Here is a 257,259-nt window from a genome sequence, read left to right as displayed (position 1 = left end):
TTTGTACAACTCATCTAGAATAAGCTCATTCATGGTTCATGTAAAATTAGAACAGACTTGGAAAATATTATTCAATCAAACAGAAATTAGAAAACATGTGTGGATCTGCAGGAAATTTGAGAGGTGAACACCCCCAAACTTTCTCTTCCTATAGTCTAGAGCCAGGTTTTGCCATCTAAACCCATGCCTTAGTACAGTGGAAATTGCCAGTTTTCAGCGAGAGCCTGCAGGTAATGGAAACAAAGTGCTGATTGAATTTATCCTTCCCATGAGTGTGACAGGAGGAGAGACTGCAGTTATTGCCACTCTGTGACAAACATGATTAATGGGCTAAATGGATTGGTCCTGGTCCTCCTTCATCACCTCCACCAGGTGCTAAAATCACTTCAGTGAGGGAGGAAACACCAGGACTGACTCAAGGAAGAAGAAGAGCATGTGTGGCATGGCTTGGAAAGGGTGCTAGCCATGCTTCACCACCTACACCCAGACCTGAACTAGGATCCATATTGGAGGAATCAATCTGATTTTTAGTAATTTAAGATTCTCAGATGACTTCTGGCTAAGCATTTTTTTTGGAGAAATATCTGCAATTTCATGGCTGTGAACGTTGAGCAAAAAGACATTTTCTTTTTAAATGAGGAAGGGGCAGCTCCAAGCACTTTGTTTTCCTGCTGTGAAGCAGACAGCTTTTATCTCTACCTGCAATCTAAGCTTTGCAGACAAAGGTGAAAAGAGACGTGTTTGATTCCTGTGTAACTATTCAAAAGTCCCGACACAGACGCACAGAGGCGAACCACAGACATCGTCTCTTAAATAACTTCTTGCAAAAGCTGTGCAGGCGATTCACAGGTCTTCACAGGAACTTGGCATTTTGCTGGGGAGCATAATCTTTTCTAATACTGTTAATTTTAATAAGCCCTTTCTTGTCTGGTGGTTAAACCACAGGTCTACAAGTCACAACACAGGCGTGTCGTTCCTGCTCTTCCTTGGCCTTGTGTCTCACCTCCAGCGAGACACAATTGCTTTGTTACGTTTTTCTGAACCTTGAGCCCTAAAACTGCAAGATGTTTGCCCATCCTTATTGCTTCACTGAAATAACATTTGCAGAGCACTTTGGGTTGTCAGAGGAGAGACATTATTTATTAGTGTAATTTCTGATTTCGGCTACGCCCACACAACCTGCTTGTTCGTGTGGAACGGCGTCATTTCTCTGACTTCCTTTCTGTGCAAAGGCTCGGTGTTATCTGCGTTAGGAAGTGTGATTAAGGAAAGAACTATGCTCCTTTTCAAAGGTTTTTTTTTTAAATAGATCAACTTAACATGTGCTTTTCCCTTCACAGGAGTAATTTTACTTTTTTTTCTCTGAGTTGAAAACCCTGCAACAGTGAGCTATGATCCTGAGATAACAAAGAGCATTTTCTATGATGACTTGAGTCCACGTGCCACCAAATTTTCCTTGAGGTGCTAAGCCTCTCCTTTCAGCACCAACGTCAGTAAAATTCAAGGGAACTCCAGAAGTGAACCTTGGCTGGAACAATTCTTGTGGAGGCTGTACATGCTCAGGCATCGCGTATAGGAAGGACTGGCACTGATGTACAAATATTTTATTTACAGAATCCTTGCTAATGAGCTCTCTAGCTAGCTGTGACCATTGAAACACTCTGCAGCTTCTAGAAAGTGCAAACTGAGCTAATGGTCGTGTGTGGATGTGAGGATCAATGGGTAAAGGCTGAAGAAATCTAGCAAAACCCTATGTCAGCAGCCTGTTGAATCAGCTCTTTAAACAAGCTGCTGGATGTTGATGTAGGGTTTTGAAGTCTTACGTGCTGACAGGCCCTTGTATTTGCCTACTGATGGCAAAGGCATTATATTTGTCATCAACTGCATGGGAATAATTGGAGACAGCATTTTTGTCACACACTCAATAGGTGTTGCAACAAGCCTGGTGTGTTGCCTCTGTCTCTGTCACCACATTTTAAAGTTCATGGACTATGCCTATTTTTTTTTTCCCCCTAATATGTCATATCAGGGTCCAAGCTGTTTTATGAGCAGTAAGCATTTACTTACCACAAATACCACATCAGCATCCAGACATAGCAGGAATAACTGCGGCTGAGCTCTTCCTTTCCCAAATGCCTGGCGCAGGAGGACTGTGTCACTCTGGATTTTGGGTGAGCTGATCAGCACCCATCTGTGAGTCTGATTCTCTGAAGGGATAACTAATAAAATTCAGGGAAAAACCTGTGATGTATATGGGAAAACCAATGGCCAAACATTGCTTGTGTCAACTGGTAATTGCAATTCAGGTTGGGAGAGTGTAGCCCCTGGTTATGTGCAGCCTCTTTCAATTATAAACAGAGATAAAGTTCTCTGAGATTTTCAGGAGGAGTGAAAATACTGAGTCTCATGCCAAGGGTTGCACAATGCATTTGATTTCCCTCCCATTTTTGCTGTTAGTTCAAATGAACGGGATGCTCTAGAGTTTTGACCCAGAATCATAGAGTTCTGCAAAATTGCTTGATATAGGTTAAAGTAGGGTGTGTTTCTGTGAAAAGTAAAGAGATCCCATGGTAGGGATGCCCATCCCTGCAGCAGCTGTGGAAAACAGGCTGGAGAGGTCCAGGCAAACACTTTGTCTGATATCCCAAATGAGAGATGCTCGCTGCAAAGCTGGACCTCTCACCGGTGGTGCTCACACACCACCCTACAAATGCAAATTATTAAATGTTTGGGTGAGAAGCAAAAACAATTTTGCTTCAAAATGTCCTCCACACTGCTTTGGTGTTCAGCTCTGAGCACACTTTCCAAGCTGCTCCTGCACCAGCCCAGCCCTGGGAGCACAACTTTTGTCTGAGTGAGAGCTGAGGCTGAGCCTGGTGAAGCACCAGCAGTTCTGGAAACCCCCAAGCAGCAGCAGCCAGGCAGCACAACCTGTGTGCTGCAAAAAAAAAACCCCTATTCACCACCATCCCCAATATTATTAATCAGCCCACGGTTTGCTCAGACAGGAAATTGTTACTGACCACTTTAATTTTACTAAACAAATGAAACCACCCCATTACTCATTCAAATCTAATAAACCGCAGCACACAGAGGAGGAAGTGAGCACTTCAAAATGGCTTGGAGAAAAGTTCTCACTTTGTTTTGCCATTTAATTAAAGCCAGGCTCTTTACAGGAAAGGGCATAATTAAATGGCAGCATGTGTACTATGATAATCTTCTTCACTGGCACCCCAACATGCAGCTTGCTACTGAAGGCAGACAGACTTTGTGCTGCTCTTTACACCCCCAGAGCCTCACCTGCTGCTCAGGAAGAAAATACATTGGGTACCAGCACAGCTCTCCTCTTCATACCTTGTTGGATGATACAGGGATTCATTAGGAAGGTGCCAATGAAATAAATTTCCTTGTTGCTTAATGTCTGCAGATGTTCAGAAAGCAACTTCCTGAAGATGGGCCCTGCGAATCACCTGGCAGCTGCTGATTTTATCAATGCCTCAGCATTTCCCGATCATCAGGTCTTTAAAACATAAACAAAATAGTCCAGCTTTAATATTTGCAGTCCTAGCACTAGTTCAATATGTGATGTGATTTGTGTGCATATGTAAATATTGTCTTTGCAGTCAGAAGGCAGACAAAGCATGAATGTACTTGTACCACAGAGAGGGATTGCTGTAATTGTTTGCCTTTCTTCTCAACATCAAATTACTGCTTTAAATGAAGGGAATTTCACAAACAGGCAGAAATGCCATTTTTTTCTATGGGAATTCTACTTACTCCAGCTGCATGATGAAGTTTCACCCAAAAGAAGAGCTCATAAACGGGAATTATTCTTTTGTGGTGTTTTGGCTCCTAAAAGGTGATTAAAGAAGAAAAACACAGATAATCTCAATAAAGGGCAAATATCACGAAGAAGCTTAACACCCAACATGTTTTTGTATCACTGCAAAGGCCATGAAGGCATTTTCAAGCACACACGAGTTTGTTCCTGTCTGTACAACACCCACTCTTCGGGACTGCTGGCGTTTGGCACCTTCACACTCCGGATGGACAGTGTTTGCTGGAAGGTCCTTGCCAATTTCTTTGGTGTCTCACCTGGTTTGCCCTAGACAATCCTTAATCCAATGCAAACAGGAGTAAAGACAACAGGAAGATGTATTAAAGAAGCCTGCATACTTAATAAATCCCCTATTAGTCACCATCAGAATGAACTGGTGTGTGATAAATCCTTTTTGTTACCGTGCTCCAGTCCCATGCACGGGCCATGTTATCCACATGAAACCAGCCCCTCTTCCCTTCCCCATCACAGATGTGCTGCAAAACAGGATTCAATCTGCTCTCCTTCCCATTCTTCAAAATGTTCTCCCTACCACTCTCATTAGTCTTACTTAATTTGTTTTGCTCTGTGGAAGGAATTACAGATTTGCCATCCTAGAGAACAGCTGACATTTTTACAGGAAAAGAAGTACGTGATTCATCATTTTCCAGAAATCTGCACATTACATATGAAGCACATCAGCACCTTCTGAGAAGAAGGATAAATCTTTAAACTTGTACTCTATTGTTCCTGTTTGTTTGCTTTAGGTACCTGCTCAAACACCACAACAAATCCCACAGCCAGCAAGGAAAAATATCTGTGGCCTCTTGTGCCATCATCATTCAGCTGAAAGGAAAGTGGTTGCACCTTGAGAAGAAAATGACTTTAAACAATGCCATTTTGCAATGGCATTTTCCAGTGCTGCAGAGGACTGTGGAAGATCCATGGAGGTGGAATTTTGGGAGCTGTAGGATAGACCTTTTTTCTAAGTCAGAACACACACAAGAAATTCATAACTGATTCTGATTCAGTGTTCGATTTCAGCCATCACTTTCTGCTTGCTGGTTTGGTTTTGTGGGGTTTTCTCCCTTTCTTTTTTAAAAGCAGCATCCTCAGCTTGTCTTATCAGGAACCATGGGGGGAAATGCTGTGATGAAACCAGACTGTCACAACAAGGGTCCTGAGGAAAGCTGGCAATGGAGAGGTGCCATGGTCAAGGGGATGTTCAGCTCCATCTTTCCTCTTGTCATTTTGAGAGGTGAACTTGCCCATGTTGTACAGAGCAGAAAAAAACTCCGAGATACTGGAAAAAAATATTAATAATTCAATTCAGTGAGCATTTTATGTCAGTGAACACAATCTCAGGAGGAATAGCTGGATGTTTTTAATAATGTACTCCTCAGAAATCTTCAGAAACTCAGAAAAATTATTTATGAAGTGCATGTGAGGACAACAGTGGTCTATCCACTGAGCTAAAAATGTCTTCCTTTCCGTCTTCTATGTTTTAGTATCACTCACAGGTACCTTATATCCCAAAAGGTGTACCACAAAATCTATTTTATATGTACAACAGAGCAGCAAAAAAGCTGTGCAGGACAGAGGTTGTTTCTCATACCCTTCTGGCCTTAATCAGAGCAGGACCTCAAGGCACTTTTAGGATGAAAAACCCTGCCTGGAGTGCTGAATCCAGCTCTGGGCCCCCACCACAGGCAGGTCCTGGACCTGTTGGAGCCACTCCAGAGGAGGTGATGAGAGGGATGGAGCAGCTCTGCTGTGAGGAAAGGCTGAGAGAACTGAGAGTGTTCATCCTGGAGAAGAGGAGGCTCCAGGGAGATCCTAAAGCCTAAAGTGCCTAAAGTGGCTCCAAGAGAGCTGGAGAGGGACTTTGGAGAAGTCATTGAGTGACAGGAAATGGCTTCCACTGCCAGAGGGCAGGGAGAGATGGGATATTGGGAAGAATTCTTCCCTGTGATGGTGGGGGAGCCCTGGCACAGGGTGCCCAGAACAGCTGTGGCTGCCCCTGGATCCCTGGAGGGGTCCAAGGCCAGGTTGGATGGGGTTTGGAAAAACCTGGGATAGTGGAAGGTGTCTCTGGAACTTATTAAGGTCCCTTCCAACCCAAACCACCCTGCGATTCTGTGATTACAAAAATCAGCAATCTGAGATTCAAGGAACAGCCTCTCACATTTTCTCTTTCTGCCCTGGAAATGATCCCTCCAGCTCCCTGCAGGCTGAGGCACTGGAAGAATTCATTCTTCAAGCCCCTCCAGCTGCAGGAGCTCTTCAAGAGCCCGATGGCACCCTCAGCCCCGTGCTCCCACCCACAGCACTGCTGGGACAGTGGTATTTCCTGCTCTGGAACTGCACATTCCTATTGCTTCCTCTGGAAGAACAATCCTGCAGTGAGTAAAGAGCAGCTTTCAGAGGGAGGCTCCTCTGCAGGCCCGTTTCACTTGGCTCACCACAGCTCTGGAAGTCCCCGGCTCGTGGTGCCACCGAGGCGGCTCCTCGCCGGTTTTTCCCTACAGATCCCACTCCCAGAGAAGTGGGACAGGACCAGCCCTCCTCTCCAGGACCAGTTTCCTTCCATGCAGGCTTTTGTGACACCCCTGGGCTGCAGGAGGCTTTAGAATTACCAATTCCCTGCAAGAGCTCCCCAGCAGCACAGGTGGCCGCTGGCCAGTAAAAAACCTTTGTTACACAAGCGCTGAGGTTCCTCTTTCTCCCCCAGCACCTTCCCAGAAGTTGTATGAAATGATGGTATTGCTTTGTTAAACTAAAAAACCCCAAAACACTGAGCCCTAACTTTTAGAATCCTTTCCAACGTACCTCATCCTTCTTGTTGACTCCAACCACTGTTTAAACAGTTTGTGTTTGCTTAGGCAACTAGATTTATAACCCAGATCAGTAAATAAACCTGGTACTGTGTGCTTTCCTACAGATACTTCTACCTGATAATTGAAAACACAGCAAGCAGGAGAAAATGACGTGTGCACACAGAAAACTGGTGTCTTTAAGGAAAAAGCAGGAGTTATAGCTCTGGTGTGATGTATGGAAGCAGACACACAGGCAGTCGTGGCTGCTAAGCTCCAGGATTTAGGTTTAGAAGTGTCTCTCAAAGCAAAATGATGTCCAAGCAAAAATGCTAGGGTGGATGATAAAATATGAATCCCGAATGTCTGTGGGTTGGATTTCACTGAGCTTTGGCTGGAGCTGCTGGATTGAGGAGCTCTGTCTCCTCTGGCTTAGACATTACATAGCAAAGCTTGCAATTTTTCATCTCCTCTGGAATGCAATTTTGCAACAAATACCAATTCTAACTACTAGATGCAAAGGAATCTTTTTTAAATAAACTTTTACCTTGTCCACCTGTGTTCAGAGTAGGTCAGAGTGCAGAAGGAAGGTCCCCCCTAGCCAGGAGAGAGGTACTGGGGGGAGCTGGGCTGCACACAGACCTGGCACTGGCACTTCAAATCCTTCCATCTGAAAATAGGGGCTGGTGAGGTTTAAATCACAGACACACAATAAAACCCACTTGAAATGAGTCCATGTAAACGAAAGGATTGAAAAACAGCTATGCATCTCTGTCCTATTTCCCTTTCCAGGAAGGAACATCTCTTGGGTAACCTAAAAACAAAACAAAGTAGCAGAAAACTTTACTTAACCTCCAGCTAATTTCCTATCCGGACTAAATTTAGCGGGTTGGATTTTGTTTGGTGGATGTGCTTCCCAACACAGTGAATTCAGAGGGATGCTGCCATTCCCCTAAAGGAACTGTTGTAGTGCTCTGGTTAAAACTGATTTAATTCCACATCACAGCATCAATTTTTAACGCAGAATGTCACTTTCTGTTTAAACACGGCAGCACAGGGGTCTGAGGAAGCTGATGGGTGAATTCTGCTCCCTGGAAAAGCCCAGCCACCCACATGGCAAACAGCTGCTGCCTTCCAGTCACCTCTGCCTCTCCAGGAGCCGGCCAGCGACAGCACAGGGGGATAAAAACATTATCATGAAAGCTTCTCCGCGCATGTTTTGAAACAGACAGTCCTTAATTGAGGGAAGATCAAGTCGGGGACCAGCCCAAAACACTTAGATTATTTTTCCATGAGTCAAGGGTTATACTCAAAACAAAAATTAGCCTACAAATACCAAGGCCAGGCTGGTGCACTGTGCATTTCCCAGCACAGGTCACTGCTGCCAGCCTCCTGCTACAGAGGAAAAACCATCTGACAAACTACTTGGAAAGTTTTTAAAAACTTTATTCACTCTGTCAGTCTTTGCCTTTCTAAAGCCTTGAATTTCAGGGCCTGCAATTGTTTGCACTGCCGTCAGCTCGAGGTGTAGAAATTGTGGAAGGAGCAAAGGATAAGAGGATAAAAGGATAACAAATACATTTAGAACCTCTAAAAGTGACAGCACAGCTTCTGCTGTGTGTTTGGGGCAGCTGGAGACCAGAACGAGGTGCTTCTCTTACCTAACTGAGAATTGCATCGTCCTCGTGGTGAGAATCTTACCAGGTTACCAAACTGCCACAGAAACCATGACTAAGAAGTGTCTGCTCCTCAATCCTGAGATAGTGGAGGAAGAAGAGGAAGGGAAGAAATAATTTTTAAGCAAGTGAATTTAAAAAAAAAAATCACAAGAACTCGTATGAATGAAAAGCAGCACCTTTATTAAAGCAGGGCTTGAAGTTAATGTTTGAGCAGAGACTGTCTTTGATCCCATCAAAGTGAAATGATTGAAAGGGAATGACAAATGCACCTGCAGACTGGCTGGAAAAGGTGATTTCAGGATACTTCCCTGCATCACATCCCTCCAAGAGCCAGCAGAACCCCTGCTCCAGCCCCTGCCCAGCCTCAGCCCCGTGCACACAGAGCTTCCTTCTGTGACTGATTGGTTTTCCAGCCTGGCATCCAAGGTCCCTGTCCTGTTACAAGCCAGAATCTGAATGCTTGAAATGACATAAAAAACCTCTGTGTGCTCATAAATGCAGTGGCAGAGGCTGCAGCTGTGTTTTCCTGCTGTGCTGGGAGGAGCAGCACCTGGGAAGGGGCATCTTGCTCTTGACAGATCTTTTTTTTTTTCTTTTTTTTTTTTTTTCTTGTTTGTGGGCAGAAAATAAAATTAAATTGCATAAACCACCCTTGTTAAATTGGACCCTTATTTTCTTCATGAACTAAAAAGTACATTTGAGATTTCACTACTCACACTAATGAACTGGATGTAAATGAAAAGAAAGCTGTCTTACACATAATTTAGCCTTCTGTAATCATTAACACTCTTTCCTAAGTCCATAGCTGATTCAGTTTGACATTTTTTGTGGGATTTACAAACCCATTTAGCCTCTGTTGGACAAATGAGACTGTGCCACATGCAAGCCAGAGCTGAAGATGATTTAAGATTTTTTCCACTCTTACAGCAGCAGTTTCTCCTTCTGTCTCTAGCATTAACAAATAAACACAATTACAGGCATGGCAAGAACAAAAAGTTGCTTACTAGCACGAAACAAAGCAGCAAACTTTTAGGAAGAAGAAAGTTTTTAGAGTTAGAAGTTTTGCAGTGGTTGGTTGTATTTTTCATCTGGTGACAGCTCTGGCAGAGATCTGTGAAAGGTAATTCAGGGCTGGTTTGCAGAGTTCAGTGCAGGTGGTGTCAACGACTTTAAAAAAAATCAAACTATGAATAATACATAACCAAGCTTTTGTTGAGTAATTATTAATAGGAAACACAGCATTTGAGATAAAGGAGAGTCTCAGCTGGCAGAACGTGGTAGGGATCACCAAAACCCTGAAGTTTGCCATCAATGGGGTTTTCTTGGCACTCAGCAGAAAAGGAAATGTATTTTCCCTGCTATTTCCCTGAATAGTTGAGAGTGGAGCAAATCACCATCCGCAGAAGGCAGGAGAAAAAAATCTGTTTCTGATGCAACTTCCCAGTTTTCAATCAGCATTTTCCATAAGTTGCCTTTCAGTGATGCATTTAAAAGTGAAGAAAATGCTCTGATTGCAAAGAGGATACAAATATTAAAAATGCACAAATAAATATTAAAAAAATTACATATATTATGTATATATATATTTATGGGTTGGCTGAACAGAGCCAATGCCACGGCTTCTGGGTGAAATGGAAGAGGAAGATAAATTATTTGCTTCTTCAAGCAGCAGTGCATTTGTGGGCCCTGGAAACACAGGTACTATTTTGCAAAGGGCTCATTGCAAATGAGAAGTGAGCTCCAACCTCGTCATATCTCCTCCCCCACGCTGTGAAAGGTCACAGCTGGCTGAGCTCCATTGTAGCTCCCCTCAGAAAGTGATGAAGGAATTCAGAAGTTGTTTTTCCCACTGAAAATAAAAAAAGAAAAAGAAAGAAAAAAAGAACAATTGTACACCATTTCCATTTTCTGAAGAGGAAATGGTGATTTGTCTCAGCCATGCTATTGCCTGGGAATTCAGCAGCTTTTGGTATTAAAGGAGTTAATCAGCAGGTTTGCCTTAAATCTTGAGGAAAACATGTTGTTTGAATCGCTTTTTTCCATGGTAAATAAGCATGAATTCTTTCTTGCACATTCTCAGTTTGAGGTGCTCCCTGCCTCTGGCTTGGCTGGATTTTGTTGAATCCCACCTCAGGTCTCACACAAATAATGTGCCACACCTGAAAGATGCAGCCACACTGGAAAATCTCAGCTGAAGGAAAACAAGTAGGAAATGCACTGAAATGCTCTGAAATTCCATCTCCTGAGCAGAGATGAATTCCAAGGCACCAATTAATTGTGGGCTCCCTCGTCCTGTGGGTCATGGTGGAAAGCCAGATGAGGATCCAGCAAATGGATTTTTCACTGTGACCTTTTAAATCATCCCAACAGCATGGGCACTACTGGAGAAACCCCAGATCCTCTTTTGTTATGAATCAGCCCCTCCAAACCATACTGCAAAATCTCCCTCCAGGTCTCATATCCAAACACAAACCCATCCCATCTCCTCAGCATGAAATTCTGTGTCACAGCTGTGCCTCGGATGAACCTTTCCCATATTTTTTATTTTTTCCTGTGTGGCACCTGCCTGTTTCCCTCCCTGCTGAGGAGGGACCTTGTCTGGGCATGAATCAGGCTGATGAGGGGACGAGGCTGGGCTGTCTGTGATACCTGAATTGAGCTGATCAATTCCTCACACCAGTTATTAATGGGCTGCTTTCTGGAGACCTCTGATTCAGAGCTCCAGAGCTCTCAATAACTCATTTTAATCAGGTCAGCTAAGGCTGCATGTCAAATAAACAAAATGCTGCCTGCCCCTAAGTCCTCTGAAAGAACCCCAAGTCCAGGCAGCATCTGAGCAAGGGGGAACTTCTGATGTTCATTTCCCTCTGCCCTTCTTCCCCAGGGGGGAGTAATTCAGAGGAGCAGAATCTTCACACTTCAAATTCATATAGAAATAGATTATTAAGGAATTACGTTCACTGGGTAAGAGTGAGATGAGAATCATGACAAACCTGATGGTGACATTTAGTATCACAACTTTAAAAAGCTGTTTTCAACAGCACATTGCAAGATGCAGCTGCCAACAAGAAGACAGAACATGCAGACACCTCATTTTTGCATGGTTTTCCACTCTGCATCAGCGATGTGATGACAGAAATGGTTCTTATAACTATTTATTTAAGGCTTTATTATAATGGCAATGCCAGAGGGCCCTGGATTAAGATGAATTGGAAGTTTCAATCGTGTCATTTCATTGTTTTTGTGGACCTGACCTGGCGTTTGCTTGTGGGCGACTGCTGGCTTTACAAAGAAAACTGTGTGAAAAGTCTGTATTTTTCACTGGAATAACAATGGACAAAACCCCAGCTCACAAGAGTAATATATATCTACTGTTCTGCACATTGTTCACGTTCTGAAAAGGAAGAGGAACGGGGCTGGGCTCCTCCAGAAATGAGACAGAAATGCCATTGAGGTCTCATTTCCTGCGCAGGGGCTTGCGAGAGCGCAGCGCCTGCAGCCAGCAGTGGGTGAGAGCTGTGGCATGGCTTGTAGGAGCTGCTGCTCCCTCCTGAAATCACTCATCCCAGGTGAAAAAGGCTGGGAAAGGGTCTGCTTTTAACCAGTGTAAGAGCCCTGAGAGCTGCAGCAGACTGAGCTGGGGACAGTCCCTTGGAGATCAGAGATCCCCTCACCTCCCCCTGGGAAAGAGTGGGAGCGAAGCCTCAGGACATCTCAGCATCCAGAACAGCCTCAACATGGACACTCAGAAACCATCAGAAACCATCAGAAATCATCAGAAACCATCCCAGATGTGCCCAGTGACGGCCCCTGGCCACCAGCAGCACAACCCATGCCCAGCTGGGCTTCAAACCTGCTGAAGTAATTGTTTAAAGTAGTCACAGCCAAGCAGAAGCTGGAAAACATTAGAGCTGTTTTAGGTGCTGGTTGTACACACTGCCACTCACACTCATTAATCAGACTCCAAAAATGATGGATGGCTTCAAATGTTGTTGCTGGTGAGTGAAAGTTTAGGGGCTCTGGCTGTTTAACACTGGCTTTGTGCCATTTGAGGTTTTTTAGGGTGGACATGCCGATCTAGCTGCTTCCAGGGTGTGGGGCTTTCAAAGCCATTCTTCCTCCCAACTAAAAATCGTGTATTTGTGAAAAAAGTTGCAGTTTGGCAACACTGTGCATATATTGGGTGGCATTTATGGGACAAGAGGTCACTGGTAGCTTCTCCTTTCCCCTGTGTGCTTGAATGGAGCACGGAGAGGCAGCTTCATCTCTTTGTGGTTGCAAGAATATCAGTGAAATTAGGAAACACCAGCTGCTCTGGAAAACCCCTCTTCAATTCCAGAAGATATCCTGGAAGAACAACATGGATAATGTTCATTTTAATCAAAAGAAAACATTCTGAACAATATTTTAGTTTATATATTTTTTTAAAATATATTGTGGCTTTTTCTGGGAAATTATTTTCCTCATCTCATCTTCCTCTTCCTTCCCTTTCACCTGAGGTGATGGACTCCATAAAAGGCATTTCTTGCTCCCAGATGTGTTCCATTTCTTACAGCTAAAATCAAAATAATTGCCTTCTTTATAAATATCTGCCAGGGATGGAGATGCACTACTTAACAACTTTCTGCAACTGCTTTGGTTCAATTTATTTGGTTCAAATAAATCAGAAGGATCTGAGGAGATAGCCAGCATTTTCTAATTTATTTCTACTGGCAAAAGTGCTGCAGTGAAGTTACATCCAAACAAATCTGGTGGCAGCATCTGCCTTATAATGACCTAAATGTCTAAAGCTAACTTTAGAAAGTGACTTGCAGCAGGCTCAAGCAAGGCTTTCTGAGTTTTATTTTCACTCCTTTAAACGAAGAGCTCCTCCATGGGGTTTGTGCAGCCGCTGATTTTGGGATCCCTGGAGGGATCCTAAACCCAGCAGAGCTGCTGTGAGTGGACCAAGATCCCCACATGTCCAGAGGAGCAGATCAGTGATGTTTGTGCTGGCCCACAAAGGGCTGGACATGCCAAGAGATGGCTCTGGAGGGAGAGAGGATCTATTTTGATATCCCACCTGACAGCATGGGATTAAAATGGGAAAATGTGGGTGTTTTGCAAACTTTCAGCTGTTGCATGATCCAGATCCTGCCTCTGTGGCTGGGCTTTAGTGCACAGGACTGCTCTGTTGATATATATACATATATATATATATGATTTTTGCATCCAGGATAAATAAATGTTGGAAAAAATGCTTTATTATTTTGTATCATACTCACATAAAAAATATAAATGTATAAGCAATATCACTTTTCTGAGCTGCACAAGAAAATATGCTCCTTACTGGTATTTTAAATATTTAAGATGCCATTCTGGAATAAAAGTAGTCACATTAATAATCCTAATAAAATGTAAGGTCAGTGTCCAGAGATGTAAGGGATTATTACTGTACATGATGTAAAGAAACAATTAAAGAGCATGTAAATGTCTTCTGTCCTGTGTAGCTTTGGCCTTTTAGGTATTTTATTGTAGGATTTTCTTTTATCTTAAAGTTACTGGTAAAAACACATCTCAGGTCAAAATAGTAAATAGTGAATCACCCACAAATTCAGCTCATTTCCTATCTCTCACTGAAAAAATGTTGATTCCAGGCATGGGAGCAGAACTTTGAGCCAAACAGTAATTTCTTTATGGTGTGGATGAGTCATAGGAAAGAATGCCTCATGGGGATAGCAGGAGAAAAAACTAAAGAAGAAGAAGAAAAAAAAAGAAGTAAACTCTCTTTAAAGAAACAGGCAATCAAGTAAAGGGCAAAAGGTCAGAAAAAGCCCTCAGCTGTTTTTGTGATGCTCCTGTGATCCTCTCAGTGCCCTCCAGCTGCTCTGCCCTGAGATGCCATCGTTTGTCCCCAGGAGCTCCAAGGCAGGGCCCTGGCCAGGAGAGGTGTGAGACCCATGGGGCAGCTCGGGGCCAGCCCCACCTTTTGGGGTTAAAGAGCCCTAAATCAGGATTAGGAACTCATTTCACACCAGGCACTGGGAACAGGAGTTTTCTTCCCAGCAGTGCTGGTGGTGTGCAGTCCTGGGATCCTGCAGGTTTTGTGGCAGTGATCCCTGGCGGGAGAGCGATGCAGAGCCAGCCAGGTACCTCTGTGTTGGGTGGGGTTCAATGTTTTTAATCTTCAATCCCTCTTTAGTAACTCTAAATGTCTCTTTTGCTCATCACTCTTTCCTTATTCACAAATGGGAATAAAAGCAGTTTAACCTCCTCCATAAGTTGCTTTGTGATCTCTTGATGGGCCTTTAATTATTACGAATATTCCTCGCCCTCCCTGGGAAGTGTCTCCTTCCTCAGGCAGATTTACCCAGTGGGGTGAATCGATATTCATCAAGCACATTTCATGAAAGCTGATTGAGAAATGAAACAGAATTTCAGCTCAGCTTTCAGCACCAACATCTCCAACATCTCCACTCATTGCCATTCCTCTTTTTTTTTATTTTTTTTCCACGCTGATAATGAATGATTAATTTCAACAAGCGTTGCTATCTACATTTACATAATTATTTATGTGCAATTAAAACATCTTGCCTCCTGTTCCAGAGTCAATATCACGTGGCCAGGAATACAAAACAAGATAATGATGCAACATTAAAATGTAGGATAGCTCATTCCTGTGGGGTAATCCTGTGCCTCTTTAATGTCACGTATTTAAAGCCATGCTCAGGACCAATTAATTTCAGTCTGTGAAGACTAAGAAAATTATTTGTGTTATCTCAGTACAGACCATTACCCTCTCCCACGCATTTTAGGAGCTTTCAAAAAATTGTGATTCAGGTTCCAGCAGGATATAATTTGAGGCCTGAGGCAAATTTCCTCTTCAGCACCTTTCCTTCATAGGGATGCTACAGCAAGTGGACTGACATTTATGTACTGTGATTGCTGTAAGAAATAAACCAGATTTCTCTGATTTTCCAAGAACACTTAAAATATGAAATAGAAACGTGCCCTTTGGAAGAATTATTTAAGAGCTAGTTCTTGGCAGTGTAGGAAAATGCATTACAAAATTAAGGTTTCTATAAAAAAATAAATAAAATTGGAATTGGAATTGAATTAACTTCTTTCAAATTCACTCAAATTCACTTCCTCACCAGCTAAAATATAGTAGAACTGTTTTAGGAGTTGGATTTGTTCCTAGGAGCTGTTTCCAGAAGGTGGAATTCACAGAGTGTAAATAGTCTGCAAGAAGAAAAGAGTTGTTAACAACAGATTGGCATCAATTATTTATTCCGTATTACCAGCCCAGGGAGAGCTGGGCCCTGGGACTCTGTTTCCAACCACAGCACGTTGGGAAGCACTAGGTGGGGAGTCAGAGCTTCCACAAACATTTGGGAAATAAGAAGACTGTAAATCCGGAGTGACCTTTGCTGTTGGGATGGAACGGAGATCAAAGGGCTGATCTGCTCCAGGGTCAGGCCTGAACCATCTGAGCTACTCTGGCTGCTGGGCACAACGCTCCCCAGCCCTGAGCAGCTTCTCACACCCCACAGGTGAGAGCCAAGGGCTTTCCCTGGCTTTGGCTTGTCCTGTTTTTATTTGGATTTGGGGTGGAAGACGCAGAAGGAGCAGGATAACAAACCTGTCATTTCAGAAAGCGCTGCAGCCGCCTCACTTGTTCCACCCCTTGTGCCCCCAGCCACTCTCTGCCCCTGTCCTGCATTCGAGCTTGCAGAGGACTGAAATGCTGGAGCTGTTTATCAAATGTCCTTAGCAAAATGATAAATAAATGATAAAAAAGAAAAGGTCCATGCTGGGTCTTCCTAACTAGAAGCACACCGACCCTCCTCACTTGCTGTGTTTTCTTTCAACATAAGAAATGATTTCTCTTTTGTACAGATCTGCCTGATTAACAGGGAGGAGAGAAATGGCAGATTGTTTTTACTCCTTAGAAGGCAAAGAGCTGGAGCAGGGATACCCACAGCATGACTTCCCATAGGGTGTGAGGATTTTGGATCAGCCAGAGGAGGAGGAGTGCAGGCCATGGGTCACCCATTTTGGCATGGGTAGGATAGGGGGAATTGTGGAACAGAGGCTCTGAAACAACCTCAGGCTGCAGGAGATGAAGCAGCAGGAGCCCCGTGCTCCATGCCCAGCACTCACTGGAGAGGCAGAGCCCAGGATCCCACCTGAACACGAGCAGGTTTTCCAAGCCAGAGGATGGAAACTGTCCCTGGCTGTCCATAGGGAAAAACCCTGCCAGGGACAAGGTACACGAAGAGGAGGCAGCTCTGAAGGTGACCAAACAGGTGGAGGGATGCAGTGCCACGGGTGTTTGTGATGACAGCTGGTGTGAAGGAAAACGTCCTGGTTTTCCATGGAAAAGGCGACGTCAGGCCGGGCTGCGCCAGAAGTTGGGAAAGCACACTTTGTAGTGCAGGAGCCCAACAGGAACAGCTGTGATTTTCTGGTTTTGCTCAACACTTGACATGGAAATTGGAAAACTTGGTTTGGGAAGGACAAGGCAATTTGTGTAGCTGGTACCCCCTAAAGAAATGGTAACTCCTCAGAGGGGGGAGCAGGAGCCACAGAGCAGGGCAGGCCATGGTGCAGATGTGTCCTGCTGAATAAAACATCTGTGCTGGGCTTGCCTGTGATTGCAGCAGTCTCCAGCACAGCAGGGGACAGGGGACACCCACACTAAACACAGCAAAGCACCACGGCAGGAGAGATGGGATGAGTGGAGGAGCCAGCTCTGCCTCAGCACCAGCCCTCCCTGAGGCACCGCTGAGAGATCAATGAGCATCTCTATTACACTTCTCTTAAAGTTTTCCAGCCTACTCTTTCATTCTGAGTTAATTAACAGTAATGAGAATATTACATGGATTAGGGGGTGGCTCTTGTTTAGCAGAGCATCGACTTTGTTTGTCTATCAGGACTATTCTCATTTTACTGACTTTCAGATCCTCATTAGATATTAAAACCAAGAACCTGCAGGGGAAAAGCTCTTCATCACATTTCTACTAAGTCAGTTTTTGCATTGTGTAGGCTATGGTACTCTTTAATTATTGCTAACTTTCATTAAATTTGAGGTTTCTTTCTTATTAAAACATAATTAACTGGACAGGATTGGAGAGCAACTATGTTTAATATAAAAAAAATTGCAGTGCAGCTGAAGGTGGAAGAGCTTAGGAACAAAAGCGGGGAGGTGAGACTGTCAATATTTTGAACCTTCTAAAAAATCCCCAGACTGTTTCATTTTAAAAGGGCAGCAACAACAAACCTTCCAGAAAATTTGCTTTCATGTTTTCGTGCCCATTTCTTTGCTGTTTGTTTGTTTTAAAATGCTCTGCTCCACTGGTGGCCATGGTATGCTGGGTTACAACACAGTGTTTCCAGACACGGAAGAATGTTTATATATCTGTGGGGAAACATTTAGCTATCTTTTAAAAATAAGCTATTTATGTATCTGGGTGTAAAAGACTGATGTTCAGTTCAGAGCCTCGTCCCATCAGCCTTCCCTCTGCTCTGGGTCACTGTGGTCATATTTACAGGGTAGATCTGGAGTTATTTTTTTATGGTTGTCCCTGTAGCTGGAAGACACCATCATGAACTTCAGAGCCTTCATAACAAACTCATAACAATTCCAATTTCACATAGGATATTTGCAGGGGTTTGAAACAGATCTGGAGAAAATAGCTAAACAAAAAGAGGTTTTAATATTCTTCTTTTTTAGGTGGTTTTATTACAATCTGTGTTCGGTGTAAGAGCTCTTACTTAGAGAACATTGCATTACACCAGCCTTACACATCGATTTCTTTCTCCTTTTTTTTGCTGTTTCACAGTGTATTTGCCTGATTCTGCTTTCTGCACTGGCATGAAGATGAAGTCACTCTGTGTAAGTGAAAAACTACAGCATAACTAGTCCAGACACCAGCCTGGTGTCTCTGCAGAAAGCAGAAATTCCAAAAAGGAGCAGGACAAAGCTCACAAGTCTGTACTCATCCCACGGGAAAGGCTGGAGTGTGCTCACACTCCTGAGCTTCCCGACTGCATCCCCAGGGAAGCTCTGTCCTGTCTGTCCTGTCTGTCCTGGGGACAGGGAATGGGCTCTGGCACATCCAGGCAGGGCTGGCAAGGGAGCAGCTTTTCACCTCTGCAGAGACCGACAGGACAAGGGGAATCGTTTAAAACAGAAAGAGAAAAGGTTGAGGTTGGATGTTAGGAAGGAATTGTTCCCTGGCAGGGTGGGCAGGCCCTGGCACAGGTACAGAGCTGGGGCTGTCCCTGGATCCCTGGAAGTGCCCAAGGTTTGGTTTGGAGCAGCCTGGGACAGTGGGAGGTGTCCCTGCCCTTGTCAGGGGGTTGGAAAAAGATGATCTTTAAGGTCCCTTCCAGCCCAAACCATTCCCTGAGTGTACAAATACAAACAAAGCTGCAGGCACGTGGCTTGGAAACAGATATTTTTGATTTAACTTTTACCAGGGTGCTTGTAAGGTGACCCAAGGACAGCACAAATCCGGCTGCTTTGTCACCTTATTTTTATTGTCAATGTAATCACCACCCTCCTAAAAACTGTGAACACCTACAAATGTGTTTTAGGATTTATTTTGATGTTGTGTGGAAATGCAGCGTAGGCGGGGATCCATCTCCCTGATTCAGCCCAGGTTTGAACTTTTCCAGGTGCCCGGCTCCTCTCGGGCCGCCCGTGGCTGCGAGGATTCCTCAGCCCAAATTCGCTTTTGCGGGACTCGCAGGAGCGGCCAGTGCTGATGGATGCAGCAGGAAGCGCTTTTTGGGGGATGGTAAAATAATGTCACACCTAAAGAAGGGGGAGCTGTCCTGTCCCGGCCGGGCACGGAGCACCCAGAGCTCTGAGGAGCGGAACATTCCCGGCTCGGGCAGCTGCGGGACACGGGAGGGATGGAGCAGACTCTGGAAAGGGCTGTTTGCTGCTGAAACACAGCGCAGCTGTTCATAAATGCCGGGTACCATCTGCTGGCGGGCGGGAGCAGTGCGGGGTGGAGCAGGGACAGGGATGGAGCAGGGACAGGGATGGAGCAGGGACAGGGATGGAGCAGGGACAGGGACAGGGATGGAGCAGGGACAGGGACAGGGATGGAGCAGGGACAGGGACAGGGGTGGAGCAGGGACAGGGATGGAGCAGGGATAGGGATGGAGCAGGGACAGGGACAGGGACAGGGACAGGGACAGGGACAGGGATGGAGCAGGGACAGGGACAGGGACAGAGATGGAGCAGGGACAGGGACAGGGATGGAGCAGGGACAGGGACAGGGACAGGGACAGGGACAGGGACAGGGATGGAGCAGGGACAGGGACAGGGACAGGGACAGGGACAGGGACAGGGACAGGGACAGGGACAGGGACAGGGACAGGGATGGAGCAGGGACAGGGACAGGGGTGGAGCAGGGACAGGGACAGGGACAGGGATGGAGCAGGGACAGGGACAGGGATGGAGCAGGGACAGGGGTGGAGCAGGGACAGGGATGGAGCAGGGAAAGGGACAGGGACAGGGATGGAGCAGGGACAGGGACAGGGACAGGGATGGAGCAGGGACAGGGCCTGGGAGCACCATCTGAGGCTGAGGAAGTGGCTGGGGCTGGGAGCAGCCCCAGGGACTCTGAGGATGGGGCAGGGCTGGGAGCATCAGCCAGGTCTCAGAGCATTGCCTGCTGCCAGTGGGAGTTTAGCAGAGTCCTGGTGTCAGGCTGTGCTCATCACATCAGTCGTGCCCATAAAATTCAAACCCCATAGAGAGTAAATTAAGTGTCTGAAAAATTCTACAGGAGAGCTGGAGGACTTTTTGCAAGGGCATGGAGTGACAGGACAGGAAGAAAGGCTTTGAAGTGCCAGAGAGCAGGGATGGATGGGATATTGGGAAGGAATTGTTCCCTGGCAGGGTGGGCAGGCCCTGGCACAGGTGCCCAGAGCAGCTGGGGCTGCCCCTGGGTCCCTGGAAGTGCCCAAGGCCAGGCTTGGAAAAACTTGGGACAGTGGAAGGTGTCCCTGGGGTTGGAACGAGATGGGTGTTAGGTCCCTTCCAACCCAAACCATTCTATGATTCTGTGACCTCTTAGATTGACCTTAAACAATGGGAAAATTAATCAGCATCTCAATTTTGCATAGGAGCCAGAGTTCACAGATTTCTAGCCCAGTTTTTATCAACTAACACTACAAAAGCCATGCACAGAGATGCTTTATACAACTCAATGCATGCAGATGTTTTTTCCAAGAGCTCTGGCATGTCCATCAGCAGTTTGGAAGTTCCTGAACCTGTTCTCAGTTTAGCCACTTTGAGACCTACCCCAGGGAATGTCCCTGTGTCTCAGAGCTGTCTCTGCCTCTGGCCAGCAGCTACAGATGCAGCTTGGCAAACTCCAGATCTGCTGAAACCTGCGGTGCAGAAAAAAAAATAAAAATAATATATTTAAAGCATATAGAAAGAAACATCTCAATTTTGTTGTCAAAAGCCAAAAGGAGTGAGTCTAAAAGGCCATTTTAACAGTTAAACTGGAGCGGGGTGAGCACTCTGGTTGCTAACAGCTGTTTGCCAACAGAACATTCTCTGGCATTTTCTTTGAGGAAAGCTGAAAAGATCTTTTCACATTAACAGTCCCCAGAATGGGTGTTAAATTTCCTATTATTGTAAGAACAGCCTGGGAATCTCGGTGCCCTGCGTGGGAGCCAATGCCCGGCCAAGCACAGGCAGCAGCTGGGGAATGGCTGAGAAGTGCCCAAGAACTGGTGCCAATTGGAAGAAAGAAAAAATTCCCAAGGAAAAAGGAGTTTTCAGAAGGAACTTGAAGTTCAGTTGGGGTGACAGAAACATGAATAAGTGATTATTTTAGTATATGCAGGGGTGGGAAAAAGGGGGAAAAAAATATGTTTTAATGATTCTGAGGAGACCAGAGCCAGCAGGGATACCAAGAGAGGAGCTGGGGAGAGGGAAAAGCTGCTCCAGAACAGGACAGCTGCTGATGCCCTCCATAATCCCTGGGAAACAGGAGCTCTGAGCTGGGAGTGAGATCTGGATGGATTCCAAATCCTCAGAGGAAAAGGTCTTTGATTTTTGTATAACCTTGTTTCTTATAAACAATTTGATCAGTATTTATTCCCTCAATCTCATTTTTATCAGTAAGAAGAGGTAGCACACCCCAGGTCTGCAGCCTGTTGGGTGGTACCAGTTTGGAGAACACCAGGCAGCTGTGAAGGAACTTCATGAGCCAAAAAGAAGTGACTGATCCTCCTAATCACTCAGTTCTCTACTGCTGTTTGATATCTTGCTCCATCAAATTAAATGCAATTTAAGGACACTTAAATATTAACAGAAGGGGGCTGCAGATGAAATTGTAGAGGCCTTGAATCTTAATTTTCAACATCACTGTCAATCATTGTCATTGCTGTCACTACTTTGGATGTGCAAAACCAAGTGTTTCAAACAAGAAAGATGAATAAATTGTATACAAATACAGCTGTATATTCCTGTCTGTAAGAGAAGTTTGTCTGGTTGCTGCTACAAGAGGTTTTTGTACTCTGATAATTCAAGAAAAACTAAAAATGTAAATATTTCTCTATTGCTTTTAGTTTAAATAGCCAACCAAGAGGGCTTTTTCATGCCTGTGGCCAATATTTGTTTTCATGTGCAGCAGTAAAGTAATAGAGACAAAAATGTTCTGCTTTTCTCTCACTCTGGAGATGCTGTGGGAGGAAAGGAAAGGAAAGGAAAGGAAAGGAAAGGAAAGGAAAGGAAAGGAAAGGAAAGGAAAGGAAAGGAAAGGAAAGGAAAGGAAAGGAAAGGAAAGGAAAGGAAAGGAAAGGAAAGGAAAGGAAAGGAAAGGAAAGGAAAGGAAAGGAAAGGAAAGGAAAGGAAAGGAAAGGAAAGGAAAGGAAAGGAAAGGAAAGGAAAGGAAAGGAAAGGAAAGGGAAAGGAAACAGAGGGTCATGGGTGTGATGGTGACCAAATTTGCAGCCTCCTGGCTGTGTTTCAGTTGGAGGAGCTGTGACAACTCCAAAACCAGAAAACTGCTGATCACACTCACTTGGATTTATGTGGTTATGTTGAGAAGCACCTCCCCAGTCCCGTGACAGATTCCTTCCTCGATGGCCCCGCTGTTCTTCAGCCCATCGAGGAGTTCTGCAGGTGCTCTCATGATAAGCCATGCAAAAATAGGCTCATTCTCAAACTAATTCAGGCATTAAGATAAGCTGAGAGTCTAAAGCTTTACCTGAATCTGCTCACTGGATTCAGAGTGCACAGGAGCAGTTTCCACTGATACCTGCACACGATAGATCAGCTCATCCCCTGCCTTGTGCTTGACATAATTACCTTAAATCAAATGACTGACAAGATGCAGATTCTCCTTCTAGTGCTGCCACTTGTAATCAAGTTTAAGTTGTAATTATATATATATATATATATATATATATATATTTTAAATTCAGAAGATCCCCAGCTTTCAGAAACAAGATATTCCATCCCTAAGTTCAGGAAATGAGATGCTGAGAGGATCAGACACTGTGGCAGGGGTTTCTTTTCCTGCCTGTGATGCAGTTCTGTTCTGCTCTCGTTCCTGGGATAACTTAAACCACAGAGTGGAGCTGGACTTTATCATGGTGTGTATAGAATTATCTGCCTCAGCTGTCTGCAGAGAAGAGCCTGGATGCAGAATTGAATGCATTGCTAAGGAACTGGTCCAGTCAAAGGCATTTCAGGGATGCTGAGCAGCAAATGAATGGCCTGCACAGCTCCTGCTGCCTGCCAGCCCCAGCACGATGGAGGGAAAGTGAAAACTGGATATTGCTGCCATAAATGTCCCTCTGTGTGTGCTGTTCCCTGGCCACCAGTGAGCTCATCTGACTTCTCAAGGGTTAACACCTCCCTTTGTGCATGCTGCTGGCCTTAAAAGCAATTAAAAAGCTGAGAGATTGCACAGCACCTTCCCAGGAGCCTCTGCTAATCAAGGTGGTTACCCCCAGCTAACTGTGGCTGGATTGATTCCACTGAGAGATGCAATTCTGGCTCAAGTGGGCCATTTTGCAGTAAAAGAAATGCTACACAACAAACAGCTCTTCCTGAGAACTCCATGGAGGCAGCAGAGCCAGTGTGGCTGAGAGCTGTTTTCACTTTGTCCTGGCCATGGTCTGTAAGAGCTGCAGAGTCCGAACCACTCCCTCCTTCCTGGGAGTGGAAAGGAAAGGAAGAGGAAAAGGCTCCAGGGAAACCTCAGAGCCTCTTCCAGGGCCTGAAGGGGCTCCAGGAGAACTGGAGGGGGACTGGGGACAAGGGATGGAGGGACAGGACACAGGGAATGGCTCCCACTGCCAGAGGGCAGGGATGGATGGGATATTGGGAAGGAATTGTTCCCTGTGAGGGTGAGGACACCCTGGCACAGGTGCCCAGAGCAGCTGGGGCTGCCCCTGGATCTCTGGAAGTGCCCAAGGCCAGGCTGGATGGGGCTTGGAGCAGCTGGGACAGGGGAAGGTGAAATTATGCAGCAAAGAAATTAAGGTGATTTTTCTGCAGAAACAATTAAGAAAAAGAACACTGATGCTCAACAAAAACTCCTTAAATGAGCCCCTGATTTGGCACTGCAGCCTCTTCAAGCTTCTCATGCAGAACTAGGGGAGTCTAATCTGATTGAAAATGCATCCAAATTCCCAGCAGCAACCAGCAGGGAGGCGGGACAGAGCTGACATCCAGACGGGCAGCGCTGGGAGGGGACCTGGAGCTGGGACAGGCTGGGACACCAGAGGGGCAGTGTCTGTCTGCAGCACCTCCCTGCAGCCAGGGCAGCCTTCCAGTGCCACCACCAGCGCTCAACATTGTCCCTCTTCCAGCCACTGGCTCCAATCCCATCTCCTCTGCCTGACTGGGGCTCGTGGCCGCCTTGATCTCAGTTTCCCAGGTATGGAAAGAACAGGAATGAAAATGATTTCATAGGTGCTGGGAAGATCTAGAGCAAAAGTGGTTAAGACGAGAAAAAAAAATAATTTAAAAGAGAACTATTTTAAGCCTGTGACTGACTGCATTTCTTGGGACCAGTGCAGCCCACAGGCCATCTGTCTCCTGGAGGACTGGTCTCTGAGACTGGGCACAGACAGATCCTCGAGCACACCATGGCTCAGAAATCAGCTCCAAGACGGGCAGCAGTGTTTTATTTGCTGGCTCAGGACACCCATCCATGGGCAGTAATCCCCTCCTCATCCTCCTGAGGAGAGGCAGCTGAAGGAGAGGTCAGCAGGATTTGCCCCGAATAGCCTGGCTTCACAGTGCAGGCTGGAGCCAAGGGCTGGATGAGCATAAAAAGCTTTGGATAAGCCATGTTAAAGCAAAGGTCAGATGAGATCACTCGACTCCTGATCATTCATGAGCAAAGTATTGTTTTCAGTTTCCACAACAGTTTCCACAAGGGATCCTGACTTTTGAGGAGATGGGCTTTCCAGGGACTGCTTCTCTCTGATGTTAACAGGAGGTGTCAAATCAAAGGAGGTTTTTCTTTCCCTTGCTTGTCATCATCCTCAGAAGAGTCCCATCAAGGCCAGCTCTGAAAACCCTCCTGGCTTGCACAGCCCCTCATTTATCACAGCTGAAATTACCAGCAACTGATGGAACCCTGCAAACCCCTCCTCATTTAAAGAGCACCAGACATACATATACTGGGATTCAGGAGAAAAATCTCCTAAATGTAGAAAAAAATGGGTTGGAAGGTGCTGGGGAGATGCTTTAGGAGAAGCTCCTCCTTGTCTCAAGCCTTGGGGTGAGTGAACCAAACCAACCCAGGGACAAACCTCCCCTTTTCATCTGCTGATGAAAGGAGCCTGGTAGATCTCTCCTCCTCATAGCCCTGATCCCAGGAATGCTGATAAACCTCTGCCAATGCCCCCAGGCACAGCCCTGCTCCCATCATTTCCCCATCAACATTTTTTCCTGGCCCAGTTCACTGCCCCACTCGTGGATTTGCTTCATCTCAGTAACTGATTTGCTCTTTCCAGAGTCCTAATCACTGAAACAGAATATTTAACAAAACCAGACGCCTTTATCCAATATGAGGAGTCATAGTTGGCTGGAGAATGTGGAAACAAGTGATGGAGACTGCCAAGTACTCAAGAGCACTGTTAATGGTACAGTGCAAGAGAGATGTCCAAAAAGACAGCTCCAAAAAGTGAAATTTAACCCTTAAGAGCTACTTGAGATGAGGGCAGGGCTTGTCCCTTGCTGCTGTCCCCCACCCACGCCCAGCTCTCATGGATGCAGTGCATCAGAAATGAGACTCAGAAAATCACTGAGGCCCCTGGATGCTGCAGAGGTGCTCATTTCCCTTCTGTGACACTTCCAAAGTGTGTCCTGAGCCCCAGCTCTGCTTCCCCAAGTGTGATTTGGATGGATCCTGTGTCACACTCAGCTCCTGGGTCCCTGGCAGGCACCAGTGGGGCAGGAATTTTCCTCTGGAGCTGGCTCCTATGAGCTTTGGCCATCGAGACTTCAAATGCTCAGCATAAAGTAAAATTAGAGCAAAACTTATTCTGCTGATCGAGGCTGGTGATCACCAGAGTGTGAAGAGGAAATTCAGAGATTACCCTCCAATTAGAAATGTCATTCCAGTGACACTTAAGGATGAGAACTTGAATTTAATAACTACACACTTGTGGAGATCTTACTTGGGTTGGAAAGCCCTCCAAAAATGGTAGAAGGGGTTAAAGAGAAGTAGCTAAAAGGAGATGGACATTCTCAGGATCTCAAGAATACGTTGCAAAAGCTCTCTTAAAGTTGGGAGAGCACAGGAGCAAAGTCACAAATTAAAAGTTTCTTTAGGGAAATTCAGACTCTGAGCTGGCTGAAGAGAGACCAGCCAGTCTCTCTGAGTTCCAGATCTACAGACACTGATTTTTTTTTTACAGAAAATCAGAAACTGAGGATGACTGATATTGCCTTAAAACACAATATTGAATGTCTCCAATGAAGGCAGTAGCAATCAGAGATTTGGAACCAGTCTTATATTTTTGGCTCAGTCTCTGGCAGTGTTCAAATACCTTCCCCCTTGAGTGTTTAAAGGAAAAAATTAAAACCATTTTGGTGAGGATGAAAGGCAGGAAGTCCTCAGAGAAGAGAAATAGCTTCAAGAGAGAAATGTCTCTTCACCTTTCAAACATTATCTCATACTTCCAAATCTTTTGGGCTTGCAGCTAAAAAAGGTTGTTTTAAGAGAAATATTGCCTGTGGGGCTAAGTCAGAAGGCTATAAAAGATGTAAGGAATTTTAGGAAAAGCGTACTCCTTAAGGGATTTCTAGTGCTAAGAGAGGAAGAAAGGAGGGTTGGGTGGCTAAAAAAGAGGGCAGGGCTAGATGGGATATTGGAAGGAATTGTTCCTGGCAGGGTGGGCAGGCCCTGGCACAGGTGCCCAGAGCAGCTGGGGCTGCCCCTGGATCCCTGGCAGTGCCCAAGGCTGGGTTGGATGGGGTTTGGAGCAGCCTGGGACAGGGGAAGGTGTCCCTGTCCTGGCAGGGGTGGAACTGGATGGGTTTTAATGCCCCTCCCAACCCAAACCATTGTGTGATTCTACGCTAAAATGCTCAGCCCCATCCTCCCACTCTCATTCCTCTGCTTTAGTTTTGTTCCAGAAAAGTGCATCACCTTGGAAACCCATCCCTATGGCAACATGCAGGAATATCTCCATGCAGACATGTCAGAGCTCTGACAGCCCCTGCTTTTTGTGACACTTCTCATGGCACCATCCCGAGGTTGTCGGAGATGATGGGAACTCGCCTCTGTCAAGACACCACTTGGAAAGATTTTCCACTGAGAACTTGTTTTTGCAGTCTTTCACTCTCCTGGCTCTTGAACTCCCAGTGTGTGTATCACGACTGTGATTTTATCTGAAATGTGTTGTAAAATCCATGTATTTGCCTTCATCAGCAAAAACCCGTAACCTCAAATGAGATGTTTTTGACAAGACCTACTTTCCATGGAGCCACCCTGCCAAGCACCACGAGCTGCTTCTGTGGCTCTTTCCAAACTCAATCCCACATTGGCTTTTCACTTGTGGGCTTTTTTTTTTTTCCTCAGATACTAAAAAAAGTTCACCTGTACCAGTGCCACCAGCATGGTGAATTTCTTGCTACACTCTTTTTGGGATTAACATTGTTATCATTTTTCCCCACTCTGTTTTGAGTAAATACACCACATCTGAGCATGTCACAAATTTACCAGTTAAAAATACCCTGTGCACTGCTGGCAGCGGGTGATAAGAGGGAGTGTATGTGCATGCTGGGTGATAACCTTGGGCTCCAGGAATTGCAGTCAGGAATTCTGATTTCAGCAGCACAAAACTCCTCCCCAAGGGCGTGTTACCAACCACAGCCAACAGCTCTGGGCTGTGTCCTAAACATCTGCAGGTCCAGAAAGGTCGAGGCCCTTTGGAGTGATGCTCACAATGAAATCTGTCACAGCTGGGCTTTCTTTGCACACAAAGACATGGTAACACAGGCTGCAAGCATGTTTTTTGTTTAATCCCTGCTGGACAAAAATACATGACTAAAATCTCACATGAGGAAAAAAGGTTAAAAAATAAACTGAGTTTTGTGACACTAAGATGTAAACTTTCATCAAATTGCACAGCCAGTATTGAGCTGATCTCCTACCTAGATTTTCAAGGCCACAAGAATTGCTTATTCCTCACCAAGAACAAGGGGAAATTGGTACTTTGCACTCACTGTGGAAAAGTCAGGTGTGGATGAACACTGACACAAATTAAGGGGTACATTCTCACTCTGTTACAGACAGCTCAAGGCACTCTGTGCCCTCCTAGGAGCTCCCAGAGGCTCCTGCTGCCCTTGAGAAGAACAGGAAAATAAGGGAATGCTGTTTGTACAGCCCAAACCAAGAGGATAGAAAGGAATAATGGCAATTATGATTCAGAGCTACAGGTACAAATGGGAGTTTCTCTCACTTAGAAATCATGAATCTCTTTGGAGATCCTTCCTTGAAGGAAGGAGGGCAGAGCTACCTTCAAACCCAGCACTTATCCAGCTGAGCCACTACATAAACCCAGCTGGTACAGGAGATGAAGAAGCAGTCTTGCAATTTTGAGTTGCAGAAAGCATTTCAGCATCAGCCTCTCTGCTGCTGACATCAAGGAAGGGAGAAGGAGCCTGTGCCTGCACCAGGAATTACACCTCAGAACAACCAACTTCTATTGCACCCGTGACTGGGAATAACTCTGCAGTCATGGCAGTAAAAAATTTAAAATATTTTCTGCATTTTTAATGGAGTTTAGAAAATATTCCTTCTGTTTTGTTTTTTTTTTTCTCTGTGCTTGTCTTCCTGTCAATGCTCACACCAAAGACCATCGTGAAACCACTCTGAAAACACCAATCCACAGAAGTGCTTTATCCTTCCTAGATATCCACATGCAGGCACACTTCAGGGTCATAACTGGACAGCAAAAATGTCTTTTTTTTCCTGTAAAAAGCAAAGCAGGGCTCGTGATGAGCTGGGAGGCAGGATCGGATGGAGGCGGTGGGAGCTGCATGAAGATCCCAGTCCTGGCTGCCGGCAGGAACGACAGATGGTGTTTGTCAAGAGGATAGAGATTTACCTTCTTATTTTACCATGGAAATATAGCAGCAAGAACACACCACCAACATCCACTACTTTATCCAACAGATTTAAGAAATATATCCCACATTTGAAAAAAAAAAACCCAACAAAGCCCAACAGGATTCCTGCAGGAAAACAGAGCACCAGATGCAGCTGGAAATCCCAATTAAAAGAAGCAGTTGTGTTTACCAAGAGACAATGTCAGCCATTGCATGTAATTTATTTTCTCATTAAGGAAATGCAGTGAGCATATACAGAGATTACATTCAATACAGATTTATCATTACAGAACCATATGAAGATAAAGATACAATCAATACCTGCTTCCTGTGGCAGAAGAGATTGAAGGAACTGCTTCAAGCTGAGAATGAAATGAAAAATATTTACACCAGTTTAAGTGATTTTTAATACAGATGAGATGCTGGAGTCCAAATTAACATTCTCAGCCAAGATCTGCTGCATTGTTGCAATCTTTATATTCAACAGCTTTATCAGACTGGTGCCTAGAGACTAAAAATAGACCAAACTGCCTTGTCTGAGCTCATCTCGAAACAAAACCCCAGGAGAATCCAGCCAGTCTGAAGCCACAGTCTACATGAGATGATGGAAGGATCCACACTGGGGAAAGAGCACAGTAGAACAAGGAGACAGCTCAGCCAGGAGAGGGCTACACTCTGCAGGGAGGGTTCACTCACTGACCTTGAAGCAGCTCTCTAGAGTTTGCAACCTTAATAAAATTTTGGTCAGTGTGGAGAATTCTACTACACACTGCCTGGAACTGATTTTTCAAAGGATTATACTGAAAAAAGTCACAACACAAAGCTAGGGGAAGAACTACTTTGCCACATATTTTGTGAGTTCCATGAATTTGATGACCTAACCTTTTTCCTGCTAGGTAACTAAAACTAAAACTGGAAAGACTTGTACTTCAGTTATACCAGCTGGACTTTAAGCCAATCCTGTGCATGTTGTGTGCCAGGGGTTGGACCAGATCATCACAGCTGGACATTAAAATCTACAAATATCACTCAACTGCTTGCCTGGTGCTCTGAGTTTTGGATCAAAGGAGGTAGTGATGCACAATGCCTTCTACTATGTGATCCTTTCTGGATCATTTACTTGGTAAAACTGCCATGAAAGAGTTTATTAGAAATATTGATTTAGTCCCTTACGCCTCTAAAGACCTCCAAGTAATTTAATTCACTTTGCAAAATGAAAAGGATACATAAACCACCTCAACTCAATCACATCACTGAAGGGGGAGGTATGGATGGTTATATACACTCTTACTCTCAAAGACTGAAGTTTAGGGCAGTGGAAAATTATCTATATAACTGAAACCTCAAGAAGAATTATAAACTCGAGTTGTAATTTGCCTTCAAGACAAGGATTAATCACTTGTGTTTAAAACCAGCAGGGGAGATAGGTTGAGCCAATCTTCGGATGGGGGACCAGTTCAAAAATAACTTCCAAAGCCTTCTTTTTTCTTCTTCTTCTGATGCCGTGGTAACATTGTCAAAGGATCAGAAAAGACTGGAAGATGTTTTTTTCCAAGAAAATATGCACAAGCATAGAACCATCGAATGGTTTGGGTTGGAAGGGACCTTGAAGACATCCAGTTCCAGCCCCTCTGCCAGGATCATATACCTGGCAGTATATGATCAATACACCTCCATGCCTTATTCTCTTAATGGCCTTCTCTTACCAGTTTGTATTAATACTAAATCATCTGCATTTTGAGTTTCCTGGCTTTGTCCAGTACACCAATGCTCTCTGAAAGATTAACTTGCTTGCTAGAATTTTCAGTCACTTTGTGTTTGAAAATTTTAGCTTGCTTTTGACTGCCTGCCACCAGTAAACAGCATTTGGCAGACATTTACCCTTTACCTTACTACCAGGCTACCTGCAGCAAAGATTTCTCCCTGTCTAAATTGCAGGAAAATGTTAAGTATTCACACAATCAACCCCTCAGGATAAACAACAGGGCAGAGCTTCTTACACAGAGATCAAGACCTATTTAGCAGATGAAACAATTTTTATCTAAACATCTGTCAGGTCTTCCTACACCTTTTACCTAGTGAGATAAGTGGTACGTGGAGCATAACTAGGAAATATTATCATCCCTTGCTACAAAGGCAGAGCTGTTGTTTCAAGATATTTTTTTTCTTTTTCCTCCTCATGTCAGCTTCAACAAGGGGTGGCAGAGCAGTGTGAAGATGAGGAGGGAGAGGTAGCTGCTGGAGCTGGTGACCCTGGGAGCCGGGCTCTTGGCGTTGCAGTTGTTGGAGTAGCAGCAGTGGACGCTCACTCCGGGAGCCCTCGATCCGTCCCTCCTCGCCCGCTCGCAGAAGGACCTGAACGAGCAGGATTTCATGATGCCACCTGGAACAGAGCCACAGTGAGCCCAGGGGGGCTGCAAATGGCCACCTGCTGCCACCTGCACCACCCCAGCACCAGCCTGAGCACCCAGCAATGAGCAACAACCTTGGGGCTGCTCCTCACAAGTAAATGAACACCACCGCAACACACGGCAGCACAGCAACAAGCTCCCACTTAAATAACTCTGACTTATCTTAGAGGCAACTGGTGCAGCTTAATATCTTTGGATGTGTCCAAGTGCAGGGGGTCATTAGCTTTTTTCCCATGCTAATTTCCAGCTAAGTCACTTTAGTAAAAAGTGGGCAATACTTAAAATGGTTCTTTCCAGCTTTCACACAGAGTGGGTGCAGCTCATTGTGGCACACCAACAAATCATTCCCAGTGGAATTTTGTGTCAACAAAACCAGGACTGAGATTTATTAATGGGGTTTATTTTGCGAGGAGACATTTGGTTTTCTCCTTAACTTACTACACACTCTTCTCTTTCCAACACTGATGATTTATTTCTTTAGTGACAAAGGTAACAAGTCTGACACATTTGTGGCACTTACTTGCTTGTCCTCTAATGACTGCACAGGCATCTGCATGGCCTGGACACTGCTGACTTCCTTGTCTGTTGCAGTCGTCATCGCTAGAACCTACACAGGTGTAACACTGCAGTGCCTCACCTGGGTGAAGGGAGAAGAGACCACTGAAGAGTTTAAGAAGTATTTAAAAACATCAGTCTTTCTAGGATGGTTTCAAGCACACATAAAAGAAAAATTACAAGGAAGTTTTGGAAAATCCAAAGTCTGCAAGTCTTATCCATCTATCTTTTTTAGAAATGGTTCAGATACTGATCAAAAACACAATAATAATAAAAAATCAAACACTGATTATTTAGTTGTTATAATCTGCACTTAAAATAATACAAGAAACATTTCATGTTCTTTAACTGCATCCATATCTTCATGTAACATTTTCAGAGCAGAGCCTACAAGCTGTATTTTTTCCCCGTCCATCATGATCTTTGGTCCACAGTATCATGAAAAAGCACATTGTATACACATAAAATCTTACAATGATCCAATTTTCCTTTTCTCCTAAAGTACCAATTCAGCTGGAAAGCACAGCAGTGTATCTGGAGTTTTGCTCTTGTTTAAACATTACAACCACACCTCAATCCTCTTTCTTTTCCTTGCCTCAAACTACATGGCATTTTCAAAGGCATGCATGACTTTGAAAGGTATTTAAAATACCACATTTGAAGCTTGCAGAGCAGAAATCCCACCCTTGCTATCAGTAGGGACATCTGAATGTGTTAGCACACGTATTTATCTTTACAGAGGTGCAGTTCTGTGCTGCTAACCACACACACAAAATGACCCGAAACCAACCCAACCCGGGAGAGGAGCCCAGAACAGCCAAAAGGCTCAGCCATGCCTGAGGTAGGAAATGCAAATGAAGTGAAAAAGGAAAGAAAAAGGAGTTGACTTACTTTTGAGGACAAAAAGGGAGCTGACAAGAAGCAGGCTGAAGACTGTCCACATCATGGAGATCCAAGAGATGCACCATTAGCCAAAGAAAGCAGTTTGTTTGCTATTAGAGCCTTAATGCTTCTCCTCCATCCCTAATCCTGCGCAGAGGATAACTTACAGGATAAAGAGGTGTTCGAGAGTGCTACTTATCGAGCTTATTCCGGCTGCACCTCTGATCACACCAACCTCATCTCCACCAGCCCTGCAGGCAAATTCTTCCAGGAGCAGGAAATGTATTCACCTTTCAGTGCCAGACATGCTTAAAAACCATCCTGTCACCACATGCCACAGCCTCCACTCCTCCAACAGCCTCATTACATTTGCCCATGGGATTTGCTGGATCAGGGTCAGAGCATTAAATATTTTGGAGGATTAAGCCTATGCTTGAGACTTGAGTGGTCCAAATCCAGCACATACATATATATATATATATTTAGAGAGACAGTAAGATATAGACCTAGATATGTGCACATAAGCAGCAGACTCTTGTGACCCACAAAGTATTCCAAGCAGCGACCCATGAAGTGCTTTCTGTGGAGGAATTAATTCCCAAGAGCATCTGGTGCTGAAATAAGCAAGTGAAGGACACAAGACAGAGCCATACTTATCTTCAACTTTCAACGAAAAAATTTATTTACAATAGAGAATTTAATTTGTGACATGCATTTTCCTTTTTTTTTTTTTTTTTATATTTTATTTTACAAATCAGCAAATGCAGATAAAGTTTACATTCCTTAAGGCAAGAGTCCCCATGCAAGTAATACATGTTTATATTAAATCCAAAAGACATCCAACATGGGAACTCATGTACAAAGGGAAGGCTAGGATCAGCAATTTGTAATTTCTTAGAGAACTTGACAATCTCCCTGATACAGGAACTTTGAGATCAACTTGCTATGAATTATACTATGAAAATGCAAACAATAGCAAGAAATTCTGATAGTCATCTTAGTACTGCATACAATTAAATCAACTTTATTTAGAAAGAAAATACAGTAGTGCATACGAAAAAGTGAAAATATAACCTGTCCACATAAATGTATGGACATCAGTGTGCCAATGGTCATATTGCACTCAATATTGAAGTCCAGAAATTTGGTTTAAAGTTAGCTTTTCCCCATTTTGGCAATCAGTTCATCACAAATCTTTGTTAATTCTTCTATCTCTTTATTCTGGAAAATAAAATATGAAGTATTATGAAAAGGATTGCTGCATTAAGGTGAGGGTTTTTCTAATTTTAATATCATCTAACCAGTGGGAGAGGTGTGGGAAAATTAACTTGTCTCCAATGCTGAGAGCAGGAAGGAGATCTATACATATAGATAAATGGGCATATGTAATACAACTAAATGTTCATACTCATAGTACAGCTATGTGCATTCAAACAAATGTTTTTTTTCCAAATACAGCTCCCCCAGTTTTAATAAATCAAATTTAGCACCAAAGCAGACAGCTTCATAGCAGTCATTCCCAGCACACCACTATAATACATAGTGGAATTTTGTTTCTAGGCTGCACTTTTCTATTTTTTTCATTATTTTCATCCTGCCTTGCAGAGCTGCAAGCAAGGACGAGCTGTTCTGTGCCAAAGCGAGCTCCTTTGGCTGAGCTAGGGAACACAGATATAAATAGGCATTTCCTACAGACACTTTGGAATTAGCATTGGAGTTACAGCTAGCACTAAAAACAGAAACAGAGCCTGAGAGAAAAACTAAAGCAAGGTCTGAAACCTGAGAACTGAAACAAACCAAGGCCTGGGCTGCACCCCAAGCTCTGGCCAAGGCTAAGCCAGCCCCAAACACTTGGGCTCAAATCAAACCTGGGTCCAGCTGGTGCACATGGGGGTTTTGCCTTACAATTTGGGGAGTGCTGCTGTCCCCAGGGCCAGGGAGCTGCAGGACAATCCTCAGGTGGAGTCTGACTCTGGGGAGAGCAGACTCCTGATTTACCTTTTGTTCCAGTGTTCTCTCCAAGGCATCCACTTTGAGCTGCTCCTTCCGAAGGCTGGCCTGGTACGCTGCCTGCTCCTGCTGCGCCTTGCCTCTCACTTGTGCAATTTCAGCATTGGCTCTGCAAAAAACACAGGGTTTGGTCACATCAGGCTCTCCACAGGAAAGGGCAGAGGGTGTCCAAGGGTGGACAGCACCTTAGCAAATGGGGGGAGAGGGCAGGGCTGTCTCCTGCACATCTTGGGTATATTCTAACATTTGTCCCTAAAGACTTTTCACAACTCCCTCTCTTGCTCAGCAGGGGCTGCAGAGTCTTTTCTTACTGTCTGTGTTGCTCCCTTCATGCTCCTCTCAGATATCTCTGCTGGGATCACAAATAATGACTTGGGTAGAAGTGTTTTATAGCAGTTCCCAAAGGTGATCTCCAGTTCAGGGGACTGTACTGTGAGTCCTGAACGTGATGCGTAAAAAGGCTTAATTGGTTATTACACGGAAATCTAGAAAAAACTGGCTAATAGCTTCTTTTTTGATCCTTTCTTGATCCTTGACATTAGGCAAACATCAAGACATTACCTAATATAGAAATTTAAGGTGTTCTGTATGGTCAGGAGCTGGAAGAAACACCAGCACATTGCAGAAATTCTCATTACTGCATTTCTTTCCACCCTCTATCACAGAGCCTGTGCTTTGCATATTGCAGGATCAGTTTGGGATGTGAGGTCCAGCCATGGGAATCCTTCTGCAGCATGAATTCCTGAAAAAATGTACAGTCCATGCACCTGCCCTGGTACCAAGGCCAGGTTGGACAGGGCTTGGGGCAACTTGGCATAATGGAAGTTGTCCTTGCCCATGGCAGAAGGTGGAACAAGATGGTTTTAAGATCCCCTCCAACCCAAACCATTGTGTGAATCCATGACTCAATTACCTGTCCAGTTTTTCCTCAGCGTGAATTTTGAGTGCCTGATACCTCTGCTCTTCCTTCTTTACTCGTGACAAATATTCCTGTGCGCATTTCTTCAACACTTCCTCATTCTTAAAAGAGAAGATGACATCAAATTTAATCCCAGAGGTTAAAATGCAGGACAGGTACCTGTTTGTGGGAGTCACACACAGATGTCTAAAGGGTTGCAGTCCAACACTGACACCCCCACAGAGGCCACCTGAAGGAGAATATTACACAATGCAAAGAGCTTTACAATTTTTCTGTTTGCATTTGATAGCTGGCTGCAACTTTTCACCTGAGGATTATGGTCATGCAGGACATCAGAATCAGCTGGAAACACAAGCCTTGCCTTCTGTTCAGCAGCACAGCACATTCTGGTACACAGAATCTGCTCAGCTCTGCTCTTTAAAGGAGATGTTAACGTGACCCACCTTCCGAAAGCCCTCCAGGACTTCTTTCATCTTCTCGTATCTCCTGAAAAGATCCGCCAGGGATTTCTCCACTGAGTTCAGATCGGCCAGAGCTTGCTCCTTCTCCACTATGAGCTGCTGAACAGTGTGGTGGGAGACAGATTTCTCTCTCTGTTCATCCTCTGAAAGAAGAGAGGGGTAGGGAAAAGAGGTTTTCAGAAGGGTAACAGGAGCAAGTCCACTGATTTCACTGTCATCTATAGTTTCTACTGTACTCTGCCCTATTTGTGTATTAGTAAGTTTACAGGATCCAGAAAAGTCAGATTTATATAAAAACACAAGCCTGTTTTGGAAAACAGTTGCTAAATACAGTGATATTTAAATATTTTGATGTTGGGGGAAAATGTGAATGTATCTCTGTACTGATGATTTCTGCACTCTGAACTCAGTTGTTGCCATGAAAAGGCAGGTGTTGGATCTCCCTGTTTGCCTGAGGATGCACCAGCTGAAGGAAAGGACATTTATGCACATTCCTAGCACTGGCCACAAATTATTTGCCATTGCTGATAAATGCCTGCACTCTGTTCAGTGGAATTCAATTCTTCCCTTGGAAAAGCAGTGTTTTACCAGCTCTCAGGATTACTGGAACAAGTGGCAGAAAGGAAATCTAACAGTAGACAGACTTCCTAAGTGTAAAAAAATCTGCAAAAAACATCTGCCAAGCTCCCCCTGTGTACAGTTAAGCTTGAGCCAGGGTGGGAAGAACATAACAGGAATACAAATCCATATGGAGGAGGAATTTTCAAGGGAACTGACCTCATAATCAGTTGGAATATCCACATAACACTGGAATAAAAGGTCTGGCATTGTCTTCCAAAATGCTGCATTGTTTCCTTCACATCCTAAACTATGATTCTTGTGTCCATGTTTTAAGGGCTACTTTGAATAATAATGAAAGGAAAACCCACCCACAAAACACAGCAGTTTTATATTACCATTTTCCTTGGTTTATGACAGAAACTGAAGTAAGGTATAAAGTTCTCCTATGGAAAAAGCGTGGGGCATTTCACAATGTACAACTTTTCATTCGGGCCTTTATATTTGGAAACATAAAGAATTAAAAAAAGTTTGGGTTTTTTATTTGAACAGAATATTTCATCTGAATCATTTATAGCGCTGGTCAGCTCAAAAATGCCAGAGCTGATACTGTCAATTCCCAAACTGAGATTCATCTCTTCCTTTTGCATATTCTATCCAAAAACTGCACATTTTTGCTGGCCTGACCAAGGCCAGGGCAGGGATGATGCCACACTGTGAATCAGCTCCTGGACTCCTCTGCTTACCCCTGACAGCACCTGGCTGGGGCAGAGCCTGACCTCAGCTTACTTTGCTCTGTGTGACACAGGAGATCAAAAGAAGCAGAGAAGTTCTCAGGACTTGCTTGTGACCTTTTATTTTACTGGTGAACAAACACCTTTTACAGGGCAGAGAAGCCCAGAGTCCTGTAATACAACATCAACTGGATATATTGAATACTTTATTAAAAATTAAAACCCATTCTTTTCTATTTTGCTTTCTTAGAGACATCCTGTATTCCTCTGTAATATCAAAATTGATGTGTTCTCAATCAAAACAAAAACCAACTTTGTTTTAATTTATTTTTGTTTAACTTTTGTTTATTTTTCTAAACCTCAGAGGCTGACTCCTTGTGTTCCAGCAGTAGATTTGTTTAATCATGCTGGAGATTACACCCTGCCTAGATAATTCCAAAGCCCTTCCTGGCAGGATCCTGTTCTCTGGCAACACTTCTGTCACTGCAACTCCAGGCAGGGCAAGAGAGCCCTTTGCACAATCATCCAAAATGCTTTTATGTCACATCCCTACTTTTTGTGAGAGTGTTGTCTGAGGTATTTTAGCAACTTCCTGATTTGTTTCCAGGCTGACCAGGAAGTTAATAACTCATGTCACACTCCCTCACCACTACTGAGCTCCTCCTCTTCCTCCAGCACATCGCAGAGAGAGGCCCTCCTCTCTCCTCTGGATCAGCTCCTCCACCACTCAATCCCCAGCACCACTTAAACTCACTCATGGCAAACTGGGGCAAATGCTACAGAATCACAGAATAGTTTGGGTTGGAAAGCACCTTAAAGCTCATTTAGCTCCACCACCCTGCCATGGGCAGGGACACCTCCCACTAGACCAGGTTGATCCAAGGCCTGTCCAAGTGATGCTCCCAAACCAAAGTGGTTAAATACAACAAAATGCAGAAACTTGGCTGGAGGGGGACTAGTTATATGTGGTATTTCCATAAAATCATAGAATGTTTTGTATTGGAAGGGACCTTCTATTTTCTAAGACTATAATTTAGTTTCAATAAAATGTGCTGGTAATAGTCTGCCAGTCAAATCTTAGGTAAGTGGTTACACATCCTTAATTCTAAATATGTTTTTGAGGTTATGTGATCAGGATATTTGAATTAAATGACTTCCATGTCTGTCCAGGGCTCACCAACAATAACAGCAGTATGCTCAGGACTAGCACTATCCAAATTGACAGAATCAGAGCAGCACCACGGCAGATCCGCTTTCAGGCTCAGCTCACTACTACTCACATGACTTAATGGGAATGCAGCAAACAGAGAACAAAAGCAAAAGAAACTAAAGATGCAAAATGCTGGTGTGAAAGTTGGTGAAAAGCTTTACTTACCAGGCTTGCCTGTTTTGTTTTTGCAAGCAAATAGCAAGAAGCAACGAAAACGGAAGCAAAATAGAAAAATCGGGAATTGTTAGGAAAGCAGCAAATAAGTAATGCAACAACTTGTAATGCACAACATCTGTCTGTTTTTCACAAGGAGAATTTCATAATGTATTCAAATGTAGAGTATAAGGATACTTTTTAAACAGGAAAAAAAAAAAACCCAAAACAAACCAACATTAGAAAGCTGTCAGTGAAGAGGAATTGGGGCTGGGATTTTGGCTGTGACCCAGGTGTGTGGAGGGTGGGGTGCAGGGAACACTGGGATCCCCCAGGCTGTCACAGCAAACAGGGGCACCAAGCACAAAGCAGCAGCACAGCTTGGAAAACCTCATCTTTCCTCTCCCCCATTCCTCATTGTGAACTAAAATGTGTTAGGGGTTGAGGCAAGTGTAAGAAAAAAGAAAAAAAAAGATAAAGCATCAGTAAAAAATACACCAAGTGACACTAAACAGGGATTTCCACACTGACAGCTTGCAAGCTCTGGCTGCAGAGTGTGGCATGAAGTAATCACAGCAGCTAAGCTGGGTAATTTTGGGTTCCATATATGTATGACAGCAAATACTAAACCTTCCACAGCCCTCAGAATTAAAGGGAATCGCTGTTTGCAATGCACATTTTTCAGTGCCTTTAGAAGCAAACATTGGCAGTTATATATTGCTAATATGGGATATTTTCAGTATTCATTATGCACACACCAGCCTACAAAAAGCTCAGCAGGACCTATCAACCTCATTTAATATTCATCAAAGGGACTGGTGAAATTGTTTATGCGCAGTGCCCTTCTAACAGGGCTGTATAAACAGTTCAGAAGGGTTAAATGATAAACAGAAACAACACAGGCATTTCTTTTGTTGTGATGCATATTCTGCTTCAGCACTGAGGCACTGCTGGGATAACAGGTCACTGAATACATGCAAATAACAAACACACATTTTCCTCCACATGTGGCATCTGGATAAGCAAATTCCTTTATAGGAAAGGACAGCAATTTACAAGAAATGGCATGACAAAGTGGGACAATTAGATCAAAAATTTACATTAAATGCAGGGAGAAGCCTCACATTTAACGTATTACCATGCTGTAGGATTTGCATACTGCTCTAATTAACACAGAAAGGACATTTTCTGTGTCGCTGTTGTTGGTTCAGTTCCTTTGCAAACGGACAGCAAATTAAATTACTTACAGCCATAGCCCATAAAAACTCACCATAGAGCATCTGAGAGGCTCTGATACTCTGAATCTGATGTTTAAAGGCCTATTTACTCATAGTCAATGGGCCAATACTTATTGAACCTTCACTTCTTTGCAACAAGAGGAAGTGGCAATAGTGGAATGTAGTGTGTACACCAAAGCTGTGCCTCTCTCTGCCTCAGGATTCCTATTCTTACTGTTGCACTGCAGTCTCAAAATTTTATTTATTTTTTTTTAATCTGTTTCTCAAAAATAGAATTTGAATGTATCTGTTGCTAACTGCATGCATAGCTTGGGGGAAAAAGGACAGGTCCTTTGTGTGTCTGTAGCAGTGGCCAGGTTCAAGGTGGAAGCCACACCAGGGTACATTTACTGTAAACCTGAATGAAATAAACTCTGTGCATACTCTGTTCATTCCTACTTGAGCACTTGCACAATGACAGTGACAGACACCATGTCAGAAAGCAGCACATTGGCTCAGTTGTACACACAAAAGGCAATGGAGGCATAACATCAGAGAGAATAAAGCCTGGCGTATTATTAGTGTTTATTACTCATTATTATATATATTTCATTCATTAATTTATTTATTATAGTTGTCATTCTCATAAAATTTATTTGTAGGTCCATTTTACCCTTCACAGGAAAGGAGGCTGGGATGTCTCCCAATGGCCAAAAAATCCAGGAAGGAAGGCAGCAAAAGCACCAGATACTGGGGCTCTTGTGAGCAACTCTGGCCTTGGAGATCCCAAAATCGCACTCAGCCATTTGCATTTCTGGGAAACAGCTTGAGCTGAAGCAGTACAAGGCAGCACAAGCCACTGGTGCTTTCTATAGGCAGACTAATAAAAAGAGCTTTAGAAATTTTACAGGAGGCTTTAAAATCACATCCCAGAGGCCAGACCTCCAGCACCAAGGAACCACACGAGCCCTGCAACCTTTGGGTTTGAAGTGCTACTGAGCGTAGAGTTTGTTAATTGTGGCACATGCTGTTAGCAAAGGCGTTTTTTAATTACTGAGAGGCAAGGCTTGTCATAATTTAGACTTAAAAGGAGACCCTTGTGTCAGTAACTGGGGGGGTGGATTGGGCACTTGTAACCTTCCAGCTGGGATTGGAGTTAATCTCGGTTTTGGTCTGATCGATGCATTTAGCAGATAATCCCTGTTGTTGTGAAGGGCTAAATTTGGTATCTGCCATTAGGCTGTGAGCCGATGCCTAAGGGGTTTTGAGGTCACTGAAAGTCTCTCCTGGAGAAACCCATGAATTTGAACCTGTTTCCTATGGGCCAGTTTGCTCTGTGGCAGAAGGGAAAGCCCTGAGCTTTCTGTGTTACCTGAACTGCCCGGGGGCTGCTGGCTGTGAAACGAGGCCCTGACTTTTCCTTTTCTGGTGTCCTCAGATGCATTCACAATTCCCTGCAGCATCAGCAGATGCAGCCAGCATCAAAATGAAGCCCACAGACTTCAACCAGGGAACATCTTTCACAGTAGGAACACCTACCTATCATCTGAGCAATCGTCTTCTCATATTCCGAAACTATTTTTCTGTAAGAGGGGAAAAAAAGAAAAAGAAAAACTTTTGGTAAACAACATCACTGCTCATGCTTACTTAGCAAATAACACTATCAAAAACTGAACTGCCGTGTTTTTAAGAGATAGAGAAACCCCATCACACTTTTATATGTTCTTTATTGCCCAAATAATAAATAAAACTGACAATTTTAACACTGCACCTGACTTTTAACTCTCCATGGAAATCAGTAAAGGTGAGGGAAGGAAGAAGAGATTGCTTTGAAACAGATTCTGTCTTTTGAAACATTACCCATCATGATTATAAATGTAATCACACTGGCCTAACTCAAGAATTACAAAGAGCCTGATTTTTCCATTTCTTTCTCCCCTCTTCTCCAAATTTGTGTTGCTTAATTTTTAATACAAACTTCAACTAAACTTATAATTGGTAGCAAGTAAACCTAACAGGAGTAGTGTTGGCTATCATCCAAAATACATCTCATCTTCTAAATTAATCTTCTCATGATTAAATGATTCACCACCACTTAAAAGAACAAGATGAAAATACTCAACTTTGTAGCACAAAATCCATCATGTCCCATTTCCCAAATCTGTTTTTCGAAGCAGAGGTGGCAAAATGCTACTTTTAAGACTGTTTTATTTCATATACTCACGGTAGGCTTTGAATTTCCTTCTTAAAAAGAGGTTAGCCAAAATAAGCAGATTAAATGTGATTTAGAAAGATGATCCATCCCTTCCCAGAGCCAAATAAAGCTAATGAAATGAGACTAGCTTGATCTGTGCTTTGATTCATGAGCCACGCAGGACCATCTACAAAAAACAAAATTACCCCACACTTCATCTGAAGTGGATATTCAAAAGAGCTCACTGGAGTTGGAATACACAGCTTTGGAAACTCACTTTCACTTGCTCCAGTTTTAGAGCTCTGCTGCAGTTGGTGAGGTTACAGAAAGAATGTGGGAAAATCCTGAGATAAAGGTCAGTATGGAAAGGAGAAACTTGCAGAGCTCCCAAGAAACTACTGCAGTAACCCCAGAACTGCCTCAGATTTGAATCAGGACAGAGCCCAGAGCCCTGGGAAGCCACCTGGCCCTAAGGTCAGCAGCATCTCCCCTGCCCTGGTCCTGCAGAGAGCACAGCTCTACCCCAGGCACTGGGATTTTTCCTTTCAACCATAAACCACACTTTGGAGAGCAAAGATAACAGCAAGGCTTTTGTCCCAAAAGGAAGGGTTTGGTTTCATGTCCAAAGCAGATTACCTCAGAAGCCTGCTGTAAGCAATGAGGATTCCAAAGCTTTGTCACATCCTTGTGACACAAGGCACCTTTTGGAAGTTTTATCATCCAAGTAAAGGAAGCCAAGGACTCAGGGTACCCACAGTAAGGAACACAACATTACAACACTGCAGCACTTCCCAGGGAAGAATCTGCTCCAGATTCATGTGAAAGGCCTCTTTCTGTCAAACAGCCTAAATAATGCTCATGGCAGCTGGGGAACCAAAGGATGCTGCCACATTATTCCTCTTTGGGAGGGCACATCTAACCCCAGGCTGACACATTACACAGGCTTAAATGTTGATTTTTGAGACTCTCAGTCTGTTCACTGACTGCACATTTGTAAGGCATAAAAAAAACAGAATCCAGGGCTACAAAAGGTCTCAGAGGTCATCTGCTTGACTCCCCTTACAGAGTCATAATCAATAAGACCTCCTAATAAATAATGAGTAATTAAGTATTTCTTGCCTGCCTCTCATTAGATTCTTGGATTATGGTGCAGCCCACTGTGGTTCAGCTCCTCCACAGCTACTGCATTATTAAACCTCATTCTGGCTTCTCTTTTCTGGAGTGGAATTTCCTCCAACTGATTTTTTCCTGGGAATTTAGACGAATTTGGGATATTGCAGCTACAGTATGCAGGAGCTGGGTACAGGAGCATTACTTCTCCTCCTCTGGGAAGTGATGCTTTTATGCTTGCAACTCTAAATAATCCCTTCACTCCCTGCTTATCATTATGTCATATCTCATTGCTGCATCTCTAATTTACCACACATGGATTGCTTGAACATTTAAACTTGCAAGAAATCTTTCTTTGTGCACATATGCATATTTACCATTCTGTGACAGTATTAGCCAGATTTTTTCCTTTCATTCACACTTTCCAGGCATGTGCCTGTGGGAAATCTGGCTTGGTTATTGTGGGTTTTTTTTTTCAAACCAGACTTTATGGAGGGTGGACACACACACAAGCAAATGACTGTGTGGAAGATGAAGGTGCAGATCTCCAGTGTGCCAGCTGCTCTGTGTCACCCCTGGCTCTCCTTCCATGAGGGCAAAGGCTGGCAGTGCCCGCTGGCAGCAGCAGACACGTGCACCCCGACACAGAACAGAGCAGGCACCACACTCGAGTGTGAGCTGCACACTGAGACATTCCTTACAATCCCTCATTTTGTTCCCTCCTTGTTTTGCTCCCTGGGTTTGACTGCTCACAGCCACTCTGTTCTGTTTCTCCTCATTAAGCATTTCAGGGCTATGCCAGGGCTTTGTTCCTCATCCCAACAGAGCACAAGGGAGGTGAGAGAACTCAGCTGGGCACGGGGAGGTGGCAAAAAAGAAATAAAGAGGCTGCCCTTGCCTTTTGCAGATGCTTTTCTTAAGATGCTTTGGCTCAGAGCCCTGTGCTGCCGCTTTTCCAATCTGCCATGTGCAATTCCTGGCACCCATGCAAGTGTTTGTGGAGCTCTGCACTGCAGCTCCCTTCTACTCTCCCTCCCTAAGCACAGTTTTCCTGGATATAAGCAATTGCTTATGTAGGTCATCACCAGAGACAGAGTTTAGCTTTAAATCCCTGAAACTCTTCACTTTGGGAAGAAGCTGGTGCTAGAACAGAAGGGATTTTAAAGAAAATTCAGTCTCATAAGCAACTGTATATATTATTATTTAAAGGAGGGATGCTAAAATAATCTGACAGTTTCCTTTTATTTATGAGCTAAGAAAGGGGACCACTTTTTCTGGTTTTTGAAGGCAGAAAATAATAAGCTTTAAAGACTTCATGAATGATTTTATACATTCTCTTTTGCAATTGATGGCTTTCTCAGGTTCAGATCAATGAGCAAGCCAAGCTCATTGCTTTGTCCTTCTTATGGTCCTACCAACTGAAAAAAAAAACCAGTAAAGCTGAACCTTTCAACTGACTGAATGGGAGGCATCAGTGATTCTTTGAGCAGCACTGCTCACATCATCCACTACAGGGATTTTGTTGTTATCCTTGCAAGTGGTAGGATCTGGGCTGGAAAGGAAGGTCAAACCATGTTCCAGTATACAGATATTTAATGTAATAGAAGCAGGCTGGCATAGAAATAGAACAGATACAGCCAGAACAAACTGAAAAGCTCTGGGTCCTTCTGTCAGCTCTCAAAGGGAGCAAGAGAGCAAAAGCCAAGAGAACTATTGTTTAACTAAAATCAACGTTAGTGTGTGCAGTAATTAAAAACTCATCTTAGTTCAAAGAAAAGTGTTGAATCTCCTTAAAAGCCAACATTCATAGCCCAGAATGGTTCCTTTACAAGAAATGCCTATCTACTGACACTGGTCTGATTTCTATTGTTGAACAACTGTTACAATGATGTCCTGGAGGCAGCCTGTACTAGTCACAACTATCTGCAAACCTGCACATTCTTCCCTGCATTCTTTCCTTTTTCCAAGCAAAACTACTTGTGGAGAGTGAATTTAGCACTGGCATGTGCACCCACCTGCCAGCTCTGCAGGCAACTCCCCCAGTCTGCCACAGGAACCTCACTGTGCAATCCTCGTGAGAATTCACACACAAAGCAGAGGAAATCCTTCCCTGACATTAACCCGGAGTAAAACTCTGAGTGAGTAAATGACACCAGCAACACAGAAGTTTTCATTTATTACCCTGAACAGTGATGCCCACCATACAGAGAAAAGACAAAGTATCAGTTCAGGATCAATGCAAAGCCTTAAGTTAAAAATAATGAAGCAAATTCAGCTAAGCAAAACAATTGTATGAGCATGGTACTCTGTCTACCCACAGGCTGAGATGAGGCTCTCAGACAGAGTGATCAAGTTAATAACCCACCTCATTTCCATCACTTCCCTTCTGCTTTCTTCATATTTCTCTTTCCATTCAGATACTTCCCTTTCCTTGGCCACAATCTGAAACAGAAAAGAAAGGGAAAAAACCCCACAGGATTATACCCATTTTTTCATTGCTAAGGCTAGCCACACTAATATGATACATAGCTTTGTAAAATACATAATTTTATTCCTATTTCAAGCAGCTTACAATTTTATATAATTATATAGCAAGATGCACAGCGTACACCTGAGGTTTAAAACCATCAAGATCTATTTTTGTATCATATCCTCTTTTCACATATATAAAACAAATAAAATTTGCAGTGTAGCACCTTTTGCTTTAGTGTGGCTGAGGACGGTTCCAAGAACAGAACAAGTGACCACAACACGAAGCATTTGGGAGAGAACAGGCAAGAAGGGAACAACAAGGGGCAGGTTTTTCCTTTCCCAAATTGTGGAAACAGTTACCTCTGCTCTGGCCAGCCTCAGTGCAGAGTCCAGGTCCTGCTGGGGGTAGAGCAGAGCTGCGGCGCTCTCTGCGTCGGAGGCGCCGATGCGGGAGTACAGCGCACTTTTGGAGATGGAAACATCTGCTGGGATAGCAGGTTCTCTCTGTGGGTTTGTTTTTTTAAATACAAAGAAACAAACCATTAAATAGGTGTTTAGCTCATAGGTTTTCTGGGTGTGGTGTTAGGAGTAGGGTTCTGTGCACCTCTAAATTATAACAGCAGTAACACTGACAAGGAGCTCTGAATTCAGCAATCAGCAAATATCTATTTAAGATCTGTAAGAAGCACCTGGAAAGTCATATTACCTTTACAGAGAAAAAGTAAAGACAGCACTTTGCCATCAATATTTTAAGGGCTTATCTTAGAAAATGTACTGCTTTTCACCACAACATCCACAAGAAATGCACGTCAGCAGAAGGAATCAGATTTGAAGGCAGAAAGCTTGTTAAGGGGAATTCAGCTTCCATAAAAACAAATCAAGAAACTACAAGCAAGAGGACAGCTCAGTTTCACAGATCTGGCCTAAATATGTTATCTATCATAAAGAATACCACATGAAAGATGTGAATAGCCCCACTGGTGTCCAGCATGCGATTAGTCAGTTAAATAAATGAGGCTTTTTTGCAGCTGTCAATTTTGTTCATGTCAGCAGCCCAGATTAAACAGGGGAGAGCAGCATGTGAGATGAGGAGAGCAAAGAACAGGAAGGTGCCACTGAGATGCAGGAGATGTCTCAGAAACAACTCTTGATGCCAACAACCCAAGCTACAGCACATTAAAACTGCTGAGATTACAAAGGATAGCTCATAGAACCCAGACTGGCTTGGGTTGGAACAGACCTTAAATCCCATCCAGTGCCACCCCAGCCATGGCAGGGACACCTTCCCCTGTCCCAGGCTGCTCCCAGCCCCATCCAGCCTGGCCTTGGACACTGCCAGGGATCCAGGGGCAGCCACAGCTGCTCTGGGCACTGCCAAGTCCCCACCACAAGGGCTGGACCATGAGTGGGGAGGAAAGTCAGGTTGATCAATGCCTTTTTCCATCCACTGATGGAAATGGATATTCACATCCTGTTTTCCTGGTGTAGCACTTCCTTGCTGCTGAAAAAGGGTTAATGTGTTTTTTCAGTTTACTTGTTAACTTTGTGCATAAAACAATGTATTCTGTTCCTTCAAGTTCACTAACACTGTACATAAGTCTTTAAGCTTTATCTGCAATAATTTAGGGTAGTAATCAAGAGAATTTAAATTATTTTTTACATAAAAGAAACAATAATTATTTTCATGTATTTTATTGTAAAAGGAGGTGGTGTGGTTTTGATTTAGTTGTTTTGCTTGTATTTTTTTAAAGAAAATAGCAGAGTCACACTAGTGGCTGAAGCACTGTGAAATGTGAAAGGGAATAGATAATGTCTGGATCAAGGTTCAGTCCTGATTAATTTCAACATCACATATTCTTGTCTCAACACTGCTAAAGGAAATTTTGCCAGATGCTATTCCATAAAACATTCACTTCCTCACAGTTCTTCTCACAGTGCCCAGGATCACAGAAAGCATCCAAACCCACTGTTAATTTTGTTGTAATCCCTTGTGAGTTCTCGTATCACACCTGACTGAAGAAGCTGTATTAAAAATTGTACACAATGCACACAGGACCAGATGCTCTGGATATCACATCTGTAGAAAACATGAAGGAACGCTAACAACATTAAAAGACCAGGCAAGAAAATTTAATTACAACAAGAATAACCTAAACAGTACTTACAGAACACCTCACTGCATCTTCATTTACTAATCTCACTCATTTGCTTGCTACTTTTTGTTTTTAAACCTGGGAGTCAATTGACTCTCACTTCTAGGATTTATGCAGCAGGCTATCCTTCTCTGTTTTTGCTACCTTGAACATGGAACACCCAAAATAATGATGAATTCCAGCAGAATTAGGAGGTGGAAGCTCAATCTCAGTGGGTTTTCCTACCAGAAGGAAAAGCATTTCAAGATCTGTCAAAACTGCATAGTTTGTGCTCTTAAAAGTATCTCCCAATGTCCAACAACTACATAGGAAAAAAATACACCTGGGATACAAGCTCAGACACCTCTGTAAATGCATAAACTAAAAAAATAAATGTACTTTAGTCCCTCCTTAATCACAAGGCAGAAATAACTGAGAGATAAAAAAAGAGCCATTAGATCATCAAAGCTGTCCTTCAAAGAAAGGCCACCCCTCAGATCGATCTGTTGAACTGCATCTGTCACATTTCAAAAGCCTCCTGCAGCTTAATTTGCTGGATCTCATAAAGAGATTGCTGGAAAATATTCATTGTGCCAAGAAGAAACACAAAATTTTTCAAATTCATATAAAAACATGTCAAAGTAACTGCTGGGAGGATGACAATTTTTAAAGCAAAAGACATTTAGAGCATTTAATATGTACTTATAGGTATTTTTATACAGTGCACAATAGCTCATTAATACAGTTTTTTCTCTGAGTAAATTGTGCAAAATAATACCAATGATGATGTGCAGAACTGCTTAAAATTTCCAAAAATGACCATAAAAATTCTTGGAATTTAACCAGTGAGCAGAAATGCTTGTGGTAGTGCTGCAGCCAGTGTAGCCCTGGCTCTGGAAACACCTGCACAAGTCACAGCCGGGCTCTCTAGCAGGAGAACCAGTAAAAGTCATCATGATTTGACTTCAAAAGCCAATTTTACACAGCTCCTAACTGATGCATAATCCAGTAACTGTTATTTGCTGCCTGCAAAATATTCCTACCCTGAGAAAATAACAGCACCTGACCAACAGGATGATGGTATTACCCAAAATAACCCAATAATAATGCTTTAACACCTAATTGCTGAGAAGGTAAGCAGTTAATTGGGGTAATAATCAGTGCAGGGATTTGTAAGTCACTAAACCTTGCACAGAAAGATTACAGTCTTCAGGGGAATTACTACAAAATGTAGGTCACTGCAATCTTAGTGTAAATATTTGAGAGCTCAACACACTTCTCTTCCAGAATCTTTCACAGAAACCCGACCAGAAGGGAAACAAATGCACATCTATTAACCAGCTGTGGTTATCTCACTTCCAGGAGGTCAGAGAGGAAGAAAATAGAGAAATGGACTGAAAATGAAAACTAGTTTTTATCAGAGCAGTTAGAGGAATGTGTGTTTAGCCCTGCTGAAAATGAGGCTGCCCTCTCCAAGCACTGAAATGCTGCCTGGGTGTGCATGGAATGATGGACTCTCTGAACTGATGTGTGAGCAGACAGGTCAGTGCAGGTGAAGTGAGACCTACCTGTGCTTGCAAATACATGGAAAGGCAAGGAAAACCCAAGCAGAAGTTTTCTGCCTGTACAGCTCTGCTAAAATCAATGGCATTGCTGTTTGAAGGAAATAATCCTCCTCCATGGGAGGCCCAGGAAGGTGTAATGCACTAATCCCATTTTTGCCCATGCCCTTCCTTTGAGTTTCTGTTTTCTTTGGATCCTGTCTCAGCACCCTACTCTCAATCACCTCAGCATCCACAGGGTGCTGGGCACAAGCCCAACTAGAGTTGCACCTACTAAAAAATTACCTCACATGTCCAAACAGAGACTGTTCAACAGAGAAGTGTTAATTCACCTCAACACTGGAAGACAGAAATACTTGGCAATGTAAAAGTGAGTGACTGGTCCTGTTGTTGTTAAGTCTGTGACAAGAAATTTGGAAAAATAACTCCTCTCCGCCTGAGAACAACAAACTGCACATCCTTATTCTCACTCCTAGTGCTAGCACAAAATGTTTATTTTCAATCTTTATTTTAGGTGACCTAATTTGTTGTATCAAGTGCTTCTGTCTTTATTTATCATCCTATTCTTGTTACCCATCCAGTCATCGTTTAGCAGATGTTAAATGTAATTATACAACATTCAGAAAAGAACAAGGCCAGCCATCCAGAAAGGAATTCTGCCAGAAGCATCCAAATTTAAGTCACTGCAGTCATCTGCTGGTTTCTGTTCTACTTAATCCAGGCCATCAGTCACTGTAGGTCACAAGGGGTGTCATCATAGGCTAATTTAACACCAGCAACCTCCCACTGAAATAGCAAAGCTATGCAAGGACAAAAGTCTTTCCCAGCCTGACATGACACCCATGGTATTGGTCTACAAGCACTGCTGTGCCTGGACCAACATGGGGCTTTGTCATCATCAGCAACTGCTGTCAATTCTCTGTCAGACAGGGGAGTTTTGCCTGTTTTTCTCTCCTTACCTCTGCTTATCATTTTATTATCTCTGTTACACAGATTAATGACATTTTCTAAAAAGTCACATGAAATCCATTCCCCGTTTCTAACTTCTAAGGAGTTAAAAAATTGTTCCTACAAACAAGATGCTGTGATGATGCTGAACAGCATCTTTAAAATGCAACCTCACATTCCGTAAGATTTCTGCAGCTCAAAATCTCCCCTGGGTAACTTACAAGTACTCACAAACACACAAATGCATTCTCTTCAGTCTAAAATAGTACCATTTATGAGTTTTTGAACAGTTGACTGGCTGCAAAAATGCAGATTTTAAACGGAAGTTTTCTGTATAACCCATGAAGAGCATCTATGTAATATTAGGTGTTTGATCTCAGCTGTCTCCTGATGCTGGAGGGCCTGAATCCTGCATGTTCCAGCAAAGTCTTGGGAGGACAAGGAATTTGAGAGAGAATCAGGAGGTAGAAAGGATCTAGAACAGATCCCACCTCATTCTCTTCCAACACCTGACATTCAGGGCAGCAGAGCAAGGGGACACAGTCACAAATGGGAAAATTATTTTTGTTTTTCCTCCTTTGTTCTTCATGTTCCTTGTTAGAGGTTTCAGCTTGGTTAGTCCTTCTAATGAAGACAACAGCATATTTTTCTTAATTAAATAAAAGACTGGAACCACATACTCTAAAATACTCTGAAATCTGTGAGGAATGTGTTTACCTTAGTAAAGATATGTGCACAACAGAAACAAGCCAGCGTGTGGGCTATTTAAGGTATGTGAAACAAATCAAATATGACCATTGTTTTTTCAGAGGAGTACAGTTAACCTTAGAAAAAAATCTTTACTTTTATGAAGTGGCTACTAAGAACTGATCTTTAAAACACCAAGCAATTCTATCCTGTAACCAGCCCAAATGCTGCTGTGATGCAATGAACTCCAGATGACTTAGGATTGGGCAAAAGACTTTCTGCTGACTTATTAATGGAGAGTACAAGAGGAGGAAGGTCACTGGAGAAGGACATGTCAGAAGCACATTCTCCTCATTTGGAATGTCTCACTGCAGCAGGACACTGCCATCCCCTCAGCATCCCATTCAGCTGATACCCTCTCCCAAGAAAGCCATTAACATTTATGGGAATGGCTTTTTTTGGCTTTCCAAACACAGCGAGTTCCACGTGCATCCCTACAGCAGCACAAAGCATCACCCTGAGGCACAACTAGCCAGCATGGCCTGGAAGTAGCAATGAAAAAAATAAGATTTAGATCTCTATGAATAAAGACACACTGAGTTGTGAGGCCTTTTTTCTTTGGGAGCTGTGTAGCCCTTCTAACCCTTCTGCAGTCCCTTTCTTCAGATCAAGGTCGATTGAATTCCTCACTTCCAAACACTGAGGGTCAAAGGTGTCCGACCTCAGGCTGAAAATACCAGCAGAAGACAAAATGGCCAAAGCAACCCTGGTATTCTTCACCATCAAATATTTTAGAACAAATCTCGCTTCAGAGAAATGATAGCCGGAGTGTAGAATCCATCTCCCGTGGAAGGAACGCTGCTGCTTCTTGCCTGTTGTTAATTGGGGTGTGAGTGGGGTGACAGCATTTCTGTGTCAGCTCTGCTGCCAGCATGCTCCTGGTGTCCCCAGGGAGCACCAGGACAAGCACTGGGCTCCCCAGGCTGTGCACACTCACACACACACGGGGCAGGCACAAAGCAGGTACCTTGGAGCGCAAAGAGGAGAGGGCAATCTGCCTGGCTAACTTCAGTGCTTCTATCCTCATGGCAGCAAACTCTAGCTCCTCCTGTCAAAGGGTTTGGTGGGGGGTCCCCCACAGGGAAAAAAATGTAATAACAACATGGTAAAAACGTTTGACACACCCAAAAATGTTAAATTTTAACGTGTGATTCGGACAACTCCTGAGTGACAAACACCCCAAATTCCTCTCATGGTGAGGACAGGGACACAAAACTCCAGGGCTTGGTTAGTTTTGAGGTAGCTGTACAAACAAATAATTTTTATTAGATGATCAGTATGAACAATACTTCATGTAAAGGAAATGTTTTCTGAAGCTAAAGCTGTTTTATCAGACTCCTCTCCTTTCATTTCCATTTTAATGCGAATTTATGCCACATGCTGGTCTCAGTTCAACCTTTGCTGTTTTAAAGTTTCACTGTAAATATTCCAGAAAGTATGTCCTGACATTACAGAGCTGCTCTGCAGATCCATCTGCTTTTCCTAGAAGAAATCATGCCAAATTCTGCATTAGAGAAATTAGAGAAATTACTAGACAAACAAAGCCTGATTTTTATTTCAGCAGAATTAGGTCCTGAATCTCAAAAAATGAATCTATACATACAGACTTACTAAGGCCAGGTGTCAAGACAACTCTCCACACATCAAGTCCTGTGTTCAAGCTTAAAAAAATCTGCTTTGAAAAGATTTCTAGAAAATACATACATTAGAGGTACAGGATAGGTGTTGATGAAATTTGAAGTTATGCATTATATGAATTACATGAGTTAAATGAAAATATCTTTGTTCCTCAAGTCTTTGAAAGGGGAAAGTAGCTTTGGAAAGAATTAAATAATTATTTTAATTCTTTTCTACATTCCCTCCAAGCTTCCCTCCACCCCTTTCAGATAAGGCAAAGCATTTCTCTGCCTGTGTATGGACAAACAGAAAGAAAGGTGACATTTATATTTCTGCTACAAACCTGAAGTTTCTGAGCAAATACTGGGGGGTTCTTTTCTGCTAGGTCAGGATCTAGATATTCAGGCTGATCACATATTGAGGCTTTCTTAGATATCCTATTGAGGAGAGCATCAGCAGAGACAAAGGAGTCTTCAGGAGATGTCTGAAGGGTAAAGAGGAGGCTGAATAAGCAACAGAGTTTTTGCCCAAGTTGTTCTGGCCAAAAGCAAAATGCAAAACTTCTGGAGGAAAATAATTCCCCAACTCTTATGATACAGGACTTACGATTTCAATAGCCTCTGGAGTTGTTCCTAGAGTCATGGGCTCCAGATCTTTCTGCTTGGCCTTGTCAGGGGACTGCAAATGTGTCTCTTGGCTGGCAGCGAGGACTCGGGAAGCTGGGTGTGGTATTTTCATGCCAGAGGGCTGCTGGGCTTCAGGGTCTTCAAAACTTGACCTGCAGAAAGATTGTGCACATGTTTTCAGGGTGGAACACAGTTCTACTTCTGGTAACAGCTGAGCAAGTCCTCTGCATCACTTTCACGTGTATGTTTATAAATATAAATGTATTTATACACATACTGTTTCAACTCAATTTTACATCATTGTATCTTGTAACACTTTGCAATATCCTTTCAAAACAATGCACTGGAGACATCAAAATAAAACCAGTTCCATCAGAAATGTCACATTTCTTCAGTATTTCTCACTTGCTTTTTTACCCCTTTCTCATTGTGACCTACCTCTCTCCCAAAACACAACTCTTACTAACAAGAACAGATGTCCTTGAAAAGCAAAATTATTGGAAGTAAACACAACTCCCACATCCTGGTCTTATGAACAGGATAAGAACAGAATTATTTGTTCAAAGAATGTATCCAGGGAAAGCCAAGTTAAAATCTGCAATGAACAGATTTCTAGATTAATGTGAAAATCACCTCAGTATCTGAGGAAATACTTGAAGTAGGAGGCCACTGTCCAGTAAAACAGTTGCAACTGTGACTATTTAGTTAGAATGTGAAGGAGAAACACATGTCCTTATTCCACCATGAAACTTGTGTATCTTTGCCCTCTGTTCTCTATCATATGTGTACACAGATGGGAATCTATTTTTGAACAAATAACTTGGCAGCACAGAGGCAGAGTGAGGAAGAAGTGCCTGTGTACGTGCTCTGGGGGTAATGCCCTCCCCTGACACCCTCCTGCATTGCTGCAGTGACCTACCCTGAGCAGGGAGTTGTGGAGTCAGACAGTCTGATGGGAGGTGACTTCACTGGGCTCTCCTGCTGGGCATCAAACATTAGGTACAAGGACTGCTTCTTCGGGGTGCTATCATCCTGCTGGCCACAGGGAGAGAGAAGCTCATTAAGCAATTCAACCATTCTCCATTAAAGCTAATTCAGGTCACTGAAGCCCTTAGTGAGCAAATGAGCTGACAGAAAACTAATAATACAGGGTCAAAACCTAACCAGTTCATTCTTTGTAGTGGCTCTTTTTCTCCAAATTTGGGGTTCTCACATTTCTGGTTCTGTCAGGCTGAGGGTGTTACAACAACCATTGAATATTCTCATCAGTTTAGGCACAACATGACTGATTTTCTTAACATCCCCAGTGGATATCCCCTCACTGGATGCAGTCAAACTATCAAATCCATGATTAAAAAGAAGGTGAAACAAGTGATAATCTATAGTGCTGCATTCCAGACTTCACACTAATTCTGTTTCTCTCCTGATTCACTCCAGCTTCTTCAAAGTTTTACTCCCAGTTTCTTAAACAGTTCAGGAGTTGGTATAGACAGCTCTGCACTGCTGGAAATACTGACTGGCTTTCAATCTCCAGAGAGAACTGCTATGATGCTAGCTTAGAAATAAAATCATAAAATGGAACAAGCTTTACAGGCCACATGACAACAAAACACAGGCAATTAGGCAATTTACCCCAGTTATGCCAATTTCAAGGAACTGGCTTTGCAAATCTGCCGCAGGCACATAATAATTAATTTAAAGGGTGGTGAGGCTGAGGGCATTATCAGAATAGTGTATTATGATAAGGGAATGCAAATGAATGGAAATGGAGGTGAGAACTTACAGGCACAGAGGAGCCTATTTTCTCCATATATTCTATTTCATATGAGTTGCCATATTCCAATTCTACAACACAAACAAAAGAAGAGGTGTTAATACATGCCATGACGTGATTTTTTTCAGAAGTAAATGAGAGCTCCTCTCATCGACAAGGGCCATTCCCCACTCTGCTCAATACTTTCCAATGACAAATTAAAAATAGAATATACAGAGAGAAAGTAAAAGGTGCACTAATACTCACTCATTTTCAACAATGAACCTGACAGATTTCAGGCAAATCAGCTTGCCAGAAGAAAATTCAGCTTTTTAATTTGCCTCAGGGACCAGAATATTAAGAAAGTTTCAGAGCAATTGCAGAGCACTGACAACTTTCCCCTATCACGTTATCTTATCACAGAAAACACATTTTTTCAATAAATGGCAATGCTGATGCCAATTTCTTTTAAAAAATATTCTAACAGCTGTTGAGAAAAATTAATTTCTATTTTTTTATGTTTATCACACTCTTAATTCAGAACAACTACTGTGCTATCACTTAAGAAAAAGATACCTAAAATACCTGCATGCTCATGAACCAGGGGTGAGACACCAGCCCAGCTTACTGGGCTGTTCTTAAGTTTTGTTTTCAGAGAAAGAGTCTAAGGCAGGAAGATTTACAAAGAACCCTAAGTCTAAAATTTAATAAAAATACAAATCTTTACTGCCTCTCTACTTCTAATCTCCCAGTTACACTGGAGGGAATAACCAGCATCTCTTCCCAAGCCCAGCTGATAGAGGTAGAGAGATAGAACACAGGAAAAGCACTTCCTGCACTCAAATAAAAGCAAACTTCCTACAATGACAACTTAATTTAACAATTAAAATCATAATTAATTCGTCCAAATGCTGTACTTTGTTCTGTTTCCACGACTTAATTCAATAAACCACTTGCATAATTTGATTTCCACTATAAATAAATCCTAAGGAAACGCATATTAGCATTTGCATTATGATAAAATCATGTGCTAAAATCCTTCTAGATTTGGGCAGCTTTTGAAAAGTAAGGCTTGCATTAGGAAGATGGTAACTACCATTAAAATGTTTGATGTTTAAAAACAAACAACCCTGAAGATAATCTCTTGCCTGTTTTGTTGATTAAAAAAGTTTTAGAGGGTTCAATGTCATTTTACAATGCTTGAATTTCTTTTCTAGTAATAAAAAGCACTGCACAAGGACTGTAATTCCACAATCTGTTTATTTTGTCAAACAACCACTGAAGAGGAAGAGCCACAAACCCTCAGTACTGGCTGGGAATATTCACAGTAAAACTTGTGAGTGAAGAGGAAGCTGTAATAGCAGGCTCCTCACAAATAAATTCCTAGCACTGTATGTTTTTAATGGTAATAGAGAGCCAGGCAAGATGGACAACCTCCTGGTGTCAGATATCCTTTCTCATTCACTTTTCTCCCCAGTGAAAACAAAACCCAAACTAGAAGAATGAATTCAAACCCCCAACGAGGAGCTGAACTGTAGAAGAAAGCCTGAAATCCCAGGTAACAGCAGCAAGAGTTTAGAAACCGCCTCTCTGTATCCCATTTATGCACAGCCAGCCCAGTGAGGTGTGTCAGGAGCGTTTATGGAGCAGCTTTATGCTCCAGAGAGCAATCCCTGGGTGTGCAGGCACGCTCAGGGGCAGCAGACGTTCCGGCACTGTCCTCTGCTGGCACAGCCACAGGGATCCTCCACCTGCCTGCAGCACTGCCAGCAGCTCTGCAATCCCAATCCAAACTGACTGCTGGGACAACATGGATTTAACTTTACTGCTGACAAAAAAGAAAAAAGGCAGGGCACAGATGGAAACAGTCCAAGTAGAAACAAAAGGAATAACGCGGCTGGCTAAACGCAGTTTGTTTCGTCTCACTGCTCTCAGGAGTCTCCAGCGTAATTCCTCTCTCTCCTCTCCAACATCATCTCCCCTCCAAAATCTTAGGCTCTGGTTATCTCTACACATTCAAAATCAGAAAAGCCCAGGGTATCCCACGAAGCAAAATAATTATCTTTTATAAACACATACAACAGACTTACTAAGTGATGTCCTCCAACTCCTCCTACAAATAGCTGCAAGATTACATCAGAATTTTCTGCTAATAATTACGGCTTATTCGGGTCTGTGCAACAGGAAAATGGCAGCAGCTACAGGCAGTGCCTGAAACAGATGAGGGCTGGATGCCCTGGCTGACTCAGGAGCTGGGCTGTATCCCTAAGAAGCAGTGTTAGGTTACAGGGTAACACATGGGTGTCTGGGAGAGGTAAAAATATCTACACCGACAAACAGCGCTCAAATTAGTCAGAAATTTCTTAAAGCTGCAGGAGCAAGACTGTCAAGGGGAAAAAATTATTATTTTTCAGAGATGTGAAAAGCGGAAGCATTGTTGATTATAATGAGTGTGTAATCTAAAACCCTGACTGTACCATGCAGCACACATGAGACAAGACAATTACCATTTAATTAGGAGCTTTGCTCACTTTTTTCTACCCACTTTGAAAGCTAAAATGATTGTTTCAGAGTGTGTCTCACTATTCTTTTGTTCCATTTTCTTCCATATAATCTCCATTTTCCCAGATTTAGGGGGGCTTATTTTCTAAAAAATGTTTAAGTTATTTTTTAAAATACAAATACAGGAAAGTCAATGTCTAAAATTTATAATTTGACAATAAAGCCAAATGAATTAATCCAGACTGAAATACTTATCTGTTTAGAATACTCCACAGACTTCCAAAAAGCCCAGGGCACACAATCATGTGCAGATGAACAAAAGCACTGTGATTGTTGTTGCTTTTTGATATCAAACACCTTGACCTAAAAGTTCTTAATCAGGCATAAATTTAGACCCAGCCTAAAATGGCATGAAGTAGAGTTAATGGTAGACTGGGACAGGGACTGAAAGGTTTGGGAGAAAAAATGAATTCTGGTCAAGAAGAAAAAGTTTAAGCCAAGTTAAACTCAAACATGCTTCCCACCCACAAAGCTGAACATCTGCCTTTGGAGCAGATGTTGCAAAGCAGAATTCCCTCTGGTAGTCCCCCCAAGGAAGGCCACACACACATTTTCTTAATTCTGTCTCTTCCAAATTTCACAGACCTGGAATGACAGTTCTCTAAACAGAAACTTCCAGATTTAGTTCTCAACTGCTCATAGGAAGGTACAGCAGGAAAACCTTTAAAAGGGTGATCTAGTAGGGGATTTTATCTGGACATTTGAATGGTAACTATCTTACAGAGGGGATATCCTGGACATTTTCATGCATGAAGATACTTGGAGCCCAGGAAGCTGGAAGAGAGATGGCATGGTATGGGTACTAATGCAGTAATACCAGAATAATGCAGAAAATTTGAGCAGAATTTTAACATGGGACCTTTTCCCATGCAGGCTAAGAACAGGCTCAGGCAGAATCAGTAGTTCAGTGACTCTGAAGCAGAATCAGACCCCAGTGTCCTGTGAAGGCACTGAGAGAACACACTGCTCACAGAGAAGAGCAATTAACCACACGAAGGAAGCAAAAGCCTTTCTCTGAAGGGCCTTCTCATTTCCCTTTAAGCACTTTTCTTCCCTGAAAACTCAAGGCTGGGGTGTTACATTCAGCTCCCCATAATTGCCATGCTCCCCAGAATGGCCCAGAGAGCACCATTTTTAGGGTTCCCTAGTGAGAATCTGCATCCAGCAGAGCACAAGCCACCATCCTTGGCCAAAGCTTTCTCAGTGAACACCCCCTGGCTGGAGCAGACTGTACCCTCTGTGGGAGAGCTGAACTTGGTCTCGTTGACGAAGGTGGACAGGTCAGAGGGCTGGGGGTAGTCCTGCTTGTCCGTGTTCAGGTCCACAGTCATGCAGGTCCACTTCTGCCCCGTCACGGAGGACGCCAGCTTCTCCTCATCCGTGGCGTGAACCACCGTGGAGATGACAGGAGGTGTTTCTGGAGTTGGCAGTGGAGTAGGATCCTGCAGCAAACAAGAGCCAATTAATTCCATTATCTTTCACTAACACATGGAACAGCTCAGTCTCTGAATTCCTCTGCACAGCCAGAGCCATCTTTTTAATTCCATAATCTCTGCTGCAGTGCTGTATAAAATACTTAATGGAAAATACTAACTCTACCAGCAGCAAGTTTTCCCAGTATAACTAAGCTCTTTGATGATAAACACTTGCATTGCAAAGCTGCTTTGATAACAGGGAAGAAAGAGGATCCAGAGCTGTTGAAATCTGTTAGGCACTTGACACAAGTGGCACACATCACCCAGCACTGAAGTCTCTGACTACCAAAACTGACTTTTTAGGCTTCCCTCATAGAAGCAAACCCTTGTAGGTGCACAAGGTCATGAACCCTTTCCCCTTTCTTCACTTCTACGCTGTCAAGCAGCACAAATAAAAGGGCAGGATGGATAACAGGAAGGGGAACAGCAGCATGGAAGGAGCTGTGCCTTATTAAAGCAGTCAGGCCTTTGTGGAAGAGCAGCTTTTGTTAACTTCTCTTCCAAGAAAACCACCTGCCAGCAGTTTACAACACTGAATCCCAAGCACATGTTCTTGTTAGATCAGCCCACTTGGTTTATTTCTATTTCTCTTCCAGCCCACCAATTTGGTGCACTTAGTTCCTTACTTTCTAATCTAAAAATTTCAGGGTGGATAGTGCTAAGTCTCATTTTTCAGACAATTGACTGAAGATATTTATTTACATCCTTGCTCCATCTTAACACAGGGCTTTGCAAAGTACATTTGCTAATACTCTGGAATTCCCAGAGAAAATACTAGATCTACAATATACTGTGTACACGCTTTTAGAGGACAAATGGTTAATGCTTCATGGTATGAGCCCAATGTGCTAGACTTGGACAAATGCATGTGTTCTTTACAAAAATCTCCTCTATTTTTGTAAGTCTACAACAAAAATACCTTCTGTTATTAAACATACAATTCCATAATTAAATGGATCAAACTTCCTTCTTTTCACCCCTTCAAGAACACAAATTACATGCATCAGAATAAGGTAGCACTTTACCTGAGAAGGAGGATCTGATAGTGGGGATCTTTTTGGTGATTTTTTCACCCTAAATGTATCACTGAAAATAAAGTTCAAACTGTTAATATGGTAATAGCAGCAAGAACCAGGTCATTTCACACTTAGCAAGAGACAGCCACAGACAATGCAACCTCTGTAAGCCCTTCTGCATTAAAATCCCATCCATTAGGCAGCAGCACCACAGAGAAACATGCCATGGGGACATATTTTTGTCATGCACTTGGAACAGGCCTTGATCCCTCAAAAGCTGAGAACAGCAGGATTGCCATATTTTTTCATGCTAACTCCTGACACATTCACAGAGCAGAGTTCTGCAATTCAAATCTCTGCTCCACCACAGGCACCCTCCGGGGCCCCGTGGAAATGATTTAGCTTCTGTCTGCTTCAGTTCCACATCCCCAAATTAGGCCAAACCCACACTTTTACCTGAGAATTCAAACTGATAAACCTAGGCTCCAGTGACCCCAAAAACATGAAGAACTGTATAAAACCATCTGAGGCAGATGCTGCTCCCCAGATGCCAGAATGAGCTGTGCCATTACAACTGGGCACAACCAACCTTTTTAAAAACAAATACAACAAGAAATATGGCAATTCTGCTTCCAGTTCCCCTGACACCTCACAGTGCAGACTGGGAGCACGGACACTGCAGCCCCCCAAAATCCCACAGGTTTGCATCAAGCAAAAGGAATGAAGAACATACATTATGTCATGATGGTGTATAATTCTGAATGTTGCCTCTATTCCCAATTGGCTAAAAATATTTCCTAAGCAGGAATAAACTACTTGATGTTACTAGCTACAGAAGGGAGAAAAATGCCACAGCAAACTCACTGATTAAGATTTTATGTCTGAACTGAGATGCAGTGGCAAAAATTCCTGCCCACCAGCTCATCCCTGATCAATGATAGCAAGGTTGACACCAGAAATTCTAGTGGTGGGTTTCAATTGGCAGAGGGTAAATCGATACCACATGTAGAGGGGAAAATAAATTGGGCAGCTAAATATTGGTGTGTTCAATGCCATTAATTATCTGGTTATGATGACAGAATTAACTAGGATAACTTTTTCCTTCAAGAAAGAGAAGCACTTTATGCAGTATTTACAAAGAATTGATTGTACAATGTTGTTTAGTCGCAGAAATGAAACTTTCATATTATAGCTCAGGGATACAAAATACCTATAGTTTTTAAATGAGGATCTTCTTTGATAGGCAACAGATAATGAGGCAACAGATTCCTCAAACTCATTCACAGTCAAACATCTTACTTAAAATAGCTTTCATATGTGCAAGTGAAGTGAAATCACTAACATAAAAGCTTCATGCTGAATAATAACTGATCATGCTGCAAAATAAATAAGTAAAATTAAAAAGCCCATAAATCAAAGAGGAGATTTGAATTGTTAGCTTAGAATTACTTACAACAGAGAACATACAGACATCACATCTTCTACCATCCTAAGACAAAGAAGACAAAGAGAAGAGAGACAGACAGAAGGAACTGACAAAAAAGATTAACCTACAAATACTCTGCTAATGTTAATGTGTTAAGGCAATCTGATCATGCATATTTTCTAGCTGTATAATCTTAACCCCTACTTTTTACTGTGAAATAAACAAGGAGAAAAAAAATATTCATCAAGTCCTTCAATGTTTTCTTGTTCAATGTTATACTTTTGACATGCTTTCACCTCACAGAACACATTTTTGAAAGCTGACACCTTCAAGTTAAGTTCCTTTCAACACACTACCTGTCCTTGCCTTCCCTGATGGAGGCCACCTGCTTTTCAAAACACAGTATTTGTTATTATATGAGATGCAAAACTGTTCTTGAATGGCAGCTAAGCTAAAGGAGAGGGCACAGTTACTCCAGGTTTTGTCATGTTTGCTGATGTGTTGTGACAGTAGAAAAAGCTACTTGACCATTTCAAACCATTTACCCAGGTCAGGACAGAAAATGACATTTCTTTAAATCTCAGCTGGTTTGGTTCTCTCCAAAACCTAACCTGGTGTTCTAACAGAGCAAACTGCTTTCCCCCAAAGCAGAACCAAACCTTGCCAAGCAGCTTAGGCTAAGAGAAATTTTCATTTACTTGTAAGCTTGGCAGCTTCTGCTCATCTTTCCTCACGTGCAATGCTCACGACAGCTTCCATTTCTAAACAGCCTCCAGCCATACAAGAGCTTCCAGAGCAATGCCTGCACAAGCAATATCTCTATAAACCACCCATTTTTACTCATCACTGTGAGCTGGCACTGGGAAGGCATCAGCTGCTCTTTGCTCAGCATCACCTGAGCAGTAGGATTGTCTCCAAGCAGCTCAGCACTCGGGTAGATGACCAGAGAGCAACCTGTGTGGAGCTCATGTCTCTTGTAAAAACCTCATCTTTTCACAGGGAGGTCAATGCTTAGAGTGTTGCAGTTTCATTCAAGAACAAAAATGGCTTACTTTTATTGATTTAACACATGTTAGACTGAGTACATGGCTTAGATTCAAATTAGTACAAGCTCAGCAAAGGCTTAAACTCATGCCTGGCTTCTTCACCTCTAATCTAGAAATCACTGCCTTTCCACATGAGGAATTAATTTTCAAACTTGTCCACAGGGTTTGATTTCTGCACCCCTCAACAGTGCTAATAAAACCTTCTGCCACTGCCTACCTTGGCATCCCCCTCAAGCCTTAAGGTAGTTTTCTTCTAGAAAGTACCACAGCTGCAGGCTGCAATGGGTTATTAATATGCAGAGTCTCATCTTTGTTAAAAAAAAAAAGAAAAAAACACTTGCAAAAGTAGGTTACGGGGCTGCAGTGAGCAGCACACAACAGAACCCAGTGAAAGCAGTGCCAAGCACAGGCTGGGAATTCCTGCAGCCCTCCTGACCCAAGAACTTGTGAGCCCTGAGCTGGGGAAGCTTCACTTCCCCACCGTGATAAACACCAGCGCTGAACTTTGTGATTCTAGGGTTTTCCTGCGATGGATTTTCTCAAGGACAAATGTGGCTCAGCAAACTCTCTGTAAACTCATTTTGCCCCTAAATAAATAACTTTGGAATTCTTTCCAGTATTCAAAGCAGATGGGAGAACCCAAGAGGCCCACTCTGGGGGTCTGTCAACTCCAGCTACTGGAAGACACAAGGAGACTCTGGCTGGCTGCAAAACTTGAAGATCTGGTGATATTAAAATTCCCCTCTGCACTTCCCCAGTAAGATTCAAATTGTTCCTCCCTTGCTGTCAGACTTTTAAATCTTCTTGGTTTGGACCAAATCAGTTTGGACTGGAGGCTTGGTAAAATGCGTCATTTACCAATAAGTTTCAGGTAAACCTCAAGAAGTAGCAACACCAGAAAAACCAGGCTCCTTTCCCAAAGAAAACAACTCAACTACACAGTGGTCTAAACTATCTAGAAGTCAGAAATGCACCTAAAATGAAAATAAAGGCACAAGCTTCCTCAAATCTGACAAGGGACTTGAATTAGAAGCTTAGAAGGCAGGAGGCTATTCAGAAAAGTGAATAATCTCCATCTCAACCTGTACAGGATATCAGCTTTCATACTGCTTTACATTAACCATGTTATCTTCTTATCTTGAATTGGCATTTAAAATTTTTGCTCCCATTTTTGTAGCTAGCTGGAACATTTAAAACCATAAAAGAACATGAACTGAGATACTGTCTTATAGATACACACAGGAGATCAATTTCAAGTATATGGGACACAAACTTAGTGGCCACCAATTCAAAATAACCGTATCTGACCAGATAAAGCAATATGCAAATCAGCAACCAGCCACAGAGGTTTTTAACCAAGTATCTAAAACCAGCAAGACAGATAATTTATCCTGGAATTTTTTCCACCCGTATCTAAATTGGATATTTCCCCAACATATAGTAGTTTTGGAGATTTTAAACTTTCTGCACAATTATAAGGTCTCTCATAAAGAGGAATTTTTTCACATTTCTTAGTCGTGTATATATATTTTAAAATATGTATTGCAATACTGCACTTTTCTGTTTCAGGTTATTTTCTTTTAAACACCGTAAATCTCTGGATGGAACCATCTTCCTGCTGTTTGCAATGCGAGATTTTTCACTGCCTTACTATTTCACATCCCACGCTCAAAAACAATGATTCATAAAACAGTTGTGCTGGTGTGATTACTCTGATCATCTTAAACAGCATCAACTTCCCAGAAGGAGGTCACAGAAAATTGGGTACCTAACTGATAAAATTACAATTTAACCAGGTTCAAAATTACACTGAGCCCAAAGACTTAAAAAATGCAGTTGCCTAATGTGGCTTGGTAGTTCTGGAAATGTCAAATTATTGAGGAAACAGGTTGAGAGCAAGAACAGCCCCCCAGCGTGACTCCAGTTGTGGCCACCAACACCCAAGGTCTCCTCCCTCTCTCTATTCAGATATAAATCCTGTGTAACTGTGCTAAGGGGGAGGAATGTGCTGCTTCTATTCTAGAAACGTCTCTGCCCTTTAACTTACGTTTTTAGCGGCGTCTTCTTCTTCTTGGCAGGTTTGTTGAGGCTGTCTCCTTCCGTTCCGTTCGTTTCGTTGGCACTGGCTGGTATCTCAAAAGAAGCTGGAGATTTGGAAGGCGAGCTGGCTATCTTAGAAGAAGACTTGAAAGGGTCAATGGAGTCCTCAGCCATGTCTGGCTCGAAGCTGTACGTTTGTTGAGGCAGTTTGGGCGATTCCTGCATTTTTGTACTGGATGAGAAGGGGTTAAAATTGGGATCGTCCCACTTGTCGATATCAAAAGTGTAAGAGCCTTTTGTGATGGGGATTTCGTTTGGATCAGTGGGCGACTTGGTCGGGGTGGTTGGAGCATTGTCCAGCTTCTCCACCGGTTTTTTAGTCTTTGGCCTCCGTAGCGGCATTTTAGCACCAGGCTTTTTCCCTGCTTTTTTGGGAGGAGGAGCGCTCTCCTGCTGCTCTTCGCTCCCCGCTTTCTCCTCAGAATAATCGAACTCCAGCCTCACCGCGACGCCTTTGACGGGAGGGTCCTCCTGTCCCCCGGTGTCCGGCGGAGTCACCTCCCCAGCCTCGGGGGCCGTTGTTAGAGGTAGCGTTTTCCTACTGCCAGGAGGAGAGTTCTGCACTTTGCTGCCTCCGGAGCTAAATGCACTAATCCCTTCGAAACTGTCCGGATCTGAAGGGTCGGATCCTTCAGGCACAGGTGGGGCCTCCTCTTTCTCAGCAGAGATTTTGGAAGGTTCAGTACATTCGGGCTTTGCGGAGTCAGCCTTCACCTCAGGTGCTTTATCCTCACAAGCTGCTTGGCCAAGCTCAGGCGGCTCTTGTGGGGTTTCCTTCACCAGTGGAGCATCCAGAGGTTTTTTGGCTGACTGCTTCTTTTTTAAGGAAGCTGGTCTGGGTTTTTTTGTTCTCTTGAGGGTACTGGAAGCACTGCTGGAACCAGTACCATACGCATCTGCTGACGGTGCTAAGGTGTCGCTGTTGCCAAGGTATGATGCTCCATCAAAATCACTGGCCTGCAGGCTGAGAGATCGAGACAACGTGGATTTGGAAATTGGGACCGAATCCGTGGATTTTCTCCGGACATTTGCTTTGGGGTCACGATTCTTGGGCTCTGCAGAGCTCGGTCCTAAGGCATGGAGAGAATCGACCAGCTCAATGTTATCAAAGTCCAAGTTGTAGGTTCCACTGCTGGCTATGGGCTTGTCCTCATCGAAGACGGTGGAGAAAGAATGGCAAGGGGGACGGAAAGGGCTCTCTTGAACCGGCTCACTGTGTGACACATCGGTTACGGGCTCAGCTTCTGAACTTGGGCCTGTGGCAACAAACACAAAACTCAGCGCACTTCAAGCACAGTTTTAGAACTGGGGCTTAGGAGGTTTTATTATAATCAAATATTACTGCAAGTAGAAGAAAATGGCATTGAAATCATACAAATCGACTAAGCAAACCAAAGTGACTTTTCCAGTTTATGAACCAGATTAGGGGAAAAAATAGATCTGCTCTCCCCAGAACATGATTCAAAGCAAGTTTCACAAAAAGACAAAATATGTATTTGCAACAGCCTCTAAAGCACCTCTTCTAAGCTACCACTTATAGAGATGGATATTACCATAATATGCTAAATATTGCAAATACCAAATTGCAGAAAAACTGCACATAAAGCACTTTTTTTATTCCCATTTTCTACTATTATAAAGAGTTCACACAATTGTGTCAGAGCTCTTATGAAGTGAATCTCTTGTAAATTGACTGGTGCTTCAGTAATTACATGTTGACCTTAAGTTTTGTTTCCCAAGTGCTATTTTTACCCATTTACCCAGAGGAAAGTGGCTTCCTCTCCACAACCCATCAATGCTGCTCCTCTATCTGCCCCAAGCAGTCAATAATTACGAGTTTATAATAAGACATGAATAATTGAGAACTTAATATGAAATAAATTATGGTAAAAGTAAAAAAAAAACAAAAAAGAAAGTCATTTAGGGAACTCCACAAACATTTTCAGTTGCAAAAATCTTTCTTTAAAAAGCTAGAAGCTCTCTACTGATTATTTAAACCAGGTTCTTCCAAGTGTAGTTTAACTCGCTGGTGAAAAGAAAATTTTGTAGAGAGATTTATATTAAAACTCTTAATCCAAACAGCTTTCCACTGCGATTAAAGGTTTTCTTACTGAATGGAATCCTAAAATACTTTATAGAAGTCTCTTCACTTGGGATATAACAACTCTACTGGACAAATTAGAAAAATAATGTATAACAAAAAATCAGGAAATACAGAGGCAGGAAAGCATGAAGGTGATGGTCCTTGCTGCCTTCCAGCTCATTAGGTTGATTATTCAAATGTTTTACAAATCCAGCATATGGTTGGTCCTGCTGTGACTGTACTACTCTGATCTGAATGTACCATGGTCACCTCTGTCCCTGTGGGCTACCCCAGATCCAGGACAGATCTCTCCAGCTCCCAGATCAGGCTGGGCTGAGCCAGGTGCTCACAGCTCTCACTGAGGAGCAAAATGCCCCCACGTTTCCTGTTGAAGCAACACAGCCTTCTTCACTTTGTCATTTTTTTTAATTAAGCAATTATAAAAAAACCCAGACAAACAAAAATGAATGTTTTGCTCAGCCCTAAGCGATTTCAGGCATTTTTGCTCATCCTTTTCATTCCAATGCTGACATGTTTTGCAGAATAACTCTCATTTTGCCCTGCTACATTCATTAACACTGTTCATAGAAGCAATACAGACAATCAATTATTATTTTAGTGAGAAGCTATGAATGGATTAAGGGGGAAAAAAATTTCCTTTGTTTCACAAGAAATTGTATGTCTGCATAGAGACTGCAAGAATTATTATTTATGGGTGTAAAGGACAGAAAAGGATGTAAGGGAATTGGACACATTTCCCAAAGTGGCACCATGTACTTCCAGAGACTGTCAAAGGGATGACAGCTGCACAGTTTCTCTTTTAAGACAGTGGAAGTTCACTAGGACAGATCAATTCAAATAATATTCTGATGTGTTTTTCTGTTAAATGAATGCTAATAGCATGGCAGTACTTCAGAACAGTTTATTTTTCTCCTTAATCCCCACTGGTTTGGGCTTGGTTTCAGCCTGGCTGAGGGGTCATTAATTAGGCTTCTCACTTCACACACACATCACTTGGTGACACTGATGGGACTCCTGTTAAGGGCACTCAGAGAGTGCCATAAACCTCCAGCATTAGCCTAATCTGTCCCTTTCACCCTGAAAGGAGAATGGAAGGCACTTCAGGGGAATACATCACAATAAACACTGGGATGTCAGTGGAGTACAAATGTAGGTCAGCGTGAAACGAAAGTGGGTTCTGAACAAGGAATCATCTGCAGTTATGCTCTGTTTTCATTCCAGCCTACGTCAAAGCCCTCAACAGCATCGAGGCCCTTGCTCAGAGTAGTATAAACATGCATTAAAACAAAGCAAAATAAAATAAAATAAACCACTGCCCCGCAGGACTTGGACTGTAAATAAGAGGCTGAGGTTTGGGATGCATCACGCAATGGGATCGTGCAAGGCTTTGCAGATACTCCCAATAAATTGGCATTTCAATTCTGTGTGCTCCACACAGTGCAAGGCTTTAATCTTCTTTAACTGCTTGTTTCATGACTTCCTCCTCATCAAATCCTTTTTACTCAAGAGTACAGATTTCTGCAGAGTGTTGCTCGGTATTTTTATTGTTTCTTTATGAAACAAGATGTGAAACTGTCTCAGCAAACACAGCTCTTGGCAGAAGTGAAATGCTGCTGTCAGCCTCTTCTGGCTTTACGACAGGACTGGCTCACTCCTGGTAGCAGCAGAATTGCTGGGGCAGGAGGTATAAATGGTACTCCAGGGTTTATTACTACAAAGAGAAATGAAAACCACCCTTTCCTGACATTAACAGCCTATTCAGAGAGCAGTGACATTTGTCCTTTTACAACACAAAGTGAAACCAATCAGTATCACTACAGTATTTTATTAAAATGTTGTTTGATCACAAAGGAACATACTATGGGAATTAAGGCAGGACTTACCTGCCCTAGAGAGAGACCAGCACAAAGTTTTAAATCAGGTTTACGCCTTTTGTTGGCACTGAGTCACCCACAATTTATACTGGTAAGAACTGCCCACAAGAGTGATATAAAGTTTTATAAAGCACTCCAAGAACTTGGATGATAGTTGGGGAACTAACATTGCAATAAAAAACCAGGCAAGCTCCTCAAAACCTCTCATGTCATTCATTAGAAAAGAAGGTCCAAGTTCTCTCCTTCCACTAGGAAATTCCTCTGATTCTGGCCAAATTTTGACTAGATCATCTATGAAAAAAAATCCCAAACCAAATAACATAAAACTCACACTTCTGGTATCCAGGTGATGAGACCTAAATATTGGAGTCACATAGTGTATTTAACACTTGGCATTTTCACCTGGCACCTGCTATGGAAGAACCAGAAGTTGCTAGAAAGTCACAGAATCACAGAATATCCTGAGTTGGAAGGGACCCACAAAGACCACTGAAGCCCAACTCCTGGCCCTGCATAGGACAGAACCCCACCCTGTGCCTGAGAGCATTAATAAGATAAGATTAATACTAATAAGATATTGTACCACTGTGTGCATTAATAAACAAAACAATTTCTGCTGCTTTTTTACAGAAGTAGCCAAGGGGCTACTTTGCTGAAGCATCTCTAAAGGAGAGAGAACCCCAATAAACTGAGAATAGGCCTAACACTGCTGAGATGGAAACAAAATTAAACACTCTTCTGACAGGCTTAGCAATAACATTTAAACAGATGTAATAAGCAAATATAGAAGAAATTGAGTACCAGTTCTGTTTTCTAGAGAAAAAGCAAACAAAGGCAAACCTCTGGAAAATGCATACAACATGCACCCAGTTATATGTTATGAGGAAAAAACGCCAAAAGCATATAGGAATTGGAACTACCTTACACTAGAAATTTTGAAACACAGTTTATTTCAAATTCCTTCTTGTTATGAAAACCCTGTGATGTCAGGAAATCAATTAGTACCATTTAAAGTTCTGTAAAAACACTTTTGTCATTTATTCTAAGATATATTCTAAGATTGTATATAAAAGTTTCTTTTTAATTTTTCCATAGCAGGCTTCAGAAGGAAAAACACTGAAGAAGAATGCTGTACATACCAAAGATTTAGTTTGTTTTTGTCTGGGCCATAATGTCTATTGGAAAGCCTGACCTTCCCTGGCATCAGAAGGGCTCAAATATAAATGCCCCATATCCTGATTGCTGGGCTGTAACACCCAGAGGGGACTCCAGCTCTGACTCTCCCCTGTGAATACAATCTGAATTCAGTAACCATCTGGGGAAGGCAGTGGGGGTGACAGAAAATTCCTAGGCAAGAATTTCCTGCCAAAACCAGGGTATTTGGGACAATGGGCTTGGGGGACATTCTGGTGATCAGATGGATGAAACAAGGGACAAGAGGACACTGCTATGGGAAGCTGAGGAGACAAGTAACAATAATTTAAAACAATTACAAAAAATAATAACTGCAACCACAAACTCTCCAGTTTACCTCAACATTATAACCCATGTTTCCCAGGATTTATTTAGGAATGGAAGGGCTCAGAGGCAGTTTCCATACTTGCTCTGTTGCTCCTCTTCCCCTGCAGACTTGCCCTCAGACTGACTCCTCTCCTCTGTTCTGCTGCTGATGGACCCGAGCCATGCAGCAGGTTTTACCCCACCAGGAGCTGGCACAAACCCAGCACGAGTCCAGCTTAGTTCACTTTCATCATATTTATTAAACAACCACTGAAGTCAACCTAATTAAAAACTGTCCTTTTGGCTTTCCAGCAGTGGGGTCCAGCTGCTGTGCTAATGATATCATGCAACACAACTGCAGCCATCTGCATAAGACATTACTGTCAGCTATAGATGAAATAATCCTTTAAACACTTTCTGTGCTCCCTCCTTTCACCCAAACAGGCTCTGTCACCCATCCCATGTGAAGACAAAGCCATGTGGCTGCTGAACCTGGAGCCCAGCAGGACAGTGCTGCCCTTCTACATGCCAGGCTCTCCAGCTGCCCATATTTCTCACTCCTCCTCTAGGGAAACCTGGTTTTTTAGCTGTATGGTGCCATCCAGGAACTCTGCTTCAACACCCCTAAGCCCTTAGGAAGGGATTCACTCTCTTTGTGTGCAGCCACATGCATAACTTATGAAATAAATAAACTACAAGACACTCAAGTGGTTTATAAAGTACGAAATGTTTAATATTTCTCATTTCTAAACACCTAAACTATAGTCTTACTATTATTTATTTCTTCTAAAGATTTCCTAAACAAATGAATGCTTTGTGTTGCCCTCCTACATTTGGATTTTTTCTGCATTACACATCTTCTTCCCCTCCAGTAAATTCCCCTGTTGTATAACTGTGTTTTGCATCATTTTGGAATACTGAGCAGATCTCTGTCACTTTGCTGTAACTTGCCTCCCATGGACAATCTGATTTGCAAATGAAGTGGTTTCCCCTCTACCATCCAATGACCTTCAATAAAGTTCACACTGGCTGTGAATAGCTATATTCAGTTTCTCACTTTTCTTCAGAAAGATCTGAAAAAAAGGAGGGGGAGAACGGGGATGGAAGGAGACAAGAATCACATGTGCCAGGGAAGCAAATGTGTAATCAAGGGCTTGAAGATAATCTATTGCAGTAATTAAAAGCACACTCCAATCCTGTTCAGCACGTGTGTTCTTTTGTTCTCTGAGCACTTACTTTGTAATCATTGGATTGCCAGAGATTTAAAAAAAGGAAAGAAGATGCAGAATGAACAACTTTTGTACAGTGATGAGGGAACTCTAACGGCATAAAACAAAAAGCATCAGGGCTCCTCTGTATTTACTTTCTGTTTTGTGAAATCAGTTTGTAGAAAATCCTTGAAGCTTCTCATAAACCTTTATCATAAATCAAGATCCTAAACAGCATTGCTTAATGAATAACTCACCAAAATGCTTTAGCTGGCTTGAGACCTTTGGTGAGATGCTACAAACACAATACAAGTGAGCTTTAGACTGCTGGGAGAAATATTATCTGCATACAATTTAGCCAGGTGATCATGATCACTTGACTTTCAGATGGAAAAAAGACAGCATAATAGGGAATTCAGTCTCAAACTGTTGAGCTGTCATCCCACAGCCCAAACAAAGCTATTTTGGGCTAATAGCATGCTTTCTACTCCCTCATATTCCATTACCTGATCTGGAGAACAAAGGACATTTTTTTGTAGAAAGAATTTCTCCGGGCTTTAAAGACAATTTTCCCTTTCTAAATATTTTATTTTCCCAGTATGTACCAATTTGCACATATGTATACCATACATACATTCATACATAGCCCCGTGTTCCTCCTATAAAATCAGTATTTCTGTGGGCTTTTTCACCACCTCCTGTTTCAGTAACACATTTGAAAATGGCATTTTGTTAATTGTCACAGTTAACAGTGCTCACACAGGTACCTGCATCTGCAACTCACATCTCCTTTTTCTACTCATCTGACTCTGTGAAGATCCTACAAAAGGAAGCTTGGTTCAAAAGGAAGCAAGTTTTTTTTTTTTTAGAGAGCTCTTCTTTTCTTTATTTGAAATGTTATGGACAGATTCTTCATTACTTTATTCCAGGAGGCAATAGGAGTTTTTCCTCTCTGTGTGGGAAATTAACTGATATTCCAGAAGCCAATTTATTAGCATTAATTCTTTGCCTGTGCTTAGAGAAATAACTCCCTGCATATTCACCTCCCTCGGTAACGTGTCCCACTCATTACCTGTATCTTCCACGGGAAGCTGAGGTTTTATTTCTTGTTCTGCTACGTCTGCAACAACTGCTGCTGCTGCTGCTGCTGCTGCTGCTTCAGGGGGTGGCTGTGGAGGTGAAGGTGGTGCCTTGACAGGTGTAGTGGACTCCGGGGTCTCAAAAGCTTCTTCAGAGTCAGAGCTCCTGGGGAAAATCAAAGCACAGACTGGTGAGCACAGGAGGATTCAGGTTTGCAGTCAGGTCGGGCAATGCTGGGCTTCCTGAGCTGGTGGCACAGACCTCAGCTCTCAGGCTACCTCTGCATTTCCCAAAGGAGATTTGACATTCCACTGTGGCTCCAGAGCTGTGCTCTTCTCCCTAGACAGGTATTTATGTAATTTGTGTTACAGAAGTGAACACACACTTGGAAATGAATCCATCCTGCAAAACCTGCTTTGCAGTGTGAGGGTGGCTCAGCCACACAGACCAATCAATAACCCGTGCTACTTATTCCTCTGCACAAGCACAACTAAATTACCTAAAAAATATAAAGACTCTTCTGAAGAGAATTTTCTAGCTTCATATAAAGCCCCCAAATATCTAAAACAGCACCAAATTTCTTTTTGTGCTCTCAAGGTTGAGAGAGCAGACATGAAGATATCTGAAGTGCAGTAAACTCTCGTGCATCCTCCTTCCACGGAAATACTAAATTCTGTTTTCAGCAGAATTTTACCAGAGCTCTTTTCAGACAGACCTTGTGACACGAGGTAAGACAGCCTGTGAAATGCATGGAATCCTGGTGTTACCAATAATCCTTTTGTGGCATCATGTGCTCACAGGGACACAAAAACCCAGGGACCACCATGGGCTGGTGCCAGCCCAGGAAGGAGACAGCAGCACCCAAAATGCAGTCATTCAAGTGAAACACAACCTTGAAATGGAGAAACTCTACAAAATGATGAGCAACATAAACATTAAGTGAAGATCTAAACCATTCAAGGAAACACAGCCTGCTCTTAGAGGTGTACAGCCATATGAAACTGTCCTTCTAGGTCTGGAAACTATAGATCATACTTGTTCTTAAACTGAGCCCAAATTATCAACATTTCATCCTTTGTTTGGGAGCAAGGAATGCAGTAACAATGGTGTCATATTCAATATGCGCTGAACATATGTTCAAAATACATTCAATAAGCATTTCTGTTGTTCAGATGCAGTTTTGGACTGCTGGTCTGTAATGAAGTAAATTGAACATAGCAGTTTGCTAAAGGACAGGACTGCTTTGCATCTTCCCAGTGGTTCTGTGTTGCCATAAAACCAGAAGCCAATTCATCCTCCAGAAACACTCCACAAGCCACCCCAAATCAAGGACTCCTCTCATTTTATTTGAGTTAGAAGGTAACTGAGCTGCCAGATTCTGTTTGGTTTCCTGGGACTCGTGATTATTTCAAGCAGCTCCATGTCAGGAGAAGTACAAATACAGGATTTGCATTCATTTGCCTGAATCTATCACAGCATAAAGCCTTAGGAGAGTTGGGGAAGAAGAGACCCCAGTATCACCCCTGACACCTTGAGAAGCACAGTAGTCCCAATTTTCTCTCTTCTTCTCTGTGGAATCCCAGAGAAAGCTCCCACCTCCTCCTACCCCACCAAGATGCACATCATGACCCTGCGCCAACCAAATCCTGGCTCACACTCCTACTCCTGAAGCAAAAGGAATTCTACTAGGTTTTAACTTTGGATGTCTGGAGATTGCTTTTTTTCCCTCCCCAGACTTACACAGCTCAAAACCACTATGTCCAGCTTCCCATTATATCTGCTCTTGCAGCTCCTCAAAAAGGCTTTGTGCCACTTCTTTAACCATCCTCATTCCTCAGGCCACAGTACAGTCAAACTGGAACAGGCACACTGCATCATTTTAAGTCATACCCCTACAAAGACACCATGTTTTAAGTTCCACATATTTTAAGCTTAAAGAACAGCTGCAAACAAAGGGCTTCTACAAACAAAGCTTCACAATAGGTATTCAACAACAACAACAAAAGCAGCTTTCTCCTTCCTCCATGGAGCTGGTTCAGGAAACTTTAAAGTTGAAAAATCAAAGAGAAACAGAGTTGTGTGATATTTTTTTCCCAGTGTCATAAAAATAAACCCAGGAAGTTATCATCTAAACCAAGAAAATGAGAAGTAATTCATATCTCTTAGGCTTTCACGTAATTTTTCATTGTGTTGCACTTAATGTTTCACCCTCTACAATTTGAACTCAAAGTTTAGCTCTGTAAAACAATAATGTTTAGACTCCTTTTTACCCAAACTGTCTGTACAGCACACGGAACATACACAGTAACTGGAATGGAAGAAAACCCCTCTATTTTCATATCCTACTTGAAGGAGGACTTGTTAAACTCCCTTGATGGAGCAATACTGTGTCCTCCTTAGTTAAATTATGGATAGAATTGGTGGCTGTTTATCTACCTTTTAAAGGAGCTCCCTTTGTTCACTTGGTCTCTTCCTTGGATGAATTTGGCATAACCATTTGAAGTAAAATACTTGTTCTTTTTTGTTCACTGCATGAGTTTCCACTCTGGAAAACCTCTTGAGTCTGTGGACAGACAGTTGAGGTGCCTGAGCTCCAGAAAAAGGCTTTGTTTTGCTAATATTTAATCATTCCCAAAAGATTCTGATGCAACACTCCTGATTTTCAGCTAATACAATCAAGTAAGAACTGTCTTAACCATAACTCAAATCCTGATGTGCTTGTTATGAGAAGCAATTGTGCTCACAAAGAAAACTCCATTTAACAAAGAAACACGAAGGGAAGCTTAATACCAGAAAAACCTTCTTTATCATGGCCTGGGATCTGGGCAAGGGCATAAAGCCTGGAAGCACATTCCAGTACTATGCTCCAAAGTCAACCTGGAAATATTCAATCTTGTGTTTAGTTTTCCTTAGTGAAAATAGGGATGATCTCTCTTAAGTGAAATATTTTTTTTAAGACTAGAGTCCTATGTTCAAATGGTAAGAAAAGATTTTCCCGGAACAACAGGATTTTCTGTGAAAAGGAAATTACCTATTTCAGCCAGTTCAATTCACAATGCCTTTTCTCTGAGAAATTCAGGGAATACATGGAACAAAAAGAAATAATGCTGCTGCTGTACAGTTCTTGGTGCAAAACAAGACTGCCAAATTGTGATACACCCTGAGAGCCGGCACCAACTCAAAGCTGCACAAGGAGCAGCCACCACAGGCCCAGCTGTGGGCAGGTTCTCAGCAAAGGAAGGGTCTGGTACCATCTAGAAGATGACTCTGAAGCTCCAGCCAAGGATGAAGCAAAGAACGGAGTGTGAGCCTGCAGGACTTGTTTGTGGGGCAGTGATGAAGTGGGAGCTACAGGAAGGAACACACATTCATGCATATCCCATGCCAGCCTGGGAAATTAGTGGGAGCCGACTTTCATAACATGTCATACACATCTTTCCATCTGTATCCTTTGGATTTTGTACATAACAGGTGAACAAATATAGATTGTAGAAGTCCCAAAACATTCTTTCAGTCTGTCTCTTTCATGTCCCTTCTTGAAAGACAGTGATCAACAGTAAATAGTATCGTAAATATATATAAATATATAGTAAATATAACACATACAGATGGGGTCCCACAGCAGGGGAGAACAGGGAAATCCAAGAATCAGACTAGACCAACCAAATCTGCCAACACTGCATCAACTCGTGGAGCCTGAGCACTCCCACTCTCATCTGGGAAGCCTGAGCTCCTGCCCAGCCTGTTACATAAATCTCTGGAAGAAGTACTGAAGGCAGTCACCAGGGTTGACCTCTCTTCCTCACCTCTGGCTCTGTGGAAACCCAGCCTCATAAGTTACATTACCTTTTTTTTACAAACCACAGGTTCTTCCAATTTAAATCCTCCCCAACTTCAGAATGAAAAACCTCCTTTTTGTCGGTGTAGCTGGAAAGCAGTCAGGAAGCAAGAATGAGATTTCTTCATTCCCCTGCCTCTCCTCACTGCCTGCCCTCGTCAGGCAGACACAGCCCCTGAAGTGAGTGAGGTCACCCCAGTTGCCACCTGGAAACTCAATTCATTAAAAAGTAGCTTTCAACAGAGCTGTGGCCTTGGGCCGTGGTGGGAACGCTGCCATCTGCCTCAGGTTCCTCCAATATTTACACTGCAGCAGCACAGCCAGCACCACTGTGCTGCTGGTTTCATTTCACAGCACAGAAAAAGAATATAAAAGAAACTTCGAAGCAGGACTTTGACATCAGCATGATGCTCAGCAGCATCACCTCCTATGGAGGTGCTCGAGGGAGCAAAACTGGAACTGGGATGTGCCAAGGGAGCTCCACAAGCTTTTGGAGAGTTACTTCACTTAATGTTAAATCTATATAGGATTTTTATTTAGTGTACAGCCTACTTCAAGAAAAAAAAAAAAACCCATGCCTGACTACTTTATGGAGTATTGATCTATTGATGTGCAATATGAACAATCTGGAGATGAAATAGGGGGTGATATTATGAATTTCTGAAGCCAGGAGTTGGAGCTGCATTACTGAGAAGTGCTGCCTGTGTTGGGAGTGGGGAGAGGGGGATGGAGCCAAAGGAGCTGCTCTCCAATTACTTCAATTTGTACATTTTCATCCAAACTTTGTACTTAGGATAAAGTACGGCTCATTTCCCTAATTAATGGAATGTGTCCTGGATTGAGGTCTCTCCTACCTGTCAGCAACATCAGTGATGCCCTGCCAGCACTCCATAAACTCAACTTCCTCTCTGCTGCTCAAAAAACTCTGTTCACCAATGGTTTTGTCTCTTTATTTTATTGACATGACAACTTCATTCTCATGGTATACTGAGAAACAGGACATATTGGGAGGAAAAAAACCAGGCAATCTTAGAACACACAACAACAACAAAACCAACCTGTGCTCCACTGCCACCCAAGAGTGCTCAGAGGGTAATGCAATGAAAGCAAGCACTGCAAAGGTTCATTGGAGGGCTGATGTTTGCAGATTGCCCTCTAACTGCAGTGTGAGCTACATTTGGAGGTGTACAGTGAAAATGGGACTCAGAAGATGAGCAATTCCTCCCTGACCAGTTTTAACAGTCTTTTCCTGAGGTCTGGACTCCCTGAGGGGGAGGAGACAGAAATGGGGATTTTGTCTTTTTTTTTTTCCCATCTCAGCTTTAGATCCCCAAGTTCTTTACAACTGGCTAGAGCTGCAGCTCAAGGGGAAAATGTCCAAGTACATCCATCGCCAAACATAAACTCACTGAAGTCCTCTGCAGACCCATTTTCCTGAGCCTTCGGACTCAAACAAGGAATCTGCCACCAGGGGATCGTCACACAGTGCTCAGCTCCTGTTCGAGGTACCGGCAGGGATCTGAGGCAAACACAGTGCAAGGCTGTGGCATGAAGGACCCAAATGTGCAAACACTGCAGTGCTAATGCAAAAGCACCATCTGTGGCAAGACCTAAAGGAAACAGATTCCATCAGGTCTGGCCCGCCAAAGCATTTGCAGCTGTTGTATCATAAATTTAAGGTATAAATTTCACATGAGTATTTACTGAACAATTTATCATGCACCATGAGAGGAAACTCAATCAGTGAGAAAAGGAGAAAAAAACCAAAAACCAAACCAAGCAACTTTCTAGATTGTTCAATTTAGTATTGAAGATTAATTTTGGCTTTCATTCTTGGTATCTCCCACTGGGAGATGAGCTGGAAATAAAAAGGAGGAATGAGTTCTGTAGTTTCACCTCCATCGATCATTTTCAGAGATGATCCTCATAAAGCTTGCATGAATAATTCAGGTGTGGTTTACTGATGAGCCCAGGACCAAGGATACAGGAGTGGCTGTGTCCTTCTGAGGTCAATCAGGTTGTGTGTTACTTAAGCAGGCACTTTTACTGCAGTGGCAAGGGCCACACAGGCTGACAGATTTGGAAAGACAATCAGTAACTCCAAGCTTTAGAGTTTCTAAAGCCAGAGAGACAAGGCAGTCAGAGATATGCATTAATTTCAGTCAAAGTCATTCACTGTAAAAATTTGATAAAAACTTTTTCAGATTTCCAGGCGTCATTTTCAGCAGTTAAACTGATTTTCTCTTAAAAATCCCCCAAACCCAAGTAAGCTACAGCAAAAAAAGAACACTGAGACAGGATGTTCCAGCAATACATCTTTCCAGATGAAGATCAATCCTGCTCTCAACTCTGCCTCTGAAGTGCTGCACACACACAGAATCATAAAATAGTGTGGGTTGGAGGGGACCTTTGAAGTTCATTGAGTTCAGTGCTCTTGGTCAGTTCAGCTCAAGTCTGCTTTATCCACTCAGGCTGGAACATTTAAACATCATGAACAGCTTCTTGTTGTAAATGTATACAGAGTCCAGAGGGAGAAAATGACTGCTCATTACATTTCACATTTGAGGGCTTTTTCCTTTTGTTTATATAAAATTAAATAACTGACAATCTCTCATAATTCATCTTGTGGTATCACTTGTGGTACAGTTACACAAATCTAACACAGAGACACATAGAGTCTTCCCTCTTTTTCTTTTTTCCCCTTCAGACTCCTACAAATACAGCCCTGCATCGTAATTCAGAAACATCAGGAGAGCCCAAATGGTAATTCCTTTCCTGGAGATCAAGTTACCACTTCAGGCCAGCAGCCATTAGCTGACCCAAGGGCCTACTTGAGAGGACCAAGAATGTTCTACAGCTACAAGAAAAGGTCATTTTCCTAATCCAAGCACTAGGTCAGGATAATATCAAGGATGTGCCAACTTTCTGTGCTGTGATTTTTATATAATATTTGCCTACACAGTGACTTCCAGCTAACGTGATGTTCCCCAATAATTAGCTTCTTTTAACATAATGATTGTTAGCAATTACATGTTTTGAATATGAAACATCCCTACAGATTTTAAATTTTGATATTAAATTTGTATAGCAACCCACAGAAAATATAGATGCAATGATGGAGTTATCTGGTTATTTTAGGTATTAATATTTGGCATCTACCAAATTGGAATTAGTCTCCCTATCGAATATAGCACCCACAGATCTGCTGAATACATGGTTTCAGAAAACAATGCAAATGTATGTGGTGAGTGGCATAAACCTCACAAACTATTTCCCCTTTCTTTAATAAAACATACCTTTGAAATTACAGGGTGTCTCAAAATAATTCAGGACCCTCTCTGGGGCTTGGAGCAGATGATCTCCAGAGGTCGCTTCCAACTTCAACCACTCTGATTGTGTGAAACTGTGAAAGCCAGTAACCTCAGCCCAGTGCTGGAGCTGAAAGACGGGTGACACTTGAGGGCCCATGGAAAGCCATCTGTCCTGCTGCCTCTGTCCCCAGGGGAATGCTCTCAGGGCTGGATCTGATGCATGTAGGAGCCAGGAGCTGGGGGAGGCACCAACACATCACTTACGTGTCACCACACTCTGTTTACAAGATGGTTCATTTAGGGACACATTTCTAACCATTAACTATTAATGGACCTCTCTCACACTATTGTAGGGCAAAGTGACAAAGTCATCCATCCTAGGATTAAATAAATTCACAATGACCCCATACTGTGAGGAGACCAACCACAAAAGGGGTCACAAGAAGATGATGTTGGGAAGGAAACAGATCACCAAGCTTTCCTTCAGCTCATATCCTGCTCCCACAGGCGTGGCACCATCGTCCCACAGGAACATTATTACTCATGTGCACACACAGGATGAGAATAAAGCCTTGAGAATATAATAAAATTGTGGTTGGTACCTGTAAGGTGGACACAGGAAAACCACAGGGTACTATTGTCTGAGGGTCTGCTCCAGTGATGTGCAAAATGCCCCAGACCACTGACCAGGAGTCAGTGGGAATTCAGAGATTTCTAGTGCTGGGTCTGCACTGAAAAAGTGTATCACCTTATGGGGAATCCTTCAGTCTGCTAGCTGTGTGTATGGCACACGTACAGAATATATATATCATATGTGCAAATAATCATAATAATCATATGTGCAAAAGGCAATCACACCTTGTGCTACTCGCCTGCAACACTCGTGCCAGATTCTACACGTTTCTGTCTTGCAAAGTCTGACCATCAAAACAAAGCCATGGTTTCATCACAGGTTTATTTCAGCTTAATAATCCTGAAGAATAATTTTAGTCCTACTTCATAAGTCACCACTGCTGAGTCACCAGATTTCTTTTACTTTTACTTTAAAACTGGGTATGGCTTAATGAAAAGTACAACTCCAGCTTCTTTAATCACAGCAATTTCAATTAATTTTATAGAAGAAATTCATGAACTGGGATGAGGTTAATTTCCTTGGTATCTTCATTCTTTATCCTGCTATCTTTCTGATGCATTAAAATATTAATTAAAAACAATACTGTAGGACAGAGGAAGTGAGGGCCATTTTTTAAAAAGGGTTTTTGTAAAAAAACACAATCAAAGCTGGAAGGTTTAAACATAAATAATGTTTTGCATTCAGAGTAATATTCCACAAAATCATCTGCAGTTCCTTCCTCAACAGAAGCTTTCTGCTCAACCCAAGAACAGGATAACATCACGTGTTCATTTTATGGCCTGAGCTATGAAGCAGCAGAGAAGCAACCTTTGCAATTCTCACTTAAGAATAAAGCTTTTGTCAAATAAATCCCATCCCACCGAAACGACAATTGCACAAGAGCTCATACTGACAGGGATGTGTGCAGAAAACAGGGCAGGAGCTCCTCTCCAGGGGAAGATTTTAATATTATTTCAGCATAAATATTCCTACAGAAAGCACAGCTCGGTGGTGGCATTTGCCAGCCCACAAGGATGTGTTGTGAGAGGCGCAAGGCTGAATTTTGGACACAAGGAGGAAGGTGATGCTGCAGGCAGAGTCATTCCCCTGCCCTGAGAGGTTCTGTGCCTCTCCTCATGCTGAGCCCCAAGGGTGTCAAATCCTCTGCTGCCCCAGAGCACCTCAGACAGCTCAGCTGAGCTGTCAGTGATGGAACCTGGGTAAAGTGGGGGTGATTTGGTGAACGTGGTCACACACTGCTGCTGATCTGATGCTACAGAGTCACCTCTCAGCTCTTCCAATAATGGGGCTTCCAAGCTGAAATCCTGGGATAACTCAGTGTCTGAGCTCACAGACAAGATTCTGGATTTTCTTTTTTTACATAGGTGAGATAACAGAAATAAAATGATAAGGCTTCCCCTTTCGGATCATTATGTGGGCCTTCAGCAACAGAAAATAATACCTTGTGTGTTATCCAAGCCACACAGATCAGTTTGGAAATGTGCCTTCTGTAATAGATGGCAAAAAGAAAACTATGAATACCTTAAACATTTATCACATGCTATAAAAAGGCCCGTTTTTCCTCACAGGATGGCTATATTTAGAGAACAGGATCAGAACTGCAGTGGAGGAGAACTAAAAGGGCACAATCATCTTAAAAATAATGTTGAATTTGAGATTTTAGCCTATTGTCTTATAAGCAATCTTCCTACCATAACTGAAATGGGAAGAAGGAATTATTTTTTCCTGCTTTTTCTCTTTGTTTGTTCAGCAGTTTTGAGCACATTTTGTGCAGAAGCCAAATTCCCACTCCCCCAACAAAAGCCATTTCCTGCTTTCACACAGCAATGCTAGAGAAATGTCTCAAGCTGTGGGAAACCACATCTGAAGGAAAAAAGACTGCGGGATATAACATGGCACACTTACAGCAGCACTTCAATCTACTTAAATCATTTTTCTAACTGATTAGCAAGAAGTTCCCCATATTGCTTTAAATCATGTTAAATTTTTCTTTTTTATTGCTTTTCCTGAGATCTATCAGGGTATGTTTTTCAACACCACTGATCTAAATGAATAATAAAACAATCCCCCATCCTTTCTGGCTAGCCTGCTTTCTCTTTTACTGGCTTCAGCCCGAATAATGAAAATATCTATGCCACAGAAACGAGATTCAGAATTGAAATTGTTTTTTAAATCCCTATGCTCTTCTCAGGCAGATGCTTTATTCTCAGAGGTACAACAGGAAAAAGCAATTTAATTAAAGGCACTCTTCTTCAGACATCACAACTGCAAATATACTAACACGTCCCTAAATCACCAGAGGCTGCTGAATATTCAACCACAGAAACCTTTTAAGAAAGATGCAGGTTACCCCAATATCAAAGGTGGAAAATACTTAAATATAACCAGTTACTACATAATAATCCCAGCCAGTGATGCACTTTGCTCACCCTAGTGGGTTAGGGGCTGGTGTCTGAATCAGAATTTGAAATATTTAATACCCGTGGCAGGTATCTTTCCTCTTTTTTCAGTCCCAAGGTCTAAAATTTTAATCCAGGAAACATCATTGTGTGAACTGTCCCCTCAAGAAAAAGCATCCTGTGCTCCTGCCACACAGCATCATCAATGGGGAGCTGATCAATAACTCATTGGAAGCCAGAGCCATGGGTTTGGACTTGCTTTGTTTACTGAAAACACCTTTTAAATGCAACAAGGCTTTGCAGAGCCACATCTGAGCTCTGCCACGCAGCTCCATAGCAGGACCAGGGGACAAAAGAGCAGCTGTGGATCGTGAGGATGAACGTGGACACCCACCGTTCCTGGGGACCAGCGTTCCTGGGAGCACGGAGATTGCTGGGAACACTGAGATGTGCAGTAAGGCCGTGCTCCTGTAGCGCCTGTGGATGGCCTTTCAGAAAGGAGACAAGGATTACACGGGGGTGGAGAAGAAGGGAGAACCTTCACTAAAAAGGAGAGAGAGAAGGAGAGACTCTCTGCTTTTAAGCTGCTCCATACTCCACCTTTTTTCCCCCTGCACAGCCTCCTAAAGAACTCTGCAAGATCCTTTCTAACCCTTATTCCTCTCCTTCAACACAAAAAGCAGCTGCATGGACAGAAACGTGGCCAGAGAGCAGTAGGAGCGAAGAACAAAAAAAGTGTATCGCAACCTCTTAACAACAACAACAACAAAATCTCTGCTTGGGCTCTACTCATTCCATCTCCAGCCTTGGGTGGGTGAGATCCCTCTGCTGCTGCTCCAGCCTGGGGCAGCTCTGGAAGGTTTCCCACTGACCTCATTCACCTCTCCCACGGCACACTCGGTGCTGCTCCAGCTCCCAGGGAAACCATCCCGTCCCTTCCCGTGGGTGCTGTGGGAACACCCGGCTCAGGAAGCACCAACTCAGCACCCCAGGGTGATGGAAGGAGCAAATCCCTGATCTCCAGTGGCATTTCACCAGCTGGCACCTGGCTGCCCACAGCTCAGCCAGGTGGGGAGCAAGGTGCTGAACCCTCCTTTCCCAAGCTCCTGCTTTACTCCTGCACTTGGGAACTTCAACAAAGGGATCTGAATTCCTTGCTCATCTTTCCTCTCCTTTAGCAACCAAACTGTTTTCCCTGGACTAATTCCTAAGGACAGCAATGGGCTGTTACTAACAAATAAATGCAGGTTTTTATGCTGAAGGATATCAAAGCCTTAAAGGAGCAGGAGCTTATGTGATGGTAACTGTACCCTGTGTCAGATACAACCTGGTTTACATTAAGCTCTACGAAAAAGCTGGTTTTGTTTAGGAAAACCATATCGTGTAAATTTGGACGTAACTCTAAGGATTTCAATTAATCAAAATCAAGCCTGAAATGGAAAGACACGGATTTTCTCAAAGGTTACATATTTGTCCCAAGAGAACTGACAGTCCCAGTTCTTCCTCTGGAAGAGGTTTGCCAAGCATCCACTCATCCCCTGAATCACTCCTTGCAGCAGAGAGAGAGGATCTGTAGCAAACAATGCTGCAGGGCAGCAACAAACAAGAAATGGTTTGGGTCTGTCTCAGACATATCCACAGCTGCTTCAACCAAAATTCAGTTCACGTGAAACTTCAATCTGGTTTCCAGAGCCAAGGAAGGTTCTCACTATCTTGTCTAGTGTCACCATCAATGAAAACTCTCAGGCCAAAACCTGCCTTACAAAAAAAATTAAGATTGTGGTGGAAAAAGGAAAGTAATTAAATTTTTTTCCACTAAGCTGATTTTAATGGGAATACAAAACATGATATCCATAGCCTGCTCCTAAATTCAGATGGTTGCTTCAGAGCATTTAAGGATCTGAAAAGAAATGACACTTTTCTTAGCTTTTTCCATAGTAAGAAATACATTTGCTTGTTTGCTTCTTACAGCAAACCCGCCCACTTTCTCCAAGAGAACGCAAACTGCGTTGCATTTCTAGCTGTAATTACAACTCTGCCTCTTTCCACTCAAAAGCCTTTTTACCTGGACTGTGTAAGAAGCTTGGTACATAGCTAAATCCTAACAAGGCATCGGAGATGGATAAGGAAATGGTATCCAAAACATAAGCAAATATAAAAACTGTAGGTGCATCGGTCTTAAAACAAAGGAAATGTGTTTGTAAGAGACAGAACTGCTTTTCTGGGTGCAGTAATCATGTTAGAGAAACATTAGAAGCACCCAGACTATTACCTCTTGAAACACACAGCACTGAAGAGCATCTTTGATTTAAATCTAACAATCAGTTCCTCTGGCTGCTGGGTCAAGGCAAGCAAAAAGCAAAAAAGCAAACGCAGCCAGGGCAACAGCTCTGCTGGTAAATGCCAGCCACAATGCATGTGCAGGAAATGCCTTTTCATTCATGTTTTTACCACCTCACATCAGTTTGTATTTTCCAATTTGCCTGCATGTCATAATACATAATAGATGACAGCAGCTCCATTACACATGGCATAGGGCACCCCACTCCGTATGGAGAGCTTTTGAGCACACATGGGTTTGCCAGACGTGTGCTGTGCCTCGTTAATAGAGGGCTGAGGGAGGCTGGGGTCTTTTCATTTTGTTTTCAAGTCTAAACGTGACCTGCCTACTTCCAGTGACAGAAGAAGTGGTTGATGTAACCACCTCCCATATCAAAGGGAGTGCTGTCATTGACTTCAGAGATGAGATCCTTTGGGCTCAAATAAGGGAGGCTGGAATGAAAGACAGGGAAGCTTGACAGAAGAATCTCCTCGTTACCTCTGGTACATCTTAAGTAAAACATCCCCATGGCTTCCAGCAATCCACCCTATTTATCAGACAAACCCAGCAGATAGAGCATCCTCTAATTACTGATGGGGTTGCTCACTGAAGGCTGTCAGTAAGAGGAAGAAGAAAACAAATTTATGTTTCTACATAATAAGCTGACAATAGGCAGAACTGTCTGTCAAGGGATTAACTCAGACTAATTATCAATTCAGTAAAAGCAGCTTCTCCTCCTCCCAAGACCCAAATTCTTTCAATGTTTTCTAAATATATATATATATATATCTCACTCTTCCATGTACATATATTTATTTAGACCATTTTCCTATGTATGAGCACGTAATACTGTGCCAATATTTCACCAGACTAATTTCTTTCAAACTTTTAAGAACCACAGAATGGATTCTTATAGCTTTGGGAAATAGAAGAAAAAAAAATAAATTGGTGGCAAGCAAGGGCTTTTTACACATATGGAGTGACAATTTTAATAAATACATGTGTATACAGATGCTTACACAAAGAAAACTGCTCACATCTCCTGTGCAGAAGGCTGAGGCTATCCAGTTTAAATTTTTCTGAGTCTCTCCAGTAACCAACAAACAAAAGACCACGCAGCAGAAGAAATATTGAAAAACAACCCACCGGGACACCAACATCTTGGCCTGCTACCAATGATCAGTGACATTCAATTTCTTTCTTGGAGCCTGCTCCAGCTCCCACTGAAGTCAGTGGGCATTTCACTATCAACTTCAGTGGGAGCTGGCTCAGGCTTCAGTCATTTTCCCCTTGGATTGGCAAGGGATGCAAACGTTAGAGACGCAGCATGTAGAGCTCCTGATGGGAGGAAATAACACATCAGCGGCCCTTTGGCTGATCAAAAAATGGGCACTGAATGTAAATCCTGCCCAGTTGCTGCAAGGACAGCAACCATAATGCAACCAGAAAAGCAAGGTGTGGTTCCTGCTCAGGAGAAAAAACTCTATTCCCTTAAAAAAACCCGATACGTTTCAGAGATGACAAGTGCCTAAGAGCTCCCAGCATTTAAACATTTAAAACCCTAGCAACATTTCCAGTTTGCTAATGCTTAGAAAACATTACCAACAGATAGAAATATACTAGAAATAAAAGCACTAAAGATGAAGGTGGTAGCACTTGGCAAGCTCATTTCTGCTCACACCCTGAGCATGGCAGCACTGGCATCTCAGACAGCGCACGCAAGGACCAGACGTGTGCGTGCACACAACAAATCCGTGCACACTGAACATCATCTCACTGTCACTGCCTTTTATTTCAGCAGAGCCCACTCCTGTTATCTGATAGAAACGTGCCCCCATTGAGCTCAATCTGTGACCACCAGGGTGCCTGCTGCGATTTGCAGAGCACATGACAGCGCTCATAGTGTCAGCAGCCGAGGTCTGAACCACCCCACTTTCATCTGCAGTTAACTTTTATTGTCAGGGGCTTCCCTTGGGCTTTCCCTTTTTTATCATTCCAAATTGACTTTTCTTTTTTCTTTAAATAAAAGGGCAATTGTCTGCTGCCAGTGAGTGCTAACAATCCACAATGAGCAACAGAACACCCCAGGCTGTCAGTACCAATAGCGGGTTTATTACAAATACTTTTATCCTGGCTGAAACAAATTTACATTAAAATTGGGAATTTGGCATACACACACAGAAAGGGCATATTTAATCATAGATACACTCTAAAATCTTAACCTAGACCCCTTTTCAGCATGGATTGTAAAACCAATTTATTTCTACAACTTTCCCTAGTGTTTAATCAAGAAGTCCACCACAGGATACACCGGAGGAACTCCTAAAGCTGCAGCTATTTAAGGAGTTTGTTTGCTTCTATTTTTTTTTTTTTAATGCTATTCTACTCTAGTAATGATTCCTGATTGACATCCCCCCACTCTAATGAACTCAGGGCAGCCAAACCCAGCCCTGCTCTCCCTTTGTGGAGCAGCTCTCCTTAGGGCAATCAGCCTCTGCTGATGGTAGAAATGATGACTTCAGGGATGCTGGAACTGTGTGGGCAGCTGCCCAACTTGCCTGGGACATGGCCAGATGTTTCTGCCTCTGAGCCATCACTGCCATTAAGGAATTTGCTTATGTGTGCAACGCAAATCAAATGCAACCTCATTTAAAAAGCATTGGTAAAAGTTACAGTGATAAGGGAATAAAGTCAAAACCTCACACCAGAACTGATGAGCATGACATCCTATGAGGATGTTCTTGTTTCATAAAACAGGCTCGTGTTTTCTCAAGCATAAAGAAACACCTCCATCCTTATCTCATTTTGAAGAGTATTTAATTGAAGAAAGCAGCACACTCTCTTGGTGATTTATTTAATACAAGATTAGTAATACCTTCCACAAACTCCTCCCAAGGACATCAACAGTTACTGAATGATGCCTGTGCTAAAAATATGTATTTTGATTATGTCAGACCTTAAAAGATCATCTTGAAACCCCACAAGAATGACTTAATGCAAAAGATGAGTACGTTTATATATAAAAGGAGTCATTGAGAGAGATGACAATATAATTTGCTCAAGTGCCCCCCAAATGTATAAATATATACATATACACCTTGATCAATATGTTCATCCAACAGAATGCATTCCTAAAGGGCTGTGAAAATTTGAGCTAAAAATCCTGAACCCTGTTTCAGCAACATGTCTTTTATTGCCCAGTCCTTGCACCACTGTTTAAATCAACAGCAGTGTGTGAAGATGAAAATGGAATTTATAGTGCTTTAAAGACAGCAAGGCATCCATTTATTCCACTGTATTACTAAAATAGATGCTTTTCATAGGAATGTCAGATGGAACTATAGGGGAAAAAATATTAATTGCTGAAGCTACACATCAAAAGAACAAAGGATGCAGAAATGTTAGGCCTGTATCTTACAAATATAACAAGTCACTGCCAAGCAAAGCTATCTGCTGATATACTGGAATATGACAATAGGGAGCAGATACCCACTTGTAAGGCCTATTACAGAGGCAAAACTATCAGTTACTGCTCTATCATTCCCCAATGGCTCTGAAGCACTTATCTCAAACACACAAATGATGTCTCAGCCATTATCAGAGCTACCTTAACAAGCACACATTACATTAAAAATAAATAAATAAATTAAAGAGACCTATATAAGGTTAGTTTGTAGACTAGCCCTAATGGATGAACACCAAAAACTTATCAAAATATATATTCAGTAATGAAGGCAGGAGTCAGACATGTTAAGATAAATGTGATTTATGTAACTGTAGTGACAAAATGAGGCAAGGCAGTCCTAAAATCCATTCAGAGGTAAGGTCCCTGCTCTAGCATTCCAGCTCACTAGCCTGTGGTGGAGGGTTAAGGAGAAAAGACTTGGCTAAGTAAACTGATAAATCCTGTACCAATAAACTACAAAATCCTATTTACAAATGGGAAATGATGCTGCTATCCCTGCATGCACATACACATTTCTGCACTTTTATATATGATTTAGCCACCCAGGAAAGTGCTAACTCGCTCTGAACAAGCACAATTTGTCTGCTTTTTGCTCCCTCCCCCAGCAAATCTTTCCGAGTCGGCCTTCAGTGAGGAGAGATCTAAGGACACCTTGCTTATGCTTCATCAGAGGCTATAACGCCGTGACAGGGATGGATGTGACAAGGTTGATGTGACCTGAAAAACAGTATCGGTGCAGAGAAAAGCAGAAAGAAGCCCTGATAAAAAGCACGGCGAAACGGAGCTCCACGCTGCGCATTTTAACCCGAAAGCACAGAGGTGGCGGTGGGCTTGGGAAGGGGGAAGGGGCTGGGGATGGTGATTGTGTTTGAGTGATCACGCACCCGACACACGGACAGACAAAGCGTGCTGCTGGGCAGGCACACACAGGGAGCGCGGTGCCCGGGCACCAGCTCGCCCACAGCCGCCGGAGCCCGGCGCTGCCCCGGCCCCGAGCGAGCCCGCGCCGAACAAAGGCCTCAGGCACCCCCACCGCAGCCAAGGCACCCGCACTTACATGGCCTCAGACGGCTCCCGGACCAGGCCACCTGTCTGTGCCTGCTGCAGCGACTGCGAGCCTCCCATCCTCAGCGTGCCCTGGGCTCGGGGCTAGGCGACAGCAAGGCCGGCTTCCTCCGGAATCCCCCCGGCGAGCAGCCCCGGCAGCTCCGGCGCTGTGCAGGCTGCAGTGCTGCAGTGCAGATGGAAACAGCTGCTCGCATCAGTGGCAGCGCAGGCAGGAACACTTCGGCAGCTTCTCTTCTCTGAACTCTTGCCAGTTTTGGTGGTGGGTTGTTTGGTTTTGGGCTCGGTTTGTTGGTTTGGTTTTTTGTTTTTTTTTTCTGTCCAGATGAACGGTATTTATAAAATGAAACAAAACCCCGGCCGCTGTGACAGGGTAATCATCTGCTAAACAACAGCGGTCCGAACAGCTCCGGTGCAGGCGCCTGGAACGGTACTATTGGCTATGGAAAGCGGCTTGAAAAAAATAAATAAATAAAAGAAGAAGACGAAGAAAAGCAGACCCTCCCTTTAAGCACACATTGTCAGCTACTGTGGCTCTCTAAGGACCTACAGGCAGGACCATTACATTGTGTTGACTCAGCTGATTTGAAATGCAAATGTACGTGTGCCCCGGGTGCCGCGCACACATTTCCCCCCCAGCACCGACGGGTCGTGCTCATCGGGACGCTGGCACACAGGATTAATAAACAGAACGGCTCCTTTCTTTTCGTTCCACAAACTGGCTCATCCCTCTTGCGAAAAAAAAAATGGAATCTTCCGTGAGGAACGTAAAGAGACTATCATGAGCAGCCAAGGTAAACAAGCCAAAGTGGGAGCAGCTCCATCCAACACTGGGGCACATTAACCATTCTGCTCCTGCCTGCACACACCCCCTTGCTGGGCACTGACCTTAAGATAGGCGGGGAGGATCTTTAAGATCACAAAACATTCCAAAACCTACAGATCAGCTTATCCTTTTGCCATCAAGGAGGTACCAGGGCACTGGGAATTCTAAGATGCTGAAAAGGATGGGCACTGTCGCTCTCTGCATCCCTGTCGTTGGCAAATAACAGAAAATTCACATACAAGCCGTGTTTCACATCATTAAAGAAGCAAAAAGAAAAAAAAAATCAATTGCACTGCTGCCTGTACCAAGAATTAAACTCTAGGGATACAAATGGCTCGCAGCTATGTAACAATTCTGGATACATCACAGGGCGGAGGGGTCAAAAGGATCAGATAAATTTAACAAAAATATTAAAACCTACTAACTTCCAAGCACCTATTACAGCACAGCTTTTATGCTCTACTGGAGGCCTCATCAGGCTCACATTTTCAACAGTTTCGGGGTTTTTTTTCTCTGCTTGCATAAATGGAAATCCGGTTGGGTTTTCTTGCTTGACAGGAGAATGACTGCTGAATACATGTGTAAGGTTCCCATTCTCTGGGTGCACCCACAATAAATTATTCTTGAGATAAGAGGAAACAAGGATGTTTAGTGAAGATTAAGAACTTTTCATGTCCCAAGGCTGCCTAAAATTTAATTCTGTTTTATGAACAGTATCAAGATGTAATTTATCTTCCTTTTTCCTAGGTTTTTTTAAAACTATGGGGGAAAGCCTGTGAGCCAGCGCTTTGTTTAGCCACAAGCTTCCAAGCAAGTTATAATTTTGGGGTTGTTTTGTTTCTGATAAAAGCCAAACCCTCATTTCTTGCATCTCATTGCTCAAGACTCATCCCAAATGCACCAGAGAAGCAGCAGCACTGCCTCACTCAGGGACTGAGCTCCAGAACTTCTGGAGCAGGGCTGGGTGCCTGAGCCACAAGTGACCCCCAAACTCTGCAGTAGCGCCCAGCTCTACTCACCTTCCCTTGCCAAGGTGGTGGCAGCTCACTACACCCTCTGTATTTGCCATTCACAAGTAAGGAACACACAGAAAGTGGACAGAGTGTATGAAAATGTCCTATACACTCTTTGGCAGTAGATTTGAAATGGTTAATAACTCCAGGATTTCCATCCAGTATGGGAAATCGATGATACCGGCCAACAGACTAAAATTACATGTCTGTTTCCAGAGTCCCTGTTAGGCTGAGGTTACAGCTCAGCTTCACTTTCGTGTGTGGCAGCTCTACCTAGTCTTTCAATTTCATAATAGCTCCCTGCTGGATTTCATTTGTTACAGAGAAAATGAAGACTCAGAGAAAACAAAAATCCCTAGAAAGGCAAACACCAAATTAAGAAAAGCCCTACCAGGTACCTGGAAGCCAACAGGGAGAACACAGGCACTGTTTGTCCTGACAGTGAGGAAAACAGGGATACTCCTAACAAGTGCAAAGAATGCACTTAAAATACCTGTGTCAACTCCTTCAAGTTTCACATGAACATTTATTAAATAAACAAAGCCCTAATAAAGAAGGCTGGGATTGAATCCTATGCTGGGGCAGCATGGTCCTTTCAGAAGCTGTACAATGGAGATGATCTTTTTTCCATTCTCCAACATTTCTATGCAACAACCATTCCAATTGCAGTAGAAATGCAGGTCTTGGCAAACCTGCAGGATGAAGGGCTTCAGCCTTTGGAGCCCAGCTGTGGCCCTGGTCACTTTGCAGAACTTTTGGTTCTGTCTGGGTTACAGAGGGCTCTGGGTTATGGTGAGGGGTGTCAGAGGCAAGGCATTGCCTCCTTCTCCCCTCCCAAGTTCTTGTGCACAGCTCATGGCACAATGGAGAGATTCACCAGAGGACAGCTCACCACCTCTGAGCTTCTCCTCCTCATAAAGAGCACAGGATTCCACTCTTCCCCTTGAAAAATAACCATCCAAGCAGCTCAGCTACAGCAATGTGAACTCCTGCTGGCCATGGTCTTCCACAAGAGGAGTGGCTGTAACTGAGCCTTGGACTGGACAGAGTTTATTGCCTATGGGATGCAGTAACAAATACTAAACTGATGTCTCTGACCAACCTATAAAAGAAGCCACAATGTAGCCTTACTTCTGATTTGGCCATAAAATCTGTTACCCTACAAAGCTGCAGCCCATCCTGACTGGTAAATACCTCAGATGAGAGGAGCTCTACCTCTCCTGCCTGGCCCCAGCTCACCCTTTAGGCCTGCCAAGAAGCATCAACTCAGCACTAAATTTAGTGTGGGCTTTTAAAAATACCAGAATTGTGTTGACACTGAGTACATTTTGTAAGAACTTCTCTGGAACCTTAAAAACACACAGATGTAGCTCAAGAAATAAAAAAACATCCCATTGTAGCTTCAAAGGATTTAAAGATGCCCTAGGCACTTCAGCCAAGGGATTAAAAGCCATGTAGCAACTTACTGTGATCCTACTGCTGAAAAGCCTATTTAAGTATTCAGTACCACACTTTAAAATTAATAATTTTCTCTTTCTCTCTCTTTCACCTATTTAAGCAAGAGCCATATTTTGGCCTCTACTAAATAAATGTTTTATTGAAACTGGATGTCCACTGATCAGTTGTTTAAAACACTCACCAGACTCCTAAATATTTGGTCTCATGACATTTCATGTTTATATATAAATTCAGACTTTGGTCACTTGCACCCAATTTGAAAGTTTTGGCTTCCATCAAAAACAATGCTGAGCAGGACCGTGATAAGGTTTGAGATATTGAAATTTATGTTCTGTTTCTTTGCTCTTGGCTTCAGTGTCCATCGTGCCAGGCATTTACACAAGTTATAAACATGACCACACATACACACACACAGAACATCAAAGAGCCTGCTGAAAGAAAAGCCTCCCTCACACATCTATCCCCTAGGGAAGGAGTGGTGAATATTAAGCTGTACCTCCTAGCTGCAATGCATTATCGAGGTACTGTGCAGAAACAAGAACCATGTAAAAGAAAATGCAAAGACAGAGCAAAACCAAACACCCCAGGCAAAAAGGGATTTCTCTGGTATCTGAATGCTGTTGCCACAGATCTAAGGAACGATACTTCCTATAAAAAAGCAAAACAAAAACAAAGCAAAAAAGCAAAACCAAACAAAAAACCAAAAAGCAAAAGATGGAGAAATGTTTTAAAAAACAGATTATTGTTTAAAAATAATTCTCCCACCTCCATAATTTTTATGTATACACACACATATACATATAGATATATTTTCAAATTACACTGCCTTTGGACCCAAAAGCCTTGAATGCAGCTTGGGAAGAAGCTTTCACTCCAAAGCCTCTCTTATCTATAGGCTGCCTGGAATCAAAGGGTTCATGGCAAGGCAATCCACAATATCAGACTGCTAAGGAACAGCAGCATCTTCCCTAAAGGACTAAAAGGACCAAACTGCTTGGAAAAACTTGACTCTGTATGGACAGAGGGGCAAAGCAAACGGTGCCTGGGGAGGCTGGCTGTGTTAGACAGCACATCAGCACATAAAAGCACTCACATCTTTTGAAGTGCAGTGGTGACAGCCCTTTTAGGACACCCAAGGCTGGAGACTCCCTAAAAGCCCTGCAGGAGCACCAGCCCTCCGGCCTCTGCTGATCTGACTCTGTGCCAAGCCCTTCCAGAAACCCAGGTCTCCCAGGAGCAGAGCTGATCTTTGTGCTCCAGGGAAGGTCAAGCAGGCTGTTTTCAGCCATGTGGGCACTCAGGTTTGGAACTCATCTTTCTAAGGGTTATACAGCAGGCAGCTGACAGGCTTTTAAAGAATTCAAGCATTCTTCATTATAGGCTGCACAAAAATATGTAAGTCTAGACATGTTGTGCATATTTCTGTGCTTCTCTGCTCACTGTGCATTTTGTCAGTCCTGGGACACCTTTATTTCCTTTCGCTTTGTTTTTATTCTGCAAATCAAATTTTCTTGCTCTTGTAGCCAGACTTTTGCTCCTTAGTCTCATCTCCCTCTCTCAGAAAGAAAGAGAGGATGTAGCTTATAATTTCCACTTCCCTAGAGGAGAATCACTTAAAATTCCTTCTCAAGGAGCTGAAGCTGCTGCTGGAACACTACAAGGCATTTACGACCTTTCCTTTGGTTCTGCCCATTTTCTTGTTGATTCCAATCCTCTGCCATGCCCAGAGATGGAAGGAAGGAGGAAAGGATCCACAGGGAATCTCTGTGAGACCACACTCATCATGTTTTGTTTTTTTTTTTTTCCAGCCAGGTTGCTCCATGCTCCAGCTCTGCACCTGCACTGCTGTGGGACAGGGAGAACATTTAACACTGGTGCTGTCATTACCTCCTTCAGAAAGTCACAGCTAAGCACAGAAACACAACCAAACCCACTTTCAATCTCTGTCTCCAGAAGTGTGATTTTTTTTTTTTCTTTTGCTTCAGGGAATAGAAAAAAATTAACTCTATTCCAGCCAAAACCACAGTATTGTGAGCACAGTGATTTAAAATTATAAATCTTTATTATTTTGGAAGATGATAACCCAAACCACCTCCTGGAGGGCCAAGCTGTGACCTCTTGCTGCTGTCAAGTAGCAAGAGCAGTGGAAAAAAAAGGAAATGTCTTTCTTTCTCTCCCTTAATTTTATGAGGGCCTTTGTGCTACAAATAAAAGAACAAAAAAGTTAGCTGAAACATGACAAATTTCTCCCATTTTAGTATACTGGCAAAAACCAGTGAAAGGTTAACACAACTTGTAACATCTATGCTTTAGCAGTGCCTAATAAATAGCCATGTACTGCAGTTTATGGCCATGGTATAGTTAAGTTATTACAATCTATAATCAGCCATTTAAAGATACATTTATTGCCATCCTTCTAAAATCCTGTTATCCTTAGCTTAATTCCATTCCAGTACAGATAAATCAGAAATTCAGTCCTACATGGAGAATGACAGACCTTCAGATTGAAAACATGGATTTGTTGGTTTGGTGATTTTTTTGTTAGCTATAGGTTTTGGATTAGTTTTTTCTCAGCGTTTATCTTTTAATGATCTCAGAATGGGGCACTGATTCACAACTGGAGAGTGCAAATGAAAACTGAGCAGCAAAATAATTGCAGAGCGTTAAAATCAGTGGGGTATTTTTCAATACAGTTTTCAAGGAAAACAGAAGCAATTTGTTTGATTGCCTCAGTACATCAGCTGGCCCAACACAGCCCTATCCAAGTCACCATGGCACAAAATTATACAGCACCAAACACCACGAGGAGATCCTAGGTGTAAAACCTCACAGACTTAACTTGTTCTTACAGATCAAATACTCTGATAGACACATTGTCTGCTCCACCACTTATCTACATTAACATAGTGTGAGTGCTATATTTGCATTGATACACTCTTCATGAAAACACACAATGTCCCAGAGTTTCAAGCCTGAGTGCCCTGACAGAATTCCCATCTTCTAATTCCAAGAAAACAGGAGTGACCGGTGATGATGCAGCTAGGATGGACACTGAAGCTGACAAGAAAGAGACATTAGAGTGCATTAAAAATAAGAATAAAAATAAGAATAAAAATAAGAATAAAAATAAGAATAAAAATAATGAAAATTAAAATAAGAATAAAATAATAAGAATAAAAATAAGAATAAGATAATAAGAATAAAATAATAAGAATAAAAATTATAAGAATAAAAATTATAAGAATAAAAATTATAAGAATAAAAATTATAAGAATAAAAATTATAAGAATAAAAATTATAAGAATAAAAATTATAAGAATAAAAATTATAAGAATAAAAATTATAAGAATAAAAATTATAAGAATAAAAATTATAAGAATAAAAATAAGACAAAATATAAATAATTGTGACCCCTCCTCACCGATCACTGCTTGGTTGCTAAGGTCACTGCTTAATCTAAATTGCAAGTGAGATTAACGGCATTAAGAGTTATGAATAACCAAGATGCCTGCTTAGTTATTGAAATTTCCAGCATGGGAAACCCAGAGGAAAGATAACAAAAGGGGCCCTGCACGGTGCTGCTCGGGATGCCGGGGGGGGGGGGGGGGGGGGGGCTCCAGGCTTTCAGAGGCCGGCAGTGAATTACGATCAGCAACGTGAGAACTGCCCACCCCGCAGGATTCCACGTTCCAAAGCCTCCTATGAAATTCAGGAGCCACACAAAGCGGCAGATTAGGTTTCCAAGGGCTGAGCACAGCCCCGGCTGTGGGTGCCTCCTGCCTTGCCCTGGCTGTGTGGGATGTGGTGAAGGAGCGAGGGCTCTGTCCCACGGAGGAGACCCGAGAGAGGGCTCAGGGCAGCCAAACCCCCGTGCAGAGCTCACACCTCACCTCGTGCAGCCTCTGCCCTCTCGTCTGCTCCTCTGCTTTCCCCTCCTGCCAAGGCACAGACACTTCTGTTTTGGATTCTGGGCTCCAGGCCTGAATTCCTTGGATGACAAACAAAACTTTGAACTCCTATTTACTGAATTTCTGGCCTGGGCTTCAGACTGGGACCACAAGCATCACCACACCAAAGGAGGGAGTTTGTTTTGCTGCTGAATGTGCCTCTGCAGACCGTGTCCACAAGCCAAATGCCCAAATTCCACCGACATCTCCAAACACCAGAATTGCAGATGCAGAACCATCACAGATGACAAGAGCTCATCCTGCTTCCATGCTTCTGAGTCTCTAAACATCCTGAGCTGTAAGATCCCTACGGCAGCTGGAGCCAGGCTTGTCAGGAAAGGAGCTGCCTAGTGCCAGGAGGGGACTGACATTTGTAAGGGCTCTGGTGCACCTGCCCTCAGCTGAGAAGATCAGTGCTGATAATGCTCTCCAGGAGCACCTTGTCACAGGAGATACCAGCAAGCAGAATCCAAAAGGCTCCTGGCCTCGGGGCCTAAGCAAGGAATTAGATTATGAAAATGCAGGATGAAGAAACCAGGCAAGAACAGTATTCCCCCCTGGTGCAATGCTCTGTTGTGGCTGCTAAGGATGGGTGGTCAAATGACTGCCTTTAAAGAAGTCAACGTACAGCTTCAATTTGAAGAGAAGTTAACACAGAAGTTCATGAGAGTTAACACAAAATTGGTCTAAAGTATGTCTAGTATGTTTCAATGGTTTCTTTAAGCTTTTGTTTTTAGAAGATTTAGCATTAGAGGTAGAGTACCCCAAATGCACATGCCACATTTTAGCACAACGGTGATTATTGAGAAATACAAAATATACCTGACAGCAGTTTTAGAGCATGTATTACCTGCTCTAGGACAAGAGGTGATCCCACACAAGTCCTCCACTCTCCTGGCAGTGTCAGCAGCTGTCACTGTGTGTGCCACAGTGCCAAGGAACAGCATCCCAAGCCAGGTGTGTAATTTCTGAACATGTACTGCCATGGTTTTCATAGGATGCAGAAGGACCAATGCTGTTCTAAAACTCCTTGTGGATGGATTAATTAGTGTAATGACATATTCATTTTCATGCTGCTGAACCTGTTCTAGCAGCAAGGAAATTACCATAAATTGCCTGAGGGAACCTGTAAAATACACAGGAATAACAGGCAAACAGAGAGCTGCCATCACCCTTTTGTCCACCGCCTCAGACTGAGATCAGCTTTACAAGACACACAAATAATTGCTCTCTTTGAGCAAACCTGCAGGCAGAACACCCCAGAGAGCCCAAATTCTCAACCAGCATGTGGATAGAGAACAGGTGACATTTCCCACTTGTGCCAAGCACCCATGAATGCTGTGCTTTTTAAAAATGGAGCTGCTGGCAGCTGTTTGTTGCACTGCTGCTGGCTGATGGAATCTGTCTGTGCCAGCACACACCATGGGGCTCTCTGGCCACCCTGCCCAGCAAACACACAGGACTGTCCCCCCACATCCTGCCTTCACCCAGTGTTTTGGGCTTGAAACACAGCAGACACCCTCAAATTTGATGCTATTAGTAATAAATCAAAGACACCTACACAAAGCATCCTCCTGACTAGGGGTGAGCAGTACTAAACACACCACTCGGGAGACAATCTCCTTAAAAAACCTGGAAGGGTGGAAATTGATGAAGAGCAGGACTGTGGCTCATTCCTGTCCATTTATTACAGGCTGGCTGGTTATATGGAAAGTATCTATTTTTCAGTGCTGTTTTTCAGGAGATGGTAAATGCTTTTCATGGTATCAGTCACAAAGATCCAACAAAAATCCTTGGGTTTGATTTACAAGAATTAAACAACTTCATTTCAATGCCTTCTATCTGCTGCTATCCTAAAAATACACATCACTTCACTTGTGCACCAGACAGTCCAGACACACACAACTACTATCCAGTTCACATGACAAACATAAAACCCACAAAACTGCTCCTTCCTTCTGCCCCAGATAATCCCCAAACCCAAAAAACCTGCAAACTCCACATTTTGGAAAGAAAGAGGCATTTGTACCCCTCACTTCTCATCTTTTCCTTGCTCAGTGCACATGTAAACTTAAATGTTGTAACACATTTCTTTCAAAAGGGTTAAATTCACTCAAGGAAAAAAAAACTTGAGTTTTTGAATCTCATTTAATCTCTTCATGGTTTTGAATACATCATGAAAAGCAACTCAGTCTAGGATTATCAGTGTTGGTCCAAAATGAAGGCAATACATTGATTTTTATTTCCTTAATTTTACACCAAGCCTCTCTGAAGGTGGGCAAAAGGAGAAAACTTGGTTTCAACACACCATCAAGCAAATAAAACCCAGAAGTCATAAAGCTTATCCTGTTTTGCTGCCTGACACCAATTATTCAGCTTTGCTTTCCTCCCAGGGAAGCATTATGAAACATTTTGGAAACCAACAACATAGAAAGTTGAGCTTTGTGTAAACACTGTTGTGACTTTCTGCTTTCAGAGAGATTTGTTGCTGTGTTTCCAATTGGTTCCAGGCTCATTTCAGGAAAATTAGGTAAGACAGAAATGTGTATTTAATTTCAGAGATTCAGAGATCAACAGACATTCCCTGTTCACCCAAAGTCTCTCAAAATGTTCAGACTCCAGCCTGCCTTAACTTTTGAAAGAAAACTGACAAAAAGGAGGACCCAGCTCTCCATTCCCATCAGCCACACAGAATATCGCAGGTGCAATTTTCAAAGCAAGAAGGGAGGCTGCAGGAGAGGACATGCCCAAAACCAGCCCCTGGTTTTTGTTCTCCAGAACAAATCGTATCCATCTCTCTTCCTCGCAGGACAAAGGGATGGATCAGCTCCTCAGAGACTGCCCAGCTCTGTCCATAGGGCTTCCATAAAGAATCAGCTACTCTCTTGCAGTATTTCAGCACTTCTCTCAAATTGTGAGGTGTCTGTGACACAGTTCACATATGTGATCATCATAATCATAGAGGAGACTGCAAAGCCTCAAGGATCCATTTTGTAGAAAATCACACAGTGGCCCCGCAGTTGCACAAGTTCAGCACCTTGCCAGGCACTTGCCATCAATGTGACAAAGTGAAACACAACCCAATTTGCAAGCTATTATTTTCTGTGGCTGATTTGATTCGATACACAGGAATGATATAAAAATGCAAGGTAGTCTCAGAAGTGTTTACATAAGGGGCTGATTACAACAGCAGACAGCTATATGGACAGTAATAGCTTTGCTTTTCAAGATGGTGCAAGGATGATCTTTTGTCCCACAGACAGCTCTAATTCTCACCTTTATGTGCATCTTAATTTCCATTAAGATGGAAATGTGAACAAACACAGCAGTTCAACTTTGTCAAAGAAGCTGTGGGTGACAGGATCACTATTCTCAAGGCATAATGAGGATGCTGGGAGTACACATTTGGGCTGACATCCTAGGCTGGATTTTCATTCTGCATTAAGAAGTTCTAATACAACATGTTGCCCAAAGATGCCGTGGACTTCCCATCTCTGGAAGTGTCCAAGGCCAAGAGTTTCTTAGGTACACACAGACATTTACATTATTAAACACACTACATCAATATCAAAACAAAACTGAAACTTCAGAGGCACAAGCCAATCTAAACATGTAACATGTAACTCTGCTTGCCTGCAGAGTTCTAAAGTTATTTCTCTCATCGTCGAAGCCGAATTCTAATGAAAAGGAAAAGAAAATGCCCATGTTCTAATGGTTCCAATTTGGATTTGTAAACAACAGTCATTTGTGACTACACTACAGCACTCCAAGAATGTGAAAGTCAGGGTATCCATAAAGTTCAAACAATTTTGGGTGATTCTCTGGAAAGAGCCAACATCTCAGGGTGAGTATGTTCCAATCTAAAATCTCACTTGCCCATTTTTCTCCATTTTTTTAGAGGAAAACCATTGTATCTACCCTTCAATTCAGAAAATCCTCTCCAGATGACAGAAATTGCATACTGGTGTAAAACTGTTCTGTTCTCCATCAGTGGTACACAGTTTGTAGTGTCATGAAGGAAAACTACAAAGATTTGGCCTGTGTTTCAGCAGCACATACACTAAAGGTGGAGACACCCTTTTTCTCATCAAAACAATCAGGAGTTTAGAAGAAATAATTAATCAATGTTTCCTAGATATTATAGCTGCTAGTTTTTCCAGCAGCATTTGCTAATAGCTGTTTGTGCACTGTTCCACTGCAGAACACTTCTATTGTGTACATTTTAATTCAGAACTCAGAGTATCCTCCTGCTGACAGCAGCATCTTTTGACATTTCTGAACAGAGCTGTAGTGGCACAAATGTATTTCCTGTGGTGTCTCCTGTTTTGTATCCCACTTGTCACAAGCTGCCAGTGTGTATTGGTGGGGTGGAGAATGCTGCTCTCCAGGGAGTGCCCATTTCATACTCTCAGCTGTGCTGTGACCTTTTCCATTAACAGATGTGACAATAAGGGCAGGCCTTGATTGCTGAGCCACAAGAGCAGACTGGTTAATCACCCTCAGATGGGCATCAGCTGAAGCTCTGACAGGAATATCCAAGCCCATCTCCACCATATTTGAGATGGGATGGCTGGGACATGATCTTTAATGTTCCTTCCAACCCAAATCATTCTAGGAGTCTGACTCAGTTTAGGGGTTTTCAAGGCAAAAAATGTGCTGGAGCAGCTATCAAATGCTATGGCAACAATCAGTGTAAATCTGAGGCAGTGAAACATTTATTCAGGGAGAGTGAAACCAAGCTGAGAAACTTCTTCCTTCGCTACTGTCAGTGACAATGCAAATCAGGTGTGGGGTGGGGATGATGCTGGCAACATCTGAAAGGGAATGAGCAGAACAGTCCTCTTAAACAGGACCTGATCTTGCACTGTTTCACACCCAAAACCAAAACAAAACAACAAACTTTAACTTCAAGAAAGGAAAATATTGGGGAAAAACACCTAAAAAACCCCAATAGTTTAAAAATAGAAGGAAAAATCAGCATAGTAACAAGCAGTGTAGCCTAAGCTCCCTCTTCTGGAATTTTATAGTAAATGCACTGGATTAGCCAGGTCTTGGTAAGACTAACATCTGGATTCAAAATCTAGCAGCAAAGTGTTCATGTAACTTAGACAAAACACCTGTCAAACTTAGTCAGCCTCTTTCTCACTAGTAACATTTCTTAAGCAGAAGATGTAAGGACGTGGAAAAATCTTGCAACAACTGAAATCACACAATACCTTTTTTTTTCCCTTGTGAAACCTTCGGTTTCTTGGGCAGGCAGCTCTACACCATCACCAGGGGCCACAGCCAAAGGTACATCCTCAGAAATGTGGTTATCGACCCCTTTGAAGCTATCAGGCTTGGAAGTGCTGAAAAACAATTATTAAAAATAAGCTGACAAATTTCAGAAATGCCCATGAAGCTTTAATGAAGTCTCTTTATAGGATGAACTTTGGCTGGATCTACAGGAGCTGTAAGGAACACATCACCCCCTCCTAAATTCCCTTCTCTCTCCCATCTCCCACAAATTACTTCTTCCTACAAACATTATTTCACTTCTCAGCTAAGCACATAATCAGTAATATTGCAAAGTCTTTACAGCTCTTATAGACCATAACACTAACTGCCAAAGGAATTTAAGTTTATATAAAATCAGTATAATAAATAAATCACTAATGACTGCTTTGCAATTCTCACACAGCCCTTTTGCTTCACTCACTGTACAATATAAACATTCAATTAAACAATTTGTGTTTTAGAAAAAAAACTTAAAATCTGGAACTAAAACATTTTCTTACTTTAAAAGCTCTCCCTAGGCTGTAAAGCTAATCCCAGAACTCATTACATGCATGTTAAGTCCTCTGCTCAGGAGCAGGACAGTGCCCACACAACTCCCCCTGCTCTCAGCCACACTCATTAAACCACTGACAGAAAAGGAACTAAATAACCAACGACTTCATGTCTCAAAAGCAAGAGCAGTTTAAGGTCTTGTCACACCACACTGTCCCTTCCAGGGCACCTCAGACGCACCAGAGGGACACAAATGTCCTGGGATAGCAGCTGCACACAACAGCCTCTCCTCCTGCTGCTGCCAGGATACTGACACAAGTGCTGATGGAAACAGGGCGTGGCTGAGAAGCTTCTTACAGGTTTCCTGAACTAAATATTAACAGCTATCTTAGTCATTCCTTTTAAAGTTTTCTCTCCTCTTCCCCCTGTAATGACACTGGAATTGTAGGCAGCAGATTAAATTGTGTTACTGATGAAGAGTTTGTAAGGTGCAGGGACAGGCTGTTCCCTTCTTTGGAGCACAGAGGGCAGGCCTGAAGCACATCCCTGATTTAGTCACAATACACAGGAGCACGAGAACAGCCACTTCCCAAAGTGCTCGTCCACCCAGTCACCAAGATCACCAAAGCTCCTTGTGAGTGTCGTTTACCTTGACCAGCTTATACCCAGGAAGCTGCTTTGTGCCATATGGGACAAGTTCCCAGCTGTTTCTTCTAAGAAATTCTCTCTGCTGTCCTCACTCCTTCCTTCCTTTCCTTCCTTCTGTTTGTCCAAACTGGCCTGATGCTTACACAGACACCCGAAACTTTCAGTCAAATTAACACGAATAAATAAATAATGATTAAAAAGCAGGCTGTTTCCTTTTTCATGCAAAGGCCTTTGTCCTTGGCTAAAAATGTCTCTGTACGAATATAGCAACAGCATCCCCTCTATACCAAGGCGCTGTGACTATATAGGGGCACATGGAGAGCAGTGAAAGTAAGATTTTTAAAGCAGAAAAAAGTGAACTGCTAAAAATAAGTGAATGCTGAACATCTGTTTGGCGAGCAAACAAAGAATTGCAAAACCCAAACAATTCACAAGAGGGCCCAGCCAAACAAGAGCACTAAAGGCACATAAATTATGGCCCTGGTGTTATGGACACACAAAGCTGTTCCAGTCCTACAGTAGCACCTGTTTCACACTCCTCACACAGGCCCACAGGATCATCTGCAGCCCTTCAGCTTCCCCCTTTAAGCCTCTCCACATCAAAAGAGACAATTTTCAGAGATACTCTGACTAATGAGTGTCATTCCCAACACTAAAACAAAGCTTGCCATCAACACACAAGGAACTCCAGAAAACCTCTGCTCCCCATCCTTCACAAAGCCCTGTGTCTACTCCTCCTCCTGATCTGACAGACTGCACAAACCGAGGCAGGGGAGCACAGAACAGCAACCCTGTCCAAAATACAGGCTCTGTGTCCACTCTGAGCTCTCCATCCTAACACTGCATCAATGACCATGTGTCAACTCACAGCACTTTATCACCTCACACATGAAGCAGCTACATTAAAACCTCTCCACAGCTCTTATTAAACAAGATTTTCCATTCAACTTTTTTCTCAGCTAGTAATATTTTAATGGTTGCAGGAAGAATACTACCCTAAGGCCCAAATCTTCTCAGTGCACAATAAACTATACATTGACCAGTGTTTATCCTGTGGAGTGATTAGAAAACAAGCATTTTCAAGCACCATCTCTTGCAAGCAAATCCCAAAAATTATTTTCTGACTATCTGTGTGCACAGGTAAACGTGAGTACCCCTGCCTGCTTGTGCTGCAAACACTAAGAAGTACAGCCCTAAACACATGCAGCAAGTGCCTTTCTAAGCTGTCATTTTTTTCTGGGCATTTGCAGGTTTTGGGTTTTTATTTTCCCCACAAGCCAGGAAGGAAGTCACAGGGAACAGACAGACACTGCTCAGAAGTGTTTCACACCTCTCACCTGGAGCCCAGCTAAGCTTTGGTCTTGTACAGACAGGGCTCTTATTTGCCTTCTCTACCTTTCCAACCCAAACATTCCTCATACAACACAGAAGTCCTGTTGAAGAGCTCTGCACCTGCAGAGTGAAGAGAAAACTGTGTCTGGCCAAAACTTCTCCTAGTGCAACATGCAATGGCAAATCAGAGTGAACTTGGCCTTTCATTGCTAAACAAAAATGCTTGGCAGAACCATCAGGGAACTTTTTACCGTATTCTTTTCAGGGCATTTCTCTGTAGATAGAGTAAATAAAATCTTACAGAGCAGATGACAGCACGTTGTGCCTGATCAATATGCTATCAGCAGGAGAGAGGCAGTCAGTCACCCTCAAGAAGCAAAACAAAGATAGAGTTTCCTGACTGGACAGATGGAGGGACAACCTGATCTCTTACTCTGCCCTGCCATCTGGAAGCCATTTAGCACAAACTGACCCCTATCATATATGCACCATTATTTCTCCCTGTCGAAGTGCACACCATCTGCATTATGTGACGCCCCTGATGAGGAAATACATGGAAACAAAAGCAAATTTAGTAAGTGACTAAATATCTTGGGAGAAAACACTTTATGACTGCATCTTACTGCAGACAGACTGGAGTAACACCACGACATTCAGGAGACCCCGTAACGTTTCCATTTTGCAGAGGTACCCAGCATTCATCACAGAGACATCATGCGTGTGTGCATTACAGAATTATATCCAGTCACACTGAAATGTGCAGTGGTGCAGTGCTTCTACATAAAATGCCAAAAAAGCTGAGGCTTTAATAAGATTATCTTACTTATATCAGCAATAATCTGCTCCATGACACAGGTGAATTGCTGATGACAGATAAAGAAATGACATGAAAAAAAAAACCCATCACTGAGGCTCTTCCCTTAGGTAAGAAAAGTTCAGTCCTGCTATTGCTGATCCTGAGCATAATCCCACGTGTTTTAATACTTTCATTTGCTACCAACATCACTGTTCCCAGCTCAGGGCCAAAGGCCAGGGAAGTCAGCAGAGCTGCACCATGACTGAGCACACAGGAGTTAAAGCAGAGGTGCAGCTGCACTGATTTAATCCCTCTTCTGCAGACCAGCTGCCACCTGGGGGTGGGCACAGTGGCAGCCTCCGGGTTTTCTACTGCTGGGACAGCAGGAAACCCCTCTGCAAGGCTCACGGACAAGTGACAACAGTCTGGACAGGAAAATCAGGTGAAGGAGAACAGGTAGGCCTTTACATCCAAAGCTGCACACGGATGCAAAATAAAGGAGTAAGGAAAACAAACAACGCTGACAAGAGTTAACTTGTGCAGCATTTAAAAAAGCAAACAAAAGAGTTAAAACCAACAAACACAGAAGAACAACTCACAGCCAGCTTCACTCCAGCTGAGCACAGTGTATTTCTCTATCAGTTTCCTCTGTCTCAGGAACTGGAAAACTACCTACATCCAACGTGAAATACCCCTGGTTTGTCAGTTTTTAGAGCTGAACCCTTGCAAAAATCCTTGCAGCTCCCTCAAGGCCAGGATTTGGAAACAACAGCCAGATCCTGTGGTTGCTGCATAGTCCATGTGCCCTCATCCCTACTGGGCTCAGCCACCCTGGATGGGGCAAGCACAGCTCAGCACAGCCTGTGCAGCTGGGGTGGAGCAAGGAACCCCGAGACACCCTTCAGACATTAACAATAAAGCATTTAAAAGGCACAACTTCTGAAGCAGATCAAAAGAAAAGGTATAATATAATTAACTCGAAATTCCAGATTCATATGAGAATGCAAACACAGTGAATTCACGAGGTTTACAAGAAAGTGAATTAAAGCACTCTGAGACTGCTCTCCCTAAATGTTTAGTCATAGACAGCTTGTGTGCCTTTTTCCCTGCAAACAGCAAATTACCACCCCAAGGGCACACAATCTTCTGCTCCAGACTGTAGTCCAAAGACCATATACAAATCTTTCTGGCACTTTTGGTGTTAGTCTTTTTTCATGCTTCCACATTCAAAAAGTAGCTCACAGCTCCACCTCAATTAATGCTCACTCTTTTCTAACTGCCTCACGACTATTGCCAACAGTCCATTAGCAAGAGAAACAGAATCCACACAAAACCATCAGTAACCCAATTACATTTGTTAAAAACAAAAGAAACACAACTCTTTGAGTAAAAACTTACAAGAACTGAAAGAAATCCACATCATTAGCTTTCCCACTGTAAGCTTCTCTAGATCGTCTTACTCTGACTGTAGGAAAAAGTTTGTTTCTCACAGACTCCCTCAGCCAGCGTTGGTGACTAACCAGCTTGGGGACTGGTGGCAGACCAGGATGGGCTAAACAGCAAAGTCACCCAGCTTTTAAGGTGGATTGAGCAAACCACACAAGGTCCCTTCAGCCTTTGATGGTGTGTTATTGTGACTTCAGCTAACAAATTTAATGCCAGCTTAAATATACTGTGTGTGTTTACACTCCACTGAACTCCCGGTGATTGAAGGGTACACACACCCTACAAGGCTTCCTCTATTGTTAAGATAAATTTATATGCCCGAAGATCCTGACAACTCCACCAGCACAAAGAAAGCAACAGTTTCTCTTCTCAGTGCAAGAGAAGGCAGACAAAAAGGCCAAAGTCCAGCAGAGATACCTGAATGCTTTATAACCAACATTATATTGTTAAAGAACTTCTCAAAGAAAATGCTTCAAGGATTGGTTACCTTGTACTAATAAAAAAAAAAAAATATATATATATAAGCACCTAAAAAAATACAGGGCATATATTGCACCTTCACATGCCATGAGCCTCCTATGTGCTGAAGTGACAGAATCTCAGGGAAAGGTAAAGAGCATCTTTTGAAGGTTTTCACAAAAGACTGAAACTCTGCTACAGATCTCTGCTGACAGATACAGGCAGACTGAGCAAGCCCATCAGCAAACAGACATTTATATCCGTGCAGGGACCATGAGAGTGGTTCTTTGGGCAGTGCTGAGCTCCTGGAGCTCCATCCTCCCACAGCCACTGCCCCTGGCCCAGGGCACAGCTCCGGACAGTACCTGGCTGCAGTCAGCTCAGCAGCTCCCACGGGAACAGCATTTCCAAAGGCTGCAGACACAGGTAAGGGATGCTCACAGGGATCGAGGGGAGAAGCCAACTGATTATCATCACCTGGCCCAGGAGGGCTGTGGAGAGAAAAGACAGAGAAAGGCAGCCTTAAATATCTGAGTTATTCAGAATTACTGTTGTTTATCCTTCTGAATCCCTGGGCTCGAGCATGAATGAGCTAACTTGCGTGTTAGGGAACACAGAGAAAGCTGGCATTTTTAATCTAAGTTGCTTTTGTTCCCACAGAACTGAAGTCTCTGGATTTTTGTCTGACTCACAACTGCAGGAGCAATGATACAGTACAACTCAACAGCAAATGAACCCCGCTGTGCTTCTGATTATGAAAAGCAAATGAGAAATGAAGCTGCTGCTTGAACAAGAGAAATGACATTTCCTCACTCAGATAGAATACAAAGAGCTCAATGTTAGCTTTCACCTGAGCTGGGGGTGCTCATCAGTGGGGGGCACCAAGGTGTCCAGGTGCTGTGGAGAACACACACAGGGAGACATCCAGCCTTGCCCCATTCCTGGGAAAAGCAGAATGCCACTGAGTACCAGCAGCTTGTGACTAAAGAAACTTAAGTCTAAATTATTACTTCCTTACCTAACTTCAAATCTAGATGATTCCTGGATGATTCCCTACTGTAATTTAATTCTGAATAAAAAAACATTAGAAACAGTTAAACTTTACTATAACAATGTCAGTGTTTTTCTGGTAATGACTGAATGCTGCCATCTGAACGTACTCAAGCTGCCCATATTTTATCTAAAGGGTTCTGTAGCATGTTCATGTGGGAAAAACAAAACTCTGAGCAATTGACTGCCCACTCTGGTTTAACCACACCTGAGGGCTCTGCATGTTGTAGGGAACTTTGAGCCAAGGTGTTTACACGTTCTAAAGTCCTCTAGCTTATTATCATAAAGAGACTGGTTTTCATTCATTGCTGAGTTGCAACTGGGGCATCCCCTCTGCTTTGCCTTAAAATGAGGGTTTAGAAAGTAGATTTTGACAACAGCACTTTACAAATTCTTTTTATGTACATAATGAGTAAACTGAGGAGATGGGCAGGTTTTCTTCTTGCTGTGACAGAGCACTATGACTATTCCCTCTAAACACGTAGAAAGCACAGCACAAACCCAAGCTACAACTGGAACTGCTGTGCCTCAATCTGGTGAGAAGTGTTTGCCCCTCACCACTCACGTTTCCTGCACAACCAACTCCTGGACAGGGATTTTCATAGTTTATGGACAAAGTAACCTGAAACTCAGGCTTGGGGAGGTGATGGAGAAGCTGCACCTTGCCAAGCCACCCTGCTCTGTGCCGCACAAACAATGAAGCCATCCACAAGCTGCTCAAACGAGTTCCACAAGTGACATTCCCAGGTATCACAACTGCCTTTGGCTCTGCCACCAGGTCCCTGCTGTCAGCCCTCTGCAGCCACCAGCCCTTAAGGCAAATCTGTTTCAAGGACTGAGCTCCATGAAAAGGCCACGAAGCTTTTTCCATTCTGCTGCCTCAGTTCTGGGTCGAGCCTGGAAGATCTCTATTTATTTTATCTACATAAAACCGCTTCCAAATTCTACTTATGACAGGCATGACTGAAATAGTTTGCGAAGGAAAATAGCTCACAGTTTAACGAGCAGTTGCTTACCAACAGCTGCAGTGAGCACACTGAACTCAGCCCAAAGACCACGGGGTTCAGACTGCTATTAGTGTGTCACAAGAGAAAGACACTGCCCATCAAGTGTCCTTGGGCTCTTGAGTTTCACAATTTCACTTTTGAGGCCTCTACTTAGCCTTGGAAAGAGATTTTCCAAGTCACTGTTAGAAGGTAGGTATGCAAATAACAAGTTTCAGGCGAAGCTGGACCCACAGTATTCATTATGTATCAATGAGTGAATGAGAAGTAACTTCATAAACCTGTCTAATTTCTTCATAAACACAGCAGGTCTGATTCTATGTAAGAAAGCTTCAAAGGAAGACAGAAATTTTAGATATATACAGGGACACAACTTGGCACACATGGACACAGAGACAGCGAGTGCTGGCTGCTCTGGTGGCTCTGTTTGCTGCTCTCCTCATCCCTAAGATGCAGACCTTAAACCCCTGATTTCATAGGAAAAAAGCATTTTATAAAACACTTTGATACTGGTGCTGGAGACAGAAGGCAGCTAAGGGTCTTGGCATTTACTCCCTGTCCATGTTTTTCCAATCAGGAGAGCTGGATGTGGCTCCCTTTGAACAGTCAACAATAGCTCCAAGTTTACTCCAAGGGAAACCAATAAGCATTTCAAACTCTGCTATCTCCCAGTCCCAAACATTTGGCTGCTTTTAATGAGATAACGGCAAGATTTATGGATCCTGCTCTTACTCCAGAAATCTCTGGAAAATGGCACCAACAATCACAAGGCAGGACTGAGCTCTCAGTGCTCTCGTCACCCGCTGTTCTGTTTTCTTCAGGACACAAGATGTTCTCACCGGGTACAGCAAGCCTGACAAACAAAATCCTTTAGATTTCATTCTTGCCTTTCTAGTATCTTGGGCCAAAGAGCCAAATTTTTGAACCTCAGCTCACCCATACATAAGAAAGAGTATTAATCAGTCCCAGAAAAATATTGAGAAAATCTGCTACGTCTGTTCTTACACTGCAATTCTTTGGAAAGGAAAAAGATCTAGCAGCACCTACATCAGTTTTAAATTCATTCATTCAAACACGCTGTACTTCATAAAATTTGATCCATTTCACTAATTCCTTCATATTATTAGTTTTATCTTTTCACAGTTTAGTTTGCAGCTTAGCTCTTACATTAATTATATTCACTGAAATAAACTTGGTGTCAAGAAAATCCAACAATAACCTGTTACAGTAACTCTGTGCCCCTTTGGTATTTCTGTTCTTTAAAAGTATTTCCAGGATTACTGGGACTCCTGTCAATGATTCAGCAGGGAAGGAGGTAAGAAGTTATTTCTCATATTAGAAATCAACACTACACGTATCACTAACTAAAAACTTACTTAGGGAACAGCTCAGAGCTGCTGCATAAGATACACGCAAAGCATTAAAAACAAATCCCTCTTTCTTCTTCCCTTCTGAACTACTACTTATGAATTAGTTTAAAACACATTTAAATATCAACAGCATTTCAGGAAAAATACAAGTTTCTAAGATTAAAATGGAAAGTGTGGCTTTTTTTCCCAAGGAACTACGGGAACATCCATCCCCACAGGAGAGTCCATACACCAGCAGCAGCTTAAAAGCTCAGACACAGCAACAACTGGGGGTCACTTTTGCTGGTCACTGGGCTTAGATTTAGCCAAGGTTTTACTTTTATCAGCTAAAAATGCACTCACAGTCAAAAGTTCAAGTTTTGAGCAATACACTGCCTTTTGTAAACCCAACAAAAGACCTACTTAAGCATTTAAATACGTGATGTGGGAAAAATCTCTCAAATTCCATACTCTGAAGAAGAAACACCTTAAGTGCCTCGCACCAGCACTTTGTATTTAGGCTCAGCCTGGGCCAGGCTGAGTCCTGCTGAGCTGGGACTGTGCAAACACAGTAATGAAGGTATCCAAGAGATGAACTGGCATGTGTTAATTAAAAGCAAATTAAACTCCCATCACACAGAGGAAACACGAGTTTGATGCTCAGTGCATGGCAGCAGAACTGCACTTATGGAAAACAGGCACTGTCACCAAGACACCAGAACTGGCTCCTGGGGGAATGACTCCAGATTTCCATGGTGTTCCTCTGATCAGGACTCGAGGAATCAGCAGAACAGGTCTGGGTGCCGGGTGACAGTGCCTGGAGCACCCACGGAGAGCCAGCCCTGGCAGCACCTGAGTCACAGCTGTCCCCAGGGGAGGGACCTGCTGTCACCCCGGCTGGCCACAGCCCATGTGGGAACACGCGGCTGTCCAGCTCCGGACACAGGGCACCAGCACCAGGGGAGTCCCTTCTCTTCCAGCACAACTCCATCCCAACAACACGAGGAAGGCAAACAAACGCGGGAGCTGGTTCTGGAGACATGAAAGCATTTTTTACAAGACCTCCTGAAGGCAATTCCCCACCTGTGGAAAGCAACCCCAGCTGTGCAGCAGCTGGCAATGCCTGCAGGTAATTCCCGATGTTCTGCTGGAGCGGAAGCAGAGCGCTGTCGCTGTCAGGGCGCATGCAGAGGCATTCTCAGAAAGTGTATTTTTCTGGCACTCTTTGTGGAAACCCTGACAAGATAGAGGAGTTATCTTGGCAGGGGATGGTGTTTAGTCACACGTTACCTGAGGGCCTGCACTTCCTCTCTCACCCTTGCTCAGAAATCCCTTAATTTCTGTAACACGCGCACCCAGATTGATGACTGATATGATTAGCTATAACAATAAAATAGAATTATTTTTTTTTCCGGAGCATTCTACATTACTGTGGTCGCACTAAAACTTAAGAGTGAGTAACTACATTAAACAAGCACAACTACATTAGATTAAAATACTTAAAGGGACTGAAACGTGTTACAGCACTACTTCCTTTGCGAGCTAAAAGAAGGACAGCGGAAAGCCACATAAAAGTGTCAGAAGTATAAATCACGCCTGCACAGGATGAATAAGCATATTTGCTGCAATAACTGTCAACCATTAAAAAAAGCCCATCCCGTCACCACGGAGCAGCTTTCAGAGCCTCGGAAGGGCTCTCGGTCACGTCCTGATGTCATCGGAGCAGGATTTCAAAGTTCCCAAATTCCCAGCCTTCCCAGCCAGCAAACCTGAAGTTCCTCAGTGCAAACAGCACTCACAGAGTCTCCTCCTCATTCGACCAGAAACCCCAAACCGAGCCAGAAACCAGCGCAGGAGCCACAAAACCACCCAGTCTTTTTTTTTGGGGAGGGGGAAGGAGAATCAATCCTGACCCAGCGCTGGAGGCAGCGCTGTGGGAGCGGGAGGAACAGCTGCCAGAAGTTAAAATAAATAAATGAATAAATAAATAAATAAAAAGGAAAGACGGGAAAAAAAAATCAAACAACTTTCCCACTCACAAGTGTCTACTTACCAACGCCAGGAAATAATCACCAGCGTTCCTGCTCGCACTCATCCTCGCTGGCAGCACAGCCCCGGGCGCAGCCCCTCGCTCGGCCAGCGCTCCCCTGCGCTCCCCCCATCGCGGGCGGGCACCGCCGAGCCCCGCTCCCTCCGCTGCTCCGGGAGCCTACAAAAGGCCGAGGAAGAGGAGCCCGGAGCTGCTGCTGCTCGCAGGCTCCTCCCATGAGGCTCCCCGAGGAAAGGCCGGAGCGGCCGCGGTGCCGCGCCCGGGTCCTCCCCCGGCGCTCCCGGGCAGCGCGGCCCGCCCGGCCGGCACCGCTCCCTCAGCAATGCCCCCGGCCGGCACCGCTCCCTCAGCAATACCCCCGGCCCGCACCGCTCCTTCATCATAAACCCCGGCCAGCCCCGCTCCGTCAGCAATACCCCCGGCCCGCACCGCTCCCTCAGCAAAACCCCCGGCCAGCCCCGCTCCCTCAGCAAAAGCCCCGGCCCGCACCGATCCCTCAGCAAAAGCCCCGGCCAGGCCCGCTCCCTCAGCAATACCCCCGGCCCGCACCGATCCCTCAGCAAAACCCCGGCCCGCACCGCTCCTTTAGCATAAACCCCCGGCCCGCACCGCTCCCTCAGCAAAACCCCCGGCCAGCCCCGCTCCCTCAGCAAAAGCCCGGCCAGCCCCGCTCCCTCAGCAAAACCCCCGGCCCGCACCGCTCCCTGAGCAAAACCCCGGCCAGCCCCGCTAGCCGGCCCGCACGTGGCTTCTCTACTGTTTATCCAAGTTTTTCTTCCTCCCCCCTCCCCGGTTTTACGGTGGAATTTCAGAGTTTCCATCCGCTGGAGGTGGGGGGATGTGGAGAGATTGAGTTACGGTGATTGTAACGCTTAAAGCACACACGCATAGCTCCCAAGGCTTTAAAAGCCACTCAAGAACAGCCTGGTTTAATTCATGGTGCTGGGCAGCATTTTTTTTCTTTTAAGTTTCAGGCGGCAAGAATGGTCTTTTGCCCAACTTTAAGTAGAACTTTTAAAAATGTTTTCGGGATGCAGACGTAAAGTTTTTTAACAACTTTCACCGAAGCGTTGTTTATAGCTAAGCAAATATTTTTAAAAAAAATCTAAACCAAACCATTTTTAATCCTAACTTAATTGTTGGGTTAAATTCCAACTCCTAAAGTCAGCCAGGTTTTCTCATAGGTTTCTTCACCTGCCTTCATATAGGTTAATCTTTACCTGCCTTCTTAAAAGTTCCTTTACCTGCTTTCTTTTGAGTTTCTTTCTTTCCATAGGTTTTTGCCTGTTTTCTTACAATTTCTTTACCTTGAAGAAAATGGAGCAGCTTTAATTATTAATCTCTTGGGCTTCCTATGGGTTTATTACAACACAAAAGAAAGGCTTTATAGGTAACTAAGTCTGCATGGGGATACACCAAATTACATATACGAGCTGCCAGCACCCAAGGAATGAATTGAGTCTCTCCCCAGAGAGATCATTATCATGTTTATAACATGCCATACAATAACCATAAGCTTTATGGTATCTCTCCCCACAGCAAGAGAGTTGGCAGTTTGGGAATTTGGTAAGCAATCAAAATATTTTGGATAAAATGCCGGGGCTACCGAGACTCAATTTAGCTGAGTTAGTTTCCCAGCTGACTCCATGTCTCCAAATACTTCAGCTGTCACTTCTTGGGGGACAAAACTAACACCTCCTCTTCAGAACTCAGCCCCTAGCAGGACTGTGCATCTCCTTTTAATGTTAAAGTACAGTGATGATACCTTGTGGGCTTCTCAAAGCATCAATTCAGAACTAGGCTGCAGGGGGGGAAATGTATTATTCACTTTTTAATTTTTTAGCTCTTTTGTGTTAAAAAAAGTTAACTGTTTCTACTTCTAGCCCTTGTCTGATCTTCTGTAGGCACAAGCAAGCAACAGGTTTTCGTTCAGGTAAATTTTGTGTTAGAGGAGAACTTTCCCATCCAGTCTGAGAGCAGAAGACAGGGATTTCCCCTCCACGTGCTCATTGCTGCTTTTAACAATTCAGATACCTGTACAGGAAATAAAACACTATACCAAATGATCCCCAAACACCAAATAATGGGTTAAATGGGTTAAAATGAAAGACATAAAGAGTGCCAACATCATCTGGGCTGCAGGACATGGCTTTGCATGGGGCAAACACTGTGCATGGGGTGGGGAGAGCTCACTTGGTAGCAGGAATTGGAGCCAGTAGCACACACTCTGATAGCAAGAATTAAGATGAGCCTCAGAGTTAAAGCTTTCTGGGGAGAGCATCTCTATCATATCCTGCTCCCTGAGCAGTAGGAAACCAGCCATGGAAAAATTTACTGTGATTTTTGATACAGGTACAAGGATCCAGTCCCTCTCTCATTTTGGGGGGAATTAACCTCTTTTGCCATCTGGAAGCCATTTCACAAATAGCTTCTGCAGGTATAACAGCCCTGGGGGGAGGGAAACCCTGGAAAGAGGATGATTCATTAAAATAAAGTTTTATTTTCTTTGTGAACAGCAGTCTGGCGCAAAGCCGTGGCCACAGACGAGCCATGTCCCTGCTAACAGAACCAAACCGAGCATTTTTGGAATAAACTCTCATTTTTCTCAGACAACATGCCTCTACCTGTTTATCCCTTAGCCTTTTGCTGTGCCAAAACCCTTTGACCTACTGTGAAGCAATTTCAACCCACCTTTGCCACAGAAACATTTCCAATTGTCTCCCAGTGCCCTTTGCTATTTAGAAGTGGGAATGTGATAGGAGGAAACTCCAGGAACAGCGTGCTCAGGTGTGCCTGAGCTACCTGACAGGGCTTGAGGAGTGCAGAGGGAACTGAAAAGCAGCAGGGAAACAAGAGATAAGCTCCCAGCAGACAATGACAGGGCAGGGGTGGCTGGGGCAGATCAGAGCTGCCAAGGAAAGCCTTGTGAAAGGTTTCTCTGGAGGGCAGAGCTGGACCAGAGCGGCGAGTGGCTGCTGAGAGGGACTGGGAGCAGGAGACATCCCACAGGATGGCTGTGCCAGAGTCCAAACCCTTCCCTGGCTCCCAGGGAACCACTGCAAGGAAAGTCCAGAAAGCATCAGGATAGCACATACCGGGGGGGACACTTCTAAAAATGTAAATCATGGACTCACAGAATGGTTTGGGCTGGAAGGGACATCTGCCAGGAGCCACTCCTGCCATGGGCAGGGACACCTTCCACTATCCCAGTCCACTCCAAGCCCCGTCCAACCTGGCCTTGGACACTTCCAGGGATCCAGGGGCAGCCACAACTTCTCTGGAAAACCTGTGCCAAGTTCTCATCACCCTTTCAGAGAAGAATTTCTTCCCTATATCCAATCTAGCCCTGCCCCCTTTCATTTTAAAATTCTCCCTTGGCCTATCACAGCATACCCTTGCAAAAAGTTATGTGTGATTTTAAATTGTTCTTCGTGCAAACTTGGTGCCCATTTTAAGACTTTTCTACAACAAATCCATATAAACGTACTTCAGCTTGTTTAGACTAAAAGAGGAGTTTCTTGTTTGCATTTCCTAACCAGAGGTTCACAGTCATTCACTCTGCAAAACCACAGAGCCAATTAACTGCAGAGCAGCCTGGCTGAGATACCAAGCCACGTCTGTAACAACACACCTGAACTTTATATTCCCACTACTTTCCACATACAAATTGCCCACAACCATCATTTGTGGTGGCTGAAAATTAGGTTGTGCATTTCCCAGCAATTTTTACATGGAGAGGCTTTAGGATGGCTGTCTCTTTAAATTCCCAGACTTTCACCTAAATCTAAAGGAAAGTTTAGTGTTAACCCATTTCATCTTGGAGGATGAAAGTGATGGGAAACTGCCGTTTTACAAATTTCCAATTAAGTAAGATTGGTTTTTAGAAAACCCTAGGCTAGACTCAAAGCCTCACAAATTCCAGCGATAACTTCACTAGCAAACAAAGTTTATTTAGAGTTTCTACCAGAAGAACAATATTTGGAGAATGGTAGACGTAATGTAAGTTTCATGTACCATCACAACACATTAAAAAAAAAAAAAGAAAGAGAAGATGTGGAAAATCTTGGAAACTTTTAAATATTCAGCAAAACTAACTCTGTATTTTGAGTCATTTAATGACATTGTTTGGAAGGGGAAGTGGAATTTTTAAGTGTCTATTTATTTTTTTCCTTAGTTGTTAGTAACTGAGCAATGTATTCATGCTTTTTGCTTCCATTCCAGGAAACAAATCCAATCTTCTCTGTCTGCTGCAGAGTTATTCTTAGCAGGCTTTGATATTTCTATCAGCTAGGAGAGCATAACAATGTTATCATGGTTACAAATTCCAAAGATTTTACATAAGCTCTTGAGTGCCTTTAAAAAAAAAAAAAAAGGCTTTATTGATTACACTGTTTGTATTTCCTCAGCCAATACAGCTAGGAAAAACAGTCTGGAGAATAATTAAAAAAAAGCAGTTTGATGAGTTTCATGGAGCACATGCTCCATGTTTTTCAGAGCACCATGGACAAGGAGAAGCCAAGATTGACAAGCTGGAGGCTGGGAAACAGCAGGCCAATGAATCACTTAAATCCTACTTATACATACAGCCTGTCTTCCTAATGTGATTTTTTTTTTAATCTGTTGAAACAAGTGTGCACCCCTCTTATTTAAGCAGAGCAGGACAACTGTGAGTGAAGTTCCTGTAGGATGGTCTGGGTGGGAAAGGATGACAGGACAGGGCAGAATTCTCCCTGGCTGGGATCTCTCCAGTGGAGCAGAGATTTTGGGCCAGCATTTACCCACCTCAAGGGCAGGCTGCAGCCTCTCACCCAGCTGTCTGGAAAGGAATGTACCAAGAGGGAAAGCAAGTCAATTAGTGAAATTAAGTTGGAAACAACCTTGTGGAGTCCTGAGGCACTTTTGGGCAGCTGGTTATTTTACTGGGGCTGGTGGATACCAGAGAGGAGCAGTGGGGAAGAGGAAGGATTGAGCCTGGCTGAACAGAGAGAAGATGCTGAGCAGGTTCCAGCAAGGAGAACAAGATTACAGCAACATTCTAGGGCTGGTCCTTCCCCAGGCACAGAATGGTGGCAATCAGCTTTCACAGGGACCTTAGAATCCAGAACAATTACACCTTTGATTGCAGCAATTAACCTTTCTGCACTTATTACTGCAACTTGAGAGAGAGAACTTCTTTTAGACCAAAGAGTCTCCACTGTAAGAATTTAAATGTGAGGTGAGAGTAGATGATCAGGCCCAAATGGACCCATATAACATATTTTTTTTATTTTTCCAGGGTACCCAGATGTTAAGGAGTTGCAATAACTAAAAAAGTCCCCTCTTGGTTTTAGCAATGCATCTGTGGATTCCCATACACCTGGACCAGTATTGATAAGACAGGCTCCAGAGAATCAACATAAAAGATAGGAGGAAAAATAGAAAGAAAAGGGTAATTCAAGAACAATGGAGCTCTAGCTCTTCAGACACATCCCTGTGTCTGTAATTGCTGATTTCAGAGATGCCCTCCATGGAGTTCAAAGCTGGGGCTAATCCTACTCTGCATATTCTGTTAGACACAGGGACCATGGAAGAAGCTCCATGGTATATCCTATTTTCCAAGAAGCCAGAAGATATTGTGTTGGAACAGAAAGAACAGGGGATCTCTGTAAGATGCAGAAATGATTTTGAGAAAACAGGCAGATTACTTGGACGAAGCAAGGTTGAAAAATACATCTGGGGAAATCTGATTAGGAAGAGAAAGAAAAAGTGATCTGAAAGTAATTTTTATTTAATGAGGGAAGAAAACAAAAAACAATGCTAAACTTCCTGCCCAGACATTGGACTAAGTATGGCAGTGTCCACACTGGATTTCTTCAGCAAATTTCTGTATTTGATTAAAGAAATGTAATGTCTTGAGAAACACAAGGATGTGTGAAAACAGCAGCTCTTGTATCACCCATCCGTGTCAATACCTACCTCATGAATGTGTGGCATGGTCTCACACACCTGGTTTTTCACTGGAATGTGTTTGAATATAACAGGGCATACTATCCAATCAGCATTTTATAAATACTTTACAAATTTCGTAAATACTTAGCTGCTGCCTAAACCAGAGGTCAGCTCGGTCACTGGAATTCATGAGAGTAGCTGGCAAAACTCCCTTTCATTTCCCAGAAAGCCATGGGAGATGTTCGTTGGGTAAGAGCAAAGTTATCTTCATTTTTACTCTTCTGTGAGTAGGAGAACACCAGACTTAAATATCTCAGCCTTCACACAGATGAAATTCCCACAGAACTGCCCATCCTGTTAATTTAATTCAGGACTGCAGGCATCTCCAAAGGCACAACTGAACTAACAGCTGCGCCTACTAAGGATAAAAATGACGGTGAGAAGGGAGGAAAATAAAGAGAAAGAATTCAGATACAAAGGAAGAAGGACAGGAGAGATAAACAACCTGATTCATTTTGTGCATTTCATTTATGTGTAAATTACCTCCAGCTACTTTTCCCTTTGCTTTGTAAGCCTAAGATGCTACACACCTGAATTGATTTTGAAGTTAAAAAATAGAGAAATAAAGAGCTGCATAATCAGTGTTTTGACAAGTTTCCTTTTAACTCCAAACTCTTGTTTTCAGATGCTAACAAAACAAAGCCTTAGTGCTCAAAACCCACTTGCCTGATCTGAAAAGCAGTTCTACATTCCCCACCTCATCCAGCAGGACTGTTAAAATATTTAATATTGTATTTGTCATGCAGACAAAAAAAAAGACCAAGTCATATTTACTAAGAAGTGAACATTCTTGCCAATTTTTGATGGCAAGCACAAAGAATTTCTGGACCAGCTTTAGAGATCTTGTCTGACCTATGCAGAGGATATGAGGAATGTTTTTCAAGGAGTTTTGCTGACTCCAACTGCTGCCATGTACTTCCCATATAAAAATATTGTTTTGATTGGTAAGTGACGGCAGTCAGTGCAGCAGAACTCTGCATTCTCTGAGAGCATGGGTGTCACTGCTTGCTGCGTGTTTGCAGCTCCCTGTGCCCTTCCCTGACTGCACTCCCAGCCCAGCTGAGCCCCTGAGCATCTCTGTGAGCCTGGAGCACCCAGAGGCTCGAGAACAAACCCAGAGTTCTGCCAAAGCAACAAATGCAGTGTGCTCTCTGTACCTGCACACCTGGCAGTGACTCCACAGCCTCCCCTTCACAAAACTCCCTCACAACTTCTTCCAAGAGGCAATGGCAGCTTGCATGTGCCAGCCAGTTGAATTACAGCAGCTTATCAAAAATCCATCCCGCCTCTAAACATCCTTAAAATTTTGCCATCGTTTCCAGTTTTATTCCACTCTGCTCTGCTCAACATCTGTCACAGTCCATGGTGCAAACAGGAGCATTTCAGGGACTTAAGGACTCCCTGTCCATACAGGAACCTCCATTCTCCCTCCATAAAAGAAAGAAGATGTGTCGGTTACATTACAAATATATGGGTTACATTACAAATATATGGGTTACATTACAAATATGTGGATATCCATTGCAAAAGGAGAAAAAACAAACAAAAAAAACAGCTCAAGTCCTGATCTTCCTTTCCAAGTAAACCTCAGACAGAGAAGTGAAGCAAATGGATGCCCAATAAGTGGGAATATTAACATTTTGATTTCCAAATGTGGCCATTAGGAATACAGATTTTCTGTTATTGACTTGGTAAAGAGAGTTAAAAGCATCAAAGAAGTTTGGAGTTTTTTTCAGTCTTTTTCAGTGCTGACAGACAGGTTTGCCAAAATCCAACTCTTCCCTGCTTCTGCTGTTAGCACAGCTGTAGTTCCACAAGGAAGGGTGGCTTCAGCCACAGTCTCCTCCCCAAAAAATGAATGAAATGTCCTTTTTTCTGAAGATTTGAAGGGGAGTGATTGGTGCTGTACTGTTGCCTGCACACCTAAGGGCTCTCCTCATCAGTTGACCAGAGCTGCCCCCCTAAAGGTGGTGGGGGCAGGAATCACTGCAGGCAGTGCTTGGATTCACTGCTCATCTCCAGACCAGCCTCCTCCCAGGCCATAGCCACAGAGGGGAGAAATTCCTCTATTTCCTCTCCAGGAGGAAATCCCAACAAGAATTTAAAAGTTAGATCACACAACTTTACCCCTCAAGCGCAACTCAGTGGGGTTTCAGCATCAGGGACCTTGTAAGGGAGGGAGTTATCCAGAAGAGGTGGAAGGGGAAGAAAGCAAAGCTGATAAAATTCAGAACCTTCTCCTTCTCAGTAAGAAGGTTCTGAATGGTTCTAAGAACCATTTCCTTCTCCTAAACATAATTTACTTTCTATTGATAATTATTTTGATAGCTGGGGAGGAATCTTTCTCCCTGGAGTTCTTTATATCAGGTCCATATCCTCACAGTCAGCTCTGAGAAATGTGCACCTCAGTTTGCATGACAGTTTATCCTCTGCAAGGATGGCAGGGCAATAAACCACTGCAAAGCACTCAAAGCTTGGTGGCTGACATACACAGCATGTGGAATACAGCCTGAAATGTAATGACACAAACAAACCCAGTTGTAATCTCAGGAAAACTGGATTGCTTGATGTATTGGACCTGATGAAGACAGACCAGCCAGCTCAGCTAATGCTCTCTGCTTCTCTTTTGTGATATAAATGCATATTGCTCTAAAAATGAGCCTGACCAGGGCAGAGGCTCCTCTGGACCTCTGAGAGTCCCCAGTATTTCAGCCTTTTGGACAGCCACAGTCCAAAACGAGCAGCTGCCTGTTGATGCAAACCCTCATGCTGGAAAAACAGGTGATAATGAATTCTTGAAGCATATGCAAGCATTAAGCAACTACTCAGTGAATTGTCAGCAGCTGTTTCAAGAGCCCTGCCCTGCTTGCCACAGGTATTTATTTAAAGTATGATACCCACCCTGATATGAAACACAAGCACAGACTTATGCACTGCCCAAAGTCCTTTGTGGCTCCTGAGCCAGCCCATGCCAGCAATTTGTTTGGGAATTTCAAAGCTACCCACTGTGAAGCTTCCCATCGTGTAAAGGGAAGCAAACAAAAAAGAAAGGACCTCAAGAGAAATAACAGGGTCTCCTTTCCTTGTCATTTTATAGACAGATCCTTCAAGAAAAAGTCATACAGCTGTCCTGGTTTCCAACACCTCTAATATTTTTCTAGTATATATTCTGCTCACACAATTAGATGACATTCACCCTCCATCCATAGCAGGCAGAACTCCCTCACGTTCTCACCACAACTGAACCACTTCAGGTATTTTCACTTACAATATGGTTTTATCCCCTCAGCCTTGAAGGAATGTGGCACTGGAACATTTTCCCTCATTGGTCAGTTAGTGCCATCTGTGGTTTTGGGATTACTTAGAAAGATTCCACCTCTGCAGACCATTTATTGGCATTGTCTGATACAGTTTTTTCCCAGTAGCCCTGTGCTCTGCTGTTATCTCTGCCATTGCTGCCTCCTCTGATACAGAAAAGAGAGGGACAGTGTGCAAGCAAGTTCTGAGGCCACAGAGGAAGCAGTGACATGACTAGATAAAGGGAAATCACCTGTTCTAAGATCATAATTATCCTGAATTAACTGCGTATCAAACTAGGAATTCAAACAGCAAAGTAGATGCTCATTAAAAAAAGAAAAAAAAAAAAAAAAGGCTTAGCTTTATTAAAGCAGTTACTGCTAGGTTTGGAAAATAAATTAAATAAAACCAAAAAAGCAACTCTGAGGCTCTACAAGTCCTAGCTCAGAAGAATTCACTTCTGAAACAACTCCATGTCATTAGAAACACTGAATAAGACAGTGATCAAAGGCACTGTCAGTGCAATTATATTGTACTGGAGGATAAGAGGGAGGCCCAGACAACCTAACTGTGAGTAATTGGGTTACTCCATAGGCTTGTTTTTAAACACTGCACTACACCATGTGAATGCTGCAGGTCTCATTTAACTGGGTCACCAAAATTGAAGTAAAAGTCTCCTAACTTAAGGCTAGGAAGTGCAATTTGTATGCCTAACTTCAGGCTACAAGGTGAGAGTGCTGGCAAGCGTATGCAAATCCACACAGGTATGGGCAGGAATCCGGCCCAGCAGATGGAACAGCTCAGAACTCTGCTCCTCAGCTTTTAGGACCTCTCTGTCCATACAAATATTATTTTTTTTTGTCATGTAATCCACATTTAGAAGCAACATATATTTAAGATAAAGTTAAGAACAGAGTGAGTGACGTGCCCTCCCAAACTGCCCAGACAACGGGCACCTGCCTGGAAAATTGCACCCCTCTCCATCCAGCCCTGGGCTCCTGCCAACCATTTCACATAGTAATTCAAAGTAAATACCTTTCAGTGGGTAATCCTGCCACAGCCATGTCTTGAAGTTCACTGAGGTCAAGGTTCTTAGGCTCAGTTAATGCAAGCGGTGATAGCTTTCCTTTGGCATCCTGGAGGGAGCTTTCGTGTTCTGAATTCATCTTGCTTGGCTGATTTTCAGCAACAGCGAGACCTGCACGTGCAGAATGCTCACCCTGCTCCATCACAGGGAGGGCTGGAGAGTGGTTTTTGTACAGGTCTGCCTCCTGCTCTTCAGTGCTGGTGTTTATAGCTAAGTCTCCCTCAGCAGTGACTAACATCCTTGCAGTACCAGTTTCAGGGATGTCTCCACTTTTCTCGTTACCTGTCCTTGCTGTGCCTGACACTGTGTCACTGCTCTCTTTCACATCTCCCTCAGTCATACTGCCAGATTCTAGTTTACAGTCAGTTTGCAAGCAATCATCCTGGCTTACTTCAGTTTTTAAGTAATCTATTAACCCATGCATGGTCACTTTCTTTTCTTGCTGTGCATCTTGAGAATTTCCCGATGTTTCCAAGCATTTCCTATTTACTGCTTCATCCTGTATCATCTGCATGTCACTCTGAGACCTAATGTCATGCACAAAATTGCTGTGAGTGTTTGCCTCCTGATTTTCCTCAGGTGACACGCTGAAACTGCCTGGCAATTTTTCATGATTGTAAGATCCTCCCGGGACAAGCGTTGAAGCTGCCATGTCAGAGATGCTCTTGGCAACGTCTGCATCACCATACTCACTTTTCCCCCGTTCATTTGGCTTAGGATCCTGGCACTGTGCAGTAGGAAGACTTACATCCTCTTCAGAGGAAACTGGTTCTGCATTGCACTCTGTAATTAAGTTATTTCCCTCTGTGGCAGCAGCATCTTCTACGTCCCTCCCCTGCACGTCGCCTGCAGAGATAACAGCTCTGGTGGGCTGCTGCTGGCTGTCGGAACACGCAGGGAAGTTCTCAGCTGCTGCCCCATCAAATGAAGCTGGTCCTTGCTTCTTTATCTCTAAGCTTATTAGTGATTCAGGATCAACGCCACCGGCGCACACGCCTTCCTCTCTTTCCATCTCACCGCTCTCAGTGGGTTTGCCCGGCTTTTGCAGATTTTCCGGAGCTTGTTCGGCAGATGGAGCGCCATCCAAGCTAGGGACCGCTTCTAAACAGCCAGCAGGCTGCCTGCTTTCCTCAGTGTCCTGGAGACTTGCTGGTGGCAGCTCTGCCACTGCGTTTTCATGCTGCAGAGATTTGCCCTCGGCAGCTTTGCAGGAAATCTCAGCAGCTAAAGACAACTCTTGCCCCTCTGCTTCTGAGGTGCCCTCAGGAGCCCCTTTGCCCACCTTGTTTGGTTCTGAAAAGTTCTCAGCACCACAGAGTTCTGCTGTGTCCTTGGCCACTGGACTCTGCTTGAAGCCTGCATGGTTTTCAGTCAAAAGCTGGGGTAATTCAGCACTCAGCGTGCTGTGAACAGTTTTTTTAAAAATCTGGCTGATGTGCTCCCTGAAGTCTGGGATGCTGGAGCCAATGTCCAGAGAGCTGCAAGTCAGAGCCTCATGCTCCCTTCCAGAGTTCTCTGCAGACTGCTCAGAGACACTGATGTCTGCCCTGGTTATGTTATTCTGTTTTGAAAGCTCTTCCATTTTTTCTGAATTCCCAGGTTTCTCTAAGATCTTACCGTACTTGTCATCTACGCCGATATTGGTTGCAATTTCCTCATTACAGCTTTCTCGTGATGATGAAAGGCTCAGCAGCTTCCCTTCTGGAGTAGGGAGTGCTAACAGAGACTCTGCTGAACTGTCACTTTGCTGTTCTTTGAAGTTGGGCTCACTTTTTGTTTTTTTGGATTTAATTGCAGAGATCTCTTTCTTCAGCTTCTCAGAACTGAAGTGTGATAAGTTTCCAGTTCTCTGCCCTACATTCAAAGTCTCTGACAGGGCCAAAACTCTGTCTCCATCACCCTGAAAACTTTGGTCTGGACAGTCTTTTTCACTCACACACATATTCCCTGCAGAGATATTTTCTGAATTTGCTGCTTTACCTGTGCTTACCCTGGGTGAGGGACCTAAGGGTGCTGACACCTGAGGATCTGGGAGACCCTGCAAATTAGAGTTCCCTTCTAAGGTGTTTTGGGGTGCTACAACTTCCAGCTCATTATTTAGCGATTCCCCCCCGGTACTCTTGTCCATGTTGTTTCCAGATTGCTGGCTGGGATGGCTGAGTGCAGAAGTTGTAAAATCTGCTTGACAATAACCAGGCTGCTCTGTTACATTTTGAATGCAGCTGGATTTATGTGAGTTATCAGTGGGAATTACTTCCCTGTGCGCCTGTGAAGGTGAAGGAGATCCTTGTGCCCCTGGATTTGTATCAGGCTTTATGATCCTTGTTTCTGGGACAGAAGCACTGTCCTCACAACTCATCCCCATGTTTCCATCTTTCCGGGTGATTCCCCCATCAGCAGTCAGAATATTCTCAGTGTTTTTTGCCATTAATGGCATTTTCCTTTGCATTTCTGGATGAGATATTTGGGGATCATTTTTCTCAGAATTATCAGAAGTATGTGCTATTTCTGTATTGCCTGGCAATGCCTGTGCTATGTTAGTGGCACTTGCTGAGTCCTGTGTCCCTGGGAGAGTGTTTATAGCAGCAGCACAGCTTTCTCCAGCATTATCCTCTCTCCTGCACACGCTGCCTGGCTGCTCATTCCTTTCAAGTTCTTTACAAAACGTGTCTCTCTGACATGCTGCTTCATGCTGCCTCGCTGAGATCAAAGAATTATCACCCTGCTCGGGCTTGCCTGAGTTCTGCTTACTGCAGCACTTTTCCTCTGCCGTGAGATGGGTTTTGTTTTGCTCGTCTCGCCAATTAAGCGCGGTCACACCACAAGTGTTTTGCCCGTGTTTGCTCACATCCTCAGCGCTGCTGTCATCCTTGTCCTGTTCTTTTGGCCTGTCAGAGCCACACTGGGGTGGTGCTGGACCTGGCATGGAAGATTGCTTGTCAGGGTTGTTTGAAGTGTCCAGAGGTATTTGTGGTAAATTGCTGTTGTAATCTCGGTCCAGCTGCTCGGGTTGTGGTGCCCTTCCCTTGTGTTGCTGATCATCTGCTGTCCTGGCAGCTGTCAGGCTGCTCTGCTGCTCAGGATCTGCATTTGAACTCCAGCCACTGTCACCAGCAGCAGACAGTGACTGCTCCGCTCGCTCTGCTTGGGGAGGAGCTCTTGGAACATCTTCGTTCTCCTGCCCCTCTGGGACACTGCGCCCCAGGACCTCCCAGGAACTGCAGCTGTCCCTCTCAGAGGGGCACTCATTTGCAGGGACGTGGCTGTCACCCCTTTCCTCCATGTGAACTTGGTCATCTGTAAGTCCTGCAGCTTTGGGGGGTTCTGGAGGAGCCACCTGTGCATTTCTGGGACTTTCTGCAGCCACTTGCTCCAGCTGAGCTCGCACATCCGATTTACATTTACTTTTCTGAGCCAAGTCTTCATCCTCCGCAGAACTTTTCTTGGTGGTTTGGTGCTTCTCTTGTTGAACACCCTCATTTTGATTTCCATCCCCAGCACTGCTGTGTGCAGCTGCAGGCTCCTGCTCTGGATCTCTGTGAGGTGCTTTGGTGATGTGACTGTTCTGTTCTTTGGTTCCCAGAGCCTGTGAGGCCTCCTTGGTTTGTCCCACAGTCCCTGCCAACTCATTTAAGGCCTGGAGATCAAGTTCTAATTCGGGCATTTTTGCACTTTCTCCTGACTTGCTGGAGCTCTCAGGCTTTTCTTGACTCTCAGCTTTGCATTCAGATTCCAACACCACAGTTTCTCTAGCAAAAGCCTTTTCCCAGGACTCATCCTGCTTACTCTGCTTAATATGATTATTCCCAGGGTGGAGAAGCAGTGAGCTGTGTGCCCCATCTAAACAAACCTTTTCAGTCCTGTTACAGCCTGACTGGTCCCAAGTTTTGCCTTCTGCCTCAGTGTTAAAGCAACCAAAACTCTGTGGGCATTCCTCCCTTGCCAACAAGGGTGAAGCCATGAGCTTTTCCCCCAGGCCATCTGGGGCAGCTGCTTTCTCTCTGCTCATTTCTTGTTCAGGTTCACAGCCATGAGACTGGGAATTGCCCTCGGGTGATTTAAAGTTACTGTCTAAATTCAGAGGTTTCCCCCCACTTCCTTCCCCCAGGTCACCTGTTGAAGTGTTTTCACAAAGACTGAGTTTTTCAGGATCGTGTTCCAAAAGGGTATTTTCCATGTCCTGGTGGTGGCTATTAACAGAGCTCAAAAGTTGTCTTCCTGCCTCACTTGAGCCCTCAGGTAATTCACTGGTTTCTGACACTTGTGCATCCTCTGTTTTGATTCCATTTTTTCTTCCTCTTACATCCACCCCCGTTTCTTTTTGATACAGCTCTGTGGATCTGCTCAGAGAAGTACTTAATGCATTTTCTTCCAGTAATAATCTTTTATCTACCACTGAATTTTCCTTGGTGGGACTGATAATGCTTTCTGTCTCAGAAAGTGCAATGCTTTCTCTAGACACATCATCAGCTTTTATAATTTCATTGCTATTGGCTTCTTTTGGGCTTTCAGTTGTGACAGCTGATTTTTCTTCTTCCTCTCTCTCAAATGATAAAGGCTCACTGAAGTGCTCGGCACTAACAAGCTCATGCTCTATTTGAAGCTCTCTTTGAAAAAGAGGTTTGTTTTTTTCAGAAGCTGTTTTCACTGCTTCACTCCTCGCTGGATCTTGAGAGCCATTTCCAGGCACATATTCCCTCGAAGGCTCCTCAGGCTTTGGTACCAGGAAGAGATTTGGAGGGCTAGAAGGCAGCTCTGACATTAAAGTACAGGGTTCTGATTGCTTCCTTTTGCTTCCAGACAGAGCTGGATTTGCCTCATTCCCTTTAGCTGTTGTTTCAGCCCCCATCTGTAGATTACAGCTCTCAGTGAAGCCCTGAGCATTCACAATTGCTCCAAATTTTTCACTGTCTGAGCCTTCTGTTGCTGGATAATTTGGGATTAAGGTTTCCTTTTTCATTAGCAGACCCTCTCCACCATCTGTGTCCTGTCTACCTTGCTGCATTTCTGCCTGCAGCTGACCTACTTCCCAAACTCCTGCCTCCTGAGCAGTAAAACAACCTCCTGCTGCTTCACCCTGGGGAAGCGTGCTGCCATGTGGCTGCCTCATGCCACCCAGCTGCTCATCCTGCTGAAACCATCCCAATTCTCCCCAAACCATTGGTGTGGCTGCAGTGAGCGCTGCCGCAGGGCCGGGCTCCAGGCGTGCCCCTCCGGGCTCATTCTCCTTGCTTTTGGTAGAGGAGGCAGCGGTGTCACCCTCAGATTGGGCATGTGCCAATCCCTCTTCCTTGTCACTGCCCGGACCTGCTGGTGGCTGTGCTGTGTCGCAGTCTGAGCTGTGTTTTTTGTCACCCCTGCCAGGTTCTTTGGGCAGGCTCCTCTCCCTTGCTTCAGCAGAGTGCTTTAAGAGATCTGTTTGTCCTCCTTGCTCTTGCAAGGCAGTGTTCTGTCCCGTCCCCTCTGGAGACACCGTGCTGGAAGAATTTGGGTTGGAATTTGGGCTGGGTAGCTCTTCAGCACCGTGGCTACTGATGCCTTCATTACCGATGCTGCCAACAATGGAAACGTTTATTTGTTTCATGTCAATAAAGAAGCAAAGAATAAGAAGCAAAGAATAAAACCGTTTTGTGCCTCTGATGTTTCAAAGCCATGCAGTGCATGCACTGAGCTGGTAATCTGCTTTCAGGAGTTAAACCATCAGACACAGTGATGTAAATGCTTATTACTCTGCCCAGTATGTTCCCAGTCCTACCTGGGAGCCACCGTGCTCATGGCATGCATTTTAACCATTCCAAAATCTTAGACAAGTGTGGGGAGAAGGGACACGCATCTGACAGACTGCAGGAGCAACAGGGGAAAAAAAACAATACTGGGAAAACCCACAGCACCTCAAAGAAAGGCTTTTTGTTTCTGCTTCTAAGAGACTACTTTGCCAAAGCTACACAGCAAGTGCTGTTATCTGGCTGGACTCGAGTGTGTAGCAGCAGATTAAGAAGGGCCCATCTGCTGAATGTTTTCTCCAACAGATCAGCAGAGTTGATTCTCACCAAAAGGTCAAAGGGCTCACCCTGCCCAGTGTGGGATGCTGCTGTGCCACGATCCACACCCGATGAGCTCATTTCACTGCAGTGTTTGATTTCAGTGCATCTAAGCTACAACCCTTGGTGTGCTCTCTTTCTCCACCCATTTGAGATAAGCTAGAATAAAACAGAATCAGAGATGACTAACTGTGAGAAGGAGAAGTTATTTTAAGTATTTTTCACTGTGTGGACCTCAGTTTTCCACGCTGAGGTTTGTAGGTGATAAAATAGCCTTGTTCTCCCATGCCTGGGCATGGGAATATTTCCAACTGGATGTAGAATTGTACAGAGGAGCAAGGGGCAGTGTTTATAATGTGAAATAATGAATCCCAAGCAGAGCAGGACACAGAAAACACACTGCCAAGTGCTGGGGGAGTCAGTGCAGAGCTGCACAAGGAGAGGTGGCTCAGAGCTTTGCCCCAGCTTAGCAGTGACAGGTTACATTTCAGAAATTCCAAATTCCCCTTTAGATTGGAGCTAGAAAAGATGCTTAAAACACCTTCTGTACAGCCAAGCATAGATTGGATTTTAAGTAATCTCCAGAAATCTGAGAAGCCTTCTTCTGCTTCTCTGCCCAGGTTTCTCACTTGATATATTGATTGAAATACTTGATGAAGAAGTGAGTCAGTGGCCAGCTCTGGGGTCCCTGCGGTTTAGGTTTGTGTTTGTGCTGTGCTACCATGCACAAATCTTGAGCTGTGCTACCATGCACAAAATGCACTTCCAGGTGGGGCCAAGCCCCCTCCTTATTCTGAGATCTGCCCAACAAACAATTCCTTTAGGGACAGCTACACCTAAACCTGAATATGAATCTGTCTTAGGTGCTGAAAACCTTCAGAGCCACTGCAGTGGACAGCAAACTAGTCTATAAAGAACCACTGAAATTTGCCTACATTAAGCAAAATTAAGCCTCAAATCTAAGGTAAAATATAACTTACAATTCATATATAGTTTAAACAAGCAATGCTTGCCATGGGTTTGGACATTTAATTCATAACATTTTATTTAAACGGACAGAAAATGGTTTTGCCCAGAGGAATTTTTCTTTCCCTAGCACACTGAAAACAGAGTGAAAACACTCATCCATATCAAACTTACTGCCACCAGGAATACCAGAGGTGGCAATCCAGTATTTGGTGTCTGCTGACAACACGGGGCATGACAGGGCATGAGCAAACAGCAGGGAGACGCCAGGAGGTTTTCCCTAAGCAAGGAATACACTTTATTATTGACGTTAATTTTGCACTCAGGGACGCTTAATTAGAAGAGGAGGGACAGAAACCACAACAGGAACTGGAGAGGGGGTGGAGAAGTGGGAGTCAATTGTTATTCCAGCTTTTTGCTGTGTTGCAGGTCTATCTTTTACTGACTAAATTGCTCATTAGCAGTTTTGTGCCCAGGGTTCTTCACCCTGGGATCGAGCTCCTGTCAGAGATACAGTGATCAGGAGGAGAACAAAATCCAGGTGGAGGGTGAGGGGGGAGAGCCCCTCTAACCTCTGTGAAACTGAGCGCTGGAAGAAGTAGAAAACACAATCTACAGTTACAATCGCTCCTTGTCATTTATCTTTAATCCCTGATTGTTTATTTATCATTAATCCCATCTGTCAGCAGAGCTGGTAAATGCACAGTAATAAATCTGGGATGGAAATGTTGGTAATGTTCACTGTATAGAACATTCATCATCGTATATTTGCATTTTTCATATGACTGAATTTTCTCTAAGACTTTTACAGGCGACTTCTTTGTTACAGTAGACTTCTGTTTGCAGCTATTTAATATGAAACAGTTCCAGACATGTCTGAAGTGGTGAAATATTCTTGATTTCAATATCCGAACCCTTGAACCACCTACTGCCATACTGGTGGCAACTTTGTCAAGAGCCAGAGTAATAAACTTGTGACTTAGCAGGTTCAAGGGAGAAGACAATCCTATGAACTAAGTTCAGCATTATAAATCAACCAAAACAATTTTTCTATATTCAATGTAGAATATTGAATTCTATATTCAATGTATATAATATGCAGGTATTCAATAACGCTGAAAAGCTGTTCATTTTACTCAGGAACAGATGAAGGAATTGGGACAAGTTTGTAATTAACATATGCTGAAGAGAATTAAAATGCCAGTGCTGGCACAGGCTGTGACAGTGAGTTAAACTATCCCTGTTAGAGTGGAGAAGCACAGATTCATTTTCTGTGCTGCTGCAGCTCTCAAAGTGTTTTATTCAGAGCAGAACTGAAAGGTTTGAGTTCTCATTCAGTAGGACAGGCCCAGACTGACCTGTCTGGGTATCTCTATTTATGTTTCTCCCTCTGATGGAGCTGACAAGGAAAGCCATAGAGGGAACACATCCTGCATCTTCCTTTTCATTATTTGCAATCTTGCTTTTCTGTCTGCAAGACATGCTGGGGTTAGACAAGCATCTGCTGGGAATGCCTTAAGCACAGTTGATCCTGCTTTAGGGCAGAAGGATGGACTGGATGACCTCTTAAGGTCACACCTAGTCCCATTATCTTCCACTCTTTTTAAAGGGAATAACACTACCGGGAAATTACACCACATGCTGAGGATAATTCCCCTGAGTAAAACCCAATCTACATTAAATCAATAATTACTTTCAGGGAACATGTATTTTTAGACAGCCCATTTAGTACAATCAACATAAAGCTATGGCCCTAAAAGTTGGTATTTTTAACCACAGGAAAACAAAGTATGTTCTCTTTTGTGGGTAATCGGACGTATCTCAATATTATTAAGGGGAAAATTCATTCCTATGAAAACATGCAAATGACAAAGCATGGAAGAACATTTGAGTTCCTCATAGTTCATGTAGAGTTTAGGGCAGAAAAACTATTTTGCTGGGAATAATTGCTACATGTGACTGATGATGTTAAACAAAAGAAAATGCAGTCATGCAAAGACATAGGTACATCTGCAGCTTAAATTCTGTGTGTCCCACTGCACTCAAGAGTTTCCAAAGGAAACTTGTCCCTCATCTTAGAATTTAGGCAACACTGTCAAGAATGTGCAATTTCAAGGCCCTAACATACTAAGCATATGAATATTTTACTTTCAGTTGCAACATCAAATAACAGCGAGTTAAATCTTTACACACCTAAAATGTTTGCCTCGCATAAACAATTACCCAAAATTTGATTGTTTGGAAGAGCATTGCCAGTTTAGCAATTGATTTTAAATACATGCAGTTAACCTCTTCCACCATCAGAAGATATTGCGACAAATCTGAATTTTTATGGAAAAATTTAAGAGTTGTGCCCAGTTACAAAACTGTTTATTAGGCGAGCGCTGCCTGCTCTGTGTTTTGGGTGTGAAGCTGTAAAGGGTGTTAAGAAATTGATGACTTTTGGTGCACATCCCATAAATACTTCCAGATTAAGAGCCATACCCAGCCCATCAGCCATTAACACTTGAAGTCCCAACTCCCATTTGTCTGTTTTGTCATCCACAGCAAAGACAAAGAGCCAGGAGATAAAACCAGCAGCAGCCAGACACAATCTCTGGCATTTAGCATTTACTATCAGAATGGGAATGTGTGTGGAGGGAGGGGGTTACAGATGCCCAAATATGATAAGAGTACTGGATAAACAACAAGAAATGAAAGTACCACGACATAAAATTGTAGATAATTTAAAATTTCCACTTCTAATTCCTTTTCTCCCATTCTGAAACATGCAGGAGGTGTTGAAAGGACAGGCAGCCCTCCCAGCCCAGTCACTCTCGTGAGGGAAAAACATCAAGTGCCAAAGCCTCTGGATCCCAGAGGTCACATACGGCTGCCATCCACTGATGTAACTCTGAGCCTGAGTGATTCCATTCCCAGGAGCCTGAAATCTGAGGATGAATTTAGAAAGCACCGAGGGGAACAAATGCACAGCCAGCTCTGCAACCACAGCACATGTACAGCTCCTCTCAAATGTTTCTGTTCTCTTTCCACTGACACATGAGAGATCAGTGCCTGCGTTTTGAGTTTACACATTTGGACCTGAGTTAAGGAATCCTGCATTTTAATCTGTCCCTAAGAGGTACTGAAAGTCAGTGAGGAACATGGAATTAATTTCCATATTCCCTTCCAAAAACAAAACGAAAGGAAACAAAGTGACAGTTTTAGAGACAGAACCATTCACTTTTTGAACTTTTCATGTAAACAAACACATGAGAAATCCATCATCGCTAAAGGGCTGCTAACAGCAGCCAGGCTCCCCCACCCTCCCTGTGCATCTAAGCTTTCAGGAAAAGGTAGGAAGCAGGAATAATGATCTATACCATCCTCTGGGGAGCCATCCTCCCCTTCTCCCCCACCCCCGGTCACTTTTCACCTCCTTCTTCCATACACAGAATAAAACTCAGACCCTGCGGTATTTTAAGCACGACCAAACTGAATTATTCTAACATTAAAGAGCCAAGCTGCGCTGCAGCGAGCAAACACGGCCAGGTCTCCAGTTCCAGTTCCAGGAGTGGCTCCTGGTGTCCATGTGAGATGTTTGGAGTGTCAGCAGGGAGCAGGACACACTGTCCCAGAGCATGGGTGGCAGCTTTGTCACCCCACAGGGGCTCTGTGTTCTGCACTCATGGTCATCCTCAAAGAGTGCTTAACCCCCTGCACTGTTCCTGGCTGTGTCATCTTTTAAATGGATGCATCTGCTTCTTCCTGAATGTCCTGGAAGAAGTGTCTCTGTCCAGCTGAGGATTCCCCAGGCTGTGCACCAGGACAAGGGCATGGACACCACTGCAAAACTCCTAACTCTCCTGGCTCTCCAGCATTTTATTCCACGTGCAAAGTTCACAGATTAATTACTGATTAATTACTTATTTTCAGTACACAAGACCAATGAGTAGCAGGTAAGAAAAAAAATTTGGCTGCAACAGACAATTATAAAGTTAGAGCCACAGACATTTTGAGCTCCAAATACCAGGAATTTATGAGCGACTTGTGAGAATTTGTGGAGGATCGAAGAAAGGCACCCAGAGGAAAAGGAAACTTGGTAATTTTCCACCCAGAGATTCTCCATCTGAGGGTGGCAGGTCACAGGCTCTTGAGACTCTCAGAGTTCAGGGTGGAAAAGATGCGTTCAAAGCAGCACAGGGGAGCGAGTTAAAAATAAACAGCTGGAATGTGGAACTTCAAAGATTTTCCGTTTATTGTCTTTGTTTCTATTTTGGCAGGATGCAACTTAAAAGACACCCAAAACAGGCATGTGCCAGCACTTTCAGGAGTAAGGCTAAAAAACAAGTAATTGCCTGAGCTCCCGCCCATCTATTAAGTTTCCTGAAACAAGAATCCTATGAATCCTTTCAAGCTGACTCATCCATGTAACATTCATCTCCCACGAGTCAGAATTTTGCATGCTGCACTGCAAAGCTGTTTTAGCCAGCTTGAATATAAATCTAAGTGTTCTAGGCACTCACATCTTGAAAAGGAACCCTGACAGAACTCCTCTTTATGCCGGTTTTGAGCAGTACATTATTTTAAAATGCAAATTATTTACAGATTAGGATAAAATTACTAAGCTAATATTAAAAAAAAAAAAATTAAAAATTAAAAAAACAATATTGCACTTGTTGCAGGCAAGCCACAAATATTCCAAGGCCAAGGTAAGAGTCTCCACTGCAGCAGGTGGATGCTGGTACAAATTATTGTGAAGTTCCACAAACAACTCCAGTTTGCAGGAATGATAGTCATGATAGGTCTACTGAAATTATCTGCACTTAGCAGTATTCAACATTTCCTCTCTTTTCCCCCCTTTCCATCCCCTGCATGCTGATTAGAACAGCTGAAAATTACCATTTTGCTGTCACACATCAGAATGCATCATTTTTTAAGGTAGTTTCCTAGTTTATAAAAAAACTATGTTTTCTTCAGTAGGACAGCGTGGGTACACACAAACAACACAGTGATTATGCACAAAACCATCAAAAGAAACAATAACTAGAGGATATGTGTGGTATTTGTTAACTGAAATAACAAATGAACAAAATTCATTAGACATTAAAAATCTCGCCCTGTCCAATTTTCCACCATTGCTCCAAAATTTGATTTTTTTTCTAGTTCCTGGGAATGAGGGAATGTCTTCCCTCATTAGAGGCACTCAAAGACAGGAGAAATTCACCCAAGGAAAAGGTGTTTCATGTATAGACCTGGTGCTCAATAGTAGAGTGATGCTGGATTATCACTTTACATTTCATGCCTAAATACCTTTATCACTGTAAATTGACTTAGCAGTCTTAGTCCTGCTCACACTCTATTATTTTCAGTAGATAATTAAGATGTGCTAGTGGCAGTCAGAAGAAGTAGAATTAACAGCAGATATCCTCCTGTGTCAGAGCTCCACAGCACAGGCAAACTGTCCCTTCCAGAAAACAAGCTGCTCTTTTTTTCAGAAATCCTTTTAGATTATGTCACAGGTCTGAATTTCCCTGAAATGTCCCCAGTGTGGTCAAGGATGATCTTATTTAATACCTAAATTAGGACTTCAACTGCCACAAACTGTTGCACAATGTCAATAATATTAAAATAGACTGGACTACACTGGAATAGAATAGAATTAGAATTAGAACAGAATAGAATAGAATTGAATTAGAACAGAAGGGAATGGAATGGAATGGAATGGAATGGAATGGAATGGAATGGAATGGAATGGAATGGAATGGAATGGAATGGAATGGAATGGAATAGAATAGAATAGAATAGAATAGAATAGAATAGAATAGAATAGAATAGAATAGAATAGAATAGAATAGAATAGAATAGAATAGAATAGAATAGAATAGAATAGAATAGAATAGAATAGAATAGAATAGAATATTAAAGGGGACCCATTATAATCCAACTGCCTGAGTACTTCAGGGCTGACCAAAAGTTAAAACAAAGACTCTTCAATGTTTTCTGTCTCAGATGAGGGTTTATTAGTGCAAGCAAGAAGCAGAGGAAGGTTGGGTCAGGGGTTACTGCAGCAGCTGGAGCCTGGTTTCTGGTTATGCAGTGAGGCAAGGAAGTCAGTTTGGTGATCAGTGGGTGCTCTGGGGGTGTGAGGTTATTTTGAGGAATGCATCATCATCCATCAGGATGGCAGAACTTGCCCCCAGCTCTGAACAGCATCAGGGCTTCAGTGCTTTTTGCAGGAAGAAACTTCATGTCTTACCTTGTAGGTCCTGGAATGGAGGGGGATGAGCTCTCAGCCCGGGGCACAGCAGCAGCAGGAGGATCTGAGATGTCCTGGCCTCCAGAATTTTCTGTGCTCTTTTTCTGAGGGCTCCTTTTTAAATTGTGGCCATTTCCAGGAGGTTGGCCTAATTCTGAGTCTTGTGGAGTGTTCTAGAATGAAAAAAAAAAAGAGAATAATTTTAATAGCTGCTGCTATTTTGGAGAATGCATAAGCTTAAGGAGTTTTGTTCTGCCCACAGACAGTTCTGTGTTTTGTTCTGCCATGGATTTCACCACTCTGATGGAACTTGCAGGTTCTAAAGCCAAGCCATTTTTTTCTTAACAGCAGAAAAACAGAAGGAAGTGGTTGGGCCAAAAATAAGTACTAGGAGAAGAAGAGGGAGAGAAGAATGCAACAATTGTTCTAAAGCAGTCAGGGCCTTTACTGACCCAAGGAGGGTATCATCTTCTCTTCTTCCAAGCCTGGCAAATGCTTCCTTGCTAAGCAAGTTTAAAATGAGAAAGGATGGAAACAGGCTATAAACTTGGACAGTCATCATATTAGCAGCGTATTTGGAGTTAAGTTAGAGATAAAACCAATGCCATTCAAGACCCAGCACTTGAATCCAAGTCCAGATTCCTTCCCTCCCACTTCAACAAAACTCAGAATGCCTCTGAATTGAAACACAGGGCCTGATTCTTCACCAGGCTGCCCTTCTCTGATTACAGCTACAGGAAATGCTGGAGTTTCTGAGGTGACAGCTAGAAATGCTATTACTCAGCTGTGGCTATGCTGCATCACCTCTTCTTAAAGGGAAATAATTACCCAGGATCTTCATCCATGGAGATATACCTTTACTGCTGTGAGTGCCTTTTTTTGTTTTGTTTTATTGGTTTTGCTGCAGGGAGGAAGAGAGTCCTGTGCAAGCACCAGGGTTACATCAGGTACTGAGTGGCACCTTCCTACTGGATTTTTTCTTGAGGAAGAATCTTTAGAACATGAAGAAGAACTGGAAAAGGCTGTCCTGAACAGTAGCTGAGGATGTTCTTTGAGCACAGCAAAAGAACTGGAGTAATGGAGAGGAACAAATGAAAAGCAAAACAGTCTGCATGAAGGCTTTTTTCAAATCCTCTGGCACATCAAGCAATAGTTGATAAGAAGGAAAGCTGCCTCATCAAATCACCCTTAACATAAAGTCACTGTTGTTTTAGTTCTTAAATGTAGTTGTGAAAAACCTAGGGCACACTTAACCTAAAGACACGTAAGTGTATTTACTGATGGCAGAAGCACTGCAGGGTAACACCAGAGATTAAAAGCACAGTACACCATTCCAGCTCATCTCTTGGGTTTTTCTGCACTCATTTTAATGTTTATTTTGTTCTAGCAGTAGTCAATGAATTGCAGAGAGCTGTTGTTCAGAGAATTACTCTGCTCTGTGTGAACACAGTGCACTCCCACACAGCCAAAATCTCCTGGAGCTCAGAGCCAGGAATGAGACACCCAGTGGACAAGCAAAGCCCATGTAATGAGCAACTGAAAAGGTCAGGGCAGACTGAAAATACAAAAATACTCCCTTTATACTAAAGACAAATTTGATTAACTCTCATATCCTCTGCCTTTCCCTGGAGGAACCCCTTCACTACAGCTTTGTTTGCAGGAGTTGCCTTTATCTCACCACTTTCCTCTGGGAGAGACCAAGGGCTCTTGGTTTCGTGATTATGAAGCACTTACCCAGCATGTGCTGACATCTGGCATTTAGAATATTTATCTCAGTATATATGTTGGCTATAAACCCAGAGTATATGGCAAAAAAATACTAGAACATCAAGAATTATACAAGGAAATTTGTTTTTTTCAGCCAGGGGGAAAAAAAAAAATAGAGCTGAGTGGGCTTACAGGGCTCTGTTTTGATTTTGGTGCAGAGTTTTGGACAGCTTTGCTTTTGTTTGCATGAGAAATCTGCATGGAGAGTTTATTTCAGTATGCAGAGAGAAAGAGCTGTGAAAAAATGTGTTATTAAATGAATCACCAGGAAAAACTCCCAATCAGTGGGTGGGTAAATTCCCACCAAGCCAGGAGAGGCAGTCACAGTGCCAGGCTCTTACTTAGTCCCTGTATCATGTCTTATCTTGAGAGGTACAGGTGGGTCAGACACAGAGCTGGGCCACAAACAAAAGCCTCACAGTAGCAGCCAAATTAAAAAGTCATTTTCAGGCCCCTTGCAGACAGAAATGACCTCCTTTCCTTTCCCAGTAGGGCAGGCAGGGTCAGGAGAACCACACAGAGAACCCCAAGAAATTAGTTCCATTTATAAAATTGTCCAGATGCCTCCAGCAGTTGGCAAGAGCAATGAGAACTAATTATTCATTTTTCCTCCTTTCTATGACTACCACCTCAAATTTTCTTCAGCTGCTTTGGGTGCCAGGCAGGAGGAACACCTCACATTTCTGTTGAGAAGGTGAGGAGCCACATGTTTTGTCTTCTTCTCCTAAAGCCTCTGTCATGTTCCAAAGCAGAAAATGCACATCAATTAAGTCATTAACTAATTTACACAGTGCAGTCTCAGTAGCCACACATTGCTTTTCATTAGTCTCTCCTTCACAAGAGCAGCCACTTGGCCCCAAAGGCTCCTTTAGGTTACAGTGCTCTGTTCTGCTGAGCTGCTGATCTGTGTGACCACGGGGATGCACACAAATCCCTAAAATAAAACTCCCTGAGAACCAGGATCCTTTGGATTGTCATCCAGACTCACAAATCCCATGTTCCAGGAGCTAATCAGCCCCATGGGCTCGGTTATGGCCCAGAAGGAAACTCCTCCCCAGCCTGTCACATCACAAACCCAACAGCTCATTGCTAAGGAGCCCCACAAATATGAGGAGACCTAAAAGCAGCTGTTTGAGGAAACTTGGAAACCTTAACATGGAGTCAGGATAATTTGTCATTGGCTCCCTGAGTCACAGAACACTCTGGGGCAGAGCAGTTGGGTAGAAATTTGCTGTTGCTCTTCATCCCAGAATTCACAAGTGAACTGCAGAATAAGGACATTGCCTGTGACACCTGAACACCCCATCTCACCAAAATCAGGATGTTTCCATATTAGACACAGAGAAGGGCCCATGTCCCAGTGATTTTATCAGCTGCTACACCAAAATTTGGGCTTCATATCCAAACAAAACCACTGGGAGGGGCAGATTCAGCAGAAGAGAGAAAGATCACAACAAACCAGGTCAGTTATGTGCACACATGTGAAGAGCAAATTTAACATTTTCCATGGATTATTTGGGGTCAGGGGACTGGTGGGGTTTTTTTGTTGGGTTGATTGGTTTTGACTTTTTGTTTTGTTTTGTTTTTAAATAGTTTTGTGCTTTCAGGGAACTAATGTTTAAGAAGTTAATCTCCAAACAATCCCCTAAGTGACTGAATTTAGCCACAGAAAAATCTGACTTTTGTTCTTCCAGTTCATTGCCAAATTCAACATGTATTAAAACAATCTTAGCAGCACAGGCCCTGTTGGAGCACAGAGGAGTTTGAACTGTGGGCACTCTTTATTTTGTTTTTTCCAGGCTTGTTTGAATGATCAAAAAGTTGCCCTAATACCTAGTGAGGCAAAAGCACACATGTATGTTCAAAAGAAGCCCAAAAGAGTATTTTAGCAATAATCTAAAATAAATCTTAATGTAGATATTTTACATGTAAAATGAAATACTAATATGCTGAGATATAGAAAAATTTTATATATTGGTTTTCTACATTAAATGTATTCATGTAATCATCTCAAAAGAACATGCTCTGTGCATCTAAGCCAGACAGCAGAACAACAATTCAAGTTTTTGATTAAACTTCTAAAATTTAGTCTAGTTATGCAAATCAGGTGCTGAACTAGCTTTGCAAAGCACGCTTTTAAAGTTTTTAATTAACATGTGTGAAAACAATTATAAAGACTATGTTTTGTTCACAAGTACCATCAGAAAGCTGCAGGTAAATAAATTACTTTTGAGTTTCGATACATACAGCTTCAGAAGTGATTGACTGCAGAAGCTTGCAGCTAAATTTGTACTATATTTGTTTCAAGTACAGCGTACTCCTATTAGAAAAGGATTCTAATTATAAAGAGTTTGTTACCTGGAAGGCTTAAATAATTATAATAAAAACCAGAACACAGAGGTTTTCAGCATTTTTAAGTCTAGGATAATTAAAAAAAACCCAACAACAAACCAACCAGCTTTTTCACAGAGAGCATAAACAAACAACAGGAGGAAAACTAAACAGCTCATAATTTTTTCCCCTTGAAGGCAGCACAATATTTAAATGAATACAACTGATTCTCCTGAAATATGCAATGTAATTTGCATTAAAGCCTTCCAGAAGCACTGGAGTCTGCAAGAACACAAAGTAAATCTACAGGATCACTTTATTTTCCCAATGACTTTGAACAGGATGCTAAAAAGAAAAGAAAAAATAAATAAAAAAAGAAAGAGAACTCCATTAAGAAGGTAGCCAAAAGGATTATGTGCACTGCTGCGCTGGAGTTATCATGGCAGGAAGAAATGCCTTTAATGCTGCCTGGGAGCCTGTGGAAAACCCAAAATCCCAGTTCACAGCCACGGCAGCAGCATCAGGCACAGCCTCGTGCTCCAGCCACCCCGAGCCTCGAGTTTCCCAGCACAGCTCTGCTTCCAACCCCAAGCCCCTCTGAGCTTGCCTTGGCTCCCCTCCCTCCTCTCTCTCACTCAAAGTTGCTTCCTCTTCCATCTGCCCTCTGCCACCTTCCCCCATTGAGCACATCCTTTTACAGCAGCTCCTTTTACATCCTTCTACAGAGCTCCCAGTAGCTCAGAGTCATCTTCCAGGGGCTACATTTAAGTTTCCATTCCCACTAACTCCCTCTGGTTTAGTGGAGGAGAAGCTGGAGCAAGCCTTTATACAAGTCTCAATCAATAAACCACAAATTACCTTCCCTTTTTTTTTTCCATGTCTTCCATTACAAGTTGGGGGAGGGAGGTGTTGGAATAGATATTTAAAATAAAAAAGTCTGCCTGCTAGGGGTTGTTCACATGGTTGGGATATCAGGGTTTTTAAAATGGCTCTTGAAATTTCTAAAGACAGAACAGGTTTTTTTTGAAACTGCCTTTTCCCTCTTCTGGCTTTTGTTGCTGTTCTGCAGGAACAGTAGCCAAGTAGTAAGCTGGTGTTTTAAAAGTTCACATCTTTGGAAAGTCATTGTCTCTCTCCTGTCTGGAGAAGTGGTACCAAAATAAATAAGTAGATACTGAATGGATATTGCTTTAACAACTGGAACTTTGCATTAAAAGGAGTGAGCACTGGTCAGCAAAACCAGTGAGCCATCACAGAAGAGTTACACATTACTACTGAATATATTGAGCCGAACTTGAACTCCATATGACACTTCAGATCTGAAGAATTACTCTAAAATTCAGTTTCATCACTTAAAAAGGAGCTAAATGTGATTTTAGCAAACAACTTGGTGCATTGCTGCCCCTTTCTGAGAGTGGCTGGGGTGCAGCAGGTCAGAGGGGATGCCTGTCTTGACCCCTTCGTGTTTTTATTCCCAAACATCGTGACTGCTCAATCAGTTGGATGTAATTATGACATGAGCAGATAGGAAGAGCAGACTCTATCCTTAAGGGAGTCTCCTATAGAATTTTGCAATTACAGTAGATTTTCTCTTTAATCAGTAATGGTGTAATTTGCTGTTGCTTCTGGCGTGGTTTATTTGTCTCTCACGGGAGTAGAATTTTAAGTTCATACTTACTCTAATTAAAACCCTCAAAGGAACAGGAATGCAAAAATTGGCATTCACTTCTCATTTAATTTAATTTGCTTCTCACAAATGCAAGAAGCAAAGTAAATTGTGATATGGTAACAATGGTATTTGGAAAATTCTTACAGCTTTTGATTGTAAGTACCTATGACCTTCTCTTAGAGATAAAGGGCTGCTTTTCCTCCTGAGAAACACCTCCTGAAATGACTCTGGCTGTGAACACAAAAATAAACACTGGTGTGTGTAGGTGTGTGCCTGTATACTTAGGTATTTATAGTCACCATCTTATCCTTGACTTAGCTTTTTTCCCAGAATACACAGTTTCAGCCACAGCAGGAACAATTCAAACCTTCAGGCTTCAGCTCTTGTGTTTATGACTCTTCCAATCCACTGAGGGCACTAAATTGTTTATCTTTAGATTTTTGTAATGTCAACATGGGTGTCTTCTCTAGAACCTGAGAAGCCTTGCAATGTGTGAGGAATTTGCACTGAGGTAATGAAGCATGGCTGGGTAACTCCTTCATGGCTCTCCTTAACTTCACCTTTCCGCCTGTTTAATGTCATCTGTGGTCAGCAAGCAAAGGAAAATTCAGAGTTATCTTTGGATCTTCGCTAGTCTGGCTGCAGTTGTTCTCCTTTGTCCCTTTCCTGCTGTTTGGTGAAGGCCTGGTGAGTGCCTGTATAATTTTCTTAAGGATGGCAGGTGTATGAGATACAGCAGGAGACAGAGAGAGAAAATAAAGTTGATGAACTTGGGAAGAAAATCTTCATCCCCTAATTGCAATTTTCAGTGTGGATAGTTTTAGCTAAAGCAGCTTTCTGCTGAGTGGTCCTTAGCAGCCTGACAATAAATGACTTGAGAAGATGCTGTTAGATTCAAATAAAGTACTAATAGGAAAATAATCTCCAAGCTGAGTCCCAAACTCTGTCGTGCTTCCCAGACAACAGTGTTTGCCTGCCTAGTAATTTCACAGCTGTGGAAAATGCAGGTCCAACATTTTCACACTATTTTTAAAATGGAGAAATATAGTAAATAATTACAGAGGAACTTTACAAATATAATTTATTTTTCCTTTTCATCTCTACCCATAAATTCACGTATCCCATGAGAAATGATGATGGCTTTAGAGTTGTGAAGGAAGCTTTAGCCATTAATTCAGAAGAGAAGGACCAGTCTCCCAACTTGCTTTTCACTATACTTTCAAATTAAGAACTGCACCACAGCTTTAAATCATCTTCTTTCATCCTCTCTCTTTCACTCACAGGAAAGATGAAAATAATAATATGAATAACAATTATTCATTGCAGTGAGAAGTGTCCCAGAATTTACTGCATTTGCATAAAAGGACATACATTTCTCTAAAAATATATGATGTTCTTTTTGAGTAAGCTCAAAGAAATACTTGACATTATTTACCACAGAATATTGGGCCAGCAGTAATTACCACTGGAAGTAAGAATTAATTAATGTGGTGGCTGGAGGGATGTTAGGACTATGTAAGCATCAGGAACAGACTGTAGCCAACTGACAGCAACATCCTGATATGCACTGGATGAAATGGAAGGAAAAAGGAAAGAGGATCATAATTCAGGGAGTAAAAGTTGTGAATCTCAGTGGATACACCAAACCCAGGGAAGAGCCCCTGCATCACATCAAAATGCTACAGGCAGAATTACCGTGCAGAAAATGGGGAATGCCTTTCTGTTCCCAGTTGACCATGAACAATGGAACGTGCAGAGATGTCACTGCAGTGCTCAGGGAGTATTTAAACACCCAGGGTGAGCCCCAGAGCTCAGAGGCATTTCCCAGTTCCCATCTGTGGGAACGGAGCTGAATGCTGAGCCCATCCTCTGCTGATCCCTGCCACGCCAGGATCTGAAGGGAGAGCCACAGCAATTAACAGCAGCCATCAGTCCAGAGAGACTGAAATCAGTCAGAAGGTGGGAAGAGTAATAATGCAGAATATTAGCTGCAGGATGCTCAGCAGCCAGATTTGTTCATAGGAAATAAATGGAGAAATCCCAGCAGGATGGCAGCACGGCACTTCAGACAAACCAGCAGACTCTGGAGAAGTTGTGGCCCCTCTGGCAAGTGCTGCCTGGCTTCAACATTTCACAGCAGAAAACAGGAACAAAAAGATAACCACACATTAAGACTGTGTTTAAAGAGAAATTAACAGTAACAGTGGAATAACCAGCTTTGTTTGCTTTTTTGCTTATTCAGAAAACCAAGAGGAAGAAAGGATAAAGCAAAATATGTAGAAATTACTTATGTCTAACTGACTTTGAAATTCCCTCTTCAACTCTGGGGCAAAAGATGTACTACTAGAACTTCAATTTAGCAGCAGTTTTCACCTTCAAAGAGCTTTACAATTACTTGGTGACTTTTGCTTTTCTGTAGTTGTGAGAAAGGCTGTGGAATATGACAGCGCTCCTCTTCTGAACTCTGACTGGCAAGAATTAAAACCCTGAGTTTAAAGTATTCCATATTGGAAAATCCAGCCTATTCAAGCTTTACAAAATTTTATGCTCATGTCTCCAGTTATAAAGAACTCTTTCTGTTTTTAACATCCTCCACCCATCCCTTTAAAATGAGAGCAAAGATGCCCTGGTAATGGCACCATTCTAGTGAAAATAAAGATAAAATACAGTCAGGGAAGTCATTAATAATCCTGTAATGTGCAGTACTTTGGGAGCTGCCCCTGAGCTCTCTTCACAACCCTCAGAGCAGCAGGGATGAGGCTGAGATACATCTGGGATCACTCTGCCTCCCACAGACCACATGCCTCCCCATCTCTGACATTTTTGGGAGCAGATTTGTTGGTCCTGCTTAGCTTGGTCTCATTTCTAAGTGTGGCTTTGTGAGCTGGCACCTGAGCCCAGACTATCCAGAGGTGCAGGGCTGAGGAAGTGCAGCTACATCAGCCTCTGGCAAAGTGAGTGTTTTCCTTTTATTAAGGCCTGTAGATGATTTTTAGACATTTGGCCCTCCAGAAAAGTCAAAGAAAAGAAGACAATGTCATTTCTCCATGATACCCAGTTCTTTTGGGTGGATTAAGAAAGATCTGTTTAATGGGAAGCTGAGACCTTCTACAACAGCTGAGACCTTCTGCAGTTCCATAAACTGCAGTACTTTCCACAGCTTCCCATTAAAGAATAACTCCATTACTTCACCTGTATTTTGCCTGCTAAAGGCTGGATCTCAAGCATCAAACCGGGTCAAAAATACATGTTCTTCCAAAATATTTCTTTTTCAATTTAAAGACCTTTCTCTTCATGTGGAGTTTTACTATTCAAGGAAAATGCATCATAAAAATACTTTATATTTGATTCAGCATAAACCCAACAAGCTGTGCCACTGTAATAGGGCAGGGCACAATCCTAAAATCTCTCAGCAGTTTGGACTTTGTGTGCTTTACAGCAAAACAGAACGTGGTTACTATATGTGAAATCACTTTGTTAAATACACTGCTGGCCACAGCCTTTTTTATCCAAGTATTATCTTTGTTCATTGCCACTAAATTTTGGTTATATTCTCCTCAGAGGCTGGTCTTTACAAGACAGATTGGGTATTTACTTCTTCTCCAAGTGTCTACTACATTCTTCCTAGTAGCACATTTATTGCACAGATCTTCCCACTCATTAAATGAGTTCTAAACTTAGCACAGGCTCTCCCAGCTTTAATGCAAACCATGTGTGAGGCTTCCAAATGACTCACTGAGAGCCTGAGCCCTGCAAGGGTGTTCTCTGATAAACACACAAACAAAAACAACTCAGACCAACTGGTTCTGAGCATCAGAAAAACACCAACTGAGCCCTTTCAATGGTGTTAGGGCTGGAAGGGAAGGCAGCCAGCAAAGGGGGTTAAGTACAGGCTGCTTCTCTAAAGCATAGATTGCTACTAAAGAAAAGAAAAAATGAAAAGAAACCAGATTCTTTTTCTTGTCTTTTACAACTTGCTGAAAACTTTAAATGTATCTGCCTTGCAAATGTGCAGTCAGTGTCACAAAACCCAGAAAGTCAGAAGCAGATGCAGAAGGAAAAGAGCAGCCAAGCCTGGTGCTAACATTTTGAATGCAAACCATGCAAAGCAGTTTCATCATCCACTGCCTGCTGTGCTCCTTGGCCTGGTATAAGGATTCCTTTATTGACATTGGGGAATTTCTGACTGAAAATCAAAATATTTAAGATTTGTTGCTACTTCTTCTCTCTCAGTTAATAGTGTTTTCTAAAATGATTTGGATTCTTAGCATATTTTGTTTTGCTTTGGGTTTGGAGGGGGTTGGGTTGTCTTTTGTTTTGGTTTTTACAGTCTGCAAAGGAGACCAGAAGCTTATTTCCTTTTTAGAAGAGTTTTTTTACTACATTTCTTGATAAATTCATTCGTTTTTAAGTAAAGTCTTCCCAGCCTCAAGATGACTCCTGAACAAATATATTTACACTTCCAAAATCTTCCCGAGTGGAAGCTATATACTATGGAGAGTAAATTCTCATTACTTAGTTATAGAAATGAACACATTCCCCTCTTCCCAAACCTTGAGAAAATTTGAAACCAAATCTTGGGCTAACAATAAAACTTGGTAAGAATAACCACAAACTGTGGAAGGTTTCCCTTCTAAAAATTATTTATGGAAAAATCTGTAGTAGTTGTAACACTGATTGCCTTGAGAGGGTCCACTTTGCAGTGCAGAAGGTGCAGCAAATCTGCTGACAGCAAAATGAATCCTAACACATTTCAGCAGCTACCACAATATATGGAAAAGGAGAAGATTAAATATACACTGGTGTTTTAATTGTTGGAATTAATGAATTATAACTTTTATTCAAACTTGTATCAGCATAGTAACTTCTAATGTAACTGTACACCAGTAACCAGAGCATTTCACTGCCTTCCCTTCAAAAATCTAAAAATAAACCAGCAAACAGCACCATGCATTAACAGCACACGCTGGGAACATGGGGACACAGACAGTGCAAGGTCATTTGTGAGCAAGGAGGAGCTGCCAGGGCTCTGAGGCCACCACGGGCACTGCCCCAGGACCCGATTTCAGCATCCCCAGGGATGGCACAGGGTGCTGCTCCTGCCCTGCCCGCTGTGCCAGGCTGACCTGGCCCTTCCCTGAACCCAGGGATGTGCCTGGGGCTGCCCCAGCTGCCCATGGGGATCCTGCTCATCCCATGGGGATCCTGCTCATCCCATGGGGATCCTGCTCATCCCATGGGGATCATGGGGATCCTGCTCATCCCATGGGGATCCTGCTCATCCCATGGGGATCATGGGGATCCTGCTCATCCCATGGGGATCCTGCTCATCCCATGGGGATCATGAGGATCCTGCTCATCCCATGGGGATCCCGCTCATCCCATGAGGATCCTGCTCATCCCATGGGGATCCTGCTCATCCCATGGGGATCATGAGGATCCTGCTCATCCCATGGGGATCCTGCTCATCCCATGGGGATCATGAGGATCCTGCTCATCCCATGGGGATCATGAGGATCCTGCTCATCCCATGGGGATCCTGCTCATCCCATGGGGATCCTGCTCATCCCATGGGGATCCTCCAGGGATCCTGCTCATCCCATGGGGATCCTGCTCATCCCATGGGGATCCTGCTCATCCCATGGGGATCCTCCAGGGATCCTGCTCATCCCATGGGGATCCTGCTCATCCCATGGGGATCACAGGGATCCTGCTCATCCCATGGGGATCCTGCTCATCCCATGGGGATCCTGCTCATCCCATGGGGATCCTCCAGGGATCCTGCTCATCCCATGGGGATCCTGCTCATCCCATGGGGATCCTGCTCATCCCATGGGGATCGTGGGGATCCTGCTCATCCCATGGGGATCCTCCAGGGAATCCTGTCCCCCAGGGAAACCCGCCAGGACACTGCCCTGCTGCTTTGGAGCACTGTCATTGCCAAAGGAAAAAAAAACCACCGAGTTACTTTCAATTACCATTAATGACACTTAAATATGAGTGTAACGGGGAGCAGAAGATAAATACGGGGTGAGTGGCCCGTGGAAGCAGTTTCTGAAAGGTTTGCTCTAGGCGAGGAGAGGAGCAAAGACAATTTCCCTGTCACACTCACCTCGTTCTCTGCACTGCTGCTCTCATTGCCCATCTCGACTCTGATGTCCAGGATCACACAGAAATTAAGGAAAGATCACTGGAAGAAAGGAAAAAGCTCTTAATGTGCTGTAAAGAAACAAACCAAAGCAGAACAACAAAAACCCCTGGAAATTTTGGAGGGCTGTCATCTCAGCCACCCAGTCAGCTGCCCCTCCTAACATTCAGTCTTACAATGATTCTAAGTCATAAACTGGGGGAAAGAATTCTTAATGTTTTTATTTCCTAATGTTTCTCTGCTGTCTTCCTGAAAGACAGTCCTTGAAACTCAGCTTTGTTGCTCTGTTTCTGGATTATCCCATGACATTTGAACAGAAAGACGTTTTCCTTGCCAAAGTCACTTTGGAGGGACAGCCCATAAGAAAACCTTACAGCTTTAACTGTATTCAAACCATTTTTATTTCTTGAAATTCCTGGACCAAGCTGCCTGCTCACATTGTCAGAACAGTGGTGTAAAACCTGACTATCACTGCAACAAGCAATTTTCAATCAATGCACTTGGAGAAAGAGTAAATGGATTTTTTATCCTGATCACTGGCATCGTCCCCTGCTTTTCTTAGGCATTATTCTGTTACAATGTTGTGTTCTAAACACCTTCTTTAGACTTAAGAGGATCTGCCTACCATAATTACTACTGGTTTTATACTAGTTCAGCTCTAATTATTTAATTTTAAAAAAATCTCTGAGCAGTTCTAGAGTTAAGTGTCTCCCCAGGCATCGTTCATTTCTGCATTTTTTTTGAAAAGGATACTCAATAATAAAAGTCCACATCAGAGATTCACTTATAGACATTCTGGTCCTAGACATTTTATTTGGGGGCTCATGCATTGAAATTTACTGTATTTATTGTATTACTGAATAGGTGAAAATTGCAGTCTCTTTAGTTGTTTTTTTCTTTTCCCAAAGAATTTGGGGTTGGTCTGCTTTGTGTGTCAAGAAAACCTTCATTAAAGTCAGGCTCTAAAAGGGAGATTGCACTTTGAACGCCAAGGAAACCATGTAAGTCTTTAAGGAATGTTTACTTATTACTACAGTACATTTTTTAAAACTTGAAATATTATTTTTCTTCACAGGAGGCTTGGGGAGAGAGAAGTTTGGTGTTGTGCTCTTAAGCTCTGCTCTGTTTAAACTTGATTGTCTTCAGGGGATACAGCGGTGCTTGAACTTGCTCCTGTTGAAATCACTGGGGCCAGGACTGCACTTCAAGTGATTAATTAACAACGTGAGGTTTTATCTGCTGAGATTGCTGCCAAATCCTCTCCTGCTTTAAACAGTTTTAAAAGTGTTTTAAAACAGTTCTGAGCTGCGCTGAAGACTGGATAAAACATTTTCCAAATCACTGTTTCCCGGGTATGAAGTACTCCATCATGGAGAAATGAACACACACAAATCTTCCCAGGCTCAGCACAGTGAAATGTTCCAAGACAACACTTTAAAATTAAATATTTTAAATATGTATTGATATAATAAAACAGTCTCACACTGTTAACGAGCTGCTGACTAAGGTTTAAATGCACAGGAGGGAAAGAATAACTCCACTACAGTGATGTGCTTCCCCCAACAGCCAGCACAATTCTTTGAGAGTGAATATTGTGGCATTTCTGTTCCCCTGACCTGCCAAGCTTTTTTCTTCCCAGATCTTCTGTCCCTACAGACATCATGTGAAAACACCTGAAAATTCAGAGTTCTCTAAATTGTCCCCTCACAAGGATTTGCAGCAATAACATAAATTGGGGAGTGAATGAAACTCTCCCAAATCCCCATGGAGCTGCTTAGTTAATTGGGGTGGGGTCTTGTATATCAATTGTGCAAAAAGCAGATTTTGCTCATCAGGTTCTTGCATAGATTAGCCAATGCATGTCAGAATATTGTCCAATTTAATTTAGAGTAAATTCACTGCAGTGCATAATATACTGTCAATATTTCTGCACCAGCTCAGCCATACTGACTGCAACTGCTAATAGAGGCCAAAGTTCCAACACTGAGTTGAAAGATAACAATACTTTATTTACAGTTTTTTTATTGAAACGCACAGGAATCAAAGTAGAAAATGACAAGAGCACAGCAGAAATGCCAGCTGTCAAAAATCTCCACTAACACATCGTATCACATTGTCTACCCCCTCTTTTCTTTCCCTAGAGCATGAAATTTCAAATTTTCACACAATTCTCACATTGCCATCTGCTTAATAATGAAGATAAATGTCATAAACAGGAAATAAAGACATTACAGATTCTTCAATAAAGAAACAAGCGATAATAATATTAAAGTGTGAATTACATTGCAGACTGCTAAGATCATTTTTTAGATTACAGTGTTACTGTAATCCTTTTTACATACATTATTTCTAAATCATTCAATGCACAAGCATTACTTAGGTTGCAAACTACAAGGGCTTTATCATATGTGTAGACTTTCAAATAAACATTACAATCATGCTAAAAATCCATCCATTAAATAAACATAGGTTAACCAAAAGATAATATTCATCACCTTTCTATAGTATCTTTCACAATTTACATGTCATTATTAAAATTATTTGAGCACTATAGATCTCAAAAACAGCTTGCTGGTACCAAATGGGTCTGCTCAGCCTGCAGAGACTTTTGAGCTGAAGAACTGCTCTCCTGAAAGCAAACAAGAGGATATTTAAAGTTCCACTTACATTCCAAGATTTATCTGGCACCTTTGGCTTCACTGATTCACGCTTTTAGAGCGTGTCTTCAAACCATTCCTTCCATCTTCACCTCACCAGTTTTCACCTGATTTTCCTCCTGGTTCTCCTCAGACTCATGAAATGTAGGCTTTCTCTCCAGGACCCACCTTCATAACCTGCTCAACAACCACCTTGCCTCCACCCCAGGCGAGGAAGAAAACAAGTTACACCTCCTGAGCCCGGCCTCCCCCTGCTCCTGCCAGGCTGCTGAGTGCCATAAATCCAGTCCTAATGTTCTTCACAGAAACAAACCCCAGAGAACATCAATTTTGGGTCAAACAGATTTCACTTCTACCGTTTCTTGGCTCGTGGTGTAAGCAGTGCTTCTTGCAAGAATTGTTCAGTGAAACTGTGTCAGTAACACACTGGAGTTATGCATGTGTTGTTTTCAAGGGAAAATTGGTGTTGGGGGGAGTATTTATCCTACATTTTGTGTCCAGGTTTGTTTATGTGTTTAAGCTCATCTTTCATTTTCTTGTATTACCCTTGAAAGCTGTCAGAAATACCTGCTAGCAAATGTTGATGTGCCTGTTCAGGTTATGGTGAAATAATTTCCCATTTAATCATCCTGAAGGGTGGAGACGTGACAAAAACCCTTTGAAATGTGATGTTGCAAGAAGTACAGGTTTATGGGCGAGCTAATTGTTATTATTAACTCTGATTGTCCTTTCCAGCAACGCTTCCACAAAAGGGATGCTCAGAAACACAGCTGGTAACCAGAGTATTTCTCATTAGTGGCAACTCCAAGGGATTAAGGAGTTTCTGTAAACACCAGTGGTGCTTTTCGGGGCCACAAACCAAAGGAATGGTTCACTGTGGGTTTGCAGCTTGAAGAGTGTGAGGCAGCATTGCTGAATCCAGCATGGAAAAGTCGTATCTGACATGGCTAAAAGGCAGGATTTCACAGGGCAGCAATATGGTGCCTGCTGACTGTTGTTCCACAAAATCTTGGTCTATAAACTCCTGACTTGGAAACATAAAGCCTGTGATGAGCTGGAATGCACAGTTGCAAGATCAAGGGCAACATGAATAGCCCTGCCTTTTAAATCTTTCCTTTTTTTATGAAGTTGGTGATCCAGCATTCTCTGGTCTTCCCAGCCCAGTTCAGAATCCAGTAAATCTGAAGTTCATCAATTCAAAATTTTAGCATGTTCTTCCTTAAAAACGAAGCAGGGACATTGCACAGTTGATTGTCTTATAGACAACAAATGATGCAATGTTTTTTGTTTAGGCTCTCTGCCATGAATTTAAGAGCAGGGATCCTGTGGGAGCTCAGGAAAACACAAGCCTGGTAATACAGACTCACTCCTGCTAGCTGCATTATTTCCTCATCAAAACAAACTGAACTCACATTTGGGGCTATTCCATTTCTAAGCTAAGGCCAGCAAATGCCACAAAGTGAAAGTGAAGAAGCTGCCTTGCAAAACAATTGTCTGGCAGAAACTTTGGGGAGAACAACCTTCAGTAATCCACAGCTGACGATTTCTGATTGTGTGTTTTTATCCACACACGTGCAAAGCTGAATCCCTGTGTTTGGCTGGGTTGTGTAAGGTTTGCAAAGCCACACAGACAATTCCTGCTGCCAGAACCGTGAGTGCTGTGAAATGAGGGCAGTGACAGCAACACAGGCACGCTGTGCTCTGATCTCTGGGCATGATGATCCTGACTGACAGCACTGGCATTACACCTTTGGGTCAGTTTTCTGACCCACTCTTGTGAATAAATTAGGATTCATTAATTCACCTCTATCCCAGCTATCCCAAGGAGCCCTTCTTCACTGCGAGCTGTTCCCACCTTTGCAGAGGTTGATCTGCTCTGCTCCAGTATGAAGTGTAAACCACCAGCTCTGAGAGAATTCCACATGCTCTGATAGCTCTGTTTATTCTCTTTGATTTTATGACTTTGATTCTTCTGATTTTATGGAACTGGTGGGGGAAGAAGTACTCACATCAGGCTGCTTTACTGTTGTTTGCTGGAATTTCCCCTCTGGCTCCTCATCCACACTTCACACTCATCCAGGGAGAGATTGTCTTTTCTTGATCAAAACAGGATTTAACCCAGGAGGACTGGAAGACTCAAACTAGGGGAAAATACAGCTCAGACTTAAAGGTAAGCTATGTAATGGGTTAGTAAGTTAGATATTTCAGTAAGATCCAAATAATTTGTCATGAGTGTTCAAATTTAATCCCAGTTTATAAAGTATGGGGTACACTTAGCAAACACACACTACACAGCTATGTTAGTTTCTTGTATACTGAAGACAAGCTACCTTAGGTTTTTGTAGAGGAAAATTTAGTTTGAGGTCATTTTACTTTATGGCACAAATACTGCCAATGTAAGAGGAAATGTTTTATGTTCCTTACTCTCACATGATTGGTACTACATATAAAGCATTGCAAAGCTCTGCTGAAGCACTGAGCACACTATTGCACACCAGCTATTCCCACAGGAAAGAGAAGAAAGGGGAGGTTCAGAATTTTACTCTTCTCTGATCTTGATGTAATAGTGCAAAACCATTCCCAGTTTCTGCATATTCCAGCAATATCACAGAGATCTGCAAGAACGACTGACCTATGGCAGTCCTTCGCCTTTTGCTTTCTCACAAATTCTAGAAGAGCAAATACCAAGATCTGGGGGGGGGAAATCATAACCCATCATGAGAGTTAATAAACAAGTAATGATTTTCAAGTGCACAACTTGATGGGAAAGATGTTGCTTAGTAACATCAGCAGCTGGATCTGCTGGAAAACCGTGATGTCGCTTGGCAACCGAAAGCTGAACTGGATTTTTGCGAGTTGTGAAATAGTATTTTCATGCCCTTCCCCCAAGAAAACCAGAAACTGCCTATGGAGATCACATCAGTGAGCCCATGTAGGACTGAGATTCAGAGGACAGCAGAGGATGCAGCCCAGCTTTGGCTGATGTGCCCCACTTCATGTACAAGTGTGAAAGAAAAGAAACAAGGACGCTGAGTACCTGCCACTGAGACATGAGAGCATGTATTAAAAAACAGGTATGAAAGTTAAAAATTATTCTCCCAGTTTCTGGCTAATTTTCAATCAGGATGACGATGTGGCCTGGAAAAATCCAATTGATTACATACTTCCATTGCTTCTAATCAGCCCCATGTGGCATTTCAGGGCACTCCTGCATCCTTCAGATGTTTAAGTTATGTTTTATGGTACAAAAGTGAAGAAGGCACATATTTCTTTGGAGATTAATGGATTTGCCCAAGGTTAAAAAGCTTACCCAGTGGCAAAACTAGGATGTCATCATGCTCCAATTAGCAGACTCTGCTGGAATTTAAATTATTGGAGCCTCCATCAGGAGGTGCCCTTCCTAAGGGAACATGGGAGTGCTAAATGATTTTGGTTTACTTTCTATCTAGTAATATTTTCCCAGCTGAAAAAAGAAAATATGTTGTTTCAGCTCTTAACAGAACCTTTCTAATTCTATATAGTTTCAAGCAATAATAAATAAAAGTGATTATGGGAATCTTAAGTGTGATTGTGTTGTATTTTACTTATCCCTTAATTGCCTCTCTGGAAGACATGAGGCTCAGATAATTTTGTGGTTTATTTGCCAGTCCCATGAGGGTGTCATGGCCACCTCAGGGTGCCTAAAATGGTGCTCAGTGCCTACATCTGTGGATCTCAATAATCTTTCCCTTGTGCATTGAGCATTAAATGTTTTCAGGTCACATACATTCCCTTCTGCTGCACTGGCTGCAGATATCAAAGTACTGCACAGGGCTCAGTTCTTAAAAGAGATGCCAAAAGTTTTTCATAAAATATATATGATCCAAATAAGAATATCTAAATATTGGAACATTTCTCTTTCCAAACCACATTTCTACCAGCAGTTTTTCAGCAGATTCCATATGCAGCACTTCAGTCAGTGGGAAGGCTGTGGATTCAGAGCTCTCTGCATTGACTCTCCATGTCCACATGCACATTCCAGCTTTGGAGAGCTGGACACAGATTCCTGCTTCACTTCTGAACACCACCAGCAGCTAAGAGGGCTTGGGAGCTGTAGGGGAGGCTGACCTCCCCTGTACATGGCTCACCTGCTCAGTCTGTGCCTATCATTGTGCAGGACTGTAAAATATTTCCTTATTATTACTGCTAGCCTTTCATAAACAGCTAATTATGACTTGTATTATGAGACATCCATAGGTCCATAGCCAACTTGACAAAGTCTACTTGTGTTTTCATGCTCTAAATGCAAACAGTCAGTCAAAGTGAGGAATTTCTGTTCCTAAATCTCACAGCTGAGGCAGGAGGAACATGCCCTCTGACTTGGGGCAAAATTCTGAAGTATTGGTGGGAGGTGTGATGTGAGGGGAGGATTTTTAGAACCTGCTCTCTGCTCCTCAAGCTGGTCTGCCTGCTCTGGTGTCCAGTCTCAGCACTGGGAATGGTGGGACATGACTTGAGACAAAAATCCAGGTTATGTGAGGCAGAGGAGGAAACAAGGTGGGGATCAGTTGGCTTAACACGCCTAGAGGCACATGCAGGGCCTGGGAAGAATGCATCACATTATGATTTCTTGCCTCTTTTCAGGTCCTTCCTCCTTCAAATTATTTTTCTTGCCTTCCCTTCTGAGTTTACCCATTTCTTCTGTTTATGCAGTCCCTTTTTTCTCCTCCCTGTCTCCAAGAGACTCAGTGGAAATACAAGGGAGAGCAGAGATGCCACAGGGACTGGTTTTCTGGGAGCTGCTGGGAAGGCAGGGAGGAGGCAGATCTAAAGCTGGGAGGGAAGGAGTTCCTTCCTGATGGTTCTGCTTTAGCTGTGGGGTCTGAAGCAGCTGTCAGCCACTGTCTCTCCCTCACTGTGCATGGCAGCAGTGTTTAATCCCACTCTCCTGGCCTGAGGTGTGTGTTGACATGTCAGGGTTGGCAGGGTGCAGCTGCTTTCTGGGCTTTGTGCTCACACACCTTCCATGCCCACACAAACATCCCAGGAGAGGAGGACTCGTTCCCAGGCTCCTGGAAAGCCTCCAGCACTCAGAGCCTCTCCTTGGGCTGAGGGGAGGATGTTTATTGGTTTTTTCTGCTGACACAACACAGGTACATAACCACGTAGCACACAGTCACACATATATACACATGCATATATTACATATATAGAAATGCAGATATCTTATGCAGATTATATCCTTCATCCTCAATTAGAGGCCATTTAGCCTGAGGCTGTTTTTAATAATTTCATGATAGCTGTTAGATCACTGAGTGAGAATAAATTAGATAAAAACTCAGCTATTGGATATTTTGCAGCTGTCAATACTCTTACCCCAGAAATGCTGTGTTTTATCAGTAGTGAGAGCAGGCTGTGAAAAGAAATCTCTCAGAAGAGCTGCACAGCAAGACAACTTGTTAACAGCCAGACAGGGGTTAGATTTCATATTCTAGTCCAAGCAAGTGTATTAGGTTTTTGCAGGACTAACTCTGGGAACTGAGTCACTGACCTCTGAAATTGTAGTCAAGATAGTGCTCATAAGTTGTTTACAAAGATTCCAGAGTTTGGATGAAAAAATATTTACTTTGAAACTAAATTTGTTGAGTTTCTTCAGTCTTCTGCACGTTGAAAGCAGTTAGATTAAGTAAACACAACATTTGGATGTACTGTAAGCATCTAGCTGGTTTATTTGTGCAAGTTCCTCACCAATTCACAAAGCAGGAGAATGCTGCTGACGTTTTAGAAAAGCAGAAATTGAAGCACAGGAGAGTTGAGTGATCAGTGATATGTTGTGTAATCCTGGGCTAAGCAGGAAATTACAGCTGGTGTTCAGCCCTCCTACAGAATGAAGATGATTACTGATTTGATTTGGCACTACTGTTCTAAAAGAAGAGATTGTATTTCACATGGAATAGTCCCTGGATTATGGACTTTTCTAAGTATGATCTAACACTGCACAAAAAGACTCCATCACACTTCAAGGCTAATCAGGACTAAAATGCTTCCTCAGGCTTATTTATAAAGCCAGCCAAGAACAGTTTTGTGTAGAGTAGCATCATCCTCAAAGATGTCATAAATAAATAAAAAAACTCCAACCCAACAATAAGGCTAAAATAATTTAGTGTACTTTTTTACAAAGGATAATAATTGCGTGCTGGTAAGAATGCTTCCTAACAGACATTACCATAGTTTCATACCTGTTACCCTGTTAAAACTAATGTAATGAATTAATGTTTAAGCTGAATGTAAATTATAAACCTATTTCCCCCCCTGACTTCTTTGATTCAACTAAGCAAAATTGCAAAGCAAGACTGAGAAGAAGCCAGTTCCAGCCAGTCTTCTGCATATTTATGATGACCTGGTGACAACAAATGGTGCCTGAGCTGCATTATCCCCCTCTAGACTGGGTTTGATGTTTGATGTTTGCCTTTGTGGCAGTGGCTTTTTTGGAAGATGATCTAATGCTGTGCTGATGGGAAGTGGTCCTGGTGATCTCTGGTGGTTGGTGGAGATAAAGTTACCTAAGCTGCTCACTGTTGTTACAGATGGCACCACTCCTCATCCTCCTGACAGATCTAAACCTAATCAGCTTCACCTAATGACAGATTTAAACTCTTATAACTTATTGCCTTCTCCAGCTGGGTCTCCACTATTTATATTCATGTTCTCATTTTCCACTAGTATGAGCATTATCCAGTTTCAGAAGCTCACTCTTCACTTACAGGTGTATTTTTTCATTGGCATTTCATCTTCATTAAGGAATATGCTAGTTGCAGGCTTTACAGTACCTTAACTCAGTTTTGGTTTGGGGAGGGTTCCCTGGAGACCAGGCTCACCAAATAGTTGTTATACATAATGATGCACTACACTGGCACTTTCAAACAGGGATTGTAACACTGAATATATAGAATTTCTACTTCAAACAGGAAACCATTACAGCATGTAGGCAGCTAAGTACCAGTCACTAGTAGCAAAAAGTGGATATTAACCATATTTCAAGGCAGTGGAATGAGCACAAAATAAGGCCTACAATTGTTTGTCCAGTTTAAAGTTCATGTGAGTAAAGATTTAGGTTTCTTCTTGTACCCAAATGTGAGTCTTTTCCTCTTGTTTGAGTAAACTCTTAAAGATTACTTGGTGAACTTCTGTGCATCTAGAAAAGAGTAATATTCTTCTCTGAAAAGTGTGATAGCCCACAGATTGACTCAAACCTTTTTAAACTTCCTATGTAAGAACAGAACTTGCCACAAAATCATATTATGAGGCTGTATGATATATTAGTGCAAAAGGATCAAGCATAATTTCTGAAACTCTTGAAATCTTTGTACCAGTAGAAATGGTTTAATAGTTCCATGTCTGAAATATTTGTTTTGGCCTGGTGAGTCTTCATGCAGGAACTAAATATTGCATGTAGGATAATTTAATTAAGAAATGTTAAGGCTCTTTTATTAGAATGTGAGAATATTTCCATGGTCAGTGCTCCTGACACATCTCACCCCTTGGTGTGAGCATTGTGTGATTTAAGAGTCTACCAAAGAAACTGAAAAAACCCCCCACTTTATGTAGACCATGAATTTAAACCTCCTGCCCCTTGTATCATGCAGAGATTTTCATATGGGTTCAATAAAACTGCGCAATGCTCCAAAAGTGTGGCTAAAATCAGGTCTTTCTCATCAAGAAAGTGGTTAAGTATAATTTTCAGTTTACAGTTGCAAGTTGAATGGAAACTGTGAGTAACAGGCAATGTAAAAAGTAGGCATGCAGCTGATCACAACAGATAGTAATAATTGCTGTATTTTCATTATTATCAATATGCTGTAGATACAAAACACAGACACAGAAATACAGGCAACAGATCACGCTGCTGTCAGAGCTGCCAGCTTTGCATAATGGAGAATACACAACCCCCCTGAAGTGCTGTAGAATTCATGCTAAAAACACACACATTAAAATCTTGGCAGATAAGGTCAAAACCTGCAGATTTATGAAGCTGTGCTGTAAAAAAATGTGATTTTGATACTCATGAACAGCTTTTTTGTACTTTTTTCCCCCCTTCCTTAACTGCAGCAATTGTGTTTCTGGCTTCAACCAGAAGTTGCTCATGATGTCAGTTTGTCAACATCAAAAATTGTTTGTGTTTCAGAAGATCTAGAAGGTGCCTTTTTTGGAGGGTTTGTGAAAATCTGACAGTGAATCTTCAGTGCACAGAAATGCACTAAAATGTTTGGCTGACACTTCACAGAATCATAGAAAACAGAGCTGAGGAACAAATCCTTCCCTATTTTAGTATCTCCCCCAAAGAGGTATTTTTTTACAGGTCTGCTGGAGGAAACACATTTTAGGAATGGGACAAAAAGTTCTGAAATAATATTTACCAAAAAAATTCCTTTGTCTCAGTTGGGCAGTTCCTCAGATCTATTCTGCAGAAGTATCTACAGTGTTGGTTCACTGATAAAGTTTTATTTCATTGTTTCTAGGGAGATTATCTCATCATCCTGCTTTCTTACTCACAATTCTACTGGTCTTGTTCCTTTCTAAAATACTCCTGTAGAAAATATGGCATCTGTTCATATCAAAACAAAAATATTAGCACTGTATTAATCACATTATATTTTGGTAGCAAGAAAAAACTGTTTTTACGCAGTCAGGTTGCCATGAATCAGCAAATCTTTTCTGATTATTTATACTCAAAAAAGCAGATTTCATCAAGGTAATAAAAGAAATCATTCTTACCTTTTATTTAAGCACAGACCCATTAAAGCCCTACAAAACTCTTCGCAGCACACTACTGCTTACACATGAAGTGAATAAATTTAAATATCTAAATCCATTTGCAAGGACTCAGAGCTGGCTGAAGCTTGGGTTTGACCAAGAATAAAGAGTGCTGGATCTTATGCTTGCTGGGAAACCAGGAAAGTAAATGAGTCTGTCAAGTCCTAACTAGCATTTAATGACAAATTTAATTTGGCAAGAATATATAGTTCAGTATTTTGTCAAGCTTGCTGAGGCTTGTATGTTCTGTATATGGATCTTGACCAACTGTATTTTCATAGGATCCTGCATTAAAGAGCTTCTAAGGAAAACATACAAAACTTAAATCCAACTTTGTTTCACCATGTGATTTTTAGAACAGAGTACTTAAAAGGGATTATGTCAAGAAAAATAAAAACTATTATCTCTGATGGCTCAGCTCTTATCCTGGCTGTCAGCAGTGCAGCTCTTCAAACCATTAGTTTCTGCAATTAAATGTGGAATCAATTAACTGCGCTTAAGGCATTCATTTAGCCTTGAGCCTAGATCACAGAAATAGGGTAAAATGTTACTCTTTTCAGACTTGTTATGGACTCTACTGATAAAACCCCAACTATAATGTAATTTATATCACCTTAGATTGGCTTTTCCCCAGACTAGCTTGCTTCCCCCATGTTGTTAAAATGCTTGATGAAAACTCCAGCCAGGTAATTCATGCATGTGCAAAGTGCCTATTGACCTCCTGAGGCCAGGGTACCCAAGCCTGTCACTGTCACAGGACTCTGCCCTAGAGATGGAAAAGTGACTGGATGTGATGCAGATGCAGATGGAGATGCAGATGTCAGCTTACTCAAAACTAAGCCAATGAGGATTAGATCATCCACCCACAGGCCCATCTGAGATTTCTGGTCAGCTACCAGCACTTTTTCCTGTCCAAAATCCTTATAAAAATAAGATTTATAGATTCTATGTATTAGCATGGAATTAAACTTTGAATTTATAATGAAAACATTTTGACATGAAGATAAAGATTTATTTTTTTTAACTCCTATATGTATGTTGCAGGTTTCTAATCCATCTTTTGGGCTGTGCAAAGGGAAAATATTCTACTCCTAGGTGGTTAGCAGCTTGATCCTGAATACTTGAATCACGAGGACAAAACTCAAGCGATAAACACTCTATTTTTAAGGTAAGATCAGGTTTTGTGGGAAATATCTGCTTTATAATACAGACAGAAGCATGCTTGCCATTGTCATCCTGTGCCTGTCAATAAGATTGTTAGCTTTGCCTGAAGATAAACCCATTTTTTTAAACCTGGAAAACAGGTTCCAAAACATTGTGATAATATAAACCCTGTTCAATAATAAATTCCAGAAATAACTGAAGTGGCCATGGACTTACATATTGAAAATGGACTTCAATATCATGTCATCAATATTAAAAACAGTAACAATCAAATTTTTGCTAATCTTATTTTGATTTAATTGGTTCTTCGAGTGGGTAAGACTGGAAGTGACTTCAACTACCTGAAGATCTATAAGTTTTGGGTCACCAGAGGCAATATTGTACCTACAGCTGTTCAGTGTTGTGTTTTACAGCCCAAAACAAACTTTGCTAGGCATGAAAGACAAAACATTGTAGACAGTTCCCAGTTAAGAACATCACCAAACATCTGCATAATCTGTCTAGTGAGCAGCCAGCTCATTTCATCCCTGAAATTCTGCATGAGAAGCACACATTCTTGTTGTTACATGGCAACTTCAAAACAACAAGCAATCCTTTCTGACACAAACCCTTAGAACTGTTTCTGCAAAAGAAAAGAACAAGTGGAAGAGAGCCACATTTAACAACTCCAGCATTTGCAAATAGTTATGACAGTCTGTAATGCTGTAACTTGTTTTTAAAACAGCTATTTTAGGACATGTACATTTAATGATCAGTCTCTTGGTCTTAGAGAGATACTGACTAAACAAGACATCATCCTGTAGACACACTATATAGGGCATGGGATTGTAAAACAAGTTATACAAGAGATCATGAAACTTTAGAACCTCAAAGGAGACACTCTTTTTTTATGGTACAGAGAAAAAAATTCTTTTACTTGTCAGACACTCCCTTTGCCTTTCTGTAATGTCTAAATCATAATTAGTAAGCTGTTTTGAGTCTAGACATTTTTTAAATTTAAGGAACTAATAAAAAATTACTTACCCAGTTTTCCTCTAGACTAAAAATGAAAATGCACCACTCTGTCCCTGATTTTTATAACCTTCTGCACTCCTTCCCTCCTAGCTGGTGTGTGGATCCCCTTTCTCCCTGGATCACATGAAAGTGTTCTATTAATGTGAATTGGCTGATGTTTGAGAACACTATGCTGGAGAGCTATGAAGTGTAAGGAATCTGACCCAGGGAGCTGTGGGGCTATGACACATCAGTTCTTCACGGGAATTCTCAGTTGCTGGAAGGGAGTGACACAGGACAGGTCCTGTACACTGGGTGCAGCACGTTGGCACTCTTGTTCTTGTTGTTGTTGGGATATGGATTGCTTAAGGCAGGGAGACAAGTTCCATGTTAGATGCAACTGGAATTTTACCTTGTGGCTTTTTACTCCAGGACTGTAACTTGCAAGTATCTGGCTGTCCCTTTCACCTGATCTCGCAAGCAAAAGGTGGGAAAATGTTTTAATTTAGCAGGTGACAAATGTAAATAACAACAGCACTGGTGAAAGTGACAGCTGCCTTCAGAAAACCACTGCAAGTCAGTGCTGCTCTGCTTATTTCCTAAGGAATGCCTTGCTGGAGCTCAGGATAAACATTCAAAGCCTAGGAATGCTAGCAGATTACCCGGCAGGATGGAGAGAAGGAAAAAGAAGTCTTCTGGTTCTGTTGCATTCTTCATCCCTTTGCCTGTGTTGAGTTTTCTCTTGCCCACATGGGCAGAAAAGAGGGAATTGCAGCTTTGTCTCTTCCCACATGGGATGAGATGGAGCTTCCAGCCACTGGTTTGAAGGGAGTGCTTGGAGTGTTACATGTGGGAGCCTTTCAGGGAACCAAGCCTTGCCACTTCAGCAGAGTTGTCTCAACCACAAACCCCCAGAGCACATGTCACTGCAACAGGAAACCCGCACCAATCACAGAAATGTCTTTTAAGTAGAGCATGTTTTCACTTACATGGTACTTTTGGAAAATCCTCCCTTGGAATACACTGTTCCAGAAAGGAAAAACACATTGCATTCCTAATAGGTTGTGAGTTACAGGCCTTTAAACACATAAATATAAATATACACACATCAGCACAAGATATGAAGAAATGATTGTTGGGATAGGATTAAACCTATCACAGAAGTGCTTAGGCTTAAGTCAGTTGTTTGCATGGTATTGGCAAAGTCTAAGAGGTGATAATTTCTAGAGACTGCAAAAAAAATAGTGAATTTATGAATTTTCTGTGAATACAGAAATGATTAGCATATTAAAATTTTTATGTTCAAAAATTTGCCATGCGGTTATGCAAAATATGTGCACGAATCTTTAGAACACTATTTGGCTTTCTGCTTTTGCAAAAATCTGACATTGTTCTGCATTTGCTTTTAATTTGTTTGTTCCTTCATTCAAGATGTGCTGGATGGACCACCAAGACTGAAGCTGGGTATTCTCCATCTGAGGCACCTTTGATACATGTATATATTTCCTACTCCTTCTCGCACAGATTTTCTTTTCTTTTCTTTTCTTTTCTTTTCTTTTCTTTTCTTTTCTTTTCTTTTCTTTTCTTTTCTTTTCTTTTCTTTTCTTTTCTTTTCTTTTCTTTTCTTTTCTTTTCTTTTCTTTTCTTTTCTTCTATTTTATTTTATTTTATTCATTGCTGTTTGATTGTAGGGAAAAGTGGAAGGTTTTCAGCCTTTTGGTCTCCAGCAACATGACTTCCACATGTTATTGTAGCAACCTGGTGTCAGTCTTTCACTTACTGAAACCTTCCAAGTCCTTAAAAATAAAGTGTTTCTGGTGCCAGTGAGGGTTTGATCCTACCAGGACTTTTTCCTTGACATCCCACCAAACTGGGTCCTGTTTTTTTTCATAATTCTATTAATAATTGTTCTTTCAATCCTTCTTAGACTGGCACAACGTGTACGGTGATGTGATGGGCTGTAACCTAATCCACACTGCTGAGGGAATATCTGGTGCCAGATTTTCACCTCCCACAGGATTATCTGTAAATACAGAAATAAAAGCTGCTGCAAGAACCAAGAATACTAATTTACACTTTTGCATTACTAAAGCAATTTTTTAAAATTAGCTACACTAATTAAAAGAGTTTTCTCTCATCTGTGTTTGCTTGCAGAGCTGAATGCCAAATATCTCTGATGTTTTATTTCTGATGTTTTCAATTAGTCCAGGCCCCATTTAAGATACCAGGATTAACTTTATATCAGGAACAACCATCACTGGGGCAGCAGGTCCTGTGTTGTCGTGTTTTTAGACAGCTAATTTCCTGCTTTATCTCTTCATCCTGAACAGGAGCATTTATTTTAGTGTATTCAAGGGAAATGCAAAAAGGTTTATGCTTTAAAATCATAAATAACACTCCTGGGCAGTGACTAAAAGATGTCATTTAAAGACAAATCTTTTTCCATTAATGCCTGGGAACACCTGCTAGCAAATCAGGGATATTCACATCAGGAGGCCAATTTCCAGAACTGGACAAGTGATTAGATTTGATAATAAATGAAACAGTGGTAGATCCACATTTTAAGGGCTCTAGATAAGAGCAGTGGCGTGCTGGGCAATTCCCAAGCTGAGATGCACTGTGAATCCCTCTTGCAATTTACTGCTCAGCACCATAAAGAAACCACATTGTTGCTCTGTATTTGGAAACTGACTTTTGCTCATGATCACTTTATGATCATGGTATATACAAATTGTACAACGTTAGGAATTAGAATTCAGTTGGAGATCTGCTGCTAAATGCCAAAAACTCCACATTCATTTCTGCACCCTGAGAGAAGCAAAAGAGGGAATGGTGAAATCTGAAATGTTTATTTTAGGATTCCTCTATGTGAGTCTTCTCATTTCAATGAGATTTCATAAGGCTTTATGTATATGCATAGATGAGAACTAAATGAACATCGGACAAAAAAAATAGTCTTGGTGTGTAAAGGCAACTGGAAAATCTTGCAGTCAACTGCAAGTGGGACACTTTCTTCACTTACCATTTTCACTGTTGACAGTAACAATTGACATAGATACACAATAATAGGTAGGAAAGCACAGATCTGATCATCTGGACAAGCAGAACTCTCAAAACAAAAATGCAAGGCAACATCTTGCAGTATTGTGGAATGTTGAGTTCCTATTAAGCATAGAGAGATGACAGTAAAAAATTGTAACTCACATTTGCTAAGCCTGTATTTGCATCCTGAATATTTTTTACCATGTGTTTGTGTACTGCAGCGTACAATGGACCCAGTCTTGTCAGGATTCTCTTTTGAGCCTTTCTGTGTCAGCATCCAAAAGCAAATTGGTCATATTGAATTTGCAATGCAAATCTGACAGCACTCTACATGTCACACAAAGAATAGAAAACTGTTCAAGAGTTCAAATATTATTTATTAATGTTCAATTGAAGTATTATGTGTTTTAAACATATATTTTGAAAGATAGCTTGTGCATAGTTAGTCTGTAGTCCAACTGAAGAACTGGTTTAGGGAAACTGAAGTAGATCCATGTCTATATACTGGGTCAAGCTGATCTATGAAGATGTTTAAGAAAATAGTCCCAAAAATGCCTTAAAACCCCCACCACAATAACTAGAACAACATAATAGTATTAATCAGCAATGAAAGGCCAAGAGTTATGATTTATATTTGCAGGGACCAGCAGGACCAGGAAAGAGATCATCCCCCTATTCTCAGCATTGGTGCAACCACACCACAAGTGCTACACTGAGTGCTGGGCCCTTCACTTTAAAAAGAACATTGAGGTGCTGGACAGAGAACTCTTCTGAGGAATGGCTGAGGGAGCTGGGGGTTTTCAGTCTCAAGAGAAGGATGCTCAGGGGGGCCTTCATCGCTGTCCGCATCTCTGACTTGGAGGAGGGTGCAGGGGGCTGGGACCGCTCTCTGCCGTGCCTGCACTCAGACGATCAGAGGGAATGGCTTTAGGCTGACAGGGGACATTCCGATTAGATATCAGAAATATTTTTTTCACTGCTTAGGTACTTAAGCATTAGGAATAGGTTCGCAGGGAGGTGGTGGAGTCACCATCCCTGAGGTGTTCAGGAGGAGCTGGGTGTTGTGGTTCAGAGGTTACACTGACTGTGCTCGATGAACAGTTGGACTGGATCATCTTCAAGGTCGCTTCCAACCCGGACGATTCCATGATTCTAACCAGATGATCTTTAAAGTCCCTTCCAACCCAAACCGTTCTATGGCCCTGTGATTTATTTCATTTGCCAGAGCGCAGATCCCTGCTCAGTGACTAACGCAGGCGTTTCCACGGACACATGCACGAATTAGAGGCGCTGGGACAAGCGCAGCACCCCTTTATGTCTCATTTCCCCTCAGATGTCGGCTCCCTCCTCACGCCCCGCGCTCTCCGCGCCCGCAGCGCCCTCCCGAGGCGGCGGCGGAGCCTCGCCCGCAGCGGAGCGGCCTGGGCGGCCCCGCCCGCGCCGCGCCTCCCGCAGCGCCCGCCGCCTCTCACCGCGCTCGGCCCCGGCCAGCGACCCGCGGCTCCGCTGTGAGCGCCTTACGAGGAAGTAAATGTTAAAGGAACGTTGAGAGCTCGGTAACCATCTCTGCGGCGAGCCCTGTTTGCCGTGGAACAGTGCGCGCAGCCTGCAGACCCGGGGCGGAAAACAGCGCCAATATGGAAGATCACGATCGGAGCGGAGCGGCTCAACGCCCACCGGCTCTACCCGCAGACTCCCCCGCGGAGATCCTCTGAGGCTAACTGCGCAGGCTCCACTCGGTCCGCGGATCCCGGGAAGGCCGGCACAGGCGTGAGGCGGGGAGTTCCCGGGCGCATCCAGCGGTTCGGGGTGACAGCTGCCGCTGCGTCCCGCCCGCCATGTCGGAGACCGGCAACAGCAGCGAGTCCTCGCCGGGCGCGCGGGACCGCCGCTCGCGCGCGCAGCACGCCCAGGAGGACGCGGTGGAGGCGGCGAGCGAGGGGATCCAGCAGCTGAACAGCGGCGAGGGCGACGACAAGGAGCTCTACAGGATGATCCGGAGCCAGTATCGGGAGCTCATCTCCACCGTGAAGCGTAAGGAGACAGCGGGGGCTGCCCCGGGCCTGCGGGTGGGGGGTCCGGGCTGGCGGCCGGGGGGGCCCTCCGGGGCTGGCGGCCGGTTTTGGGCGTGGGGAACTGTAGGAACGCTCCTGGTAACTCCGGGTTCCTCGGCCTGCTGATTCTTTGGCTTTTTACTTAGATCGAATTTCGACTCACAGGAAGCATGGAATCGCAAAATCGTAGGTTGGTTGGAAGAGACCTTATGGGTATCCTCGTTCTGACCGTGGTAGGGACGCCTTCCACTGGTGTCCAACCTGGCCTTGGACACTTGGAAGCATGGGGCAGCCACAGTTTCTCTGGGCAACCTGTGCCAGGGCCTCACCACCCTTACAGGGAACAAGTTCTTCCTGATATCTAAATGGCCTCAGCGTGAGGCGATTCCCCCTTGTCCTGGGGAAGTTCCCATCCCTCATCCCCTGGGTTAGCGAGTTTACGAGGGATTTAGCTTCACTAACACATATGTGGTGCCTGCATTGGTGCAGGGGAACAGTCGGCTTTAGACTTGGAGATGCAGAGAAATCCTTTAATTTTGCTTTCATGGTGTCTGAGCTTTAGTTTGAAACTGCAGGTATCATTATGTGCCTGGACCAGAAAGTTATTCTTGGGCCTTCCAGAAAATGCTATGTCGTTTTTAGCATCTCTCCAGACAGGCATGTTAGTCCTTCTCCTATGTGCATTTGAGTGAGTTGTGATGTTTTCCTCACAGAAATGTGGCCATGGTTGTGTGAGTAGCATTGCCAAGTTCAGCAACACGTGGGATTAGTTGTTTTGTGAATACTTGACAAAGTTGTGCAGTTATTTTTCAAGAGACTACAGTGCAGTTTATGGGTGATCCAGCCTGTTTATAGAAGGGAGTAAGCATACAGTTTTAGGGGCTGGTTTGTTTCTTTCATGGAAATTGGTGAGTGATCTCTCCCTTATCTAGACCCATGAGCTTTTTGTTCTGTTATCTCTCTTTGGCCCATTTGAGGAGAGGAGTGATGGAGCTTTGGTTTCCAGTCAGCATCAAATAAGTGCCGTGTTTCTCAGTGCTCCTATGTTTAAGTAATTCAAGATTTCCTTTGTGTCTTTCCCCACAGAAAATCGAGAAAATATACTGAGTTCCAAAAGCAACAGGCTGACAGAAGCTTTGGAAGAGGCCAATAGACTTTTTGATGGAGGTAAAACAAATTCTGTGGTCTTTAATTGATGTGTTTGGCCAAGTGTGAGGAGATGATGCCTTACAAACAAAAGAGGGCAAGAGTGAAGTTGAGGTCCAAGTATTAGTCAGAATTTTTATATAACTTAAAATAGATATGTTAAGTTGAAGATTGGTTGAGTAAGTTGATGTGAGAAAATAAATGTCATTATAATTTATTTGTTCTTTGAAATAATTACTTGATTTATTTTGATTCACTGGAACAATGTATATCAGTAATGCACATAAAAAATATCAGTGTAGAGGGGTTCATTTCCCTTGGAAAGTTGGAAAACATGGTGATAAAAAATGCATTTGTTGTTCAAGATCGAGTGTTAGTCTTCCATAGTTTGTCATTCTTTCCTTTTCTTAAATGCAAATTCATTATAAGGATTATGTAAGTGTGTTAGAGGTCAAGAAGGCAATGAAAGGATTTCCAAAGCACTACAGCCAGGATAGTCCCTATGCTGAATGTAATATGATAATTATATTTGTGACAATTTCATAGTAATCACCATAACATCTTTTCTGTACCAGTTTGCCGTGCACGAGAAGCTGCACTGGATGCCCAGTTTCTTGTTATAGCATCCAATATAGGAAAGGAGAAAGCCAATGAGTTACACTCTGAGATGTCAGCATTTGATTCAACAGCATTTGCAGAAGACTTGGTAAGTTGCAGGCTCTGCATCCACCAGCATGTCTGCTGGAGGTTTGCCCTGTTTGTTGCAGAACCATAAAGCCTCAGATTGTCAGGCAACACATGGCAGTTCTGGTGGAATTTAATGCTCTTCCTATGAATTTCTTTGATGAACTTTCTAGTTACTTTTGTTAATTGTCTTAAACTACATATTAAGCACTTGCAGTAGGGGAAAATCTGACTTAAAGTGCAGACACTTCCCATATTATTGCACTGCTGCTGCTTTACCATGGTTCAGTTTGTGCTCTTAAAGTCTTCTGCTCTTTTTTCAGTCACTCTTCTGTATTTTCTCAGTAGCTAAGTAGCTTTTTTATCCTGTCCACTGGCCATGTGTCACTCACATGAAATGGAACTTTGGGACACTTGAATGCTTTCAGACTGGACAGTTTGTCTCTTTGTACTGTGACTTGAGGGAAGAGTCAGATCAGAACAGCTTTTAAGCAGGCTGTTGGCTTTTTTGCTCTTTGAAAATGTTCCCTGATGTTACAGCAGATCAACAAGGAATCCTGACTTGTTTGCTTAAGTGTATAAAAAACATACAGTTCAATTTAAATTTTTTCCTGGGTTAGTGTGGACATTGATAGATAGGCCAGATAAGTTTTTGATATTTGAGGGGTTGGGCTTTCAGCAAGTGTGTGGTGTTCAAAAGCTGTGAGATATCTGAGCTCTAAATTGCAGTATAAGGAGTGTTCTGCTACTTAATACATCACTGAAATGTGTTGGAATCTAAGCAATTTGTTTACCTATGGCTTTCATTTCTTGCTGAACACAAGGGTGAATTTGAGTGTTCATCTGTTTTCATGGTATCCTCAGGAAAGTCAAAGTTCTTAGGCAGTGGTATTAAGTACTAATTTATCAGGCAAACACCACAACACAATGTTTCACCATGAGTGTATCTACTGGTTTACCTCTAAGTGAGTTTTTATTGCAGCTTTTTTTCTTTTGTAGCTGACTTTCATGGGTATAAATCGCACAGAAGTACAAGAAACTGATGACTCTGAGGATGTTACAGGTGGTTTTTTACCTAGTGATGCCTGGCAGACAATGGGAGAAGAAGCATCCAAGTACTTCAGAAGAGCACCTACTTTTCACTACATGTAAGTTTCTTCAAGGAAATTATGTGTACTGTCACTCACAGTAAAGGCCTTAACTGATTCTTGTCTTTGATGCCCTGGCTTGAATTGAGTTTAATGTGAAATCACAGCAGAATCTTGACAAGGTATGAGGCTGTCAACATACTGGAACAGCTTTTGGGGCTGGTTCTTTGCAGAAATCTTTTAATGTGATGAAGCTTTATCAGTCATCATTTTGCACTTGAGGAGATCCCACTGCTCAGTATCAAGTTTCCTAAGCATACAGACTAAACCAGATTTGCATGTGTGTTTTCTTTGTGTTTTGGTTAGGATGGGATCTTTCAAGTCTGAATCTCCTGTACCAAAGCAACGGATTGAGAGGCAGAAGAAAGCTAGCAGAGGAAAAGCAGAACGGGCAATGCCTGCTCAGGTTTGTAAAGTTATCTTTGTTAACCCTTTGTTCTGGCATAGTTATTACAAATGACTTCTAAATATTTTCATTTGTTTGTTTTGGGTTTTGTAATTATAAACTGTGTAGTATTTGTGACATCCCTTAAGGGGAAGGGAGCATGCAAGATCCACAGATGCTTGTGCTGTGCTTATCTCCAGGAGCCAGAATGAGCATGTTTGTCCCAGAAAAGTGCTGCCCTACCTTCATGTGGTTCTTTTTCCAGCTATATCCTATTGTTTCTCACAGTGTGTGATTACCAGCACTCCTTGGTTGTTATTGCCAACAGTCTTTGGTTGGCTCCACAGCAGCCAGCTGGAGTTGGAGACACACACATCAGCCCCTTTCCTTTTGAGTTTCTACCAAAGGATTCAAACTCCATTATTAGGCTTCTTGATTTGTTTTGTGTGGACTGCAGGATTTCACTGAGTGGAAGGAAATAGGATTTGCAGACCAATTTCATGTTCAGAAATAGGGTTTACAAACTGATTTTTCAGGTTATGAACTTACTTGTTCTGTTGTCTGTTGCTTTGAAAGGAAACAAAAAAAAAAGAAACTTCTTTACAATAATGTGGTTTCCATTTTTCTTTAGAAAGTGTCTAACAGGGTGTGGCATTTACACTGAAATGTGGTTAATGGCAGCAAGCTAATTAGCTCACATAACCACTGTTTTCTGTGCTTTCTGTTTCCGTATTCTTTTTGTCATTTGCTGGCAGAAAAACAAAAGTGGAATACTGAAAGAGGCTTACATCTGAAACTGCAAATATAATCCATGTTGTTACAGGGAAGCTGAGGCCATGATAATGCCAGGATACAGAGGCAAATGGTTGATTATTGCCTTTTAAAAGGCAGCCTACTCAATCCAAATAGTGATAGAAAGGATTTGTTATAGTTTGTACTGGGAAGAAGAGGACCTGGAGGGTTTGTGGATTGCTTCCAAATGATCATCTTCATTAAACTCACAGATTGTAGCACTGTGCAACCCAGCTCCTCAGAGCTATTGAAAAGTAAGTGTACACCTGTACATGGGCTCAAAACATACAAGCCATGGCCTCTCAGACTGATATTGCAAGATGGGAATTAAATCCTAAAGCTCTTCAAATTTGTCTCATTTTGGCATAAGTGTGTTTGTTATGTTGCATATAGGGAATAAAATTCAACTTTTATGTTATGTGTTCAAAAGAGGCCCTTTGCATATTCTGGTAATTCAATAACAGTTATTTGGGGTGAATCTCTGCTTCTTTTTCCCAGTTAAAAAAAATGGAGGAGTCTCATCAAGAAGCGACAGAAAAAGAAGTAGAGAGGATCTTGGGAATACTGCAGACTCATTTTGAAAGTGATCGTAAGTATGATTAAATTAAGCATTAACTGGAGTAAATGTATATTCTCTGTGTTCTACAGTTGGGAGTGGTAAAACTACAGAGACAAAATGAGGTGAAGTTGCAAGTAGAAATCTTTTTTGAAGCACATATACCAGCTATGTATTTTTTTATGAACATTAATTAGCTGCTGTTTGACTGCAAAGTAAATGTAAATCCTCTCTCCTGATTAAAGCCTGCCATTTTTAGATGGCAGCCAGATAGTCACTGTATGTGGATCTGCATGGGGGAAAAGATGGAGGAAATTAAGATACTCTATAGAACATTGTTTTTGCAGGCAACTGGGAATTCTGGATTGTAACTAAATTGACAAACATCCCTTTAGCTTTTGAAAGGTGTACTGGCTCTCTTAAGTTTCTGTTTATATCTGTTAGCTCTGTGTGCAGCACCTGTTTATTTGTTTGTTTGTTTAATTTAACAAAGCCATTTTTGCATCCCCAGCTGATATACCCATTTACTTCTTTGATTTTGTGATTGATCCGAACTCGTTTGCACGCACTGTGGAAAACATGTTCCATGTGTCCTTCCTTATTAGGGTAAGGCGTGGCATTTTCTTGAAATATCACTTTAGATACTAGAATGACCTAGAAATACTGACCTGTTCTTTTTCCACATTCAATATTGAAGAATTAGGATTTAAATGTCAGGAATACTAACTTATTTTCTGCAACCAGTCTGTGGTATTTTGGTAATCAAATAAAAAGGGAAACAGAGTTGACAGATTTAATTTTTTTGTACTGCAACCAACTTAGCAATAAAACAGTAGTGATACTTTTGCAGCCAATACGTTTTTCAGAACAGATTCTGGCTCACATTTTAGATGTAGAACAGTTCTCAGAGAGTATAGAAGAGTTGTTGAGGCTGTAGAACACTGTATTAGTGTAAAGTTTTCTTTTTGAATCCATGGATTTGCACTCCAAAACTATGTTTAGTTCATCTAATAAATAAAATTAGTTCTGGAAAAGACAAAAACTGACAAGGATATTTTGACTAATTCAGGTTTTATATTGAAGAGAAATGTTGTTAAGAAGGGTTATTCCAAGTATATTTAGAGAATAATAATGATTTTAATATAGCAAAACTTTTATAATCCAGCAGTTACACACTGTGCTATATGGGCTGTCTTCTTCATACATAAGTGCTGTATTAAACTGTTTTCTTTCTTATGTAGTATGCCAATGAAGATTCTTTATCAGTATATGTATCTGTTCATGATTATGTAGAAGTAAAACTATGAAATTTCAGTGCATTATCCTAACTGGAAAGCTCTAAGTTATGAAACTTTAAATCCCACTGTTGTTTAGGATGGTCTTGCAAAAATAAGGCTGGATGAAGATGAATTGCCAGTAATAGGTAAAATGTAGCTTTAAAATACTTCAATTGTTTTTTGTAACGACATTACATGTTATGTGTTCACAAAGTTTTAGGTATATTTTTAACTGGGAATATGCAGTGAATGTAATTGAAGGCATAAAGAGATTTATGAGCAGCAGAAAGGATTGAGTCTTTTCAAATATCATTGTATGGAAAAAGACCATTATGCTGATTTATACAAATTAATTCCATTAATTAAAATCAAAGGTTACCTTTCAGGTTATATTTTTACTAATAAGTACAGGAACATTGCTACACTTGGCTGAAAAAAGAGATTTTTTGGGAATAAGAACTCTCTTGTCTCAGAGTTGGGAACTGCTTGCAGCTTCAGAACAGTTGGAAGAGAAATGCCATTCTGCATATGAGGTTGGCTTTCAGTCCCACAGGATATCAGTGGGGTTAGGACTTTGGAGGGATTTTGTAAGGAATTAAATACTTAGGTCCTTCTGCAAAAAGTTAGTTCCTGAATTTTTAAGACGGGAGACTAAGGAAGCATCTCAAGCAGTACATGATACAGGCTGATACAAGGTGATAGAGACTAACTGGGTGGAACATGCAGGATTGATCTGAATTCTGTGGAGCTTTTGTGTTCCTGGTGGAAACTGACTTTACAAGTGTAAATCCTGAAAATGCTGTGTTTTGATCAGAGCCTGTAAAACTCTGCCGGGGAGGGGAGGAGGACAGCAGAGCTGGAGCACGGAACCAGGTCGTCCTAAGTCTGGACCAGAAGGAGTGGAAGGTACCACGGAGAGCACTTCATACTTTGGATCAGTTCTCTTTTATTTAAGCCTCAGAGCTGTGCTGTTACCTGCTCTGGGGAGGGCAGGTGTTCTGTGTACAGTAACACTGTGTTTGGCCTTACGGTTGCCAGAACAATCACAGGTCTAAGGGATGTTTGTAGCTACAAGAAAACTGAGAATTGGGGCAGTGATTCCATCTTTGATTCCTGAAGCCTGGTCAGTTTAAGTGCTTTTAAGCTGTGCACTGACTTGTCTTTACTGTTTTACACAAGGGTTGGGTAAATATGGAATCTTTTTCTTCCCTTATGTATAATACTCATCTCTGGAGAAGTTCTCCATGCAGTTTCCTAACTCTAATAAATCTTAGACAAAAAGTAGTTTTGAGCACACTTACAGCTCTTTTCTTTTGTCCCTCACTCAGAATGTGCAGGGGAAATGTATTAATTTGAAATAGTGCTTTAGTATCAGAAACTTTATTATTTGCTTAGTGGTAATTAAATTGAAATAGTTGAGCTCTGCTGACTGACACGCTGCTGTTATCTCTAACCAGGAGATCATAGAAATATTTCAGATAAAAGAAGCCATGATTACCCCTCTTTCTCAGAGCACTGAAGAGGACATGGACACAGAGTAGCTATTCAGGTAAGTTCTTTTAACAAATCAAACTCAGTAAGTTCCTTATGTGCTGGGAAGAACTTCAGGTAAACTACCTGTGACTTAAAAATGCAGAAGAACTGTAAGCATGGTGACTGTAACATCTGAAATTGCTGTGTTCTTGCCCTCTTGATGAAACAAAATGTAATTTAGCCTTGTATGCAATGATTACCTGGGGAAAAAAAAACCCAACTTTATTTTTGAGTTTGGTCAGTTAAGTGGTGAGTTATTTTTTGGAACTTTATACTCAGAATGCAGTGCTGGAAAGAATCATAGCTTAGTTTTTCTGTTTGGTTTCTTAACTTCCTGATAGCTGATGATGTTAATAAAGTAGTCTGAAGAAGGGCTTAGAGGGAACCAGTCTGCCTTCCCTTCTGCTTCCATAAAATTCTTCCAGTGATAGGACTGAAGTCCTCACTTCACTGTTGTTTTGTCAGTTCCAAATCTTAATGCATATTGTCTTACCGTCTTCTTTTTTTTTTTTCTTTCCCCTTAGGTGCCTTAAAGAAAATACTTCAAAACATTTGTTTCAACAACTGCTTTATATGTATATGTTGTAAAATTAAATTTATTTTTTCTGGAACATCTCAACGCTTTATAAGAGCTGCTTTGTTTAGAACCATGGAATGGTTTGGGTTGGAAGAGACCTTAAAGCTCATCCAGTTCCATCCCCCTGCCATGGCAGGGACACCTTCCACCATCCCAGGCTGCTCCAAGCCCTGTCCAGCCTGGCCTTGGGCACTTCCAGGGGCAGCCACAGCTGCTCTGGCCAACCTGAGGAAGTTTAGACTTGTCACAGAGCTATTTATATATTATGGCTCAGTTTGCTGTCTCATATAAAATTTACTGGTACTCAAGAGAAAGGTAAAAAGGAAATACTGTGTCCCTTCTTTCCTCCTTTGTCTGGCCCCAGCAGCAGCAAGTGGACTTCACATGGTTAAACATCCCTGCTGTGATAATCTTGCTATCCTACACTATTTTTGGTGCTGCAGGAGAACCGATACTGCCCTGCTGTTCTTACTGCTCTGGAAACACAGGTCTGAGTTTGGAAATCCCGTCTCAATTACAGATAGCAGTTCCCCCTTCCTTTATTCAAACTCCACCTGTATTTGCTTGGTAACTTGGGCATTGGGCAGGCCGGCTCTATGGGGCCACAACATTATTTTATTAAAAATGCAAGAAGTCTTGTTCCCTTTACAGAAGACGCTCTGTGCAAGAGCTCAGGATTTCTTCCATCCTTTTATCCTGCTGCAGCAGCTGAGGAGGATCCACAGGGATCCATCCCCCCCTGGAAGGCCTTTTAGAGCGTGTGTGTGGGCTGAGGAGCCGGTCAGGCCCTGCGGGGCACGGGGACGCGGTGCGAGGAGCGGCAGAACCAGCGGCGATGCTTCACCGCCGATGTTTCACCGCCGATCCGCCCGCGGGGGAGCCTGGGCCGGGCGCGGCTGCGGCTGGGCGGGGGCACTGCGGGGCGGCCGGCGCCATGCCCGCCGCCGTGGTGGAGTACAAGGGATGGAAGGAGGGCTACGGCTGCGGCTACTGCGGCGCGGCGCGGGGCAAGGTGTCCGCGGGTGAGCGGGGCCGGGGGCCGGGCTGGGCCGGGCCGAGCCGCGGGGCTCCTCAGGGCAGCACCGGCGCTGCGGCCCCGCCGCGCTGCCCGCACGGAACATGGCGGCGGCGCCGCTTCCTGTGCGCGCCGCCCGCGCGCCGCCCGCAGCAAAGATGGCGGCGAGCGCCGCTTCCGGGCGGCCCGGGCCGCTGACCTGAGGCGGGCGGGCACCGCGGGGATGGCGGCGGGCGGCGGCTCCGCCAGCATCGTCGAGTTCTTCGGCGGGGAGGATGGCTACCGCTGCGGCTACTGCAGGAGCGACACCGGCAACCTGTCGCACGGTGCGGGCGGGGCGGGCTGGGCGCGGCGCCGCGGGCCGGCCGCCCGGCGCTGGCCGAGAAGCGGCGCCTGCGGGCGCGGGGCCGGGGAGGGCGGCGGGGACAGGCAGCGGCTCCTCAGCCGCTCCCGCCCGCCCAGCCGGGAGCTGGGAACGGCTCCTATGGCCCGCTGCTCCCGGATGAGCGTGACAGAACTAAGCGGCAATTTTGTGTTGTTTTCCTTGTGTATTTCTGGGGAAATGGGAGGTGCGGAGGGGAACCTAGCGCTGGTTTGGTCGGAAAAATATGGTTGATTGCATCCCAAGATTTGTGGTGGGCTTAGGAATTTTACATTTAATGTGATTATTGAAATCAGTAATTACGATATTTAAGAACGTGCCAAATACTTGAAAGACATCTCTGTATAAGTGGCCATTAGCTACTCAGAGTTGCAGTAACCACAGAATGGTTTGGGAGGGACATTAAAGCCCATCCAGTGCCACCCCAGCCATGGCAGGGACACCTCAAACTGTCCCAGCTGCTCCAGCCCCAGTGTCCAGCCCAGCCTTGGGCACTGCCAGGGATCCAGGGGCAGCCCCAGCTGCTCTGGGCACCTGTGCCAGGGCCTGCCCACCCTCCCAGGAACAATTCCTGCCCAAAATCCCATCTAAGCCTTGCCCTCTGGCAGTGGAAGCCATTCTCCGTGTCCTGTCATTTCATCCCTTGTGCCAAGTCCCTCTCCAGCTCCTTTGGAGCCCCTTTAGGCCCTGGAAGGGCTCTGAGGTGTCGCTGGAGCCTTCTCCGGGTTCACACCCCCAAGCCTGGCTCAGAGCAGAGGGGCTCCAGCCTGTTCTGCAGAGTTTGTTGTATTTCAAAACCAAACCACGGTCAGTCAAGTGTGTTGCTGTGTTATTTATTTCAGGTATGTGGGCACATTCGATGACAGTTCAAGATTACCAAGATCTCATCGACAGAGGATGGCGAAGGTACATTGGAAAAGAAAATACAAAGTCATGTTGTCTGTTGAAATAAAAGTTAGAATCCACATTTAAAATTTAGATCTTTAGAAACACATATCCATGAGTAATTGAACTATTTGTCCAGTGCTCTGTGACCTTTTGCAATGTGACACTGTCAAACATAAAAGTATTCAGTTGTCTCAGAAGGATAATACAGTCAGCAAAGAACTGAAGAACTTATTTTTTGACTTTCGTTACTCATTATGAAATGTTTTGATGTGATTTTAATAAAAAAGCTTCTTTTATTTTGTGGTGTAAACAACAACAAAAAAATCAATACATATTTGTTACTCTTTTCAGAAGTGGAAAATATGTCTACAAACCTATCATGAATCAAACATGTTGTCCTCAGTACACAATAAGGTAAGAAACTCAAAATACACTTTTGTAAGGGATTTAACCACTTCAAATAAGTTCCAGCATTTGTATTTACTGCTTGAAATACATCATACTTGAGAAGTTTATCTACTTTTAATGATACTTTGAACAGTAAGTATATCTTCTTGGGTTTGTGCGTAGGGACATCAGCAGCTCTGGGATATTTTCCTGTAAGGAACTTTGTCTGTAATCCACAAACACTGCTTTAGCAGACTAAATAAGAGAGGCTTACACTTCTATTTTAGTAATTCTAGAGATACACATGAAAAACACGTCCTAAGGACTGATATTATTCACTAGAAGACAACGTCATTTTATTATCTCAAAAGCATTGATAAAGCATTTGACCACTCAATATAGGAAAACTTAAGAAATAATAAATAGAAATTACAATCTAATTTTTGTAAATGGTCCCTTAACCCTTTTTTCCTGAAACAATCTTTCACAAAAAAAATGTTCTCTTTTTTTTCTTTAGGTGCCGGGCTTTGCATTTTCAGGCCTCCAAGTCCCACAAGAAGGTTCTGAAGAAAATGTTGAAATTTATTTCCAAAGGAGATGTTTCGAAAGCAGCGAGTGAAGGTAAGAAACTCTGAGTGTTTGAAAACCAATGCTGATGCGTGGAAGGAGGATTTAAATACCTGCTTGAGTGGTCAAATGGCAAATGAGCTTTGAATTCTGTGTGTGGACCCCTGGCTGGGCTGTTTCTTGAGCAATTCAGTAGCCCAGAAGCCAAATTGTTCAGGTGACTTGGGTTATTGAAGAAAATATTTCCTTACTTTTTCCACAGACCAGCTTGTTTTCCTGGGTATGTCCTCACTTTCTAGCTGGGTGCTGTAGAGAATTAGATGCTCTTTTTATGTCTCTTATGAAACTGATAACCTGGAGAGGGCTAACTAGAGCAGCTGGTGGCAGAGAAAAGGAAGAGCAAACAAAGAGGGTTTTTCTAAGTGATTGAAAAATCACCCTCCATTTATCCAGCACCAAACCCAGGAATTCTTCGTGGTGGTGAAACTTGTATTGGTTCTGAATCATTATAATTTGCCTCTTTTGTGTGTGTGTGGTATGCTAGGTTTGTTTGTTGTTATTTACTTGAAGTTATAGCTTGAAATAGTTGGCTGTCCCAATTTTAGTGGAGAAAATGAAACTCTTCTCATAAATGAATTGATATTTGTAATTTGGGATCATAAAGGAAACTTTGTTTTCAGACTGTTGCGATAGTCACTTTTTCTGTGGGAAAACACTTGCAAAATTGGAAATTAGTTAATTTAGTATTAATTTTAATTGTGAAAAGTATGAGCTGTGGCTGTACAGAGAGAAAATCACTCATGCAGGTGTTAATTATTGACAGAAGAGCCGATGGATGCCCATATAGATGATGTGGCCACGTGTGATTTTCCATACAAAAACGAGTCTCAGGTCAGTCAGTCTGAACTGACTCCCTTGGCTGTGGATCACGCTGAGAGGGTGGAGGATGAAGATAAGGACTCAGGAGAAACAAAAGAAGAGGGGAATGTGCCGAAGGTGGAATCAGATTCTGTTCAGATCTGTACAGACAAAGACACACCAGTCCCTGCAGAACCATCACATTCAGCTAAAGCTGTTCATGCACCACCTAAGCCAGGTAATTTCTGGTAGTAATTGGAATATGCTGTCATCGTTTCACATCTTGAAATCCCTTCTTTTTTATCTTGCTTAGTAAATAAATATTTGTTTTCTTTTATTTCCTGTGCTCCTTCCAATTTATGGAATTACAGCGTAAAAATTAAGAGGTGCTGGGTGCTACTTGTAATATTTTAGTTTATGTTTTGTTATATTAAAAAGTTATATTTATCTTATTTTCCTCACCTTAAGTAAGACTGAGTCTCTAGGATCTGAAACTAAAAAGGGGAGACTCAGATTAGAAATTTTTGATGATGAGGATGGGAAGGCCCTGGCACAGGTTGTCCAGAGAAGCTGTGGCTGCTCCTGGATCCCTGGAAGTGTCCAAGGCCAGTGTGGGGCTTGGTGCCACCTGGGACAGTGGAAGGTGTCCTTTTAAAGATCTCTTCCAGCCCAAACCATTGAGTGATTCAATGGCTGCCTTCTCTTGGGACATGGGTGATTTCTGGAAGGAAGATGGTAAGGAGTAGGTGGATTATTGCCAGAATAATTTATTTAAGGTAGAATTGCTGACAGACACTTTGTGGCCCTGAGGCTACAGGTAAAGCAGCCTTGTCTTACAGATCATACTTCTCATTTTGTGTAGCCTGTTCTGGAAAATAAAGGGAATTTCCTTAATTGTGGTTTACTAGTGGAAACTCGTGGCTTTAGAGTTTCTGTCTATTTTGGGACATCCTACTAATTCCAGATCTCACTCACCTGTTGCATGTTGTGCCAGTATTTAGGAGAACAAAGTACTTTTGTCTCTTTCCTTATAAGTGAGATAATGTTTTTTCCTTTAATAACCACTCATCCCTCTTGAATCCGATTTTCACCAGATTAATAAGCAATTTTTGCATCTAAATAAAAGGAAAATTTTCAGAAATGCTTGATCAGGAAATCAGTATTGTTGCATAGAAATATTACAGAATTTTTAAAACTGCATTTTATATTTTGATCTTATACAAACCTTTACAGCCCTTATGTAGTTTACTTCTTATATGATTTTATTGTGTGAAATTTCAAAGCTCTCTTGTTTGATAATAAATTAAAAACCTTGGCCTGTGTAAATTTAGCATTGGAAAGAAATGAAGTGGCTGTTGACAGCAGATGGCAGACTTGGGTAAAGAATAGGAGTGTAAAAACCTGACAGTGCTTTGCAAAAGGTGAGGTAAGGTCTTCAGTTAGGTTAAGAATATCTTTGGGTCAAACTTTAAGCACTGGAAATGCAAATAAGTAACATTGTAGTGCATTTCAGAAAAAAAGGGTTTAATTTTACAGAGCATAAATATTCATTAGTGGGCTTCTTTCTGGTGTTTTTAAAGATACAACTGAATAATAAGTGCATCAGAAAGCTTATTTAATTTTTTTTTTTTTTTAAATGCTAGCTAGTGTCACAGGTCAAATTTAGTTTAAAATTTTCCAGATAGAAAGATGTTTAGTTTTCATCTTGGAAAATGTAGACTTAGTCAGTAATAAGATTGTTTAATTGCATTTTTATTCCTTTATAAACAAAACAGGTCATTGTCCTCTAGGAATAATGGTCTGTTTCTGCACAGTTTCAGATAGAAAAGAAGGTTTGCTTATATCTGTGTAGGCACAGTCACTGCTTTAAGAAGTTTTTCTTGCTAATTTACAGCTTACAGAAGATTTGAGACACAAAACAGATCCTGATACAGATGAAGTACTCATTCTTCAAATATATCACGAGAGTTTTAAATAAACTCTTCCTCTGACTTGTTTGCCTGAGGACAGGTCACATAGTGTCTGTAATTCCCTCATGTCTTTGGATTTGTGTTGGTTTAGAACTTGCAGTTCTTGTTCTAGTAAGAAACAAATGGATCAAGATGAGAAATAGTGCATAGGTTTGACTTTTTCACAAACACCATTGCACAAATAAAATTCTGTAAGTGACTGATCTGTTAAAGATAAACCGCAAAAAGTGAATTTATTAATTAAAACAGACAATCTGAAAATAATTTTAAGCAGATGCAAACTTTTGTGGCCTTTTACTCTTCCATTACACAACCATAGTAGCATTAGCAGCATTTCTACTCCTGCCTATGGATTCCAGGTGAGAACAAATAAATGCTTTATTCTGGGGTGTGTGTCTTTACAGGAGTCTGTGGTGTAGCCACGTGGGCTTTGAATGCAGAACAAATCTCTGTGATTTTGTGGTTGTATTTTTGTCCTTCAGTGTTTCAAGTTTTTTCAATACACCCTTGGTTTTGGGGTGAAATGGTCAAGGTGATTCCAGATTAGAGTGCTGCAGTAAATAGCTGTGGAAGAATCACTGCATTAGCGTGGCATCAGCTGTTGGTGGCTGTAAATGTGAAAGTTCATGTGGAGTTCACACCACAGTCTGCAGTAAATGATGATTTTGGTCCTTTCTTTCCAGAGGTGAGGTAAGAGCTGCTCATTTGTTGTCAGATGTGGTGTTTAACTCTTTGCTTGTGCCCTTGTAGGGAAAGGGGCCGACCTGAGCAAGCCCCTGTGTCGGAAAGCAAAGGACATAAGGAAAGAGAGAAAACTGCAGAAGCTCCTGCAGAACCAGATGGGCACAGTAGAAGGCTCTCAACTTCAAGGAGATCAAGCTTTCCTCTTGCAAAACTCTAAATCTAAAACAAACCAGCCTAAAAACATTGAAGACTTTATTTTTGTCCCTCTACCTGATGATGCACAACACAAATTAGAGGTAATGTCTTGTTCACTGTTGTTGGAGGCAGATGAAGGAAAGGTCTAGTTAAGGAGTTTTTGAAAAGCTTAGGTCTGTATTTATGGCTTTATGGACTAGTTGTGTGGCTTAAATCTTAAAATATATTGTGGTACTGAATGATGTATATTTGTATATAGATATGCACTGTAAAGGTGTATATATCTATATATATATATGTATTTATATAAATGATACACCTATGGTGCAGCTGCACTCTTTTTAACCACAGGAGGGTACCCTTGCACTGCAATCAGTCCTAGCAGAGTTCAGTTCAGATACTGAAATAACTTGCAAATTAATTTCATACAGCGTGACTTGAAAATGAAAAACTTTGAATTAACCAAGTGTTAAATAATGAGAGAAATTCAGTCTTTAGGTCTGTTGTATATAAATACTTAAATGGTCTAAGCTAATGAAACTTGACAAGGAAGCAGTAACTTCATGAAATTAATCAGATAACAAAATAGTTGCTCTTTACATATGTCATTGGTTTGTGTTGATGTCTGAAAGCTGTAAAAATGAGAGTAAAAAAGTTTGCTTAATATACTAGTTGCCACTACATCTACTAGAGGCAGTAATCTGGAAGACTTTTGGACTTTCTAACATTTGTTAATCATAAAACCATTTTTCTTGTTATTTTTTCCATAAGCTGGAAAATTAACTGAATATTTTCCCGATCATTTTCAATGATGGTACTGGAAATGAAAATATTTATTGACTAGAAGCCAAGAAATTGATCCATCTCCCTAACTCCTTCACATTTCCTGAGGAGTTGTTTAACAGAAGCAGGATGACTTTGAGCATCTTCAATTAGAAGATACAGGGAGAATTAAAAGGATTAAAAAAAATTTTGCTCCTTGTGAAAATAGAACCATTCTGAAAATTACATAATTTTTTAAAATTAATATGACCTTAAATATTTTTGAAAGAACATGCACTGCTGCCTTTGTAGTGGCATTCTTTTGCTTAGACAGCAATCATTTTTACTAAGAAGAATGTTTAATTTATAGATAATTTTTTGAAATTATTTTTTTTGTGTTTAGTGGTGATGGTGTGAAGACTGGTAACTCCTTATTATGGTTGACACATAATTAAGGATGGAAACACTGCTTCATTTTCTTCTTTCAGTTTCAAAAATACCTGGAAATCTCCTTGGGATTATTGCCATAGAAATATGATTTTTGGATGAAGAGCAGAGATTTAAGTCTTCAAAGCCTCTCAAGTATTTTTGTAGTGTGACACTATGAGACAATATTTTAAGTAGCACAGCAAACCTCTTTAAAATTAGGATCTGCATACCATTTGTTGGTATTATTTCCTGAAAATTGTGTGGTTCTTCTCTAGGCATTTCAGTTCATTTGCAGTTTGAAAACCTCCTGTGTTATTCACTGTAAATATGAAAGTCTTCAGCAATGTAAATTGAGCTGGAGAATTAGAAGACTATTGACTAATAGTAATTAATTTGTGATGGCCTTTGTGCAGGAGGGTAAAATTCCTCTCTGTTGTGATCTTTCTGTTATGTATAAATGTATAGTTATTGCATGATATTTTAATTATAAATGTGTTTAACTTCTTCTGAAGGTGAGGGTGGTGAGATCATCTCCACCAAGTTCACAGTTCAAAGCCACATTTCAGGAGTCTTACCAGGTCTATAAACGTTACCAGATGGTTATTCACAAGGACCCACCTGATAAACCAACCATAAGTCAGGTCAGAAGGCCAAATTTAATTTTATGCAAAGCTTCCTCTCCATTTCACGTGTCCTGTTTTTGGGAGAAACAAATATGGATTTTATATCCATTATGTATTCAGGAGCTTGTAAAATACTGGATCCAATAAAATCAACATCTTGAAAGTGCAAACTCTTGATACCTCTTAGTGAATGCCACAAACTGTAGTTGCAGGCAGAAAAGTTACGGATGCTGTTGGGTAAGAAATGGAGAGGGTGAGGCTCTTGGAGGTAGAGATGGGCCTTAAAAATACAAATCTTATAAAAACTAAATCCACCTGGACACTCAGCCTGATTGCTGACCTCCGTGGCTTTGGTTTGAATGTTTCCATCAGAAGGATACAGTGATCAGGGCCAAGATGTGAGCAGAAGTTTATCACACACACAAATTGTTGGTTTAAGGTTCACCAGAGCGAAATCATTCTCTTCAGTTTCAGTTTAAGCCTTTAAAAAGTGATCTGTGCACTCCACCTGAATTTACATGTTGTTGCTGCTTCCTGCTGTGAATAGGTGGAGTGTAAGAGTGAACTGGCAGATGTGTTACACCTCTATTCTATAAGGAAAAAAATATCATGAGCTGGGAGAAACAGTATATGTAGGAAGAACAAGTAATTGTTGAACCAGGGCAGTCAATGAGCACTGTGCCATTAAAAAGAAAACATTTTAACAAGTCTTTGAGACTCTGCAATAAAACTAAAATTTGTAGTTGGTTTGTTGGATATGAGCAAAAATAGGAAGTTGTCTTATTATTATGTTTTAGGTAGAAAACTGATTTCAGAGGCTTTGAAGTGGCTAGGAGGAGATCTTTCACTAGCCTGACCTTCAGTAGCAGATGATCTGATGATATGCACTCAAAACAGAATGCTTGTATTTCCCTTGCTCTGAAGGTGAGGTTAGTACCTGTCTCCTTTGAGGACCCCCAGTTCAAATCATCCTTCAACCAATCTGCCACTTTATTTGCCAAGTATCAGATGTCTGTGCACAAGGACACACCTTCTGACTGTGGGGAGAATGAGGTACAGTTCACTGCATGCACCTTTCTGAAAACACCTTCTTCAAATGCACAACTAAATGGTGGGAAATGCTGTCTAAATATTAAATTATTGAAATTGCCATTTCTGAGGTTTTTTGATGGCAAAATCATCTTTGCCTTAAAGTTCTTCAGTACCTTTTTTATCTCCCTAATTTTTTGTGTTCTCACTTAATTTAATAGGTGAAGGTTTTAAAAATCTCAATTTTATTCCCATTCTGTTGCTAAGCACACTGCTCAACTGGAACTCACCTTTACAGTGGGAGTAGTGCAAAAATATCTCACCACCTGATCCTCTGAGGCTTGATGAGAATATGTTGCATATGGATAAACCCTGCTCTTAAAAGGGTGTTTACAGGGCATAATCTTAATATAATAAATTAAAAATAATTAAAAATATTTGTGGGGTTCTGAACAAGCAGCAGTTCTTCATTTCTCTGGCAGGTGGCACAACCTCCTCATTGGTAGAATTAGTGAAAATGCTACCTCAGATCTGTCTTTCTACTGCAGATGTGCAGCATTATTATTGGTCAGGATTTTCTGTTCCTGAGAGTGAACTACCTGCAAAGCAAAACCTTGTAAACTGGGGCTGTTTTCCAGGTAGAATTGTAAAACCACATCATAATTTTTGGCTTTAGTTCAAAAGAGTGTAAGGAGAGCTTTTTTTTTTTTTAATTTGTGAGATGTCTGTAATGCTGCTCTGGAAAGCCATAAAATCCATTTCACTTTGTTTAGTAAAATAATAGGTCTCATAACAGTAAGTAGTAGTCTCTACCCTCTTTATAATTGCTGCAATAAGTGGGTTTAATTATAATAATGTAAAAATTGGAGGCATGCCAAGAGAGACTGAGCTATTTACTAGATTTGTACCAAGCATTACCTGGGGAGATTTGAGACTTGATTTTTCTGCTTTGATGGAAGTAGTTCAGCCTAGAAATATCTGTTAGGGACAGTCAGGTTTTCACCACCTGAAGGTCTAAAGGCTGTCCTGGGAATTGCTGTTGGATGGGAAGGAGATGGATTCCTGTTCACTGCTAATAGTGGAACAGATTTTTATCCTCTTTTTCCTTATTACTTACCATAGGGCTTTCCCTACTTTGCATTTATCTCCTCTCTTTGGCCTCATGTTTGTGCAGGCTTAGATAATTCCAGGGGAAACAAAAAACCTTTTCTGAAGCATCTACTGAATTTAAAAACTTGGTCTGATGCTGATGGGTTTGAATTTAGGTTCTTTTTCAGCCTTGGTAAATCATATTTTGTGTCCATGAGACTGACTGGCCAAGAAGGGTGCTTTTTTTTGCAATTAGGAACTAACACTCTTACTTGAATTGACATTTTGTATTTGATCTCTGTAGGAAGTAAACTGAAGAATGTTTTACACAAAAATTTGGGTGGGAAGAGAGTTATCTGAGTCCCTTTTAAGGTACCAAGTAGGATAAAACTGATCCAAGTTATTGAGAGGAAGGGTGGAAAATGCTTCTTGTGAGACCTCCAAGCTTTTTCTGCTTCCTCTTTTTCACACTTTTTAATATATCCTACAGACATTATGGAACCAACCAGTTTTTTAAGCAAAGAGAATAAAATTCTATCCTATACACAGGACTTTTTTTCGGGGTACTAAGGGGTCTGCTCTACACTTTAAACTGGAAAATATTCAGGATTGTTTCACTTTTAATTCATGCAAACTACTCTGTGAGGTTGTTGAAGTTATTTTCAGGGAGAGTCCTTCCCACTTTTGTGTTTGGAAAGTTTCTAGTTTAGGAAGAGTTCTTAGTTTTATATTATTCAGATTTATTTATTAGTATTATTTATATTATTTAGTTTTATATTTGGGTGAACACTTCATATTTAGAAACCTGCCTATATTTAAATTCAGAATCCAACAAAGATTGCTATGGGACATATTAACAACTTCTTTTGGGAATATATTCTTAGATTGTTGGCATTACAGTATAGTATCTGTTGCTAGGCTAGTTTAATATTAACTTTATTATATTAAAAGGCAATTCTAAGACTCAGTTTAGAATTTTGGTGGTTATTTGAGAATAACACTAATGGGAAAAACTATAAAAATGTTCACAATAGTAATAAAAAATACATGGACAATGAAGCTGATTATTGTTCAGTGGGTGTGGAGAAGGCCTTTTTGCACCTCAGTAATGTAAATACAGCTTTCCATCAGGAGTTTATGTGGGAAGGGAGAGCAGAGGATTTTCAGGGCAGAGAGTTGTGGAATTGAACTTCTCTGGGCACTCTCTGGTTAATGCCAGTTTGAGACCAGTGATAACTGGTGTTTCGGTGCCCTTCAGGATGCTGAGTCTTTTTAAAATTAAATTTAAATTTAAATTGATTCTTTTCAATTTAAATTTAAAATTTTGCCTTTTCCTCCTTTCCTGCTTCTGCTTCCCTGCTGAAGACTGGACAGCACTAATTACAGTGTGTTCATTAAAATAATTGGAGATTTTTCTGGGGAGAATCCTGCAGCGCATTTTGGTGATGCAGTACTGATTCCTGAGTGAGGCAGTGACTTCTGTTTGTTCTAATAAAAAGCAAAGGGGAAACTTCATTGTGAAATCAACTTTTTCCAAGTTCCAGACTTGTGATGAAACTTTTCTTTCTATGGAAGCATCACCACAATCTTCTGTTTCTCTTTCACTGGCAGGGAGAGGATTAGGTAAGGTAGAAATATGTTGTCTCTCTGCCAAATATGTTAATATTCTAGGAACAGTTTGAAGTATTTCCTTGCTCCTGGAATTAAAACCAATTTAGCTTGCAAGAGAAAAAAATTCAAATTGGTTTTTATCTTGGCATAAAAACCACAACTATGTTCTGCATAGTCTTAAAATATTCATAATGGCATTTTTTAATTAGTTTGTCTGGTAGAAGCTGAATTTACCCAGGAAATCCTCTCACCCCTCTGAAGAACTTTTGATCACTTGCTGCAGGAATTCAGTTCAAAACTGACCTGGTTGTCTCTGTGCTTTGGAGTGGAGTCAATTCTGGATGTTTATGGCAGCATGTTTGTATTGTATGGAATTTTCCTGAGGAAAAACAGCAGACAATTTTCTTACTGACAGTGTCTTTAGAATACTTGCTCTTAAATAGTGCTGAGGAAGAATTGACTTTTCAGTTTTTCTCTGTGGGAGTATAAAACTTTATTAAGCCACTGTGTAAATGCATGGGCATCTGTTTGAGGAATATATGTATTCTTATTATAGTTGTTGGAGAAAATGAGATTAGGGGGAACCTGAACAGATTGGGAAGTTCAATTATAAATAACTATAAACAAGTTAAAGTAAAATAATGAAAAATAGGAAGATACTTGTATCCCTGCCTACTGGAGAAGTTTGTCCAAGGCTGCTCTTGAAATAGCCAGGTTCCTGAGCTGCTCATTTTTGGAAGCTACTGAAACAGTCTGGATTAATGTTTGTCCCATTCTTTGTATTTCTTCTGACCCGTTATGAAAATGCTTTATGTGGATCTTTATGTCAGGTCCAAAATGATGGTCACCATCTCCCATTCCCAGTATAACAGAGCTGTTCTTCAATGGCTTTTTTTGTTTAGTTGTTTTCTTGTTTGTTGGGTTGTTTTTAAAGTAGTGGAAGATGTAATCATGATTAGCTTGAGGAACTGTGTCTGTAACATACAAAACATACAAAATGTAATTAATTGCAAGGATTTATTTGTTTAGGTTATTTCCTGGCTTAGTGGTGGTTATATTTATTTTGTGAAATGGGTCAACCTATAAGGAAAAGAAATTAAAATCTTAGAAAAACTGAGAAATGGAGACCTCTAATGAACAGAGAGATGAGAGTAGGCTGAGTATTCTTATATTGAAAAAACCTTGGTTCCCTGTAGAAGCAGTGAAAGATCAGTTGGAGCATAAATTAATGGAGCTGAGCAGCAAATCAACAGTAAAATGATCATGCAAACAAATCATGTGGCTGAGGATTTGTCCACCTTTTTTTTTTCCATTTTGCATAAGAAAAATAATAAATGCTGATACAGCTTTGTTGTAATAATTCATGCACAGAGAAATAGATAAATATGGATTTGGAGTCTGCTTTTAAAATCAAGGAACTTTTAATAGCCTTTGGTTATATTTCTGGGAGAAAATGTGTAGATTAATATAGGGAAGGATGATGTGAGATTAAGAAGAATGAACTTGTGTCTTATATAATCCCAAGATTTGGCTCTTTGGATGATCCATTTCCATTGGATTTATGGAAGCTGTGTAATGGCTTTTCTGTGCTTTGCTAAGAGCAGTCCTTACCTGCAAATATTTTAACTCTTGCTCAGTAGAAAAAAATCCTTGTTTGTGGGTACGAAATGCAGGGAGGGCCTTGCAGAATACAAATCACCTGGAAGGTGCTGTGATCCAACTCTACCCAGCTTCAGGATGATTTTTGGTGTACCTGGAGACAGATAGTTCAGAACATTTTGCCACCTGAATCTCTTGTGTTTTAGATGAAGCAGATGGAATGATAGATACAGGTGTGGAACTGTGGAGGTCTGGATCAAAGATTTTAGGTGAAACAAATACAATTTTTTGGCCTTTTCATGCCAAGAAGGAAATTTTTGATCCAATGAAATAATCAATGGGTGATTTGGATAGAATAGAGGGTGTCTTTAGCAGTTTTTAATGAAGTATCGTCTCATCAGAGGCATCACATCTCTGACCCAGTGTCAGAATCCTCAAGTCTATTTACAGCAGTCTTTGTCTTTAAGAAACACAGCTGAAGTGTAACTGAAACAAGCTATGTGGCAGCTACACAAGCTAGAAAACATTTCCATAAAAGATCATAAAAATTCTACAGTAGTTTCCAGAGAGAGCAAGAGTGAACGGTTTATTGATGTTTAGACCTCCTGAAGCAAACGTTTTATTTAACTTTTCACAAGGGTTTCATAATGACAAACTTGTAGAAAAACAGTATCTGTCTGTTCCCTCTGTGAAAGTAGCTGGACCCTCTCTTTGCTTTGTGCTTAGCTAAATATTTGTCTTGGAAGAAAAGAATTTCAGGACACACAAAAGATACACTGTTTGAAAAGGTGCAAAAAATTACTGAAATGCGTAGAGTGGGGTTTTTCTTTCACCTCCCCTTTATTTTTTTAATTGCTTCCCAGGAATCCACTTGAACTAATAGAGAAAACTGAGTGAGTAGTCTGGGAAATGCCAAGGAGCACGTTCTGATCAGTTCCAAACTGGTATCAGCAGCCAGTTGCAAACTTTAAGGTCTCTCCAAGTTTCCTCTCTTATATTCCTGTGAGAGAATGCTTAAAAATCAATAGCCTTTGTGGTTATTTTTAGCCTTCTATACATTTATATACAGCTCCTGGAAGCCATGGCAGAGCATCTCACTGCAGTGAAACTTGGATTTCACATCCTGGTAGTGTAAGAACCAAAAAAATCAGGCATGCAGACGATTAAGTGACTTGTCTACAGTCATATCATTTTAGTTCAGATTCTTTTTGCATCTCAGTTTATACACACATGCATTGTCTGTGTAAATCCATATAAAATTAAATAATCTTTACTGTAAGACTGATAAAACTCCAGCATATTGAGAAGTTTCTTCTGAGCAAGAAAGCCACAGTGATTTTTATCACTCCATAAAGGAATTGAAATTGGAACTGAAATGTATCAGCAATTATTTCATTAGTCCCATTCTTGCACTGAAAGCTACATTTGAGACATGCATTTAAACTTCAAATCCCTCTTTCCTTTGTAAACTTTAAATCCTTTTTGCTGTGTTTTGAAGGCTCTTCCTTCACCTTCAGAGCTGTGGATATCTCTGAAACTCTATTGTTTTAGCATTCCTGTGTTTTTGTAAGCAATTGTTGAAAATGCCAAATAGAGCCCCCTCTGGGATAAGTCTTTGATTCCTCTTCTGAACTCTAGTTTATTGCCCAGTTCAAGGCAGGTTGGCACCATTTTTTCCTGTAAAAATACCAATTTTGTGTAATTTTCCTGATTTCTACAGAAAGTTAAATAATTTTGTTCATTTTTCTTGGGAGGGGTTGTTAGCAGTGTCTCCTCACCTTACGAAAAGTCAGGCTCATTTTTACATTTTCACTGTACATATTAATATTGATTCTTATCTGTTCTTATTCTTATCTAAAGGAAGATTATTTCAATTCAAATATAACAGCAGAGAGGTGACACACTGGATTTACAGGTCTTATGTTTTCTCATCGTTATTTTTCATTTTAGTATGAGCCTTGGACCTCTATGAAAAATAAAACAAAAAACTTCATGACCAAGCTCCTTAGTTTATTTTAATCCCATTCAAGGATTGGATTTCAAATCCCATATACATTTCTCACCCTTCTGTAGTCCAAGGAAAAGGACAAGTACTCAGCTTCCCTTGACAGAGAATTGTAAATGAGAACAAACTCTTAATAGTGTCAAAGGGGAAATGATAAATGAATGCTTTTTGTGATGCCTTTTCATGGGCTAGCTCAGATAATTGTGCATTTCCTGCTGGTGACACCTGGAAGGTTTCCTGAGAAGGACGTGGTGTCCTCCTGTGGCATCAGGAACCTTCCAGAAAGCCCTGAGCTGCCAGGTGAAAGCCATTCCAGTTCAGCACCTGAATCTCTTCCCCCTGTGGAAAAGGGAGCAGTGTTAACACTCTGGTTTTTTATTTCTTTTTAAAGCTGTGCACGTGCTCTTGCTCCAGCAAGAAGCTTTGGGTTGGACCCAACCTGCCTTTTATTTTTCTGCCTTTTTTCTCTCTTTGATTTCATTCTCAGTGATGTGTTTCTTCTCTTAGGTTTATTAATTATGTTTCAACTTACTCCCTGTTATTGAGATGATTCTTTCTGGCAGCTGTAATTAGTTTACACCAAAGTAAAAATGTCGTGAATTTTTTATATATTATCTAGCTTTTAAAAGTTTATGTAAATCAGTTGGAAATTAAAATTAGAAAAGCATGGTGTTGTGTAAGGAATTTGAATTGTATATGTGTGCCATACTGAGTTATTTAACATGCAACATCATCTTTTGGCTGTATTTCTTTTGTGGTTTATTGAATAATTTTTAATTGTGTTCATAACAATCTTGCAGTGTTAGATGAGTTTGTTAATTTAGAAATTGAATCTAGTGGTTTCTTCTTTTTACATAAATGGATAGACTAGTTTAAGAAAATTATCTAACCCCTCAACTTTATTGGGTATTATAAATAGTGAAATAATTTATAACAAGACTTGCAGTGTTGTTTTTTTTTTTCCCTTAAGATTGTGATACAAATTCAGGTGCAGTTAAGATTTTTTTTTTTTCCTAGCAGCTGGAACAGCAGAAGTTATGCTTAGGTACCCTTGAAAAGTCCCCCTTCACCCTCAGAACCAAGGGATTGGGTAGCAGGGCCTGGAGAATTGATAAAACTATTTGAAAAGTGTCATGGGCTCAGGTTTCTCACCATAGGGTTTAGTTTGCACCATACAGCTAAAATTACAGATTAAGAACTATTGGGGGTCTTCTGACATGAAAATTAATAACACATGGTTTATTTTTTCTGAAACCTGCACTTTCTAAGACCACTGGCTGTAGGGGCAGATGCACTCATAGAGTAGGAATTTGTAACTCTGTATTTTTATTTCAGGAAAATAACTCAGTAAATCAAAATCTTAATTACCTTTCTTTTTCTTTAAATATTATTTGTGTTATTTTCCTTATCCACCAGACCAAAATAATTCTACAATTAATTTAAGATACCACAGTCATTTGTATTTCCAAACTTTGAGTAATTTAAAGTGATAGTGACTAGATCTGAAATGGTAAATAATAGGAACTGCACAATCCCTTACCTTCACCATCACAATTTAGAAATTCGGTGTTCTTCCATAAAGTCTGTGTCCAAAGGTTTCCCATCAATCCATAGATCAGCAGGACAAGATGAGCAAGATGTGGCAGCAGCTGATACTGTTGGCACTTTCTACTGCTGTCTGCCTTCCTCTCTTCCCTGGGAAAAATGAGATGGCTGACAAGCAATCACCCCAGATTTTTCTATCCCCCTTTAATTAATCTCAGAATTTAATGGAATTCTTGACAACAAAATCTTGCCAACAGTCAGGTTTTTGTAGGTGTCTGTATGTATTCTTTTTATCTAACCTTTAATTAAAAATTCCTATTTACTATTACTTTGCAGTGTGGGAATTGCTGTCTTACTAAATCACCCAGCCATTGCAAGAGGAGGGAATTAAACTGTGTATTAAAGTAGTTATTTAACAAGGGAATATTTGGGGTTAAATACAAATCAGAACTCTGCAACGTGTTTAATGTGGACTCCACCGATAAGGAAGTATTTGTATCAAATAAGTAAATGATAGTGAGTAAACAAGTATTGTATTTTATTTCTCTAAGAATTTTGGATAAGCTCCAGATCATTAAACATTGCCTTTTTGGGTTATTATTGGCAGCACATCAGTTTGTATTAAGTCAAAAATTCAGGTTTGAAATGCTTGCACTTTCAGGAGGTTGATTTTCTTTCTTTTCTTTCTCTTTCCTCTTCTTAAAACTTAAAATGAGCTTGCTTTTAGTTTTGAATGTGAATGAATCAATTTCTGTTAAGATGTATGAGGGCCCCAAACCCATTGCTTTGGTGGTAGGGGAGGTACCAGTGGAAGAGTGGGAAAAGACTCCCTGTTGCAGGGAGTCACAGAGGAGGGGTAATGTGTAATTTAAAATAAAGGGTACAGAAACAGACCTCTGTTACAGGGTGATAATTCTCTCACATCACCTTTTTAAAAACCATCTTCTGTTTTTTAGAAAACACTTTGCATAGTTAATTATTGTGTCTGTTTGTACTTCTAAACCAAATGTGAGAGTTTAAGGATTTAAATGAAATTTCCATAAGCAAAGTCTGATGTTGCTTTTCAAAGATATGGATTTGAAAGAGTGTATTTGACTATGAATGTATCCTAACACATTGCTGATAGTTTTCTTTCTTTTTCTGCTTTGCATATTTGGGCTGTTTTCTTGGGCATGTGTTACTGCTCACTCCACCTCGATGCAGTTCACACGATTCCTCTGTGATTCCCCTCTGGAGGTATGTGCTCATTCAGGGTGGGAGTTTTGAAATGAATGTATTTAATTTATTTTGTTTCATGAATGTATCAGTGTCCTCTATGCTCTCTGTAGACAGCCAGCCATTGTTAGAGGTGGTGGAGGTGGCTGGCACAGAATTCCCGCCTCCACCAACTGGTAAGGAAGATTCTGCCGTGTTTCCAAAGGAGCCTGAGGACTCCTTTGCTGGGTAATAAGCTACCACTGAACTTCATAGCACTGCATTAAAAAATAGAAGCACAAAAGGCCCAGTCTTTTGTGGGTTTTGATTCAATTCTATGAAAAGACTGTATTCCTAAATAATTTGCTAAACTTGTATTTGACTACAATCTGAGGTAAGAGTTGAGGAGAGATGCTGTTCCTTCATTTCAAGTGAGCAAACTGCCATGGATTCCTTGCAGTGTCTTTCTTTTTAGTCCTAAAGGGTTCAGGACGGCGTGACTGTAATGAAATTGTCAGGTTATAGTAATTACACTGGTAATTTGATATGTGGCAGTTTGAGTGAATCCATGTGTGGAGAGTTTGTTGCTTTTCTCTGTTGAGTCCACTGGCCTTTGCATTCCTGAAAGCTGAAGAGTAATAGAGCTCATTAGACTTTATAGGAAAAGGGCTTTTATCACCTCGTCAACTCGTGCAGCAGACTGCCATTATATTCTTAATTTTGTATGGCTATGTAGATGCTGATGCACACTACCCTGCTAGGTTTATACCCATATTGTTTCTTACAGACACTTTTTATTGACATTTTGAAGCTTGGATTAAATTTTGTGTGGCACCACTACAGATGTCTTCAATTAGATGAAGTTAAATAAAAAGGGTTATATATCAGAGGCCAAGGGATTCTTGAAATTCTTTATTCTGAAACAGTTGCCACAAGCAAATCTATCAGTGTGTAGTCTGTTTACTCTTTTGAACAAAAATAATTTAAAATAAAATTTAAACCTTACATGTTTTCAATTTGTAATTTCTGGAGTTTTTAATGTTATCATTAGCTGCAAATAGTATGAACACCCAAACTCTTCCTGTCTTTTTTATTTCCTCTTTTTATTATTCAGTTCAGTTTCTGTTTTGGCTATGGGCTCTGGCAAAAAAAAATGAATGCTTTAAAGAAAGGATACAGTATGAAGTAGCAGAAAACTAGGCAGTTTTCTAGCAGTAAGCAGCATAATGTAAAGTGAATTGTTTGAGGTGGTTTCTTATTCATCCTTTCATTTTAGAGGCTGCATTTAACCATTTTTCATTTTACCCCAGGTAGATATGGAATGGTGGTAATGGCTCAGCACAGGGGAACAGCCTGCAGGACTCAGCCAGAACACTGTGGGCTGGGACCCTGCTCTTGCCAGGGTGGGAAAATTCCTGGAAGAAAGTTCCAAGGGAAATCCAGACTGTTCAGGGTGATTCCTTATTTTTGGTGCTCAGTGAGTGAGGGGGATGTCATGGGCCAGTTGTGTCAGCACCACTGATGTTCATCTCAGTGTTTGTCCTGCCAGAGCTGCTCCATCCTGTCCTGAGACAGCATCTGAAAGGAGCCTCAGCACCCAGATGGGCCATGCTGTTATGCAGTCAAGGGATAACTTTGTTTTGTTCTCAAATTATTCTCTAATTGCTGCTTAGACTTTTTTTTCATCTTGACTGATGTTAAGCACTGAACTGACAATTTTATAAAACTCTTGTCAAAATAATCTCTTTGAAAGAGCTGGTGATTTATGCCCATTGTTTTGGGTGTGCCTGCAGCACTATGTTTTCCAGCCCTGTGTTTATGCTCCATGGGTTTATGAACATTTGGTATCTGCCTTCTGGATCACTCAGTATTATGGGATGTTTCTGGAGCTATTTACTTTCAGTTTTTTTTTCAACCATCCTGAATACTTAAAATCATTATCCTGGTTTGCTGCAGCATCGTTCAGCCTTCACTGATTCACCCACCAGTCTGGAGAATCCAGCAGGATGGAAAGTGATCTGTTTTCTGTTATGCAAATGATCATTTGTTCTCCTATGAACTGTGCTGAGATGCTTTGGATTCTAAAGCAGTGAAAGATGTTTGTGAATATTGATCTTTGCTCTTCAAAAAGCACATCAGCCTTGCTTTGCATTGTTTTTATTGATAGGCTTTAATTTTCAGGAGATCTAATAAGTGAGACCATTGCAAGCCTGTAATTCCCAGGATCACTTTCTTAGAAGGTGGTACTTGACTCACATTTGAACCAGCTCAAACTCTAGATTTTTCCAGTCAGGCACAGAATGTGGCTCTGTTAAGAGTGTCCTACTAATCCCTAATGAAAGTAGGACAGAGATCTGGAAAGGAAATGTGTTGCTAACCAAGACATAGAAATCTACCATATGGCAGATTTGTGTGTGTGCCATTGGGAAAGGAACTGCTGGAATTAATCACTTTGCTTATTTGGCAAATAATTTCCACTGGAGTAGAGAAGTTAAGGGTTTCCTGGCTTTTTTTTTTTTTTTTTTTTTTCTTTGATAGCATAAATTTAATATCTTCCTCTTCCCTCTATGCACTGCAGAGTGTAAAATGGAAAAGTAGAAAATAAGAAACTTCATGAAACCTCACAGAGAAAAATAATCATGTACTGTACAGGCAGGACCCATTTTTGGTAATTATAATAAGCAAAATACCAGTTAATATTAAAGACTGACCGATGTCCTTTGAAGAAATTTGAGTGTTGTCACCATCACTGAAGTTCAATTATAAGCAGTTAGTACACTGAGGTACTAATTGGGCAGTATATAATATCAGTTCTGTTAAATATTTAAATTTTAATAATGGGTTATGAAACATGAGCAATCAAACATGTTCATGGAATCATTAGCTAGCAGGATATGAAGAAAGGTAGAATTAACAGGTAATGGAATATGTTGTATTCTTCTCTGCATGACACTGTAAACATTGGAGAGGAAATTGTAGTTTCCATTTTGTCCTAGATTTTTTTCAATATTATCAGATTATAATAATTCATTGTATTGAAATAGAACTAAAAACTGTTAATTTTAAATACTTTGGTCCTTCTGGAATGATTCCAGAGCTAGTGTATAATTTTGGGTGGAGAAGATAAGCCCTTTCTGGTGGGGCTTGCTCCCCTGATGTCACTGGTGTATTTTACATCACCCTTGACAAACACAGTGCCAGGGGAGATGTCAGGGGTGTGAAATGCTGTAGCCTGCTTCAGGAAAATGTTTCCTATTCTAGACCTGTTTCAGGTTAAATTGCCTGGATAGTGCACAGGAAATCGAGTTAAAGAGCCAAGTATTCATTGAGAAATGGGAGAAAATGTAATACTGACAAGCATTACAAAGGATTACATTGTATGAGAATTTTTGAAGGTGGAGGGAAATCTTACTCTTTTTAAAAAGTTATTTGCTTAATGTAACAGAGATCCCTGACTGTTTTACCTGAAATCAGTCCTGTGCTCACTATGTTTGTTCCAGAACATAGACTCTCTTATGTTCATGACATTTCACTGTAATTGCATTAGTGAAATAACTGCAGATTGTATTTTACCAAAAGTTTTAAGTGATGTTAACACTGCAGTTTGCAGAGGTCCAGTGACCAAATCCGTGCTGCTCTTTGGAGGTTTGGAGTCATACACAGACACAGCATTTGTTTAACTTCAGAAGACTTGGCTTCGAGTGAAAATCTTTTCCATGGTGGCTTAGACTATCTTCTTTAACATTCATTAAATCCTATATGATGAATTTTTAACAAAGAAAGAAAATCTGTTTAAACTGAAACTTATTTAAGCAAGTCTGTGTTCTATTACCAACCACATTTCCCCCTGGCTTTGAGATGTTTCATTTTTCTCTTTCTGACTGCACTCTGGGAAGGGAACTTAACCTGTGCTGAGAAATCCTCAGAGAACATCTTTTACTTGACTGTGTCCCTGCTTAAAAATGTTACCACTGACCATGTGATTTCATTTGACTGATGATACAGAATGAAACCAATAATGAAACTGTTGGATAGGTGAGCTTTACCTGAAGAAGAGAAACCCAGTTTAATGTGCTAGATCTGAGTTTAATGTTCTCACATACTGCAGATGGAGCTCTCAAACGTTTCATCATTTCACTTTTAGAGTATTCGTAGCTCCACATTTAGTTTTATGGTATATAACTGTATAAAAATTCAAACATATTGTTATGTGGCCTTTCTTTAGGAACTTGCTGGTTGGGTAAGCCAGTTGAAATGATTTTTTGTTCACGTGGTTGATTTCTTTTGACACATGTGGTACCAATTAGAGTAACTTCTCCTGCCTATCATCTCTTCAGTCTGGGCTACTGTATCAAAATACTTGATTAAACCCACCTTCTGCTGTTGTAATGCAAAACAGTTGGTAATAGCAGGCAATATTGTCAGATTTATTGAGTGAGAAGCAGCTTTCTGAAGACCTGGCAATGCAGTGAAAAACATGACTAGATGGATAATTAAGTTGAGCACGGTGGAATTCAGGATTAAAGTAAACTTGACGTGGGAGAAAATGAAATGCCAGAGTTGGTTGTGTAATACAGTTTAAATTAGGGAGATCATTTTCTTCTTAACTTCAAGCATCAATTTCTGGCTCGAGGTGCTTTACCTCATCCAGAGTCAAACTTGAGTGCACATCTGAAACCACAGCACACAGCAATAGCCAGTCCCTTGGTGTTCTCCCAGGATTTGCTCTGATGTGGGCTGACAACAGAGAGGTTCCACAGATTTTGTTGCCACACAGTTTCAGGTTTTTGGATAAAAGGTGTTTTGTTAGTTACAGAGAGTAAACATCACAAAGAATAAGCTGCTCAGGTTTTTTCAGAAATGGTCCTCTGAAGTAAATTTAATTGCCACTTTGAGGAGCTCAGTTTCTGTGGCTAAAGTGCTTCCAGTGCTTGGGGATGTGGAGGAGAGGGTCTGGAGGGTCCTTGCTGTGACAGGGAGTGTTGGAGGCACCAGGTTTGCATGTGATAATTCATTAATAACTTGATGAATCCTGTTGGTTTGTCCTGTCAGTACCATAAGTGCTGGATGGCAGAAGCTATTTCAAATTCATGTTTGGGATGTGTGATATGTGAGTTATACCCAAAAGATCCACTAACAGTGTTTTCCCTGCCTTTCAAATGCCTTTTTCCCTTTTCCTAAATACAGATGGCCAGCAAAATTTTTTACAGTATTTACTTACGTGTTGAAATTCTCTTTAAAATTGTTTTCATACTGAAAGTCTGTCAGGGAGTTAATCCCTCTCTTGTTCTTGCTCAGGCAGAGCATGCCCCAAACGGGCCGGAATGTGGCTATGGCTCCTTCCACCAGCAATACTGGCTGGATGGGAAGATAATTGCTGTTGGAGTAATTGATATCCTGCCCTACTGTGTGTCCTCAGTCTATCTGTACTACGACCCAGACTTTTCTTTCTTATCTTTGGGAGTCTACTCTGCGTTAAGGTAAGAGAATGTTTTCATTATCTGGTTGGACGAATAGTAGAAATTGAGACTTGTTTCTAAACTTGGGGTTTTATTTTTAGTTTATAGTAACACTACCTTTAGCAAAGTAGTTGTGGGGTTAGTGGCCTTCCAAGTAAGTTTTTAGTTGTCATCCTTGACTAGGGATGTATCTTTCTAGTTAGCTAAAGACTTTTACAGGTTAATAAAACCACACAGAAAATGCCTCGTTTTTATTGCCCCTGAAAAATAATTTAATATTGCTTGGTTTCAGCAGGAAAAGCCCCTTTTTTTGTCTGAATAGGAATAATTTTTCCTTTGACCTTTTTCTTAGCCCAGTCACCAGATGAAATTAATCACTTTTATAGTTTTATGCACATTGAGATCATAAATAACAGAGTACCTAAAAAGCGTCTTCTGAATTAGTGCTCTCCTGCTGTACTAGCACTAAGTATATTTTCCAGGTATGTTAATCTCATTATCTTTCTCTTCAGAAAGCCTGATGGAGAGAGTAATCCTATGAATTTTAAGGCCTTAAATAAACTATCCAACATGGCCTTGCAAAACAGTAGGAGTTGTGGGTATAGCTTTTCACTGTGAATAAAACCTGCATGTGAAATTGCAAGTTACTGCTTTTCTTCTGTAGGCAATTTTATGATTCCATTGTTATTTTAAGTGGAAAAAAAAGATTTTTAAATGAGTGGAAATACTTATATAACTATTTTTTTTCTTACCTTTTTTGCTTCTCTGTTAATATGAAATAAGTTGGCCACAGACAAATGTGGTGTCCCAGGGAGGTGCTCATGAAGCAGCTGGGTTTGAGCCTCATGCCAAACGTGTCTATTTACAAGTGTGAGTCTGAGAGGCTGTAGCATGAATCTTTTCACCTGTGGAGATTTGCACTGCACTCTGTCAGGTGTAAAAGGAGCCCTGGAATTGTGAAATTCAGCTTTCTCCTTTCTCCAGGGCCTCCTGTTGAGAGGCAGCTTCCCAGCTCTTGTTCAGTGTCACCCTCCAGGGTGGGTAAATGGCACGACTTGAACTGTGTGAAGCACAAACACCATTTTTAGGGAACTCCTTACCACACTTAGTTCATAACCCTTTGCTGTAACTAATAAACCATGTGCAATTTAGTAACTCAAAGGTCTAATCAGAATTAGATTGGATTTTGATTAGGATCTGACAATTTTGTAAAATCAAACAGAATTAACAAATATGGAAAAACATCAGAACTCCTATGACTTAGAATTGATCTTTTTTTCTCTTAGTGCTCTAGATCTTTAAAACTATTCCATTACAAATGTTACATACTTGAAATTAGACTAATTCTTATTCTTGCAAGATGAACATATAAAATCCTAAGTCCTCCTAAGAATTATTTTTTAGCTTTTGTACATATCACATTACTTTATGTAATAATAGACTGGCATAATCCATGCTTATGAATTCTTTAAATTATTTTAATTTTTCTACATAATAAATTTAAATATTTTTCACTGCACCATGCACAAATGGCTCAACTTGTGAAAAAGCAGCTTGTAAATTCTACAGCGTTTAAGGCAATAAAAATGAGTTCCCAACAGTCCTGGAGGGAGCCAACCTCGTTCTTCTTTCAAAAAGGGGAAAAAAAATTGAGTTAGGGAGGACTTAGGAAGCTGCAAAGGAATATGATACCTTCAAAGCTGTTGCCAATTTTACTCTGAGGGGGTTGGACTGCACTGCTGTCACTTCCACTTCATGCCACTCTGAGAATTGTTGCTGCTGAGTTGTAGAAAGGATGGGATTTGAAGATCATTTGAAATATGTAGGCATGTAAGTAGAGAGCAAGGCGAGAAGAAGCTGTTTGGAAAGGCCAGTCTTGCCAAAGGGGGAAAAAAAATAGCAAGAAATACTGAGTAATACTAATTTAATTTTAAGGGATAAATTACCTCCAGTGTTTGTAGATGCTTCCTATATGAATGTACTCATATCTTGGATCAGAGAATAGTTTGTGTTGGAAGAGGCCTTTTAAAGATCATCTATTCCAACTCCCCTGCAGTGAGCAGGGACATCTTCTTATCCCTCTGACAACAGTAAGAACCAGCAGCCATTTTTTATCAAATTTGTTACAGAAGTTATCTGCACAGATAGAAATGCTGCAAAAATGATCATTATAGAGGAAGCACTGGCTGAGACTTTGTAATAACAGCGCTTTTCTTGTGCCAGTAAAATAAAAAGCAAGCTTTTTTTTGAATACATTGACATTTTTCTTTGAGAATAAATGAGAAAATCATACTGACAAACATGGGATGGGTAAAAATACATTTTGTTGCATAAAGATGGATGTTTTTACATGCAAATTGCTGGAGCATAAATGATGGAACAAACAAGAGGCTTATCCTTGAAGCTTATTTTTAAAAAACACTCTGATGTTTTCCTCAGACATGTTAACCAGTAGAGTTCCCAAATACCAGTAGGGTTCTGTAGAATTCCAGTGTACACATGTATTGGCAAAAAATGTATTAAACAGAGTGTCTTAGTAATTTTTATTTAGATTTCAAATCAGGCAGTTGGCAGACCAGAACACAAAATTTTTAAAGTATTTTTAAGCCTGACATGGTGTTGTGCATTTTGGTGATTTGTTTGTTAAGTAATAATTTTCAGTTTATCATGTTTGGGATTTTTGAAAACATTAGTTTGCAGTTTATGATCCTCATTTTTATTTTATTGAAGTCTAGTCCTTTATATAGATTAAGAGCCAGGTAGCTGTAAAATGTTTAAATATGAAGTGGTAAAATGACTTGAAGAATTGTATTCAAATGTAATTAGTCTTTTCTTTCCTCTCACAGGGAAATTGCTTTTACTAGACAGCTTTATGTAAAAGCTCCCGATCTCTGTTTTTATTATATGGGTTTCTACATTCATTCATGCCCCAAAATGAGATACAAGGTAAAGTGTGTTTTCACTTATTTCCTTTGTGTGCTCTTATTCAAAGCTTTTGACAGTGTTCATAGTAATATAATATTTTGAAATTGTCATTTTGGATTTTAATGTAGACTTTATATGGTTAAATTTGAATGCTGGTTACTATTTAACTTGGCTTAGTTATTTATTTTTTTTTCCCCCAATTTAGCTGCATGGGATATTTATTACATCTTGGCTTAAGAGAGGTTTTCAAGGCTGTCAGATAATTATTTGTCCTTTGGTTACCTGGCTATCTTGTATTTACAGGATCTCTTCCAATACACTGAAATTCTCCCTTTTTGAGGTTGGCATATTTGTAACTGTTGTTTAGTGACTCCAGGCAGTGATAAGATGTCTTCTTGGGCTTGGCTGGGTTTTACTCTTTATTTTTTGTTAGAGGCTGGGGACTTGCTCCATGAAACCAGTGAGAACTTTGGTGAGCAGAGATCTTGAGCCAGAGCAGATTTTGAGGAGAGGATCAGGAGAATCCATGGAACATTTACAGAAACCACTCTGGCTGCTTTGGAAGCCCTGGTGGCTTCACCTTTGTTCAGACCTCAGTGCCTAAGAGCGTCTTTCTTGTGGCTTTAGATCTTGTGAATGTGGTACCTTTTCTCTTTAAGCATATTAAAGCATATCTTTAAGCTTTGAGATACTTTTGATACGGTTTCAGAGTGCTGAACATTGATAGCAGTTTGCTGAACACTTACACATAACCATTTTGATCTGTTAATAATATGGAAAGAGAAAAAGTTCACAAAATCTAGGAAAGAGGCAAAGTGTTTTAATTTCCTTTATTCCCCCTCTCAAAAAGTGCTAAAAATCTGCAGTGTTTTCAGCTGCTTTTCAAATAGCCAAGAATTGTGAGGCTCATTAAAGTGATGGTTGTGAAAGAATTTCATCTGGATTATGGCCTATGCAATGGGTGACCATGATGATTCAGTCTTCTGAAAATAACAAACCCCTCTTGTTTTGTTAGATGATGTGTTTGTTTGTGTCCCCTTTGCCAGCTTGAATTTTCATGTCTGTGTGCTGGCCAAACAAAGAGAATGTTAGAATGTTATGTTTGATGGAAGAGGATGGGTGAGTTGAAAAAATCTGCCCTCTGTCATCTGAATCATCTTAAAGGCTGTCACATCACCACCTTGAACCAAAGGTTTTGATTACTTCCTCTACTCTTTGGAGATATTGAAAAGTTTGGGGTGATTTGTTTATGTTGAGACACTGCAATTTAACATCCCTTGTCTCTTCTACAACCTGCATGGTTCAGGACTTGTCAAAGGAATGGATGTCATTTACCAGGTCACTTAAGAAACAAATCTGGCAATAATAGCAAAAACAAAATCCCATTTCTGAAAGATATCATGGCTAAGAAACTTGGAGTTCAGCTGCTTGTAGTGCTTTACTAAAAAAAAAAAAGTTTTACTAAAACTTTGTGTATATGGATTAAATAAAGATCACACCTGAGGCATTGCATTAGAGGAGCCATTCCACATCTGTATTATTTATTATAATGTTTTGTTGAGCCTGTGCTGCAATTTGAAAATGATTGCATCAAGAATACAACGCTCCCACAATGCTTCTAGATTTCATTCTTAAATAATGGAAATTGATTAAATTGTAGTGGGAGTATTTTACTCCTTGTTTCCTTCAGAGAAGCTCTTTTGCTTCCCTTGCTTAGAATTAATGACTGTTTGATATGGCTGTGATTTGGTAGAATACACATTTTAGTCTTCCAGAAACCTGCACATGTCAGTGTGTTAGGTAATTAAAGCTGGAGCAGGGACTGGGGAGGATAAGAAGAAAAGCCTGTACATGTGAGATTAGAACACACATAATGCTCTCTGCTGGGACAGCAATAATCTAATAATTGAATTGCAAGGACCTTTGTTCTATTTTATATTTCTTTTCCTGAATGTATTTGTTTTAGAAGTAGACAAAAGTAATGGAGTTGCAAATCAGGTTGACATTAATTCTGTAGTTCCACTTTTCCCTCACTGAAATAGAACACCAGAGCCAAATTATCAACCAAACCTCTGAAATGCATCTGGATAATGCTGCTGCTCTTGTGAAGTGATTGGGAGTGGTGAAGTAGGATGGGGAAGTACTGACTTTGCAGATTAAGTAATTTCAGTAATGCCTGGTTGGCTTAGAGGCATTTCATGTGGAAGATTTTGCTTTATTGCAGTTTAATAGAGATGTTAGAGGCTCCCTTCCCTTAATGATATTGCTGTGGAAGAGTGACAGGCTGTGGGTGCCTGATGTTAAACTGGTGTCAGGTAAGGAAATTAAATGAAGGAAAGAAAGAGGAGGAGCTGGAAAGCTATCCACTGGGTTTCCAGCCTTTTCCTTGTCATTTTCTTTGCAAATTATTTGTCCTGGGATGTTGAGAAATGGAGGCTGAGCACAGGAGCACTTCTCTGTATGGGAATTGTCTCACAAGCACTTACACTGAAGGCACAGGATTTGGGGAATTGTTATTGGGGGTCAGTGTGAGGCCATTTCATCTGAAGGATTCTCTTTCCACACCTGGTACAATTTGGTGTATGAATGATGTGTAATCCACTGGAAGAATGGAAGCCTGAAAGTCCTGGAAGCAGATCCCAGAGCTGGGATTCCTGTGGCACAGTAACAGAGTTGGAGAGTTCTGGATTCTCAGGCAGGAAGATGAATGGTTAGAGTATCAACTAACCCATGGATGAGACATAATTACAGAGGTTTTTAAAATAGAGCTCCCTTTTGACTCACTGTTCCCATTCCTTTTGTTCCCAAGCAGCCAACATTGATTGCAATGTGATTTTAGGGCAGTGGAGTCCCAGTGAAATTACTTTAAGTTGGGGGAAGGGACTCCACTGTAATATTTGGCTATCTTTTAGTTCCCAGCCTCTGTCAGATTTGTTCCCATGTATGGGTTAATATTTACAAACTGGTAAAATAAAATCTACATTAAGTTGAGACAAAAGGATTCCTGTCGTCCTGTTACGTTAATATGGAAAAATCCAGTGAAAAACCTTAAGCAATGGCTTTGTTCCATTTTTTCTGGGTAGGTTAGGGTAATACAAGATTTAAATGGTTCTCTGAAGAAAATTCATGACCTTGTGGGAAACCTTCTCAGGCTCTGTTAGATGTGGTAGTTCTCACATTGGAAAACAGTCTCCTGGAAAACTGTCCACGAGTCATATGATGTAAAGTCTTTTTCCTAATGCATTTTGGAGTGTGTGATGAAGTCTTAAGCATAAGAAAGTATTTTACTTGAAAATGAGTTTGGTCTCAGGGTTGCTTCTCAACGTGTTTAAGTCCTGTCTGTTAATGTTTTCAGTTAAATGCAGTAATTTACAAGCATATTTATGGAATTCCAGAAATAAAAGAAGCACCTTTAGCAAGCAGCCATATCAGAAAAGTGCTTGAGAGAACCTTGGATTTTCTTCCCAGATTGATATTCTGTGGCTCTACATTACTAAATTCATATTTTCTGATCACTTCTGAACTCTAAGGTCCATTCTGTTCTTTCCATTGCAGTCCTTTGATACTGATTTTGAGTCTTGTGGTGGGTGACATTAAATAGATTTTGAGGTTGGGTTTCTGGTATAAAAATAAGCGTATTTGCTGCCTTGCATTAGCCATTTGGCCTCTGTTGACCTTAAATCCCTTTCTTCTCTAAGTTTTTGTTCTGGGAAGAATTTCCCAGAATCCTGGGAAGGATTTCTATGGATTGTTGAAATCCGTAGAAGGATTTCTATGTTGAAATAGAAAAGGATTTCTATTTCAACATAGAATTGTTGACATTTTCTATGTGAGTTTCCTTAATTCTGGGTTTTGTGAGGCTTTTTCAGTGCTGGTATTTGCATGCAAACACTGCATTTGGAGCGTGGCTCAGTCCTTGTTTTGGTCAAGGATGTGCTTCCCCTGGAGGCCACCCCACTGATGCTGGTAAATAACTCTGAGAGCACTTTGAAGTGCACAGCAGATTTAATGTCTTCGTGCTGTGTTATCTCTGTGTGCCATTTTAAGACCATTCTATGATGTGAAGAGGTGTTTTGACTGAAACCTTTATCCAGACTTGTATGCAGGCCAAAGTAAATGGAATTATTTCAAACAGTCTCCTTTGGTATCAAGTCATGGCCAGACTTCAGATAGATGGAATACTAGAAAGGGCTCTGAAATGTCAGAAAAGAAACAAAAGGCTGATTCAACTGTGATTAATCATTCTTAAACTAAATACCTCGGACTGACTGTGGTCGTAAGCGGTGCCCCTGGAATTTTATGGCACTTGAGAGCCAATTTCTTTGGCTGCTTTCAGGAATTTCAGCATCACTCCTCGTGCAGCAGTGAAATGCATCCAGTGGTAGCCTGTATGTCCAGATCCACAGGAGCCTGGCTCATCTTCCCCTGCCCAGCCTCTTTCACCATGTCTCACCATGGAATTTAGTTAATGTTTTCAGTAAGCTCAGATTTGCTGTGTAAAGGGAAATTTGTGAGGGAAGGAGATTTAACCTGACGTGCCTTAATGTGATCCACTGTGATTTTGGGGGTGTAAGCACGTCCTTGTTATGGTTCTGAACAGCAAAAAGCTTTGCTAAATATGTCACCAGTTCCACACAAAAAGAGCTGGTGCTTTTATACCTCCATGTGTCATCTTTTTATTCAGCCTCCTTTTCTCACTGGTATTACTATTTACCTTAAAATGGGAAAATAGGATTAGCTGGGAGGAGTTTGGAGGACTGGAGTTGCCCTGAAACTAATGGCTTTTCCAGGATTAATTTTGCAAGTTTATAGAAGTAAATCTGAATTGCAATTAGTACAAAACAACTTTTTATGTAAGTAGGTCATAAAGAGCCAACTAAATATCCCAAAAGGTCTGACTTGTTATACAGTGTCAAGTTGTTGCTTGCAGCACCATTTGATAATAAAGAAATGAAGTATCTGCACTGTAAAATCATTCTTTAGTCTAAGAAAGCAATAAAAGTTTAGGCAACACAGTGGCTTTGCTTTTTTTGGCAGGACCATTAGAAACAAACAGCAAATAATAAAGACAAAAACATATAGTGAAGTCCTGAGAATGAGAAGTTACACAAGTGGGGAGGTAATCCCTGCTTTTTTATGTGTCTTATTAACATAATTTTTATCCTACTTCTGCCTTCCTTCCATTCCCTCCCTGGACTTCCCTGGGATCCTCCTCTACATGAGCAGCAGCAGCTAAAATTGAACATTGATTTCTTCAGAGCTCTGGCCTTACCCCAGCTGCTCCTTCTAAAGGGTTGGGTTTGTGCCTGAGCAGAAAGACTACTCTGAATTCTAGTGGAGTTTTGGGCATTAAAACCCAAAGGGATTTTGAGAAGTCTTTTAGAGCGATCAAGACTTCCAGAAGGATTTTGCATGATGGTCTTGATGTACATGTGTTAAATGCTTCTGAAAATCAAACTGCTTTAATGTTCCTTCAAGGTGTATCTGGTGCAAAAAGTCCTTCTCTCTCTCCATGTATTTTATCCAATGTGTTTTGACCAGAAGGGATGTTTGGTTTTTGGATGTGAGAAGGCAGGTGCTCTATTGATGATTGCAGAATCACAACTTTTTTTTGAATCTCTTTTCCTTTTGTTTCTTCCTTCCATAAAAGCTTTTTCCTTTCACCTTTCCTTATCTGAAAGCCTGTGCCATGTAAATGGAACTGAACATGTTGGAATAAACAACTGTGAGAATGTGGGACAGAATAAAAACACCATGGGTGAAACATTATTAGTTCTTTAGTTCTTGATGTCACACTAGTGATAAATATTTAAAAGCTTTTCTGCTTTGCTTTTAACAGCTTCTTACAAAGTGTTTGAGGCCACTTTCTAGGTTTTCTTTTTCTTCAAGACACTTGTGGAGAGGTTGTGAAAAACACATTATTATGAGCATCAGCAAGCAGGAATAGAGAGATTCTCCATTCTGGATAGCACCAGCCATAACTGAATGCTGACAGGGCATTTCCACTGAAAATGTAATTGTTTTAAACAGAATATCAGTTTCTGTGTGTATTTCCATGTTTTTCATAGCAGATTAAGATAATCAATGCGATTACTCAATTGCTTCTTTATTTTTTCCCTAAGCTGTTGTTTTTTCTTGTGTATAATTGGTAAATCATTACAGTTTTTCCTCAGTACAGGTGTTGAGGCAGCATTTTTCTGCAATCCCATTTTTCTTCTAGAAACAGACACAGACCCCAGCCATGACTTCTTGCTTCACTTCACTTCTGGTAAAATATTTTTAACAATGGGGATTTACTTTTTCTGTCATTTCAATTCCCTTGGGAGAGAAGTGAACATGCCCCTGGGGATTTACTTTTCTAATGTTGGAAATGTTTATGTTCCCAATATTAGAAATCCATGTTTCTTTTTATTTGTTTATGGAGTTTAAGATGCCTGAAGTTTATAGCAGAAATGAAATTGAAGTAATATGTATATTTATGTTTGATAGTATTATTTCTAGGCTTTTATCAGGGCAGATGATGTTTGTTCTGTGGGTCTCAGCTGACCTCTGAGTTCAACAAGTCTCTTTCTCATTATTACACCTTGAGAAAATAAACTTGGTTTGGATCAAGTTATTTTCATGTGATCCGTAAAAAACCCAACCATATTCTGTATATTCAGGATTCCCAGTTCAAATGTTGTGAGGAATAAACATAGAAATGTGATTAATGTGGCATTAACTACTTACATTTGCACATCAGCAGGGATGTGATTTTTGTGTGTAAGAAACTTTTACTTGTTACAGGAATCTTGTTAATTTGGGACAACTTAACTACAATATTTTTTTAATAAATATGATTTTGCTAATTTGTTTAAGATTTAAAAATGTGAGCTAAAATTCTACCTTAAGGACCCAAGAGTAAGAGGCACAGTTTGTTAAATTTTTCAGTTCTGTGCTAGTGGATGGTTTTAGAGTTACTGGAGGTAACTTGCCTGTCTCTGTCAAAAGGAGCTGCTAAAAAGATTTATTCAGGATCATGTTAGTAGACCTGAGACAAACCATCTTCTGAATGATGGTAGCTGGTGGAAATTTATCAAATCTAATTCATGAGTCAGCATAGTCATAAATTCCCTGCTTATTTCTGACTTACACTAAATCTTAGTTGAAGGCTCATTTGGGGACTCCATAGCAACAACTGGCAGTTAAAGTGAGAACTGTAAATTGTGAAATGCAGAGACAAAAGAGCTGTGGATTTTGTTTGGGTGGCTTTCTTGTGTTTTTGGTTTTTTGGTTTTTGGTTTATTTTGTTGTTGTTTGTTTTTTGGTTTTTTTTAAGGGAGAATAATATATTTCACAATTCATATGTCTTTAATTTTTTCCTTCATATGAGAAATGAGGTCAAAATTCCCATTTCAGAATTTTCCAATTATAGTTCTACAAACCCATTAGTCCTTGCTAGTAAGAGTGTATGGAATTAAGAATATTTTTATAGTTTCTATCAAGCAAATAAATTGATGTAATGCTGCTCCATCAGCTTCAGTTTCGTTGATTTAATAATTTTGGATGGTCCTCAAACACTAATTAACACCTTGTACTTCTGAATTTTGTCTTTGTCTCTTTGTGGCAATTCCCAAAAGTGAGTTAATTTGAATATTCAGAGGTGGACACTGTGCAGTGCTGTGATAGGACAGGTGGAATATATTTCTGAAGATAATTCACTTTTCCTGACACAGTCCCTATGTGAAGCTGTTCACAGCCAGGCCAGTTCAGATGTTGGACAAAATATTGAAGTTCTTGTGCCCTACAGAAAAGTCAAATCTGTCACCAAAGTGTGAGTCACTGAAACTGGTTCATTTAATCTCTGCACACAGTTATTGAAGATGGCAACACTTGGAGTGTGGGATCTCTCATTTATTCCAAATCCAGTTGCTCTTATTTTTGCTGGTTTGCTGATTATATTAGCTCTAATTAGGCAATATTGTCAAGTGGAATTTATTTGTTCTGAAAGCTTGGAGCTCCTGCTTTTCCTGGCTCTGCCATATTTCACTTGTGGCCTTTACAGTAGGAGCTGGCTGACAAGACACTTAATCTACAAAAGAGATGTTTTCTCTCCAATTTTCAAGGAAAGGTTTAATGGGAGATACTTTAATGAGGCCTGGTTTAACTAAGACCTCATTAATTTTACAGAGGTAGCACAGTACACTCCTCTGAAGTGTTACATGTAATCTAGATGACAATTCATTATTATGAATGATTATTTTCTTTGAGTTTGTTTAGCTGCTGACTGTACCGATTCTCCAAGTAAAAGTATAATTAATGAACAGAATATATTAATGAGGTCCTATTATTTATCCTCAACCCTGATGTTAAACACAGTCTAGTTTGCAAAAAGTTCAACATCAGTACTTGGATGGGAATGAGAGTCCCAGAATCCTGTAGAGGTGAGTGATTTGGAGCCAGGAGGGAAAAGTGGAACCATGGATTGTGTAGTCCATCCCTTTATTGTAATACAGGTTCAGTTAGATTTGTGTTAACTTTTAAAACCTGTAGGAGGTGAGGAAAGGGCCTCCCTTGATACACCCATGCATCTCTCTGCCTTGGTGAGTGTATATTAGAATATATGTTCTTTCTTTAGTGGTCATCCCACTGAAATTCTGTTGGTTAGTGCCTCACCTAAGCTTTTCTTCCTAAAGAATGAGATGTTTTTTTCTTTTTTGTTGTAGTTGTATTAGTTTTGTAGATTTTTTTTGCAACACCCTTCCAACATCTCCTTCAGGGGCTTCTCTAAAAACCCCAATCAACCACCCACCAAAAATACCCCTCAATTCCTCCTTCAAGTCTCATTTTTTAAGCTTTTGATAATTTTTTTTTTTTCCCATGCAGCCTAGAAGATTTTCATCAACCAATGTATTTTTGTCCTAGAGAATGGTGGCTAAAATTAGGCCCTCAGATGCTGAGGTCAGCTCGTAGCATTTGTTGGTGTAACATGAGGTACTGCCTTCATTGTGCTGGAGGAGATAGTAACCTCTGGAGGCAAGGAGAAAGGGTGGAAAGGGGGAGAAGAAATGGGAATTGTGCAGCTACAAAGTTTTCAGAATGGGCTAAATTGGGATGTGGGCTGAGTTATTTTTAGTGTCCAGGTTCGTGACTACGTGACTGTGAAATAAAATGTGTGTGTGCTGTTAAATTTCTCTGCTGTCCATTCTGCTTTAGCTAAGTCCGTGTTAAAACTTGAGTTTTTCTTTCTTTCAGAAGAGAATATTGCATTAAATGAGTTGACAGGGCATAAAGGGTTTTATGGTTTTTCCTTCCAGTGCTTATGGAAATCTGCTGGATGAATTTTATCTTCCTTATTGTAAGAAATTGTTATTTATAGTATTATAGTAAATACTTGAAGTGACAGCTCACAGTAAAAAATGAAGAATTAAAATGTAGAGCAAGGCTATGATAGTACTGGCTTACAGATGACGGTAATTAATTGTGTTTTCACACCACCAGCATATCCCTGGTAGGGGAGCAGATTATTTCATGTTATCCTGTGGTAGCCACCACCATTATTTAGATGCAAGTAATTAAAAACAAATTTCTATTCTATTTAATTGGTGTTAGAGACAGTAGTTGAAGTTTGTGAAGTTTAGGAAGCTCTTGGGTGGTGCTGAGTTTTCCCCAGAGATCCTTGAGGGCTCTGAGAGGCTGCACAGAGCAGGGCCCCAAGCAGGAGGGTCAGTGGAGAAGTGAAATATTTTTGTTACAGCTCATTTAAAGTTTTTTCTTAATCTAATAAAATCAGTTCCCAAGGGGTTTCAAAGGTTGCCTCACTGTGGAGACCTAGGAGCTTGATAAGTTGTTGTCTTTTTGAGTGCAAATTAAAAAATAAAACAAAGCCAAAAATCAGCAACCCCAAAGCCCCCCTTGGTGTTTTCCAGCACTGCCCCAAGGTTTCTGCTTGTCCTGGGAGAATTAACCATTGCCAAAAACTTCATTTTGTGTAGTTGTTCTCAGCTGAAGAACTGAATTGTTCTAAAAGGAATGACTGAGACTGTTCAGAGTAGTTATTTGCTGTGTTAGATGTGTTGGATAATTTGGGGATTCTTACTAGAAAGGTTCCAAGGGAGTAGAGCATCTTTTTTAATAGCATAGGATAGTGTTTGCTTCCTTCCTTTTTCTTGTTCAGAATAAAAGTGTTTTCACAAATAACACTGAGACTGGATGACAAAAAAAAGGGTGTGAAAATGACTCCATTGTTAATTAATTGAAGAAGAATGGGTCTGTGGAGCAAAAGTACATAGGACCCAAAATCTATCTTTGTCCCAATACAAATGCACTGTTGTTCTGTGAATGGACAGAAGACAAGATGAGCTTTTTGTTCCACTGATATATTGATTTTATTTATTTATTTCAGTTATTAGGGCTAGTGTTCTCAAGGGTTACTTAGTGATTGTATGGGCAGCATATCCATGATTTATTTCATTTATTTTTTTTTCCTTATGTTCTTTTCATTTTAATCTTTACCAGTTGGCATTGTGTGGCTTGTTAATTGCTTTTAACTATCTTCCATTCAGGGGAAAGGGAGGAAGGCAGAGAGATGTTACAGTATATTTTTAGAAATGTTTAGGAACGTTTTTGGCTGCTGTCCTTCAGGTGTGCAGATCTTGATTAAACTTACGTGACTCAAACTGATGAAAGTTTTAGTCATTTGAACTTGTGTCAATATTTATTGGCATAATATAATGTATGCAAAGCATACAAGTGTTTATACCACTTTGCTGTCTATTTTAGAAGTGTGTTAAAAGTGCAGGGAAGTGCATGAGGCTGCTTTCGTGTTTCAAGATATGCATGCCCACGAGTACAGGGTGCAGCTTTATTGATTTTAAAATAGGGTGATTGCCTGGGCAATCTTTAGTTATTTTTAACTTTGAAAAGCAGGGACTGTAAAGTGTTAAAATGGCAACAAAGTGCTTGACTTCTGTAAGTGCAGTTCTAATTTAATACTCCCCTAATCCTTTATTTGGGAGGGTGCTTAATGCACCCTTTAATTAGCAGGTTTTGGAATGCTCAGGGCTTACACAGCCTATAGTATAGTTACTAATTCCAGCCCATTTGCCTCCAAATTTGTTTTCTAATGTGAAGGTGTTTATAAAGCAAAGTTTCCAAACATCTGGCGCTAAGAGAAAACTGAAGTGTTGATGTTTCAGCTCAAAGACTTTGGGGATACATAACGTTAAACAGTCTGTTTTCCTAAACACACACGTTTGTGTACCTCAAATGGCAGGAATTCAGATGGAAGCATAATGGGGAACGTGTTCTGCCCAGCTAAGAGAAGTGTGGGGCAGTTTTACAGGGCCACGAGCTTAATGGATGCAAAGCTGCACAAGGAATGGCTGCTACAAAACCTCCCACTATAATTTCATTTTGTTCAGCTTTGCGTGCTGAAAATGAACTTACTTGACAAGAATTCTAGGATTAGAAGTTTCATATTTTGTTTATAATTACGGAGACAGAGTTTAATAACATAAGGAGGAGTTTGAAATCAAGTCAGTGTCAAAAAGAACATGTTGAAAGGATACAATTATTTTTACTGTATTGTGTCCTCAGGCAGTTATTATTTTCTTCAAAACAGCTTAACAAAAATTCAGTACATCTCTATCTAGCTACGTTCTCAGTGTCTTATTCCTGCATTTGTTTAGTGTCCCTATTCTTGGATTCTTTAATCAATTTTTTATATCTAGTATGGTCTCAGAGGGAATGCAGTGAAGCCTCAGGGCTCTCTCAGTTCAGTATTTTTTCTGAAAACTAATGTAGCTATAGGCTGGTTTTCAGTTTGGAGTGTTAAGGAGAAGAGAGCCAAATACATCCTGGGCTCTGGGGAGACCTCAGATCTCCTTCCAGTGCCTAAAGAGGCTCCAAGAGAACTGGAGAGGGACCTGGGAGAAGGGATGGAGTGACAGGACGAGGGGGAATGGCTTCCACTGCCAGAGGGCCGGGATAGATGGGATATTGGGATGGAATTCTTTACTGTGAGGTTGCCCAGAGAAGCTGTGGCTGCCCCAAACTTGGGAGTTGCAGGCTGGGTTGGACGAGGCTGGAGCAAGCTGGGATGGTGGAAGGTGAGTGGAATGAGCTGAGCTTGGAGGTCCCTTCCAACCCAAACCATTCCATGGCTCTGTGGTTCCAGGATGATGGGAAGATGGCAGGGGCTGTGGTGGCAGTTCAGATTCTGCTTCTAGCAGTGCTGGGGCTGTTGCCACTCACAGATGTTGGAGGTGGATGTGGTCCCACTTCACTTCCCCCTTTTCCAGTCTGGGACACCCTGAGCCATCTCTTCTGGGTGGCAGAAACTGTCACGTTGTTACAGCCCAGGTTTTTGTCTGTTCTGAGCCTGGTGCAGGGATGGCTTCAGCTCAGCCCTGTGGTTGGAGCTCCAAGAGCTGAGATGGTCCCAGGGTGGTCGGATGCTCTCCTGCTGAGAAGGGACTCCTGGGAGAACACAGAGGCTTTGTTTACAAATTCCCCTCTCCCAGCAAACAAGGCAGGCTTGTTTAACAAACACTCGACAAACAAAATGGACCTAAAATTACCGTGCTTGTCTCATGAATTAAAACTTACTATGAAAATAAACATTTTTAGGGACAACAGAAGGAACTTCTTTTAAATCACACATGTTTTGATGGCCCAGAATTTTTGTACAGATACTCATTGATCCATTGTGCAGATAGCTGTTGCTTTGGTTGCTGTTAAGGTTTAAGTTCTAACACATGCTTGGAATGCTGGCAAAGCGAGCCTTTGTATTTATTTATTCAGTTTTTAATCTGCAGATGTAAGGGAGACGAGTGGGCTTCGATTTTTTGGCAGAGATGCATTACTCCATCCTTGTAATACAAATTGTAGACACTGAAAGACTGAGATTTATCATTGCCTTTTTTCCTCCTTCAGATTTTTAGTCTGAATAACATGTTTGTGTGTGCATTGAGGATACATTACCATGAATTTCACAATATTATTTAGTCAGGGTCCTGCAAAAATGAAGGGTTTACTAAGGAACTTTCCTGTGCTGTTGTTTCCCTTTGTCTTACAGCTTTGCTCTTTTTCTTCTATCCTGAAATTGCTGTTAATATCTATTTGCCTGTATGTGCCACTGTTTTTGAGGTTGTTTCTTCAGTGCTGGGCTATGACTAAAGACAAATTACTTGGCTTTTACTCGATTTTTCATTGTTTGGCTTAAAAAGACTTGTCTAGTTCCCCATGTATTGGTAGAAAGCCTTGAAGTTAAAAATCTTGCACTGTTCTGAATTACTGACTTTGGAATATTATTCCTTGTTCTTAGATATATGAAAGCAGCTAGAAATGAAAAAAGCTGGACTGACAGATTTTAAAGCGACCTTGTTTTTTGACATGATCTAATTGTGTAAAGTTTGAAAACCCCATATAGCATATCTTAATCTAAAGCCAACATCATGCATCTGAATTCTTAATTAGGAGTATATTTCAACTTGTGAATATCAGAGTTCCACAGTTTGCAAAGTTGTCGATTAGTCTGTTATTTATTTTGTCTTGAAATATTCCACAGGCTGAGTCGGTAGCTGGGCATGAGAAGCATGAAATTATTTATTCAGTATAAGGCTACCCTCACCCAGACTTCCTTGGGAAGGTCTTATTTTTCTTGCCCTTAGAGTCTGAATGGATTTTTGGCAAGTTCTGTGTGGTTTTGGCTGGGTTTTTTAAAACCCTGAAGCAGGACTTTGGGGAAGCAGGACAGGAGTGGTGTTCCAGCGGTGTGGGATGCTCTGGGCAGACACACAGGGAGAGCTGATCCGTAGGGCTGAGCTGGAAAAGGGGCTCTGGGTGGGATGAAGAGTTGAGTTTTGGAGTTGGGAAGGTTTGAGGCTGCAAACAAAACTCTCTGAGGAGTCATTGGAGAGACACTGGGAAAGATGGGGAAAGCTTGGACACTGATGGACCCTGGGGAAAAGGCTTGGAAGTGAGCACAGAACTGTGGAAATAAACATACCAGCAAAGAAGAGTCAAAAATGTCAAAAATCCAGAGAAACTGGGCAGGAAGAAAAGCAGGTCTCAATATTCCCTGTCCTGGACAATTTTATCCAGGAGCTGGGAATGTGAAGTTGGATGAAGTTGCAAGAGCAGCGCACGTGTTGTGAATAAAATGAGTAAATGGAGACATCATAGATACCTGAAAAGCAAAAATACAGAATATGGCTGCTTTCCTCTTGTGTCATCCTTCAGAATTGTTGCTTAAAAGGGTGAGAAAAGTCAGGTTGGAGTTGAAGTGAGTGTTATGTCAAAATAATTTCTTGTTGTTATCACAGAAGATTAAGAAACTAATTTACATTGGTTCAGTGCTTGGCACATTGTAACCATAGCCAATGTTTTTATAAAATGAAAAGATTGTGCACCCTGCCCTCACAACCATTTCTATCATGCTGGTGCTTTAATTCTGTGGAATTTTAATTTTCTGTTTCCAGCTGCACAGTTGTACAGAAAAAAAAAAAATTAAAACATACTCACTTTCATTTAAATTCTCTAAATTCAATTTTGTTTATCTATTTTTTCTATTAACTAAACATAGCGTGTGGTGTTTTTACTTTGATGACTACATAGCAGAAGCCCCTTTGACAGGGAATTAATTTACTTTTCCTGTGGCATATGTCCATAAGCTACAGATGAAAGCTGTTCTTTTAGATGTGACTCCAGCTAGTGAGGTATTAATGAATGTTTAAAGCTATTTGATATCAGTGTGACAATTTTGTGCCTCTGTGGGTAAAGTGTGGGTATAATCTATTAGGTTGTGCATATTTTTCCTGTGATTATTTCACCTTACATTAAATGTAAGAAAACAAACTTTAACACTTAATTTCATACATTTAATTTAATGAACTGAAAAAGTGCTGTCAGTTTACAGCAGCCCTTCAAGAGAAAGATCCACATGATTGAAATACTCATTTCTATTTCTTGTTATTTTTTGGGATTTTTTTTCCTCTTCTTTTGCTTCTCTCAGCTGCCAAAATAAACTCCTTTTGAGATAGACCTAAGTCAACAGAGTTGGTGAGTCTCTAATGAATCATTCTTCTTGAGGCCCCCACTTTGGTTTTATCTTTTTTGTCATAGTTCTTTTTAATCTCCCTTTCCAAGTTTAATGCTAGGGTCTCCTTAAGAATTTCTGCTGCAGAGTCAAAGTAAACAAACTCCATTTCAATAATCATATGATTTTTATTCCCCCAAACTCTTTGATTATTTTTTTTTTGCAGTAAAAAGTCAATTCATACTATATTTTTTTTTCTGTAATATACTTTTAAAATATCAAGCTGTTGAAAAAGTTGGCTAAAATTTAAGTAAACAAATGGCCTTCAAATTTACAAGCTTAACTCTTCTTTATTGTTGTTTTCCACTTAAGTTTCTCAAATTGTGTTGCTTTTTTTAGCATTCTTGAGTAGCCTCTCTACAGATAAGACAGATTCTGGCTTCCAGCTCTAGAACAATCTCTGTGGTACCATCTTTAATTAGCTTGTTCCCAAATGAATTTTAAATGGTTATTTAATAAATGTTAGCTGGTTTGATGTATTTTATTTACAGTCACAAAATCATTTTTCCTGTAAAATGTTATGAGCACACGGAATCTCAGTCTCTAAATGGTCACAAATACACCTTAAATTAGAAACATTCCTTGGAATCTCAGTCTCGTGTGGATGTCGCTGTTCTGCCAGTTTAGTATCACAGATACTAAATATTAGTGCATGAGAGAGATAAAATGGAAATATTTGAAGCTATGGAAGCTTTCATATTCTTAATAATATTCTTAATATTCTGATGGTAGTCTCTGGGACTGCACCCAGTAGAATTTTCCTGTAAGTTCAGTCTGTTTTAATAAAATGCCATTGTGTACAGCACAGAGTACGAGATACAAACAAGAAGAAAAGAGAATGAACCGTGGGAAATGTAAAAAAGGCAAAACAGACACATTGTAGTTTGGTGATGTAAAATTATTTAGGAAATATGCTTAAAAAGGGGTCCTAACTTTATGTGAGCTCCATACTTGTAATATTTCTCTTTGTTTCTCATTTTCAAGAGTTGTCCTCAAAGTTGTCTGTGATTTGGTTATTATTATTATTTCAGCTTTGGATAAACAATCACCCTAGGCAGCCCAGAATCCATAAATTTGGTGTTGCTGTCATCAAAGGTCTTGAAGTAGGGTACAAAAGCAGTGTCAGGGTAAATAATGCACTTTATTGGTCTTGAAGGGACCATTCTGTAACGTTTGTAGTGTTGGCTCTGCAGTGTGGAACTCCATCTCTAGGGCAAATTCAGTCTGGTAGGTTTAATCTGAACTGTGGCTGCTACTGAAATCCTTAAGAATCACAAATGTAGAATTTGTGTGTATATATCTATCCATCTTTCTTACTGAGAGGAAGAGGAACAGAGTAGGAACAGGTACAGATATTTAATGTCCTGTGTGTGAGTTAAGAAATGTTACTGTACGCTGGACACCTGCTGGTTTGAGTAAATCCCTCTGTGCAAAGAACAGGAATATAAAAGATTGACAGCTGCCCCCTGCAAATCTTTAAATTGAATTTTCATAAGTATTCATGTTGTGTCTGTGTAGTCATCCAATTTTTTTGATGTCATTGCTGAACATAGAGATTTTTCTTCCCCTCTTTTGTGCAAGCCTTATCACTGGATTTATTCCAGACACAGTGCCTTTCATAGTGTGACTTTTAAGAGAGCGGCTTTAGTTGCTTAGAACAAAAGGAAAACTCTCACTTTACTGCAATTTATAGATGAGAAAGGACAAACTCTTAGCAAGAAGTATTGGAGGAGAGAGCAGGGCTTGAAAGTGGCTGTGAGAGGATGCCCAGAGCTGTGTCTTATCTTCAGCTCTGGGCAGTTGCATCCCAAGCTGATAAGGAGGAGACGATGCAGCAGCTCTCTCTAAGGCTCTCCACCAGGCTGATTACTGCTGACTTTGAAACCAGAATTATCTCATTGATTGATACAGTGGTGGTAGAGAGGAGAACTGCTGGAGTGTGGGCATGGGTGTGTTTTATCTCAAGCAGAGCTTTGTTGGTTTCTTGGATGCTGTGGATGGTGTGTTTGAATATTAACGTGCCGCAGGTCATAGCTTGGAGCTCAACATAAACACCCAGAGCCTCCCTTGGTGTGTTCTGCTCAGTGAGTGGAGGGAAGGACTTGGAGGCTAAAGGGGAAAGGAAAAAAAATCAAAACTTGTCCCAAATATTCCCTTTTTGCCCCAGTGGAAAGCAGTTCTTTCTCTGACAGCCCATGAGCCTTTTCAGACACATGCTGGCTGCTTCCCAGTATCAAAAACAAGCTTGAAAATGTTCAATATTCCAGATAATTTCTAGGAAAGAGGGCAAGGGGAAAGCAGCTATTTGGAGTGACACTAAGCTATGAAGATAGCAAAATCCAAACAATTCAGGGGATTGCCAGGAATAGCACGTGTTGGGAAAACAAAGAAATAGTAAAAGTTTCTGAAGGTATTTTGAGGGGAAGGGGAGTATTTCTTTAGAAGTACTTTGCAGAGCACCTTAGGCAAATAAAGTGCTGAGATTTACCTTCAATCTCAGTGAAATTTAAGATAAACTTAATTTAATTCCACTTTTGTGGTGGGTTCAGAGCATGTAGGCAGTTAATGGCCAAATAATTACATGATAATTGTAGGATACTGGATGTGAAACTTGGCTGCCTTCCTTTTTGACTTTTACTTATTATCTTAATCTGTTTTACACTTACCTGAAATATTTTATTCACCTGAGGGACACTGTGAAAACTTAATGAAATGCTATTTTTTTTTAATATTTAGTCAAGTTCGGCCATGTATGAATATATAGTCAATAATTGTAGGAAATGATTTTGTCTGACGTGTAGAAACAAATGTCAGAAATATTTTCACTTCGGGTTTATCATCAGTTATTTCTCTTAATACATTATATGGACTAGGGAAATAAACAGAAAAGAGATGCAAGTTGGCAAATTATATACAAATTTGCTTTGGATAGTGTAAAAATCATTGAGGAATGTTTAGAAAGACAATTAAAAGTAATAGTGAGATAATTAACTGGTCTAGCTAAACATTGGAACTAGATCACCTTAAAGGTCCTTTCCAGCCCAAACCATTCTATGATTCCATATTTCTGTTGGAAATACATCAGACCATATTTACATTTCACTTATCAACCAAAGAATATGGGAGAAGTTGGGTGTTTGCACTGAATTTCCATGTTTGAGGTGCTTTGGGAAGCACTTTACAGCTCCCTGGCTGCCTGTAAAGTTCCCTTTACACGGATTTTGTGATGATGGAACTCAACGAGAATGAACTCATCTTTCTCAAGAGCAAGGACTGGCACTTCATGTACTCAAGTTCTGTGAGCTGCAAAATAAATCCTGGCTATTCTTCTTAACATTTTTTTAGGATTACAACACATTATTCTTTAATGAAACAGAAAGGTGGCTAAGCTCTCAAGAATGCAGCTCTGGGATCCTAAAAATGTGGAGTCCATAATTATTTCAAAGTTTGCAGCTTGGACAAAATCGGCTTATTTGATGCTGGCACTGGAGTTTCAGGCAGCCTGGTGAAATCCAACTTATTAATTGAGTTACCCAATGATGTAACTCCTGTTTGGTGTATATTTTCTTGTAAGCTCAATGCTTTTTGATGATAAAGGTGAGGTCTCCAGCCATCTCCACTGGATAAACAGAGCTGCTTGCTTCAATCTGTGCCTGTTGCTTACGGGGGTTTTTGTTTGTTTAAAAAGATATTTGAAACAGTGACTCCGAGGTGGGAGTAAATTTGTGGAGGTAGTTTTGGGGCAAGGGGGGATTTTGTTGTTTTTCTGAAGTCTTTTAGGTCTTGCACAGCTGGATGCCATGTGAGAGGCTGGAAGCACAGAGGGGTTGGGATGCGCAGCTTTGTCCAACCTGGGAGAGCACAGCAGGTCAAGGTAACGACCAAGGGCTCTCCTGGGGATCCAGAAACTCTGATTTCTGTTTGTGGAATGAAATCAGGGAGCAGGGTTCTGCTGCAGCACTCTGCTGGGGGGTTCCAGCAGGGTTGTCTTTCAGGGGAAGGGCTGAATGCTCCTGCACAGGCAGCGCTGCCCAGCTCTAGCAGGTCGCTGTTGATAACTTGGTTTTGCTTTGTTTGTGTAACCAGAGCATTTCTTTTTAGGCAGCTGGCTGGAAATGGAGATGAAGGCAATCTTAATTCACTTTCAATAAAAGATCAATGGTTTTATTGTGAGAAAACAGAATACAGATGTAAACTGTACCTGATAAAAGAATTAAATGAGAGTTTAGCCTTCCTATTTTGTTTTTTCAGTGCTACTGGTGCTTGACCTTCATTTTTGAGACTATTGTCTTTCTTGGTAGTTTTATATTTTAAGTTTTACTTAGACTACAAAAACAAACTCTGCTGGTGTTTTTCATCTCAAGTGCTTACCAAATCCCTCAGATTTTGCAAAATATTTAAAAAGTAATCTCCAGACTAAAGTCTCATTAAAACCTTTGCCCTTCCTGTGGAACAAAAGTTCAGAGAAGTTCTGGCTGATTGTAATTTGAAAACTATAAAACAAAAACCATCATGGTGTGAAGTATTAATTTAGGCTTGGTAATCTCTCTGTGAAATTTATTTCCAAAAGCTTCCAATTAAAATGCAGCATGTCTCACTGGATAGGGGAAAGCACCTTGAAGGCTCTCTTTTATATTATGTAGGAGGAAAAACACTGCAAACATAGTGACAGTAAAACACCTTGCAGGTATTTTTTATTACAAACCAGTCCCATTTATGTTGCAATGAGTTGACTTGGTAGAAGGAACCAAGTGCTCAGGAATTTCTTAGCCATACTAATTTTCAGTATTGCTTTTTAGTCAATCCATTTGGTAGATTAGTCAGATATTTATCTTGTTGTATGTTTATCTAATCTTTTTGTATCTTTAATCTAATTTGTACCTTTAATCTAATTTGAACCTTTGTTACTCATTGGGTTCTTATGCTTCTTGAACAATCCAGTTTAAATGGTTTCCCCCTGTGGCTTTTTCCCCTGTTACAAAGAAGAAAAAGGAAAATTGGGAAAAAGACAAGTTAACCAGGATGGTTAAAGGTTTGGAATACCTTACCCTCTGGTGCTGTACAGAATTTAATTCCCTTCAGTCTGATGGGGATATCACAGAATGGTTTGGGTTGGAAAGGACCTTGGACATCATCCAGTCTCATCCCCATGGGCAGAGACACTTCCCAGTAGATCAGGGATTTTTTTTATTTCCAGAAACATTTCAAAAAAGCAAATTTTGTGTCTTGGCTGTTCCTTGGCAAAATGTAGATGCAGAGAGAGAAATATGTGCAGTTGTTTTATATTGACAGAGTTCATTTCATCAGCAGGTGGTATTGGGTTTGAGAAGCTGAAACCTGAGACAAGTGCTTAGGAATGATCTGTAAGATGATACTTTTTGTTCAAAGTCTTGTAGTTAAATATTCCCAAGATGGTCTGGACAACTTAAACAGTTCTACTGTGCAAGGGCTTGTATATAATGAGATAAAAGAAAGCAAAATGTTTTCAGTTGTAGACTGAATTACTTCTGAAATGAATGCTGGTTTAATCTGAAGCCGGAGCAGAGAAATTACTTTCAAAATCAATTTTACAAATCTGATTGAGTTCTACTGTGATAAATCCCTCTGCAGCACTTCCTTTTAGGAGATCCCCTTTCTGTTTTGGATTTATGTTGGGTGTATGCTGCAAATCAATATTAAGAATAAGAAGGAATATAAATGGTATGCTCAGAGGCAACTTATTTAGATGATGTAATCATTTTGGAATGAGTAATGAAATTTGAACATTTTTCTTGAAGTACACATGCTCATGTACATGAGGCAGAATCTGTGTGGGTTCTCAGGTTTAGGTGTTTTTGCAGTCCAGGAATAGAGGGAGAGGAAAAAGGTTGGAGGTGGATTTGTAGTGGTTTATTTTCCAATAAGTAAATACACTGGTTTTAAATGTAAGTAAATATGAGGTTTTAAGTATTCTGAAGAAAGTAAGTAAATTGAGAGTAGGTGCTTATGGAAAGGGTGGGGGGAGGCAAAAGCCCTTAGAAATAATTTCATTTGATTCAATAAAATCCTGTGGGTTCCCTTTTTGATTCTCTCAATACAGCCACAGTGCAAATGCCATTGATTGGGAACTCACCTGGGCACGTCCTGTGTTCCCCCTGCTCTGTGGGATGAGTCAGGGGATGTGGGTTTGACCAGCAGTGTAAATAAAACAGCTTTACAGGAGAGCTCTCTTCCTTCTGGTGTGTTGGGAAACCCTTCTGGGAAGGGAGGATCTCAGGCAGAATCAAGGGCTTCTTTCATTTTTGCCTCTGATTCCACTGAGTGTCCTGGGTCAGTGATGTGTCATCCCCACAGCCTCCTGTGCCTTCAGGGAAGTTTATTAACAAACTCCTAAACTGTGGGGGAAGGAAACATCTAAAGGAAGTCACCTCAGAACTATTTTTTCCCTTTCCTCTCCAAATGATGGTATTTTGATTACCAAAATAAATATTGAAACTACAGTGAATGGTTGGATAATCAGTTTTTCCCTTTACTGTGCTGCTCAGTGCTGAAGAAGATTTTTTTAAAATTATAACCAAACCAGTAATGCTGCAATGCAGTTAATTTGATACATCCCATTTTATGATAGACTGTAACATTACAGAAGTAAGTGGGAAATTTAGAATAGGGCTGCACAGTGGTTTTCATGTCTGGGAATCTCAATTTCAAGATGTGAGAGCAGGATCTTCTAGGGAAACTGAATGCCTGGGCTGTCTTTTCTTAGAGCCATGAGTTAAACTTATGCTACTAGGAAAGATTAATTTGCCACTTGTATTTTCTGTGTTTAAGCAACAGCTCTGAAAGACAGTTCCTTGGCTATTTCTGCCTTCTTGGCCAGTTGAGAAAATGTCTTTAAATCAACAAGTAGTTACATTCTAATTTTTTTAAATATGACTGAAAAGGCATATTTTTTCCCCAAGTCCTTAAGCAGTTTCATCTGAGTAATGATGATTAAAAGTTCTTTAAGCACTACCTTCACATAGCTTTCAACTATTTCTGTTTAGAGAGCATAACATTTCAAAGTGGTTTATTTAAAAATGTCACTTCCATTCTCTGGCTTTAGAGGATTTTCTAGGGCCTTGAGGTTTAAGTTTCTGAATGGAATTGGAGAAATATTGTTTTAATTTAATATAAAAATTTGTTTTTAATTAAAAAAAAAACCAACAAGGCCAACAGTAGTAGTTACAAGTCAATCCTGGATGTTTCTCAAATGAGATAGTCATACAGACCTCTTCAGAAATTACCTCAGGTATTTGACAAGGCTGGGCATGAAGTTTGGTTATTTTTATCTTTTTTGCCTGATGACTTTTTATCAGAGATGAATCTTGTATTTCCTACTCAACAATTTAGTATTGGTGGGAAATACTTCAAGAAGATAATTTTTCTTTAAATACAATGAAGAGTTGAACAGTAAGAGTATAAAAAGAATTGGGAATTGCTGGTGGTTGTGATTCTCCCAAACTGGGTGTTACTGCCTAAGGCTGTTTCTAAAGGAATGTCTTCACCTCCAGGCTGCAGTCACAGTAACTTGGTGCTGTCCCTTCCCAAACCTTGCTCAGCTTCATGGAAGGCTTCTTTGCCTTTTTTCAGCGCAGTAAATCATCCTCATCTCAAGATGATAATCTCAATTATCCATTTAATGTCATTTTTAATATAATTGATGTGAAGAACTCTTAATGACATCAATTGCAGGATGACTTCTGATAATGCCCAGTCTTTTAATTTCTAATTTGTATCCTTAAACCTTTTCATTCTCTTTACTGTATGGCTGTTTTTCCAGCTGAGATGTGTAATGAATTTGCAAGTTAAAATGAATTTGCTATTGCCACCATATGGCTCTGAATGTTGAGAGTGTATGGATTGCATGAGTAATGGCTCAAAGATAGAATTTTGACTTATAGGCTGCTGCATAATCTTATTTTAAATCAGATGAAGATCTGATTAGGGGAGGTTATTATTGCTGAGGTGGTGATTTTCTGTGTAGCTGGAGGGAAAATAATTAAGACTGTTTAGTTTCTGGGAATGTCTGCAAAGAATATCTTCTTAATAAATCAACCAAAAAATAGTAGAATTTCACTAATCATTACCTGTAAGTTAATCCAGGAAAAGCTTCATGAATTAAAGTGTTACTATTTAAGTAGCAATGAACAAACTGCTCCATCACTAATGTAATAAAAATAGCGTCCTGCTTACTGTTCACTGGGGTTTTTCTATTAGATTTTTTTTTTTGTTTTAGTCTCCATTATTTTCTAGAATTACCAACACTTGAGATGAGCTGCTTTTGGAGGTGCTGAGTTTTTTAGTGTTGGCCCCAGCTCAGCAGAGCTCCAGAGGATAACCTAAATACAGAATTCCAGTAAGCAAAGCCAAAACTTTCCTAGTTCATGTTGGATATCGTGGAAGTGTGTTATGTTAATTTTACGTTTTCATCACGTGCCAAGGTTGAGTTTGTGCTCCTGAGATGGTGCTGAAATGACTAAAGGCTGTGATTTCACTGAACACTCATTCGGTGTAGATTAGATTAAAAACCACTCCTTGCTCTTTGGAAAATCAAGTTGTAGCCAGAGTTCTTGTGCAACTGATATGACTGCTCTCTTTTTGTTTGTTTTTTCCCATCTTTTCCCCTTGCCAGGCTCAGTACAGGCCCTCTGACCTGCTGTGTCCAGAGACCTTCATGTGGACCCCCATTGAGCAATGCCTGCCCCTGCTCGAGCACTCCAAATACTCCCGCCTCAACCAGGATGGAAAAGCAGGTGAGGCTACAAGGAATGAAATATCTGTAATTTGCCTGTCTCTTTCTAACATATCAGAATCATCTGCTGCTGAAGCAGCTTGCAAATCTTACCTGTGAAGGATGAAAAGTGTACAATTCACAACCCCTACAGCAAACATTATTAAGTAGAGAATTTTATCTTTTAAGCAATGCACATTTTAAGTACATTCTGTCCTGTAGACTGTAAGTAGGTCAAAATTAATACATATTGCTGCTGCATATTTCAGATTATGTTCAAATTGTTCATATGCTATTATGTTCATTTCAAATTATGTTCATTTGTTGTTCTGGGCATGAACAAAACCAATAAAATAATTGTTCCTCACATTCTTGTTGGGTGGATGCATAAAGGAATTAAATTGGAATCAAGACAGGAAAATACTGGAGAAGCTTAAAGGCATCAGGTGCTTTTGTTAAGAAACAGAGTGGCAGATTTAGTTTAACAATCAATTAAACATTCAGTTTAACAGCCAGAGGATGTGAGGAACACAATAAACAGCAGAAGCACCTTAAACATCTTGATGTAATGTGACACAGTTTTACACTGTGTAAAATTTATTGTGTAAAACAGGTACTTAGTGATTTACCAGCACTGACTGGTTGAAATTGTTACTGACCAGAGCACAATGCAGTGATGCTACTGTAAAACAAGGCAATCAAATGGGAAAAAAGACACAAATTTGCTTTAGTTATTGACTCTCTGGGCCAATGGCAGGTCCCAAGGGAGCTGTGTTAGACCATGCTTGGGGGGAAAGGGAATAACTTGTTATTAATTGCAACTTGTTGCATATCCTCTTTTTGAGGTTTTCATTCTCCTGTGAGTAACAATTGAGAGTGGCTGCAATATTATTCAGAGATGTGTGGCATTACTCAGCTCAAGAGCATGTAACATTATGGTCTGTTTCTAGACACCAAAACACAGATTTAGCTGTCTGGGTCTCAGTAGTCTTCAGCAGCTACTGCTTTCTTTTTACATTTTTTTCTTTTTACTCTTTTTGCTTTTTTTTTTCTGTTTGATCCTTTTACATTTTACTGTAGTTTAGTAGGATTCCCTTGGCAGTTAACTGTAGATAAATTAAAAGAATTTGAAAAGACTGCTTAAGCAGCACTGTGAAGTTTTGGAAATGCTGTTGAGTTCCTTGCTTTTCCTCACCCTCTGCCTGTTACTTGGTTGCTCAGTGGGAACACTAATAATAGTAATTATAGGAGCAAGGTTCAGATAAATCCATCATTGTTAGATTGGTGAGGGGAAAATGGAAAAAAATTACAAAAGTAATTTTTTAATTACAAAAATTAAGACGGGAGAAGGGAATGATTCTGGAGGCCAGTGGTGTTTGGGACAATCCTGGTATTCAGAAAGGAGGGAGTGCTAAAGTGGTGCCTGTGAAGGTGTTAACCCCAGGCAAGCAGAGGGGCAGCATCTTGTGGATGGTGTGAAATCCCTGGGGCATAGCAGGCGATTGGAAACCAGGAGAAACAAAGGTTTGCATCATTATCAGCACAGAATATCTCGCTCCAGACACTGCTGGAGCTGTGACTTGTGTCCTGTGGTTGAAGGAAATTAAAACATAGCTGCACGTTGAGATGCTCTGGGCCTGCTGGGAGCTCGGAGGCTTTGGGGGTTTGGGTTGCTGCTCAGAGGAAGCCATTTCTCACCACTGAAATCAGTTCCCTTCCTCATTCTTTACTCTCTGCAACAGTCACTAACACGAGTTTAATGAAGTTACAGTGGATTTTTAAAAGAGCAATACAAATGATGGTGTGCTTTATTCCTCTTGAATCAGCTTTCTGTAGCGCTGTCTGTAATTATTTTGGTTAAATAGGACATGATTTATCAGGAGTGGGACTTCCAGCATTGAAACCAAGGGCAATAACCAGGTCCAGTAAACAACTGGGAGAAATGGTGTGACTTCCATTGTTGCCTGTGGCAGTGAAACAGTCACTGGCAATGGTCATCTTCTGTTGCTGTCTGTAATGGCAGAAAATTTGGGAAATATTGTCTCATGCTAATTTGGTCATAATTACTGTGAGACATAATTCATGTGTTCATCATTTTCCTGAGTTTTTGTATGTGTTTTCCCTCCTTTTAAAAAAAAATCATAAACATTTATGTAATAAATTTACCAATTTCAGGTTCAGGAGAGTGTGTTATGTGCTTTGATCTTTCAAGCCTCTGTAATATGAAAAGGATTTTTGAGTATTAATACACATTACATTGCAGAGCTCTTTCCTAAATAAGATTTACTTTTACTTTTCTGGAATAAAAATAAAAAGATACTCATAAAAAGTGGTTTTTTTTCTTAAAGCATAAGAAAATATTAATTTATATAACTCATGCATTGGAACAGATTTCTTCATTTTTGTTGTCTGTTCACTTTGAAAAATTTGGAAGACTTGGTGTCTCTTTATAAATGAGAGTTATGTATGAAGATTCTGATATTAATAACCAGTGGCCAGGCATTTATTTAGAACCAAGTAGTTTGTGAAGGGGTGCTCTAGTAGAGGGTTTGGATACTGACTCAGTCTGGAAATTGAAATAGTGCTGAACTTCATTTAATGGCCATTAGCTATAAGTACAGATGGAGACATGCTAAAGAAAGAAGTTAATTAGAAGGTTGTTCTGCAGTCAGAGACTTCGATAGCACATCAAACTGATAAGCAGAAGTCAGTCACATAATAACATTTGCTGAAGTATTCCTGGGCATGGTCTGCCTGCCACACCCCTTGACTTCCTCCCAAAACTGCTCCTCGGGGTTTTACTCCATTGCTGTCTTCCCTAAAACTTTATCCATGAAACAAGAGCAGTGTGGAAAGAACTATAAATCATTTATTTGGTATCCTGACAATACTTTTATTCTTCCACTTTCCATTTTCTAGACTTACTCAGTATCGTGTTTTCTCTTTCTAGTATCTGTTGAGAATTTCAGTTTATTGCTCCTGGGAAAAGCCTGTGAAAAATATCTTCATGAAGTAAAATTTTTACGAAAATCTACTTTTGGGATGATTAAATTAGTGTGAAACTTCAAATCTAGGACATTTAAAAAGCAACTTCAGATAAGGGCAGATACAATCCCAGTCTGAGAGTGATGGCTTCAAAGCCTTCATAGTTACATGAGTGTCACATAATGTGGGGTGTACTTGGTGCCAGCCAGGGTGGACATGGGGCTGTTACCCAGGTGAAAAAACTTTATCCAAATTTTTAGGCACAGCAATCCCAGTGGTGGAAGCTGCTTCCCACGTTCCTGTGTCTGCAGGAACTGTGTGAGGCAGAGCTTTGAGAGCTGCACTTCAAAAGGACTTCAGTGCTTTTTCTGTCTTAACCATTTCGTTTGCTGAAGTTGATAAATTGGCTAAGCTAGTACACATCTGTTCAACTTCCTGCAGATCTAATAACAGAGTGAAATCAAAATGGCATCGAATGGAATACATTAATTAAAATGAAAGTATTTTCAGCACATTAAAAAAAAAAATCACATAACAAAGGCATAACACAGGCTGCTCTGGCTTTGTGCTTTCTAGGAGACAAGAAACTCTTTGCTCCAGAGGGTATGGTTAACACAAACCATGCTGGATGCAGAAGGGTGGGATAAAGAGAGAGAGGGAGAGGCACTTCTGGGTTTCCTGGTCAATTATAGTAGTAGACTAAATTATAGTCTATTAATAGACTAAATAGTATTAGACTAAACTGACCTTCTTGTAAACATCACAGTGAAGGAGAGTTTCAAAGAGAGGGATCTAAGGAAGTTTCTTAGTTGTCTTTCAGAGTTTATAGAGCAATCTTTTGCAGCGTGAGAGTTTTAGAAGAAATTAAGAATATGGAGACACAAAGCAGTTTCCTTCAAAACATAAATTTGTCTGGGATAGGATCCCCTAGTTAGAGGTAGAACTTAGAATGCTACCTGCAGGTGCTAGGAATGAAGATAAAGTGAGGGAAGCTGTAGAAGTGAGGATCTCTGATGTGATCACAGTGTTGGTAGCTGGCAGAGACATGGATAGAAAACAGGGAAAGAATTTTGAAGTTCATAGAGGTAGAACAATGAGAAGAAGAGCTTGACAAGAGCAAGAAATAAGTGATGGTAGGATTCAAACTTGAGCATGTTGGTAGATCCTTGTAGAGGTGAATAAGGCTATTATTTGGATACACCATCCAAAAGCCAAATGATTCAGCAACCACCTTCCACTCCTTGCTCTAGACCAGACTGCATCTGCCACCCTGCACAGCAGTAAAACCTCCTTTCTTCTTCCAGCAGGGTGGAAGTCCTTAGAAGAACTCAGGCTTTAGGCTGTTTCCAGCTGGTGTGAGCCAAAGTGATGATAGGAGTGGAATCCAGAGGAGAGGATTTGTCTGTTCTGTGCTTTGCAGTGATCAGGCTGTGGCAGCCCAGGAACTGGGCAAGGCACAAAGGACGATGTTGAAATCCAAAAAGCCTTTGAAATTGCCTCATGTTCACATGCAAGCCTTAACCATCAGAATAGAACAAAACTTAAACCCAAACCAATACTAAAATCAGTGCCTGAGCTCCCCTTCTCAGGAGAAAGTCCTGGAATGCCACACAAAGCTATGGAGAGGTCAGAAAATCCTCACTTCACGCTCACAAGAATCACTCTGTAAAAAACCCATTCCATGCAGTACCTTGTGGCTTCATAGCAGATCACTAGTTTCTAAGTTACTGAACTAAAGAAAATTACTTAAAAGTGATTTCCAGTCTTTCTCTGTACTAATCTTATAACTTTTATTAGAGATTTTACTGGATTTTTAAAGCTTTTAGCTGAAAAACTGTTTCTTTAGAAATGTCTTTCTATATATTTTTATCTATTCTGCTGCTCATAGTAAGCTAGAGTAGTAAAATGCAAATAATAATTCCAGTATTTAATAACTTCTGAATCCTCTTAGTACTGATTGCATTATGTATCTTAATGCTTTTTGCAAGCAACTGAGTGCTATTAGTTCTAGTAAATAAAACTTAAATAAAACCAGAAGTCTACAACTGTGTGCAGTTACACAAAACTGTTTATTTTAAATATATGTTTTTATGCATAATGCTTCTACTAGAAAAATAATTTGTCACAACTATTTCAGTGACTATAATTTCTAGTGTTGTGTTTTTAAAACATTTTATGTACAATTTTTAGTGCACTTTGTTAGTAAAGTGTATTTCAAACAGGTTTTATATTAATTGTGTGTGTGAACACAAGTAATTAGTTGACTTTTTTTTTCCCCATCCAGTACAGAGACTGTTTAATTTTACAATATATTTAAAAAAATTAGTATATTGATGCTGGTCTTGTTCCTTCCCTTAACAGAAAAGCCACAATCACATATTTGTGTCGTGAAAGTGAACTGTGGTTGCCATTTGGTCACGTCTCAGAGTTCAGGTCCTTGGCAAAGGGCTGTTCCATGTAGGATGGATGCAGGCAGAGGGATTTGAGTGCAGGCACAGGGATTAATCCAAAGGCCAGGATATGTTAATGTTTATAAGGGTGGTGTGATGCAGATTAATGTTTACAAGGATAAATGCACTGAACTTCTCGAGATGATGAAAATGTGGTCGCAAAACTATCACAGATGGAAAACATTAAACCAATTGTTTAGAACTCTGCAATCATCTGATTTGGGAGAGATGGCTGCTTTGCTCTAAAACAACTGCTGCTTATATTTTTATATTTTTTTTTGAGATAGGGTTGTTCAGAGAGTTGGGAAACAGTTTAAATAAACTCTGATAGATCACGAACTAAAGTCTTCTAAAGAAGTAACTTTCCACTATTAGCACAACTATAGGTAATAAATTTGAATTCTGTAACCAAGAAAAAAACACATCCCAGTTCTTTCTAGCAGCTTCTCTAGAACAGACAAATCTTACGAGTTTCTGTCTGTTTTTAATTAAGTTAATGAACACTTAGAGCCATCAGAATGCATCTTTCTAAATCCAATGTGATCCTTGAGTGTACAAGATGTTTAAACAGTGAAGATAATGCCAATATGGTGTAGCCAGGCACATTTTTCCCTCACTTTTTTCTATGTTTGGATAAAATTGAAATGATTGCCATGGGGTTATAGCCTCATATGTGGTGCTTCTGTAATACAAAGGAAATGTTATTCTCTTAATTTGTGGGTCCTAAGCAAACTGCCATGGCATAAATTGGTGTGTGGGTTAGAAAATGCAAACTTTAATAAATATTTGTGATTTAACAGTTTAGATTTATTGATATTCTAAATAGATCTGCTTTTAACATATATGTAGTAGATTAAACCAGTGCCCCTTGAGCAGCACAATTGTCTGACTTGTGGTGTGGTTCATGAAACCTTTGGCTGGGACAGCAAAATTCTCAACTATGTGTTAATCCAAGATGGCCATCATGGAGACTGTGAAACAAATGGATGTATTTAGAGATTACTTTTTTTTTTGGAGGACTTTCCTTGAAAAATAAAGATATTTTGGCATACTTCTCTTTGCATTGAAGAGATGACTCTTAGATGGGTTTATGCTTAAGATACTCTTTCACCTTTTGAATATCGTGATATCTGATTTACCAGCAGAATAATTCTGCTGGGGTTTGTTTGGTTTGGTTTAGTTTTTTGGTTTTTTTTGTGAAGATTCAGGGTAATGTGGGGAAGGGCAAGGACTGCCAAATCCTGTAGGAATCATTTTCCATACTCAGAAGGTGTTAGGAGGAATTAAAAGTTCAATAATGTGGGAGTAGTAGAGCAATCATGCAGATTTATTTCGTGCTGAGGACAATGAGCGTGTGGGACTGGTTTCCAAATGTGATAAAAGTTAACAGCTGTAATTAGGCCCAGACACAGAGCAGCCATGGAAGGGACACCACAGGCATGTGCTGAGCCACACTCCAACATCCAGCAGGGAAACCTGTGCCAGGGTCAGACCTTCTGGAATGATCCTCATTCACTCCCTGCTCTGGTGACATCATCCCAGCTCCTCACGTGGAATGTAATTGATTCCGTGTTTTAATTAATTTAGCCAGCAAATTGATTGCTGTAATCTGATTTATTTAGCTGATAAGTTACTGCCAATTGCTTCAATTTTTCCTATTTCATGGAGATGTTTGCATTTGTAATTCTCAGCTTAACTCTTGTCTCTGTTTTTTTTCCTTCTCACATATCAGTCTTAATGAGGACTTTGCCCTTCTTTTTGAAAGATCCTGTTGCTGCTTTCTGCCACGTTCACTTCAGTTCAGCTATTTTAATAAATAGTATTTAACTCTTTTTCTCCTTCAGATTTTTTCCCTGTTTTCTTTGAGTTGTTTTGGAGCTGTAACTTCTTAAAGCATAATCTCTAACTTGTGTCTTTTATACTGGTTTTTCATAGAAGAATGGTATCATGGAATGGTCTGGGTTGGGAGGCACCTTAAAGCCCATCCAGTGCCACCCCCTGCCAGGGCAGGGACACCTTCCCCTGTCCCAGAGTGCTCCAAGCCCCGTCCAGCCTGGCCTTGGGCACTTCCAGGGATCCAGGGGCAGCCCCAGCTGCTCTGGGCACCTGTGCCAGGGCCTGCCCACCCTCCCAGGGAACAATTCCTGCCCAATGTCCCATCTACATCCAACCCTGCTGCAGCTTTAAGCCATTTAAGATGCATTACTCTTCTCAACCATTAATTCAGGGTTTTAATAATGTGTTTGATGTGTCTCTACCACCAGTAACAGAGTCACTTTTGATTTATGTTCTTGAGATGGGAGGTTCCTTGCTAAAGTCTCTCCAAAGAGATCTGTACAGTTTTCATTCCCTTCTAGCCAGCGACTTAGAGTTGCTTTCATGTGCTGTTTCCAAGTGCTTGTTGGATTTTAACTGTGATTTCCCCTTCTGTCTCTGAAGAGAAATGGAAAACTCAAAATGCAGAACATTCCAATGTTCTTGTAAATAACTTGGATACTTCAAGGAACGGAAAAGCTCAGCTAACAAAGGTTCTGAGGAATGTGGAGGACACACATCTGATGCAGCAGAAAGCTTGGTCAGGTTCTCCAGTGCTGACTGAGAGCAAATAAAACTCCCCAGAATCAGAGCTGGGTGTTAGAAATGCCTGTGGGGTCCATGAAAAATGGGTCAGGCCATGAATGAATGAGCCTGTAAAGCTTTGACTTTCCTAGTTCTGATCTGCAAAACTGCCTTGTGCAGATTGCTGAGGGCCTGGAGCTGCAGTCAGGAAACCTGGGCTAGGGAGAGCATGCACGGGAATGAGAGAACCACAGGAGTGTGAGAGCATCTCAGAGTGCCCCTCCCTTCAAAGCAGAGCTGTTCCTGCTGTGGTCCTGCTTGGGGCCCTTGTCTGCACAGTGCACTTAAACTGAAGGCTGGAAGTTGGTTAGATAAAGCTAAAATAGAAAAAAAAAAATACAAACCTGAATTGCCCTGGGTGAGCAGTTAATATTCTTCATTGGCAGCTCACATTCTCATTTCTTGTATTTGAAGTCATCAAGAACAATGTTAAACATTCAACTTATTTTGTTCTCTGGAAGAACATCGAAAAGTAAATAAGTTATCTTTGTCAACTTGCCATTGACAAGATTATATTCCTTTTTTTGTTGTTGTCATAGTGTCTTGACTTTGGAGGCACTGGATTCAGTTTTCAGATGTGAAGTGTTCAGTCCCATTTAACTAACATTTTCCCAGGTAATACTAGGTTTTTATGCACTGCATTCCTAAAAACCAAATCCTTGGAGGAATTAGTATCAGTCCTTGGTAGGACAAGAGCAAACAGCACCAAGTTGTACCAGGGGAGGTCTAGGCTGGATATTAGAAGAAGTTTCTTCATGGAAAGGGTTGTCCAGCCCTGGAGCAGCTGCCCAGCTGTACTCAGTCCCTGGAGGGTTTAAAAGCTGTGTGGATGTGACACTTGGGGACATGGGAGGGTTTGGCAGTGCTGGGTTAATGGATGGACTTGATGGTCTTAGAGGGCTTTTCCAACCTGAATGATTCTGTGATTCTATGAGTTAAATCTTGCCCTTCAGTAGACATTTTCCAGTCACCTTTTTTCAGGATAATATATTGAGGTGGGCTAGAACAATGGTATTACACGAGAGTTTGGTATTACACAACTGGGAATTTCATGCATTCTGTTTTATGTGCATCTCCTCCGAGCGTGTCCAGTTGGATTTCAGTGCTGGGCAGCACGGGCAGGGGTTGTTTCCAGGTATGGCAGAAGCTGTGAATTACAGCTGAGCCCCTGAGCTGCTGCATTGACAGGAAACATTTTCCCCTGGCCCCTGCTCATGTTTTCTCCAGGAATAAGGGAAGTCCCAGCACAATGAGTTATTGTTTCCGTGGCACAGCGGGGCGAGCGCGTTCCGCCGCGCGATCGGCTGCCGCGCCTCGGCGTGGAGCTCCACATCGTAAACCAGTGGAGGAGTTCAGGCACAAAGCCCAAAAGCTTGGCTTGGAAGATGCCTTCAGGATTTCCCTTCCATGCAACATCCTGTCTTTGCCCATTTTAAGGATGCCTATACCTGTAAAACTGCAATCCCCCTGTTTTAAGGGTCATTGGTAATGTTTTGATAAAGGTGCATTTTTCCACTTACAAACGTGTTCTTTATGAACAGTGGTTTCAAAAGTTCCTATTTTTTTTTAGAGTAACTGCATAGAATTGGCTGATTGGGAATATCCTGAGCATTTTACTGTACTTCCTTTGTGACTTGTGCTTTCTGGTTTTAATTAAGAATTCTTTTCATTGAATTTTTGTGTGTTGTTGTTTATGCTTCATTTTAACTGTGCTCTTATTTTGGTTTGAGTTAGTATTTTTGTACCTCAAGGCATAGGGGTCTTTAATATTCCTTAATGTATGAGTCTAGTTTGAGAAAAAGCACATTTCAGCACACTATTTTATATAAATATGACTATTAATGGGTATTGCTGATTGGCCCTTTTCTTTTTTGAGGATGACATCGTTGGGGAACAAAAGAAATTATGCTTCAAATTGGGTAACAAATGAGCTTAAATTCAAAGGTCAGAAAGATTTGGCTTCTGACTGGGATGGAATAATTTTCGATTTCCAGTAATTAATATCTCCTACGTTTCAGTCATAAAATTTGAAAAGTTAATGTGTTTCTTCCTTTTGCAGTTTCTTTGTTTTAAAATCATTGATCATTAACTGTGACAAGGTCATGTAAACCAGATGTAGCTTTTCTTTAAAAATATTCAACAAAGCTGCAGTGTTTCTCATAAAAATTAACATCACCATAGAGTAACCAGCAAGGGGTGGTGCTTCTTTTCATCATTTTTACACCTAGTTTGAAAGCTTGAGTATCATGAAACTTTAAATCTCCCTGTAAATGGAATTTTTAAACTTTTTTCTTTGATTGTAAAAATGGGAACATTGTGTTCATCTTTAAAACATTGAAAATTAAAGATTTAAAACCACAAGCAAGATAAAACAAAATCAAAAGCCCAGCACATCCATGGGCTGGAAATGCAGCAGTTGTGAAGTGTTTATCTTCATACTTTTTGTTCTGTGGATTTAATGCTTTGAGGTAAAATAATTCTTTGGAGATTCCGTTTTTAAGCAAAATGGAAATTTAATTTCTAGTGTGAGTTTCCTTCAGTGTCTGCTTTTAAAGTGAATCACAGGTTTCAGTTAGTGACACAGCTTTAAATATTTTAATTTTTGAATTAGGGTTGGTTCTTTGCCCTTTCTTTTCTTTTTTTCAGTGTTTTACCTTGCTATGATGGGGGAAAAAGATCCAGGTTCTCTTATGTCATATGGATACAGAATTACAAAGCGATGATGGCCAAATACTTTCATTATTCCAGGGAGTTGAAGGAGCATTTAAAGAAAATTAAACTTATGATCAGAAGCAGAATAATTTCAGAATTTAGCAGTAGTAGCACATTTCTTCTTGTGGCTTCTTACTACTTCTGAGTCCATCCTGTAGAGAAAATATAAGAAATATTTTCCTGTGACTAATGTGGGTTGTTTTGGAAATTGGCAGTTGTCCTTTCTCCTATTTAGAAAATAGGAAAGTCAATAAGTTTGTCACTTTATTTTTAATTATTTCTTCACTTGTTTTCCTGTAAGTGGAAAAAAGCACTTTAAAGGAAAGTTAGATTGCTTCCATCTCTGGATTATACCCTGGAAAATGAAAAAATGTCATTTTTGTGAGGAGTCTATCCAAGGGGACAATGGAAGAGAGGTGCCCTGTCTCTAAAGAGGAGCAGCACAGGATTCTGCAGCTCAGGCTGCCCTCCCACATCCCTGTTGATCAAAAACAGCTTGGCTCAACTCAGGCACCAGCAAAAAGCTGATTGAGTGATAGTTTTCTACAGAAACCTTGAGCCATTGCCCTTTTTCCAGTGTGGTGTTGGCTCTCAGGCTCTTGCAGAGCTCTCTCCACTCCAAGGCTCACTTGTCCAGCTTTGCACGTGCTTACCCTGCTTTCTCCCCAGATGGAGCTGCTTTTCACTTCAGCTTTTATTAGGGAATAATAATAAAGGTTAATGCACGTGAAGAATAAAAATGTTTGGATGTTGGCTTCCCCAAATAAATTAGAAAAATGCTAATTCACCCCTGAGCTGTAAGAGAAAGATCCTGACCATGAAGTTCTGGATTTCTTTAAAAAGCACACTGCTGTCCAGCTTTCTGTTGCTGTGAATAAAAAAGGTGAAATCACTCCTCATTTCATGCTGGTATTTCAGCAGGAATGCTTATCAGCATTTGAAAATGAGGTTTTGGCTTGGGAGGGAGCTTGTTGTTTTAGGGAGAAGTTGATTTGGGTTGTGCAAAGAAATGAGGACTGGATTGTCCAGGAGTTTGTTTGGCTTCCTGCTCTTCATGTTCCTGCTCATCCCTGGAGTGTGGGAGCCTTTTTTTGGGTGAGTGCAGGCTGAGGCTGCCTTTGAGCACTTTTGGTGAAGGTCAGGAGCTCAGCCCATGCCTGCCAAGACACCCCAGTGCATGGAGAGGCTTTGGATCACTCCCACTCCTTGCTTTGTTTTCTGCTGGCACTTAGCGACGTGTCTGATCCACTCTGTGTTTCCAGAAAGAAAATCCTCCATATGTGCATTTAACCATGGTATGGGGCTGGGAACAGAACATTTTAACACCTCTGTGCACTCTTTATGGGGTCACAGTGGCAAGGTTGAATTAGAAGTGAAATCTCTCCTACGTTCAGATTTCAGTAGACAACTGCAGCATAAATAATTTGATGCTTTAGGAGTATAGGGGAGAAAAGAAAGAAGTGACAGGTAATTTATTCAACAAGAATTCACCTGTATTTTTAGCTCTGAGACAGGATAATATTTCTATTTTCAGTTGGCAGCTGCAGTTGCCCAGTTTCCTAAAATTACAGGAACTTTCAATTTACATAATTGATTGCTCTGTATTTTGTGTATCTATCTACCATCCAGACTATTTTGATAGATGTAACTGAATTAAGGGATGAAACCTTGTATATTCTTTATGTCAAATGACAGTGTCTCTTCTGTAGAGTACAATAAATCAACAGCTCTGGGGGTGAAAAATGAGAAAGTGTGAGGAGGAAAACATAAGCACTTTTAAAAAACTTTTTAGTGGTAACAGTACTGTATTCAGTAATTACAGTAATGACCAAAATTGCCCTAATGTACTGTTCCACTATCTGATCAGTCAGGGTCTTTCCAGAAATGGAAGTCACTGAATAAAATTTCTTCACTAAAGCTTGGAAATTAAAAGATGTTCTTTTCTTATTTTCAGCAAGGGACCTTTTTTTAATAAAGCATTTGATTTCATTTTGAATTGTGATTGCTGCTGTATCCCAGCATCAGCCACACAGGGAAAGCCTCTTAGAATTCAGTTGCATCATCTTGAACAGAAAGCAAATTCTACCATGTGCCACTCAACAGGAGCAGATACTTAATTTTTCTTCTTGGGAGAATAACTTCTTTGTTAAAGTGTGCCAGAGCCAAAACTGTTTTTATTTTCCATTAAATTAGTTTCAATTTATTCTGCTTATATTTAAACTGTGTTTAAAGGGAGTAGTTTCCTGAAAACCCATGATGTTGTCTCCAGACCAGCAGCAGCTGAAAGGTGGCTGAGTTTTGACATTCAGATTTGTTGTGATGGTGACACAGGTTCCTATTTGCTATTTCTAAGAACTTAACTGTGTACCTGAGATTATTTTACTTTATACTTAACATCTCAGTAAAAGGTTTCTTTTACAGATGGAGTTTAAATTACATACATGTAAGTACTTCTACAGAAGGTTGTTTTTGTTATTAAAGCTTTGATTTTGAGGGGAGTCAGTGGAAGAATCATTGCAGCAATTTGGAATGTTATTTTTCATTGCAAGGAGGCAATGAGTAAAAGTGGAGGAAGGGCACAAATGCTGAGCAGCAAGAACAGGAAGGCTGCAGTGAAGCCAAAGGTACAGTAGCTTTAGTCTCTCAAAAAAATCAGATCTGGGGCCAGCAGCACTGCAAGCCAGAAGATGAACTCAGCCACAGGATCAGGCTTTGGGAGTATTTGAAATCAATGAGTATCAGTGAGTGGGGAACAGCTCTAAAGTGATTTTGGCTCTGTGAGGGCTCAGCTTGGCCTAAATCCATCTCAGGGCACAGACTGGGAGGCGATCTAGAGGTGCAGTAAATATAAACTTTCCAATTTAAGAAGTTAAAATAATTTTACACTTGAGTCACCTCCAGAAGCTAAACTTTTAGATTTTTTTTCTTTGGTGAGGTCTCAGGAAGGAGGAGGATGTAACAGAAGAGGCAGAAGGGCTGGTAGTAAAACCAAGCTATTGGGATATCAGGGAGGTGTTGACCACACATCAAAAACCTGATGGATTTCAAAGAGGGAGAGAAAGCCATAAAGTGTTTTTGACTTGGTGTTTATCTAAAGCAATTGCCAAAAATAATTAGTGGGGAGCACAATCTTAGCAAGTACTACTCAGATTTTCTTCCTTCAAACCATGTTTTCCCAGTTAAGTCTTAAGAAACACATTGTGCTTTCATGTCAGGAATCCAAACACAGATAAAAGTAATGAAGTCATTCCAAACTTGGTAAAGCAGCCTTCATTAAGTTTCACATACTAAATTCAGGCAATCAGCAGAAAAAAGTTTATAGGCCATTTCTGTGGATGAACAGAGGCAGGTTCTTCAGAATATCTTGCACTGAAAAGCATTTCGTGGCCTCCCTCAAAACACAGAGAAGCATTAATTAAAAGCAGAAAGAATGTTCAAAAGGAAGTCTTTGCATAGTTCATGTCCCAAAATACTGACATTCCAGTAAGCATCCCTGTTATTATTACTGGAATTTATATGGTTCTGTTCTCAAACTCATGTTTCAGATTCTGGGTTGACTCTTCTTGGTGACTTTTTGAACCTAAAGTTCAGAAATGTCCAAGATTTCTTTTCCCACTATTTTGTAATAATTTTAATAATTTATCCTACAGTGGCCTCAGATGTGTGGCACGTTCCCTGAGTTTCTTTCAAGAGTTTTCTAGCACTGAAGTGCAAATTTTTCTGACACACAGCAGCCATATAACATTATTGTTCAGCAGTAGGAGCATCAATGGGATTCATAAAAATAAGGAAGTTTTAACTTGTTCAACAACACTCTTATGTGTATGATTCTGGATAAATTAAGTCACAAGGGGTCTGTATGTGAAGGAAATAAGGTTTAACTGTGGTGTGTGTATCTTTGAAGAGGAATTGTGTTGTACCCACGCAGGGAGTGCTTGCACTGCTCCCCCTGTTGATCTGCAGAGCTCAGGGATCAGACTTAAGGACAGACATGTAACCCCTAGAATGAAACTCAGTATAACTGAGGGAAAACCAGACTGGGGATGGAGAGCCAGGGAATTTCACCTGGGAATTTGGTTTACTGCCTGGTGCTGACCTAAGGAAGCAGCCTGGAGGCTTCTTGCTGCTTTTAATACATTTGTCCCAGCTGATGTGGTGGGTTTTGCAAGTGGTTCTGTAATGACAAGTCTCTCCTGGTCAGTTCTGCTTGAGTCTTTCCCAGAGTTTGACTTCTGGCTCCAGGAGCACTAAATGGATGTGAATTTTTAAATACAGCAGTAGAGGTGTTTTCAGAAATGCCATCCATCACCATTAGAAACGTGTGATGCACGATTTACCTTTCCACACTTTGCAGACACAGTTCCTTTGCAGGCTGGGTTTTATTCCCAGCCATGATTCAAGAACGCTCTGCAGCTCAGCTTTCATCTGCAGATGACTTTTCTTACTTCATGCTGTTTTCATTATGCATATTGAAGTTAGAGGCATAAATTAAGGCAATGTGGACACTATAAATAACTGGGTTTTGTGTTCTGTGATTGCCTCTGCAGAGGATGAAGGTCGCCTGAAGGAGCTGGGCAGGGTGAGAGTGCTCCACAAGAGAACCGTGATGCCTTACAGCGTGTACAAGAAGAGGAGGAAGGGGCCGAGTGACGAGGCCAGCGTTCAGCAGTACGCCAGCCTGGTGGGACAGAGCTGTTCAGAGAGAATGCTCTTGTTCAGGAGCTGAAATCCCATCAGATGGTGTTTCAATGGCTCTCCATTTCATTGCACTGCCACTGGGTGATCTGTACCATAGCTGTGTGCTGCTGTGCCCACTGAGACAGGCTGAAGCACAGCTATATAGCCAGGCTTGTGTCCATACATGGTACTGTGTGTCAAGGCCAACTCCAGTCAATCTTACAGTACAGCAAGGCTTTAGCAATACCAGTTTAGAAAAACACGCTTGCAGTATATTTTAATTAAGTAGTTCTAGCCTTTCTATGCATTATGAATAATTCTAAGTATCTAAGCAAAATGAAAAACAGGTGTCTTTTTTTTTTTTTTTTTCTTTTTTTGTAGAGATGAAGGTTGATTAAATCTAGAATAAGAATCATTAAATTACAGATGTTTTCAAGTAGCACCTTGGATATCTATCCAATTGTTAAAAGTTGCTGTGAAATTTGTGCTTGCATTTGTATGCTCCTAAAATCTTGCAAGAGAACTGAAACGTGCTATTACTTTCCAGCATGATGCAATTTTATTTCAGCAGTACATTTAGAAAAACAGGAAGAAATTATTTTCACTGCACATTCTTCATTTGTTTAAAGCAGTAAGTCGGTGTCAGAGGTCCTAGTGAGTGTAGGAGTTTGAGGTAGGTTCTCAGTGGCAGGGGATGCAGTGCTTTGGAAAACTTTCCCCTTCAGAGAAGAAGCAGAACAGTTGCACTATAAATATACCAAAGATATGCAGCCAAGTGGCACAGTGGTTTTTGGTATAAGCCTTATCCTTTGTCTAACAAGAGTGGGTATTTCAATGCACATGGCTAATGTGAAATAGAGCTGGGGAGGTTTATCCTGCAGCTCTCAGTGCACATTTCAGAACTATGCTAACAAAAAAGAGACATAAGGTACTACTGCTGGGTTTTGTTGCAGGTGCTTTTTTTTTCTGCACAATTGTACAGGAAGACTTCAATACCATATTCCAGCTTTTTTACTGACTGTTTTGTTTCTGGTGCAGCAGCTCACGGGTTAACATCTTTAATAACATTATAGTAAATACTTTTGTTGGAAACACAGGAAGTTGTGATCTTTTATGAAAGCACTTTATTATCTCGTACATGAACGTTGTCTGTGTCCCTGTTAAGTCATATAAGTTGGAGGAATTTGGGGAAATAACACTGTTGTATAATTCAGTAATGTATTACAACATTGTAACATTACCAGTGCATTTGTGTTTCTTATCTTCATGGATAACAGGGGCTGGTATTTACCTTGAATCAACTTGGAGTTTCCTGTTAGCCTTTAACAAAGATTCTTATTCAAGGATATGTGGGTGGTTTTCCCCCAGAAAGGAAACAAATTCAGTTTTACCCTCTAAGGATTACATCTCCTGACATTCATGGATCCATTGATCTAATTTTAAACACTTGGCCAATATTATTAATCATTAATTTTTATGTGGAGCAGACGTAAGAACTTGGGGAATCAAGTGCAATGCAGATATAACTTTGTTTTTCCATATCTGTTTGATATGAAATTAGTGTATATTGTAATATTATTGATAGTAAGCTTCAATAGCAACTTTAAAAAGTCATTTTATGTTTTATTAATTGGGCTGTATAGTATTGATCCACTCCCAATCTGCAGCAGAAGTAGTCATTCACGTCAGCATCATATCTGGTATGTGTTTATCTGTTGCCTGGTACTGAGAAGTTTCTTTGCACTGTATCTTGTAGTTTGTCCATGCCTTACCTCAGCCTCCTGCCATGGGGAGAGCCACTAAATAATCCTCATGAAGATTATTATGAAGAATTCCTTTCTGTGAAGAAAATACTTATACCACTCTGTCAAATAGTGTAACATTTTCTGCCTACACAATGTGCTGAGAAATGGTGATGCCCATATGGCTTGCAACCAGAATAAATGAGAAAACCTTCTTACGTGATATAAAATCGGTTAACAGGCACGGAGGAATTTCACTATGAATTGCAAAATCTTAAAGGTTATCAAAGCCATTTAATGACAGCCTTGCTGAGCTCCTGGAGAAGTTAAAGTTTCTGTTAAATTTCAAGGGAGCAGACTTAATGTCCCCACTGAGAGTTCCTGGAGAGCTCCATCTCTTTGTGCCTGTGTTTGTTACTGATATGCCTTGGATTAGGCTTTTATCTGATGCTGTTTCTCTTGGGGAGCTTTTAAGGACTGCAGTTAAAGGAAAGTGAGAGAAGTACAAACCTGAAAGCTGAGCACAGCTTGAAGTTGTCCTTAGTGTGAGCACTGGAGGTAAATGACCATTTCCTGTGAGTCTGAAATGGTGCTTTCACTTTCTGACCTCCACTGGGGCTGCAGCACCAGGGCAGAGCGGGCTCCTGGCTCCTACTCAACTCAAATATGGATTTATATTAAAAGGCAAAACCAGGCGGCACTGAGATTAACTCAGAAACTGAGTTCATCTCCTGTGGTTTGCTGAGATCTGACTCACTTTAGTGTTATTTTAGAAAGAAACTGGTGCAGTATGTTTGAGGACTGATACCTCTATCCCTGCTTTTGGAAGAGGGACAGAGGGTGAGGATGAAGTTCTGTAAATTTTGCCTGTGACTTCAGTGGAGCTGAAAATTCACCACTATTACAATATTATTTAATATATTGTCATCGATGATTATTGAATTTAGAGAGATTTAACTGAGCACAAACTATTTTATAGAAGTCTTTTTTTTGGTTTTTTTTTTGTGTAGCTGATTTGTGAGAGTCAATCTCCAATGTAAGGTTGCCTTGTTCTGTCATCTGTTGGTAAATGAGCATAAAACAGTGCTAAGAAAGTGCAGAGTTGTGACCAGTGCTAAAAAATGTCATTTTTTTGTTTTAATTGGAAAAAAGTGGGAAGCTTACACATGTCCAGCATCAACACGTATCAGTAAATTCAAGAACCTGCATGTTGAGTTTGTAATTGCTTTTTAGCAGGCCTGTTTGACTTGCAAGTGTAGAAAATAAAGTTATTTCCAGTCTCTGTGAATTATTATAAGAATTAATAGCTCTGAATGTGATTTCTGAATTAGTTTGTAGGAATTTCATTATCCTGGAGATTGACCAAGCGTCCAGTGAACAGCAAAATCAAAGAATACATCAAAGGGAAGCAGTGATTAGAAGGGAGGCCTGCAAGTTTAAAATCATGTTCAAAACACATGACCTGTTTTAGAACTAACTTTTAGTTCCAGCTGGCCAGATTAATGAAGAGATTGCATGAAATATACTTGATACTTCTTTTCTGAGTAGAGTAAAATAAGATGAAGAGACTTTTCAGAAATGGAGACTAGACAGGTCTAGCTGTTTATTTGAGTTCAGCTTGGTTGAACAAAAACCTGTCTCTGAATTAAGGAGCCAAACCAGCAACACAGAAATTTGGGTTGTGTGCATAAAGATAACCAAACCATCATTTTCTGAATGAGGCAGAATTCCAGCTAATTCTGGATTCCTGAACAAGACTTTTCTCAAAGCCCAGCACCAGAATGGCTTGAAATGTTGGTGTGGCTTTGTCTGTTCCATTGCTCCTGTTGAGTTTAAATCCATCCATCAGTCTTTTTGAGGTTCTGTGGATTCCTTTGCCAGGTGGAAGCTCCAGCCTGATCAGCCACATGTTTGTGAACTCCTTCTCATGCTGGTTGTCCCAGATAATCCTCCAGACATGTGTTATGTGCTGTCCTGGTCTGACTCTCCATCTCCACTCAAGCCTTAATGTCTCTTTTCTTCTTCTGTCCCAGCCTTGCTAGAGGAAGAGTCTGGAAAGGTGGAAGCAATTTTTTAGGGCAGAAATCATCACTTTTCAGGGAATCATCAGCATTTCCCAAAGCATTGTAGCCAAATCTTGTACCAATATATTTATAAAGCTGTACCTTCAGTCACACAGACTGGGTGCAAAATGCTGATTTACTTTTGCTCTTGCCAAATGATTTGGGGTTTTTAAGTTAATTAAAGTGAGGGATTGTAGGAGCAGATGTACAATAGTAACTCTTCTTAAATGTGGCTAATTGTGGTCAGTTGCTTTCTAAATAAAAGTGTTCTAGAAATTAATCTACTATATTCATTTTATAGTGCATGTAAAGCTCATCTCATGAGAGCTTTGTTTTCTAACAGCATTAAAATAAGAATGGGAACTAATTAAATTAGCATGTAAGCCTAAATTCAGCATGTATTAATGCTCTCTGTATTGATACAGTACAATCTTAACTCTGGAAATGGCCTTACTGCTCATCTCAGACAAGTAGCAGCTCAGCAGCTTTCTGGCTGTATTCTTTCTGGTTATGTTTTACTGTTTTGATGTTTATTCATTTCCTTATTATAACTATTCCCATCAGATTTTTGTGCTTCCCATCAGTTATTTCCACTTCACTTTTGACACATAATACATGTGTCTGCCAAAAGTCCTGCTGAGAGATTGCTATCAGGACAAAGGAAAGTGTTGGAAAGTCTGTTAAGTAGTGAGAAGAGAGCAGAGTCCACAGGGACAGTCAGTCTGCAACCTTTGTGCTGCAGAAAAAGCAGGATTTATTTATAATTTAGTCCGCTGCAGGCTTAAATAAATGTGTCAGATTTCATTCATTTCCCTTTGTCTGTGACATCTGATTGTCATTGTCCAGGAAGAATCAATGGGGCATTGTAGAGCAGAAAAATAAATGAAGGGCAGTGCAGAAAGCTTGAGTTGAGGAATGAAATCACATGAATTCTGCTGGAATTCTCACTCCATGTCTGCACAGGAGCAGGAAAGTGGAGGCTGAATGGGACTTTCAAAAAGTGTTTGTTGCTTCTCTCCTGTCTCCTCCAGGCTGGAGCAGAGCAAGGACACATCCACCACCCCAAGAGCATCCCTCACTGTGTGCATTCATCTCTAAGAAAGCTCCTTGGACTGATTCTGTGCAGCAAATACTGAAATACTGAGAGTTTTTTATATCCTCTGTCTAATTTTCATGCTTTTGGTTGCAAGTGACCCTGCTTTGGTGGGTCCTGCCCATGCAGGTTCAGTCCAGCACTGAGGTTCCTCTTTGTATCAGCACCAGACCTTTTTTGGGGACTGTTGCCATCTCAACCTGCTGTGTTTTTTCTAAACTAACAAATCCCAATTTCCAGAATGTGGGTTTTTAAGATAATTTATTGAGCTTTCTTAAGTATTGTCCCACTGATCCACTTCTTTAGTGTTTGCCCTAGTGCCAGCTGCTCCAGTAATCTGAGCAATAATTATTTCAGTGTTTTACATTGGCAAATCAATGTTACTTTTTCAAGATTATAATCACTATTCTACCTGATTTCTCTGTTTAACACAGATCCCTCTTTGCTGTTTATTTACCAAACTTCAGTAAAATATGGTGGAGATCCAACTCTCACTGTCCCAGCAAACAGAATTTTTCTCTCCTTAACTGCTCTGAACCTGCAACCACCAGATGGCATTTCCAGCCTGCACAGGTCATTGCAGCATTTAAGTTATTTCTTGTCTGAGTATCCAAATTTTCTGAGTCTCTTTTATTAATTTCTCGCTTTAATTTTTTACTCTGCTTTTAATTGGGGTCTATAAAAAAAATAAATTAATTGTCAGGTGGGGTTGACAAAGTTCAGTGGTGTTTTAGTTGAGTGAAGCACAAATTTGTTAAAAATCAGGATTAAAAGCTGTTTCAAGACAAATACTCTTGATTTTATAACACTGAATTTATTAGATGTGTTATACTACCAGTAAATTACTGAAATCAAGATCCATAGGACAATTACAGAGGGGTCAGCTGGCAGATTTACCTGTCCCCAAATGCTTCTGGTGCTGCTCCTTTCCATGCTCCAACCAAATGTGCAGCACATTCATAACGTCTAATGTGCATTGTTTGTCTGCTTTCTCCATATCCCTCTTTCATTCTTAACCTTAATTTGATGCCAGGATTTCTTTCTCACCTCTGCCACAGAATGATGTCAAAATAAGTTTTCTAATAGTGAAATAAGAGGTCAGGAGACTGCAACACTTCATTGCCAAGGGCACTGCAACCCATTTGTTTTGTCTCTGTTGCCCGAGGTGAAATTAAAGACACATCAGCTGAAAAAGCAATGTTCCCAATTTGAAATTAATTATTATTTTTCACACAAATGCATTACCCAGAAACCTGGAGGAGGCCTGGCAGCAGCTGCTATGTGTGTCCTCAAATTGAGATTGTCCTCGGCTCTGAAAGTTTTGCAGTCCATAAAATCCCAGATGTGTTGAACATTCTCCTTCCTAAGGTGGTTGTGGTAAAAGGAGTGAAAAACTGCTTTTGCTGTGCAGGGATATCTGCCACGAGACCAGGCAGCCCAGAGCCCCATCCAGCCTGGCCTTGGATCATTCCTGACACCCCTCACCTCAAATCAACCCAGGGGATCCTCTCAAACCTCCTGTCTTCAGGGAGTTTTCATCCTCTATTCATCCAGTTTAATGGGATGGATATATTCCAGGAATCCAGTGCAGTGTGATGAAATTGGAGTGTCTGCATCTTCTTTGTGTCAGATTTTAATACATTAAATCTATATTTTTCTTTTACTGCCTTGGATTGTAAAATAAAAATAGTATTATACACTGTGGGGGGGAAAAGTAGAACAATTAAATAGAAAAATGAGATTTGCTAAAATTAAAAATGGACATTCCTGAAAAGACAGAACTCTCCTAAAAAAACACCAGTCAGTCCAAAGGAGTGAAGTTGTCAAAATACACCTCCCACATGCAGAGAGGAATGCACTTTGTATGCCTGAAAATCCTGATGCTTTTAAACAGCTGCTTCTCCATCCACACTTCCTTTGTGTTTCTTTTTCATTGTTGTGCCCTCGGTTTTTCTTCTGCACACACGAGCATCTTCCAGTTCTGTGGAGTTCTCAGGAAGGGAGGCATTTATCTGTGCCAGGAGTTCAGGAGCACGTTCAGCCAAGTGCTGCCTTGCAGAGTGACCTGGGAGAGCAGGAACACGTTGACATTTACAGTGGATAATCTATTGATTCGTGGGACAAAGCAAAGGCAATCAGCAGGAGGGCTGTAATTGTTTCATTAAAGCCCCATGAGCAGTGCTCTGTACATTGATCCAAAATGCCTGGGAGCTGCAGCTTCTCAATGTCATGACTCTCCCCATGAGCACCTTATTTTTTAATTTGCTGGTTCTTGGAAGTGCTTTGAAGTCTCCCAACATCCCAGCGTCGCTGAACTGCTCTCCCTGAGTGTCACCCTGTGCCAGGTAAGAGATTAAAATCCAGGCTGCTGAGTGGGAGTGGTTTCCTCCCTTTCTGTTTTTGTTGAGGCCTTTAGAAGTGACTCCACTTTTCTTAAAAGTGAGGTCAAATACACCCATATCTGGCCTTCACCAAACTCCTCGTGAATGGGCTCCACTGAGCATGTTTATTTTGTCTTACTCTGCATCAAGCAGAACTGAAAATGTGGCTTTAAAAGGCAGCAGTCCATCCTCATTAGAAGCCCTGCAGTCACTGGTGATGTGTAGAAATAGCTGGGTATTTAATAAAAAGTTCAATTCTGACATTAACAGTTGGATATTTAATAAGAAGTTTGACTCTGACATACAAAGAAAGAGGTTCCCCGGTTCCTCTTCCAGCCAACATCTGGGATTCTTCCCAGACCTCTCTGTACCAATGTTCATTATTGTATTTTATAGTAAGTAAAATCAGGTTTACAATCTCCTGAACCTTCTGGTGGTACTAAAAATACAGCTAATAATTGTCTATACATCTTGTTTTTACTGGAAATAAAAATCCTCTGGATCGAGACATAGCCACGTACTACAGCCAAGCTGTAAACACTTGTCCTCCAAAAAAATGTTGAAGTTAAGGTGGAACATGAGTTTATAAGCTCAATGGTTTGTCTTGTGTTACCTCTGACATCACAGGCTCAGTAGAATAACCATCTCTCGTGATTTCACCCCTTTCTCTGAGTTTTCACCCATGGCCTTGTCCCTTTTCCTTTTCCTGCACACCTGCACTGGTCCCTTTGGTGTGTCAGGTCCATGGAGAGCTCATGCTTGGCACGCTGCTCAACAATTCCACCTGTGGAAATGTGTGTGGAAAGATGGGATCTGGCCATTAGATGCATTATCTGAGATTTCACCATGATCTCACCGGGTTAATCCTCCTGTTTTTCAAGAAGTGTAGTAGTAAGGAGGGCCATAAATTACCTGCAGTATTGTTTTTGGTGTTAAATTGAACGAAGAAAAATGAAAGGCTTTTTATGTGCCAAGTATTTCCTTAGCTGCCTGCAGTTCTGTGCAAGTCTCCTGTTTTGGTGGCGTGGTTTTTCACAGTGGGGTTGTGTTTGAAACAGAAGATGGTAAAAATCCAGAGCTGTTAGGGTTGGTAGAAACCTTCACCGAGTTTGTGATGGTTCCGATGTTTGTAGCTTGGAATATTTTACACACATGTTCCAACTTTGCATTCACAACATTTGTTAAACCAACAAGTCTGTAGCAGACACGAGAGCTACCATCAGGAAACTTGTTTGACAGTTTAAACAGGCAGCATCTGTGTTTCCTACATTTCATAGTACACAAAAAAGAAGGAGGATTGCCCATAGCTCAATTAATTCAAGATGTTGTCGCACGGTGGAACTCTGTTTTGGAGATGTTAGAAACAAAATCTAATTGAAAAAAGGGATTTTGCCCTCATATTTGGCCGAGTTTCATCAATATCACCTCCTCAGTGGAATAATACTGAGAGCAGTTGGCTTGAATTTGGAGAATTACAATAAATTGGTGGCCATCGGGGCTGTCCTCCTGTGCTTCCAGCTACAATCTCTGTTAGAGGTGAATTTGGGATTTTTCAAAGCAGGGTAAGGGATTTGAATTGGGAGCCAGGTAAGCTCCTTTTAAAAAAGCACTGAAATTGTCACCATTAGCAACAAAAGGAGCAGTTGCCTTGCAGGACTTGGGCTCAGCAGAACACATAAACAGATGCTTAAGGCAAAGCCCACCAGGAATGTTTTGATGAGGTGGACTCCACCAGAGCCAGGACACCACAGTGTGGTCCAGCCTTGCAGCAGAGGACGTAAAACATTACAACATTTTGGTTATAATTAAAAGGACCGTGTTCTGCCATCTGCTTCCAGATTTTTGTTGCTATGAAGGACTAATATAAAATAAAAGTAATATAAAGTTTGCTCTTCTGTGACAAAGTGCCTTCAGCTCGCCTCAAAATTGGCTGGGTGGGAGAAGTGGGAACATTTTCCCAGAAGCTGTAATCGCGGATCAAGTTGCGATAGCGGTGTTGAATGATATCTGAGCCCGTGATTTCATCTGCTGGCTGCAGTGAGGCTCTTTGCAGGGTAGCAGATTATTCCATGTGTTGTGTTTGAGCCTCTGGCTCTTTCCTCTGGTGACACGAGGTACCTCTGCCTACAGGAGCAGGTTTCACACGGGCTGGGCTGTGCCATGGCGAGTGCTGCCGCAATGGCTGCTGAGTTAGCCCACAAATAAAACCACTTTTGTGTCAGTGTCTTCACTCAGAAATCCTTCCCCACTCATCTTTCTGGCTTTTTGAACATGCAGTGAAAATCATGCACACTTACTTGAAAATTTATGTGCTGACCTGAGTATTATCTCTGGGGAGGACTCCTTGGGTCAGTCAAAGCGAATTAAAACCAAATGTGTCTGTTTTTCATGTTTACTCTTTCCATAAACACAGCACATATGCAGAGTGCAGCTGCTATCCTGAAAGGTTTTCTTCCCCTGCTGTTTGGGGGATCTGTGTTTTAAGAGCTTGTTCTATTGATAGTGCTGTAGGAGGAAGATGTGATGCTGGACCACTTCACAAATCATTTATCAAATGGAAGGATTTCAAGCAAGGTAAGATGAAGTCGGTGCTAAGACAGTACCCAGAGTGTTTCAGTAAATAAAAGTAACAGAAGTCAATGCCTTTCCCCTCTGCTTAGATCAGCTCCAGACAAAACAAGATTGAAAGGTACAGAACATTTCCTTGGGGGAAGATTACTGTTTATTTTTATTGATTTGGGCTCTCAGGCTGTGACCTCAAGCTTCTCCTCACAGTTCCTTCTCCCTGCCCTGCTCCCTGCTCGCTGCTGGTGTTTGCTCTGATGGAGCAGCTTGGATTCCCTGCTGGCAGCGAGGGCTCCTCAGAGCTGGTGTGAGCTCCACTGTGCTGTGTTCAGACCTAGCCTGACACCAGGAATGTGCTGAGCCACTTAATCCTTCGGATGCACCATTCCTCCTCCTGAAAAAACAGGGACGATATTTAATCAGCCCCACCAGGAACTCTGACATCCTCAGGCAAGGCCATGGAGGGGCTGGAGCGTGTCCAGGGCAGGGAATGGAGCTGGGGACGGGGCTGGAGCCCCAGGAGGGGCTGAGGGAGCTGGGAAGGGGCTGGAGAATTCCTGAGGGAGCTGGGAAGGGGCTCAGGCTGGAGCAAAGGAGGCTCAGGGGGAATTTCTGGCTCTGCACAAGTCCCTGGCAGGAGGGGACAGCCGGGGGGATTTGGGATCTGCTCGCAGGGAACAGGGACAGGAGGAGAGGGAATGGCCTCAGGCTGGGCCAGGGGAGGTTTAGGTTGGATATTAGGGAAAAACTCTTCACAGAAAGGGTTGTCCAGCTCTGCCACATCTGCCCAGGGCAGTGCTGGAGTCCCCATCCCTGGGGGGATTTAAAAGCTTTGTGGATGTGGCACTTGGGGACGTGGGTTTGTGGTGGCCTTGGCAGTGCTGGGTTGATGGAGGGACTCGATCTTAGGGGGCTTTTCCAACCTTTTAGTGATTCTGTGATTCCATGAAGGGACTGTAAGCACTGTGGGTGCTGCAGGGTGGGGTAAAGCCCAGCAAGGACTTGCTCTGTCAAGGAAATGACAGATAAGGGCAAGCTCAAGGACAAATTGCAAGAGAATTTTTATGAATGAAAACCACTGAGTGGAAATGTTTGGATAAAAGGGAGCTGACCTCAAAGTCCTCCCTTCCCACCTCAGTTATTCTCCAGTTCTGTGATTCCAAGATGGACTCTTCCTGTCCCATCCCTGGCTGTGGGCTGAAGGGGAACATGTGATGGGAGCCACCAACCTGGGGGAAGAGCACACAGTGAAACCCTTTCCTGCTTGAATAGGCCTGCAGAATGTCAACCAATTTCCCCAGCAGCCAGGACCTTTTGGACTCATTCTCCATCCTTTTATTGCCGTTGCCATAGTGAAAGACACTAATTCACCTTTGTGGGAAACTCAATAAAAATCAGTCCATGGATCATTAGAAATGCTTGTGGTGAATTTTAGAGACGGGCTTTTCACAATCTGTTAATCCACTGGCTGAAGAGTTGGTTATCCCATTCTCTTGTGTGGGATCTTTACAGGACACAGAGTTGCTGTACTGGCTTTGACTACAGTTGTCTGGAAATAGGCAAAAAATGCTCACAGCTACTGTGTGGTTTAATTTAAATGCCAAAATTACCTTGGGGGTGACTGTTTGCTCTTCAGAGAATGGAGCTGCCTGGGAAACCCCTGCAAAGCACTGAGAACACTAAACTGGGCTGGCATGAATCAGGAATTGTCATTTAGGGGATGAGTTCCACAGGCAGGATGTGTTTGGGCTGTTGGGGGAGTTAGCAGGGTGGCAGATTGTGCAGAGCCAGATTTCCAGTGACACCCTGGGCCAGGCTGCCTGGGTTCCAAAGACAAAACACACTCGGCTCCCCTGCAAGAGCCACTTTTGGTTTGGAGGTGTGTGGATGCTGATTATAAAGCCTTGTTTTGTAGTGTTCTCTAAAAAGGCAGGAGGAAAACCAGTGTGAGCACTGGGGTGTTTGCTCAGTCGGGTTTTTCTGGCGTTTCATTTGCAAAAAAAAAAACAAACATTTTTTGCAGTCACGGTCCTGCTTCCAAACGAATGTTTCTCACACCCAAACTCAGGCAGGGGCTCCATCATCTGCAGCCAGACTTGGATCCCTGCTCTGAGGCTCTTCCTGCCCCCCCAAACCCCAAACCCAATCCATGGCAGGGGATCCCCCTGGCACGGGGTGGCTGAGCTCTGGCCAGTGGCCGGCCCTCGGCGGGGATCCCTGCATTGTGCTGGGGATGGATTGTGCTCTCAATGGGATTAGCCTGGGGAAGGGGCGAAAGGCTGTGGGAAAACCTGCGTGTGTCATATTTCCCCCCGTCGGCTGTCGCAGCTGAACGTCGCCACCCGGCCCACAATGGGGTTAAAAAAGTTAAGGGAGACTGTTGTGGTCGCTGGATTTTGAATTATGTATTCATGGATCTGCATAATAGCCTTTCAGATGGGGTATTGTTGTTTGAAGCACAATCTGGGAATTGTGGAGGGGCGACTGGGAGGCTCGTGGGGAGAGAGGGATGGAGAAGCACAGAGGGTGAAAAACGGGGAGAATTTAAGACTTAATCAAAGGAGAGTGACAAATTGTATGAAATGAGATTTTCTCCCCTGCTTACACTGTGCCTACAGGACAAGTTTTCACTTGGAAATGCTGACTCCTCTCCCAGACTAATAATACTTGAGTTTTGTCTCTTGGCTAAGCCCTGAGAGGGAATCCAGCAGAGCTGAAAGTGCAGATCCCTGCTCTGCTCATCCCTGCTTGCCCAGGTGCTGCTGGATTTTCCTGTCTCCAGCACAGGTGAGACAATCCATGGGAGCTTCCCTGCTTTGCTTAATGCGAGGCTGCAGCCATCAGACACCCAGGGGAGGAAGAGATCTTTGGAAAGGGATGAAGATGGGAAGCAGCCAAGGGAGCAGGGTCATTGCCCAGCTTTAGGGAGAGTTCCCAATGCAGCCTTAGTGACACAATCACCTTTTATCCACAGCTGGAAGAGGAGAGCAGTGATGGGCAGTGAGAGGAACCCTCTTTCCTGCTTCCTTAATGGGCACAACACAACAGTGGGCTCCAAACACATTTTCTTGTGAGAAAAACATATTTTTTCTATTATTTACCACCCCCAATTAAATTTGCAATTATATATATTATTATTATATATTATATATATTATATTTCCAATTATATAGGAAATATAACAGAAAAAATATTTCCTCCCCCAAAGAGTCCATTCCAAAATTCAAGAGACTCTAATCATGCTGTAGTAGACCCTCCCCAAAGCCTTCAAGACCCTTGTTCAGTGTTCCAAATGTGCTCCTCGACTGGGAGAACACATCCCTTTTATTCCACAGTGCTGGAAAAGTGAAGAATTTCCTTTCTGCTCCAAGCTGATGTACAATCTGCAGTAATGTGCCCAAATAAACTCTCTGATTTGGCACGGCCAGCACAAAATTCATTAGTAAAACATACATTAAATGTCCCCAATCAGCTCGATGTGGCCTGTGCTGCTGCTGCTGGAACAAACGTGCACATTGTCAGCTGTGACAGCCTCTGGAACTTGGCCCAAAGCTGCAGTGGCTTAAAGCACAGGGATTTTCCATAGCATCTATTTTTAGTAATTATATAGAGCCTGCTTAGAGCAATACCTGGACTCCTCTTGATGTTCAATGTATTTATTCTCCCTGGGAGGTCGGCAGGAATGAACACAAGCCAGTTCAGCCGTGCTGTGACTCTTTTCTGCTGAATTGCTGGAAACTGGGGAGGTTTATGCCTCTTTATAGGGGAGGCCCAGCCACGAAGCACAACAAGCTCGAGGCCTTTTTAATGCATTAGGTGCAACTCAAGGTATTTCCAGAAATGTCAGGTGGCCACCTGCTATTGATAGAGTGTGGACAATATGTTTTACTCACTTCTTGTATTTTTCCTTGACATTTTGTTTGTAAAATACCAGTTATATAGATATAAACACAGTCCATTTTACATGACAACGCTGTTTTCCTTTGCTAGAACTTACGAGCCAAGGAGGAGATGCACTTGCCTTAAATGAGTTATAAAGGGACTTTTTGGAAGTGAATTGAAATTACTTTTTTTCTTTATCCTCTCCTGGAGAGCTGGCTGTGCTGGGCTGCCCAGTTTGCTTGGTGGGCCTTGCTCCCATCGTGTAACTCCACTCCCCATGGAGCTGCAGCTCACTCTGTGTCTTCTAAATCCTTCCTCCTTTGCTGTCTGGGCTGGATTTCTCTCCCCTGCCCCTCATGCCATCTTTTGGCCAGCCTTGACTGTTTTTTGTGGGTTGTCCCCTGTGAATCATGTTCCAGCTGGTTCCCCTGTGCCATCCATGAGTGCATGGATAGGCTCCATCCCAACAAACAGGTTTTTCCTGGGGCTGTGTTTTTCAAAGCTGCCCAGACTCATCCTCCTGTCAGTCCTGGTGCCCTTTGCACATCCATTTTCTGCTTCTGACCAGCAGGCAAATCCTCTGGCTCCCCTCAGCTCTGAGTGCTGTTTCTGCACCCAGCTCTCTCAGCTGCTGAGCTGCTGCAAGGTCCCCTCAAATAACATCTGTAACATCTGGGCCTGTATGTACAGCTGCTCCCCCCTCTGCCTCTCATGGCACTCCATGAATTTTGGCCTGTTCCAGAGTGTGTTTTACTCTTCTGTTGCTCAGCCTGAAGCGCTGTTGGGCTGCCTGGATCCTCCCTGAGATGTGCAGATATGGGAATAGGTGGCCAGTCCCTGGCTGTTTGCATGGCACCCTCTCCCTGCTCTCCCAGCCTCTGGAAAATGTTCCCTGAGCACATCCTTGTTTTCCTCCTCTGCTCCCACAGCCTTGGAGAGCTGTCTCCTGTTTGCTTTGGCTGCATCCCATGTGTTTTCTTCACTTGGGACCAGCCTGTCTCTCCTTGCTGGTGCTTCCCCTGCTTTCCTGCCCCCCAGCACGAGTTTGTGGCCTTTGCCCTGCCCTGGAGCTGCTGGTGCCAGTGAGCTCCCTGTGGTCACCTCCAGGACAGGCACCTCGGGGCTCTCTGTGCTCACTCCTGGCAGCTGTGCCCAGCACTTTCCTCTCTTGTCAGTGCTGCCTTTGCTGAAATGATGCTCCAAGGGCTGGAACCCCTCTGCTCTGCTCTGCTCTGCTCACCTGGAGAGGAGAAGCTCCAGGGAGAGCTCAGAGCCTCTTCCAGTGCCTGAAGGGGCTCCAAGAGAGATGGAGAGGGACTGGGGACAAGGGATGGAGGGACAGGACACAGGGAATGGATTCAAACTGCCAGAGGGTTACAAGGGATTTTTGGGCAGGAATTGTTCCTGTGTGGGTGGGCAGGCCCTGGCACAGGTGCCCAGAGCAGCTGTGGCTGTCCCTGGATCCCTGGCAGTGCCCAAGGCCAGGCTGGATGGGGCTTGGAGCAGCTGGGACAGTTTGAGGTGTCCCTGCCATGGCAGGGGTGGCACTGGGTGGGTTTTAATGTCCCTTTCAACCCAGACCAGTCTGTGGTTTATTCTATGAAATGGCTCTGACAGTCCTTCACCAAACCTTTTCTCCAACACTGGAAATTTCTGCTGGAATATGACACTCATGCTCCATCTGTGTCCATCCCCACACTTTGTTCCCACAGGTGGCTGCTGGCACTCCCTGCTCCTGTGTCACCCAGCTGCCACTGCAGTGCAGAGGCTTTGCTCTCAGCCTGGGACAGTTTCTCTTGAAAATGTCTTCTGCTGAAGACAATTTGTTCCTGTGTCCTACAAATGCTCCCATCCCTGTCTGGCAAACTGCTTTGTCTTCCAAATTAAACACAGAGCCCCAGTGCTCTGCAGTGCAAGTATGAATCCCTTCTTTTTCTTCCTGATTTTCTGTAGGATGTGTGAAAAG

The 257,259-nt window shown here is 41.7% G+C and overlaps 4 protein-coding genes across 16 annotated transcripts; 2 read left to right on the top strand and 2 right to left on the bottom strand.

Annotated features, from left to right (window-relative positions):
• Window positions 1-29,023: 29,023 nt before the first annotated feature.
• Window positions 29,024-33,330, bottom strand: LOC131580377 (CD59 glycoprotein-like). Its single transcript, XM_058841462.1, has 3 exons — window positions 32,763-33,330; window positions 31,837-31,953; window positions 29,024-31,288 (listed from the first exon to the last, which is right to left on the bottom strand). The coding sequence occupies exons 1-3, from the start codon at window positions 32,815-32,817 to the stop codon at window positions 31,083-31,085; spliced, it is 378 nt and encodes a 125-aa protein (XP_058697445.1). The 5' UTR covers window positions 32,818-33,330; the 3' UTR covers window positions 29,024-31,082.
• Window positions 33,331-33,467: 137 nt separating this feature from the next.
• On the bottom strand, window positions 33,468-162,049 carry TACC2 (transforming acidic coiled-coil containing protein 2). Of its 8 annotated transcripts, XM_058841453.1 has the most exons (23): window positions 161,917-162,049; window positions 152,946-153,077; window positions 148,244-148,321; window positions 136,365-136,537; window positions 123,068-128,671; window positions 107,660-107,785; window positions 102,061-102,192; window positions 72,560-72,732; window positions 64,749-66,057; window positions 60,239-60,299; window positions 58,973-59,180; window positions 55,207-55,268; window positions 54,343-54,458; window positions 53,404-53,575; window positions 53,141-53,281; window positions 52,148-52,228; window positions 46,152-46,295; window positions 45,685-45,761; window positions 41,555-41,598; window positions 36,126-36,286; window positions 35,677-35,783; window positions 34,752-34,872; window positions 33,468-33,974 (listed from the first exon to the last, which is right to left on the bottom strand). In XM_058841453.1, exons 3-23 carry the CDS (start codon window positions 148,274-148,276, stop codon window positions 33,909-33,911), a joined length of 9,111 nt encoding a protein of 3,036 aa, XP_058697436.1. In that variant the 5' UTR covers window positions 148,277-148,321; window positions 152,946-153,077; window positions 161,917-162,049; the 3' UTR covers window positions 33,468-33,908. The 8 variants fall into 8 exon arrangements, with proteins under 8 accessions (XP_058697436.1, XP_058697438.1, XP_058697439.1 ...); XM_058841455.1 differs by lacking the exon at window positions 161,917-162,049 and having other exon boundaries at window positions 54,343-54,455; XM_058841456.1 differs by lacking the exon at window positions 161,917-162,049 and having other exon boundaries at window positions 60,239-60,287.
• A 4,279-nt stretch (window positions 162,050-166,328) lies between these two features.
• NSMCE4A (NSE4 homolog A, SMC5-SMC6 complex component) lies at window positions 166,329-175,114 on the top strand. The gene is made up of 11 exons (XM_058841718.1): window positions 166,329-166,962; window positions 168,069-168,149; window positions 168,704-168,834; window positions 169,812-169,960; window positions 170,267-170,366; window positions 171,636-171,726; window positions 172,205-172,299; window positions 173,068-173,116; window positions 173,785-173,876; window positions 174,428-174,519; window positions 175,028-175,114. The coding sequence occupies exons 1-10, from the start codon at window positions 166,767-166,769 to the stop codon at window positions 174,509-174,511; spliced, it is 1,068 nt and encodes a 355-aa protein (XP_058697701.1). The 5' UTR covers window positions 166,329-166,766; the 3' UTR covers window positions 174,512-174,519; window positions 175,028-175,114.
• Window positions 175,115-175,947: 833 nt separating this feature from the next.
• ATE1 (arginyltransferase 1) lies at window positions 175,948-244,589 on the top strand. 6 transcript variants are annotated; one of them, XM_058841123.1, is made up of 12 exons: window positions 175,948-176,102; window positions 177,320-177,383; window positions 177,717-177,779; window positions 178,270-178,373; window positions 179,143-179,415; window positions 181,898-182,127; window positions 184,765-184,893; window positions 193,922-193,954; window positions 199,211-199,392; window positions 202,218-202,317; window positions 226,026-226,146; window positions 241,438-244,589. In XM_058841123.1, exons 1-12 carry the CDS (start codon window positions 176,015-176,017, stop codon window positions 241,614-241,616), a joined length of 1,566 nt encoding a protein of 521 aa, XP_058697106.1. In that variant the 5' UTR covers window positions 175,948-176,014; the 3' UTR covers window positions 241,617-244,589. The 6 variants fall into 6 exon arrangements, with proteins under 6 accessions (XP_058697106.1, XP_058697105.1, XP_058697108.1 ...); XM_058841122.1 differs by lacking the exon at window positions 184,765-184,893 and adding an exon at window positions 183,730-183,858; XM_058841127.1 differs by lacking the exon at window positions 175,948-176,102 and adding an exon at window positions 176,231-176,421.
• Window positions 244,590-257,259: the final 12,670 nt, after the last annotated feature.

The sequence above is a fragment of the Poecile atricapillus genome, chromosome 6, assembly GCF_030490865.1.
Source record: "Poecile atricapillus isolate bPoeAtr1 chromosome 6, bPoeAtr1.hap1, whole genome shotgun sequence".
In the NCBI taxonomy this organism is placed as follows: domain Eukaryota; kingdom Metazoa; phylum Chordata; class Aves; order Passeriformes; family Paridae; genus Poecile; species Poecile atricapillus.
Note: the sequence above shows the minus strand (reverse complement) of the source record. Positions and strands in the feature narration are given on the sequence as shown.

Bases quoted from the DNA above. Each gene is read 5' to 3' on its own strand.
- TACC2 (XM_058841453.1), bottom strand. From the start codon at position 148,276: ATGGGCAATGAGAGCAGCAGTGCAGAGAACGAG. The intron at 35,784-36,125 runs GTGGGTCACGTT...TTCTCTTTTAAG, and splicing joins TCCTGGAGGGCTTTCGGAAG to AATGAGGAAGTGTTGAAGAA. The intron at 33,975-34,751 runs GTAAATCAGGAG...TTTATTTTCCAG, and splicing joins AGAGAACACTGGAACAAAAG to AATAAAGAGATAGAAGAATT.
- NSMCE4A (XM_058841718.1), top strand. From the start codon at position 166,767: ATGTCGGAGACCGGCAACAGCAGCGAGTCCTCGCCGGGCGCGCGGGAC. The intron at 169,961-170,266 runs GTAAGTTTCTTC...TGTTTTGGTTAG, and splicing joins GCACCTACTTTTCACTACAT to GATGGGATCTTTCAAGTCTG. The intron at 173,117-173,784 runs GTAAAATGTAGC...TGTTTTGATCAG, and splicing joins AGATGAATTGCCAGTAATAG to AGCCTGTAAAACTCTGCCGG.
- LOC131580377 (XM_058841462.1), bottom strand. From the start codon at position 32,817: ATGATGTGGACAGTCTTCAGCCTGCTTCTTGTCAGCTCCCTTTTTGTC. The intron at 31,954-32,762 runs GTAAGTCAACTC...CCCTTCACCCAG, and splicing joins CTCCCTTTTTGTCCTCAAAA to GTGAGGCACTGCAGTGTTAC. The intron at 31,289-31,836 runs GTAAGTGCCACA...GCTCTGTTCCAG, and splicing joins AGTCATTAGAGGACAAGCAA to GTGGCATCATGAAATCCTGC.
- ATE1 (XM_058841127.1), top strand. From the start codon at position 176,319: ATGGCGGCGGGCGGCGGCTCCGCCAGCATCGTCGAGTTCTTCGGCGGG. The intron at 176,422-177,319 runs GTGCGGGCGGGG...TATTTATTTCAG, and splicing joins CACCGGCAACCTGTCGCACG to GTATGTGGGCACATTCGATG. The intron at 179,416-181,897 runs GTAATTTCTGGT...GTGCCCTTGTAG, and splicing joins TCATGCACCACCTAAGCCAG to GGAAAGGGGCCGACCTGAGC.